We start from the raw sequence: 288,358 nt of genomic DNA, 5'->3' as shown, positions 1-288,358 counted from the left end.
ATGCTCATCCTGGGCTATCTACACCATCTACCCCAACATGCTCATCCTGGGCTATCTACACCCTCTACCCCAACATGCTCATCCTGGGCTATCTACACCCTCTACCCCAACATGCTCATCCTGGGCTATCTACACCCTCTACCCCAACATGCTCATCCTGGGCTATCTACACCCTCTACCCCAACATGCTCATCCTGGGCTATCTACACCCTCAGCCCCAACATGCTCATCCTGGGCTAACTACACCCTCAACCCCAACATGCTCATCCTGGGCTATCTACACCCTCTACCCCAACATGCTCATCCTGGGCTATCTACACCGTCTACCCCAACATGCTCACCTGGGCTATCTACACCCTCTACCCCAACATGCTCATCCCGGGCTATCTACACCCTCTACCCCAAAATGCTCATCCCGGGCTATCTAAACCCTCTACCCAACATGCTCATCCCGGGCTATCTACACCCTCCAACCCAACATGCTCATCCCGGGCTATCTACACCCTCTACCCCAACATGCTCATCCTGGGCTATCTACACCCTCTACCCCAACATGCTCATCCTGGGCTATCTACACCCACTACCCCAACATGCTCATCTTGGGCTATCTACACCCTCTACCCCAACATGCTCATCCTGGGCTATCTACACCCACTACCCCAACATGCTCATCTTGGGCTATCTACACCCTCTATCCCAACATGCTCATCCCGGGCTATCTACACCCTCTACCCCAACATGCTCATCCCGGGCTATCTACACCCTCTACCCCAACATGCTCATCCTGGGCTATCTGCACCCTCTACCCCAACATGCTCATCCCGGGCTATCTACACCCTCTACCCCAACATGCTCATCCCGGGCTATCTACACCCTCTACCCCAACATGCTCATCCTGAGATATCTACACCCTTTACCCCAACATGCTCATCCTGGGCTATCTACACCCTCTACCCCAACATGCTCATCCCGGGCTATCTACACCCTCCACCCCAACATGCTCATCCTGGGCTATCTAACCCTCTACCCCAACATGCTCATCCTGGGCTATGTACACCCTCCACCCCAACATGCTCATCCTGGGCTATCTACTCCCTCTACCCCAACATGCTCATCCTGGGCTATCTACTCCCTCTACCCCAACATGCTCATCCTGGGCTATCTACTCCCTCTACCCCAACATGCTCATCCTGGGCTATCTGCACCCTCTACCCCAACATGCTCATCCTGGGCTATCTACACCCTCTACCCCAACATGCTCATCCCGGGCTATCTACACCCTCTACCCCAACATGCTCATCCTGGGCTATCTACACCCTCTATCCCAACATGCTCATCCTGGGCTATCTACACCCTCAACCACAACATGCTCATCCTGGGCTATCTGCACCCTCTACCCCAACATGCTCATCCTGGGCTATCTGCACCGTCTATCCCAACATGCTCATCCTGGGCTATCTGCACCCTCTACCCCAACATGCTCATCCTGGGCTATCTGCACCCTCTACCCCAAAATGCTCATCCTGGGCTATCTGCACCCTCTACCCCAACATGCTCATCCTGGGCTATCTGCACCCTCTACCCCAAAATGCTCATCCTGGGCTATCTACACCCTCTACCCCAACATGCTCATCCCGGGCTATCTACACCCTCTACCCCAACATGCTCATCCTGGGCTATCTGCACCCTCTACCTCAACATGCTCATCCTGGGCTATCTACACCCTCTACCCCAACATGCTCATCCTGGGCTATCTACTCCTTCCACCCCAACATGCTCATCCTGGACTATCTACACCCTCCACCAAAACATGCTCATCCTGGGCTATCTGCACCCTCTACCCCAACATGCTCATCCTGGGCTATCTACACCATCTACCCCAACATGCTCATCCTGGGCTATCTGCACCCTCTACCCCAACATGCTCACCTGGGCTATCTACACCTTCTACCCCAACATGCTCATCCTGGGCTATCTGCACCCTCTACCCCAACATGCTCATCCTGGGCTATCTACACCATCTACCCCAACATGCTCATCCTGGGCTATCTGCACCCTCTACCCCAACATGCTCACCTGGGCTATCTACACCCTCTACCCCAACATGCTCATCCTGGGCTATCTGCACCCTCTACCCCAACATGCTCATCCTGGGCTATCTACTCCTTCCACCCCAACATGCTCATCCTGGACTATCTACACCCTCCACCCCAACATGCTCATCCTGGACTATCTACACCCTCTACCCCAACATGCTCATCCTGGGCTATCTGCACCCTCTACCCCAAAATGCTCATCCTGGGATATCTACACCCTCTACCCCAACATGCTCATCCTGGGCTATCTGCACCCTCTACCCCAACATGCTCATCCCGGGCTATCTACACCCTCTACCCCAACATGCTCATCCCGGGCTATCTACACCCTCTACCCCAACATGCTCATCCTGGGCTAGCTACACCCTCTACCCCAACATGCTCATCCTGGGCTATCTACTCCTTCCACCCCAACATGCTCATCCTGGACTATCTACACCCTCCACCCCAACATGCTCATCCTGGACTATCTACACCCTCCACCCCAACATGCTCATCCTGGGCTATCTACTCCTTCCACCCCAACATGCTCATCCTGGACTAGCTACACCCTCTACCCCAACATGCTCATCCCGGGCTATCTAAACCCTCTACCCAACATGCTCATCCCGGGCTATCTACACCCTCTATCCCAACATGCTCATCCCGGGCTATCTACACCCTCTACCCCAACATGCTCATCCCGGGCTATCTACACCCTCTACCCCAACATGCTCATCCTGGGCTATCTGCACCCTCTACCCCAACATGCTCATCCCGGGCTATCTACACCCTCTACCCCAACATGCTCATCCTGGGCTATTTACACCCTCTACCCCAACATGCTCATCCTGGGATATCTACACCCTCTACCCCAACATGCTCATCCTGGGCTATCTGCACCCTCTACCCCAACATGCTCATCCTGGGCTATCTGCACCCTCTACCCCAAAATGCTCATCCTGGGCTATCTACACCCTCTACCCCAACATGCTCATCCTGGGCTATCTGCACCCTCTACCCCAACATGCTCATCCTGGGCTATCTACACCCTCTACCCCAACAGGATCATCCTGGGCTATCTACACCCTCTACCCCAACAGGATCATCCTGGGCTATCTGCACCCTCTACCCCAACATGCTCATCCTGGGCTATCTACACCCTCTACCCCAACATGCTCATCCTGGGCTATCTACACCCTCTACCCCAACAGGATCATCCTGGGCTATCTGCACCCTCTACCCCAACATGCTCATCCTGGGCTATCTACACCCTCTACCCCAACAGGATCATCCTGGGCTATCTGCACCCTCTACCCCAACATGCTCATCCTGGGCTATCTACACCCTCTACCCCAACATGCTCATCCTGGGCTATCTGCACCCTATACCCCAACATGCTCATCCTGGGCTATCTGCACCCTCTACCCCAACATGCTCATCCTGGGCTATCTACTCCTTCCACCCCAACATGCTCATCCTGGGCTATCTACACCCTCTACCCCAACATACTCATCCTGGGCTATCTGCACCCTCTACCCCAACATGCTCACCCTGGGCTATCTACACCCTCTACCCCAACATGCTCATCCTGGGCTATCTACACCCTCTACCCCAACATGCTCATCCTGGGATATCTGCACCCTTTACCCCAACATGCTCATCCTGGGCTATCTGCACCCTCAACCACAACATGCTCATCCTGGGCTATCTGCACCCTCTACCCCAACATGCTCATCCTGGGCTATCTGCACCCTCTACCCCAAAATGCTCATCCTGGGCTATCTACACCCTCTACCCCAACATGCTCATCCTGGGCTATCTGCACCCTCTACCCCAACATGCTCATCCTGGGGTAGCTGCACCCTCTACCCCAACATGCTCATCCTGGGCTATCTGCACCCTCTACCCCAACATGCTCATCCTGGGCTATCTGCACCCTCCACCCCAACATGCTCATCCTGGGCTATCTGCACCCTCTACCCCAACATGCTCATCCTGGGCTAGCTACACCCTCTACCCCAACATGCTCATCCTGGGCTATCTACACCCTCTATCCCAACATGCTCATCCTGGGCTATCTACACCCTCTACCCCAACATGCTCATCCTGGGCTATCTACACCCTCTATCCCAACATGCTCATCCTGGGCTATCTACACCCTCTACCCCAACATGCTCATCCTGGGCTAGCTACACCCTCTACCCCAACATGCTCATCCTGGGCTATCTACACCCTCTATCCCAACATGCTCATCCTGGGCTATCTACACCCTCTACCCCAACATGCTCATCCTGGGCTATCTACACCCTCTACCCCAACATGCTCATCCCGGGCTATCTACACCTTCCACCCCAACATGCTCATCCTGGGCTATCTACACCCTCTATCCCAACATGCTCATCCCGGGCTATCTGCACCCTCTACCCCAACATGCTCATCCTGGGCTATCTGCACCCTCCACCCCAACATGCTCATCCTGGGCTATCTGCACCCTCTACCCCAACATGCTCATCCTGGGCTATCTGCACCCTCTACCCCAACATGCTCATCCTGGGCTATCTACACCTTCCACCCCAACATGCTCATCCTGGGCTATCTGCACCCTCTACCCCAACATGCTCATCCTGGGATATCTACACCCTCTACCCCAACATGCTCATCCTGGACTATCTACACCCTTAACCCCAACATGCTCATCCTGGGCTATCTACTCCCTCTACCCCAACATGCTCATCCTGGGCTATCTACACCCTCTACCCCAACATGCTCATCCTGGGCTATCTACACCCTCTATCCCAACAGGATCATCCTGGGCTATCTACACCCTCTATCCCAACATGCTCATCCTGGGCTATCTACACCCTCTATCCCAACATGCTCATCCTGGGCTATCTACACCCTCTACCCCAACATGCTCATCCTATGCTATCTACTCCCTCTACCCCAACATGCTCATCCTGGGCTATCTACACCCTCCACCCCAACATGCTCATCCTGGGCTATCTACACCCTCTACCCCAACATGCTCATCCCGGGCTATCTACACCCTCTACCCCAACATGCTCATCCCGGGCTATCTACACCCTCTACCCCAACATGCTCATCCCGGGCTATCTACACCCTCTACCCCAACATGCTCATCCCGGGCTATCTACACCCTCTACCCCAACATGCTCATCCCGGGCTATCTACACCCTCTACCCCAACATGCTCATCCTGGGCTATCTACTCCCTCTACCCCAACATGCTCATCCTGGGCTATATACACCCTCTACCCCAACATGCTCATCCTGGGCTATCTACACCCTCTATCCCAACATGCTCATCCTGGGCTATCTACACCCTCTACCCCAACATGCTCATCCTGGGCTATCTACACCCTCTACCCCAACATGCTCATCCTGGGCTATCTACACCCTCTACCCCAACATGCTCATCCTGGGCTATCTACACCCTCTACCCCAACATGCTCATCCTGGGCTATCTACACCCTCTACCCCAACATGCTCATCCTGGGCTATCTACACCCTCTACCCCAACATGCTCATCCCGGGGTAGCTACACCCTCCACCCCAACATGCTCATCCTGGGCTATCTACACCCTCTACCCCAACATGCTCATCCTGGGCTATCTACACCCTCTACCCCAACATGCTCATCCTGGGCTATCTAAACCCTCTACCCCAACATGCTCATCCTGGGCTATCTACTCCCTCTACCCCAACATGCTCATCCTGAGCTATCTACACCCTCTACCCCAACATGCTCATCCTGGGCTATCTACACCCTCTACCCCAACATGCTCATCCTGGGCTATCTACACCCTCCACCCCAACATGCTCATCCTGGGCTATCTAACCCTCTACCCCAACATGCTCATCCTGGGCTATGTACACCCTCCACCCCAACATGCTCATCCTGGGCTATCTACACCCTCAACCCCAACATGCTCATCCTGGGCTATCTACACCCTCTACCCCAACATGCTCATCCTGGGCTATCTACACCCTCAACCCCAACATGCTCATCCTGGGCTATCTACACCCTCTACCCCAACATGCTCATCCTGGCCTATCTACACCCTCTACCCCAACATGCTCATCCTGGGCTATCTACACCCTTTACCCCAACATGCTCATCCTGGGCTATCTACACCCTCAACCCCAACATGCTCATCCTGGGCTATCTACACCCTCTACCCCAACATGCTCATCCTGGGCTATCTACACCCTCTACCCCAACATGCTCATCCTGGGCTATCTACACCCTCTACCCCAACATGCTCATCCTGGGCTATCTGCACCCTATACCCCAACATGCTCATCCTGGGCTATCTGCACCCTCTACCCCAACATGCTCATCCTGGGCTATCTACTCCTTCCACCCCAACATGCTCATCCTGGGCTATCTACACCCTCTACCCCAACATACTCATCCTGGGCTATCTGCACCCTCTACCCCAACATGCTCACCCTGGGCTATCTACACCCTCTACCCCAACATGCTCATCCTGGGCTATCTACACCCTCTACCCCAACATGCTCATCCTGGGATATCTGCACCCTTTACCCCAACATGCTCATCCTGGGCTATCTGCACCCTCAACCACAACATGCTCATCCTGGGCTATCTGCACCCTCTACCCCAACATGCTCATCCTGGGCTATCTGCACCCTCTACCCCAAAATGCTCATCCTGGGCTATCTACACCCTCTACCCCAACATGCTCATCCTGGGCTATCTGCACCCTCTACCCCAACATGCTCATCCTGGGGTAGCTGCACCCTCTACCCCAACATGCTCATCCTGGGCTATCTGCACCCTCTACCCCAACATGCTCATCCTGGGCTATCTGCACCCTCCACCCCAACATGCTCATCCTGGGCTATCTGCACCCTCTACCCCAACATGCTCATCCTGGGCTAGCTACACCCTCTACCCCAACATGCTCATCCTGGGCTATCTACACCCTCTACCCCAACATGCTCATCCTGGGCTAGCTACACCCTCTACCCCAACATGCTCATCCTGGGCTATCTACACCCTCTATCCCAACATGCTCATCCTGGGCTATCTACACCCTCTACCCCAACATGCTCATCCTGGGCTATCTACACCCTCTACCCCAACATGCTCATCCCGGGCTATCTACACCTTCCACCCCAACATGCTCATCCTGGGCTATCTACACCCTCTATCCCAACATGCTCATCCCGGGCTATCTGCACCCTCTACCCCAACATGCTCATCCTGGGCTATCTGCACCCTCCACCCCAACATGCTCATCCTGGGCTATCTGCACCCTCTACCCCAACATGCTCATCCTGGGCTATCTGCACCCTCTACCCCAACATGCTCATCCTGGGCTATCTGCACCCTCTACCCCAACATGCTCATCCTGGGCTATCTACACCTTCCACCCCAACATGCTCATCCTGGGCTATCTGCACCCTCTACCCCAACATGCTCATCCTGGGATATCTACACCCTCTACCCCAACATGCTCATCCTGGACTATCTACACCCTTAACCCCAACATGCTCATCCTGGGCTATCTACTCCCTCTACCCCAACATGCTCATCCTGGGCTATCTACACCCTCTACCCCAACATGCTCATCCTGGGCTATCTACACCCTCTATCCCAACAGGATCATCCTGGGCTATCTACACCCTCTATCCCAACATGCTCATCCTGGGCTATCTACACCCTCTATCCCAACATGCTCATCCTGGGCTATCTACACCCTCTACCCCAACATGCTCATCCTGGGCTATCTACTCCCTCTACCCCAACATGCTCATCCTGGGCTATCTACACCCTCCACCCCAACATGCTCATCCTGGGCTATCTACACCCTCTACCCCAACATGCTCATCCCGGGCTATCTACACCCTCTACCCCAACATGCTCATCCCGGGCTATCTACACCCTCTACCCCAACATGCTCATCCCGGGCTATCTACACCCTCTACCCCAACATGCTCATCCCGGGCTATCTACACCCTCTACCCCAACATGCTCATCCCGGGCTATCTACACCCTCTACCCCAACATGCTCATCCTGGGCTATCTACTCCCTCTACCCCAACATGCTCATCCTGGGCTATATACACCCTCTACCCCAACATGCTCATCCTGGGCTATCTACACCCTCTATCCCAACATGCTCATCCTGGGCTATCTACACCCTCTACCCCAACATGCTCATCCTGGGCTATCTACACCCTCTACCCCAACAGGATCATCCTGGGCTATCTACACCCTCTACCCAAACATGCTCATCCTGGGCTATCTACACCCTCTATCCCAACATGCTCATCCTGGGCTATCTACAGCCTCCACCCCAACATGCTCCTCCTGGGCTATCTACACCCTCTACCCCAACATGCTCATCCTGGGCTATCTACACCCTCCACCCCAACATGCTCATCCTGGGCTATCTACACCCTCTACCCCAACATGCTCATCCTGGGCTATCTACACCCTCTATCCCAACAGGATCATCCTGGGCTATCTACACCCTCTACCCAAACATGCTCATCCTGGGCTATCTACACCCTCTACCCCAACATGCTCATCCTGGGCTATCTGCACCCTCTACCCCAACATGCTCATCCTGGGCTATCTACACCCTCCAACCCAACATGCTCATCCTGGGCTATCTACGCCCTCTACCCCAACTTGCTCATCCTGGGCTATCTACACCCTCTACCCCAACATGCTCATCCTGGGCTATCTACACCCTCTACCCCAACATGCTCATCCTGGGCTATCTACACCCTCTACCCCAACATGCTCATCCTGGGCTATCTACACCCTCTACCCCAACATGCTCATCCTGGGCTATCTACACCCTCTACCCCAACATGCTCATCCTGGGCTATCTACACCCTCTACCCCAACATGCTCATCCCGGGGTAGCTACACCCTCCACCCCAACATGCTCATCCTGGGCTATCTACACCCTCTACCCCAAAATGCTCATCCTGGGCTATCTACACCCTCCACCCCAACATGCTCATCCTGGGCTATCTACACCTTCCACCCCAACATGCTCATCCTGGGCTATCTACACCCTCTACCCCAACATGCTCATCCTGGGCTATCTACACCCTCTACCCCAACATGCTCATCCTGGGCTATCTACACCCTCTACCCCAACATGCTCATCCTGGGCTATCTACACCCACTACCCCAACATGCTCATCTTGGGCTATCTACACCCTCTACCCCAACATGCTCATCCTGGGCTATCTACTCCCTCTACCCCAACATGCTCATCCTGAGCTATCTACACCCTCTACCCCAACATGCTCATCCTAGGCTATCTACACCTTCCACCCCAACATGCTCATCCTGGGCTATCTACACCCTCCACCCCAACATGCTCATCCTGGGCTATCTAACCCTCTACCCCAACATGCTCATCCTGGGCTATGTACACCCTCCACCCCAACATGCTCATCCTGGGCTATCTACACCCTCTACCCCAACATGCTCATCCTGGCCTATCTACACCCTCTACCCCAACATGCTCATCCTGGGCTATCTACACCCTTTACCCCAACATGCTCATCCTGGGCTATCTACACCCTCAACCCCAACATGCTCATCCTGGGCTATCTACACCCTCTACCCCAACATGCTCATCCTGGGCTATCTACACCCTCCACCCCAACATGCTCATCCTGGGCTATCTACACCCTCTATCCCAACAGGATCATCCTGGGCTATCTACACCCTCAACCCCAACATGCTCATCCTGGGCTATCTACACCCTCTACCCCAACATGCTCATTCTGGGCTATCTACACCCTCCACCCCAACATGCTCATCCTGGGCTATCTACTCCCTCTACCCCAACATGCTCATCCTGGGCTATCTACACCCTCCACCTCAACATGCTCATCCTGGGCTATCTACACCCTCTACCCCAACATGCTCATCCTGGGCTATCTACACCCTCCACCCCAACATGCTCATCCTGGGCTATCTACACCCTCCACCCCAACATGCTCATCCTGGGCTATCTACACCCTCCACCCCAACATGCTCATCCTGGGCTATCTACACCCTCCAACCCAACATGCTCATCCTGGGCTATCTACAGCCCCCACCCCAACATGCTCATCCTGGGCTATCTACACCCTCTACCCCAACATGCTCATCCTGGGCTATCTACACCCTCCAACCCAACATGCTCATCCTGGGCTATCTACACCCTCCACCCCAACATGCTCATCCTGGGCTATCTACACCCTCCACCCCAACATGCTCATCCTGGGCTATCTACTCCCTCTACCCCAACAGGATCATCCTGGGCTAGCTACACCCTGAACCCCAACATGCTCATCCTGGGCTATCTACACCCTCTACCCCAACATGCTCATCCTGGGCTAGCTACACCCTCTACCCCAACATGCTCATCCTGGGCTATCTACACCCTCTACCCCAACATGCTCATCCTGGGCTATCTACACCCTCCACCCCAACATGCTCATCCTGGGCTATCTACACCCTCCACCCCAACATGCTCATCCTGGGCTATCTACACCCTCCACCCCAACATGCTCATCCTGGGCTATCTACACCCTCTACCCCAACAGGATCATCCTGGGCTATCTACACCCTCTACCCCAACATGCTCATTCTGGGCTATCTACACCCTCTACCCCAACATGCTCATCCTGGGCTATCTACACCCTCTACACCAACAGGATCATCCTGGGCTATCTACACCCTCAACCCCAACATGCTCACCCCGGGCTAGCTACACCCTCAACCCCAACATGCTCATCCTGGGCTATCTACACCCTCTACCACAACATGCTCATCCTGGGCTAGCTACACCCTCCACCCCAACATGCTCATCCTGGGCTATCTACACCCTCTACCCCAACATGCTCATCCTGGGCTAACTACACCCCTCCCCCAACATGCTCATCCTGGGCTATCTACACCCTCAACCCCAACATGCTCATCCTGGGCTATCTACTCCCTCAACCCCAACATGCTCATCCTGGGCTATCTACACTCTCTACCCCAAAATGCTCATCCTGGGCTATCTACTCCCTCTACCCCAACATGCTCATCCTGGGCTATCTACTCCCTCAACCCCAACATGCTCATCCTGGGCTATCTACACCCTCAACCCCAACATGCTCATCCTGGGCTATCTACACCTTCTACCCCAACATGCTCATCCTGGGCTATCTACTCCCTCTAGCCCAACATGCTCATCCTGGGCTATCTACACCCTCTACCCCAACATGCTCATCCTGGGCTATCTACACCCTCTACCCCAACATGCTCATCCTGGGCTATCTACACCCTCTACCCCCAACATGCTCATCCGGGTCTATCTACACCCTCCACCCCAACATGCTCATCCTGGGCTATCTACACCTTCCACCACACCATGCTCATCCTAAGCTATCTACACTCTCTACCCCAACATGCTCATCCTGGGCTATCTACCCCTTCCACCCCAACATGCTCATCCCGGGCTATCTACACCCTCTACCCCCAACATGCTCATCCTGGTCTATCTACACCTTCCACCACACCATGCTCATCCTAAGCTATCTACACCCTCTACCCCAACATGCTCATCCTGGGCTATCTACCCCTTCCACCCCAACATGCTCATCCCGGGCTATCTACACCCTCTACCCCAACATGCTCATCCCGGGGTAGCTACACCCTCTACCCCAACATGCTCATCCTGGGCTATCTACACCCTCTACCCCAACATGCTCATCCTGGGCTATCTACACACTCTTCCCCAACATGCACATCCTGGGCTATCTACACACTCTTCCCCAACATGCTCATCCTGGGCTATCTACACCCTCTACCCCAACATGCTCATCCTGGGCTATCTACACCCTCTACCCCCAACATGCTCATCCTGGGCTATCTACACCCTCTACCCCAACATGCTCATCCCGGGGTAGCTTCACCCTCCACTCCAACATGCTCATCCTGGGCAATCTACACCCTCCACCCCAACAGGATCATCCTGGGCTATCTACACCCTCTACCCCAACATGCTCATCCTGGGCTATCTACACCCTCTACCCCAACATGCTCATCCTGGGCTATCTACACCCTCTACCCCAACATGCTCATCCTGGGCTATCTACACACTCTTCCCCAACATGCACATCCTGGGCTATCTACACACTCTTCCCCAACATGCTCATCCTGGGCTATCTACACCCTCTACCCCAACATGCTCATCCTGGGCTATCTACACCCTCTACCCACAACATGCTCATCCTGGGCTATCTACACCCTCTACCCCAACATGCTCATCCCGGGGTAGCTTCACCCTCCACTCCAACATGCTCATCCTGGGCAATCTACACCCTCCACCCCAACAGGATCATCCTGGGCTATCTACACCCTCTACCCCAACATGCTCATCCTGGGCTATCTACACCCTCTACCCCAACATGCTCATCCTGGGCTATCTACACCCTCTACCCCAACATGCTCATCCTGGGCTATCTACACCCTCTACCCCAACATGCTCATCCTGGGCTATCTACTCCCTCTACCCCAACATGCTCATCCTGAGCTATCTACACCCTCCACCCCAACATGCTCATCCTGGGCTATCTAACCCTCTACCCCAACATGCTCATCCTGGGCTATGTACACCCTCCACCCCAACATGCTCATCCTGGGCTATCTACACCCTCAACCCCAACATGCTCATCCTGGGCTATCTACACCCTCTACCCCAACATGCTCATCCTGGGCTATCTACACCCTCCACCCCAACAGGATCATCCTGGGCTATCTACACCCTCTACCCCAACATGCTCATTCTGGGCTATCTACACCCTCTACCCCAACATGCTCATCCTGGGCTAGCTACACCCTCCACCCCAACATGCACATCCTGGGCTATCTACACCCTCTACCCCAACATGCTCATCCTGGGCTATCTACACCATCAACCCCAACATGCTCATCCTGGGCTATCTACACCCTCTACCCCAACATGCTCATCCTGGCCTATCTACACCCTCTACCCCAACATGCTCATCCTGGGCTATCTACACCCTTTACCCCAACATGCTCATCCTGGGCTATCTACACCCTCAACCCCAACATGCTCATCCCGGGCTATCTACACCCTCTACCCCAACATGCTCATCCCGGGCTATCTACACCCTCTACCCCAACATGCTCATCCTGGGCTATCTACACCCTCTACCCCAACATGCTCATCCCGGGCTATCTACACCCTCTACCCCAACATGCTCATCCCGGGCTATCTACACCCTCTACCCCAACATGCTCATCCTGGGCTATCTGCACCCTCAACCCCAACATGCTCATCCTGGGCTATCTACTCCCTCTACCCCAACATGCTCATCCTGGGCTATCTACACCCTCTACCCCAACATGCTCATCCTGGGCTATCTACGCCCTCTACCCCAACATGCTCATCCTGGGCTATCTACACCCTCTACCCCAACAGGATCATCCTGGGCTATCTACACCCTCTACCCCAACATGCTCATCCTGGGCTATCTATGCCCTCTACCCCAAAATGCTCATCCTGGGCTATCTACGCCCTCTACCCTAACATGCTCATCCTGGGCTATCTACGCCCTCTACCCCAACATGCTCATCCTGGGCTATCTACACCCTCTACCCCAACAGGATCATCCTGGGCTATCTACACCCTCTACCCCAACATGCTCATCCTGGGCTATCTACACCCTCTACCCCAACATGCTCATCCTGGGCTATCTACGCCCTCTACCCCAACATGCTCATCCTGGGCTATCTACACCCTCTACCCCAACAGGATCATCCTGGGCTATCTACACCCTCTACCCCAACATGCTCATCCTGGGCTATCTATGCCCTCTACCCCAAAATGCTCATCCTGGGCTATCTACGCCCTCTACCCCAACATGCTCATCCTGAGCTATCTACGCCCTCTGTCCCAACATGCTCATCCTGGGCTAGCTACACCCTCTACCCCAACATGCTCATCCTGGGCTATCTACACCCTCTACCCCAACATGCTCATCCTGGGCTAGCTACACCCTCTACCCCAACATGCTCATCCCGGGCTATCTACACCCTCTACCCCAACATGCTCATCCTGGGCTATCTACACCCTCTACCCCAACATGCTCATCCTGGGCTATCTACACCCTCTACCCCAACATGCTCATCCTGGGCTATCTACGCCCTCTACCCTAACATGCTCATCCCGGGCTATCTACACCCTCTACCCCAACATGCTCATCCTGGGCTATCTACACCCTCTACCCCAACATGCTCATCCTGGGCTATCTACACCCTCTACCCCAACATGCTCATCCTGGGCTATCTACACCCTCCACCCCAACATGCTCATCCTGGGCTATCTACTCCCTCTACCCCAACATGCTCATCCTGGGCTATCGACACCCTCTACCTCAACATGCTCATCCTGGGCTATCTACACCCTCTACCCCAACATGCTCATCCTGGGCTATCTACACCCTCCACCCCAACATGCTCATCCTGGGCTATCTACACCCTCCACCCCAACATGCTCATCCTGGGCTATCTACACCCTCCACCCCAACATGCTCATCCTGGGCTATCTACACCCTCCACCCCAACATGCTCATCCTGGGCTATCTACACCCTCCACCCAAACATGCTCATCCTGGGCTATCTACACCCTCAACCACAACATGCTCACCCCGGGCTAGCTACACCCTGAACCCCAACATGCTCATCCTGGGCTATCTACACCCTCTACCCCAACATGCTCATCCTGGGCTAGCTACACCCTCCACCCCAACATGCTCATCCTGGGCTATCTACACCCTCCACCCCAACATGCTCATCCTGGGCTATCTACACCCTCCACCCCAACATGCTCATCCTGGGCTATCTACACCCTCTACCCCAACATGCTCATCCTGGGCTATCTACACCCTCTACCCCAACAGGATCATCCTGGGCTATCTACACCCTCAACCACAACATGCTCACCCCGGGCTAGCTACACCCTGAACCCCAACATGCTCATCCTGGGCTATCTACACCCTCTACCCCAACATGCTCATCCTGGGCTAGCTACACCCTCCACCCCAACATGCTCATCCTGGGCTATCTACACCCTCCACCCCAACATGCTCATCCTGGGCTATCTACACCCTCCACCCAAACATGCTCATCCTGGGCTATCTACACCTTCCACCCCAACATGCTCATCCTGGGCTATCTACACCCTCTAGCCCAACATGCTCATCCTGGGCTAGCTACACCCTCTACCCCAACATGCTCATCCTGGGCTATCTACACCCTCTACCCCAACATGCTCATCCTGGGCTATCTACACCCTCCACCCCAACATGCTCATCCTGGGCTATCTACTCCCTCAACCCCAACATGCTCATCCTGGGCTATCTACACCCTCCACCCCAACATGCTCATCCTGGGCTATCTACACCCTCCACCCCAACATGCTCATCCTGGGCTATCTACACCCTCCACCCCAACAGGATCATCCTGGGCTATCTACACCCTCTACCCCAACATGCTCATTCTGGGCTATCTACACCCTCTACCCCAACATGCTCATCCTGGGCTATCTACACCCTCTACCCCAACATGCTCATCCTGGGCTAGCTACACCCTCCACCCCAACATGCTCATCCTGGGCTATCTACACCCTCCACCCCAACATGCTCATCCTGGGCTATCTACACCCTCCACCCAAACATGCTCATCCTGGGCTATCTACACCTTCCACCCCAACATGCTCATCCTGGGCTATCTACACCCTCTACCCCAACATGCTCATCCTGGGCTAGCTACACCCTCTACCCCAACATGCTCATCCTGGGCTATCTACACCCTCTACCCCAACATGCTCATCCTGGGCTATCTACACCCTCCACCCCAACATGCTCATCCTGGGCTATCTACTCCCTCAACCCCAACATGCTCATCCTGGGCTATCTACACCCTCCACCCCAACATGCTCATCCTGGGCTATCTACACCCTCCACCCCAACATGCTCATCCTGGGCTATCTACACCCTCCACCCCAACAGGATCATCCTGGGCTATCTACACCCTCTACCCCAACATGCTCATTCTGGGCTATCTACACCCTCTACCCCAACATGCTCATCCTGGGCTAGCTACACCCTCCACCCCAACATGCACATCCTGGGCTATCTACACCCTCTACCCCAACATGCTCATCCTGGGCTAACTACACCCCTCCCCCAACATGCTCATCCTGGGCTATCTACACCCTCTACCCCAACATGCTCATCCCGGGCTATCTACACCCTCTACCCCAACATGCTCATCCAGGGGTAGCTACACCATCTACCCTAACATGCTCATCCTGGGCTATCTACACCCTCTACCCCAACATGCTCATCCTGGGCTATCTACTCCCTCTACCCCAACATGCTCATCCTGGGCTATCTACTCCCTCAACCCCAACATGCTCATCCTGGGCTATCTACACCCTCAACCCCAACATGCTCATCCTGGGCTATCTACACCTTCTACCCCAACATGCTCATCCTGGGCTATCTACTCCCTCTAGCCCAACATGCTCATCCTGGGCTATCTACACCCTCTACCCCAACATGCTCATCCTGGGCTATCTACACCCTCTACCCCAACATGCTCATCCTGGGCTATCTACACCCTCTACCCCCAACATGCTCATCCTGGTCTATCTACACCTTCCACCACACCATGCTCATCCTAAGCTATCTACACCCTCTACCCCAACATGTTCATCCTGGGCTATCTACACCTTCCACCCCAACATGCTCATCCCGGGCTACCTACACCCTCTTCCCCAACATGCTCATCCCGGGGTAGCTACACCCTCTACCCCAACATGCTCATCCTGGGCTATCTACACCCTCCACCCCAACATGCTCATCCTGGGCTATCTACACCCTCCACCCCAACATGCTCATCCTGGGCTATCTACACCCTCTACCCCAACAGGATCATCCTGGGCTATCTACACCCTCAACCACAACATGCTCACCCCGGGCTAGCTACACCCTGAACCCCAACATGCTCATCCTGGGCTATCTACACCCTCTACCCCAACATGCTCATCCTGGGCTATCTACACCCTCCACCCCAACATGCTCATCCTGGGCTATCTACACCCTCTACCCCAACATGCTCATCCTGGGCTATCTACACCCTCTACCCCAACAGGATCATCCTGGGCTATCTACACCCTCTACCCCAACATGCTCATCCTGGGCTATCTACGCCCTTTACCCCAACATGCTCATCCTGGGCTATCTACACCTTCCACCCCAACATGCTCATCCTGGGCTATCTACACCCTCTACCCCAACATGCTCATCCTGGGCTATCTACACCCTCTACCCCAACATGCTCATCCTGGGCTATCTACACCCTCCACCCCAACATGCTCATCCTGGGCTATCTACACCCTCCACCCCAACATGCTCATCCTGGGCTATCTACACCCTCCACCCCAACATGCTCATCCTGGGCTATCTACACCCTCCACCCCAACAGGATCATCCTGGGCTATCTACACCCTCTACCCCAACATGCTCATTCTGGGCTATCTACACCCTCTACCCCAACATGCTCATCCTGGGCTATCTACACCCTCTACACCAACAGGATCATCCTGGGCTATCTACACCCTCAACCCCAACATGCTCACCCCGGGCTAGCTACACCCTCAACCCCAACATGCTCATCCTGGGCTATCTACACCCTCTACCACAACATGCTCATCCTGGGCTAGCTACACCCTCCACCCCAACATGCACATCCTGGGCTATCTACACCCTCTACCCCAACATGCTCATCCTGGGCTAACTACACCCCTCCCCCAACATGCTCATCCTGGGCTATCTACACCCTCTACCCCAACATGCTCATCCCGGGCTATCTACACCCTCTACCCCAACATGCTCATCCAGGGGTAGCTACACCATCTACCCTAACATGCTCATCCTGGGCTATCTACACCCTCTACCCCAACATGCTCATCCTGGGCTATCTACTCCCTCTAGCCCAACATGCTCATCCTGGGCTATCTACTCCCTCAACCCCAACATGCTCATCCTGGGCTATCTACACCCTCAACCCCAACATGCTCATCCTGGGCTATCTACACCTTCTACCCCAACATGCTCATCCTGGGCTATCTACTCCCTCTAGCCCAACATGCTCATCCTGGGCTATCTACACCCTCTACCCCAACATGCTCATCCTGGGCTATCTACACCCTCTACCCCAACATGCTCATCCTGGGCTATCTACACCCTCTACCCCCAACATGCTCATCCTGGTCTATCTACACCCTCCACCCCAACATGCTCATCCTGGGCTATCTACACCTTCCACCACACCATGCTCATCCTAAGCTATCTACACCCTCTACCCCAACATGTTCATCCTGGGCTATCTACACCTTCCACCCCAACATGCTCATCCCGGGCTATCTACACCCTCTTCCCCAACATGCTCATCCCGGGGTAGCTACACCCTCTACCCCAACATGCTCATCCTGGGCTATCTACACCCTCTACCCCAACATGCTCATCCTGGGCTATCTACACCCTCTACCCCAACATGCTCATCCTGGGCTATCTACACCCTCTACCCCAACATGCTCATCCTGGGCTATCTACACCCTCTACCCCAACATGCTCATCCTGGGCTATCTACACCCTCTACCCCAACATGCTCATCCCGGGCTATCTACACCCTCTACCCCCAACATGCTCATCCTGGGCTATCTACACCCTCTACCCCAACATGCTCATCCCGGGGTAGCTACACCCTCCACTCCAACATGCTCATCCTGGGCAATCTACACCCTCCACCCCAACAGGATCATCCTGGGCTATCTACACCCTCTACCCCAACATGCTCATCCTGGGCTATCTACACCCACTACCCCAACATGCTCATCCTGGGCTATCTACACCCTCTACCCAAAAATGCTCATCCTGGGCTATCTACACCCTCTACCCCAACATGCTCATCCTGGGCTATCTACACCCTCTACCCCAACATGCTCATCCTGGGCTATCTACACTCTCTACCCAAACATGCTCATCCTGGGCTATCTACACCCTCTACCCCAACATGCTCATCCTGGGCTATCTACACCCTCTTCCCCAACATGCTCATCCCGGGGTAGCTACACCCTCTACCCCAACATGCTCATCCTGGGCTATCTACACCCTCTACCCCAACATGCTCATCCTGGGCTATCTACACCCTCTTCCCCAACATGCTCATCCCGGGGTAGCTACACCCTCTACCCCAACATGCTCATCCTGGGCTATCTACACCCTCTACCCCCAACATGCTCATCCTGGGCTATCTACACCCTCTACCCCAACATGCTCATCCCGGGGTAGCTACACCCTCCACCCCAACATGCTCATACTGGGCTATCTACACCCTCTACCCCAACATGCTCATCCTGGGCTATCTACACCCTCTACCCCAACATGCTCATCCTGGGCTATCTACACCCTCTACCCCAACATGTTCATCCTGGGCTATCTACACCCTCTACCCCAACATGCTCATCTTGGGCTATCTACACCCTCCACCCCAACATGCTCATCCTGGGCTATCTACACCCTCTACCCCAACATGCTCATCTTGGGCTATCTACACCCTCTACCCCAACATGCTCATCCTGGGCTATCTACACCCTCCACCCCAACATGCTCATCCTGGGCTATCTACACCCTCTACCCCAACATGCTCATCTTGGGCTATCTACACCCTCTACCCCAACATGCTCATCCTGGGCTATCTACACCCTCAACCCCAACATGCTCATCCTGGGCTATCTACACCCTCTACCCCAACATGCTCATCCTGGGCTATCTACACCCTCTACCCCAACATGCTCATCCTGGGCTATCTACACCCTCTACCCCCAACATGCCCATCCTGGGCTATCTACACCCTCTACCCCAACATGCTCATCCCGGGGTAGCTACACCCTCCACCCCAACATGCTCATCCTGGGCTATCTACACCCTCTACCCCAACATGCTCATCCTGGGCTATCTACACCCTCTACCCCAACATGCTCATCCTGGGCTATCTACACCCTCTACCCCAACATGCTCATCCTGGGCTATCTACACCCACTACCCCAACATGCTCATCTTGGGCTATCTACACCCTCTACCCCAACATGCTCATCCTGGGCTATCTACACCCTCTACCCCAACATGCTCATCCTGGGCTATCTACACCTTCCACCCCAACATGCTCATCCTGGGCTATCTACACCCTCTACCCCAACATGCTCATCCTGGGCTATCTACACCCTCTACCCCAACATGCTCATCTTGGGCTATCTACACCCTCTACCCCAACATGCTCATCCTGGGCTATCTACACCCTCTACCCCAACATGCTCATCCTGGGCTATCTACACCCTCTACCCCAACATGCTCATCCTGGGCTATCTACACCCTCTACCCCAACATGCTCATCCTGGGCTATCTACACCCTCTACCCCAACATGCTCATCCTGGGCTATCTACACCCTCTACCCCAACATGCTCATCTTGGGCTATCTACACCCTCTACCCCAACATGCTCATCCTGGGCTATCTACACCCTCTACCCCAACATGCTCATCCTGGGCTATCTACACCCTCTACCCCAACATGCTCATCTTGGGCTATCTACACCCTCTACCCCAACATGCTCATCCTGGGCTATCTACACCCTCTACCCCAACATGCTCATCCTGGGCTATTTACACCCTCTACCCCAACATGCTCATCCTGGGCTATCTACACCCTCTACCCCAACATGCTCATCCTGGGCTATCTACACCCTCTACCCCAACATGCTCATCCTGGGCTATCTACAGCCTCCACCCCCACCCCAACATGCTCCTCCTGGGCTATCTACACCCTCTACCCCAACATGCTCATGCTGGGCTATCTACACCCTCTACCCCAACATGCTCATCCTGGGCTATCTACACCCTCTACCCCAACATGCTCATCCTGGGCTATCTACACCCTCTACCCCAACATGCTCATCCTGGGCTATCTACACCCTCCACCCCAACATGCTCATCCTGGGCTATCTACACCCTCTACCCCAACATGCTCATCCCGGGGTAGCTACACCCTCCACCCCAACATGCTCATACTGGGCTATCTACACCCTCTACCCCAACATGCTCATCCCGGGCTATCTACACCCTCTACCCCAACATGCTCATCCTGGGCTATCTACACCCTCTACCCCAACATGCTCATCCTGGGCTATCTACACCCTCTACCCCAACATGCTCATCCTGGGCTATCTACACCCTCTACCCCAACATGCTCATCCTGGGCTATCTACGCCCTCTACCCCAACATGCTCATCCTGGGCTATCTACTCCCTCTACCCCAACATGCTCATCCTGGGCTATCTACACCCTCAACCCCAACATGCTCACCCCGGGCTAGCTACACCCTCTGCCCCAACATGCTCATCCTGGGCTATCTACCCCCTCTGCCCCAACATGCTCATCCTGGGCTATCTACTCCCTCTACCCCAACATGCTCATCCTGGGCTATCTACACCCTCTACCCCAACATGCTCATCCTGGGCTATCTACACCCTCTACCCCAACATGCTCATCCTGGGCTATCTACACCCTCTACCCCAACATGCTCATCCTGGGCTATCTACACCCTCCACCCCAACATGCTCATCCTGGGCTATCTACTCCCTCTACCCCAACATGCTCATCCTGGGCTATCTACACCCTCTACCCCAACATGCTCATCCTGGGCTATCTACACCCTCCACCCCAACAGGATCATCCTGGGCTATCTACACCCTCAACCACAACATGCTCACCCCGGGCTAGCTACACCCTGAACCCCAACATGCTCATCCTGGGCTATCTACACCCTCTACCCCAACATGCTCATCCTGGGCTAGCTACACCCTCCACCCCAACATGCTCATCCTGGGCTATCTACACCCTCCACCCCAACATGCTCATCCTGGGCTATCTACACCCTCCACCCAAACATGCTCATCCTGGGCTATCTACACCTTCCACCCCAACATGCTCATCCTGGGCTATCTACACCCTCTACCCCAACATGCTCATCCTGGGCTATCTACAGCCTCCACCCCAACATGCTCATCCTGGGCTATCTACACCCTCTACCCCAACATGCTCATCCTGGGCTATCTACACCCTCTACCCCAACATGCTCATCCTGGGCTATCTACACCCTCTACCCCAACATGCTCATCCTGGGCTATCTACACCCTCTACCCCAACATGCTCATCTTGGGCTATCTACACCCTCTACCCCAACATGCTCATCCTGGGCTATCTACACCCTCTACCCCAACATGCTCATCCTGGGCTATCTACACCCTCTACCCCAACATGCTCATCTTGGGCTATCTACACCCTCTACCCCAACATGCTCATCCTGGGCTATCTACACCCTCCACCCCAACATGCTCATCCTGGGCTATCTACACCCTCCACCCCAACATGCTCCTCCTGGGCTATCTACACCCTCTACCCCAACAGGATCATCCTGGGCTATCTACACCCTCTACCCCAACATGCTCATTCTGGGCTATCTACACCCTCTACCCCAACATGCTCATCCTGGGCTATCTACACCCTCTACACCAACAGGCTCATCCTGGGCTATCTACACCCTCAACCCCAACATTCTCACCCCGGGCTAGCTACACCCTCAAGCCCAACATGCTCATCCTGGGCTATCTACACCCTCTACCACAACATGCTCATCCTGGGCTAGCTACACCCTCCACCCCAACATGCTCATCCTGGGCTATCTACACCCTCTACCCCAACATGCTCATCCTGGGCTAACTACACCCCTCCCCCAACATGCTCATCCTGGCTATCTACACCCTCTACCCCAACATGCTCATCCCGGGCTATCTACACCCTCTACCCCAACATGCTCATCCAGGGGTAGCTACACCATCTACCCTAACATGCTCATCCTGGGCTATCTACACCCTCTACCCCAACATGCTCATCCTGGGCTATCTACTCCCTCTACCCCAACATGCTCATCCTGGGCTATCTACTCCCTCAACCCCAACATGCTCATCCTGGGCTATCTACACCCTCAACCCCAACATGCTCATCCTGGGCTATCTACACCTTCTACCCCAACATGCTCATCCTGGGCTATCTACTCCCTCTAGCCCAACATGCTCATCCTGGGCTATCTACACCCTCTACCCTAACATGCTCATCCTGGGCTATCTACACCCTCTACCCCAACATGCTCATCCTGGGCTATCTACACCCTCTACCCCCAACATGCTCATCCTGGTCTATCTACACCCTCCACCCCAACATGCTCATCCTGGGCTATCTACACCTTCCACCACACCATGCTCATCCTAAGCTATCTACACCCTCTACCCCAACATGTTCATCCTGGGCTATCTACACCTTCCACCCCAACATGCTCATCCCGGGCTATCTACACCCTCTTCCCCAACATGCTCATCCCGGGGTAGCTACACCCTCTACCCCAACATGCTCATCCTGGGCTATCTACACCCTCTACCCCCAACATGCTCATCCTGGGCTATCTACACCCTCTACCCCAACATGCTCATCCTGGGCTATCTACACCCTCTACCCCAACATGCTCATCCCGGGGTAGCTACACCCTCCACTCCAACATGCTCATCCTGGGCAATCTACACCCTCCACCCCAACAGGATCATCCTGGGCTATCTACACCCTCTACCCCAACATGCTCATCCTGGGCTATCTACACCCACTACCCCAACATGCTCATCCTGGGCTATCTACACCCTCTACCCAAAAATGCTCATCCTGGGCTATCTACACCCTCTACCCCAACATGCTCATCCTGGGCTATCTACACCCTCTACCCCAACATGCTCATCCTGGGCTATCTGCACTCTCTACCCAAACATGCTCATCCTGGGCTATCTACACCCTCTACCCCAACATGCTCATCCTGGGCTATCTACACCCTCTACCCCAACATGCTCATCCTGGGCTATCTACACCCTCTTCCCCAACATGCTCATCCCGGGGTAGCTACACCCTCTACCCCAACATGCTCATCCTGGGCTATCTACACCCTCTACCCCCAACATGCTCATCCTGGGCTATCTACACCCTCTACCCCAACATGCTCATCCCGGGGTAGCTACACCCTCCACCCCAACATGCTCATACTGGGCTATCTACACCCTCTACCCCAACATGCTCATCCTGGGCTATCTACACCCTCTACCCCAACATGCTCATCCTGGGCTATCTACACCCTCTACCCCAACATGTTCATCCTGGGCTATCTACACCCTCTACCCCAACATGCTCATCTTGGGCTATCTACACCCTCTACCCCAACATGCTCATCCTGGGCTATCTACACCCTCTACCCCAACATGCTCATCCTGGGCTATCTACACCCTCTACCCCCAACATGCTCATCCTGGGCTATCTACACCCTCTACCCCAACATGCTCATCCCGGGGTAGCTACACCCTCCACCCCAACATGCTCATCCTGGGCTATCTACACCCTCTACCCCAACATGCTCATCCTGGGCTATCTACACCCTCTACCCCAACATGCTCATCCTGGGCTATCTACACCCTCTACCCCAACATGCTCATCCTGGGCTATCTACACCCTCTACCCCAACATGCTCATCCTGGGCTATCTACACCCACTACCCCAACATGCTCATCTTGGGCTATCTACACCCTCTACCCCAACATGCTCATCCTGGGCTATCTACACCCTCTACCCCAACATGCTCATCCTGGGCTATCTACACCTTCCACCCCAACATGCTCATCCTGGGCTATCTACACCCTCTACCCCAACATGCTCATCCTGGGCTATCTACACCCTCCAACCCAACATGCTCATCCTGGGCTATCTACACCCTTTACCCCAACATGCTCATCCTGGGCTATCTACACCCTCTACCCCAACATGCTCATCCTGAGCTATCTACACCCTCTACCCCAACATGCTTATCCTGGGCTATCTACACCCTCTATCCCAACATGCTCATCCCGGGCTGTCTACACCCTCTATCCCAACATGCTCATCCCAGGCTAGCTACACCCTCTACCCCAACATGCTCATCCTGGGCTATCTACACCCTCTACCCCAACATGCTCATCCTGGGATATCTACACCCTCTACCCCAACATGCTCATCCTGGGCTATCTACACCCTCTACCCAAAAATGCTCATCCTGGGCTATCTACACCCTCTATCCCAACATGCTCATCCTGGGCTATCTACACCCTCTATCCCAACATGCTCATCCTGGGCTATCTACACCCTCTACCCCAACATGCTCATCCTGGGCTATCTACACCCTCTACCCCAACATGCTCATCCTGGGCTATCTACACCCTCTACCCCAACATGTTCATCCTGGGCTATCTACACCCTCTACCCCAACATGCTCATCCCAGGCTATCTACACCCTCTACCCCAACATGCTCATCCTGGGCTATCTACACCCTGTATCCCAACATGCTCATCCTGGGCTATCTACACCCTCTATCCCAACATGCTCATCCTGGGCTATCTACACCCTCTACCCCAACATGCTCATCCTGGGCTATCTACACCCTCTACCCCAACATGTTCATCCTGGGCTATCTACACCCTCTACCCCAACATGCTCATCCTGGGCTATCTACACCCTCTACCCCAACATGCTCATCCTGGGCTATCTACACCCTCTACCCCAACATGCTCATCCTGGGCTATCTACACCCTCTACCCCAACATGCTCATCCTGGGCTATCTACACCCTCTACCCCAACATGCTCATCCCGGGGTAGCTACACCCTCCACCCCAACATGCTCATCCTGGGCTATCTACACCCTCTACCCCAACATGCTCATCCTGGGCTATCTACACCCTCTACCCCAACATGCTCATCCTGGGCTATCTACACCCTCTACCCCAACATGCTCATCCTGGGCTATCTGCACCCTCAACCCCAACATGCTCATCCTGGGCTATCTACACCCTCTACCCCCAACATGCTCATCCTAGGCTATCTACACCCTCAACCCCAACATGCTCATCCTGGGCTATCTACACCCTCTACCCCAACATGCTCATCCTGGGCTATCTACACCCTCTACCCCAACATGCTCATCCTGGGCTATCTACACCCTCTACCCCAACATGCTCATCCCGGGGTGGCTACACCCTCTACCCCAACATGCTCATCCTGGGCTATCTATACCCTCTATCCCAACATGCTCATCCTGGGCTATCTACACCCTCTACCCCAACATGCTCATCCCAGGCTAGCTACACCCTCTATCCCAACATGCTCATCCTGGGCTATCTACACCCTCTACCCCAACATGCTCATCCCGGGGTAGCTACACCCTCTACCCCAACATGCTTATCCTGGGCTATCTACACCCTCTATCCCAACATGCTCATCCTGGGCTATCTACACCCTCTACCCCAACATGCTCATCCCGGGCTATCTACACCCTCTACCCAAACATGCTCATCCTGGGCTATCTACACCCTCTATCCCAACATGCTCATCCCGGGCTATCTACACCCTCTATCCCAACATGCTCATCCTGGGCTATCTACACCCTCTACCCCAACATGCTCATCCTGGGCTATCTACACCCTCTACCCCAACATGCTCATCCTGGGCTATCTACACCCTCTATCCCAACATGCTCATCCTGGGCTATCTACACCCTCTACCCCAACAGGATCATCCTGGGCTATCTACACCCTCTACCCCAACATGCTCATCCTGGGCTATCTACACCCACTACCCCAACATGCTCATCTTGGGCTATCTACACCCTCTACCCCAACATGCTCATCCTGGGCTATCTACACCCTCTACCCCAACATGCTCATCCTGGGCTATCTACACCCTCTATCCCAACATGCTCATCCTGAGCTATCTACACCCTCTATCGCAACATGCTCATCCTGGGCTATCTACACCCTCTATCCCAACATGCTCATCCTGGGCTATCTATACCCTCTACCCCAACATGCTCATCCTGGGCTATCTACACCCTCCACCCCAACATGCTCATCCCGGGCTATCTACACCCTCTACCCCAACATGCTCATCCCGGGCTATCTACACCCTCTACCCCAACATGCTCATCCTGGGCTATCTACACCATCTACCCCAACATGCTCATCCCGGGCTATCTACACCCTCTATCCCAACATGCTCATCTTGGGCTATCTACACCCTCTACCCCAACATGCTCATCCTGGGCTATCTGCACCCTCCACCCCAACATGCTCATCCTGGGCTATCTGCACCCTCTACCCCAACATGCTCATCCTGGGCTATCTGCACCCTCTACCCCAACATGCTCATCCTGGGCTATCTACACCTTCCACCCCAACATGCTCATCCTGGGCTATCTACACCCTCTACCCCAACATGCTCATCCTGGGCTATCTACACCCTCTACCCCAACATGCTCATCCCGGGCTAGCTACACCCTCTACCCCAACATGCTCATCCCGGGCTATCTACACCCTCTACCCCAACATGCTCATCCTGGGCTATCTACACCCTCTACCCCAACATGCTCATCCCGGGCTATCTACACCCTCAACCCCGACATGCTCATCCTGGGCTATCTACACCCTCTACCCCAACATGCTCATCCCGGGCTATCTACACCCTCTATCCCAACATGCTCATCCTGGGCTATCTACACCCTCTATCCCAACATGCTCATCCTGGGCTATCTATACCCTCTACCCCAACATGCTCATCCTGGGCTATATACACCCTCTACCCCAACATGCTCATCCTGGGCTATCTACACCCTCTACCCCAACATGCTCATCCTGGGCTATCTACACCCTCTACCCCAACATGCTCATCCTGGGCTATCTACACCCTCTACCCCAACATGCTCATCCTGGGCTATCTACACCCTCTACCCAAACATGCTCGTCCTGGGCTATCTACACCCTCTACCCCAACATGCCAACATGCTCATCCTGGGCTATCTACACCCTCTACTCCAACATGCTCATCCTGGGCTATCTACACCCTCTACCCCAACATGCTCATCCTGGGCTATCTACACCCTCTACCCCAACATGCTCATCCTGGGCTACCTACACCCTCTACCCCAACATGCTCATCCTGGGCTATCTACACCCTCTACCCCAACATGCTCATCCTGGGCTATCTACACCCTCAACCCCAACATGCTCATCCTGGGCTATCTACACCCTCTACCCCAACATGCTCATCCTGGGCTATCTACACCCTCAACCACAACATGCTCATCCTGGGCTATCTACACCCTCTACCCCAACATGCTCATCCTGGGCTATCTACACCCTCTACCCCAACATGCTCATCCTGGGCTATCTACACCCTCTACCCCAACATGCTCATCCTGGGCTATCTACACCCTCTACCCCAACATGCTCATCCTGGGCTATCTACACCCTGTACCCCAACATGCTCATCCCGGGCTATCTACACCCTCTACCCCAACATGCTCATCATGGGCTATCTACACCCTCTACCCCAACATGCTCATCCCGGGCTATCTACACCCTCTACCCCAACATGCTTATCCTGGGCTATCTACACCCTCTACCCCAACATGCTCATCCTGGGCTATCTGCACCCTCTACCCCAACATGCTCATCCTGAGCTATCTACACCCTCTACCCCAACATGCTTATCCTGGGCTATCTACACCCTCTACCCCAACATGCTCATCCTGGGCTATCTACACCCTCTATCCCAACATGCTCATCCTGGGCTATCTACACCCACTACCCCAACATGCTCATCCTGGGCTATCTACACCATCAACCCCAACATGCTCATCCTGGGCTATCTACACCCTCTACCCCAACATGCTCATCCTGGGCTATCTACACCCTCCACCCAAACATGCTCATCCTGGGCTATCTGCACCCTCCACCCCAACATGCTCATCCTGGGCTATCTACACCCTCTACCCCAACATGCTCATCCTGGGCTATCTACACCCTCTACCCCAACATGCTCATCCTGGGCTATCTACACCCTCTACCCCAACATGCTCATCCTGGGCTATCTACACCCACTACCCCAACATGCTCATCTTGGGCTATCTACACCCTCTACCCCAACATGCTCATCCTGGGCTATCTACACCCTCTACCCCAACATGCTCATCCTGGGCTATCTACACCCACTACCCCAACATGCTCATCCTGGGCTATCTATACCCTCTACCCCAACATGCTCATCCTGAGCTATCTACACCCTCAACCACAACATGCTCATCCTGGGCTATCTACACCCTCTACCCCAACATGCTCATCCTGGGCTATCTACACCCTCTACCCCAACATGCTCATCCTGGGCTATCTACACCCTGTACCCCAACATGCTCATCCCGGGCTATCTACACCCTCTACCCCAACATGCTCATCCTGGGCTATCTACACCCTCTATCCCAACATGCTCATCCTGGGCTATCTACACCCTCTACCACAACATGCTCATCCTGGGCTATCTACACCCTCCGCCCCAACATGCTCATCCTGGGCTATCTACACCCTCCGCCCCAACATGCTCATCCTGGGCTATCTACACCCTCTGCCCCAACATGCTCATCCCGGGCTATCTACACCCTCCACCCCAACATGCTCATCCTAGGCTATCTACACCCTCTACCCCAACATGCTCATCCCGGGCTATCTACACCCTCTACCCCAACATGCTCATCCTGGGCTATCTACTCCCTCTACCCCAACATGCTCATCCTGGGCTATATACACCCTCTACCCCAACATGCTCATCCTGGGCTATCTACACCCTCTATCCCAACATGCTCATCCTGGGCTATCTACACCCTCTACCCCAACATGCTCATCCTGGGCTATCTACACCCTCTACCCCAACATGCTCATCCTGGGCTATCTACACCCTCTACCCCAACATGCTCATCCCGGGCTATCTACACCCTCTACCCCAACATGCTCATCCTGGGCTATCTAAACCCTCTACCCCAACATGCTCATCCTGGGCTATCTACACCCTCCACCCCAACATGCTCATCCTGGGCTATCTACACCCTCTACCCCAACATGCTCATCCTGGGCTATCTACACCCTCTACCCCAACATGCTCATCCTGGGCTATCTACACCCTCTACCCCAACATGCTCATCCCGGGCTATCTACACCCTCTACCCCAACATGCTCATCCTGGGCTATCTAAACCCTCTACCCCAACATGCTCATCCTGGGCTATCTACACCCTCTACCCCAACATGCTCATCCTGGGCTATCTAAACCCTCTACCCCAACATGCTCATCCTGGGCTATCTACACCCTCCACCCCAACATGCTCATTCTGGGCTATCTACACCCTCTACCCCAACATGCTCATCCCGGGCTATCTATACCCTCTACCCCAACATGCTCATCCTGGGCTATCTACACCCTCTACCCCAACATGCTCATCTCGGGCTAGCTACACCCTCTACCCCAACATGCTCATCCCGGGCTATCTACACCCTCTACCCCAACATGCTCATCCCGGGCTATCTACACCCTCCACCCCAACATGCTCATCCTGGGCTATCTACACCCTCTACCCCAACATGCTCATCCTGGGCTATCTACACCCTCTACCCCAACATGCTCATCCTGGGCTATCTACACCCTCTATCCCAACATGCTCATCCTGGGCTATCTACACCCTCTACCCCAACATGCTCATCCTGGGCTATCTACACCCTCTACCCCAACATGCTCATCCTGGGCTATCTACACCCTCTACCCCAACATGCTCATCCTGGGCTATCTGCACTCTCTACCCAAACATGCTCATCCTGGGCTATCTACACCCTCTACCCCAACATGCTCATCCTGGGCTATCTACACCCTCTACCCCAACATGCTCATCCTGGGCTATCTACACCCTCCACCCCAACATGCTCATCCCGGGCTATCTACACCCTCTACCCCAACATGCTCATCCTGGGCTATCTACACCCTCTACCCCAACATGCTCATCCTGGGCTATCTACACCCTCTATCCCAACATGCTCATCCTGGGCTATCTACACCCTCTACCCCAACATGCTCATCCTGGGCTATCTACACCCTCTACCCCAACATGCTCATCCTGGGCTATCTACACCCTCTACTGATACATGCACAAGAAAAAAGAGTGCAACACAATCCAGACCATAAAAGACTCTAAATCCAACGACCTGGCGGCACATTCTGTGCCCAGTGAAATCGGGGTATATACCCTGACATGCTCATACTGCAAGCACACTATAGCATGCACGCCTTCACAGTGAGCCGAGGGGACTAGCACACAAGCACACACACGTGCCCCCTCCATCATAGACAGACGCGTTTGCACTTTGCTCAGAGAAGAGAATAAACCCCCACCCATTCCAGAGCTAAGAATAGCTCGGGGTCAGCTGTTACTCTGTGACCTCTGACGGACCCTCCAGCTGGCTCTTCAGAGGACGAATGGGGGAGGGCGCCATTCTCAGAAAGACCTCGCAACCCCTCCTCCCAGGCTAGAAAGCAGGTGTCCTGCTGGAAAGGACCCACGGGAAATAGCAGGACGCCGAGGGTGATGCAGAGGAGGGGGCAGGGGGCAGGGGAGGGAAGGGAAGGGGAAGGGAAGTGAAAGGGCAGGAGAAACGAATATGCCCCTCTCGCTAATAAGGGAAGTTACAAATCAAAAAACCCTGCTTCTCCAAACACGTCACACTGATAACAAGTGCATGTCAGAGATTGCACCCAAGAGAAACGTGCAGGAGTGTCTCACAATCAAAGCTCGCACTCAACAGTCAGAGTCTAGCCTCTACCCAAAAAGAAATGCTGCACACACAGTACCCCTGTAAAAATAAACTACCTCCACAAGAAACGGAGTCAACATTTCCAGAGAATCAAGTGTTATTTTAGGTCTTTATGAATGTTATGTTCTGGCTCCGCGCGGAGTCAGAACTGTGTGGGCCTCTGAGGTAGGCCGCAGTTGCGCAGCTCCAGCCGGAGCGAAATGAAACACACCACATGTTGCTGGAGTCTGTGCCTGGAACTGCCTCCCTTGCGCGAGGGCGGGGCTTTTATTCAGACGCCCTGCGTCACCGCGTAACGGGGCGCAGGGCGGATGTAACATTCCTCCTTTATTATAAACAAACACAACAACTGAACATGCCCACACGAATGGGCCTATACTTATGAACTCAACAAATGCAAACGTTTTTCACTTTCACAGTTCTCAGAGTACAAACTACCACACACAGTCCTTGAGCCGAGCTGGCGGCTGGGGGGCGGTTCTCAGGCCATACCTGCCATCTCTCGAGGTGGTTTCTACTGTCTCATCAGATCTCTCACCTTCCACCTCCGGTTAACCCAGGTCCGGTTCACTCCACTGCTCCCACGTTCTGTCACCTGCATTTTCTTCGCCCTGGTGATTTTCATGTTCGTCCTCAATCAGCGGGGAATCCTCATCTTCTTAGGGACAGTCCCCATCAGCCAAAGGTTGTGCGGCACTGCCTTGAACCACGACGCGTTGCGCGTGACCTGACGGTGCCACCTTTGTACGGTTATCATGGTCCCTTGTGTCTCGCGGACGGTCCATGGGAGAGTCTCATAGCGGGAGTCCATCTTGGACTTTGTCGGGTTCCGTAACATGACCACCTGGTCGCCCACCTGGTGGTTGGAGGGTCGCGACCTCCTCTTGGCACTCATGTGTGCATTGGCGTCCCTTCTCCTTCTTTCGGTGCGCCCATCGTCAAGGTCGTCCGGTCTTCTGCTGGGGGATGTGGAATGGACAACCTTATGACGGTGCCAAACATGAGATCAGCTGGGGGGACACCAGTTTTGCAGTGCGGGGTGACCCTGTAGTTCCTCAGGAACCGATAGAGGTCGACTTTCCACGGACTGGCATTTGCCTTCGATAGCCTCAACACTTTGTTAATTGTTCTCATGAACCGTTCCACATCCCCATTCGCCTGGGGCCATCTTGGCATGATGTGGTGATACCGAATGTTCAGATCTTGCAAGTATTGTTTGAACTCCACCCTTTGGAAAGGTGCGCCATTGTCACTTTTGATCGTAGTGGGTAGTCCATGTGTCGCAAACATCTTCTTGATGGCGGGGATGACCACCTCCACCGCCGTGGATTCGACCACCTCGACTTTGGGGTATCGGGAGTGGTCATCGATAGCCACCAGGAGGTACAGGCCCTCTCGTAGTTTACAGAAATCAATGCTGATTGCGTCCCACCTGCCAGAGCCTCGCTCCGCCGATAGGATAGGTTCTGGATCAGGGGGTGCTCCGGTTATCAGGCAGGGTAGGCAGGTGTTGACTAGTTTTTCCACCTTTTCGACTATCCGTGGAAACCACACTCGGTGTCGAATTCGAGCCTTCGTTGTAGCCATCCCTTGGTGGCCCTCATGGGCGAGGGCCACTATCCAATCGTGCAGGCTTGGCGGAATGACGATGCAATTTCCGCGGAGCAACAGACCCTGCTCTATTATCGACAGATCCTGGCGGACGGTGAATGCTCCTGTGAGGAACGCCTTTGCCTCATCCGTCCTGCTGTACGTGTCTTTCATGAATGACCTCCAGTCACCCGAAATGATGGCATCTTTCACCAAGTCGCAGCAGGGGTCATTGCCTGTTTCCTCCGCGATGTCCTCAATGCTGACCGCCTTCGGCCTCATGGCCCGCACCACCTGGCAGATGTGCTCTTCGGTTTCTTCGGCCACCTGAGCCTCCTGTGGCGTTGCCGCTCTCGGGTGCCTGGAGAGAAAATCCGCCGGGTTGCCGCATCCCGGCTGATAAATGAACTCAAAATTGTACTGTTGGAGGTGTAGCAGCCACTTGGCTATTCTGGCCGGCGGGTGCGAGGAGGTGCCCATGAAGATTGGTAGGAGGGGTTTGTGGTCCGTAATCGCCGTGAACCTGCGGCCGTACAGATAGAGGTGGAAATGGCGGCACAGCCACAGTACAGCGATTGCCTCTTTCTTGATGTGAGGGTATCGCTGCTCTGTCGCCGTAAGAGCTCGCGATGCGTAGGCGATGGGTCTCTTTTCGCCATTCTTGGTGACCTGCATGAAGATTGCCCCTAGGCCGACAGGGCTGGCGTCCACATAGAGCTCAGTCGGGAGTGTTGTATCATAATACGCCATTCTCGTTTCCACGGAGAGCGACTCTTTAATACTCTTGAAGGCATCCTGGCAAGCTGTCCCCCATTCCCACTTCGCGTTGAGCTTTGTAAATTCTCGAAGGGGTTCCGATAAATTGGCCAGGTTTCGGATGAATCGCACACAGTACGTGGCCATCCCCAGGAAGCTGCGGACGTCGGTGGGTGTCCTGGGTGGGCTTGCAGCCTGTATGTCAGCGACCTTCTGGGGGTCCGGTGAGATGCCAGAACTGCTGAACTTGTAGCCGAAGAACGAAATCTCTGTCTTGAAAAACTCACATTTTTCCTTATGGATGGTTAGGCCTGCATCCTCCAATCGGTCCAGAAGCATCTGTAGCCTTCTCAAGTGTTCAGCTTTGTCCTGGGCGTGGATCAGGATGTCATCACTCACATTCAGGACACCTGGTATGTCCCGGATGACTTCTTGAATGGTCTGTTGGAAGACTTCGGCCGCCGAAGATATGCCAAAGCTTAGCCGCTTGTACCTTCGCAGACCCAAATGTGTGGAAAATGTTGTTATATACCGAGAGTCTTTGTGAAGCTTCAGCTGATGGTAACCTGCTTTCAAGTCAACCTTCGAGAAGACTCTCGATCCCGTGAGGTCAGCCACAATTTCATCAAGGGTTGGCGTGATGTGGCGCTCCTTCTTGATGGCAGTGTTCGGGAGACGCATGTCTATGCAGATGCGGACCTTTCCCGGCTGTTTGGGTTTCCTTGTGACCACCATCGGGGACACCCATGGGGCGGGCCCCGTCACCTCTTCGATGATGCCAGCTTCTTCCAACGCCTTCAGTTCTGTCTCCACCTGTTCGCGCATGTGGAATGGAGTCCTCCGATGTTTGACGGCCCTTGGCTGAACTGACTTATCAATGTGGAGCTTGATCGTCTTTCCTTTAAGACACCCAATCCCGTTTAGCAGGTTGGGATGTTGTGCCAAGAGTTCCTCGACCTCCTGGGCTTCCTTGATTTGATTGACGAACTGTACCAACCCCAGGTCGTCAGCCCCATCACCTCTCAGGAGGCACTCAATCCCTGCATTCACTACGTATATTTTGGACGGTAGCTTGTTTTCACCATGGCTGAGGGTGGTGCGGAATCTGCCAACCACCGGTAGCGGCTTTTTGCAGCCATATGCAAACAGAAGAGTTTCAGTGTTCTTGAGGGCTGGTCTTGGTTGCAATGTTTTGAAAGTACACGTGGGCATGACGTTCACTGGGGCTCCCATGTCTATGGTCATCCATATCTGCTGGTCTTGGATGGTGACCTGACATTTGCGCCTCCAGAGCCCTTTCTTCTGCGTAGCATGCCCACGATCCAAAGCTGACACTAGGTAGACTTTTCTGCCTTTGGTCTGCAGGTCTCTGCCGGGGTCCAGTTGAGTGCCTGTGATGTCATCCCCGTCTTCTTCGGTCGACGAGTTGGTCGTTTCGACGCGCCTTGTGACTGCTTGTTTCTTTTTCTTTGTTCCAGTCCTCTCCTGGGGGTTCTGCGGAGGCGGTAGTGGAGCGCCCGAAGAACAGCACACCTTGGCGTAGTGGTCTTTTCTGCCACATGCCCCACACGTGGTGCCTTGTGCCGGGCAATTTCGCCGTCCATGACGCGATCCACCACACCATCCACACTCTGTGGGCCCCGGGATCCGTGACTGCCATCTGGCCGGTGCGTAGTTGCCGCCAGATTCATCTCTATGTTGACTGTCTGTTGGTGACATGGGCCACCATGGACGACGCGAGGGCCGGTTGTAATTTTTGCAGAGTCATGCCCATGTTGGCAGCCCTGGCATGTACCAGCTCCCTTTGACGCCCCAGTTCCAGAATGTGCGTCAGGGAGATGCCTCTCTCACCCAGCACCAACCTTCTTAGTTTCTCGGATTGGATGCCGTTGATGAGTTGTCTCCGGATTTCTTTCTCGACATCCGTGAACTCACACGACATTGCCAGTTTCCTGAGCCGGGTGTGATAGGCATCCAAAGTCTCCTCTTCTGCCTGAAAAGTGGTGCAGAATATAAAAGTTTCATAATCAGGGTTGAGTTGCGGGAGAAAGTGAGCCGTCAGAGCGTCTTTCGATAGTTGATAAATGTCCTGGCCATCCGCAATGGTTAACGCGTTGAAAATGCGTAGCACCTCGTCACTCACGTTCAATAGTAGATGTGATCTCATCTTCCTGGACGATGTTACGTCTTTGCACTCCATAGCCAGCTCGAATTTTTGGAGCCACAGTTGCCACCGGGGGCCAACCGAGGATGGATCCATGAATGGGTCGAATGGCTGAATCATAGTAGAGGAGCTGCTTTGTGGGCGAGCTGGCGATGGCGTAACCGACAGATTTGCAGCGAGTCTGGAGGGTGTGCCAGGCCCTGGGGTGGACGTGCCGGTCGCCATCACGGCTGTCGTCGTCATTTCATGGTTCTGGAAAATTCTCCAAAAATTCACAGCCGTGAACGCACGCGGGCACTGCGTGTGCGGTAGGCCCACCGTCGAGGAGCGGTGCCAGTGGCACGTGGATGTCGGCCGGCCATGCGCAGCAGGAGGAATGAGATGGTCGGGCACCGAGCGCGTGTGCTGGGTCCCGTTTCCCTCGTCGCCAGTGTTATGTTCTGGCTCCGCGCGTAGTCAGAACGGTGTGGGCCTCTGAGGTAGGCCACAGTGGCACAGCTCTAGCCAGAGCGAAATGAAACACACCACACGTTGCTGGAGTCTGTGCCCGGAACTGCCTCCCTTGCGCGGGGTCGCGTAACAGGGCGCAGGGCGGATGTAACAATGAATACATTTTGGGTGTGTGTATGCCGTCCAAAACAGTTTGGATGCTCCCACAAAGTTCACTGGGGCTCATTACATGTTTGCAGGTCCAGAAAGTAAGTGCTGGTATGCCGGTATGCCGGCACTTTTCTGCACTCGCAAACTATAAGTTTGCCGGAGGGTGTTCACTGACTTACCTCCAGCTGTGGAGGAAAATCAGGTCCCCATAGGCAAAAAAACGTTTAATACCGTTACCGGCAGATTACAGGTGCCATTAAGGGTAGGTTAATCCGCATTCCATGGAGTCCCAGAAGACTCCATTGGGGGATTGCTGGTATTACCGGTACCGGTAATACTGGTGCTGGTAGTACCGGCTGTGTTTTGCTGGTGGGGTGCCTGACTTACCTCCAGCTATTGGCCACCCCACCGGCAGACTTGTAGTGTGCCGATCCGGAAACATAAACGGAATTGTCGGCACGTCAATTCCAGGCTGGCATACTTGTAATGAGACCCAGTAAGTACTCTCTTAACCAAACAGAACTAAAGACTCCAGGGAAGCGCGGCCCTTCAGCAAAAATGCCACTTTCCGCACATACAAACCTTCAAATGTATATACTGTGGTAGTTCAGACATAGGGAGCGGACAGGAAGATATGCTTCATAGGGAGCGGACAGGAAGACATGCTTCATAGGGAGCGGACAGGAAGACATGCTTCATAGGGAGCGGACAGGAAGACATGCTTCATAGGGAGCGGACAGGAAGACATGCTTCATAGGGAGCGGACAGGAAGACATGCTTCATAGGGAACGGACAAGAAGACATGCTTCATAGGGAGCGGACAGGAAGACATGCTTCATAGGGAACGGACAGGAAGACATGCTTCATAGGGAGCGGACAGGAAGTCATGCTTCATAGGGAGCGGACAGGAAGACATGCTTCATAGGGAGGGACAGAAAGACATGCTTCATAGGGAACGGACAGGAAGACATGCTTCATAGGGAACAGACAGGAAGACATGCTTCATAGGGAGCGGACAGGAAGACATGCTTCATAGGGAGCGGACAGGAAGACAAGCTTCATAGGGAGCGGACAGGAAGACATGCTTCATAGGGAACGGACAGGAAGGCATGCTTCATATGGAACGGACAGGAAGACATGCTTCATAGGGAACGGACAGGAAGACATGCTTCATAGGGAGCGGACAGGAAGACATGCTTCATAGGGAGCGGACAGGAAGACATGCTTCATAGGGAGCGGACAGGAAGACATGCTTCATAGGGAGCGGACAGGAAGACATGCTTCATAGGGAACGGACAGGAAGACATGCTTCATAGGGAGCGGACAGGAAGACATGCTTCATAGGGAGCGGACAGGAAGACATGCTTCATAGGGAACAGACAGGAAGACATGCTTCATAGGGAGCGGACAGGAAGACATGCTACATAGGGAGGGACAGAAAGACATGCTTCATAGGGAACCGACAGGAAGAAGTGCTTCATAGGGAGCGGACAGGAAGACATGCTTCATAGGGAACGGACAGGAAGAAATGCTTCATAGGGAGCGGACAGGAAGACATGCTTCATAGGGAAAGGAAAGGAAGAAATGCTTCATAGGGAGCGGACAGGAAGACATGCTTCATAGGGAGCGGACAGGAAGACATGCTTCATAGGGAACGGACAGGAAGACATGCTTCATAGGGAGCGGACAGGAAGACATGCTTCATAGGGAGCGGACAGGAAGACATGCTTCATAGGGAGCAGACAGGAAGACATGCTACATAGGGAGGGACAGAAAGACATGCTTCATAGGGAGCGGACAGGAAGACATGCTTCATAGGGAGCGGACAGGAAGACATGCTTCATAGGGAGCGGACAGGAAGACCTGCTTCATATGGAGGGACAGGAAGACATGCTTCATAGGGAGCGGACAGGAAGACATGCTTCATATGGAGGGACAGGAAGACATGCTTCATAGAGAGCGGACAGGAAGACATGCTTCATATGGAGGGACAGGAAGACATGCTTTCTAGAGAGCGGACAGGAAGACATGCTTCATAGGGAACGGACAGGAAGACATGCTTCATAGGGAGCGGACAGGAAGACATGCTTCATAGGGAGCGGACAGGAAGACATGCTTCATAGGGAGCGGACAGGAAGACAAGCTTCATAGGGAGCGGACAGGAAGACATGCTTCATAGGGAACGGACAGGAAGACATGCTTCATAGGGAGCGGACAGGAAGTCATGCTTCATAGGGAGCGGACAGGAAGACATGCTTCATAGGGAGGGACAGAAAGACATGCTTCATAGGGAACGAACAGGAAGACATGCTTCATAGGGAACAGACAGGAAGACATGCTTCATAGGGAGCGGACAGGAAGACATGCTTCATAGGGAGCGGACAGGAAGACAAGCTTCATAGGGAGCGGACAGGAAGACATGCTTCATAGGGAACGGACAGGAAGGCATGCTTCATATGGAACGGACAGGAAGACATGCTTCATAGGGAAAGGAAAGGAAGAAATGCTTCATAGGGAGCGGACAGGAAGACATGCTTCATAGGGAACGGACAGGAAGGCATGCTTCATAGGGAACGGACAGGAAGACATGCTTCATAGGGAGCGGACAGGAAGACATGCTTCATAGGGAGCGGACAGGAAGACATGCTTCATAGGGAGCGGACAGGAAGACATGCTTCATAGAGAGCGGACAGGAAGACATGCTTCATAGGGAGGGACAGGAAGAAATGCTTCATAGGGAGCGGACAGGAAGACATGCTTCATAGGAAGCAGACAGGAAGAAATGCTTCATAGGGAGCGGACAGGAAGGCATGGTTCATAGGGAACGGACAGGAAGACATGCTTCATAGGGAGCGGACAGGAAGACATGCTTCATAGGGAGCAGACAGGAAGACATGCTTCATAGGGAACAGACAGGAAGACATGCTTCATAGGGAGGGACAGGAAGACATGCTACATAGAGAGCGGACAGGAAGACATGCTTCATAGGGAACAGACAGAAAGGCATGCTTCATAGGGAACGGACAGGAAGACGTGCTTCATAGGGAACGGACAGGAAGACATGCTTCATAGGGAACGGACAGGAAGACATGCTTCATAGGGAGCGGACAGGAAGACATGCTTCATAGGGAACAGACAGAAAGGCATGCTTCATAGGGAACAGACAGGAAGACATGCTTCATAGGGAACGGACAGGAAGACATGCTTCATAGAGAGCGGACAGGAAGACATGCTTCATATGGAGGGACAGGAAGACATGCTTCATAGGGAGCGGACAGGAAGACATGCTTCATAGGGAGCGGACAGGAAGACATGCTTCATAGGGAGCGGACAGGAAGACATGCTTCATAGGAAGCGGACAGGAAGAAATGCTTCATAGGGAGCGGACAGGAAGACATGCTTCATAGGAAGCGGACAGGAAGACATGCTTCATAGGGAGGGACAGAAAGACATGCTTCATAGGGAGCGGACAGGAAGACATGCTTCATAGGGAACCGACAGGAAGAAGTGCTTCATAGGGAGCGGACAGGAAGACATGCTTCATAGGAAGCGGACAGGAAGACATGCTTCATAGGGAAAGGAAAGGAAGAAATGCTTCATAGGGAGGGACAGAAAGACATGCTTCATAGGGAGCGGACAGGAAGACATGCTTCATAGGGAACCGACAGGAAGAAGTGCTTCATAGGGAGCGGACAGGAAGACATGCTTCATAGGGAACGGACAGGAAGAAATGCTTCATAGGGAGCGGACAGGAAGACATGCTTCATAGGAAGCGGACAGGAAGACATGCTTCATAGGGAGGGACAGAAAGACATGCTTCATAGGGAACGGACAGGAAGACATGCTTCATAGGGAGGGACAGAAAGACATGCTTCATAGGGAACGGACAGGAAGACATGCTTCATAGGGAGCGGACAGGAAGTCATGCTTCATAGGGAGCGGACAGGAAGACATGCTTCATAGGGAACGGACAGGAAGACATGCTTCATAGGGAGCGGACAGGAAGTCATGCTTCATAGGGAGCGGACAGGAAGACATGCTTCATAGGGAGCAGACAGGAAGACATGCATCATAGGGAGCGGACAGGAAGACATGCTTCATAGGGAACAGACAGAAAGGCATGCTTCATAGGGAACGGACAGGAAGACATGCTTCATAAGGAACGGACAGGAAGACATGCTTCATAGGGAACGGACAGGAAGAAATGCTTCATAGGGAGCGGACAGGAAGACATGCTTCATAGGGAACGGACAGGAAGACATGCTTCATAGGGAACGGACAGGAAGACATGCTTCATAGGGAGCGGACAGGAAGACATGCTTCATAGGGAGCGGACAGGAAGACATGCTTCATAGGGAGCGGACAGGAAGACATGCTTCATAGGGAGCGGACAGGAACACATGCTTCATAGGGAACGGACAGGAAGACATGCTTCATAGGGAGCAGACAGGAAGACATGCTTCATAGGGAACGGACAGGAAGACATGCTTCATAGGGAGCGGACAGGAAGACATGCTTCATAGGGAGCGGACAGGAAGACATGCTTCATAGGGAACAGACAGGAAGACATGCTTCATAGGGAGCGGACAGGAAGACATGCTACATAGGGAGGGACAGAAAGACATGCTTCATAGGGAACCGACAGGAAGAAGTGCTTCATGGGGAGCGGACAGGAAGACATGCTTCATAGGGAACGGACAGGAAGAAATGCTTCATAGGGAGCGGACAGGAAGACATGCTTCATAGGGAAAGGAAAGGAAGAAATGCTTCATAGGGAGCGGACAGGAAGACATGTTTCATAGGGAACGGACAGGAAGACATGCTTCATAGGGAGCGGACAGGAAGACATGCTTCATAGGGAGCGGACAGGAAGACATGCTTCATAGGGAGCAGACAGGAAGACATGCTACATAGGGAGGGACAGAAAGACATGCTTCATAGGGAGCGGACAGGAAGACATGCTTCATAGGGAGCGGACAGGAAGACATGCTTCATAGGGAGCGGACAGGAAGACCTGCTTCATATGGAGGGACAGGAAGACATGCTTCATAGGGAGCGGACAGGAAGACATGCTTCATATGGAGGGACAGGAAGACATGCTTCATAGAGAGCGGACAGGAAGACATGCTTCATATGGAGGGACAGGAAGACATGCTTCATAGAGAGCGGACAGGAAGACATGCTTCATAGGGAACGGACAGGAAGACATGCTTCATAGGGAGCGGACAGGAAGACATGCTTCATAGGGAGCGGACAGGAAGACATGCTTCATAGGGAAAGGAAAGGAAGAAATGCTTCATAGGGAGCGGACAGGAAGACATGCTTCATAGGGAACGGACAGGAAGAAATGCTTCATAGGGAGCGGACAGGAAGACATGCTTCATAGGGAACGGACAGGAAGACATGCTTCATAGGGAGCGGACAGGAAGACATGCTTCATAGGGAGCGGACAGGAAGACATGCTTCATAGGGAGCGGACAGGAAGACATGCTTCATAGGGAGCGGACAGGAAGACCTGCTTCATATGGAGGGACAGGAAGACATGCTTCATAGGGAGCGGACAGGAAGACATGCTTCATATGGAGGGACAGGAAGACATGCTTCATAGAGAGCGGACAGGAAGACATGCTTCATAGGGAGGGACAGGAAGACATGCTTCATAGAGAGCGGACAGGAAGACATGCTTCATAGGGAACGGACAGGAAGACATGCTTCATAGGGAACGGACAGGAAGACATGCTTCATAGGGAGCGGACAGGAAGACATGCTTCAACCAGTTTTATTAAAGAAAAGAAAACCTCAACTAACCCTAGAGCTGTAGTGATGGGATTCCCTAACTTGTAAAGAAAATAATAAAATGGTGCTCATCGGGTGTCTCATACAAATTCATCCTCTGTCCAAACCCAAGCTAGCCTATGTTATATACCTACCAGTAATAACCTAAATACCATAAACTCGTACCTTAGTAAGTTGGTTCCCACGATACCCCGTTTTGGGTGGCTGATTCCTAACCCCCACCCACTTGTGTCTTTGGTTTCCTCTCACAGGCCCCGGCGTGCGGATAGAGTTCAAAATCTGGGTCCTTCAAATCTTTCTCTTTACTTGGAGCAGGTAGCTCAGGAGCCTTGGGTAGGTGTTCATAGCAAACGCCAAAGCTCATCTTGTATTTAGTTGGCCAAACCTTCTCCTGGTTATCTTTGAGCCCCACATGGGCTGTCTTACCCTCCCAGCTGTCTCTGTACTGGATAGTGTCCACCCCCTCAGGTAGAGTACTCTATGTCTCAGCCCCTCATGGGATATCCGACCTTGTGACAGCCCCTCGTGAGCTTTCCCACCTGCAGGGCTCAGGTTAAGGGTACACGTGGGTGGATGAGTCGCCCATTTGTTTCAGAAGTTCCCCCAGCACCCACCCCACCAGCCTGAGAGACAGCAGTATTAGGACCAAAGACGTAATACTTAGCAATACGAAGACAGTAAACTCAGGACAACCCGTCAATAGGACCCTTACCCTAAACTATAGCTACTCCCAACAGACCTATTCACAGCAAACATCTAGGGAACAGGAAACCCCTTACCACTAGCCCCAACCCAGAGGTTAGAAACAGAATAAGCACTAGGATGTCTCGTCAACAGCATTCCCAACCTGAACTATTCAAAGCTTCCACTGACCAGTGTCACACTAGATAACAAGACAATAGATACTACCAACGCAGTTCCACGCCCGGAGTAATGGCTCAGACACACCTCCCACCCATACAATACTCCCCATGACACAGCTGGATACGCAAAGCACCACCACAGTGAGACAGCCCATAAGGAACCAACTACAACCCCACCTGCAAGGATACATCTTAAACGGAACCAGAAGTACCTGAACCATGATACAGACCCCACTAACCCAACCCTCACTTTTCTCCATACGTAACCCACACAAAACTCACACAACCATTTCTCTCCCAGCAATCCGCATGCACTTTACCATGCCGCATCAACACATAGACAGCACCCACAGCACACGAGGCTTCACCCGATCCGATACTTGCACCAAAGCCCAGCACTCGGTGTATACCGAGCTGGAGCCGCCAACTGCACACCACCTCTCCTACTCTCCTACTCCCCTCTTCCCAACTAACCTACCCACCCTCCTTCTTGTTTACAGATCTACCAGAGCGCCTGGGGACCAATTCCGTTGGTGACGGTGCGCTATATAAGTACCTTTAACATAACACAACATAACTTTGATCAGAGGGCAGATTGATATGCTAATTTCAGGTGACACCACATTCAATTAGTACGTTAATGAGTCCCCCCACTTTTTTTTCAGGACTTGACCCCTGCCCACCTGTGATGATTCACAGGATCTCGTTACATCTCCCCAGAGGGGAGCCCTTCTCTGTGAGGTTAGGGAGGTGAGCCCACTACGCGATATTCCCCCTAGGGGTGGCAGAAAGTGGGACCTCACAGGGAGAGACACCCCTCTTGGGTCAAGGAGTCCAGTTCTGTCAATGAACTCCCTAGACCTGTTTATCAGGAGTCGACAAGAATATCTGAAGACCACTCAAGTCACTCCAAACCAGTTACTATCTGTCACTGCAATATCGCCAAGAATCCACCTAATCAGGCCAGTTGTACTGTGAAGAAGAAGAATGTGAGAACCACAGCCAACCACACTAGGACGAAGAAGATAAACCTAAGAGCCACAAGTCCTCAAGAGAAGGAAACAAAGGACTGTGCTGATATGCTAGGGAGGACCCAGTATTGTCTAATAAAAAGAAAAGAAGGGCCAGTGAGGTTTGTCACTAGCGCATGAGAAGTTGAAAACAGGGCTGAGGAAGAAGCCAGGGGATGCTAACAGGTCCTGAGCAAAAAGGACGACGGAAAGCTATCGAAGGAGGCACGGAGAAGGCAGGGAGCCATGCTTGGGAAGAACCTGGAGGCAGTGGCGTGCCCAAGAAAGGTAAGACCGGTTGGTCCTTGAACGTTGCCAAGACCATACCAGAAAGGACTCCAGAACGACTGAAGCAGTTGTGCCAGAAGGAGGAACCTGAACGCAAGGGAAGAACCGGTGACGCCTACCCAATTCAAAAGAGGTAATGGGGAATGGGTGGGAGATCTGGGTGGGGGTTTGGTTAGAAAGAGTGTGAAGATTACCAAGGGACTAATCATACTTGTCACAGTACAAGTAACTGTTGGAAAGAGAGTGAAGATTACCAAGCGACTAATAATATTCGTCCCAGTACAAATAACAATTGCAAAGAGAGTGAAGATTACCAAGAGACTAATTATACTTGTCCCAGTATAAGTAAATCAAGAAAGGAGAGTGAAGACTACCAGGGGACCAATCATACTCATGCCAGTACATGTGAATATTGGAAGAGAGTAGAGACTGCCAAGGGACCAGTCAGGCTCATCCCCGTAAAAGGGATTACGCTAAACCAAGTAAGGCACTCCATGAAAGCCTTCTGATGTACTTCCAGAAAAGTATTTAGACTTGTAAAGAGACACTGCAAGATTTAAAGAAAAAGCAGGAAGGAAATCATGATTTCTGGCACAAGGGAAGTTTTTATAAAGAAGACAAGAGGCACCCCAGGAGGGGTAAAATCTCCCTTGAAGAATTAAAATAACTCTTAGATGACAATACCAGAAGTCAACCCAAGATAGAACTGTTTAGGCTATAGAAGTTTGCCCAGGGCAAGGGAGTCATTCACCTGGACCCCTCTTTTTTTTAGTGCTAGGGGCCACAATAAGATCGTTTTGGGTGGAGGGCGGGCTGTTGAGTTGGACAACCTCACTAATGACGAGCACCCTAGTTAGTTAGGTGTTAGGTAGGGAAAACACCTTATTACTAGAGATAGATAAGCCTTTTATTTATTATTTCAATAAACAAACCTGCATAAATACCACCAATTTGTCTCCTTATTTTGGCTTACCACAGGTCTCACAGGCTGTCTGAGTCTCTGGTTGCTTTCAGGCAGTTCTGACTGTTAGTCACTTGTGGTCTTTTGGCTTTCTCACCCCGGCATGGGATACAGGGATTGTCACCCCGTTTCAGGCAGTTCTGACTGTTGGTCCCTCGTGGTCTTTTGGCTTTCTCACCCCGGCATGGGATACAGGGATTGTCACCCCGGTTCAGGCAGTTCTGACTGTTGGTCCCTCGTGGTCTTTTGGCTTTCTCACCCCGGCATGGGATACAGGGATTGTCACCCCGGTTCAGGCAGTTCTGAATATTAGCCCCTCTTGGGATTTTGGCTTTTTCACCTCAGAGTGCGTTATGGGGATTGTCACCCTGGATCAGGAAGTTCTCAAGGTAAGCCCCTTGTGGGTTTTCAGCTTTCTCTCCGCGGTGTTGGGCATGGGGACTGCTATCCCGGGTTCAGGTAGTTCTCAATGCTAGCCCCTCGTGGGCTTTTGGGTTTCTATCCCAGGCATGGGCTATCTGTTGCTCTGTCCGCCTGATTCCTGGTTCGCGTACCTGCTTTGCTTGGGCTTCCCGTAGCCGAGGTGGTGATGGTGTGGTTCCCAGTCATCTTGTAGACACCACTGAGATGGGTGGCCTTCAGGGTTCGTCCTCTGGCGGTCCGGCATCAGCTCCAGCCAGCTCGAGGCCTAACTCCAAGGGCCAGCATTCCACGAGTCTGTCACCTGCACCGCGGTTCCTTCCGGATCATGGGATTGATGACTGACTCTGTCTACCGCCAGCACAGCACCTCCTCTGTGCCATGGCTCCGTGATTGCACAGCTCTTTGTCCTGCTTCGTCTGGTGTAGGTCTCTGCCTCTTCCCTCTCTCTCTACAGATGCCCAGGCCTGAGAGAAGTGACAAACCATCACCATTATAGCAGAGGAATGTAAATAAATGCCCTGATCATGCCAGCTGAGGGTAGTGGGAAGGAGCCTAGGATGGGCCTGAGAGAAGTGTCACACCATTATACCAGAAGAATGGAAATAATTTGCCTGGTCATGCCAGCTGAGGGTAGCGGGAAGGAGCCTAGGCCTGAGAGAAGTGACAACCCATCAGCATTATACTAGAAGAATGGAAATACATGGCCTGATCATGCCAGCTAAGGGTAGCAGGAAGGAGCCTAGGATGGGCCTGAGAGAAGTGTCACACCATTATACCAGAAGAATGGAAATAAATTGCCTGATCGTGCCAGCTGAGGGTAGCGGGATGTAGCATGGGATAGGTCTGAGAGAAGTGTCACACCATCACCATTATAGCAGAGGAATGGAAATAAATTGCCTGATCATGCCAGCTGAGGGTAGCGGGATGTAGCATGGGATGGGCCTGAGAGAAGTGACAACCCATTACCATTATACCAGAAGAATGGAAATAAATTGCCTGATCATGGCAGCTGGGGGTAGCAGAAAGATGCCTAGGCCTGAGAGAAGTGACAACCCATCACCATTATACCAGAAGAATGGAAATAAATTACCTGATCATGCCAGCTGAGGGTAGCGGAAAGGAGCCTAGGATAGGTCTGAGAGAAGTGTCACACCATCACCATTATAGCAGAGGAATGGAAATAAATTGCCTGATCATGCCAGCTGAGGGTAGCGGGATGTAGCATGGGATGGGCCTGAGAGAAGTGACAACCCATCACCATTATACCAGAAGAATGGAAATAAATTACCTGATCATGGCAGCTGGGGGTAGCGGAAAGATGCCTAGGCCTGAGAGAAGTGACAACCCATCACCATTATACCAGAAGAATGGAAATAAATTGCCTGATCATGCCAGCTGAGGGTAGCGGGAAGGGGCCTAGGATGGGCCTGAGTGAAGTGTCACACCATTATAACAGAAGAATGGAAGTAAATTGCCTGATCATGCCAGTTGAGGGTAGCAGGAAGTAGCCTAGGATGGGCCTGAGAGAAGTGACAAACCAACAGTACCGGTAGGCTTACCGGCACTGTTGTTACCGGACCGGCACAGTCATAATGAGGCCCTATGAGTTTCAGCTTTGTCAAATTGTACGTTGCAACACGCAATATGCATAGCATGGCAATTAAAGACCCATTCCAAAAGACATCAAACATCACAACACTATACCTCTACAAGCAACTTACATAAAACACCCAGGGCCAATGCTTCCTAGCAATACAGGCCCATGAGGCTCCCCTTCAAACACTAATGCCTCTTTGCTCTTAACACAGCGTTTTGAATAGAATGCGTTCTCAAACAGGCAGCCAGTGTACGTTTATCCTTGCTGAGGAGACGGGGTCGCTTTTTTCCATGTTTACAGCTGCTCTTAGCGCATTATTCTGTATGACTTGAAGTTTTTTGATGTTGTAGGCAGTAGTGCCAGCGGAGAAGGCATTGCAGCAGTCTAGTCTGGAGTCTATAAGGGCTCTAGTAATAGTGATGCAGCCGTCCACCGAGAGGAAAGGTCTGCGGGGATTTGTGAGCTTTGTAGTGTATGCTGCGGAAGAGGAGATGGCGTTTACTTGCCTGGTTAGAGAGAGAGAGAGGAGTCGAGGTACACCCCCAGGGTGTTCACTTCTTTGGAAACTGGTATGGTGATTCTGTCAATAATGAAAGACCTGTATGCTCTATCCAGTTTGTTTAGTTGTGTCTGTGAGCCAGTCAACATTGAGGCATAATGAGTGTAGCGCCATCCAAGTCGGAATAGATCTGTAGATAGAATTCAGCGTAATAGTGTCTTTGTCATAAGTGCCATAGATGGGAAGGAGGATCTGGGTATAGTCCGAATAGTTGGTGTAAGAGATACCCTGTGTGTTAAGGAGGTCATAGAGTGGTTTTGTTAAAATGTATAGCGTAGGTGACACGCATGAGCATTATGGGACTCCACAGGTGACTGGGGCTGCAGGGGCCACGGAAGAAGTTGAAAACCCTCTTATGGTTCTGTTTGGGAGAAAGGATGAGATCCAGGCAGTAGCTTTGGGCAAGAGTGACCTGCGGTTGCAAGGCATTGGCAGAGAATATTATGATCTGCCACGGCATAGGCAGATAAAAGGTCTAACAGTAGCAGGAGCGCTAGTTTACTGTTGTCTTTGTGCTCATCTATTTGTAACCATGCATATAATATCAAGTTGGTTTCTTATGTTATTTGTGTATTTTTCAAGGCATTGATAGAGAAATTAATTATTCAGTTTTTGTAAACCCAACCTTAATAAATATTTGTGACCTATCGTGAGGAACTCAACCATCCGCACGGGGCGAGTGAGCTCGCCTGGGCTTTTTGATTTTTTAATGAAAGAAAATGAATAATGGGAGATCAACCTCTGAGGACTGTATGAGGCCATTCCACACACAGTCTATCTGCTTCCAGCACAAAACACATAGTCACGTGCACTCCGGGAAGACACAGCCTACAGGTGTCGTCTTCCCCTGTCATATTCAGCTGGAATGCGACAGCCTGGGTACATCAAAGCATCTCAAGGAGGGGGAAGGCACACCATCCTCCAGCATGGGCAGCCTCATTTAAATATCAAAGGCCCCATGGATGTGCATTCCTTTTGTCCTCCGGCTGGTGGCAGTGCATAATAACGAGATAATTGAGGTAAGCCTGCTGAGTGGGCTTGGTTGCCGAAGAGACAACAGGATGGCGGTACTGACATCCCTTTCGTATGCAATGTGTCAACTTGAAGCTAGTTCCCAACTCTCTGTATGAAAAGCGGTGAATGGTCTGTCTGCGTCCAGCAGTTACCACGGGCGGCCCTGCAGAGCAGACCCCTTTCAGATGGGAGAAGTATTTGGTTTGGAGGAGACAGGAAGTCTGCTCCCAGCACAATCTTTAGGGGAACCTTGTGCTTTAATCAAGACTCACACAGGGCTCAATTAACCAGAGAGGCACTTTGATCTACACCAGACAGGGAGATGGACATATGTTGTCACCCCCTTGTCTGTCCTGTTGCAGAGCACTCTGGTCCTGACCTCATGCATAACAGAAGACTGTTGGTGGGGACCCAGGATTGGTTCATTAAGGTAGGCTTAGCCTGCACCAATCACTGGGGTCCATTTGGCTTTAAAAGAGGGCTGAACCCCTCACTTAGCAGATCATCTGAAGACTTTGAAAGGAGTAAGAAGAAGGACTCATTTGGACCTGAGCTGAAGGTACAGACTACCTTACATCTTCTGCCAGTGAAGCAAGGCCAGGAGTTCCAAGATCCCTCCCCTAAACATTTACCAGGGAACAGAGGGAGATACTGGACTCAGAGGATCCATCCAGCAGCTCCAGAACCAGTACCCAGCCAGCGCACAGCGTGCCCTGCTAGGATCTGCCAGCAAGCTTCCTAGGTGGGAAGTGCCAGAGAGTCTCTGGACAAAAGACAAGGCTGTTGACTGCAATTACTCTCCTGAGATTTGGGCCGTCTGCCTTGAAAGGACACGAGCCCCGCGAAGAAGCTATGAGGAGTGCCACACAAGCATCATCCAGTGCCCATCTTTTAAGGACATTTTCGAGACAGTCGAACCCTCGAACCACATCCGGCTGCACCGCTGACTGTTGTCACGCTGCAGTCACCAGAGCCATCCGAGATGCCTCGACCAGCATTCCAGATCCACCAACCAGCACAGAGACAACGATTCTTGGCTCTGACCTGCCACACCGGACAGCCTGCAGACGTTCATCCAGCCTTGCTAGCCAAACTACCTGCCACCTAGTACCCGCAGCGGTCTCCTGCCACTAACTCTGTCTCAAGGGCTGCAAAGCACCCTGGAACCGCCTCAATGCTGTTGAGCACCAAGAAGTTCTTCGGCACCAGGTACATTGTGGTTCTGCACCCCAGGTCCTTCTCCGAAGGCCCCTAAAGACAGTTACGACCCTTAGCCCCCTTGGTGTTGAAACCGAATAACCTTGAACTATAGGACTGATTACTTTACCAACTACCGTCCTGTCAGTATCCAGAGTGCATCCCGTTTCCTTCATGAAACTGTCTGTCCTCTGTGTTCCTTTACAGGGTGGTCGTATTTGTAGTGTGCTAGAACTATCCGTTGTAGTAGTAATAAAGTAGATATTTTTATACAACCTTGACTGGACAGTCCCTTTTATCATTGGGTAATAATTGTATTTTCGCTGTGTTGCAACTATCCAACGATCCACGACCTTACGGAGGGAGATAAGCCTGCCGTTCAGTCCATGTTACCAAAATTGGACAAGGGGGTCTTATAATTCACTTGTATTCCAATCTGTTTGAATCCCTTCTGGTGTAGTAGAGGTGTCTGGTTGATTGATGGTTTAGAAACCGATATTCATCCCTCGACCACTGGTGCCCCGGAGGTTGATTCGTCACACCTATCACTGGAAAGATATGAGTGCCTGGAGACTGCCCCTGGGTGGTAGCGATGTATGCTATAAATCAACATAACATAACAAGATACGTAGACAAGTGGTTAAAGCACAGCCTGGGTCCAAATACTGATTTCACCACTTTAACGAAATGTGTCATCCTGGCCAAATCATTTAATCTCACTGAGCCTGATCAGCTGACATTGGGTGTCGCTAGAAGTGATTTAGTTTGCAATTTTTCCTATGAAGAAAAATCCTCTGGTTTACTAAACTATTGAGTTGATGAATAGTGAATATGTATATATTGCACAGCACATTATTTTCTTGGCTTACGCGTGAAAACTTATATGTCTGCACCAAAGGTATCCTAGAGTATTGAAGACTGATGTCACTGCTTGTTATGTTATTTACTGCAATGTCACTTCTGATCATGTCAATCCATATCTTGCCAATTAGGGTTCTGCATCACTTTTGCTGGACAGGTCCAGAAGACAAATTAGAACATATCATTTCCTTGTATGCCTAACAGTCCCACAGTGTTGTGATGTTGTTCTGTGTGTGTGTTCAAGAGCCTCAGGGAAGAGGGTGGGCAAGCGGCTGTCCCTATTTGGGCTTCTACATAACAATATATTTATTTCACGGCATTAAATGTGCACTTTGGCTTGTGTGAATGTTACTTGCGGCACTTTGCTGGCTGCTGTCACCTTAACTGAACACTTTAAATGTGCGCTTTGCAGCAGGTTACATGCAGGCTTTGATAGCATTCAGCAGTGGTATCACCCTTTTGCCTTTACTCTGGTTTCATCTGCCTAATGTACCTTGCTGACAGAGCAATTGCTAATTTTCAGTGGCAGTTTAGTGTTTCGGCTCCCCTCAGGCTGCCTGCCCTGTGAGATTAAAAAACATTTCTTTGTATCCATCCATTCTTATTCAAGCAACCCAAGGGTGTCCGCCCCGTAGCTGTAGGCAAGGGAAGGCCCAATCATGTTGAAATGGGCTCCAACAATCCCTGACAAATGTTTAGCCGGGCCCTGCGAGCAAGCGCTAAGACTGCTCTCTATTATTCCCGTGCCTGACTCTCAGCAAGGAGGGATGAAGGCATGTGTGTGTTAGGGCTGGTGTGAAGAGGATGGAAAAGTGTCGGACCAGGACACGGCAGGGCCCGCTCGCCATGTGTCTGTCATCTGAGTGCTCCATCCGCCTTGTGAGTAGCAATGGGAAGAGGAGTGTCATCGTGGCAGGAGGAGGAGTATTGGATGGAGGAGTGTAGTAATAGGATTAGTAACAGCGTGGGACGAGTAGAAGTGGTAGAAAAGTTAATATCATAAAATGGAGGCCAATCTAGGTGAAGTGCAACATCGATGAGTCAAAGAGAAGGCAGAAGGAGGAGGGTGGGTGAGATAGGGAAAGTAGAAAGGTCATGGTCTTCATGGTGGGATCGATGCCTTAAGGAGCACTGGAAAATGAGCCGGGGCTCATCAAGGGTGCGTGACCTATAGGCAGGGAGCGTATGCCGGCTTGTTAGGCCACGCCCCCTTGACCCGCTCTGGTTCAATGGGCTACAGGCACCCCCGCCAGGCAGCCTTTTGTAGAGATCAGTTCCCTCTCCCCCATAGGCGAGAGGGTGCTGATCTCTGCATTTAATTGCTATAAGCTTGCCTGTCAGGTGACAGCGCCTCGCCATTTTAGCCTTAATGGTGGCGCTGCCCCTCGCCAGGCTGGGGAGGAGAAGAGTCACCATTTAGGCTGAAAAAGTGTGGCTGCTGAAATCCGAGGCTTTTTTTCCTAAAGCCTGAACCTCCTACGAATGAGCAGGAGCTTAAAAAAAGGCCTCTGCTTAAAGCAGCCTCACCTTTCTTCCATAATGGTGGTGCCGGCCCACGAGCATCTCTTGCTTGGAGGAATGCCTTGCAGGTGTGACGCCACCATTATGCATTTTTTTTTGTGAAGCCTGAAGCTCTCGCACATGAGTGAGAGCTTCAGGCTTTAGAAAAAAAAGGCTTGTCCGGTAGCAGCCGGTGCTGCCAGGGGAGATTAGTGAGCCCTGGCAGGGCCCGCCTCGGAACGAGATTTCTGAGCCTGCCGGGGCTTGGCTCGGCTAGCCCGGGCGCGATTGAACCTAGTCAAATACCACAGGGCAAGGCACTCTCCCAATTCCAGTAGGAGGCTCTGGCAGCCCCAAAGGGAGCCTTGGATACGGTGGAGGGTCTTTAAGCTAACACCACAGTTCACATTACCCTTTATCACACTGGGGCTGTAGCAATCAGTAGCTCTAACCTGGGGTTAAGGACGAGTGGGCTTGGGTGGAGAGGGAAACAGATGAGAGAGGGGGCTGGGCCTAGGCCGCACAAAATCATCCAAAAAAAACGTAAACGGGCCTTGACACTCGGAGTTTTTTTTCTGTGCTATCGAATACATCTCGCCAACAGACGCACTGACCCATCGCACTAGCTTCACGCGGCTGCAATGTGCACGTTACACACAGAGATGAACAACAGGCGCGTTAGCACACTGAGCAATAGTTCATTGTCTCATTTCTTATGCTTAACAATAATTTTACAACTGATGGGTATACTATATCCCCCAGGGGTCAACCCTTTCGTCACCTTACTGTGTAGCACTAACCAACTTGTACTACAACAGTCCCAGCACGTGCTATACCGGTAGTGTTGTTCACTTGTTGCGTCCAATCGGCTGCTTTATTCGTACTTCCTTTCCCACACCTCGTGACGATCATGCGCCACTCGGCTGCATACATACAGCTCCCGCCATGAGGACGGAGGGTGCAGCGGCCGCTTGGTGTCGCTGTTGCAGCATTGCCGCTGCTCCCGTTCTCTGAAGGCAGGATGTTGGCAAAGGCGCTGCTTCTCGCTGCAGGCTAGTTTTAAAGTTCATAGATCGGGAACGCCCCTGTTTCCGAGGCCGCTAGAGCCCCCCTCCCCTCCCATCCCCGGGCTGCTTCCAAAAATAACTGCCCTCCTGATCCAGGGTCGTCCCTGAGCTGATACAGCCATCTGGCTCCGCAGCCGATAACTCGCTGCTACTCAAGTTCCAGAGCTTGGCCTCTCTGCTGCTAGGCTATTTGCGAGTCAGTGAAGCCCCCCCCCCCCCACTTCTGCGTCAGGTGGGCTCCTTACTAAGCCCTTCCCTTGAGCTCCATACGTCCTTACGAGGCCTAGAGCTTAAAGGGTGAGCTCCCTGTTCTCACTGCAAGCCTAGGCTGCAAGTGGGGTCCAGAGGCGAGCGACCACCAGGCACACTCACTCCATTTCCCTGGGGTGGAAAATCTAGGGGGCGGTACTTATCATAACAGAAGAGCTGCCAAATAAAAGATTTACAAACAGCCCCAGAACTCAGCACTCCTACCTCCAAGAATCGTTGAAGTGTCGTCCAGGGTTCGGCTCGGGAGGATAGCTCAGGGGCAACGCGCTATCCTTGGAAGCAAGACGACGTGGAGCAACACAGCTTCGATCCCCGCTTAGAAACCTCTGGGTATTTAGCACGTTATAAATAACTCATTACAGTTACAGTAAATGTATCCTTGGAATCACAGGCCTTTCGTTAGCCATTAATAAGGACGTCACTAATAGGGAGAGAGTGCACATTAAAAATGATGAGAAGGATAAGACAGAGAGCTGTTCTAGTGCTGTACTCGTTATGTTACTTGGCATTTATATAGCGCCTTATGTAAAGCGCTGGTAGGTTGAACGCCCTCGTGCTGGCTTTGAGGGGGGTAGACGGGGTTGGACTGAGCCCTCCATTCTCCCCAAGTACCCTGAATGGGTAGTAACACGGGCAGTGGTTGTTGGAAGAATCCAGTGTGTAGAGCTGCACAGACGGGTCGAATAGAGAGATCTAGGTTTGGTTAGAAGGCACATATATTTCACACGCAGTGCAAAACCTGATATATCCCCCCGCCCTCCCCTCCCAGTGCTAGCCTCCATGGCCCTGCACTCACGTTTTTTCTTTACACCTCTGATCTCACGCGTCTCGTTTCCGCTTTTTAATACCTGCCTTTCCTGAAAGAATGGAAGATGGGTTACTCGGGGAACTGAATATGCCAGCCAATTAGAATGCCTCGGCTGCAGTCGCCATGGCAACCGGAAGAGCCGGGGCGCTCATTAGAGCTGGCCTAGAACTCGGAGCTGCTTTGCATGTTGATGTCTCCGTGTGAGAGCGATTTCTGTTCCCTTCACCCTGCCTCCAACGCGCAGGTTTCCTATTCAACCTTGCCAACAAGGACAGCGAGAGCGCATTAACTTCCTCAGCTGTTGTGCGCCTTCATCACGCGCCAAGTCAGCGCTCCCCGAGGCCGGCGGGGATGAGTCAGCCATTACAGGCCGGGAAACAAGTGGCGGGAAGAGCTCCAGTGATGGAGCCCCCCCCCCCCCTCCCCTCTCCTCTTCGATGTCTCTGGAGCCCGCCTGCAGTAGCTCGACTTCAAAATGGAAAACACGTCTATTTATTCCTGGCGCTTCCTCGCCGATAGCACCGTGTGCACGGTCCCTCTTCAGGGAGTCTGAGGGGCCTCACCTGATCCTCAATTACGCGTCTGAAGCGCCAGGCAGCTGCTTCGAGGCGCTTGCTGCTAAGTGAGCGCCTGGAAGAAGAACCCAGAGCTGCAATGCTTCCCCGAAGAGGCGTGCTCGGATAGCTTTCCGAGAAGCAGTATGGATATAGGTCGCGGGACTGCAGATATTTTGGGCGACTCCCAGGCTTCGCCCTAGCCATCATAGGCAACGCTAGGGCGCTGTAGTACAACACAGCCAGGGAGATCCAGGCTGCATGGCCCTGCAATAGGAGAAAGCGCTAGCATATGCCGTAGGCAAGCATCACTGTGTGCAGGTTGACCTCCCCCCAGGCAGATAGCATGCGAGTTAAGTGCTCGTCTCAGACACGGGGCCAACCTGCGCTTCGAAAGTTCAAATCACGTGGTCGGTTCGACTCAAATCGTTGCATAATGCCTGTTATTACGCCACTTAAGCCAGGACCTGTCGATAATAATAATGTCTGTTATAATATAGCGCCTCGCGGCAGATACCATTGGCTTCTAGCCAATGGGATCTGCGAAGCCAATGGGATCTGCCGCGAGGCGCTATATTATAACAGAAATTATTATTATCGACAGGTCCTGGCTTCCAGTAAGATCTGTGTGGTATGCCACTGTATATGGATTGGGTTTACGGCACAGTATTAGGGTCCACGAATACAGATACAATTAGAAGGGTAGACTTTTGAGGGTACATTACGAAAGGCATGGCGAGGGGGGATCTACACTGCCACAAGCAGGGGGCCCGTGCTAGGGCAGGAAGGGCTGACCGTGCCAGACTGCACGCCAATAGCTGGGGTCATTTCTCACAGACAGAATATAAGCGACTTGGCTACCCCCCCCCCCCCCCCCCATCCTCGCAACATGGCATCTGGAGCACCACAAGGTTCGAGCTTACGGCCTCTGCTTTTCAACACACACAACCCCACTCAGGAGACTCATCTAACGGCACACACTTGCCTGCGAGACACACATCAGCAATGCCGCCCTCACCAGCCGCCTGACTCAAGTGGAGACACGGCTGACGAACAGTAACCTAGAACTCAGTCATCCCAGACACGGCAGGGATCGTGGTCGCTTCACCCGGGGGTGTTGCTAGGTCTGGCAAAGATCGGGGGCTACACTAATGTCGGGACCGTTGGCACTGGGGGCTAGCTAGCCGTTTGGTTGTAGCCCCTGAGATTCTATCCGGGGCTACAACCAAAAGACCCGAGGCTATAGCCCCCTCAGCCCCCACCCCCCACCCCATAGCAACACCTCTGGCTGCACCCAATGCCAGGCTACAGACAGCAACCCCTGGCCTAAAGAAAAGGGCTTCTGCCCCAGAAACATCAAAAGGGGCTAAGAAACTTGGGATTCTGATGGATGGTGGATTTACCCTGGAACCAAAAATGAACTCGCAGTAAATCCGTGTTGTTACCACCCACGCTCAGCCTGGCAGATAATGCCCCCCCCCCCTCGCCTTCCTGCCCATGGCCCTCACACTCTGATCTCTGTTTCTTGTCAAGAATTGACTTGGGAAATAGCACACATCTCCACACGCCTGATTACAGTACTAAGAAACTTCCACACACCCAGAACACAGCGGCCACATTTCCTCTGGAAGTGACACGATGGGGACCCATTGCTGCAGTGGTATCAATCCATTGAAAGCACTCTGCATCCACCATCGAACTCTTCAGTGCCGTGGACCAAATTCCTCCAAGTCAGAGCATCGCAGATCAAGGAAGGGGAACACCGAGATCCTGTAATGGCGCTCTCCTAAAAACCCGTCCCACAATAGAAAGGGACGCAGAGGAGTGGCCTTCCCGAAAAGGTATTCACACGATCTAGGATCGCCAGGCTTCCTCGAAACAGCTACTAAAGACCTGGCATTTCAACATACCGCAACTCGCCAAGCCCCCCCCCCCCCCCATGAATCGCCACTTGGTATTCTCATCCATTCCACTTTCGGGCCTAGGTACCTGCTCACCCTGCCACCCTCCTGCACGGCCCCCTGGCAACCCCTTGCACTGGGGCCTGTATCTGTACCCATAAAGCCCCCCCCACTCTTTATCTGCACTGATCAGATACTCCCTAACTGACTAACCTTGCCCTTGGCCCTCACAGGCTGCACTACCACTGTTTTGGATCACCGTATTTATTTATTTATTTACTTATTTATCTCGTCGCTTATGCTCTGCACTTATTTCTCCCTCCTCCCATGCACTTTCCCCCTTTTCCCTTCCCTATGCACTTGCGCTTTCTCAATGTCACTGGGCCTAGTAAGATCGTTGTGTTTGTCCTCTCCCCTGGTCGCACTCTGAAACACCTGTGTATGAGCGCGATATAAATAAAATATATCATATCATATCATACTGGGTTTTGCTTCTAGGGGCAGCTTCTGATTAGCACCCACCGTTTATTTTTTAATCCCTGCTGCCCAATACAGTAAATGTGGACTGGTTACCCCTCCCTACGTCCACTCGATTGGTTTTGGCCAACACTATTTATACTGAGAGAATTAATAATTTTCCACTGTATATCAACAAGCACATTCATTACAAAAGAAATTTTTATCCGATACTTGAAACAAAACAGATAAAAAAGAGATTCTTATGGTTATGAATTGTAAATCAAGCAAGTTTCTTTTCAAGTAAGGTTAGTATGTGACTTGAATTTGTGTGTAACATGTATGTCTTTTTGACTTGGTCATACAGAACAAAAAAACAGGCAATAGCCGTATTCTTCAGAGGTACTTCCTGTTTACAACTCAAGAGCCTCACTTACCTGGAGGCCAGACTCTAGGGGTCTCCACTTAAAATTGCTCTTTTGACTTGTGTATGACTTTGTTTCCTAATGTCACTATCTGTAAACAGGAGGTGCCTCTGAAGAATAGGTGCCTCTGAAGACTTGATGTCATTGCTGACTCCATTGCTCTGCATCAGCAATAGCCTGACTTGATGGCATTGCTGACTCCCTTGCTCTGCATCAGCAATCCCCTGACTTGATGGCATTGCTGACTCCCTTGCTCTGCATCAGCAATCCCCTGAGTTGATGGCATTGCTGACTCCCTTGCTCTGCATCAGCAATCCCCTGACTTGATGGCATTGCTGACTCCCTTGCTCTGCATCAGCAATCGCCTGACTTGATGGCATTGCTGACTCCCTTGCTCTGCATCAGCAATCCCCTGACTTGATGGCATTGCTGACTCCCTTGCTCTGCATCAGCAATCCCCTGACTTGATGTCATTGCTGACTCCCTTGCTCTGCATCAGCAATCGCCTGACTTGATGGCATTGCTGACTCCCTTGCTCTGCATCAGCACTCCCCTGACTTGATGGCATTGCTGACTCCCTTGCTCTGCATCAGCAATCCCCTGACTTGATGGCATTGCTGACTCCCTTGCTCTGCATCAGCAATCCCCTGACTTGATGTCATTGCTGACTCCCTTGCTCTGCATCAGCAATCCCCTGACTTGATGTCATTGCTGACTCCCTTGCTCTGCTCTGCTCTCTGCATTGGGCTGGAAGAACTGAGCCTTCATCTCTACGTTTCTTAGACATTTGAGCACGCTTTCCTGGAGTTTTCAAATAGAAGGGGCGATTTCCACTGCATAGAAGACAGACAGACGTGGAAGGTGCTGCTAGCATGTATTCTCTTATTGCTCTTAAAGCAATGCAAGCAGGTCTACGGGAGGCAGGTTTTCAGTTCCTAGTAGTATTGAGGATATTGGACTACGCATGGAGTCTTGTTTTGGGATCTGCCTTTGATTGGAGGCCAGGGAAGAGCCTCGCCTGCCAGCGTCACGTGATCAAAGCACCGCACACCCAAGATCAGCTGTGCTTGCGTGAGTTGGAGCATGGCCAGGGATTCTGCTTGTAAGCCTGTGCATAAGGTATTACAATGTATTTATGTTATGTATTTATTTATTTCTAACGCGCCATATAGTCCAGATTTGATGTCACCACAGATAGGAATAATGCTATTTTGTGAGTGAGTCGCAAAAGAAGGACGGTAGACGTGATGGAATTCTGTTTAGTGATTGTATTAACCTAGGGGTTAAAAGTGGGGTCAATGTCCAAGAGCAACCCGAGATTCCCAACCTTCTCTGCTGGAGTCGGAGGTGGGCTGAGTGACTCAGGTGTGGTCCAGTCTTAATTCTCTTTTCAGAAGGGCCTATTTTCCAAGTGGCTTAAGTTGAACACATGTTCTTTGTGCTCATTTCCGGGTGCATGTTTCAGTGGTCAGATTTTGGTTAGTGGCATACTGTTCTCCGAGGAGAAGGCAGTTAGGTCGGGGAGGGAGAGGGGCGAGCAGAGAATCCCAAACCCCAGCGTGCAGCTCAGAAAGTGGTGATATCCTTCTAGCAGGGCTGATCAAGGAGCCTCCACCTGGGGTGCTCGCCGCAAAGCTGAGTGGGGCCGCAGTTTCAGGCCATGGCAGGTTTAGGAATCCCTGAAGGACAAGGCTAAGAGTCAGGGCTGTTGCTAGGTCTGGAAAAGATCTGGGGCTATGCCAATGTCGGGACTCGGGGCTAGCTATAGCCTTTTGGTTGTAGCCCCTGAGCTTCTATCCGGGACTACAGCCAAAAGATCCGGGGCTATCGACCCCACACACCCACCGCAGCAACACCTCTGCCAAGAGCTGCAGGAGCATGTAAGTAGGCAGGGACCTATGCAGGGACCTGGTGCCAGCCCGTTGGAGCTGCAGGAGCATGTAAGTGGGCAGGGACCTGGTGCCAGCCCGTTGGAGCTGCAGGAGCATGTAAGTGGGCAGGGACCTGGTGCCAGCCCTTTGGAGCTGCAGGAGCATGTAAGTGGGCAGGGACCTGGTGCCAGCCCGTTGGAGCTGCAGGAGCATGTAAGTGGGCAGGGACCTGGTGCCAGCCCGTTGGAGCTGCAGGAGCATGTAAGTGGGCAGGGACCTGGTGCCAGCCCGTTGGAGCTGCAGGAGCATGTAAGTGGGCAGGGACCAGGTGCCAGCCCGTTGGAGCTGCAGGAGCATGTACGTGGGCAGGGACCTGGTGCCAGCCCGTTGGAGCTGCAGGAGCATGTAAGTGGGCAGGGACCTGGTGCCAGCCCGTTGGAGCTGCAGGAGCATGTAAGTAGGCAGGGACCTGGTGCCAGCCCTTTGGAGCTGCAGGAGCATGTAAGTAGGCAGGGACCTGGTGCCAGCCCGTTGGAGCTGCAGGAGCATGTAAGTAGGCAGGGACCTGGTGCCAGCCCGTTGGAGCTGCAGGGGCATGTAAGTAGGCAGGGACCTGGTGCCAGCCCGTTGGAGCTGCAGGGGCATGTAAGTAGGCAGGGACCTGGTGCCAGCCCGTTGGAGCTGCAGGGGCATGTAAGTAGGCAGGGACCTGGTGCCAGCCCGTTGGAGCTGCAGGGGCATGTAAGTAGGCAGGGACCTGGTGCCAGCCCGTTGGAGCTGCAGGAGCATGTAAGTAGGCAGGGACCTGGTGCCAGCCCGTTGGAGCTGCAGGGGCATGTAAGTAGGCAGGGACCTGGTGCCAGCCCGTTGGAGCTGCAGGGGCATGTAAGTAGGCAGGGACCTGGTGCCAGCCCGTTGGAGCTGCAGGAGCATGTAAGTAGGCAGGGACCTGGTGCCAGCCCGTTGGAGCTGCAGGAGCATGTAAGTAGGCAGGGACCTGGTGCCAGCCCGTTGGAGCTGCAGGAGCATGTAAGTAGGCAGGGACCTGGTGCCAGCCCGTTGGAGCTGCAGGAGCATGTAAGTAGGCAGGGACCTGGTGCCAGCCCGTTGGAGCTGCAGGAGCATGTAAGTAGGCAGGGACCTGGTGCCAGCCCGTTGGAGCTGCAGGAGCATGTAAGTAGGCAGGGACCTGGTGCCAGCCCGTTGGAGCTGCAGGAGCATGTAAGTAGGCAGGGACCTGGTGCCAGCCCGTTGGAGCTGCAGGAGCATGTAAGTAGGCAGGGACCTGGTGCCAGCCCGTTGGAGCTGCAGGAGCATGTAAGTAGGCAGGGACCTGGTGCCAGCCCTTTGGAGCTGCAGGAGCATGTAAGTAGGCAGGGACCTGGTGCCAGCCCGTTGGAGCTGCAGGAGCATGTAAGTAGGCAGGGACCTGGTGCCAGCCCGTTGGAGCTGCAGGAGCATGTAAGTAGGCAGGGACCTGGTGCCAGCCCGTTGGAGCTGCAGGAGCATGTAAGTAGGCAGGGACCTGGTGCCAGCCCGTTGAAGCTGCAGGAGCATGTAAGTAGGCAGGGACCTGGTGCCAGCCCGTTGAAGCTGCAGGAGCATGTAAGTATGCAGGGACCTGGTGCCAGCCTGTTGAAGCTGCAGGAAGGATGAAGGGGCTCAGGTTATTTGCTCATCTGCATCGATGACGCTGAGGGTGCGAGCGTGCATGGGTCTGATGGATGGTGCAGGCGCTTCCTGTTATGCGTGCTGAGTGCTGTGATAGGCAGGCATGGTTCACACGTCACTAAGCCATCCACTCGCAGATCAATAATACTCGGTTTCTTCCAGTGGGCAAGGAAGCAGCATACTAAGCCTGGCAGCTCTTTGTGTTGCTGAAGCTGGGGGAGCGGGGGTTCGGTCTACTCCCGGGTGCCTCTGGGCCTTCTCAGATGCATGGGCTAATTTGTGGCCATGCAGAGAACCCGGGAGAATTGGTATAGAAGGAAAATGACACGTGGAAGAGGGGTTTGCTAAAAGGCCTGAGATTGGAGGGGGTGGGGCGGCTCAGACCAGGATGCAGCCTTCACCACTTGCGATCAATACCCTTTGCAGGACTTTTAACCCTCAACGCCCCTGTTAGGAAGGACAGCGTGAAGGCAGCCAAGACGCTGTGCTGTGCCCCTCCTGCAACTCCTACCGAGTCTCAGCGCAGATGCAAGACAATAGCGCACGAGGCGACTTATGTCACCTGCCTCACTGGGTCAAGGGGGTACACTGCACCACCAGGCCCACCCTACCCAGCGCATCTGCTCAAGTTAAAAGGTCTAGGCCAAAATCAGGTAAACCTTAGGGCAAGTCATTCATTCCAAACGGATATGTCTTTGTATGAAAAGTTTTAAAAGTGGTTTATGATATGTCATTCCATTGAGCCCTAGGCAAAACCAAAAAGGCAAGATTTTTTGTAGGTAGGACAAGGCTAAGAGCCAGGGATGTTGCTAGGTCTGGAAAAGATCCAGGGCTATGCCAATGTCGGGACTCGGGGCTAGCTATAACCTTTTGGTTGTAGCCCAGAGTCCCAGAATCTTCTGGAATAATGTTTTGGTATGGATTCTCTGTGTTCCGTCACTCTAGGGTGAACCAAAACCATTCCACCTTGGATTGAGTAAGAGGCCATGTTCTCCATTCTGTAACAATGGGGGCTAAAATTCAAGAAGAATCTCCGTGCTTCACGGGCTGGCATGGCTTTGCGGTATCTTTTCAGCAATTCTGTTTCTGCATAAACTCTGCTCCTGCTACTTGCAAGTGTGCGGCAACATTTTATTTACCTGCCGATCCCTCACCACAATTTTCTGAGCTTGCTCAGATGGGACCTTTCCTGGCTGTCAACCCAAGTCGCCTTGTTCAGCATGGACGCTGTTACCATAGCCCCAGAGTCACAGACTTGGACCACGCCCCCTTTTGGCCTGCCTATCTTCACCAGACTTCCTGAGCATCACTTCCTGGGCAAAGCCCAGGGTGAAGTCCAGTTGCTGCATGGACGCTGTTACCATAGCCCCAAAGTCACAGACTTGGACCACGCCCCCTTTTGGCCTGCCTATCTTCACCAGACTTCCTGAGCATCACTTCCTGGGCAAAGCCCAGGGTGAAGTCCAGTTGCTGCTGTTCACAGCTGACCGCAGTTGGACGCTCATTTCTTATTCTCTATCTTTTGCTTTTCTGTTTTTGTTTCTATTCTCATTATTTCTAGCTACAATGCGATGCTCAACAGCTGCTCCAAATTCCTTGGCCGCAGCACCACTTGCTGGTTTACGCTTATTGACCAGCGTAGTGCTTGCTCCATTATTCCTCCTCCAACCTGATTGTTTCTGCCTCTCTGATATTGCTGGCATGCCACTCTCTCTCAAATTCTACTCCTGGTGTCCCTTCTAGTTCTGCTTCTCGTCCTTCTCTCTATAATTATTCTAATCGTTTCTGTCCTCCCTGAGCTAGTTACCCTCCACCTATTAATATTGCTCTCTGGAATGCTTGCTCCCTTTGTAACAAATCCCAGTCTCCCTTAGACAATGTTCTCCGTTTGAACATACCCTTCCGGTGTATTACTGAGACATGGCTCTTGTCTTATAATCTTGCTATCCCTGCATCCCTTTCAACCTCCGACACAGCTTTTATTCACACACCTCGGCCCTTGGCCCATGGGGGTGGAACTGGTTTTCTTTATCGCTCATCTTTTGTTCCTTGTCCTACTTCTTTGTCTTTACCCACATTTTCATCCTTTGAATATTCCCTGAGCTCTTTCTCTAAACTGGAATCTCTGACCTTCTGACTTATCTCTCGCCCTCCCGGTCCTGTGGGAACCTTTTGTGGCGATATTGATATCTTGCTTTCTGCGATTTTACCCTGCTTTACTCCATTTATACTTCTCGGTGACTTCAATCTCCACCTTCTACTCACTCGTCTCTTCCGTTTCTTTCCATTCTTTACTCCTACGTCCTTGCTGCCCTCCCTACTCCTCTTTCTCACGTATCTGGCTCCCGTCTTGATCTAATTTTCATTTCATCTTCATCCGCGTCTGTTTCAGCACGCCCTCTTTACTCTTCGGATCATGTTCTACTCTTTTCGATTCTTCCTTCTCTCCTTTCCGCTACTTCCCCTGGGTCTGAATCTCCAATATATTTTTGCCGAGATCTTCGTGCCTTTGATATTCCTCTATTTGTTTCCTCTTGCATTTCGAATCTTCCTTTGCATTCTTCATTTGCTGTCCTCTCTGCTGATGACGCGGCTACTAAATTGTCTTCTTTGCTTTTTTCTTACCTTGATTCTCGTTACCCCACTACTTCTTTTTGCCCTTCCCGGAAACCGTTGCAACCATTGCTTACCTCCCACCTGCGCTCTATACAATGAGTACATTGCCACCTTGAGCGATGCTGGCGTAGCTCCTTTTCTGACGCAGATCAGCTGTCTTTCTCTTCCTATCGCAGACTATATGATGAATTGTTTCTTTCAACTAAATGCTCATACTATTCTGATCTTCTGCAATCTCAATCTACTCATCCTAGGCATCTGTTTCAATCACTTTCTCCCCCCCTCCTCCTGATTGTTCACATAACTCAATTTTAACTGCCTCTGATTTTTCTTCAAGGGTGGCCACTCTTCGAGCAGCCATCGTCCCTTCCTCTATTGTCTGCTTTTCTTCCCCAATGTCCTCACCCACCTTGACTATCTAATCTTTCTCTCAGATCTCTAATTCTGAGACTTCTTCCTTACTTGCTTATGCCCAGCCTACTGCCTCTCCTTCCGATCCGATTCAATTTTTTTCTTATTCCTAAGGTCTGTCCCTCGCTGGTGTCTGATCCAGCTGCTCTCGTTACTATTTCTCTTCTTACTTCAACCTTTCCTTCCTCATTTAAACACGCTTCTGTTCTTCCCATTCTAAAGAAATCTTCCCTTGACCCCTCTCGGCCTGCTAATTTACGACCCATTTCTCTTCTTACCTATCTCTCTAAGCTAGGGTGACCAGACGTCTGGGTTTTCCCAGGACAGTCCGGGGGAAACCACCTGACGTCCCGGGGTCCCGAGAGTTTTTTTTATTTTACAAACCCCGTCCAGGGTTTTTCCTACGGTCCTTTTTTTTGCCGGGACCAGATTTTGAAATCCCGAAATCAGGTCTCAGCGCAACTATTACTCTTCCTGTGCGAATGGGGGCGTGAAATGCTTTTCACGCCCCCATTTCCTTCCTTTTCACCTCCCCGGCGCTCTCCTCCAATGAGAGGAGTGTGCCTGTTAGCACACCCCCTCCTCGGCCCCTGCAATGGGCCAGCAACATAGAAGTTTTTACTAAACTTTTACTTTAGTCCTACGCCTGTTTCCATGGCCCGTCCCGGGTTTTTGTTTTTAAATTCTGGTCACCCTATCTAAGCTTCTCGAGCATCTCATCTATTCCTAGGTTTCCACTTTTGTTGCTGAAAACCTTATTCTTCCTTGTTCCCAGTCTGGCTTTCATCCTCTCCACTCCACTGAAACTGCTTTCCTTTCTGTTTGTGATTCCCTGCTTTCTGCTTGTTACTCTAAACACTCTTCTCTTTTGATTCTGTTGGACTTATCGGCAGGTTTTGACACTGTGGATCATACTCTTCTCCCATCTTCTCTTTCTTCTTTTAGGTTCTCTGGTTCTGTTTTATCTTGATTTCCCTGGCCTGCCTGGCTGAGATGATCACCACCATAAAAGGACCTCCACCAGACCTTCCAGACTAACCCACAGCAACTCCCTCCTGGCCCCTAGATTTAAACTTTCTAAGGTAGGTGGCAATAGCTTTCCCATTAAAGCGGCCCACCTCTGGAACTCCTTGCCACCTACAATCCGAGACGATCAGCCATATCAGAACTTCAGATCCAAATGTACCACCTGGCTCGAATCCTCCAATCTCTAACCCCAGCCTTAGGTCCTCTAGCTGCAATTACCTAATGTGTACCATATGTTTAACTGTACTGCCCCCTTTCATCCTGTGACTATGCTGTACATACATGTATCTGTTTTGTTTTTATCTACTGCGTAGATACTGTGTAACTAAGCTGAGAACCTACCTGTAACCCTTGCGCCCTGATACCTTCGGGTCTGGAGCGTGTTACAAATGAATAAACAAATAAACAAACCAGGAAGCCAGTCTTCCACAACAGAAACTTTAAAAGGGGCTTGATGCATTGATTAAAATAGAGGCCCCATCAGTTTAGACAGTACCACGTTGAGCTCCCACAAGAACATTCAGGAGAGGCCCTTGAGGGACTCCATAACAAGCCTATGCGACCACAGGGAGAACTTGCCTGGGGCCAGAGTGTAACGGGATATGGCAGCCAGGTGGGCCTTGATAGAGGCATGGGCGCAGCCAGCCATGGCCAGTGAGAGCAGGTACAGAAGAAGCTGCAGTGCAGTCACGTGCAGCTGTGAAATCTGCGGCCAGCACCTCACTGTAGAACACTTTCACTTGTGCTTGTACCAAGCCAACGTGGAGGGTGTCCTGGCTTTGGCTAGGAACTTCATGCATTGCAAAGGCAGCAAATAGTGTCTATATTCTAAGGCTGCAGGAGCAAGGGCGTGAGGCTGAGAGACGCTGGGTCGTGGTGCAGTATTGACCCTCCTTCTCTGAAGAGGAGGTCGGGAAGTGGAGGCAGTTTGATGGCCGGGACCATTGACAGATGGAGAAAGTCTGAGCACCAGATCTGCCTGGGCCACACTGGTGCAATCAGGATCATCCTGCAGTGGCAACGTCTAAGTGTGTTGATCACTCGTTGCAACAGTGGAATTGGAGGGAAACCATACAGAAAGAGGCCCTCCCAAGGGAACAAGAAGGCATCTCCCAGGCTCCTCGCTGAGGATATCTGCTGGCAAACTTCTGACACTTGGCGTTGGCAGCCGCTGTGAAGAGGTAGATCTGTGGGGGACCTCACTCTCTGAAGAGATGCAACACTTGCACTTGTTGAAGCTCCCATCGTGGCAGGACCGCAGCTCCCTGCTGAGAGAGTCTGCAATGGTGCTCTGGACGTCTCCCAGGTGAAATTGGACAAGAAACATGCGTTGAAGAATCACCCAGCACCACAGAATTTGTGCATCTAGGGAGAGCACGGGAAGCCCCTCCCACCCTGTTTCCTGATGTAAAACATGATGGTGGTATTTTTCCGTGAAGATCTGCACCACCTTTCCCTGGAGCTGAGGCTGACAAGACTTGAGGACCGAGAAGACTGCCCACAGTTCCAGGATGTTGATGTGCAACTCCTTTTCCTCTGGGAGCCAGAGGCCGCTGGCGTGAGAATGCCCTGTGTGACCTCCCCAACCCGCCAGAGATGCCTCGGTCGTAACTGTAGCCTGATACGCCAGGATCTGAAGGGCAGCACCCTGTGAGAGTATAGACAAACTGACCACCGTTAGAGGGCTTGACAGAATGCCCGATTGCGGGCGATCTTGTCGCTCCATGTGCCAGTGGCTTGCTGCCATCTGGCATCCAGAAATTCTTGATGCAGTCTCATTTTCAGCCTGCAGAAGAAGACCAGATGGATGCAGGACAAGATCATCCTCGGAAGGGACTTAATGGACCAGACAGTTGCAACGTAGGCTGTTGCCAACCGTTGGATCTTTCCGAGGATGGCCTTCACCGTTGCTTCTGAGGGAGTTGACAAATAAGAGACTGTGTTGAGTCGGACACCCAGGAACAGTGGGTTCTGAGATAGCACTACGCAGGACTTCGGATAGTTGATTGAGAATCCTAGTGAAGTTAGAAGTTGGATGGTCTGCTTGGTGTGCTGGGTTGCTAGCGCGCAGGAGTGGGACTGGATGAGCCAATCCTCCAAGTAATGTAGACGTGGATTCCTTTGCAACGCAAATGAGCTGCAACTGGTGCCATGCATTTGGTGAATATCTATGTTGTGGATTTTAGGCCGAAGGGCAAGGCTTTGAACTGGGAATGTCACGCCTTAACAACAAACCCCAGGGACCTCTGGTGTTTGCGATGAATGGGGATGTGGAAGTAGGCATCTTCCAGGTCGATGGTCAACAGGAAAACCCCTTCCTCCAGTTGATCGAGTATGTGCTGCAACAAGACCATCCTAACCTTTTGGGATTTGGGGAACTTGTTGAGGTGTCGCAGATCTAGGATCGGGCGCCACCCCCTGACTTCTTCTGTATCAGAAAATATCTGGAGTACATGTTGAAGCTCCAGAGGCGCTGAGGGTTTGGTTCTATTGCCTCTTTGCCTAGCAGTGCTTGAACCTCATTTAGCAGCGGAGCCACGTCCAGTTTGTCTCTCGTAACGGGAGGAATGTGTGGGGATTTGTCCTGGAATTCCAAAGCTTGCCCCTGTTGAAGGACATCAAGCACCCATTTGTCCTTCTCTGGATACCAAGCCTGGAAGAGGAGAAAGCTTGATGAACGGTGCCCCTGCAGATGCAGCAGGTCGGGGTACCAGATCTGAAGAAGAATCATCCTGCAGCGGCTCCAGTGGAGTGCATTGAGTACTCACAGAATAAGAGGGATCAGAAGGAACGCGTAAAGGAGCAGACCTTCCAAGGGATGGAGAAAGCGTCCCCTAGACACCTCGTTTGAGGACACCTGCTGGCAAACTGGCTGCACTTGGAGCTGGCCACCGTGGCACACAAATCGATATGAGGTTGACCCCATCTTGAGTGAGGTCCCATCTTAAACCACAAATCCCTATCATAACGCGAAAGAATGGCTAAGGAATTTGCAGCTTTGATAGTGCTAGCTGCCGTGGTAATTATCCTCTTTCCGAAAGCATACAGCTGCTTTCCATCCTCGTTTGGGGGGGAACCAAGGATTGAGACGAAGAGTTAGCCGATCTCTTTCTAGCTGTAGCAGAAACCACAGAGTCAGGGAATCGATGGGAGCAGAGACACTTTGGAGTGCTCTCAATAACTCTATATTTCTTTAGAAGGTGGCCTTTTTTTCAGTGGGGCTGAAAAAGGGTTCCGCATCATGGCATCACCATGAGACCATCCTTCCAGATGTGTTCAAGCAGAGGTATAGCTATCACTGATTTCCTGGATGATTCCCTCCTCTGAAACAGGAAGCCCTCCTTCTTCTGCTCTTCCAGAAAGAGGTTGAAGAGCTTCACAGCACGCATCAACAGCACATGAAAGGAACCTATTTAATCCGGCGGTGAACTCATGAAGGGTAGATCGGTATCAGGTTTCTCTCCGTCTGCTGGCACCAAGTCATCGTACTCATCAAGCTGTATGGGTATCTTGAGATGTGTCCATGTCCGGACCGTTATCCGTGTATGCACAAGCAGCCACTGCATGCAAGAATTCCTGTGGTGCTGGCCTGGGAGGTCGAAGCTGAGGTAACCCTACCTCTGAAAGCCCTGAGGGACTTCCACTCGGGGCACCGTGAGGGACCGGTGGCAGTAGCCACGGTGGTAGCTCGGTAACAAAAGTTTGCAAAGTGGATAAAATGTCATGCGACAAATCCCTGGGTGCAAGCGGCACTGGGGCCGGAGTAGACGGTCAAGGGACTGCAGGCCATACTGGCTGGCCAGGAGCTTGTAGAATGGGATCCACTTCCTCTTCTATCTCCTCTTGCTCTGAAAATAGAGCTGCCATAGACTCATTCTTCGACATGCTACCCTCTTGCAGCATTTGGTTAGGTGGTGTCGCTTTGGCCATAGGGACCAGGGTGAACAATGGCTTATCCTTCATGGGTCGTGGCAAAGAAACCACTAATGGAGTTGGAAACTCCGTCGACAATGGTGTTGATGCCAGCCTCGGTGGCAACGCCAACCTAGAGATAATGCTCGCTCATGACAGTGGACGAGGTTGTCAACGATTGGATTGTGGACAGTGTTACCACTGACGATGAGGTAATAACTTCGGGGTTACGGTTTGCTGACGGGCAGTCAACTGACTCGATGGTGGGATTGCCGTTGTCGAAGATGGTGTTGACAAAGAACTGTGCTTGTGACTCGTGGACGAGCGACTCGTTGACGGTGTGGCCATCATTGACGGGTGTTTCTTTGAAGAAAAAGATGACTTAGCAGAGATGGTCATGGTCATCGGCGTAGACTGTGCCGTTGTTGCGGACAGGGCTGCCGACGAGCCCTCCGTCATGGACGGGGCAGCCAACGAGACTGATGATCTAGACAGAGTCTTGGCAGCTGTGAACAGGGGCCTAGTCGAACTGTGCAACATATGTCCATGACTCCTCTTAGGTTTCTTCCCCCTGGATGTATCCCCTTGAGATCTCAACCTCTTTGCAGATGAAGTTTTCTGCTCAGCCCTGAAGACCCTTGCAGAGGCATGACTGCGGACCGAGGCCCGAGTCTAAGGCCCTGTAATCTTCCTCCAGCCATGCAAACAACCATCAGTGGCGGTCTTTCCTAGTTTTCGAGGAGAAAGCTTGGCAGATGGAGCAGCAGCCCACTTCGTGGTCCGGATGGAGGCAATAAATGCACTTTGTATGCCGATCGTCCACAAAAACGTTCTTTAGGCCGCATTTGATTCAGGGCCTAAACAAACTCTTCTTGGTTGTATCCTCCATCGATACGAGGAGAAAGCCACACAAAGAAGTTCTCCACGGTTAAAAGATCCCTCGATGGTTGGTCCAGATCTTCACCAGCAACGGATCCACGCTACCGGTAGTCACTTAGGTGAAAAAGAAGAAGAAACAAATGCAAATTTGATATAAAAAATTGTACAAACAGTCAAAAATTCAAGGAGCAAATAATGAGGACTCTCAACACTTAAACATGCAGTAAAAATTTGAAGATGGCCACCAGGGCTGGAGCTAAGGAGGACGAACGTCATTGGTTGGAGCAGTATGAACAAAAGTGACAGCAGTGGGCAATATAAGTGACAAGCAGTTTTTCAGTCTTTAAAGGAAAACAGCTTTAATATTACTGAGGATTCCCATTCTGACGACAGGGAATATTCATAAGCATGTGAATCCATGCCAGACCCCATGCTGGAGAATGTATAGTTATCAGAACCCTTGAGTGTGGAGCAACTTCCTTTAAATGTTTCTATATATTATCTAACCTCTCCATGTTAGAACAGGACAGCCTTTCTGAGTGCAGCTGCCTATGCATTAGTATATACATTTGTGTGTGTGTGTGTGTGTGTGTATATATATATATATATATATATATATATATCAGAGCCCTGACTGCGCACGTTACCACCATTAGCCCATATGTGACCGTAGAACCGTCACTGCCCACTCACCTATGCTGTATTCTGTGGTATGTCATGTTACTGAGACTTATACCACATATTGGACTGCTACCATTTGCATGGTCTCCACGTGCTCTGGCGGAAGTGTATGCATCTTGACATTGTGGACACTTTCCTTTATATTATTCTATATGCACTAGGGGCCTCAATGGCAGAAGAGCCCATGCACACTTTGATGTATTACACTTCACGTGCACACGGAAAGACTGTAGCTATAATTAGACTTGAATGGGCCGTCATCCACCAAAAACAAAATCCTCTGTGGTCACCCCTCCCCGCCACTCCTGCAGAACTCACCGACAACCTAAAGCACTTTGAGGCCATGACAACTGCTGTTAGGATGTATGCAATTATTGCATAAAACGTACACGCGCGAACCCTCGCTTCCTGGCTCCATTTAGTACTCAAACGCAGAGCACTGTCGGCCATTTTGTCGTGAAGGCAACTCGCTGTCTGCAGATGGGGGGTGCTCTGCTGTGTCTCCTGTTTGTTTTTCTCTGGTGAACATTTGCCCCATGTCGTTGTTGCCTGCTGATGAAACTTCCTAGAGGAAGCATTGGGGAGGGCTTGGCTCGGGGCCCAAGTCCTGCTATTGAGCTGCTTTATAAATATATTGATGCATTGATGATATTTTCGTTTGCTCCGGGGAAGCATTTCGCTGTCACAGGCCCAGAAAGGGTGGTGGGGTGAGGGGGGACTGGAAAGGAAAATCCCTCAGGAATGTGGGAGGTCAGAGTCGGCTGCACAGAGTGAGAGAAGGAATAGAACGCACAAGGGGGCCACTGTGGCGTGTTCGGAGGGACACAGGCTGACTGTATGAAGTGTATGCATGCAGCGAGAGGGGAGAGAGGAAACAGCATAGCAAGGGAGGGAGAAGGGGGGAAGGGAGATGTAAACACTGAGAGGAAACGGGAAGGCAGAAGAAATTACACCGAGCCTTGAACACGTGCTCATTCAAAGGATAATCAAAGAGGCGGGAGAGACTGAAGCTTGAGAATAAAGATGGAGGACGGGAAAGGGAAGGAAGGGGGGAAGTTATCAGGGCATTAGGGAAGCGAGAGAAGGCAGGGAAAATGAGTGGGCTAACAAATACAGGCAGAAAGTGGGGGAATGGAAAACAACAGTGAAAAGCAAGAGTTCAATAAAGAGAGATGAAAAGGAAAAGGGGGACAAGTCAAGAGAGCCACAGAGAACTAGAGGAAGGAGGGAAGGAGCGAGCGGTGCAGCACACTGGCGGAGCGGAGGTGAGGGAGGTGCCTCCCGGCTCCCCTGTGGTGCCCAGTGTGCCCTCCAGCCTCCTGTTGGTGCCCTATTGGCCGTCCCCCCAGGCACCCAAAGCTGCGTTGCAAAGGGAGAGAATGGGAAAGGGAGAGAGAGAGTTGAAAAGGAAAGGGGAAATAGAGAGAGGGAATGGAACTTGAGAGGGTAGGAGACATGGGGAAGAGAGAGAGAGAGAGAGAGAAATGTGAAGGGTACATTGGGGATGAGGAAAGAGGCAAAACTACACATGAATAGGAGGGGGTAGAACACTGAAATTAAGGGAGTGTGAAATAGACAGAATATGTGAAAGGAAAACAGAGAGGAGAAAAGGCAAAATAGAGAGGTGTGAAAATAGACAGGTGTTGTAGTGTGAAAAAGAACAAATACAATGAACAGAAAAGGAGATAGCAAAACGAGGGAATGGAACGGTAGGAAATGGGTGAGGGGAAAGGGAAAGAGGGAGGAAGAAATCGGAAAAAGGGAGGGAAGAACAGGAAGTGTTTAAAAGTGTGAGGTTACTAATATTGACTCGACAACAGAGAAACTGGGCGACATACAGATAGAAGAAAAAAGGCAAAATAAGTAAGAGTGGAAAAGTTCTAGATGTATTTATTTATTTATTTATTTTTTCCATTTTTGACAACGTCCAGACACGAGGCTATCAAGGCGTTAGTAAAGCATAATGGTGAGAGAGTGACTACTGTATGCGTTAGTGCAACATAATAGTGACAGAGGAGAATATCGTACATGCAGGAAATACAGAGATCACATCTAACTCGTATTTGTCGAATAACCAGGGCTTGGCTAATTTTTGTAAAGCTGGGAAGTATTGCTTGGTGAGGATCTGAGCAGGAAGTGTGTTCCAAAGTGTGGGAGCTGTGACCCAGAAGCTGGCTCCACCAGCTCTTTTTCTCTTAAAGCGTGGGTTAAACAGCGAGATGCCGGAATTGAACCTGAGCGTGCCTGTATAGGCAATTTGGATGATGAAATTGTTGAGGTACTGGGGGGCCACTTTGTATATACAATGGTGGGTAATGGGCGGGGGTGTTTGAATTCTACCAAAGCTTTGACAGGCAGCCAGTGGGCTTCTCGTCTGGCATTGGAGATGTAGTCGGAGCGTTTGAGGCCAAAGGCAGAGCGAAGGGCTTTGTTTTGGAGTAATTGAGTTTAGACATGTTGGCAATGGAAGTGCCCATAAGAAGGACATTCCAGTAATAACATTTAGAGAGGATTAATGCTCGTGCAAAGGAACTCCCTACTCAGGGAGATGAGTCTGGCAGTGTAGGCTATAGAGGATGAAAGAGCATGGATTTGTCTGGTTATGTTAAGGTCCACATCGAGGAAAACCCCCAGGCTTTTTAATTGCTTCAAAACTGTGATAAGTGTGCCGTCAATGCAGAACGATGAGAAGGTGGAGACAAGGTGTCTGATCCTAAGTTAGGAACCAATGAAGTGGAGCTCGGTTTTTCATCATTCAAGCATAGATTATGAGTGGCCATCCAGTTTTGGATGGTGCTGTAGACTGCATTGATTTTAATGCTATCAGCGTTGTGATCACCATGGAGCAGGATGAGGATATGGGTATCGTCCGTGAAGTTGGTGTAGATGATACCCCTGGCATCAAGGTGGTCAAAGAGAGGTTTTGTATAGGTGTTATAGAGGGTGGGGGATAGGCAGGAGCCTTGAGGAATGCACAGTGGGTCTGGGATGACATCAGGAGCGGATTCCCCTATGGACACCCGTTTGGTCCGAGCACTGAGGAAGGATTTGATCCATGCAGAGAAATAGAGAGGGGATGCAGAAAATAGGGGAACAACCAAAGAGACATGGAAGCTGAAAGGAGGCCAGGGGGAACATTTATATAGGCAGAGGAAGAATAGTGAAATAAATAAAAGAATACAAGAAGACTGAAAAGGAGGGACAATGGAAAGGTGAGAGACATGTGCAGAACATGGGAGATGGAGGAAGGGACGAGAAAGGAGAGAATAAACAAGAACTGGAACATTGCAAGGAGGGAAAATAATAATCTGCAATGTCAAAGAAAATAGGCTCAATTGTGTAAATGTATGATTTATATTGTAAAGCTCCTAGAGATTAAAAAAGTTTTCTGTCTACAAATGCAAAGGCCAACATATTGGCTTTGCCAATGCTTACCATTGTAGATTTGCCCTTTAAGAGAATTATTGGTGTTTCCACTTAATGCCGTGTTCAAGATTGTCAAGCTATGTGGTTGCTCTGCAGCCTTACTTTTCATATCATTACCTCTGAGCAGCACCCATCACGTATGCTTCAGAAATCAGCCACGTCTCATTTGAATACCCCTGAATCCCTGTTGCCAGGATAGGACACTACTACGTCCCTTCTGCAAATCATGTTACTTCTTCACATAGGATGGACTTCAAGGAGTGGTGAGGAGAGAGCACATTGTGCAGGAGTGGGCTGTTTCAACTAACATTTTCAACAAAAATGTTGTTATGAAAGTGAACAAAAACTCCCTGATTCCAAAATAGGGATTTCGAAGGAAGAGGAAATTACATGGGGTGGGAAAGGTGAGGCCAAATTAGGTGTATGTGGGATCATCAATAGATGCAAATTCAAAGGACAAACATTTGTTTAAAAAAAATAGTGTGTCAAGATCTCATGGATCTAAATATAAAGTGTGGTTCGAATAAACATGGACACCCTAACTTGAAGATTTTCTGAAATAGTGCGATGTATACCAATTGGTTCTACCTTGCAACAGCTGCTTCAATACAATACACTCTAGAGATCTGTCACAGTCTGCTTCAACAAAAGCGATACACTCCTTACCATACACTCATCCAGACTCGTTATGGAAATAATCACGCCAGTGTTCTGCAAGTGGTTTTGCTGGAGAACCGAATACATCTTATAAAGCTTCTATGGTGGGTCAGAGTGTTGTCCTGGGAAATATCTCTTTTAAACGGGTAAAAAGAGACATTCTGAGGTGTACATATTCACTTTATTGACTTAGTTTTTATCTTCAACATGTGTATTACATATTAAGAAAAATATAGCGTTTTATTAGAAAATATGTAACATCTATAGAATTATAATGATAACATTATCCAATGTATGTTACAGAAGGGTACTTGAAGCCTATGGGCAACATAAAAGGAATGTTACATACATAGGTACATTTTCATGGTCGATTGATAAGACTAGGTTGCCCAAAATAGAACAGGTGTTGTACTTGGGTATCATACTTTACACTCATCCATCAGTGAAAGATGAAGTTGACAGACTAAAAATGAAGGCATTGAAGTACGCTACCCAAAGGATGAGTATAAACAGAAATTCCTAAACATTTTCCGTATTACCGTTATGAGGTTCTTCAAGATGAAGATGGGCTGGAAATGGCTGAACCTGCCATCGTAGAAAGATTATATAGGCTTGAGGGCCTAATTTGGAGCAAGGCTTTATCATGCCCAATTGAGTCCCAGTCAGGGTTTTAAAATATTAATTGGGAATTCTTCTATGGTTGACCAATATTAGGTGATGTGGATTGCAGCTGTATTCCAAACTTAAATCCCCTAGGATTTCCCTTTATGAGTAACTGGCACTAGAGGTGGGTAATGTGGGGTTTAATCCAAGGCCCCAACCAGCAGAACTGAAGGGCCCACTGGTAAAATGACCTGCGAGCATTCAAAAACCTTCACGCTGAAAATTGACTATTTAGGCAGACTATGTGGGTGTTTTTCCGCAGTGGAAATCCAGAGAAAGCTAAAATAAAAATGTAATCCAAGTGCAGATTGGAAAAGCGCATCATATTGCAGGCTGAGAAATAAATGCAGCATTTCTCACTGAAACTGTCACCCATCAAAAGATTGTGCACTGTGACAATTCATACTCACTTTTTGGCATAAAAACAAACGGCAGATAATTAAAAGTGTATGTTATTAATGACTGAAAGAAACAGCCCTGTACTTTCCGCTATCATCTTTTTAAAAAAAACAATGTTGTGTGAAAAGAAAGAAGAAATCCATTGATGTAAAAGCAAAGTGAACCCTGATCAGTAAAACACACAGTATGTCAAAGAATAAAGGCTGGCGTTAGAAAATGCAATATGTGAGTTCCTTTCAGCCAAGGACAATCGGTGGGTCTCTGGCAGATTTGGAAATGGCTTCGTCCACTGCAAGCCTAGTTCATGCATCCCAAATATTTACAACTGCAATAAAATGTGGCCTGCCTGAAGGGTGTTGAAAACAAACTTTCCCCAGACCTGCTGTTTCTGAAGGCTCAGCTCTGTGCAGGACAAACAGCCGTAGCCAGTGCGTGAAAGGAATTTGGGGAGGGGCTACAATCTAGGGATGCTGAAACTTTGAAAAAAATACAAGAAAACAGAAGGTTTCTCACATCAAAATGGTGATCAACTTCAGATACCAGGGCAGGATGCCAGATGGCAGCAGGGCCTTGTGACATCACAGGGCCGGCCTTGCTCATTAACTGAAATGTGGGATCTCTGTGTTGCCAAGGCCTACCAATTATTTATGACCACCAGGCTACCAACCTCAAACAACAGAATGGCAAATGGCCAGAACAAAGGAGAGAAGATTTGCAGACATATGAAGATTTCCCATTAGTTTAAATGGACTATCACAATTGATGCATTTTCTTAGCAACCACAAGCCGTACTGCATACCTGTATGTTTTATTTTCTAGATAATTTCAAGGTGATTTTTTTAAATAAAATGTCTCCACCTGCGACTTAGGGAAATGTAATGGGAAGCTAAAATGTGTGTCTGGTCCTCTGAACATGTCCCGAATTTCAAAATTGGCGTGTGGTGGAGGATCACATTAGGTATGTGGAGAGTTAATTGCATGTGCATAACTATTATGCTTTTTGCAAAAATGGGCGAAAATTACCAAACGCTTGTGCAGCATGGTGCGGACCCGGCTGTTGTTTTATTTAATTCCCCATAATTAGCTGAAGCGGAAAATATAAATATATTATGGCAGTTACTAGTAAATGATGACGTTTGTCACATAACTACTTTTTGCCCAAAAGTTAACATGGAAAAAAAAGGGTATTTCAAATGGAAGTTGCCATTTGTCTGGTCTAGACCCATAGGGGTGGGGGGAGGAAAGGGTAACTGTCAAATCCTGGTTGCGAGAATTCTTGCAGGTCACTGCCTGATAGTGAAATCTTGACGGTGCCATCACTGATATATAAAGTGGAAGCACTATGAGAGAAAGGGAGAGCTGCTAAAAACGACCAACTGACAGCCGCAAGGAAACACCAAAGGAGATTGGCTGAGATTGCATTTGTGTGGAGCTGTCTATTGCTGGGGAGGCCTAAAAGCTGACTGGGCCCCATGGTGAAGAGCTGGGGACCATCCTTGAGAGTGGAGTGACCAGACCCCTGCCTTATCCTCCAAGCGGGTCCTAAAATGCAGCTGGCTTTCCTGAACTTTAAACAGGTTTTCAATGTAAGTAGAATTGAGCCATTTGAAACAAAAAGGTGGGGGAATCTGCTTGCTTTAAATCCTTTCCCTTTATAGTGGGTGGGGGGGGGCAACATTGTGTAGATCCTTAGCCTATTTAACAAAAAATGTAATTTAATTAATTCCCCTTGGCAGAACACCACAGGGTAATTTTTGTTAAAATTCGAAATTAACAAAGCTCATTCCCAATGTGCGCTGAAAACTATAGACTGTAATGTAATTGGCTAATCCTATTTTTCCTGTTAACCCCGACTTCTTTTAGGAAGAGGGGTGTTTTTGTCTCTAAACTAAAACTAAAATAAATCATCCCAATTCGTCTGTCCAGCTTCCCTGACACAGACCTTTAAGTAGAGGGGGTCTGAAATCCAAAATTCCTAAATCATTCTGATTTTTCTGTCCGACTTCCCCCAACACAGATCAAAATAGGGGGTGGGGTCTGAAAAACAAACAGCTAAATAACGCTGTGTTTATTTTCAAGCAAAAGTGTGGGTGAAATAATAATTTCCATATGCATTTGTACAAATATGTAAACCAAACTGCTATCCTTTTAAGCGTGCAGGAAAATCGAAATTGCACAGCATTGCATATGTACATTGATTTCGTTCATTGACCAGTGTTGATTATTTCTTGAAGTGAAATCTATAGAAAGTAAAGTATTGTGATTTGTGTTTTTCCTAACCAGCTTTTCTGATCTATTTATGTAACAAGAAGTTTAATTGTGAGCCAGGTAAGAAGGTGGTGTGTGTATTTTAGTGCAATCTCTATTACCTAGCATTCAAATAAATATAAATATATTTCCTGTACAGTGGCCTGGTTCTTGGCTCATTGGTAGCTCAGCGGGAGGGATTCAAGGGGTATGAGATGAACAGGAAATAGGGCAGCACAAAGAACTGACATTAAGTTTGTTGTGTGACACCTTGATTGGGGAGGGAAGGAACTCCCCGGGTTGAGGGTGGCCTCTCAATAAACCGTTACAGTAAGCATACCAGCATGCTCTCAATGAATTTGTAGCTAACTGTGACAAACTGTTGCAAGAATGCAATATTAATAAGGAGTGGCTGGTGATGGTACAAAAGAGGACAGATTTGGGAATGGATAAAGATGAAAGATTCCCTGCAAAAATATAAGTTATTAAAAGATATATAGTTTTATGTACTTTACTATTAACGGATTTTGGATTTACACGTCACTTTAAACCGTTGAACCATTTGGGGCCATTGTGGGAATGTATATTTTTGGACGAGTTGAAGCCCTTCATGACGTTTAAATGTTTAATGTATAATTCATTTTGATTTGAGCTAGTTTCAGCATGATATGTAAAATTCATACATATGTTTAGGATTGTTTGTGAAAGGTTTACATTGTAAAACCATATCACAATGAAAAAAATGTTACTGACATGAACCCTAAGCCTAAGATGTACTGCTGGCAAGCAGCTAGCTGCAACAGCAAAATATGTCTCTCTTATGACTCACAGAATACCAGGGAAGTTGGGCCGCAGTTGCAGGGTGGGTTGGTTATTGGCAATGGAAGATGAGGAGGCATGCTCATGCACAGTGTTATGGGCATTTTTCATAGTGGGCATACAAACTCAGAATATACTGTCTGCACAAGATCACAAGGTTGCTGTACAAGTACAGATTCACTTCAAAGTCCAGATTGCTTCTATTGTTCCCTGCCATTGCAACAGAACAGTTCTGGTTGTACTGTTTGCCCAAGACCATAAGGCTGCACTGTAATGAATCCCTCTGTGGAGTGAAATAGCTCTGAATGCCATAACTAAAGGCCAAAGTCAGTGTGAGGGCTCCCCAAAAGGAAAGGTCTGCTTTGAAATAACATGGAAATAAGGCCCTGCAATTTCAAAGCGAAAAGGAACGAAATTAGGCATCAAAACTTGGAGATGCCTAAAAATGTTCATCACCTTACATAAGGGAAAGACAGGAGAAAACATTTGCCAAATGTCTTGGAGAGCTTAAGGCATATTGTCAGAAACAGCACTGTCCAGCATGTTAAATGAAAAGGGCAAGATTGTGTGCAAGCCTGTACAGCAGAATGGAGCTTTTTACTACGTAAAATCCTCTTGACAGTCTTTCCCCTTCTGCAATGGCTTGGCAGGCGAAGAACGATGGTCTGGAGGGTTGCCCAGAGCAATGCCAGTGGTTAAGATTCATTCTAAACCTTCCAGCCATCACCTCTTTGTTTTTGCTTTGTCACCCCGAGTGTGACGGGTATGCCCAGATGTGGGTCCCGTGCCTGCTGAGCCTAGAGACCCAAGCTACTCCTCACTGATGATGCCCAACAAGGCCGAAACATGTTTGGGGATGCTTGTGGTCTCGTGCATAAGGGATGTGACCTAGCAGTTCAGGCTGGACTGCCCCTTTTGGGGTTGGACCAAGCCTGATTTGCATACGGTCTTTCCCCTTCTGTAATGGCTTGGCAGGCGAAGAACGATGGTCTGGAGGGTTGCCCAGAGCAATGCCAGTGGTTAAGATTCATTCTAAACCTTCCAGCCATCACCTCTTTGTTTTTGTCTTGGCGTCAGAGCCAGCAACAGATCCTTTCCAAGGGTGGGGGCCAGAGCTAAGGAGTAGTTTCACAACCATTGTACAGAATGGGAGATATGCTATTTATTGGATAAGTTGGGCAATATTGATCGCACCCTATTCATGTTTAGATTTCTGAAAACCTGTCGGCGAGCCGCTTCTGGTGACACAAAAATGATTTTGGTGACACCAACATACCAAATGATATGAGGAAAAACTTAATGTGGATCTCAGTATAAATGTGAGAACCATAAACATTTGAGAAAAGTTGTAAAATGTTATCCATATTCCGCCCACCAAGTGCCGTATTTTTCATTAATATAGTTCGAGAGTAAACGAGAAAATACTGAAGCTTCACACCAGAAGGTCGCACAGACACCTGACAAAGTTTATGTGAGTCATTAAAAAACATAGTATTAAAAAATGCTGGCCTATGCGCCTTAATATGATGAGAAAGGGCATTTGTTATGAGACTTCCATGTGCAAAATCCAGACCTAGCCCCCTGTCTGAGTTAGATGATGGATGGGGTCTCCTCACTTACACTTACACATTCTCTGAACCTATCTGCCCACAGATGGGAGGGAACTGTTGAACGCTGCCCTATCCATGTTGAGAGAACTATGACACATCAATGGTGTCACTTGCCTTATAAATAAGTCACTCTGCCTCAAATCAAGACTCTCTCTACCAAATCTTGAGGTTTGCAGCTGAAAGAATCTGAAACCATACTCGCAGAGTGAGGCCTAACTCTTGGAGTGAAGCCAGGAGCTGTAGTAGCTCGAGTAGAACCCTTTTGGAGGACAGAGAAAAGCCTTGACTGACCCGCTGATTGTCTGCCCAGTGATGCTCTGGTGCCCCCTGATGTCAATCAAGACCTCTCCTGTCAGTATAGACATCCCCAGCCATAGATTAAATAAGCCCTATCTTCTTCAGCATTGCCATAGAGATTCCCTCATGGGAACATCCCCTACCTTATTTGTTTGTGTAATTCAGTAATTTTCCTATTGAAAATCTTTTACTTGCCTGTGCATTGTGGTAATTTTCCCATTTCAAAAATATTTTGTTTGCCTGTGTATTTCAGTCATTTCCCAATGAAGAATCTCCAGTTGCTTGTGTAGATCCCTAGTATATTTTTCTCAGTAAATCAATTAATTTCCACATTGATTTCACAGGATTGGGATAGTTGGAATTCGAAAATGAATATCTCTTCCCAGTGTCTTGTGAGTCGTTATAGTTACAAAGCGGTCCCCAAAGAAGTAATTTCATTGTGGACTGAAAAACAAATGCGTCCATGTTTTTAAATTGTGTCCTACAAAAACGAATTTCTATTTGCATCTGTCATTTTAAACCCAAACCGATTTTCCTATTGTGTGCTATCCCTTTGCCCAGAGCTCACCTGTGATTTGCCTCTATCATTTTAGCTAAAAACCGAGTTTCCTATTGTGAGTTCCCCATTGCTTAAAGCTTGCCTGTCATTTGCAGCCTTAGTAAAAACGAGTGTCATTTGCATTTTCTTTTCCCTGGAAATTTAGCTTAATCTTTTTAAAACCGTTTTTCCTAATCTATTCCTATTCCCCTACAGTATTGTGATAACACATTTCCAATTGCATTCCATTTCCATTTGCCCAAGTATTGCATATTCTAAAATCGATTTTCATATTGTGTTCTGGCTAGTATGTTCTAACCACCTATTTGTCTCCTAAAAATAAACAGTGCAAAGTGCCTTGTGTGCTGTCCCATAGCAGTTGTCCTAACTAAGTAAAAAACAATTTTTCATGGTGCAGAAAAACAAATTATCCAATTCATTGATTGCTCCCCATATTGTTTGTGAAAACCCCACTCAAAATCCGATTTTAATGTTGTGTTCCCATTCCTCGCCACTGCCTTCCATCCCAAGCTGACAAGCCTAGTGGAGGTCTAGGGGGGTGAGGGTTGCTGGGACTAAAGAATCATTTGTGTGTGCAAGCACTTTCTTGTGGGTTGCATTCATTTACATGGTGTTTTAACTGTTTGTATGGTATTGGTGAGAGAAGCTAAAAGTAAATCCTTGTGCTATACATGCTTGCGTTTTCTCAGTGTGCCACTTGACTAAAAAGTACTCTGAAGTTTGTGTTGCCACACATTGGCAGCTATTGTAAGTGTTTATTCAATTTTCCCATTAAATCATAAATTAATAAAATGTTCATTGATAAGACACTGGCCTGGTTCCTAGTCTACTGTGACACGTGATGCTTGTGGAGGTTGGGTGCAACACGGGTTGGAGGGCTCCTTACAAAAACGAATCGGGATTGTAAAAATAAAAAGCAGTTTCATTGTGCGCTACATTCATTGCAGGGGAAAGAGATCCCCGACTTGCTTGTGCTGCATAATATATTGTGACACTGCCAACCCCAGTACTAGATGTTGTGCCAGTTTCTTTGTTCCTCATTGTCGGAACACAAGAGCTGAGAATACTGTTTACCAAAGATCACAATACTGCACTGAAGAGAATCCTTTCACCTCCCTCCATGTGTGGACCCCTTTTTTTTCCTCCCAGAGAACTCAAGACCAGACAATATACTGTTTTAAAATAATCACAGGGCTATACACTAATTAATCCTCCCATCTGCCAGTGCCCATTGATCTTTGTCCTTCTTGTGAAACTCAAGAGCTCAGAATATGTTTTATACCAAAGAACGCAAGGATACCTGTAATGAGTGTCTGTCTCAGAGTACTGTTCTTGTCCAGTTTCCTCCTCATGGAACACAAGTACTAATTACCTATGATATTTGCCCAGGATCACAAGGGTGTACTGCAATGAATCCCTCCATCTCCATGTGCAGAATTCTTCTCTATCCTCAGGGTGAATACAAGAGCTCTGAATATTCCATTCTCCAAAAATCACAAGAAAAACTTAATACAATAAAAAATAACCTACAATTAAGAGTAACCCCATATGGCACCATCTAACCAATAAGCTTGTCATGCTATGCTTAAATACAATAAAAAATAATACTGTTTCTATAAACGTAAGTTGTGGAATGTGATGTAAGACACTAGGAATGTATACTGCACCAATTACCTCTGTATTGCTCTCACAGCAATGAGGCTTGTCTGAGTACTTATTTAGGCAATATGACCTGAGGAGGGGGGCCATTACCGGCCGGATAATGCCCCCAGGGCCATAGCTAGAAGTCTGAGCAAAGCAAGGGCTTTAACGGAGCCCCAGGGGCATGACCCAACCGGTAATGGCCCCCTTCTGAGGGTCATATTGCATTAATTCCCCGGCACATCATACCAGGGGTACTAATTGCAATTTTTATTGAGTTCAGAAACAGCATTGCGACCGTTCTCGACTTGAGAAAAAAGGCAAAAACATGGCCGGAGCGAATCAGAGAGGACTACGCATAGTCCCTTCTCCCTTTCCATGGTGGCCATTAAAAACAATGTGCAAAAAGTTAACAAAAGAAATGTCCGCCATGGAAAGGGCGATGGGACTACACGTAGTCCCTTCTACCTTTCCATGGCAGCAAGTTGTGGAAAGAACTCCAGACGCCGCGGAGGACAGAGCCTTCTCGGGCAGGTAAGGCCTGGACGCAGGGGCCAATAAGCTTGCCTTTTACAAGCTCATTGACCCTCGCCGGGTACTAATTATTTTAGTGGTACAAACTGCCTGTATTGAAACCAAAGTTTCCTATCTTTTGGTCAATGTTGTTTGTTCCTCTTCCATATATGAAAGTAAACACGTAGATAGTGGCAATGTCTTAACCTATTTTACTCCTCCAGTCGTGCTTGATTTTGCTTTATCACGTGGCCACAATTTCTCGCAAAACTCCAGCAACTTTTAGGGCCTTGATATATGAAAAAGTGATCTGCTATAATACAAGTCAGAGGTCTGTTAAGTAGGATGTATTATTCAATTCCATGCCATGCCTCAAAGTTCAAACGCACGCAGCAACCATGTACTCCTAACATATAATGCTGGATGATTCTTTGTTAAGCATCTTTACATGCTGTGCACAAAGTTGTTTCACTTTAATGCAGCACCAAAGTGGCAAAACATCAATGTGTCAAGTGCCATGCAAACAAAAGAAACTTTAAAAACAACCTTTGGCAACTCTCTCCCTCCTCGATGTACAGTTATGCCAGCTTCTACAAAATGCCTGCCATTACAATAGAGCTTTCACTGTGATGCACGCATTCTGCCTCACAGAGTATGTGAACCGACAGAGAACTAAAGCATTCAAAAAGGAGGTGAAGCGGCACTTCATTTATGAAGGGAAGCTAGGATTGCACTTTAAAAATCCCATGGACACACAGCGGAAATGACGAGCCCACAGATGAAAGTAGGGAACTGTGGGGACATCACGTGATCGCGGGAGCGTGTTCTCGCGAGATCTCGATACACGGGATCTCGCGAGCCCACGCTCCGCGGAAAAACGTTCCCGCTTCAGAGTTGGCGCCCTGCCAGCTAGAGCGGTCGTACAGGAGCGCTGCTCCTGATTACACAAAAAGGAGAATCAACTCCAGAACCATCACTACAGCTCATAGGGCATAACACCACAGCCACTGGAGGCTTCATGGGGGCCCTATGAGTTTACGGCGTGCCACCGGTGAGCACAACCCTTCCACAGTGAAGTAACTGGGGAAGCACAGGACCTGGTCAGTTTAACAGTGAGTAAGCGCCCTGCGCCACCAGTCCGCCTTAAGACATTCTCCCTTGTTCTCAGTCAATAAAGACTGTCAGAAACCCTACTGCGTCCTGTCATCTATTCAGGCCACAACATAACTGGCGACGAGGATACCTGAAGTCCCACGGACCCACCATGCAAGGCGCCACGCCACCCCCTGCGTTTCTCCCCCTGCCAGGGACACCGGCGATTCCGTGGATGCAATGGGAACCCCTTTTTTCCACCTACTTGGAAGCGGTGGGCGGCACGCGATATGCCCCCATCAGGAAGAGGGCGATGCTGTTGAATGCGCTAGGGGTTGAAGGTCAGCGTATCTTTGCAGGCCTTAAAGAAATACCGGCGGCCGACGAAGACGCCGATGACGACGACGTGTACAAAGAAGCCACGCGTCGCATCATGAAGAGGTTCACTAATAAGGAGAATATTGTACTGCATAGGTTGAGATTCTACACTCGCAAACAGGAAGGGAGCGAAACCGTGGATGACTACATCACCAGGATGAGGGAACTCGCTTCTCTGTGCGCCTTCGGAGAAAATGCAGAACAGGTCATCTGCGACATGCTCGTCGTCCACACCAACTCTAGGAAAGTGCAGGACAAATTCATCCAGGAGAAGGAGGTCACCCTCGATAAAGCCATCCAGATTGCCAGGGCGGAGGAAGAAACCTCCAGCAGACGCAAGGAGGCGGGAAGTCACCTGCCTGTGCCCGAAATGGCGGCGCTACAATGGAGAGGTCGCAGAGACAAGCAATCCCGCGACGGCCCCAAGGACAAAAGTCCCAGGAAAAAGGAGGCACCGAAATGCTACAGATGCGCCAGTCTCAAGCACATGGCGAACGACCGCGACTGTCCCGCCAGGAATAAAGAATGCTCCAAGTGCGGACGCATTGGCCACGTGGCTCCAGCATGCACGTGGCGGGAGAAAACCGTGTCCCGTGTCGACGGTGACTGCACCTCCACCGATGAGGATGAACTGCTGGACAGACCCATGGTTGTCATGGTCAATGCCCCCCATGCCAGGAGAGAAAAGCCCCACTGCACCATTAAAGTGGACGGAATGGAAACGCGCGTCATGGCTGATTCGGGATCCGACCTCACCATTCTGCCCATCGACACGTACAAGGAGATGATGGGACAAGAAAGAGTGGAGATTAGATCCACCAGGCAAAAACCCACCGTGTTTGGAGGGGCAACGGTCGACCTGTTGGGCTACATCAAGGCCCGCATCGATTTCAAGGGGAGGTCTACCACCACCAAGGTGTATTTTTCCCCCAAAGGTCCAGCCGTGCTGGGGTGGGATGACCAACACAAACTCAGCATGAAACTAGATCCCAGCACTCCGGAACAGGTGCTCATGATCTCGTCAGGAGCAGCGCAAAACTATAAGGAGATCTTTCCAAACCTGTTCTCCGAGAGACCGGGAAAAGTGAGAAACTTCGTACACAAAATTCGACTGAAACCCAACGCCACCCCAGTCAAGCACAAAGTAAGGGCGGTACCTGCCACCGCAAGACCAGCTTTGGACGCTCACCTGAGGAAGATGGTCGAGGAAGGAACCATTGAAACCGTGGAATCCTCGCAATGGCTGAGTCCGGTGGTACTAGTTAAGAAGAAGTCCAGCAACGACCTCAGGATCTGCATCGACCTGAGAAGCCTGAACTTGGAGGTGATCACGGATAGCTTCCCGCTCCCCAGCATCAATGAGATCGTCCTCATGATGAAAGAGGCGGCCATTTTCTCGAAGCTGGACATGCGTGATGCCTATCACCAGATTCCCCTACACAAGTCCTCCCGCCCCCTGACGGCGTTCATCACTCCTTTCGGCACCTTCCAATACACCCGCATGCCTTTCGGGTTATCGTCCGCAGCATCCGCATTCCAGAGGATGATGAACTCCCTATTGAAAGGCCTCACCAATGTCTCATTCTTCCAAGACGACATTCTGGTATACGCCAAGGACAGCGAGACCCATGACAAGGCGCTCAAGTCAGTCCTAAGCAGACTTCAGGAGGAAGGCATTCACCTACGCCATGAAAAGTGTGTCTTCGGGGTGAACAAAGTAGAGTATCTTGGGTACTGCATCTCGAGTGATGGGGTGAGCCCCAAAAGGAACCTCATGGAGGCCATTACTGAGGCGCCGGCGCCGATGTCTAAAGAGGAACTGCGCTCATTCTTAGGCCTAGCTGAGTACTATGCCAAATTCGTCCCCAGGTTCTCTGAGACCATGTCTCCCATGAGGGAGCTTCTGAAGAAGGGGGCAGCGTACTCTTGGGGCCCAGAACAAGATGAGGCTTTCGGCGAAATCAAGAATAGGATTCTACACGCGCCGTGCCTTAAACCATACAACCCTGAATGGGACACCTACATCACCACTGACGCCAGCGCATACGGCCTAGGGGCCACCTTGACCCAGAAAAAGGGCGACACAGAGAACATTGTGGCGTTTGCATCCAAGGCATTATCCTCATCCGAGAAGAATTACTCTACGGTAGAGAAAGAGATGTTGGCATGCGCTTGGGCCGTCGACTACTTCAGATCATACGTATGGGGGACAAGATTCAAGTTGATCACCGATCACAAGCCGCTAATCCACATGCTGAGCCCGGGCAGCACCAAGACGGCCACCCCCAGACTGGCCAGGATCGCCGCGAAGCTCCAAGAGTATACCTACGAGATACAACACATTGCGGGCTGGAAAAACGCACAAGCGGACTGCATGTCCAGGCTCCTCAACCAAAGCGCCCCCGGCACCACATTCCTGGAAGACGAATGTGTCGTTGCGTCCATCGGCGACCTGAGGAACGTCGAGTACATGGAAATGAGCGAGCGCCACTGGCAAGAAGAGTTCGAGCAGGACTTCGCTCTAAGGCACGTAAGCACCTGGGTTCGAAATGGATGGCCCAACGAGAGAGCGATCCCTGAAGGCCTTCGTCCCTACTGGAAGGTGAATGAGGAAATTACCGCCATGAACGGTCTCATTCTCAGAGGTGATCAAATCATCCCACCCAGCGGAATCCGTAAAGTCATACTGTGCAGAGCACACTCGGGCCACTTAGGGTGCAACATGACCAGAAGAAGGATACGCGACGCATACTGGTGGCCAGGCATGGACCAGGACGTTCGGCAGATGGTCGATAGGTGCCACGAATGCTCCAACAGCGACAAGCGCCTAGCCGTGAGGCAAGCCCCCATGCTGCCCACCGAAGTCCCCAAATGGGTGTGGCGAAAACTGGGGCTGGATTTCATAGGGCCGCTGGACAACATGCCCCCTGAGCACAGATACGGGATAGACTTGGTCGACTACTTTTCCAAATGGGTGGAAGCTGACTTCACCCCGGACATCACTACGGGAACAGTCATTGAAACTCTCACCGCCATATTTCAGCGGGAGGGCCTGCCCGAAGAACTCGTCACGGACAACGGAGTCCAACTAGTATCCAGGGAAATGGAAAAATTTCTCAAGCTTAACAACATCATACAGCGGAAAGTAAGTCTATACCACCCACAGGCAAATGGCCTAGTCGAGCGGGCCAACCGCTTCATCAAAGGGGCGCTGCAACTGGCCCACGCCTCGGGCCTAGACCCATACAAGACGGTCAAAGAAGCCGTAGCGGCTCACCGTCTCACCCCCAACGCCGTCACAAGTGTTTCTCCGTTCCACTGCTGAGGGGGAGAAGGGCGGCATCCTCACTGGTACCACCATGGCTTCAGCAAGTGAGGGCCGACGAAGACGTCGACATGGCTGACGTAACGTGCCGTATGCAGCGCAACAAAGAAGCAATGAAAGCACAGGGGGACTTGCGCCGAGCCGCTCGACACACACAAGTCAACAAAGGGGATCTGGTGAAGATACGACTTCCCCACAAGGACACCATCACAGGTTCCAGATACAGCAGTCCCATAGAAGTCATGGAGAGAGGGACAAACCACATCCGCACCAGCGATGGCAGGAGATGGAATCTAGAGAGGGTAGCCATGTACCGCAGGAAAGATGATACTGTACACTCCCCTGGAGACACTGGAGGAGATCAGGTCTGCCAAGAGCCATACGAGAACCATCATCTCCCGAGTGGAGACATCATAGAGCCGCAACATTGCAACGACTTCGCAAGCTCCCTTTTCCCAACCACACCCAGGGGATCACAGCAAGGAGCTGGACAAAGAGATCCCGATTCACCAGCACCCTCCCAAGGACACTTCATCGATCCCGCTACATACCCGGATCCTGGCAGGCCCCAGAGAGAGAGAAGGAAGCCCGGGAAATATGCGGACTTCATCATGGAGTGACCTCCCATTCCTTTTTCCCAGCAGAGGAGGTGTGTGGGGACATCACATGATCGCGGGAGCGTGTTCTCGCGAGATCTCGATACACGGGATCTCGCGAGCCCACGCTCCGCGGGAAAACGTTCCCGCTTCAGAGTTGGCGCCCTGCCAGCTAGAGCGGTCGTACAGGAGCGCTGATCCTGATTACACAAAAAGGAGAATCAACTCCAGAACCATCACTACAGCTCATAGGGCATAACACCACAGCCACTGGAGGCTTCATGGGGGCCCTATGAGTTTACGGCGTGCCACCGGTGAGCACAACCCTTCCACAGTGAAGTAACTGGGGAAGCACAGGACCTGGTCAGTTTAACAGTGAGTAAGCGCCCTGCGCCACCAGTCCGCCTTAAGACATTCTCCCTTGTTCTCAGTCAATAAAGACTGTCAGAAACCCTACTGCGTCCTGTCATCTATTGAGGCCACAACAGGAACAGTAAGGAAGTATGAGGGGGGGGGGGAGTGAAAGAGAGGTAAAGGCGGTCCTTCAGAAGCGCAACTACGAGGGGAGATGAAAATACGGAGAGACATAGGAAATGGAGCGGGGGGGGGGGGGGGCGACTGAAAAAGAACGATAGGTAAAGTGAGTAGAATTACGAGAAAAAATATGCAACAAGGAAACTTGCAAGAAAAGCAAAAGTGCATTAGACGTTCACCTCCAGAGGAGTCTGCTGTCACAGGAGACAGGTCACAGGAGTTTATTGTTACTCAAATCAACGCGACTCCTTGTGTTGACACACACCTGTGCAGAATCTGAACACGGGACCTTAAGACGAGCACAGATCCTGGAAGCGGAACTATACGTATTGCATGCTTTTACACAAATCAAAGACAGTCACTGCCTGTGCTGGAGTCAAAGGGAAGGTTGTGCACGGTGGCTCTTCACCGGGGCTTGCGCGCTCCCTCCCCCTCGCCCCGAGGCCAGTGTTTAGGCCCAGGCCCGGAGGCGAATCACTCATCGCAGGCAGAATGCGGCTCTGTCCTATTTTCATCCCTCGCAGGCGAGGCCTTTGAATCCGGCTCCGAACTGTCAGCCTCTGTGGGTTTTAAGCTCGGATAAAAGCATTCCCTGGCCTGAGTCGGGGGAACAGACAGCGGAGAGCTGCCTGCGCCCCTGTGCTGGGCAGACACCGGAGCCGCCTTAGCCCAGGCCTCAAAGGTTAGACAGCGGTAGCAGACTGCTGTTACCATGGGAACAAAGTCTCTTTATTTATTTACATTTTTCTATGGCTCTGTGTAAGCATGCTGGCGTTAGAGCAATTTACAGAGGTAGGACGCTCAGCAGAGACCGTTCATTGATGTTTTTATGTTGCTGAATCGGGCTGCGGGCTGCGAAGGCTGGCTGGCACGTAGGCCTGCAGTATATGCTGAGTTCTTTTTTTTTCAGACCGAGCGTGACTGACATGACTTGTCCTAGAGCACAGCACACTGCCATGGGTGCAGTCCTGGGCCCACCTCTGCTCTGCATGGCCAGTATTCCAGTTACTTCCTAACTAATGACATGCCTGTGACGAAATGACTGCTGCTTTGCAGGAGAGCAGGGAGGAGTGAGTCACTAAAGCGTACTAAGGCCCACACTGCTATTAAACCATCAGTGAGACAGACATAACTTGAATGGCAAACCTTTAAGGTAGCGCACAGAAGCATCCATAACAGCAATAGTACTGTGATACTAAAATAAAAGAATATTTGATAAATATTTGTCGCGCCTTGAAACACTTGTGTATAGGCGCGGTACAAATGCCGTATCATATCATATCACCGCGCCGCCCATAATGTCGACAATTAAATTGCTGACTCCCATTATGGCGCAGCGATCACATACATCACTGTGCCCTGCACCCCCCGAAAATGCCTCCACCCTACCCACTTACCTTTTCGGTGGCACACTTCTTGGTGTGCCGCCGTCTCTCCCCCGGCCATGCGGCATTAGTTCTGGCCCACTAACGTTGGTCTGGACTGGCGTCGCAGGGTCCTTTTTTTTGTTTGTTTTTTTATACTTTTTTTATTGTCCCAGCTCCCATCTAATGGAAGCAGGGCACACCCCCACAACCCCTGCTCCCAGTCGTTGTGGTGGGGTTCGGCATTTCATTACTGTGCAAAAGAAACGTCTCATCAAGGTCTATAAATAAAAAAAAGAACAATGCACACAAGTAATACAAACACTAATGACCCATCCCTTTAATAGACAACACAGAGTGCAGACCTTGGAATAGAGGGGGCACTGTGGGTTTGAAGACAGGGGAAGCCAGGCAAACATTTCAGTAGCACATTTTCAAATTTGTCTTTCAAATGTAATATGGGGTCTTAAAATGTCACTAGGGCCCTTTATTTTAGGCCGGGGGAGAGAACCACTTCAAGTACCATTCCATCTTTTTCTTTGAGCTGAACAGTCTCGATCCGGGAGGCGGTAAGATTCCAACAGTAGCAATTCAGCATCGGGTTGTTGAACCGATCAAGTAGGCCCAACACACGTTGAGGTTCAAAGGCAGCAACAGCACTGGGCACGAAGATGCTTGGGATAGGCAGGCGATGTCTGCTCAGTGTAACTCGCAAGCAGTTAAAGGCAGAATTCAAAGCTCAGGGGTGTTGCTTTGTCCATGGGTTGCTGTGAGACTCAGTCCAGGGCCCCAGAGGATACAGTGAGTCCTTATTCTGCCCTTCCCAGCTAGGTTTAGCAGAAAGCACTTGTAGGGTTGTCTCTTCCACTAGGCAGAGTCCTAGAAACCAATGTCTCAGAAAGTAGGCAGTCCTTGGTCCAAACAGCAGTCATGTTAAATGTTCCTCAGGAGTGTGGGGGAGGGTGGGATTAGACCTTCCTTGGAGACCTGGGTCTTCACCTCTAAGCAGTGGACATTGGAGCAGACTGTACAACCAACCAGGTTCCAGGAGAATCCTTCAGTAGTCGAAAGACAAAACTAGTAAGGGGAGAGTCCCTTCACGTACATAGGCAAAAGGCTACACTCTGTTGCTTGCCTTCTAGGATCCTATAAGGAGTCCAATCCAGGCTTCTGCTACAATAGTCTGTTGACTGGTGATGTCATACCCAGAGTGCTCTGTCTGTAGGGAGTGCAGAGGGGGAAAGGATATTTTGGAGCCCTGGGAGAATCCAAGACGGTAGAAGCCTTCTTTGGGCCGATACCTTTCTCCTGGCTACTATGATCCCCCCCTTTTCCCCTGTCTGCCTGTTTTAAAGTGCCTCTGTTAACTAACACCCTGGTTTGAGTTCCTTAGGCCTAGCAGGGCCTGAGCTCTGACACACTGGACCTCTCCTTAACCCCTAACCACATGGGACAGTTCCTGCTTTCCTGGGAGCTGATAACCGTATTCCATGGGCTTTCTTTTTGCTGGGACATTTCCCAAATGTTTGTTTTGGGGACAAAACTCAAACACAGACAATGAATGCACAGGAGGCCGCTACCAGAAAAATCCCTAGAAACCAAGTTGATAATAAAATGACACCAAATGCTTTTGACTAATTTAACTGTATGTCTCCATAGGCCACCATATCAAACCAGATATTGGTTTATGTTTATTCTTTTTGTAACAGTTTATTGAGAGGCCACCCTCACTGAACACAGGGAGTTCCTTCCCTCCCCAGGCTAAGTGTCGCACAATAAACAGTTAATTTCAGTTCTTTTCTTCAGCCCTATCTCAGCCTCATATCGTGCCCCTTAGATCCCTCCCCTGAGCTACCAGTGAGCCAAGAACCAGGCCGGTGTGCAGGAAATATGTTTCTATTTTATTTGGATGATAAGTAATAGAAAATCTCACTCAAATGTCACACACCACTTTATCCATGGCACAACACAATAAACCTCTTGCTACATAAATAACTCACATAATTTGGATTGGAAAACTTCAATCACAATAGTTGACTTTATACACATTTCAAAATAAATGATCACCAACACTGGTCCCTGAATAACATCACTTTAAATTTGCTTTGCTGTACAATTTCGGTTTATCTGTGTGCTTAAAAGCCTAGCAGTAAATAAACACAGGGTGATTTAGCATTTTGTTTTTCAGATCCCCCCTACTTTGGTCTGTGTTGGGGGAAGTCATACAGAAAAAGCAGAATGATCTGGGAATGTTGGATCTCAGACCCCCCTCCACTTAAAGGCATGTGTTGGGGAAGCTGGATGGTAAAAATTGAGATGATTTGAGAAAGTTGGATTTCGGACCCCTCTCCACTTAAAGGCCTATGTTGGGGAACCTGGATAGCAAACATGGGGATGATTGGAGAATTTTGAATTTCAGACCTCCCTCCACTTACAGGGCCTGAGTTGTAGAAGCTGAACACATAGGATACCCAATTAAATTGCAGTCTATAGTTTTCAGCGCACACTGGGAATGAGTTGTTCTGCCAAGGGAAATTTAATAAATTAATATTTTTTTAGATAAATAGGCTAAGGATCTAAACAGCCCCACCCCCACCCCTGCTATAAATGGAAAGGATTTAAAGCCAGCAGATCCCCCACCTTTTGGTTGCAAAGGATTCAATTCTACTTACATAGAAAACCTCTGTTTAAAGTTCAGGAAAGCCAGCGGCATGTCAGGACCCTCTGGGAGGACTGGGCAGGGGTCTTGTCACTCCACTCTCATGCATGGTCCCCATCTCTCCACTATAAGACCTAGTCAGCCTTTAGGCCTTCCAAGAAATAGACAGCTCCACCCAGAGGTAATCTCTGGAAAGTCTCCTTTTGGTGTTTCTTGGCAGCTGTCTGATGGTAATTTTCAGGAACTCTCCCTGATGGTACATTTCAGCAGCTCTGTCTCATGGTATTTTTACCAACTCTGTCTCATGGTAATTTTTAGCAGGTCTCCATTTCATCATAGTGCATTCCACCTTATATAGCAGCAATGACACCATCAAGTTTACAATCTTGGGAAGTACCATGCGAGAGTTCTCTCAAATAGAATTGGACAGTTACCCTTCTCTCTCCTCCCACATCCAGGCCATCTCTAAGGATTGGTGTATTAGTCTGGGGCAGGCATATGGCAATTCCCATTTGCAATCCCCTTTGTTGTCATGTCAAATTTTGAGCAAAAACGAGTTATGTGGCAAAACCTCATAATTTGACTAGCAACTGCCATGATATATATATGTTCCTATTCAGCTAATCAGGGGGAATTTAATAAGACAACAGCCGGGTCCGCTCCATGTTGCACAGCTGTTTTGAAATGTTCTGCCATTTTTCCAAAAAGCATAATTATTAGTAGCATGCCATTTATTATCCATATTCCTAATATCTCCCTGCACCCGTTCGCCAACTCTCAAATTCTGAACATTTTCACATCAACTAGAAACCCATTTTAGATGGCCATTACAGTTCCCTGAGTCACAGGTGGATGAATATTATATCACCAAACTCGCCTGGAAATTACGTAAGAAAGTGACATGTCAATCAAGAGAGTATGACTTATGGTTGCTGAGAAAAAGGCCTAAATGATAATAGTCTTTTTACATTAATAGCAAATCTTTGCGATATGCAAACTGGAAGCCCCATGTCCCCAGCACCATTTTCCTCTCTGAGCCAGCCAATGACCAGAGTTTTTTTATTAGTCTCTTTGAAGTTGGTTGTTTGAAGTCAGAGTTCAGTCTTGATTGCAGCACCTGTTTTCACAACTCCCCCCTACATTCCGGACATGCACCAACCAAAGGCAATTGTCCTGCAGAGACAGCAAGTCTCAAGAAAGTTTGTTTTCCCACACCCCTCAGGCAGGACGCATTTTATTGCAGTTGTAAACAGTTGGGATGCCAACCAGGCTTTCAATGGGGGAGTTCTATGCAAATTTTCCCCAGAGCGCCAGCATTTGTCCTTGGCTGAAATGGACTCTCATATTGCATTTTCTAACATCAGCTTTGATTCCTTGACATATGATGTGTTTTAAGGGTGCACTTTGCGATTTTGCTAAAAAAGTACAGGGCTGTTTCTTTCAGTAATTAGTAAAATACACTTTTAATTATCTGCTGTTCATTTTCCTGCTGAAAATTGAGTCTGAATTGTCAGAGTGCACCACCTTTTGATGGGTGGCAATTTCAGTGAAAATGCTGCATTTTATTTCTCAGCTTGTGATGTGCTTTTCCAATCTGCACTTGGATTACATTTTTGTTTTAGTCTTCTCTGGATTTCCCTTGCATAAAGGCACCTGCATAGTCTGCCTAAATAGGCCTAGAGGAACTTTTCATGGCATCAAAGCAGGCTTTTCCTTTCAAATGTTTTGCAGGTATTTTGCATGTGAAGCATAATCTACATTACTTTTAATTACACACGTCTCTTCCCTAACATCTTTATGTTGGCAGGGGAAAACTTGTCTCATATCTTGCTTTAAACTGTAAACATACATGCAAAACCTTTTTGGTGTCAGTGTTTGAAAATCCTGTTTTTCACGTGAAAGAGACCTTTGCATTTCTTCTGCCACTGTGAATTAAAATAATGCTTTTCCTTTTGCAGTGGCAGTTAGGCCTTCTTCACATGGCCCTTCCTTGTGCTACTTGCCAAAACCCCACAGTCTGCCATAATAGGCCTGTTTTTCAGTGTGAAGGCTCTGGCCCTCATTACGACCCTGGCGGAAATCGAAAAACGATGGCGGAAATGTAATACCGCCATCGAATACCGCTCGGTGCGATTATGACCCGTCACCGTAAAGTACGATGCCATTAGCGACACCATAGTGAACGCCAACGCTAACTGCACCAAGTACGCGCACGCGCGCCATGCAAAACCGTAATTACCACCATGGCGCAACAGTACGCGAATTCTGACCCTAGCGGACATTTACTTAACGCCATCAAGCATGGCGGAAAGTACCATTCCGCCATGGTGAGAATTACGGCATCGTGAACCAACCGTAAATGGCCCTACTGAGTGCCTGTACACCACTCCCTGCCCACATTGCACAACTCCTCGTAGGTGCAATGAAGTTACACAATGCAACCAGTGAAATGTACAAGTCACCCATGCATGCCAACGAACAAATGAATGTAGGGGCTCCAAGTGCCTTGTGAGTGGCCATCCATATTTGGCATGTCACCATTGCCGTACTGATGCAGCACAGGCATGTGAAGGTTCAAGTACAGCAATATGAACTGAAATATGAGACAAAACAACAACAGGCCCCCATCGCTTGACACCAGTGTAAGGCAACATTCAAAGCAGTATCCTGAGGGAGACTGCACCAGCCCTGTACTCTTGCCAGTAAACAAACCAACCATCAGCATAAGCATGTACCACACAAGTTGGCAGAGTGACTGAGCAGCCAGGCTCATCTCAAGAGGGGCCAATGGGAGCTGCAGGGCACAGATGGCACGAATACAGAAGCTATTCCAATGGACATGACCTCAGTCTCCCTCCAAGAAACGCACGCAAACACAGGCACCTGTGACCAGCCATTTTCTGATAATCACATCATTCCACCAATCCACCTGGCTGACCGGCATCTGTTACACAAAAGCTAATCCCCCGCCCCTGAGCATAACATCATTAAAACAGTCATAATGGCAGCCCCTATCCCTGACCTTACTGGGCTTCGTAGGCAAACGCGGCCAGTACAGTACCACGCAACTATACTCAGAAGCCGGAACCCAATGCAGATCTTCTCACAATACATCGCTCCACAAATAGGAATATGCTACATTACTTGCAAAGAATAACGCTACATGGTTAATATCAGAATAAAAATTTAATGCACATCAAATTCACCAAGCCCATACAGCTATTAGGTCATAAACTCCAAAATATTTTTCATTACTGTGGGCTGCATCCGCAATAAATGACCAGCTTCTTCTTGTGTGACGCCCTGTTCCTTCATGGTACACAGGGGCCACATTCACGTTCAAAAAGGCAACATGGAAGCGCCTAGAACCGCAGGGCCCTCCCATTAGGTAGGCACTAGTTCAGCTGAAAGGTTGATATGTTGCTCCTAGCCACTAGTACTGCGTAAGGGCATGTGGCCCATTGGCGATCGTCCCATAAGATCGTAATGGTGCTCCACTGATTAACTCGAAGCAGCAGGTGTCGGGAGTAAAAGCCATCTGCAGGAGTGGCATACAGATGGCAGCGGCAAAAGGGGAGGAGATACCTGTCACCCAAATGAAATGAAAAAGAATAGTATGGGCATCAGAACTTCATTTGCATTACTCACTTCAATGATCACACTAAATCTACAGCCATATACATGCTAGCCCACTCAAAAGGATTATTTCCACCCAAAAATCACTTGCGAATCATAACTATATAAATCGAGGTGAAAACACTATTACAAACGAGTGTTTGTGTGCATGCGTCTGTTAAAACAGAATCCATTAGATGGGATTAGTAACGTGCATAGACACAAGTGTTTGAAGGCGCGTCGGGACAGGGAGGGTTCAACAAGGGCAGATAGACGATGGTCCCACTATGGCAGCTCTGCATCACATAGCGCAGGGGAAGGGGATAGATTCCAAAAAGCCATGTACATGGCAAACTCTCAATTAAATCATCTGTCCATGCATCCATACATCATTCCCTCATCCCGGTATAAAAACACCTGATTATTTACTCACATAACATTTGAAATTTCCATTGAGTCTGTGCGTAATGCAGTCTGCAAAATCCACTGTGCTCCAGCCCGGAATTCTAGTGTTGTGAAGTAACATGTATTTGGGAACGTCCTGCCTTATCGTCCACTACGCTATTGCGCATCCCATACTATTCATATCAATCATTGCATTCTCGCCATGGCCCCTGTCCCAAGGACATTAAACAATAGAACGTTATATTTGCAGTCAGACCTGTGGGCGTCTCCTCGCCGCTAGCTGAAAAACGAAAGCGCTGTCCTTCGAATTCCTCATTTGCAACATCACGTCGAAAAGGCATCTGTGACCGCTAGAAATCACAAAATCATCCATGTAGTGCGGCAGTGTGTGAAAATGGCAACTGGCTTCACTCACAAATGGGACGCCCCGCCCGTCGGTGAACCTCGGTACAGTGCTGCATGAGGGTCCACCGTTAATCGAGTACTACATTCCACTGACCCTTCACAAGTTTGTTCGCGACTGCAAAGATAGTATGTGAAACAATGGGACCATAGCAGAATGAACATATAAACCAATATTTCACTGCCATCGGGATTAAATACATGATTGTAATAGCAAGATGCCATGCGTCAAATTGCAGCGTTGTGTGCGGGACGTGCTCGCCCAAAGGGGATTGCAGCTGGCACAGGTGGAATGAATCACCACAGGTGGAGGCTATACACCCTGAAAACACATAAATTGCACACCCAACCCCCTCCCACAACCACACCCACTCCAAAATGCTACCGGCAGGATTAGCGATGTTGGCCCTGGGGGACCTGATAGCACTGCAAGTACTCCAACTTCAAGAAGAAGACGAACACCAACTACTACAACAACCGGCCGCACAGAGGAGACGCAGGAGGAGGAGGAGGGCAAGGCAGGGCCAGCAAGGCCCACCAGCACAGCCACTACCACCACGCAGGCAGCCCGCAATCCCACGCCTCCGAGCTCATCCGTTCAACCTCACTGCTGAGCAGATCCACACCCTCTACCGTTTGGACCGGGACACCATAACCGCCATTGTGAGCATGACACACGCTGACCTTGTCAGCATGATAGATAGCCCAACCGCCATCCCACCCCTACTGAAGGTGGTGTCTGTACTCCACGTCCTGGCCACAGGCACATACCAGCACACAGTCGGACAGTTGCATGGCATTTCACAGCCACTGTTGTCACGGACACTATTGCAAGTGCTCGATGCCCTCCTGAAGCACGCAGACGACTACATCTCGTTACCACGCTCGGAGCAGGAGATTACAAACACAAAAGTGGGATTCCATGCACTTGCCGGCATACCGGGTTGCATTGGTGCCATCGACTGCACCCATGTGGAATTGGTTGTCCCACATGCCATGGAGGTCCAGTACCGCAACCGGAAACAATATCATTCTCTTAATGTACAAATGGTGTGTGACTCCAACAGGATCTTTACACATTGTTGTGCCCGATTTCCTGGATCAACCCATGATTCTATGGTCTTGAGGAACTCTACAATACCACGCTACATGGAGCGACACGCAGGGAACAGATCCTGGCTACTCGGTGAGTCTCATTTCATGCATGATAATGTGGGGTATGTGATGCGGCAATGACATGGCAGGAAGGGGGGGGATGCGTACGTAGCAATGTCATTCCACAAACATCCTTTATTGTCCACATACAGATGATGCCGGGTATCCACTGAAGAGATGGCTCCTTACACCACTCCGGAACCCACAGAACCAGCATGAGGAGGACTACAACCATGCCCACTCACGTACCCGTGTAGTCATAGAACAGGCATTCGGCCTACTGAAGGCTCGTTTCCGCTGCCTCAGCAGGTTTGGCGGGGCACTCCTGTACCGCCATGAGAAGGTTGCAAAGATGGTCATGGCATGTGTCATGCTACACAACATGTGCGTACGTAGAAATGTGCCCATGCCCCCTGACGCAGAACTGCAAGCACCTGAAGATGGTCATGATGAGGGTGGGGATGTGGCAGCACCTCAAGGAGTCCGTGAGGCACAGGAGGCCCGTGAAATTCGTCAGAATATCATAGATTCATGCTTCTAGCACTCACGCCTGGTGGCTGATACATGGACACGGGACTTGTGGCACTGTGTGTGTCTGGAACATGCACAATGTGGACTGTACGCCTATAAAGGCCTCGTACACAAAGATCAATGTCCACACATCTCATTGGATGATCATGAAATTTTTATAGCATATGTGAAATTATATTACACACCCCATCGACCCGCCACCCAAGAAAGCCCAACACCCCCCCTCCACCGTCCTACCTCCCCCCCGAACACCAGTGTCCAAAGATGCTCATTGTCAGTGGGCAGACGCTATTGCAAGCCCCCTCTCCGGGTATCAGGGGCACCCCTGCCTGTGGAGCGCAGGTTCCTCCCAGATCTACGTTGGGGGCTGCCCTGGACGGAACTTGCAACGGATGATGTCTCTGCCTGCTCACGTCCATGCATGTCCCTAAGGGTTTGTGAGAGCTCAGTGAGCACACGGCGCACAGCGGCAAGTTCAACACATACGTCTTTGGACGTCGCATGCAGTTCCCCCCTCAGGCTCTCGGTGCTTCTCTCCATTTGTACCCTTAGTGTCTCTGTACTTCTCTCCATTTGTACCCTTAGTGTCTCTGTACTTCGCTCCATTTGTGCCCTGAGTGTCTCAGTAGATGTTTCTATGGCTGCCTTAGAACCCCCACATTCATCAGCATGCTCCTTGAGGAGCGTGGCCAGTTGCTGCTGTTGCACGATCACCTGGTCGAGGGACTGTTGCCTCTGCTGGGCCATGCCCATTTGCGGTGGTGTCACAGAGGGGCTGATCCCCTCATGTTGCCTTGCCACAGGGCTTGTGGGGGATGGCCAGTCGTCGTCTTGTGGGTGCCCCTGCGTGGTATCCTCATGGTGTACGGGATGAAACAAACAGGGGGATTGAGACAGGTCATGGATGGGTCCTACATCGACAGCACCGTTTTCTGTGTCGGAGCATGCTGCCATTAATGCAGTGTCACCTATGGTGCTGCTGCCACCAGAAGCAGTGCCTTCTGTGGCATCCATTGGGGGGACCTGTGGTGCTGCTGTTGTGGGCATGCTGGCTGCTGGGGTGCCTGTTGAAGTCCCCTCCTGTGTGCTGCCACTTGATTTGTGCTGCTGCCGTGTCTTGATCCGTGCAGCTGAGGTGGAGGGTCTTTGGCCGTTGGTCTTGGCCCTCTTTGCAGGTGTGCTGGTAGGGGTGTCCTGAAGCTCGTCGTTTGAATCGGACCCTGTGGTGGAGTAAAGGAGGGCGAGCGTTATTTATGGGTGTGTGGAAATTGGAATGGCAATGTATCACATGCATTGGGGTGGTACCTGAGGGTGATTTGGGTCAGGGCCTTGGAGGTGGTTTCATTTTTGTGTGGATTGAGGATGCAGTTGTTTTGCAGCCTGAAGTTAGGGTGTGCATGCTGCACGTGTAGAGGGTGTTTTTAGGATTTTTAATTTTTTATGTATTTAATGTGACTTTTAAAGTGCGCTATCAGGCCAATGTATGTGGACGTTCTCCTGGACATGCGTTTCTGTTGCACTATGTGGACACATGGTACTTCACATGATTGGACATTGTGGATTTAGCATTGTTTTATTTGGCCCACCTACCTGATTCTTCGGATGTCTGCACTCCTTTCTCCATCCCTCAGACTCCCTCTATACTCTCCATTCCAATGGTGGAGGCACAGATTTCTTCCCAGGGGGTCAACTTGATGGGTGATTCCGATCCTCCCCCGGTAGCTGTGGCAATGTTACGGTTGGCTGATAGTATGCTCCGTACGCGTATCCGCAAGTCGTCCCATCGCTTTCTGCATTGCTGTGGGTTGCGGGGTGCGGTCCCCACCGCACTTACCCGCTGTGCCACCAGGGCCCATATGGCCTTCTTGTTCGCAAGTGCCGTCCTGGTCATTTGCGTCGAGAAGACGACGGCAGCATTCTCCTGGAGGGTCTCTGTGAGCACGGTGAGTTCCTCATGGGAGAAGTGGACCTGCCGCTTGCGGTCGCACGCTTTTTTAGCAACCTTTCCCATTTTGATTGTTTTAACTAGGGTGGCTAACGGGTTGGGATGTGTCTCAGGGTCGGATTTTTAATGGTTGTGTTGGGATTCTGATTTTATAGGTGTACGGCGTGCTGTTTCCCGTTCCGGCCCCATGTTTTTGCTTCCGTTTCCGTATATTTACGGTCACCGTATTTAGCGATTACCGCTCATTACGGTGACCGCTATGATGGGTGGCGGAATTGCACCTAGGGCGCCGTACGACGGCGGTGAGGGGCGTTTTGGGGACATTTCCGCCATCGCGGACTTTGCAGTTCCGCCATGGCGTAATGCTCGTGCCCGATGGGTCAGAATTAGCCGCACTTTATTCCATCGTGCAATGGCGGAAACGCTATTTACGCTATGGCGGTCAGGTCAGTTACTTTCCGCCAGGGTCGTAATGAGGGCCTCTGTGTTTTATCAATGAAGGCTGGCAGGTCATTATTCCACTGGGCCTTTTTGTTCTGTTGTCTTGGGGCCTTTGATTACACCCCACATTATCAACCTGCCACCATAATGGGGGAACACACTGCTATGTAATTTTAAAACCGCTTGTTCACGTTTCAAGTATTTACGTTTTTATTGCAAAAAAGCCCAATGTGCACATTAGAATAACTGAGTTCTATAAAGGCCAGCTGCAAATGTTTTGGAGTGCATCTTATTGAGGTAGTCATTCATATTTTCTGCAGAATCTATCACTTTCGTTGCAGATTTGGCAACCAAAATTGAGTTTACATTTTTTAGTGAACAAACCACCATGGCACTTTCTAAAAGGGAAGCCTCCATTGCAACTAACATTCTGCGGGCATTAGGAGGAAGTTATTGAAATGGTATTACTGAATGACTATTTTAGTTTTACCAAAAACATAAGAAAGGATTGTTCTGTTTTAGAGTGCAGTGTTAACCCATCAGATGGTTTTCCGTGGGACTTGATGCCTAATGAACTAATGTTGCTGAGGAAGAATACATCATGAAATATGTGAAGATATGAGAACTAAAAGTCTATGAGTGTACAGCTCGCTATTCATGTTCTCATTGATCTACTCACACACTTGTAGTAGTTAGGAAGTTAGGAAGGTGTTCACATGTGCCTTACTGAGACGAGAAACCAAAACCCTCAGCTGAGAGATGTGTTCATCCTTGATCTGACAGAGAAGAAAATAAGGGCTCTACAGAGCTTTGCCAGTGTTGCATTCAAAATCTTCCAGCCATCACTCACCAGTGTTGCATTAGTGTTATGTGCTGGGGTACACTCACAATTACCGCAGGAGTCTGGAGGTCCCAGTGGGTGACGCGGGAAGTCTGGAAGCTCTACCCTCGATGGTGCCGCTATCCCAGAGTCCATTCACATGCTTTGGTGCACCTCCCCGATCACCAAGGATACCTGTGGCTGGGCGCCTCCATCTTGCACCAACAGCATATGCGCGCTAGTGTAGTGTCCCTTGTGTACATGGGATCCTCCGGGCATTGCCTGACAACCAATGGCCATATGGCCTCCAGAGCTATAAAAGCCTCATTGAGATACGGCTCTGTGTGTCTCCATGTCTCTGTTGTGTTTTTTCTCCTGTTTCTTCCTCTTATCTTTGCTTGATTACATGCCTCTTGTGCTACTTGATCTGTTTCGGTCATGTTCCTGCCTTACTTTGCTTCCTTACCTTTTCTGTAGGTTCTTTAGTCTCTTCCCATTACTTTTACATGTATCGGGCTCATCGCCCTTTGCTGCCCTTGCACCATAACTCCCAGGGCACACCTTGCATGGTGCTGGGGCACTCGTATGGAATCCCCTCAATGTTGCCATTTACTGTTGGGCAACCTGTGCTGTCTTCCTGACTATCAACAGCCCCCATACTTACGTGGCAACCTAGTGCAGCATCTACCTTGCTCAAACCGGGTATCGGGTACCAGACGCCAGCGCTCCGTTGTGCTTGACAGATTGAGACACCTACCCATCGAGTATCTTCTTGAAATGGAGGCCATCCAGGAGTAAAGAGATGAACTGAGGGCTCTCTGTACTGAAGTTGTCACTCTGTAGCAAGAAACTCAGACCTTGAGGGATGCATTGGTGCAACTGCTGCAGCCGCCATCGCCGAAGAGATCCTAGCACAATCTGGCACAATGGAGTATGACAGAGACCCACCCTCTGTGACGGAAATCTGCAACCACTGCAGAATACAATTAATGTTTAGACCAATACATTTTTTCAGTGACAAGGCTAAGATTGGCTTTATGTGAGGTAAAATATAGCCCCTGAATGTCAGAAATAAAGAGGCCAGGCCAGCTTTGAACAGGGAAGCTGGCTGGTGCTATCCATTGGAAAATGCAGGCGAGTACAAAACACTTCTTTTTCTGACCTAAGGCCTAGTGACATGGAAAGAAATGGGCCTGGTTAAATTCTACTAAAATGGACATGTTCGCAAGTGGAGAAAGACACTTTTCACAAATTAAGTGACATTTTATTAGAAAGGCCTACTTGGAGTATTAGAGGGGACATCAGTCTCCCATGGTAAATAATGGCCTATGCGTGAACAATACCAAAGGGATACTCATGCCGTTTCAACTGTTAGGGTAAAGAAAAAAAATACACCTGGACATATTTAAAAACTGCAGCAGTATACATGGAATGAAAAGAAATAGTTGTGCATTTGGAAGCTCAAAAGGAGGAAAAATGCATTTTCAATTCAGAAATAAAGTCAGATGGCAGACTGCTTTTATCCAGTAATAAGAGACTTGATTTCAGCACATAAAAAAGACATGTGTATGGGAAAACCCTATTTTGTTTATCATAAATGGACACTGATTCCCTGTGCTAACTATGGCTTATTTTGTATGCAGGAGATTGTTTCACTGACTTCTGTCCTAATATTGTATAAAGAAAAAATATTATTGTGAACAACAAGCCCTGGTGCAGCATTGAAAGTTACAGGTACACGGTGGGTAAATGTAATATGCTAGGATTTCATAATGGTAAACTGGAACTTGTTGTTCTTTCTGAGTTGAAATGCCACACTAAACTGTGAGCTGAGTAGTGTACCTGGATCTTGGCCACACAGCCCTTTTGGTAGATGCATACAAGGTATGCAGGGCTGGTTTCAAGTAAATTCTTAAATATCCAGAGAAAGAGATCAGAATTGTGGTTAGTTGATGATAACACAACCAACAGAAACAACATTTACTGTCAGGTTCCCCATTAATGGTGCATTAGCTCTGAACAAAGACCCTTTGAAAATCTGAACTCAAGACCTTTGGGGTTGTGCCCACCAAGGAAACAGGTCTGGCTGTCAATTTAAATGCTAAGATATACAAAGAAGTAGATTGAAATAATGGGAGTTGCGGATAATATGTCCTGCAGAAGTGACCTTAAGGTCAGACCTTCCCATAACCTTTGCATTAAACTCTGAGCAAGGACCCTTTGAAGCCAAGGAGGAAAAGGTTACGATCAACATGGATAAACCAGCTGGCTGATCACATGTTTGAAGAGAAATGGAAACTGCTTGGGTCTGATCTGAATGTGAAGCTGGGAGCCATGTTATGCCCTGCCATTGATGAAACATTGAACACGATTATTCTAAATAAAAAGAGCATGGTGTGTCCTATTGAGCTCACCAACGTTCAATTTAAAGGGGATGAAAAGCCAGTTGGGATCATGTAAAAACAGCATTTTTGTGATGTATGTAATTTAAATTCGGATCAAAATTATGATTCTGCCATTTTCATGCATCTGAGAAATGGGAAAGTTGTCAAAGTGATAGATCATGACAGTAAGGTTTCAATTGGAAATGGTCCCATTGTTAGCTATTTCGGTGCAGCAGCAAACCACGAAAAACGATAGCTCTGCCCAGGAAGGGCTTGCCGAAATAAAATTAGTATTGTCCAACTTGCCATAAAATATAGAACTCAAAAATATATATATTCATGTGGTCAGCTGAAAGATCAAGAGAGTTGCCACATTATGAGATTTTTCAGAACGCAAAATGTAAAACTCACTGTCATTTTGAAATGATGTATCTTTTCTCCTCCCTCAGCCTACATCATACATATCTCCCAACTTCTGGTCGTATCAGCAGCCAGTGGGCGTCTTAGTGGGAGGTAAAGGGAGAGTGCTAACCAATCCTTACCGTGGGAATAATGACCATGTTGGAGTGTCATCAGCGCTATAAGAGGGCGTGCTTGCATCAGAACAGGGTTTTTTCACTTGATTCCGGGAGATAGCCTGCTGCTGGACTATAGCAAGGAACAACTAGCAGAGAGGCAAGGAGAGCTACCAAGACCATCAGGGTAAACTTTGCCTGGAAACCTAGGAGCCCTATCTGAGAGAGGCCTATCTCGTGGGACCTTGCTGTGGGAGAGGCCTTGTGTGAGCTGCCTACCAAAAGACGGTCCAAAAAATCTGGCTGTCCTCCTGAGCAAAGAGTAGAGAGCTCCCATGTGGGGGAATCTCATTCAAATTATTTCCCCTCTCTTTTGAAGTTGAATTGTGTTGGGAACTGCCTTTAAGTAAATCAATTAACTCCAATACAGAAAATCACGGGATGCGTGTTGTTAGAATTTGAAACAAACAAAACTCATGCCCAGTGTGTTAGAAGCGGTATAGCCCATAAAGACTTGGTTGACTGTTTTCTGAAATCCTTGACTTCTATACAAAAGAGGGGGTGGCGAGGGGTCCAGAATCCCCAAAGAAGTAATCCACAAAACACTGCCTATCCAGTCCGTGTGGAGGGTGCAAAATGAAATGTCCCCTTTGTTCCCATTTTTCTCTGACCCATATTACAAAGTCCTACCTTTCATTTTTATGTGTGTTAAAAAAGATTTCCCTTTGAGTTCCTTTTCCCAACTGTGCATTTCAAATGAAAGCCTAAAAACCAAATTTCCCATTGACCCCCTTGCCTCCAAAACCGGAATCCCAAAGCACTGCCTGTCCTTTGAACGTGTATTACAAAACTATTTTTCTATTGTATTGTGAATGTTTTCTATTGGTTAAATTGAAATTAAATTGTTTGTAAGTTGTGGCTGCATGTTTCAAAATTGTACCTGTGTTGTTTTAATAACAGAGTTATTGTTGTGATATTGGGTGTTGCCACAACATTGGTGGCTGATATAGGCTGCTAGGTTTCTTTGTCAGACCTTAAATAAATAAATAAATATTCTTACTATACACCGGCCTGCTTTCTAATCCATTGATGACACAGGGTATTTGTTGGGGTGGGTGCACGATGGGTAGGAGGCCGCAACAAAAAGTGAATCTGAAATAAAAAGCGTTTTATTGTGTGCCACCTTGCTTGGGGTGGGGAGGAAGGAACTCACAGAGTTGAGTGTGACGGCCTAATAAACTGCAATTTTTATATTAAAGAGGCTTACTGGGAATGCGCAGGCCTGGGCTGCACCATATGTGGCGATGGGTAATCCAATTCTTGGCAATTTCGCAGAGTTCTAAAAGGCATTTTTGGAAGTTATTCAGTCACCAAACCTGGCAACAGCCACCCAGAACCATTTTCTGGATATTAAACAAGGGTCACAGGACATCATCTTATACGTATGCTGATTCTGACAACTAGCTGCTGAGGCATATTGGCCAGAAAACACACAAAAAACCTTATTTAAATGTGGCCTGAGCGAAGAATACAAGGACAAGCTGGTTCACGTAACAATGCCGGAGACATTGCAAGCACTAGTTGATGTTGTCATATAGATAGATGAGAGGCGGTCTGAAAGGCAACGTCATGATGGCGCCCGGACATCATTCCATCCCCCAATGTTCGTGCCTGGAACTCCACCAACTAGTACCTCTGATGGAAAGGCCATGCAACTGGGTGCTATCCAAGATCCTTTGAAGCAGAACGGACCTGTCGCAGAACCAACAGGCTCTGTCTTTGTTGTGGCAATAGTGGCCCTTTCATAAGCAGAGGCCCAGTTCAGCCCTCTAAGCCGGGGGGAAACTAACAGGCTTGTTGTCTGACAGGAGGGGAACCATCAAGCCCTAAGGAAACACCTGTGAGCCTTTTTCTGGCTACCCAACAACCTATGACCCTGCGTCCATTATTCATATTACAGGTTAAGATAACTTGCGGCCATTAAGACTGAGTCACAACCGCACTGGTGGATTCATGGGCCTCTGGAAATTATTGCAACGAGGCATTTGGAAAATGCAACAAGCTTCCAGTGAGGGCCAAGACACAAAAGACTCTCATTGAAGAAATCAATGGTACCCCTCTGGTCTCAGGTTCTATCACCATGGAGACCGAAACATAGCAATTAAGCATCAATCAACATGAGGAACTGATAGCGTTGATGTTCTCCGTTCTATCCTTTTGTTCTGGGACTACCCTGGCTAGTACACCACAACCCTTATATAAACTGGGCCACACAGAACATGATATTCAGATCTGATTTGTGTACTAGAACCTGTCTTTGGGCTCCACAGCAATTTAATTCACTCTTGATTCTACGACTTCTGCAGCTCGTCTCAATTGCTGTCTCAGTGTTCCTGTGGAATATGCATCATTCTACAAGGTCTTTTCCAATCATGAGGACATAACACTCCCACCTAACTGACCCTTTGATTGCGAAATACAACTACAACCAGATCAGCATATTGCCCATGGTCAGAAATATTCACTTACTACCCAGGAAAAGGAGGAACTTCTCAATATCTCTAGGATTGTCCTGATAAAGGGTATATTGCACCCTCTCGTTCTTCCCCTAGAGCACCCCGGTTCTATGTTCCTAAAAAAGAAGGAACTTTACTTCCCTGTGTGGACTATCGACTGTTGAATGACTTTACCATCAAGTATCTTTATACCTTACTGTTGATAAGGGATATTCTGGAGTCTCTTGGGCACACCACCATATTTAGCAAAATCGAGTTGCAAGGTGCCTACCATCTGTTTTAAATTAAACAAGGATGAGTGTAAAACCTCCTTTAAACCCCTGTTAGGCTATTCTGAATACTGGATGATGCACTTCGGGCTTTGTAATGCTCCCACGGTTTTCCAGCACTTAATGGATTCCATATTCTCTGACTTGCTGGATATCACCACCTGGGTACATCTGGATGACATCTGGGTATTTTCTGTATCCCTGGAAGAACACTGTGCCCATATATCAGAAGTACTAAGTAGATTCCTTGAACACCATCTCTATGCTAAAGAAGAAAATGTGCGTTTCCCCAGTTTAGTATTGAGTTTCTTGGTTATATAATCAGTGAGAACAGTATTCATATGAATCCCAAGACAATACAAGCAATTAAGGAAAGGCCTAGTCCTAGTGATGTAAAGTCTGCTGTGCGATTCCAAGGGTTCATCAATATTTACCGCTGTTTGATTCTGGATCTCACTCAATGAACTGCTGACAGCACACGTCTGCTCAAGAACAATTGAGTTTTTTCTGGGACGAAAAGCCTGAGAATGCCTTCCAAAGCCTAACGAACAAATTCATAAAGGCACCCATTATGCAGCACCCAGACAACAGATCCTCCTTTGTTGTCTAAACCAACGCTTCTGCCATTGGGTCTGTTTTACTGCAATGGAATGAAGCAACGGGCATTGAACATCCAGTGGCATACTTTTCTCGACAACTGACACCCAGAAAAAAGAACTGCGCCATAATCGAGAAGGAAATGTTGGCCATTAAGGAAAGCTTTGTTGGATGGAGACATCATCTCTTTGGAGGTAGACATCCCATTACAGTACGGACTGACCATAGAAATGTACAATACTTTCGTACTTTGACTTGCACCAATAGTCGTCAGGCCCGGTGGATGCACTTTTTTGTGGAATTTGAATGTAATATTACTTGCATACCTGTCACCCAGAATCTTAAGGCTGATGCTTTGTCACAAACTAAGGAGAGCTCTTTTGTGACTGATGATATTCAGATCCTGCCTGATAAACATTTCCTGTCAGTGGTGCGCTTTTTTTGGATCTTGTACGCAAGGAACAATAGATGGACCCCACTAGTCTTGGTTTATTGTCATCATCCGATTTCCAGCGCAAAGATGGATTGGTGTTCTACTGGGATAAACGTCTTGTACCTACCACGAAACTGCAGACTGACATACTCAGGGATTCCATGGTTCCCCGTTACTGGGCATTGCGGTCAAAAGGCTATGCTGGATCTAATAGGCTGACAGTTTTGGTGGCCTGGGTTAAAAGAGCATGTTAAGGGATATGTGTCTGCTTGTCCTATCTGCGCCATGATTAAGGTGCTACACAGGACGCCTATGGGTCTTTTACATTCACTGGAAATCCCTCCCTATCCATGCAATACGATAGCAATGGATTACATTGTGGATATTCTCCCCTCAAAGGGTTACACATGCTTATTGGTTGTCGTCGATTGCTTTAGTAAATTGGTGCATTTTGTTCCCTTTGTGTCCGTGCCGAGGGCTTCTGAAGCTGCCTCTGCCTTTTTACATGATATCTATCGCCTGCATGGGCTCCTGGAGAAGATAATCTCCGACAGAGGACAGTAATTTGTCTCACGCTTTTGGACAGCCTTGATCCAAAAAGCCCTTAGTTCGGGTTATCACCCTCAGATGAACGGGCAAACGGAGAGGACCAATCAAACATTGGAGGCCTATTTGCACTATTACACCAATGCGCTGGAATCTGATTGGGAAGATTATTTGGACATCACCAACGCCACTTATAACAACACCAAACATTCAGCTATTCAATGCAGCCCTTTCCACTGCACCTATGGGCAACATCCTAAACTCCTCCCAATTTCCTGTGATTGCCCATACACCAGTACCTACTGCCGACAACTTGGTCAACCGCCGAACAGGATCCATGAAACCACTTCTTCAATGCAGAAACAGTCCAAAGAATCACAGGAGACTGTTGCTAATCGAAAGAGGACCCCAGCTCCTGTTTTTTTCATTAGGGACAAAGTACGACTTAGCACACAGAACTCACCATTGCACAATTGTCCTCAGAAGCTTGCTCCCTGTTCCGTGGGGCTATTTTTCATCATCAAACAGACATTGCCATTGGCCTATCATTTCAGCTTCTGTCTTCTCGGCACATCCATCCTGAGTTCCATGTGCTGCTTTTGAAACCCTGAACTACTAAAGACACTCGCCTTTCTGATCTGCGACCTGCACCTGTACTTGTTGACGGCGAGCCTGATTATGAAGTGGAGGTCATATGCAATGTCTGGTACCTTCGAGGACATTTTAATATCTCATCCATTGGAAAGGTTATTCCTCGTGTGATCGTACCTGGGAGCAGGCTACGCATATACATGCTCCTCGCCTGCTCCATCGATTGGTACCCATGGAAGCCTGGTTCACCATTATTTTTTGGAGGTGGGCATAGTGTTATGCTCCAGGGTATGCTCACACTTACAGCGGGAGTCCGGCGGTCCCAGTGGGCGGTGAGGGGAGCCTAGAGGCTCTACCCTCGATGGGGCAGCTTTCACAGGGTCCATTTGCGTGTTTTGGTGCACCTCCATGGCCACCAAGGATACCTCCGGCAGGGCACCGTCATCTTGCACCAAGAGCACATGCACGCTAGTGTAGTGCCCCAGGCTTGGCACCTACGCACATTGGAGCGTCCAGACATTACCTGGCAACCAACGGCCATACAGCCCCCTGAGTTATAAAATCCTCATTGAAACGCATCTCTGTGTGTTTCAATGTCTCTGTTGTGTTTCACTCCTGTTTCTTCCCCTTTTCTTTGTCTCCAGTCTGGCGTTCTACCTTATCTCTGCTAGTCCATACTACCCTGCTTTTCTTTGCTTGATAACCTGCCTCCTGTGCTACTTGATCTGTTTCGCTCCTGTTCTTGCCTTACTTTGCTTGACTACCTTGGAGCCATTACCGTTTCTGTGGCTTCTTTAGTCTCTATTCTCAACAGCCCCCATACCTACGTGACAACCTGGCGCAGCATCTACCTCACTCAAACTGGATATCAGGTACGAGAAGACATCGCTCCATCATGCTTGACAATTAGTCCCCTGAGTGAGACCGATATGGCCAAATGTGGATTCCCAGCTTGCCATGCCTAGAAATCCAAGCTATGCTTCACTGCGGAGGCTCAATGAGGGTGAAATATGTCCTGAGGCTGCTTATGGTTCTCTGAAGAAGGATATGACCTTACAGTTCGACCTGGATGGAACCTTTTGGGGTGTGACCAAGCCTGATTTGCATATGAACGTTCACAATCTGTGATAGCCTCGTGGGTTGGAAAATGATAGTTTGGGGGGTTCTCCAGAGCTTTGCCAGTGTCTGGCTTTTGACTACTTCAAAATCTTGCAGTCATCCCTCTTAAGTGTTAAATCGCTCTACTTTGCCCCGCAAACCCAGGAGCAGCAGGGGTTCAAATTTGCAGAGGAGCACCAAGGCTCAGAACTACAAGACAACGGCATAAGTTTAAACCCAGACGCTCCACCAAAAAAACACATGCTATAGAAGGAGGTCATGGGTTCACCTCTGGATTTCAGATTCAGGAGCCAAGAGTTACAGCATAAGGGGATTTATTTCACCTTGTGCTCTGCACAGCCAAATGTTCAGAGAAGGGTAGCAAGGGTTCACCTAAGCTCGGCAGCGACCCAAGGTTCCAGAGCCACCTCATGAGGTGAGAGATTTAGCTGTGCCCTGCAGAGGAAAGGGCACTTCAGGTAGACAGCCACTGCATGGACACACCTGGAAGACCGCTGTCAACACCCTTCAGGAAGAGAAGAAGCCTGCACCATATTCTGGAGTTCGTGATTGCTCTGCAGATCAAGAGTCTCGCAACAGGAGGCAAGGTCTGCACTTAATCTGTTGCCTGGATGTCTAGGCACTAAAACGACAGTAGTGTGGCTTCAGTGCAGTATTCCCATTCAACTATTGTCTGACTGCTACTAATTTTAATTTAAAGAGAGAGAGAAAATGTACATAATCATCAGATAGTCTTTCAGACACCAATATATAACCGGTTTACAATAAAGAGCAGCAGCAAAACACCATTACCCAAATATGTTGGCATAGTATAGACGCAGTTGGGTATTATCTATTAGGTAAAGGTTTTGCAGGGTGCTGTCTGCCATTTTCTGCACCTCTAGGTGGATGCTAGGGATGGTCTTCCAACCCATACAATGTCAAAGTAGGGGGCAGATCTTTGCCGAATATACTTTAGCGATTTCTTGACGTGGGCAATGGCTAGTTCATCTGGTGTATAAGCGTCTTCTGGGTTGGTGAGGCAATGATGCTCAGCTGACTCCTAGAGTCAGTTTCAGGATGGTGGAAATCCATTCCTTCACTCACATGGAGATTTTGGGGCACTGGAGGATAGCTCAGGGGCAACACGCTCGCATTGGAAGCAAGACGACGCGGAGCAACACAGGTTCGATTCTCGGCTCCGCGCTTAGAAACCTCTGGGTATTAAGAGCGTTATAAATAACATATCATTTCATACCATATCACTGTGAAATAGACAACATGGCCTTATTTGGGGGACTCCAAAAGCTACCTGCATATCATCTCACAGGCAGAGAGGGGGCAATGCCGGAACCGGGCTGCCTCCTCTGTTGCATTACTTTTCTGTAGGAAGCTGGACAGGCTTTAAGCCCGGGACTGGTGATCAACCTCGTAATTCATTCTCATAGGACTGTTGCCAGATTTGGTGGTATATAGCGGTTTGCTGAGCGATGGGGAAGCCCCGAAGAAGGGAGTAAAAGCTGTTTCCTATGTATGCAGTGAAAATACATGCATATCCCAGTAATGTGTCCTCTCTCTTTACACAGGCCACTCAGCAGATAATATTTCAATAAAAGGTAGCAGGCGCTCCTCTAAAGAAAGAGCATGGCATGATAACCTGTTCTGAGATGAGAGTTTGCAGCACACGCTTTTTGCTCACTGTACCTTTCACAGATGGGAAATATCCATTTGCATATCAGTCTTTGTGCCGCCCACATGGGCAGTCCAGCACCGAAATGCTATGGCAATTCCTCTCTGAACAAGAGTACCAACAGCAACCCCATACACGTGTTTCAGCCTCGTTGGTCCTCATCAGTGAGGTGAAGCTGTGCCTCTCTGAGCACAGTGAGCAGGAAGTCCCCGTCTGGTTGCCCCCAGGTAACTTAGGGTGGCCAACCCCAAGTTCCTTCCAAAAATACAAAAAAGGTAGCAGGCGCCCCTCTCTCGAAAGAACACGCCATGAGAACCTGTTCAGTGGTTATTAACCACTTTGAGAGTCCGCAGCCATCTGCTTTTTGTTCACTGTACCTTTCACAGATGGGAAATATCCATTTGCATATCAGTCTTTGTCCCGCCCACATGGGCAGTCCAGCACCGAAATGCTATGGCAATTCCTCTCTGAACAAGAGTCTCACCAGCAACCCCATACACGTGTTTCAGCCTTGGTGGGCCTCATCAGTGAGGTGGAGCTGTGCCTCTCTGAGCACAGTGAGCAGATAATGCCCTCCACCTGTTCTTTCCCATGTTCCTTACCCTTCTTACGTCCTCTCTATTTCTCATTCCTTGTTTTCTTACTGTCTTTGAATATAATAGTGGCATGGTAGCAACACCATAGCTAAGGTTACACCAGGCATTCCCATAGTAAAGGGTGAACATTGTCTCTGGTGTAACATTTTACCTTGTGCGCGGACATCCACGAACTTGACACAAACTTGTTTCCCGAGCACGTAAGCCAGATTTGGTGACATTCCAACAGTAAAAAGTCCTTGAAAAACACGGATTTTTCATTTTTTAGAGAATGTGTAGAATGGTGTTTTCCACAAAGCCCTAAAGAACAGGCTTTCGGGGCTCGTATCACAAAGTTGTGTACAGGCACGTATCACAAAGTGCACAGGCCCGTATTACAAAGTTGTGCGTCTGGGCTGCTGCGCGCTCCACAAATGGGAATAAATAAATAAATAAATACCTGGATTTTCATAATTATAGGCACGCACTCTACCTTGGAACTGGTGCATTGTGCAAACATTTTATTTAAATAGGATAATTTATTCGGCATATGCACTTTAAAAAACAAATCGGAATATATCTCTAGTTCAAACATGTGCAGTGCGTCTGGAACACAAATGGACATTCTGTCATGGCCCACTAGCCGGGCAGATCCAAGAGGGAATGCAGAGACGCATGCAAACACAGCGAATCCACATGTTTCACATGTGAACAACACTCGGATAAAAAAAAAGGCATTGGCATTCTGTCTCCACCCACTGCTAGCCAAGCAGAGCAAAGGGAGGTGAGAAAAGAGAAACAAATGCAAATAGAATGTCTAATTCGGCATAAGGCGCTCCGGACACAATCACCCCAGTGCACACAATCAGAGCACACCCAGAAAGCCAACACGCACCGACGCCAGTTTCTCCTGGCTCTGCAAGTGCCAACAGAAAAACACAACCTCCATCCTATCCCTCTTCCCTCACTAACCGACCGAGCCACTTTCTTACAGAGCCGCGTGAGCGCCAGGAGACGGTGCAAAAGGTAGCGGTGTACGGTATAAATCAACATAACATAACAAGGAGTGGGCACAATGTCATTCAGAGTGCAGGTTGTGAGTGCTGAGAGGGATTGTGAGGCTGGGCCATAGCTACAGGGAGACGGGGGTAGCGGGAGGGTTGGCCTGCCAGCCGGACTGTTGCTTGGTCCCCATAAATAAACAAGCCCTCCAGCGCCCTTCATGCATGCCATGCTTCTTTCGTTTGTTTGTGGCGTTTATATTTTGTTGTCAGCAGCAATAATAAGACTGTGTGGTGCTCGGGCACCCACTCAATATAAACAGCCCCTTGCTGCCTGCTATGTAGCATAACACCTGTGACCTTTGGAAGTCTGCCCATCTGCGTAGCAGCTATTCTACTATAACGCTGCCAGTAGCCTGCTTTTTGAAGAGCTCTGCCTTGTGCTCACTGAATCAGTGCAACTGGCTCTCCACCCTTCTCTTGCTTTTAACCCTTGCATGCATCTGGCCAGGTGGCAATTGGAAGGAGTCAAACTTGACAAATTACAAAAAAGGTAGCAGGCGCCCCTTTCTCGAAAGAACATAGCATGATGACTTGTTCAGATGTTAATAACCACTTTGAGAGTTCGCAACCATCTGCTTTTTGCTCACTGTACCTTTCACGGATGGGAAATAGCCATTTGCATATCAGTCTTTGTCCCGCTCACATGGGCAGTCCAGATCCGAAATGCTATGGCAATTCCTTTCTGAACAAGAGTACCAACAGCAACCCCATACACATGTTTCAGCCTTGTTGGGCCTCATCAGTGTGGTGAAGTTGTGCCTCTCTGAGCACAGTGAGCAGGGAGTCCACGTCTGGTTGCCCCCAGGTAACTTAGGGTGACCAACCCCAAGTCAGGGATGTCATTTCACCAAAATGCCAGGGGTAGCGGAAGTGACATCACACGACCCTTGACCCCTGATGACATCACAGGACGTGATGTCATTTGACCCCGCCACAAACTGATATCGGGGGAAGCGATGGCACACAATCTTTCACCCGTTTACAAAACAGGAAGTGGCATCATATAGCACTGTACACTTCGAAAAATATGGTTACGATATCACTATAATGTGATGTACATTTCATACAAGAATGGATCGCCATATGTATCGTTAAGATCAGTGTGTATAGGCCCATATTACCAAATTACTGTGAATGCAAGCAGAGGTCCATGACCAAATGATAATAGCACTTACGCTTAAGCGCTTTATATAGAAAAAATAAACACCCAATATCACCCAACCTGTGTTGGTACTCATTTATCAACCTCAGAAGGATGAAAGGCTGAGTTGAGGCATTTAAGAACAGACTAAATCAGTGACTCACCCCCTGAAGTGTGCCTGAAATAAACCTTTAATGAGTCTAGCAATTATTGTATAGAATTCCAGAAAGACACATTATTTGGTATTCCTATTCTTTCTTATTTAGGGTCAGTGCTGAAAGTGTTACACTTGTGTCACTCCTTTTCTTGTTTTCTTTTTCTTCTTTTTTAAAGGGGCTTTAACAAGAAAGCCAGCCACTCCAGAAGTGAAGAGCCACATGGTGCTGGCCACAGCCGTGGAGCTTGCATTACAAAAAAAAAATATATATTATTTTTTATTTTATAGAGGTTGGAAGGGAGAGCACAGAGGTTGCAAGGGAGACCTCAGAGGTCCCAGCTGTGACCTCTGGTGACCCCTAAATGACGTCCCTGCCCCAAGTTTCTTCCAAAAATACAAAAAAGGTAGCAGGCGCCCCTCTCTCGAAAGGCACGGCATGATATCCTGTTCAGTTGTTATTAACCACTTTGAGAGTTCGCAGCCATCTGCTTTTTGCTCACTGTACCTTTCACAGATGGAAAAAGACTTTTGCATATCAGCCCAAATGGGCAGTCCAACACCGAAATGCTATGGCAATTCCTTTCTGAACAAGAGTACCAAAAGCAACCCCATACACGTGTTTCAGCCTTGGTGGGCCTCATCAGTGAGGTGAAGCTGTGCCTCTCTCAGCACAGTGAGCAGGGAGTCCACGTCTGATTGGCCCCAGGTAACTTAGGGTGACCAACTCCAAGTTCCTTCCAAAAATGCGAACTCTCAAAGTGGTTAATAACCACTGAACAGGTTATCATGTCGTGTTCTTTCGAGAGAGGGGCGCCTGCTACCTTTTTTGTATTTTTGGAAGAAACTTGGGGTCGGTAACCCTAAGTTACCTGGGGGCAACCAGACGTGGACTCCCTGCTCACTGTACACAGAGAGGCACAGCTTCACCTCACTGACGAGGTCCAACAAGGCTAAAACACTTGTATGGGGTTGCTGTTGGTACTATTGTTCAGAAAGGAATTGCCATAGCATTTCGGTGCTGGACTGCCCATGTGGGCGGGACAAAGACTGATATGCAAATGGATATTTCCCATCTATGAAAGGTACAGTGAGCAAAAAGCAGATGACTGCGGACTCTCACAGTGGTTAATAACCACTGAACAGGTTATCTTTCGAGAGAGAGGCGTCTGCTACCTTTTTTGTAAACTTGACAAATTAGGCTTTGGTGATAAATCAGCATAGTTATTGTAGGCCACCCACGGCCTCTGAGTGCGATAGCCCCGGTCCCCGCACAGAAGACATTGAGACACGGGTAGCTGGTCCGGGCTTCACGCATACACTGGTGTGTGCACGCAGTGATGCCCCATTTATTGACGAGGTGGAGTTAGGTCACTCCGTCTCTGTCACTCTTAAAGGGGCACAACCATACTCCTCCTTTTTCATAACAACAAACCGAACGGAGTGCACCCAGATAAATCGCCTCCTCCATTAAACACATATGTTATAACAAGTGAACTGTTAGACACTGCACCTTCTTTATGCCTCCAGCACATAATCCTTCAAACAGGAGGGCCTGCTTCTTAGCTCTCGCTGAGGGTACCTCCTGGATCCCCCCATCTTGATCTTTCATCCTCTGCCGGCCCTGGACCGACAGGCTCTTGAGGGATCCATTCATCCTCGGCTCCCCCAGCTTCTTTGTTTCCAGTCATCAGGGTTGGTGCGGATTGACCACTCTCTCCTACTTTTTTAAAGAAGCTTCAGTTCCTGGTTACTGTCACATTGCTATCGGACGCAGTGACCATGGACCCCTTCAGCCCCACCACATCCATGGGCTGGGACTCATAGGTCAACGAAAGATTTCCCTCAGGATGTTGATTCCTCACCAACACCTCGTCTCCAGGTGGCAGATGATGAGGCTGCAAACCCCCAATGGATGATCTCACTTTCGTTCCTTTATCTGCTCTCTTCCACCACTCTTTCATCATCAATCTCATTGGGTTGCCTCATCCCTAGGTCTGGTAACAACCCACAAGGGCATCTCCTGAACAGTGCCTCTGCAGGGGCAACTCCGGTTAAGCAATGAGGAGTCGCTCTGTATGCCCTCAAGAACCGGCATAGCGCCCTTTTCAGGCATTGGCCCTAGCCATGGGCAATGCAAAACACCTGGTTCAGAGTTTGCAGAAACTGTTCTGCCTCTCCAATTGCCTTTGGCCACACCGGAGAAATCTTCCTGTGGTATATTCCGCACTCCAACATGAAGTGTGCAAAACGGTCTCCCTGGAACGGTGGTCCATTATCCGAACAGAGCTCCTTCGGGGAAACCATGTGCGACAAATACCTTCTCCATTATTGGCACTATGTGCGCGAATGACGTGAACTCCACAAATTCCACTTCCGGATATCGTGTCCACTGATCAATGAATACTAGAAAATGTGTGTCCCATCCTGTGGACAACAAATCCATGTGTACCATCTCCCAGGGACAACAACTTCTTGGGACAGACTCGATCCGCGGTTCTCGTTGCCAGCCAGTGGAAGGATGTTCCAACTACTGCAACTGGATTACAAGATCTTCCTATGAGTGTTGCTTTACAAAAGTGCAAAAGACCCACAAGCTTCAATGAGGAAGAGGACACCACTAGTTGACAGGCTTTCACTTTTGTAGTCCCTCCACCTCATTTTGGTCCTTTTCTACCTAGCCAAGGAGGTGGCAGGGCTAAGGCTCACCCCAAGCAGTCATATTCAGATTTTGAGCCTCTAATATAGTGACTGATGGACTGTTGACTGACTGTATCTGGAGCAGTCTCATCGGGGAGGCGCGCGGGCGCATGTTAATCTATGAAAGATACCAAATGCTGCAGAAATACAGTTACAGGTAAGTAATTAAGACTTCTCAAGCATTGGATTTTTCATAGATTCACATGCTTGAATAGAATACAGAGCAGTGGACGCATGCCACATACTTCCATGAAGCACACGATAGTTCCATACAGAAATGGCGTTATAAATGCCATATCATATCATATCATCTTATATCAACCCAATAGGGCGTCCAACAGAAACCTTTATGCATGTTTCAACATGAAGGAAAGGAGGGAAAAACTGTTCCTACCTCAAGAAAACAGGTGTTGTAGGTGTTCTGCTTAATCTATGCTTGGTTCAAAATGGCACGGGCGCGCAATGCATTCTGGGAGCGCTCGGAGCCATATTGGATATTTACTTCACTCCGCAGTGAAAGGCTGCACACATTTTGCTGAAGTGTTAGATTCACAGTGCTGAAACAAACATGCTTTTTCAAACTTGGTATGCAGTCAAGGCCATTCCTGCTGGGAAAAGCTAAAGTTGTTATGGCTTGCTACTGTTCTCCGTGGAGCATGTTTTTAGAGCAAGCAGGCCCTGCGTTCCTTGGGGGGAACTCTCGATTGACCCAGCTGGCAACCGACAGCTGTTCCTCAACTGCGCAGGTACAATTCCAGAAGGTTCGAGTATGAACTCCCCATTTGTGGAGTTCCTATATATGCGGAAACCCGGAGGGGTCAGGTGAGACTTCAGCCAGAGAAGGACGCTCCGTCTGGCCTTCCTGTGAGCTGTAGCACTCTCTTCCTGGCTGCCCCTGGAGTCTTCCAGCTGCTTCTGGACGAGATGAGGACCAGAATTACGCTCACAGTGATGTATTTCTTTTGACTTCTTTAACTTCTTCTGTGACCTATGTCCATGTTAGTTTTATGAGTTATTTCTATGTACTTGTAATCTTTGAATAAATAGCCGTAAAGAGCTGATTATCTTCTAAAGAGTGCGTGGCTGTGAGTTATTGTGTCTGTCTGTTTATGGGTTGAAGTATTTGCTCTATAATTGCATTCGTGATTTATGGTTGTTCCGTGCACTTTTCAGAGGAGAGCAATACATAATGGCACTGTGAGCAGGGTTATTTGTGATGAAGTGTTCCAAATATTCCAGCATCTGTTTGAACATAGATAGTTTTACAAAGGTAGCGGGCGCCCCTCTCTCGCAAGAACAGACATGATAACCTGTTCAGTGGTTATTAACCACTTGAGAGTTCGCAGCCACTGCTTTTACTCACTGTGCCTTTCACAGATGGGAAATATCCATTTGCATATCAGTCTTTGTCCTGCCCATCATCCCCTTGTTGGGGATCATCAGTGAGGTGAAGTTGTGGTCTCCCTCTCACTGTGCTTAGAGAGGCATCAGCTTCACCTCACTGATGATCCCCAACAAGGGTGAAACACGTGTATGGGGTTGCTGGTGGTACTCTCGTTCAGATTGGAATTGCCATTGTATTTCGGTGCTGGACTGCCCCTAGGCAGGACAAAGACTGATATGCAAATGTATATTTCCCATCTGTGAAAGGCACAGTGAGTAAAAGCAGTGGCTGCGAACTCTCAAGTGGTTAATAACCACTGAACAGGTTATCATGTCTGTTCTTGCGAGAGAGGGGCGCCCGCTACCTTTGTAAAACTATTTGTTAAGGAACCTGGGATTGGTAACCCTAGGTCTCCTGGGGGCAACCAGACGTGGTCTCCCTCTCACTGTGCTTAGAGAGGCATCAGCTTCACCTCACTGATGATCCCCAACAAGGGTGAAACACGTGTATGGGGTTGCTGGTGGTACTCTCGTTCAGATTGGAATTGCCATTGTATTTCGGTGCTGGACTGCCCCAGGGCAGGACAAAGACTGATATGCAAATGGATATTTCCCATCTGTGAAAGGCACAGTGAGTAAAAGCAGTGGCTGCGAACTCTCAAGTGGTTAATAACCACTGAACAGGTTATCATGTCTGTTCTTGCGAGAGAGGGGCGCCCGCTACCTTTGTAAAACTATTTGTTAAGGAACCTGGGATTGGTAACCCTAGGTCTCCTGGGGGCAACCAGACGTGGTCTCCCTCTCACTGTGCTTAGAGAGGCATCAGCTTCACCTCACTGATGATCCCCAACAAGGGTGAAACACGTGTATGGGGTTGCTGGTGGTACTCTCGTTCAGATTGGAATTGCCATTGTATTTCGGTGCTGGACTGCCCCTGGGCAGGACAAAGACTGATATGCAAATGGATATTTCCCATCTGTGAAAGGCACAGTGAGTAAAACAGTGGCTGCGAACTCTCAAGTGGTTAATAACCACTGAACAGGTTATCATGTCTGTTCTTGCGAGAGAGGGGCGCCCGCTACCTTTGTAAAACTATTTGTTAAGGAACCTGGGATTGGTAACCCTAGGTCTCCTGGGGGCAACCAGACGTGGTCTCCCTCTCACTGTGCTTAGAGAGGCATCAGCTTCACCTCACTGATGATCCCCAACAAGGGTGAAACACGTGTATGGGGTTGCTGGTGGTACTCTCGTTCAGATTGGAATTGCCATTGTATTTCGGTGCTGGACTGCCCCTGGGCAGGACAAAGACTGATATGCAAATGGTTATTTCCCATCTGTGAAAGGCACAGTGAGTAAAAGCAGTGGCTGCGAACTCTCAAGTGGTTAATAACCACTGAACAGGTTATCATGTCTGTTCTTGCGCGAGAGGGGCGCCCGCTACCTTTGTAAAACTAATTGAACGTAGATAGGCTTCGGTTATCTTGCAAGAGAAAGTAATTTGGCAGTAAGTGTTGAACTGTGTTAAGCTGTTTTTTTTTCTCTTTCCCTGCTGGTGTGTGCGTGCTTGTGGGAGTGATTGCAGTGAGAAAAAAAAGAAAAAAAATAGATATAAAGAGGTTTTGTACCATTCTGCAGTCATGAATAGTTTGTTCAGGAAAAAGAGTGTTTCCGCTGGTGGTGAATGTTCTGATGTTATCATTCCAGGCTGGACTAAGAGTCCATATGATAAATTGGCTCAGGCATGGGCCTGTGGTGCCGGGCTAAGTGAGACCTGGGATCAAGGATTGGGGGATGCCGATCCGGCAGATGTAATTGCATGCTTGCAACAAGCTTCAGTAGAACGTGGTAAAGAATGTGTGGCATTAGGCAGGCGAGGTTGGGTTCTTTTGCATGCTTATAGGAAAATACATCAGAGGCAAATGGATATGAAAAATGAGGTTTTGAGATTAGAGAGAGAGCTAGCTGCAGAACGGCAGACTGCGTTAATGCAGCAGATTTAAATGAAACTGTTTAAAGATAAGGCCGACACATATCAGGCGGTGGCCGAGAGGGCAGCAGTCAGAGTAGCTCGTTATAAGTAAAGGAAAAGACGGGGAAGTGTCAAAAAAAGAAAGGTGGCAACTGTAATCGCTACCGCTGGCGCAGACTGGCATCCGGACAAGTGGGATGGTGATATTTTTGATTCCACCAGTCTAGAAAGTAGTTCTGCAGAAGAGTCTGACCCCAAACCAGAGGTAAAACAGAAAACAGTGGCGGTGAAGACTGTTAGAAGGCGGCGAGCCGGACCACACCTGCAGAATCCTGGTGGTGGTATGGTGGATTTAACCACGCTGGAAGATCACACACAACAGGAGGTTGGGGAAATGATTACCCATTTGAGGCAAAAATCAGGTGAAGCATTATTGACATGGATGGTGAGATTGCTAGATGGGGGTGCTGCAGGGTTGTTGGTAGATTCTACCGATTCACCGCATTTTTTAACCCTGTCAATTGACACCAATGTACAGGAGGTCTTAAGAGCAGGACCCCCCCCTGATGCAAATGGTCAAGATATGCAGGTGTCTTTGTTGCACCTGATAGCTCAAGCATGTAACAGTAAATACCCCATTACCACAGATTGGCCTAGTGAAGAAACGAAGTGGTATACATTGAGAGAAGCAATTCAAAAAGTCAGAGAGCATGCTATGAAAGAGGCTATTCACATAGATGCTCCTGATCAAATGGGAGCCGTGCCGCTCTCAGTTTCAACTCGCAACATGGTGATTAGAACTGCGCCACCCGCATACAAAAGTATCATTATGACTTTGCTCGTAGGTATGACGGGCAAGGCTAGTGATGAAGTAGCAGATGCCATTAGGCAACTTGCAGATTTGGGAGAGTGGGACAAGAGTGATAACAAGCCACGGGAGAGAGAGGGGCGTAGTGAGAGAAGAACTGAAGGCAGGAGGCAAGATAGCAGAGACTCCCGAGTGTCCCGAAAAGACATGTTTTTGGCTTTGTTAAAAGATGGTGTGCCACATGAAGAAATTGATGGCATTGAAACCAGAGTAATGTATGAATTATACAAAAAACAAGGACTTGCAGCAAAAGAGCGTTATAAACAGGTTAAGAAACACATAGTCACCACACCACAGGGGGATGCCTCACCTTCCGCTCCCCCTGCAGAAGAACAAGATGAAGGGTCTATGGGGACACCTTCCCCGTACCAGCCGGCATACGCTATTTGAGAAAGGTGGTGAGTGCAATGCTAGAGGCGAAGTCAAGTCACACTCATTCGAAGTTTGACTAGGGCTTCAGCCAAGCTCCGGCAGCGTCTGCCCGCATAAAAGTGGATAAGCGGCCTCATGTTGAGGTTAAGATTTTTTTGGGGGCCAGGAAATACACAAGGAGTGCGAGCATTGATGAACAACGGGGCGGAGGCCTCTTTGATTGACGGTAATCTGACACGATTTAAAGGCAAACAGTTTACGGTCACAGGTTTAGGGGGAAAGGAGACCCCCGCAGTGCAAACGTGAGTGGAGATGAAAATAGGCAATTTTAAGAGGCAGAAATACCAAGTGTTGATTGTCCCGATACCTGAGTATATAATTGGCTTTGACATTTTGGAAGGGCTAACCTTGGGACCTGGTGGTAAAACGTACCAGTTTGGGGTGAGTGCATTGATTTGTACCCCCATTACTGTAGGCAAATTGAAGATGCCCCCAGTGCAAGTGCCAATAGCAACCAAGCGGGTAGCAATGAAACAATACCGCATTCCTGGGGGGCACAAGGAAATTTCAGAAACCATCAAAGAGTACGTGGAGGCGGATGTATTACGCCCTATTACCACATCATGGAACAATCCGCTCTGGCCCATTAAAAAGGAGGATGGATCGTGGAGGATGACGGTGGATTACAGGGAGTTGAATAAACACACTCCTCCCTTAGTGCCCGCAGTCCCAGATGCCATTACCTTGATTGAGAATGTCCAAAAGTTCGAGGGGACTTGATATGCAGTGATAGATTTAGCTAATGCATTTTTCTCCGTGCCAATTGCTGATGAGTGTCAAGAACAGTTTGCATTTACGTGGGGTGGACGTCAGTACACTTTCACGAGACTACCCATGGGGTACATGCACAGTCTGACTATCTGTCACCGGCTGGTGGCAGAGCACTTAGACAAGATACCGTGTAAACCTGACATACAAATCTCTCATTACATTGATGATATTTTGATCCAGGGCAAGGATGAGCACAGCGTGCAAAGTCAGTTAGATGTCCTTATGGAAGGATTGAAAAAGGAAGGGTGGGAGATTAATCCGAGTAAAATTCAAGGTCCAGCTGAAATAGTGATATTTCTAGGGATTCAGTGGCATCATGGGCATCGAGAGATGGTGCCTAAAGCTCGACAGAAAATACTTGAATTCACCACTCCAACGAACAAAAAGCAAGCTCAGCAGTTTATAGGACTGTTTGTGTTTTGGAGACAACACATTCCGCATTTAGGGCAGATATTGGCCCCCCTCTACAAGGTGACACAAAAGAAATATGAGTTTCAGTGGGAGGAAGAGCAGCAGAGAGCCTTTGAGATGGCAAAAGACACCGTACAGCAGGTGCTTGATTTATGGCCCTTGAAGGAAGGTGAAGTGGAATTAAATGTGTCTGTGCAGGAAAATTATGCTAACTGGAGTGTGTGGCAGAAACAAGACAGGAAACGTGTGCCATTAGGGTTTTGGAGTCGTAAGTTGCCCGATGCTGGTAACTCATATACTCTGTTTGAGAAACAATTGCTGGCATGTTATTGGGCTCTTGTTGATACTGAGCAAATGACGGTGGGCCATGATGTATTGATGAGGCCAGAAATACCAATCATGCAATGGGTACTGAGCTCTCCTAAAACACATAGAATAGGACATGCTCAAGAAGCCAGCATAATTAAATGGAAATGGTGTATTCAAGACAGAGCCAAATCAGGAAAGGGTGGAGTTGCAAAATTACATGAGCAAGCAGCCAACATACCACCCTCAGATTACATTATGGAGTGCCTTTGCAGATTCAAAGTGACAATGGGTCACATTTCAAAGGCAAATTAGTCCAGGAGTTTTGTCAGGAAAAGAGCATTGAGTGGGTATATCATATTCCCTACCACTCAGCTGCAGAAGGGCTAATTGAACGAATGAATGGGTTACTGAAAGAACAGTTGCGCAAATCTGGAGACGGCAGTTTGGCAGGCTGGCGTGATTGTGTGTTTGATGCGGTGCAAGTGTTGAACAATAGGCCTGTGTATGAACATGAAACTCCTTTGATGCGATTAATGACTCCTACTTTGCAGGTTCAACCCAATTCAGTCAGAGAAACACTATTGTACTGGGAAATTACACCAGGTTCTTTAGCTCCCTATCGAGCAACTCCAGAGTCAGCAGGGGTAGACTTGCATTCTAATGAAGAAATCAGATTAGATCCAAGAGGAATAGTTGTTATTGAAACAGGGATTGGAGTACAGATTCCCCCAGTGCATATGGGATGGATTGCCCCTAGATCTGGCCTAGCATTGAAGCGAGTTCAAGTGTTGGGAGGGGTAATTGATGCTGATTACCAAAGCGAGATTAAAGTCATCCTAATGAATAGTGGGGATCAATTGTTATCAATCCACAAAGGTGATCGAGTGGCCCAATTGATAGTCATTCCTATTAAGTTGTCCATGATTAAGAAAGGGGAGCCTCCTACAGTGTTAACTACCCGTGGAGATCACGGTTTTGGCTCTTGAGACAGCATGGTACCGGGTGCAAAGGTGTGGGTGGAACAGCCAAGTGGTCCACCAGTGCCAGCAGATGTCATTGCATCAGGCAAAGATCAAGTGGTTTTAGTAATGGAGCCTGGTAGAAGGAAATGGCAATATGTACCCGCAGACAAATGTTACCTAAGAGAGTGATGTGCAACACTGGTATCTCTTTTCTGGGTTTACTTTGTAGATCCTGGGTCTGGTTGGTGTGACTGTGGCACTAAATGGACTCCATTTGGACGGGTTAAAAGGTCTTCTGTCACCGGCAAAACATGTCACATCTGTGCCAGTGGTCAAGGGGATACTGATAGTGATGAATAATGCTGTCCCCAAGCAACCCTATGCCAGTGCCGACAAGCCCGCCAGACTGAAGACATGGATCCGTGAATTGCGACAAACCCATCAGAAGCAAGTGGAAACAACCTTGATGCCAGTTGTGCAGGAGCTCTTTGTAGGACGGAGGAAACACTCTCCTATGATTACTCAAGAAGAAAATATGTGGATCGATTTGGCACAGCAAGTACTGAATATATCACACTTTTGTTTAACTGATGTGCCCAATGCTGAAGCTTTATTGACTACATGTTCAGTAGCGGTGCCGACGCCTGTTCTGGTTTTAAAGCATATTTTCGGCGTCACACATAATGATTCTTTAGTTCAAGACTCAGGCATTAGACAATCTTTTTCAGTCTACGAGTACTGCCGGTTCTGCCAGGAAACCGACAAGAAGTGGAGAAATTTGACACGTGTGATCACAACGTAACCCAAGGTGATGTGTGTTATATTATGACGTGCAAAGCACAAGAAATTGGTAAATGCAGACAAATAGAGTTGACCGATCAATACAATCATACTACATTCGAGAGGAGACTGTGTTCACGAATGTCACGCAAATGCACCAGTGTAAATAATACTATGTCTTGCAATCATACAGTGATAACTGCTAGTCATTTGAATCATGTGAAACTTCCAACAGGATGGCTCTTTTCATGTGGCAACATCACATACACTTATATTCCAGCTAACATTCTGGAGGTCCATGTGCTTTGACTCGATTAGGACTAATGATGTTTCCTTTACACTCAGCGATAACTCGAGGTAAAAGGTCAACCTTTGAATCTATGGGGCTATCTCCTGACTGTGATTCACATGTACATTTGCTATCAGAAGCTGAGGTTTTAGCATTAACCCTTTCATTAGTAGGTGTTTGGGGTCTAGCTGCTGGATGTTACAAATCTTTGATGAAATTAGCGTGTTTAGTAGTTAAAAGTCTTAATCATACTTTGCAGGCTTTAGAAGAATTACTGCTTGATAGTCAAGTTATTAGAAAAGCTACTTTACAGAACAGAGATTACTTATTGCTGAAACATAATTTAGGGTGTAATGCCTTTGAAGGTATGTGTTGCATCAGTTTGAGTGACCACTCACGATCCATTGAAAGTCATATTCGAGGTTTGAGGGATCTCATTTCTCAAGTGTCTCAAGATCATAATAAGAACTGGTGGCATTGATTATTTTCATGGATACCTGATATTGGGGGTACACTACGTTATATTTTTGCTTGCATTTTTATTATTCTGTTTATTATAATTGCTCGTTGTTGTTGCCTTCAATGTATTCCCAATTTACCTTTAACATTTCGTAGGTTTCAGAGACCAGCTCCAGTGCCACCTGGCTACGGAAGATAAATATCCAAAGGGTGGAAGTGTCCTGCTTAATTTATGCTTGGTTCAAAATGGCGCGGGCGCGCATTGCTTTCTGGGAGCGCTCAGAGCCATGTTGGATATTTACTTCACTCCGCAGTGAAAGGCTGCACACATTTTGCTGAAGTGTTAGATTCACAGTGCTGAGACAAACATGTTTTTTCAAACTTGGTATGCAGTCAAGGCCATTCCTGCTGGGAAAAGCTAACGTTGTTATGGATTGCTACTTTTCTCCGTGGAGCATGTTTTTAGAGCAGGGAGGCCATGCGTTTCTTGGAGGGGAGCTCTCGATTGACCCAGCTGGCAACCGACGGCTGTTCCTCAACTGCGCAGGTGCAATTCCAGAAGGTTTAAGAATTAACTCCCCTTTTGTGGAGTTCCTATATATGCGGAAACCCGGAGAGGTCAGGTGAGACTTCAGCCAGAGAAGGACGCTCCGTCTGGCCTTCCTGTGAGCTGTAGCACTCTCTTCCTGGCTGCCCCTGGAGTCTTCCAGCTGCTTCTGGACGAGATGAGGACCAGAATTACGCTCACAGTGATGTATTTCTTTTGACTTCTTTGGCTTCTTCTGTGATCTATGTCCATGTTAGTTTTATGAGTTATTTCTATGTACTTGTAATCTTTGAATAAATAGCCGTAAAGAGCTGATTATCCTCTAAAGAGTGTGTGGCTGTGAGTTATTGTGTCTGTCTGTTTATGGGTTGAAGTATTTGCTCTATAATTGCATTGGTGATTTATGGTTGTTCCGTGCACTTTTCAGAGGAGAGCAATACAGTAGGGAAACTTGGCTGACAGCTGATTACCTTCTGGTGTCCTCCTGCAGACAACAGCACTTAGCAAACGTATGGAGAGGACTCCATGTTGCCGCCCTGCATATGTCCTTCATGGCTACTCCTTCATGGATTGCCGCTGTTGCTGCCCTCCCTCTGGATGAATGGGCAGTAACCGGATATGCAAGCGGGTCGCCCTTGATTTCGTGACAACGAGTAATGCAACCCACTACCCAGCGGGGATGTGCGGAACACACTGGTGCGTTGCATGTAGAACTTAAGGACTTGCAAGTGCAGGGCACGTTCAGCGCTAGTAGTGTGAATGGCAAAAAAGGTTTGTAGCACAATCCGTTCTGACAGAGTCATTTCCAAAACCACCTTCGGGAGGAACTTTGGATGTGGCCAGAGGGATACCAGGTCCTTGTGGAAGACCGTGAACAGGGGATCTGTACATAAGGCTTGCAGTTTGCTAATGCATTCCACTGAAGTGATTGATATCAGGAAAGCCACCTTCCAGGAAAGACACTTTAAATCGCATTTGTGGATGGGTTCATGAGGTGCCGCCATCAGAACTGTTAGAACCGTGTTGAGTAGCCAGCCTGGGGTAGGTAGTGGCATAGGTGGAAAAGTCCTAAGCAGACCTTTTTAGAAATGTCTTTACTGCCGGATCCGAAAAAAATATGATGATCCGGTCCCCATTGGGTATGTTGTAATAGCGGAGAGATGTACTTTGAGAGAGGTTTGTGAAAGCCCTGCTTTGGCTAAATGGAGCAGGTAGGGTAGGGAACCAACCGGTCTATCGTGACCTGAAATGAGTCTAGTCCTTGCATACCACACCAGACGGTAAAACGACTCCACTTCCTAGCATATGTTTTGCGTGTTGAAGGAGCTCTGGATGTACGGATGATATCCTAGCATTCATCTGGCAGTTTCAGATTGGTCTGTTTTTTTTGTTTAGCAACCATGCTCTGAGGGAGAGAGCTGCAGGGTCGTGGTTATGAACTTGTCCTTTCTGTTGTGTTAAAAAAGCTTGATGTGTCCTGAGACGTATGGGCGTGGTGTGTGTCATCCTAAGGAGAATTGGGTACCAGAGCTGTCTAGCCCAGGCAGGAGCTATAAGAATCATCCTGCATGGTTGTTCTCTCACTTGCCTTAACACCCTGGACAAGAATGGGATTGGTGGGAAGGCATACAGGAACTTGCCTGTCCATCCCAGCGAGAAGGCATCTCTGGCCATCTTGAACCAAAGAGGGAACATCTTGTGTTGTTCTTGGTGGCAAAGAGGTGGATCTGAGGGTAACCCCATTTCAGTCAATATCAGTCAAGTCGAGCTTCCATTCATGGGATGTAGAGAATTCCCTGCTTATTTTATCCGCTATGATATTGTCCTTCCCTGGAAGGTGTTCCGCTCTGACCTGAACTCTCTCCACGAGAGCCCATTTCCACTGTTCATGTGCCTCTCTGCGAACAGCAGTGCTGACCTTGTGCCCCCTTGCTTGTTCATGTGGTGCATTGAGGTGGTGTTATCCATCTACACAGTTACGACCTGGATTTTAGGGCTAGTTGAAACAACCTCAATGCCCATTGATTGGCTCTGAGCTGTAGGATGTTGATGTGTTGGTCTGATTCCTCTCTGGACCATGTGTCTCTTGCTTGCAAGTATCCCAGATGTACCCCCCCATCCTGATAGGGATGCATCCATCCTGAGGGGGAGGGTTAACTTTGGAGACTGAAACGGCATGCCCTGTAGGAGAATTTGCACTTCCTACCACCACCGTAGAGCTTGAATGAAATCCTTCCAGGCAACTGAAGTTTGTGTGCACTGTAAAAGCAACTCCTCTTGGATGGGAGGCATCTTCAGCCTGCATTTTGGAACCACCAATATACATGATGGCACCTAGTCCAGCAGGGACCTGTATTGACACACCGTGGAAGTGTTTGCTGTCACAAACCAATTTGCCAATTGCCCAGCGTTGTGACTCGTTCACTCGAAGTGGAATGGATGTATCGAGATATGCCCTTAGAAGACAGGCTTTCTGTGAAGGGTATCCATGGATTGCTCAGTGTTGATGGAGAATCCAAGAGTAGCAATGTTGTTCTTCGAGTGACTAACAATTTGGATTGCTTGCTCCTCTGTTATGCTTTTATAAGCCAGTCGTCCAGATGTGGCCACACTTCCGCTCTGGATCTTCATAAATGTGCTGCTACTGGAGAGAGGCGTGAAGACTCTCAGAGCTGACCGTAGGCTGAAAGGAAGTACGTGGAACTGGTAGTGCTTGTTCCCTACATTGAACCTTGGGTATCGCCTGGGGCATGGGTGGATTGGTATGCAGAAGTAGGTGTCTTCCAGATCAATGGTTGCCAGGAAATCGTCCTTTTGGAGCCATGGTATGACCTGTTGTAGCGTGGTCATCTTGACCTTCATGCGCTTAACATATTTGTTTAGGGCACATAGGTCTAGAATCAGTCGCCATTGCCCGTTCTTTTTCCGTATTCGGGAAAAACAGGAGTTGAGCCTTTTCCCTTCTGAGCGAGTTGTACTCTTTCCGTGGCAGCTTTCTGTAGCTGCTTGCCTTCCTCCACCTTGAGTTTACACATATGAGGTGAGTTGGTTGCTAGCGGAGGTAACGTAGGCAGTGGTTTTAAGAATTCGATTGTGTGTGTCCTTTGTTCACTATCTGTAGCACCCACTTGTCCGAGGTGATTCTTTGCCACTGGTTTAAATGATGGCTGATTCTTCATCCCACTGGGGAGTGGTGCGGTGTGGGGGCGGCCATGGCAAGTCAAGCCTGCTTGGACATTTGGGGACTTAATTGACTTGATCCACGTTTGCCTCTCTGTGCAGTGTATCTTGTGGAAGACTGCTGGTATCTTGAAGAGGGCGAGTTTTCCGATGCTGACATCTGTGAGGAATACGCCTGCTATAAGATGTACAGTACTTTCTGAAGCCTACACGAAATGAGCGAAAAAGCCTACCCTGTTTGTCCTTTAGTGAGCTGATGGCCCTAGCTGTGTCCGTGTCTTTCTTGATCCCTTTTAAGTGATCAACAATCTTCTTTCTGAACAATTGTTGGCCATTGTGATGCTGGAAATGCATCGGAGGGACAGGGCCTCCGTATCTTTGTCCTTTACTGCTTTTTATCATGTGTTCTGTCATGTTTTCCGCGCAGGAGTTCATGTGGGACTCCTGGCGGTGCAGCTCTCTTTCTTTTGATTTGGTGAACGGACCCGTGGGATACCCTTCTGGCACCCATGGGTGGGGGTACAACCCTGTGCCCCTAGTGTATGTTTTTGGGCACCTGTCGGTGGCCCACAGAGCAGGGTATGGGCTGGTGGCAGCTCCATGCTGAATCTGACAGGTGCGCGGAGTATCCTCCATTTTGGGATACCCTGGCCCTGCCATCGGGATCAGTTGATCCCTGATGGAAAACAAGATGGCCCTGGTGGCCTCTTGCTTTCTATTACCCATTACCTTGTTTTCCCAAAGTCCTGGAAAGCCCCGACTCTGTCCCTTGCTCCTGACTGGCTGTTGGATGGAAGTGCCATATATGGTGTTGTTGTGAAGGCCCAGCCACACTAGCTGGAGCCTTCCCGGTGATGTATGTTGTGGGTACCTCCTGTGGGTGGGACCTGGGTGAATAGAGTGTGTGACGAATATGCATTCTGTGTTGTGGGTGTCTAGTATCTGGTGGCTGACACAATGACTGAGACAACCTTGCCCGAAACCGGTATGAATGCAGCTTGGAGTGTTGAATGGCTCGGTACTTGTCCCAATACATATAACTTGTTGTGAGTGTCTAGAGAGAAGTGAATGGCCTGAATACCTCGTGTGCCTGATTGGCTGCCTGCCTGCATGAATGCCCGTAGTCGTGATTGGATGCTTGAGTGTGACCCAGCAGAATGAATGGGAGATCAACAGTATATCTGGGGACCCCTCACTGCTAGGAATCATGATCAGAAGCTGAGGAGTATCCACCGGTGGGTTTCCCGCCACCTACAGACCGCAGAGACGCCGACGACTCGACGCCCTTGCTGGGCCACAGTTCTTCATCATCTCTTTGCGGTCCAGAACTATTGTCATCGAGGTGCCCCGCACGCCTCTTCCTTGCAGGACGCCAACGCTCTGTCCTCGACGAGCACCGCTAGGAATGCAGCTGCCACTTCCCTGCCATAGTTCACCCTGTTCACCGTCGGACGTTCGACGACCCGTGACTCCTGCCTTAAAGGGAGGGCACTCAAGAAGGGCTGTCGATTCCCCGACACCGAACGCCAAGTTCCCCGACACCTCTCGACGATCTGTGGCTCCCGCCTGAAAGTGAGGCACTCAAGAAGGATTCTGCCTATTGTTTCAACCATCTTACGTGCCTTCCTATCTCTATTGTTGGTTTACTCGTTATTGATCTGTGTGACATTTTAACCGTAGAGTTGATGCACTTTAATGAGATTTGATAACATTAGTGGTACCACTCTAGACGTGTATATATTTATCATTATTGACTTCCAAGTACAAAGTGCGTTATTGTGATTGTGTACATACCTTTGAATATTAATTATATAAAGACTGTGTTTTCAGTAATATAGTGTGTGGACATTCCTTTGTGGGGGTTCGGGGACTACACTGTACTTAAGAACCAGCCCGCATCACCTCCTGAGAAGCTAGGCCTTGATTGCTCGTCCATTGCTACCACAATAGAGAATCTTGGCTGGGGTCCTCTGTGCCTCTCCTCTACCATATAGAGAGCGGAAGTACAGACACCCCCTACCGGTCTTTACACTGGTGGCAGCGGTGGGATGCTCATGGTTTTAAGAATCAGTGTATAACCGTGCCACTTACAAAATATCCGCACTTTATTAAATTAAGGTTTGGGTGTGTACAAAATAACTGCATTACAAGCAATGGAGTCTATTGCGAATGGTAAATTGACTCGGATGAGCTTAGAGGCTCTCCAGAGTGCTTGTGAAGCCAGGGAGTTAGACTTTGTGGATAAGTCTAGGGCTGAGCTGATAGCTGCCCTGGTGGACTACCAGACCGATGGTGAAACTCTTGATGAGGGCGGGAATGCAACCATGAGGACTCTGCCCCTGGGGTTTCTACTGAATCTGTTTCTGGGAATGCCGCCATTCCTGCTGCCTCTGTTCTGAACCCCAGCAATACATTGGAACTTGAGTTATTAAGGATGAAATTGGCCTTTGAATATCGCAAGTTGAAAATAGATGCTGAGCTTAAGAAGGAGAAGTTGGCGCAACAAGTGGAGCTCAAGAATAGGGATCTTGAACTCAAGAATAGGGATCTTGAACTCAAAGACAAGGACACTGAATGTCAGAGAATCCAGCTAGAGAAAGCTTGAGTGGAGACTTCAGCGAAACCCAGTGAGAGTGTCAGGTCCCCAGCCACTAAATTTATGAAGGATTTGGTTGGTGTGTTTTCGGAGGGTTCTGGTATCCTCCAATGGATTGAAGCGTTTGAAATGGCTTGTGCAATTCATGATGTTGACAAAAGAGATTGGGCTAAGTGTTTGCTAAGCAGAGTGCCTCAAAGTGGATATGACTGCATTCTGAAGCTGAGTGTGGAAGAACAGGGTCAGTATGAGTGTATGAAATCTGCTTTGATTGCCAAGTTTGGCAAGACACCTACCCAATACCTTAAAAGGTTCAGGGATTTTAAGAAAAGAGAGAATGTGTCTTGGGTCGACTGGGTGAGTGCTGCACACATGAATATGATGGGGTGGATTGACGGTTACAAGGTGAAAACCTTTGTTGCATTGTCCCACCTGTTGTTTTTGAGCATTTTTCTGAAGCCTGTTCACCAGAGCTGCGTCAGTATGTGGCTGACCAGAACATTTTGGACCCCTTTAAGCTGGCTCAGTTGGCTGACATGTGGGTCTCCCACCGGGTGTCCCCTAAGGACTCCAGTGGGAAGGACAAGGACAAAGAAAAGGGGGCCTCTCAGAAAGCCGAGGAGTCCCAAAAGCAGTCACAGTCAAATAAAACTAAACCCTCCTCTCCTAAGACATAAAAATCTAGTGGGGATAAGTCATCTGTGGGTGGGAATAAGAGTAGTGGTCCACCTGCTGCAAAGCATGCTCCCGGTGGTTCCAGTACCGTACCCCGCACTCCCGGCACTTGTTGGGACTGTGGGGCTCTGGATCACAAAAGGGGTGACTCCAAGTGTAAAGGTAAGGCACTCGGAGTACAGGCTGTCAGCCTGACCTACCCTTACCCCATGTCTGAGGTGGAGGCCACTGTCCTCCCCTCCTCTACCGGGATCACTTTTGGTGCTCAAGTAGAGATTTCCTTAGTGTCCCTTGGGGCCTGGGACCAGTACGCAGAAGTACTGGCGACTATCCCACAGAACACCCGTAGATTTTTGAGAAGTGTTCTCCTGAATGGCCAGCCTTCTACTGGCCTGAGAGACACTGGGGCAAGCATGACAGTGGTGGACAGGACCCTGCTCAAGCCAGAGGACTATGTAGATGCTCCTCTGAGAACCACCAGGTTAGCTGGTGGGCCTCCCAAATTATCGCCTGTAGCCCGAGTCACACTCGTAATTGGAGACAAGACAGCAAAGCTTCCTGTCCTGGTTCAGGACAACGTCCCTGCTAACATTCTGTTAGGTAACGATCTAGTCGAGTTGGGATTGATCGCGGATGGTCTTCCTATGACTGCTGCTGCGGTCACTAGGTCACAGGTGACACCGGGTCTGGCTGTGAGTCAGGTACCCGAGCCGAAGGCACGGCCTAAGGCACGACGAAGGAAGAGCAAGAAGGCCACCTCTGCGGAGGGAGCCCCTTCTCTTCCTGCTGTTCCTACAGCACCCATTGGGATCCATGCACCGGACGGGCTGGGTCCAGTGGTAAACCCCGTCTCAACTCCTGTGGGAGAAGAGCCAGAAGACGCTCCTCTGGGAGAGGTTTTCAACCCGGTGGATCATCCCGATCTTCAATGCTTGTTAGCTGAAGGGGGACCCTCCCGGGCAGACTTCTGTAAAGGACAGAGAGAGTGTCCCTCTCTCGAGGGTCTGAGGAAACAGGCCCTGTCCCAGGCACAAGGCGAAGTGCCTAGGACTTTCCGGATTTATTGGGAGGGTGAGCTCCTTGTTAGTGAGCCCACTAAGCCTGGACCTGGTGCCCTCAAGAGGTTGGTGGTACCCCAGGTTTACAGGCCCTTCCTACTGCAGTTGGCGCATGAGGTGCCCTTGGCTGGTCATCTTGTTACCAAGAAGACTAAGCAGAGGCTCTCTGCCCATTTCTACTGGCCTCGGATGGGAGTAGAAGTGGAGTCCCACTGCAGGACCTGCCAAACTTGTCAGTTGTCTGGCAAGACTGGAGGCAGTGTCATTGCCCCACTGCAGCCATTGCTAGTGGTTGGCACACTGTTTGAGAGGGTGGGCATCGACATCGTCGGTCCCCTTAACCCTCCCACGTCCGGTGGACATCGGTTCATCCTGGTTTTGGTAGATCATGCCACCAGGTACCCTGAGGCTATACCCCTTCGGACTGTTACAGCCAAGGTGGTTGCCCGGGATCTCCTGGGCATTTTCACCCGTGTTGGATTCCCCAAGGAGGTTGTCTCTGACCGAGGATCCACCTTCATGTCTAGTTACATGAAAACCATGTGGAAAGAATGCGGGGTAACCTACAAGTTCTCCACTTCTTACCACCCCCAGACCAATGGTCTGGTTGAAAGGTTTAATAAAACTCTCAAGGGCATGCTAGGTGCTTTGGAAGAGCCCCTAAGGAGGAAATGGGATCTCCTCCTGCCATGCCTGCTATTTGCTTACCGAGAGGTACATCAAGAGGGTGTTGGTTTCAGCCCCTTTGAGTTGCTCTTTGGAAATCCCGTGAGGGGGCCCCTCGCCTTGATCAGAGAAGGTTTGGAAGCCACCCCTCTCGGTCCCGCCAAGCAAGTGGGGGACTATGTGTTAGGCCTCCGATGGAGGATGACACAGATGATGGGACAAGCAACGGCGAATCTCAAGGCCAGCCAGGAATTGAACAAATACTGGCATGACCTTAAAGCATCGCAAGTGGAGTGGACTCTGGGACAGGAGGTCCTCGTGATGGAGCCTACCAAGCCTCGGGCATTGGCAGATAAATGGACTGGACCCTTCCGGATAGTCTCCAAGATGGGCGAGGTCAATTATCTGGTTGACATGGGAATCCCAGGGGTAGCCCCTCAGGTATTCCATGTTAATAGGCTCAAGCCGTTCCACAGGCGAGCAGAAGTCTCAGGTCTCTTGCTGGCTTCAGAGCAAGAAGAGGATGAGAGTGAGCCCCTTCCTGATTTGCTGCATAGCAACCCTCAGGATGGCTCAGTGGAGGGAGTACAGCTCTCTCCAGATTTGACAACCGAACAGCAGAGGGCCTGCAGGACTTTGCTCCAGCAGTATGCTTCTCTGTTTTCGCTGACGCCAGGCCTTACACCGTGGTGTAAGCACGAGATTGACACTGGTGACAGCGTGCCTGTCAAGAGCAGGAGCTACCGAATGTCAGATACGGTTAAGAACCACATCCAGGCTGAGGTCGCCAAGATGTTGGATCTGGGTGTTATTGAACCCTCAACCAGTCCCTGGTCCATGTCCCCAAGGCAAGTTCCCAGGCCGGTACCAAGGATTGGAGGTTCTGTGTGGACTATCGAGGAGTCAATGCCGTCACCAAAACTGACGCGCACCCATTGCCCCGGGCTGATGAGCTCGTGGACACCATAGGTGCTGCCAAATTTGTGAGCACCTTTGACCTCACCTCAGGCTATTGGCAAATAGCTCTGACGGACCATGCCAAGGAAAAGACAGCGTTCTCTACACCAGAGGGACTCTACCAGTTTAGGGTCATGCCTTTTGGGTTAAAGAATGCCCCTGCCACCTTCCAGAGATTGGTCAATCATGCTCTCAGTGGGCTGGAAGCCTTTTGTCTGGCTTATTTAGACGGCATTGCCGTCTACAGTTCCACTTGGGAAGAGCACTTGACACATCTGGGTAGAGTGTTGCAGGCCTTAAAGAGGGCTAACCTCACTATCAAGGCCACCAAGTGCCAGATAGCTCAGGGGAAAGTCACGTATCTTGGTCATGAGGTAGGAGGGGGTCAAATCCAACCTCTCCTCAGTAAGGTACAGGATGTACAGGACTGGGAGACTCCCACTACTCAAACCCAGGTGAGAGCCTTTTTGGGTCTCACTGGGTACTATCGCAATTTCATGGCGGACTATGGAACCATAGCTGCACCACTGACAGCTCTGACTTTACCCAAGCAGCCTAGGAAGGTCAATTGGACTGAAGACTGTCAGAGGGCCTTTAAAGGCTTGAAAGAAAGTCTGTATCGGGCACCCGTGTTGTGTGCGCCTGACTACAGCCGACCCTTTATCGTCCAGACGGATGCCTGCGACACCGGAATTGGAGCTGTCTTGTCCCAGTTAGATGACAAAGGGAGGGAACATCCTATCATATTCATCAGTAGACAACTCAAGGGTAGAGAACCTAGTTGGGCTACTGTTGAAAAGGAATGTTTTAGTATAGTTTGGAGCCTTAGGCGTTTTAGGCCCTACCTTACTGGGTCTACCTTCAAGGTCCAAACAGATCATAAGCCTCTAAAGTGGCTTATGCAGATGAAGGGTGAGAACCCTAAACTGCTCAGGTGGTCCATTGGCCTGCAAGGGCTAGACTTCACCATAGAGCACAGACCAGGGAAGAGTCACGATAATGCAGATGGCCTTTCCAGAAGGTATTTTGACCGTCTGGATGAGGGTGTCTATCCCGTGGGAGATTAGGCACCCTCCACCTCAGTCTGGGGGGGCGACTGTGATGCTGGAAATGCATCGGAGGGACAGGGCCTCCGTATCCTTGTCCTTTACTGCTTTTTATCGTGTGTTCTGTCGTGTTTTCCGCGCAGGAGTTCATGTGGGACTCCTGGTGGTGCAGCTCTCTTTCTTTTGGTTTGGTGAACGGACCCGTGGGATACCCTTCTGGCACCCATGGGTGGAGGTACAACCCTGTGCCCCTAGTGTATGTTTTTGGGCACCTGTGGGTGGCCCACAGAGCAGGGTATGGGCTGGTGGCAGCTCCATGCTGAATCTGACAGGTGCGCGGAGTATCTTCCATTTTGGGATACCCTGGCCCTGCCATCGGGATCAGTTGATCCCTGATGGAAAACAAGATGGCCCCGGTGGCCTCTTGCTTTCTATTACCCATTACCTTGTTTTCCCAAAGTCCTGGGAAGCCCTGACTCTGTCCCTTCCCCCTGACTGGCTGTTGGATGGAATTGCCATATATGGTGTTGTTGTGAAGGCCCAGCCAGACTAGCTGGAGCCTTCCCGGTGATGTATGTTATGGGTACCTCCTGTGGGTGGGACCTGGGTGAATAGAGTGTGTGACGAATATGCATTCTGTGTTGTGGGTGTCTAGTATCTGGTGGATGACACAATGACTGAGACAACCCTGCCCGAAACCGGTATGAATGCAGCTTGGAGTGTTGAATGGCTCGGTACTTGTCCCAATACACATAACTTGTTGTGAGTGTCTGGAGAGAAGTGAATGGCCTGAATACCTCGTGTGCCTGATTAGCTGCCTGCCTGCATGAATGCCCGTAGTCGTGATTGGATGCTTGAGTGTGACCCAGCAGAATGAATGGGAGATCAACAGTATATCTGGGGACCTCTCACTGCTAGGAATCGTGTTCAGAAGCTGAAGTCTCCACTACGAATAGTAACTGGATTAACTGACGCTTGACCTTGAAGCCCTGCTGGACGAGAAGAATTGCTGTTGCTCTCCTTCACAATCCGAAAGCTGCTGTGCCTCCAAGGACTGACCCAGAGAGGACCTGGTAAGGCGCCCTCTTCCCGAGCTACGAGGGACCATCGTGCACAGCTGATCTTTGCCAACGCTCCCTGGTAGACAGACCTTCGACAGGCTGCCGACCCGATACGGGGACTGCTGCGGAACTCCAAGGAGAAGCACTCAGACTGTTGTCCGCCACTGTCGACGACCGCCGTCGCCGACCGGAGCCGCTGTGCTCCCGTTTGCCTAAGAACTTTCATTGATCATCGGACGCTCTCGTCTGCATCATCACCCGCTTGTCTCCCGCTGGAGAAGGCCCAACCGTCGACGCGCCGAGGAGTATCCACCGGTGGGTTTCCTGCCACCTACAGACCGCAGAGACGCCGACGACTCGACGCCCTTGCTGGGCCACAGTTCTTCATCATCTCTTTGCGGTCCAGAACTATTGTCATTGAGGTGCCCCGCACGCCTCTTCCTTGCAGGACGCCAACGCTCTGTCGTCAATGAGCACCGCTAGGAACGCAGCTGCCACTTCCCTGCCATAGTTCACCCTGTTCACCGTCGGACATTCGACGACCCGTGACTCCTGCCTTAAAGGGAGGGCACTCAAGAAGGGCCGTTGATTCCCCGACATCGAACGCCAAATTCCCCGACACCTCTCGACGATCCGTGGCTCCCGCCTGAAAGGGAGGCACTCAAGAAGCATCGGTCGGTGCATCATCGGAGAACTCTACTCCACCAGGTACATTGGAGGGGTAAAACCTTAACAGGAAGAAGTAAGACTATCGGACAATATATGGACTGGGCTTGTGCTATATATCTTTATTTACAGGTTGCCCAGGTGGGGGGATCTCCACACAGAACTGCGCCTAGTGGTAGGGGTCAGTATTCTGCCTATTGTTTCAACCATCTTACGTTCCTTCCTATCTCTATTGTTGGTTTACTCGTTATTGATCTGTGTGACATTTTAACCGTACAGTTGATGCACTTTAATGAGATTTGATAACATTAGTTGTACCACTCTAGACGTGTATATATTTATCATTATTGACTTCCAGGTACAAAGTGCGTTATTGTGATTGTGTACATACCTTTGAATATTAATTATAAAAAGACTGTGTTTTCAGTAATACAGTGTGTGGACATTCCTTTGTGGGGGTTCGGGGACTACACTGTACTTAAGAACCAGCCTGCATCACCTCCTGAGAAGCTAGGCCTCGATTGCTCGTCCATTGCTACCACAATAGAGAATCTTGGCTGGGGTCCTCTGTGCCTCTCCTCTACCATATAGAGAGCGGAAGTACAGACACCCCCTACCGGTCTTTACAGCCATTAAATGGCATGTCTAGAATTTGGAATTGTACTTCAGGGAGAAAGTTAGTTGCCTTCATCCAGGCTTGGCGTCTGAGGACTCCATTTGCTGAAACCCTGACTCCGCTGCATAAGCCGTGGAGTCGATCATGTGATCAGATGTTGTTTCTCTGTCCTCAATGGCCCGAGCTTCCTCCTGAAACTCGCTGGCAGATGATTCATGACCGTGGTCTTTTTGTGCCACAGTTCTGTGTCATATCTGGCTGTCATAGCGAGTGCATTGGCAGTCCTGATGGAAAGTGATGCTGAAGCTGGCACCTTTTTGCCTATTACTTCAGTTTGGCATATGTAAGCATTTCAGCAGCTACAAAACACAGCACTGTGTCGAGTAGAAGATGGTCTCTTAAACAGAGCAGAAAAGCGTTTAAAATTCTTAAAAAGAAGTAATTATCTAAAAAAAAGAGCTGTAGAGGGTTCCTTATTTATTTTTATTTTTTTATTAGCATTTGGTTTCAACTTAAACCTTAGCTACAAAGAACACAGAATAAATAACAACAAGGCATTTAAAAAAAAACAAAAAAAGTAAATACTGATTCATAGACATCATAGATAAACAGATAAACCAAATCCAATAGCCTCGTACTCAGTGGCAGGCAACTTTAAGAGAAACCTTACAGTTCTAACCACCATTCAAATAAATACACCTTCACCTTCGATATACAGCGCTTCTTTGGTCTACTTATCCAGCATTAGTTCGAAAAGTTCTTTCAAAAAGTCCAGCAAGGCTAAAGCCAGTGAGATTTGTGAGCTCGACATCAGCCTACCGCACCAATCCTGAACCGGAAGGGTTGTACATTTGCAAAGATACTTAGCCAGCCATTTTGACCAGTGATCATTAGAACCAGGGCAGGTTAATATAAGGTGCAATAATGTTTCTCGATCACAGTCACACAGCCAACACCGAAAGTGCCGCAAGTCAGCTTGTTTTCTGACCTCTATAACTTCCTTGGTGGGGTATAGGTTCCTTCTCACCCGCAGGAAGTTATCATGCTTGTATTTGCAAGGACATTTTGAAATGTAAGGTGGCAATGTACCCCTTGCTCTACAAGCTTTTAAATTGTTGCCACAGAAATTTGACTTGGCTCTGGACTCTAGCGCTTGGATCCAGTCAAGATCATAGAGCTTCCTTTTTACTCAGGCTGGATGTATCCATAACGACTCCACTGTTTCCCCCAGGCCAACTAAAATATCATTACACAGTGATCTCCAAATTTTCAGTAGTGCCTCGGAAGGTCTTGCCATAGCCGAACCAATTGCCGCCAGTCCTCCTTCCATCCCCTTAGCACATTTCCTGTAAAATGAAAAGGTTTTCCAAACCGTAATGGAATAAAGGGATGTCAACCGCAATTCCACCCTGATCACCTGAATTGGCACGCAGTTCGGTAAGCGTAGAATCTTCCTCCAAAATAAACCTTCAAGTTTAGGTGAAAAAAAAAAATCACCGGTGTCAAGGAGAATTTACAGAATCTATTACGAATGATACTGGTTTGTGCTGCTAGATTCTTTGTTTTGCTCTGCAAGGATAATTCCCTTTGGGTGTCAACTGCACTATCATTAAGGCAAAGCCCCAAGTAAGTGAGTGCTGTTACTTCTAAGATTGTTTCACCTTTGATAAACCACGCTTTTGTAGCACCACCTTTCTTCTTTTTCTTTCGACCAAAAGTAAGTATCCTTGACTTTTTGGGATTGAGTTTAAGCCCATTCAGCTCCACTTACTTTTCTAGGGCACCCAGCTGCCCTTGAAGGCCCACTTTAGTTTGGTCAAGCAAAATTAAATCATCGGTGTAGAGCAATCTTCCAATTGGGACCCGAGCAAGAGTAGGTAGAAAACATCTGACCAGGTTAAAAGCCGACTCTACGTCCGAGACGAATAAGTTGAAGATGGCTGGTGCCAATGGGGCTCCTTGTTTTAACCCATCGAAGGTTCGGATTGGGTCGCTCAACTATCCCTTTCGGTCTAGTCTCACTCGCAATGAAGTTTGACAATGTAATAATTTCAGGGCTTCTCCTACGTCAGGTGTACAACCCCAATTCTCCAGTTCTGTCCACAGGCAGTGGCGGTCTACAGTATCAGAGGGTTCCTTAGTCACTAGACTGCGGTGAAAAAACTGAAGATGGGTGCCTGGAGTGGAGCTTAAGCACTGTCACCTCATTGACTAGGTAGAAAAGGACCAAAATGAGGTGAAGGGACTACAAAAGTGAAAGACCGTCAGGATTTGTTAGCAATGCTTTATATGTAAACTTTAATAAATGACTGGGGATTCCCAGTCTGACGATGGGGAATATTCAAGTATGTGAATCTATGAAAGAACCAATGCAGGTGAAACTGGTGCGCCCTTCAATAAACCTAACTTGCAAATCACCAACTCACATGTTAAGTCCACCTGATTACATAATCAATACATCTTAGAAACGGATATGGAAAAAATATTATAAATTGCTTTGGAGTCTGCCCCACGAGGATTCAAACAGGTGAAGTGCCATCTAAGTAATTCAGATGTTGACAACCGTCTGTTCACCAGCTGAGCTACTTTTTCAACTTTTTTGCCTCATAATGTAACCCTCAGGGGTCGATTCATAGAATTAATGTGCGCCGGAAATTCCCGCGCAGAGGTGCCAAAACGTGCGAATCGTAGGAAAAGTGTGAAAATCGCAGGAAAACCAGCTCACAGCGATTCATGGAAGTCCGTGCGCGAGAAAAACATTGGATGTGCGCTAAAAATGTGCACCGCGCACGCCAGCGCACAGGTCATCCAACAGCGTGCGCCACGGCCACTGCGAAATCGCACATAGCGCGGCACACATCACAAAAGTAGGCAGAACACGGGGCGTAACACCCGGAATGGGGAACAACGCGTGAAAATATGGGCTTCACGGGGGAAGTACAGGAGGCAAGTGCGCGGAACGCCCACACGCTCGCCTACAACCCGTATTCATGGAATCGAATAGGGCAAACCAGCGCACGGTCAAAGACGCGCACAGGGCCAAACAAGTACGCCACAAGAAAGCAGGCGGTAGCGCCCCTGCGACTGAAAAAAATGTGCGCCAAAATGTGCGCTAACAAAAAGCACCCATATACAGCCATGGTGAATGGCCCATACAGTGGCCCTCTAGGACAAATGAGGTGCAAAGGGGCCCTGACAAACACGGACACCCGCTGTGTGAAAAATAGCGTGTGCGCGTGTTCCTGGGTGCGCAGGAAGTTCCACCCGCGATTAGCCTGGGTACGTGTACTTTGGGGTGCGCGGGAAGTTCCACACGCGATTGTCCTGGGTAGGTGGGGGTGCGTGGGAAGTTCCCCACACGATTGGCGTGGGTACGTGTACTACGGGGTGCGCGGGAAGTTCCACACACGATTGGCCTGCCTAGGTGGGGGTGCGCGGGAAGTTCCACACGCGATTGGCCTGGGTACGTGTATTACGATGTGCGCGGAAGATTCACACGCGATTTCTGCAGGGTACGTGTATTTCGGTGGTGCCGGGGAATGCTACACGTGATTTGGCCATGTGGGTCCCCCCAGGTGTTCCCTCTACACCCTCCACGGCCCCTGCAGGCAGCCCACACCACAGGGTTCTACCCTGCACCCCTGCTCATGTCCCACAGGCAACCCATCCACCAAGGCCATGCCCACCAGCCAACCCACATGTCACCTTGCACTAGTGATCACCAACACATGCCTCCCACCACCCCCACCCCACAGCCACCAGGGGCAGCCTCCACCATGCCCCCACTCATGTCCCCTATTACCCCCACCCCCCAGCAGTGCAGGGGCAGCTTCCACCAGGCCCCCACTCATGTCTCCCACAGCCACCAGGGGCAGCCTCCACCAGGCCCCCACTCATGTCTCCCACCACCCCCACCCCCCAGCAGTGCAGGGGCAGCCTCCACCAGGCCCCCACTCATGTCTACCACCACCCCCCAGCCACCACGGGCAGCCTCCACCAGACCCCCACTCATGTCCCCTATTACCCCCACCCACCAGCAGTGCAGGGGCAGCCTCCACCAGGCCCCCACTCATGTCTAGCACCACCCCCACCGCCCAGCCACCAGGGGCACCCTCCACCAGGCCCCCACTCATGTCTACCACCACCCCCATCCCACAGCCACCAGGGGCAGCCTCCACCAGGCCCCCACTCATGTCTACCACCACCCCCATCCCACAGCCACCAGGGGCAGCCTCCACCAGGCCCCCACTCATGTCTACCACCACCCCCACCCCCCAGCCACCAGGGGCAGCCTCCACCAGGCCCCCACTCATTTCCCCTATTACCCCCACCCCCCAGCAGTGCAGAGGCAGCCTCCACCAGGCCCCCACTCATGTCTACCACTACCCCCACCCCCCAGCCACCAGGGGCACCCTCCACCAGGCCCCCACTCATGTCTCCCACCACCCCCACCCCCCAGCCACCAGGGGCAGCCTCCACCAGGCCCCCACTCATGTCTCCCACCACCCCCACCCCCCAGCAGTGCAGGGGCAGCCTCCACCAGGCCCCCACTCATGTCTCCCACCACCCCCACCCCCCAGCCACCAGGGGAAGCCTCCACCAGGCCCCCACTCATGTCTCCCACCACCCGCACCCCCCAGCAGTGCAGGGGCAGCCTCCACCAGGCCCCCACTCATGTCTCCCACCACCCCCAACCCCCAGCCACCAGGGGCAGCCTCCACCAGGCCCCCACTCATGTCCCCTATTACCCCCACCCCCCGCAAGTGCAGGGGCAGCCTCCACCAGGCCCCCACTCATGTCTCCCACCACCCCCACCCCCCAGCCACCAGGGGCAGCCTCCACCAGGCCCCCACTCATGTCCCCTATTACCCCCACCCCCCAGCAGTGCAGGGGCAGCCTCCACCAGGCCCCCACTCATGTCTACCACCACCCCCACCCCCCAGCCACCAGGGGCAGCCTCCACCAGGCCCCCACTCATGTACCCTATTACCCCCACCCCCAGCAGTGCAGGGGCAGCCTCCGCCAGGCCCCCACTCATGTCTACCACCACCCCCACCCCCCAGCCACCAGGGGCACCCTCCACCAGGCCCCCACTCATTTCTCCCACCACCCCCACCCCCCAGCCACCAGGGACAGCCTCCACCAGGCCCCCACTCATGTCTCCCACCACCCCCACCCCCCAGCAGTGCAGGGGCAGCCTCCACCAGGCCCCCACTCATGTCTCCCACCACCCCCACCTCCCAGCCACCAGGGGCAGCCTCCAACAGGCCCCCACTCATGTCTCCCAACACCCCCACCCCCCAGCAGTGCAGGGGCAGCCTCCACCAGGCCCCCACTCATGTCTCCCACCACCCCCACCCCCCAGCCACCAGGGGCAGCCTCCACCAGGCCCCCACTCATGTCTCCCACCACCCCCACCGCCCAGCCACCAGGGGCAGCCTCCACCAGGCCCCCACTCATGTCTCCCACCACCCCCATCCCACAGCCACCAGGGGCAGCCTCCACCAGGCCCCCACTCATGTCTCCCACCACTCCCACCCCCCAGCAGTGCAGGGGCAGCCTCCACCAGGCCCCCACTCATGTCTACCACCACCCCCACCCACCAGCCACCAGGGGCAGCCTCCACCAGGCCCCCACTCATGTCCCCTATCACCCCCATCCCCCAGCAGTGCAGGGGCAGCCTCCACCAGGCCCCCACTCATGTCTCCCACCACCCCCACCCCCCAGCCACCAGGGGCAGCCTCCACCAGGCCCCCACTCATGTCTCCCACCACCCCCACCCCCCAGCCATCAGGGGCAGCCTCCACAAGGCCCCCACTCATGTCCCCTATTACCCCCACCCCCCAGCAGTGCAGGGGCAGCCTCCAACAAGCCCCCACTCATGTCTCCCACCACCCCCATCCCCCAGCCACCAGGGGCAGCCTCCACCAGGCCCCCACTCATGTCTCCCACCACCCCCACCCCCCGGCCACCAGGGGCAGCCTCCACCAGGCCCCCAATTATGTCCCCTATTACCCCCACCCCCCAGCAGTGCAGGGGCAGCCTCCACCAGGCCCCCACTCATGTCTCCCACCACCCCCATCCCACAGCCACCAGGAGCAGCCTCCACCAGGCCCCCAATCATGTCTCCCACCACCCCCACCCCCCAGCAGTGCAGGGGCAGCCTCCACCAGGCCCCCACTCATGTCTACCACCACCCCCACCCCCCAGCCACCAGGGGCAGCCTCCACCAGGCCCCCACTCATGTCCCCTATTACCCCCACCCCCCAGCAGTGCAGGGGCAGCCTCCACCAGGCCCCCACTCATGTCTACCACCACCCCCGCCCCCCAGCCACCAGGGGCACCCTCCACCAGGCCCCCACTCATGTCTCCCACCACCCCCACCCCCCAGCCACCAGGGGCAGCCTCCACCAGGCCCCCACTCATGTCTCCCACCACCCCCACCCCCCAGCAGTGCAGGGGCAGCATCCACCAGGCCCCCACTCATGTCTCCCACCACCCCCACCCCCCAGCCACCAGGGGCAGCCTCCACCAGGCCCCCACTCATGTCTCCCACCACCCCCACCCCCCAGCAGTGCAGGGGCAGACTCCACCAGGCCCCCACTCATGTCTCCCACCACCCCCACCCCCCAGCCACCAGGGGCAGCCTCCACCAGGCCCCCACTCATGTCCTCTATTACCCCCACCCCCCAGCAGTGCAGGGGCAGCCTCCACCAGGCCCCCACTCATGTCTCCCACCACCCCCATCCCACAGCCACCAGGGGCAGCCTCCACCAGGCCCCCATTCATGTCTCCCACCACCCCCACCCCCCAGCAGTGCAGGGGCAGCCTCCACCAGGCCCCCACTCATGTCTACCACCACCCCCACCCCCCAGCCACCAGGGGCAGCCTCCACCAGGCCCCCACTCATGTCCCCTATTACCCCGACCCCCCAGCAGTGCAGGGGCAGCCTCCACCAGGCCCCCACTCATGTCTCCCACCACCCCCACCCCCCAGCCACCAGGGGCAGCCTCCACCAGGCCCCCGCTCATGTCTCCCACCACCCCCAACCCCCAGCAGTGCAGGGGCAGCCTCCACCAGGCCCCCACTCATGTCTCCCACCACCCCCACCCCCCAGCAGTGCAGGGGCAGCCTCCACCAGGCCCCCACTCATGTCTCCCACCACCCCCACCCCCCAGCCACCAGGGGCAGCCTCCACCAGGCCCCCACTCATGTCCCCTATTACCCCCACCCCCCAGCAGTGCAGGGGCAGCCTCCACCAGGCCCCCACTCATGTCTCCCACCACCCCCATCCCACAGCCACCAGGGGCAGCCTCCACCAGGCCCCCACTCATGTCTCCCACCACCCCCACCCCCCAGCAGTGCAGGGGCAGCCACCACCAGGCCCCCACTCATGTCTCCCACCACCCCACCCCCCAGCCACCAGGGGCAGCCTCCACCAGGCCCCCACTCATGTCTCCCACCACCCCCACCCCCCAGCAGTGCAGGGGCAGCCTCCACCAGGCCCCCACTCATGTCTCCCACCACCCCCACCCCCCAGCCGTGCAATTTGCCTGGGTATGTGTACCTCGGGGTGCACGGGAAGTTCCACACGCGATTAGCCTGGGTACGTGTACTTCGGGGTGCGCGTGAACTTCCACACGCGATTTGCCTGGGTTCGTGTAGTACGGGGTGCGCGGGAAGTTCCACACGCGCTTGTACGTGTACTTCGGGGTGCGCGGGAAGTCCCACACGCGATTGGCCTGGGTACGTGTACTTCGGGGTGCGCGTGAACTTCCACACGCGATTGGGCCTGTGAGAGTGGGTTACATGTATTCCAGGGGTGGGCGGGAATATTTACCCGCGACTGTGCCTGTGAGAGCGTGCTACGTGTATTCCTGGGGTGGGCGGGAAGATTCACACGTTCGCCTACGACGTGCCGAAAAATGGTCCAATCCTGAGACACGTACGCCAGCATGAAGCAGGCGTACGTCGACCCGCACAGCATTAAAGTGCGCGCAAACAACAAACAAGCTCATACACCAGGATGAATATACCATTCCTAGCAGCAGTGGCCGTGGGTTACCAAAGGAGGAGGAGGATAGTGAGGGCCCGAATTTTCACTCCCAGAACCAGCCTTTTTGGGATGCCTGATGACCAGGTGTATGGGAGGTACAGGTTTCCCCCACACATAATACTGGACCTGGTCAGTGAGTGGGAGGATGACCTCACATCACCCACCCTGTGCTCCCAAGCACTCAGCCCTCTGGAGAAGGTCCTCAATGTACTGCACTTCTTGGCCACAGGATCATTTCAGCGGACAAGTGCCATAGTGGGTGGGGTGTCACAGGCCACGCAGTCACGCTGCCTACACCAGGTCTTGAACATCATCACTGCATGCCCATCAGTCCGTAGGCACATATACCTGCCCAGGACACCTGCAGAAAGGCAGGCTGCCACCCTCGATTTCTACGGTGTGGCACAATTTCCAAAAGTGCTAGGTGCCATTGACGGCACCCATGTGGCACTACGTCCCCCCAGGGCATCTGAGCACATCTATAGGAACCGCAAGCACTGGCATTCCATCAACGTGCAGGTAGTATGTAATGCTAAGGGAATCATCACCTCAGTATGTGCCAACTATCCAGGGTCCACCCACGACAGCTTCATTTACCGAATGTCTACCCTAAGCCGGGACCTAGAAGCTGGGCGGCATGGCGATACATGGCTGCTTGGTGAGTATGAATGCCACTGCACATGCATGCATGTCAGATGCAGAGTTATGTCACTACCCCACTAATGATACCCATCACCTCCTCACCAGGGGACAGTGCCTACCCTCTGAGCACCCACATGATGACGCCAATTCGGAACCCCATCACGCCTCCAGACGTAAGATATAACACAGCCCATATTGCAACCCGGGGCATAGTGGAGCGCACATTCGGAGTGCTCAAGTCACGCTGTCGCTCTCTTGACCGTTCTGGCGGGCAGCTGTTATATGCGCCCTCAGTAGTGTGCAGGATCATATTGGCAGCATGTGTCCTGCACAATGTTGCAACACGCCGGGGCCTGGCCGTGGACATGGTGGTGCCCCCACATCCCCAACCACATGCACGCCCGCTGCGCATGGGAGGGGAGAGGGCACGGGGTGAGGCAGCCCGTACGCAGCTGGTGGCTAATTACTTCACATAGAAATCACACCCCAGTGGAGTGCACACAGGCCTGGCACATACCATCTGATAAGCAATGATGACTCGACCTGACAATTAAGACGAACAAAGGGACTGTCAACTGTCAGAACCATAGCAGCCTGAGATTGTTCATGTGGAAGTGTCACAATGTGTGCATCCCTACCTACACAAGCACCACCAATGCAGTGTCATGAAAAGACACTTCCATGCTGCAGAAATGAATACCCACTTGCAAAATACTACATGAAAACAGTTCCATGTCACCCACCCCCTCCCCGGCACGGCCACACAACACACCATGGCATGTCATGCAATGTGAGAGGCAAAAATAAAGGGGTAGACCTGCACTTTAAACCCTGATCCTTCAGGTATAGTGAATAAATATCCAAAGATTGGATCAGTAGGATGGAATGACACTCTTTAGTACAAATTCATATTTTATTAAATAAATCTATCATATGAGGTAACAAAATTCTCAATACAAAATTCATAAAAAACATTTCATATCCACATTCATAACCACATACAGATCTCATTCATACATTTCCACAGAACACACCAGCCAATGATATTTCACTTATCATTAGGTTTTAAGAACAGAGTTTCATTTATATTGAACAATAGACCCAGTCCCTAACACTAGGTGTCATGGTGTATATAGCACCAGATTTTTGGGTCAGGTATTTGTCACACAAAAAACGTCGACACGTGTTTCGGTCGGAGACCTTCCTCAGGACGTGAGGCAAAGCAAAGGTTCTTCGCCCAGTTCTTAATGAGTGGGGGCTCGTGATCAATCTATAAACAATCATAAAAACAGAGTGTCATACCAATTTCTTTACATGGGTGACTTCTAATGTCACAGTGTGTTATAGATTTATCAGCACACTAAGTCCCTACTCACCCCCAAGTTCCAAATCGAGGAGAAGTGAACGGGATGTGGGAAATTAATCCTCCACTGGAATCAGTGCAAGTACTGAACCTGTGGAACCAATACAAACATATATTTCAAAATATGAGTCGAGCTCAAGAATTTGGCTTCAATCCCCAACCTATATTGCATTTAAAACACGTAAGAGGCCACACTTACATGTGTTCATGGTGTAGCTCGAAACCATTCGTCGTAGTCTCACCACTATGAGACGCAGCATATAAATCGCACACTTGATGTCTCATTCACAAAGTTCTGCCAAGAAAAAGCCCACATACATCTATGAGCCAGCATCTATGTATAACAAGATGCAAAAGACATCCCCATTCTAACACTCGTGTACATGAGTCTATTAGCCCCCAAGTGCACATCAATTAAATAGTGCCCAGTTTGAACCTACAAAGGAGTGGGGACCGCCCTATGCATGCCATTTTTAATATGTCGTAAAATGTGCGAGCCCAAACAAGGCTACAAAGTGGGAGAAACAATTCCCAAAAATGTCACATGTAATCACGGAACTAATTAGGGAACCCTCAATTTAAGGCTACCAACCTCAATCTATAGACAAGCACCGTGGAAGCATCATCACCCCCAAATTGTACTATTCCCATAACACGTGTGCAAAATGCTTACGAGGAAAAAGTAAGTTAACAGGACAAAGTCTCCACACATTATCCATGTAGCCACGGTGCTCATACGGAAGCGCTCAACAAGACGGTGCCGAGCGGTCAAAGTAAATACTATTCACGAAAGGATGCCTCCTCCTATCAACGTTTAATGCATCAAGGAATAAAGTATGACACAGCCCCTGTTAAGGGGGACCTATATTTACCTTTAGCTGTCCATCGATATGCTTATCGCAGAGCGGAACCGTATTAGTGTCACTCCAACTCCTCCGGCTTCATACGGAACTAGACATAGGTGAGGGACTATCTCTATTTATGAGATTCTCGTGTTCCTAAACACTAAAAACGGACTTGTGAACACCACTACCCTATTTTGTGTCGCGATAGCGTGTGATCTATGTATATATATTTTTTCACTGATAATCTCAAAGGCCATAGTAACAGCATGTATCATGTGAAAGAACCTTTTGAGAATCCTTTTAATGATAAAATGGAGATCTGAATGATATGCCAAATTATATCGAGCTCCCTAATTCCGGGAACTGGGTCCATTTGCCCATGACAATTCATATGTGACAATATCAAATTATTTTTGTAACTTAGGTGAAATAATCAACATAGCCTTCCTAATGTAATAATAACCTTACTTTTCATGCTTGGTCCGCGTTACCATTAGGCAACAGGTTATTGTATACATTTTATTTTCACTGTGTATCACATTAGTGTGCAAATTACTTAGATGGAGAGACACAGAGCAATTTTTTAGATATATTTTTTCATACATTTTATATAGTGCCAAGTAACCGAAAACATCAAAACATATACAAAAGACTCCATGTATTAACACATTTCTTTCTGTACATAATCTTTAGGTATGTATTACATTAGGTACTTAGAGACCGAACTTCTTGGAACATTGTCAGCATATCCCATCTGCAAATACGTTTCCTTTTTATATATAGGATAAACACCCCTCAAATAATATAGCGGAATTGGACATTTACTCCACATTTCGGTTGGTTCTCAATATGTATGGTTGCCCATATCCCAAGATGTCGGTTATAGGGCCCCCTAATACTTGTGTCAATTGTTTAGAACCAGATTATTCCATTCCACCGAGACATTCAGCCCATTATGGACTGTATTTAATGTATGGATCCATTTTTGTTCAATACGGTGCAATGTTGTACCTATGTCACCTCCTCTTGCATTGGGCTTTATATGTTGTAGTATAAACCACCTCATATCAGTATCTTTATGTTGCATCTTTAAAAAATGTTCAACCAGTGGCTTGTCTGCTACTTTATTCCGTATACAGCTTCTATGCTCAGATATACGCTGTCGGATTTCTCGTGTAGTTTTACCTACATATAATAGTTTGCATGGACAAGTGATAATGTACACTACATTTTTGGTCAAGCAGTTGGTGTGGCAATTCATTTTCCAGACTCTTTGGCCATATTGAAACTCACGTTTTGTCTCTGTTAAGGGGCACGCAACACATCCGCCACACTTATAGTGGCCAACAATGGGTGGTAATCCCCATTGGTCATTGATGGTACGTTCTCTGGTTGGTTCTCGGTATGTGTGTACTAGTTTTTGTCTGAGATTTTGATTCCGCTTAAATGCAAACATCGGCTTTTCTTTTAAGGACCCAGGTTGTTTTATTAAATTCCAATGTTTTCCAATAATCCGCTTGACATCCCCACTTACTGGATTGAAAGTTGTGACACACACCAAGCGTTTAGATTTGGTTTTATTGTGTTTAGTAAGACAGATTTCTCGGTTCGTATTCTCCGCCCTCTTCAATTGGTCTTTCACTAACCTTCTCGGATAACCCCTCTTGGTCAGCCTATCCCTCAGTTGTGCTGCATGTAGTTTAAACTCATCCGCCTCAGAACAGTTTCTCCTAATAAGTAGGAACTGCCCGTAGGGGAGGTTTTGATGTAAACTTGCAGGGTGAAAACTATCAAAATGTAACAAAGTGTTTTTGTCAGTTGGTTTCTTAAACAAAGTCGTGATTAGTTGGTTCCTATTCCTTTTGATCAAAAGATCAAGGAAACTGACTTGACGATGGTTATATTCAATTGTAAATTTTATATTGACATCACAATGGTTGACCCATTCGTGAAACTCAAGGAGCGATGTAATCGAGCCCCTCCACACCAAAAACACATCATCGATATAACGATGCCACATTTTCAAATGATTATTCAAAGTTGGGTGAATTTTTAGCTCATTGTCTTGTCCCAGTATGAACTTGTTTTCAAAATCTGCCATATATAAATTGGCGATATCTGGAGCAAACGTAGCCCCCATACTGACCCCTTTCTCCTGTTTATAAAGTTGTTTTTTAACAGGAAAAAGTTTTCAGTCATTGCCAGCCTGATGCACTCTTGGATAAACTCGGTTGGAGGCAAATGTGGTCTAGTTCTTTTATCCAGATATAGACCCAGAATATGTAGACACTTTATTTGCGGGATAGCAGTATACAGTGATTCGACGTCCATTGTTACCAGAATGTCTCCTTCTTCCATTACGATGTCACTTATAATGTTAATCATATGGGTTGAATCTTTTACATATGATGGCATCATTTGTACGAATGGTTTGAGAAAAAAATCTGCGTACACAGACAATGGTTCCAATAATGAATCAATAGCTGAAACAATAGGCCTCCCAGGTGGATGAGTAGGATTTTTATGAATTTTAGGGAGCGTATAGAATGCTGCCCTCTTTGGTTTCACTTTATTCAAAAAACGACCTTCTTCATCGCTAATCCATTTTTCATTAAGGGCATGGTCTATCAGGCTTTTTATTTCCTCTTGTAGACGTACCGTTGGGTCCCTCTCAAGTTTCTTATACGATTTTATATCATCCAACAAACCTCTACATACTGCATCATAGGCAAAAGTGTCTTGAATTACAATCCCGCCCCCTTATCTGCAGGTTTTATGGTAATGGAGTCATCATTACATAGTCTGGTGAGGCTAAGCCGCTCCATTTTGGTCAGATTGTCAGGTTTGTGATTTTTAGACTTTATGGCCTCGAGTATTTCTCGTGTAACAATATTCTCGAATGCCAAAATTTCAGGTGGACACGTGTGGGGTGGTGGAGTGAAACCAGATTTTAATTTGAGACCACTGATGTTGGGAACTTTGTCCGGAACAGACCCTCCATTTCCAACTACAATGAAGAAAGAACATACCCCTATTTAAGAAACGGATTCTTTACTGATCCCCCAGTGGGTGGGTATAACTTTGGGAGAAATAATCGTTATTCTAATTTCTCCAATACGTCAGGATCCTGACAATCTGACCAAAATGGAGCGGCTTAGCCTCACCAGACTATGTAATGATGACTCCATTACCATAAAACCTGCAGATAAGGGGGGCGGGATTGTAATTCAAGACACTATTGCCTATGATGCAGTATGTAGAGGTTTGTTGGATGATATAAAATCGTATAAGAAACTTGAGAGGGACCCAACGGTACGTCTACAAGAGGAAATAAAAAGCCTGATAGACCATGCCCTTAATGAAAAATGGATTAGCGATGAAGAAGGTCGTTTTTTGAATAAAGTGAAACCAAAGAGGGCAGCATTCTATACACTGCCTAAAATTCATAAAAATCCTACTCATCCACCTGGGAGGCCTATTGTTTCAGCTATTGATTCATTATTGGAACCATTGTCTGTGTACGCAGAATTTTTTCTCAAACCATTCGTACAAATGATGCCATCATATGTAAAAGATTCAACCCATATGATTAACATTATAAGTGACATCGTAATGGAAGAAGGGGACATTCTGGTAACAATGGACGTCGAATCACTGTTTACTGCTATCCCGCAAATAAAGTGTCTACATATTCTGGGTCTTTATCTGGATAAAAGAACTAGACCACATTTGCCTCCAACCGAGTTTATCCAAAAGTGCATCAGGCTGGCAATGACTGAAAACTTTTTCCTGTTTAAAAAACAACTTTATAAACAGGAGAAAGGGGTCAGTATGGGGCTACGTTTGCTCCAGATATCGCCAATTTATATATGGCAGATTTTGAAAACAAGTTCATACTGGGACAAGACAATGAGCTAAAAATTCACCCAACTTTGAATAATCATTTGAAAATGTGGCATCGTTATATCGATGATGTGTTTTTGGTGTGGAGGGGCTCGATTACATCGCTCCTTGAGTTTCACGAATGGGTCAACCATTGTGATGTCAATATAAAATTTACAATTGAATATAACCATCGTCAAGTCAGTTTCCTTGATCTTTTGATCATAAGGAATAGGAACCAACTAATCACGACTTTGTTTAAGAAACCAACTGACAAAAACACTTTGTTACATTTTGATAGTTTTCACCCTGCAAGTTTACGTCAAAACCTCCCCTACGGGCAGTTCCTACGTATTAAGAGAAACTGTTCTGAGGCGGATGAGTTTAAACTACATGCAGCACAACTGAGGGATAGGCTGACCAAGAGGGGTTATCCGAGAAGGTTAGTGAAAGACCAATTGAAGAGGGCGGAGAATACGAACCGAGAAATCTGTCTTACTAAACACAATAAAACCAAATCTAAACGCTTGGTTTGTGTCACAACTTTCAATCCAGTAAGTGGGGATGTCAAGCGGATTATTGGAAAACATTGAAATTTAATAAAACAACCTGGGTCCTTAAAAGAAAAGCCGATGTTTGCATTTAAGCGGAATCAAAATCTCAGACAAAAACTAGTACACACATACCGAGAACCAACCAGAGAACGTACCATCAATGACCAATGGGGATTACCACCCATTGTTGGCCACTATAAGTGTGGCGGATGTGTTGCGTGCCCCTTAACAGAGACAAAACGTGAGTTTCAATATGGCCAAAGAGTCTGGAAAATGAATTGCCACACCAACTGCTTCACCAAAAATGTAGTGTACATTATCACTTGTCCATGCAAACTATTATATATAGGTAAAACTACACGAGAAATCCGACAGTGTATATCTGAGCATAGAAGCTGTATACGGAATAAAGTAGCAGACAAGCCACTGGTTGAACATTTTTTAAAGATGCAACATAAAGATACTGATATGAGGTGGTTTATACTACAACATATAAAGCCCAATGCAAGAGGAGGTGACATAGGTACAACATTGCACCGTATTGAACAAAAATGGATCCATACATTAAACACAGTCCATAAGGGGCTGAATGTCTCGGTGGAATGGAATAATCTGTTTCTAAACAATTGACACAAGTATTAGGGGGCCCTATAACCGACATCTTGGGATATGGGCAACCATACATATTGAGAACCAACCGAAATGTGGAGTAAATGTCCAATTCCGCTATATTATTTGAGGGGTGTTTATCCTGTATATAAAAAGGAAATGTATTTGCAGATGGGATATGCTGACAATGTTCCAAGAAGTTCGGTCTCTAAGTACCTAATGTAATACATACCTAAAGATTATGTACAGAAAGAAATGTGTTAATACATGGAGTCTTTTGTATATGTTTTGATGTTTTCGGTTACTTGGCACTATATAAAATGTATGAAAAAATATATCTAAAAAATTGCTCTGTGTCTCTCCATCTAAGTAATTTGCACACTAATGTGATACACAGTGAAAATAAAATGTATACAATAACCTGTTGCCTAATGGTAACGCGGACCAAGCATGAAAAGTAAGGTTATTATTACATTAGGAAGGCTATGTTGATTATTTCACCTAAGTTACAAAAATAATTTGATATTGTCACATATGAGTTGTCATGGGCAAATGGACCCAGTTCCCGGAATTAGGGAGCTCGATAATAATTTGGCATATCATTCAGATCTCCATTTCATCATTAAAAGGATTCTCAAAAGGTTCTTTCACATGATACATGCTGTTACTATGGCCTTTGAGATTATCAGTGAAAAAATATATATACATAGATCACACGCTATCGCGACACAAAATAGGGTAGTGGTGTTCACGAGTCAGTTTTTAGTGTTTAGGAACGCGAGAATCTCATAAATAGAGATAGTCCCTCACCTATGTCTAGTTCCGTATGAAGCCGGAGGAGTTGGAGTGACACTAATACGGTTCCGCTCTGCGATAAGCATATCGATGGACAGCTAAAGGTAAATATAGGTCCCCCTTAACAAGGGCTGTGTCATACTTTATTCCTTGATGCATTAAATGTTGATAGGAGGAGGCATCCTTTCGTGAATAGTATTTACTTTGACCGCTCGGCACCGTCTTGTTGAGCGCTTCCGTATGAGCACCACGGCTACATGGATAATATGTGGAGACTTTGTCCTGTTAACTTACTTTTCCCTCGTAAGCATTTTGCACACGTGTTATGGGATTAGTACAATTTGGGGGTGATGATGCTTCCACGGTGCTTGTCTATAGATTGAGGTTGGTAGCCTTAAATTGAGGGTTCCCTAATTAGTTCCGTGATTACATGTGACATTTTTGGGAATTGTTTCTCCCACTTTGTAGCCTTATTTGGGCTCGCACATTTTACGACATATTAAAAATGGCGTGCATAGGGCGATCCCCACTCCTTTGTAGGTTCAAACTGGGCACTATTTAATTGATGTGCACTTGGGGGCTAATAGACTGATGTACATGAGTGTTAGAATGGGGATGTCTTTTGCATCTTGTTATACATAGATGCTGGCTCATAGATGTATGTGGGCTTTTAATTGGCAGAACTTTGTGAATGAGACATCAAGTGTGCGATTTATATGCTGCGTCTCATAGTGGTGAGACTACGACGAATGGTTTCGAGCTACACCATGAACACATGTAAGTGTGGCCTCTTACGTGTTTTAAATGCAATATAGGTTGGGGATTGAAGCCAAATTCTTGAGCTCGACTCATATTTTGAAATATATGTTTGTATTGGTTCCACGGGTTCAGTACTTGCACTGATTCCAGTGGAGGATTAATTTCCCACATCCCGTTCACTTCTCCTCAATTTGGAACTTGGGGGTGAGTAGGGACTTAGTGTGCTGATAAATCTATAACACACTGTGACATTAGAAGTCACCGATGTAAAGAAATTGGTATGACACTCTGTTTTTATGATTGTTTATAGATTGATCACGGGCCCCCACTCATTAAGAACTGGGCGAAGAACCTTTGCTTTGCCTCACGTCCTGAGGAAGGTCTCCGACCGAAACACGTGTCGACGTTTTTTGTGTGACAAATACCTGACCCAAAAATCTGGTGCTATATACACCATGACACCTAATGTTAGGGACTGGGTCTATTGTTCAATATAAATGAAACTCTGTTCTTAAAACCTAATGATAAGTGAAATATCATTGGCTGGTGTGTTCTGTGGAAATGTATGTATGAGATCTGTATGTGGTTATGAATGTGGATATGAAATGTTTTTTATGAATTTTTTATTGAGAATTTTGTTATCTCATATGATAGATTTATTTAATAAAATATGAATTTGTACTAACGAGTGTCATTCCATCCTACTGATCCAATCTTTGGATATTTATGCAATGTGAGAGGAAAGAAATGAATCCCCACAACATGCCCCAAGTGTCAGCAGCTACAGTTTCCCTAATGGAAACATGTCCACACATGAAATGCTCACAGTAATGCAGGACCTACAACCCACATTACCAAATACTTACCAAGAATACCAATCACCTACACAACCTCCAACCTACCTTAAACATGACATTACAGATTTAAAAATTAGCTAGCCTCACCACCTGATGATGACAGCCCTCCGAACACTTGCAAGTATACAGTGTTAGCGCCACGCAAGAGTGTAGGTGCACTGCTTACAACATGGACTCCAGTTCCAAGGTGGACCGCATTGTGAAGACATGAGGAATGGACCTGCAAATATGGAGGATGAGATGGATGCAGAGGCACATATCAGTACACCACGCAGTGTACAATACAACAACAATATGCACTATGAATGTATACACAGTATTGACTACAGACTGCCCACACAGCTCATGGGAGTCCAATGTCACCATGTACGTCAATGTCACTTGGGCACACCCTTTGCAAGCCCATGGAAACGGGAAGCAGGAGGGGTGTGTGTGACAAAAACCCAAGCATCTGAACCAAATCCATGACAAGCCACCATGTGCCCAGCCACAATGCAGCGTATGCCCACGGGAGCCACACAAGGCAACACACTGTCCCAAAAAAAAAAGAAACAAAAAAAACAAAAAAAAAAATTCAAAAATGGCCATTAATGGGCCCGGGGGGGGGGGGTTGGGGAGGCCACCCAGGAGGTCCGAGGACAGGGTGCACACCAAAACCCACATGTGTGGATCTTGCGAAAAAAAAAACACCTCCATGGGCTCATGGCCTACACGGCTACCCTATTGTGGGAGTATCACTGCTGTCGCTATCCTCACCCTCTGCAGCTGCATCCGGAGCTGGTGGCACTATGGGAGGCAGCCCATGCAAAGCCCTAGTCTGTTCCTCCAGGGCTGCAAGCATGCGGGTGTGGTAGGTCTCGTTCTGGAGGATGAGTGTGCGGAGGTCCCCATGCAACAACTCACGGGATGCCCGGACCTCCGCCCTAGTTGCCTGCATCTCAGCTGAGAGCGTACGGGTGAGACGATCCAGCTGCTGTTCTGTCCTTCGGTTTGTTGAAGCCTCAAGCTCAACAAGAGTCGTCCTGAGGTGAAGGAGTTCCAGCCTCAGGGCTTCCCTGTGGCCCTGGGACTCTATGGAGATGGCTTCCTGCAGAGTCGCCAGTGCCGCCCGCCTGTCCCTGTCGGACGCCAACATGTTCTCCCTGTGTGACTGGCAGATGGAGTCGGTTGCCTGCTGTAGTCGCTCCATCAGCCTTTCGGGGGGGACAATGGAAGTGGCCACCCTATCCATGGCCTGAGCCATCATCTCTAATGATGCTGCCTGTTGGGTTGCCATACCGTAAATGGATTGCTCCCATGCGGTATTGCCAGGTGTCGTACGGCCACCACGTCGGCGGGCATCACACCTGTCTGGGGCAAGGCGAACTGCGCCTTGCTGTGCCGGCACTGCCTGAGGTTGCAGGACTGCATTCCCCCTCTGATCTGCTGGCCCAGGAACAGGATCAGATGTCGCGGAGTGTGACCCTGCATCCGTAACCACCAAAGGCGTACCTGCCAACACTGACATCCCCATTGAGGGTTCTAACCCTGGTGCAGGTGGGTCGGACAGAACAGAATCCCTCCCAGGAACACTCACCTGCGACGGCACGTAGGTCTCATCATCCAAATCAATACCTGAGTACAGCTCGGGGGAGGTGCAGCCAGAGACACCCCTTGAGAGCACGACCTGCAGCAGTTGTGGGTTCTCACCCACAACCACACCACGTCCCTCACTGGTGGTCGGTCGGCCCTCAGACCCCTCCTGGGTCTGCACCATCTCCACAACCCCAGCAGTATCAGGTGCGTCTTCCCCTGCAAAGACATAAAAGAAAACAAATGGAAACAGGCATTAGCACTATGGCACACAATGAGGGCTGAGAGGCTACAGAAACAGTACTTGATTGACATGTCCCACATGACTAAAACACTCCCATGCATGCACCGTCACTGCGTGTGATGGGGAGGCAGATGGCACACATTGATGGCACCAAGATGGAAGATGAACACATTTGCTGCATGCTGCCTAGCAGTGGCATCACACATTGGCCAGTGATTGGCAGGTCAAATACACATGCCATCACACAGATGGCATGTACCCTAGCCATGAAGTGAAGAGGGAGAGGAGGTCACCAATTGTTCATTCAGTCCAGTTTGTTCATATGATTGATTATTTTCATTGTAATGGTTCAAATGTTTAACATGCAGCTGCCAGTCAAAAATGGTCCTATAGCACAGGGACATGTCCAAACTAATCATGTCCAAGAAACTGAGCCAGTCCACTGTACCATAGCCATGTCAGACATGTGACAATAGGACTGAGAAATCCCGAGTAAAAGTGGTGGTATGCAAACAATCTGCCTGAATAAACAGAGGTAAATAAGCAACAGTGTAGTGGCAAGATGACACTCCAAGGGCAACTGGCGTGGTGTTGGGCTGGATGTCTAATGTTGGCCGAAGGGATGCTGCTATACCCAAATGCTGTTGCCAAGAATGTTTAGGAAGAGGCACATGGGTGAGCCGAACCACTCAGGCACACACACCCTCCCCTGGCACCCAAACAGAAGCTCTCCCACACACACCATGCACATGGATGACACACACACGCATGTGCACTCACCGGACAATGCCTCATAATCTGCCACTTCTCCCACGCCTTGGATCTGTTCCTCCGTGACGTAGGTCCCAGCAACCTGCTCATGTGGAGTGAGTTCTATGTTGTCTGCTGGAGACCCACCTCCAGTCACTAGAGTTGCGGCATGACTTGAGGCCAGCTTATTCTTTGCCCTGCGCTTCAGGTCATTCCAGCGCTTGTAGCATTCATTAGCTGTGCGCCTCACGATTCCAAGGGCACTTATGATGTCCGCAATGGTCTGCCAGTGTGCCTGACGTTGTGCAGGTGTGGTCTTGGATCTTGCAACAACCACCATTTCGCGGTCATGTGCGGACACATACTCTACAAGTGCATTCAGTTCAGCCTCATTGAAGCTGGGCTTCCTTGACGGGCCGGACTGTGTAGCCGTGTCTGGGGCATCAGCCTCTACTGGACGAGCACTCTTCCTCTTCCGCTTGGAAGGTGGTGGGGATCCGGAGTGTCCTGCGCCGCTCTGGACACGAGGGGCAGGAGCGTGGGATTGCACACTCAGCATGGGAGTTGGTGCAGGCATTATCTCAAGTGTGATGGTGTCAGGGGGAATGTCAGCATGATGGACTTGGACCAACACTGTCCTGGATGGGTGTGTGAGAGGTGGGGTGGATGGAGCCGCAGCTGCCCCTGCAGCATCCCCAGCCTGCCTACGCGGGGCAGCAGATGACCTAGCTGCCCCTGATCCACGTGGCCTGATGACACCAACGTTCACCGGCGCACGTGGCCTAGACCTGCTGACCTGGAAGTCAGCCATGGAGTCACCCTGTGCCAGGTCTGGTTCCACAGTGGGCTGGTCCAACAAGGGCTGAGCATGGATGGTGTCAGCCACGGTAACCTCAACCAGGGGGGGGCATTGGTGTCCCTGACTGCTCCTCCACACATGGGGGGCTAGGGGCACCCTGCAAGTCACGGCCACGTCCCCCACCGGATCCACCACGGCCACCACTTGGGGCTCGGCCACCTTTGCCACCCTCACGGCTTGTTCACCTCCCAGCCATGGCACTGATGTTATTGTGCGTATGGGAGTCGATGTGAACTATTGTCCTGGGCAATTGGGGGTCAAAGGGGTTGGGTACCAGATGGTAATCGTACCCTATCTAGCAAGGCTGTATGTCACCCCTGGGGAAAGATGACGGGTCACGCAACGCACAGGCACCCCAAAAAAGCGAAGTAAGGTGCACGCAACCCCTCCTAGACCACGTGCATGGAAAAATAAACCTGCACTACGCTGTAGCACCCAGGAACACAAGAATGAACGTATGCGTGTCACACGCAGCCTAGAATGACCTCTGAAGGGGTATGCGACACACGGGGCAAGCACAGATGTTAGATAGGTGCGCGACTCACCGTCCGCCAGGAACAAAAGCGTGAAAAATATGCGCGTGTGCGCGTTGGCAACACCCCCGCCAAAAGAAGAATTGTACGCTGTCTGAGGAGACAGGACAACAGTAGTAGGGAAGCTGTTTGAGGAAACAGGCCCAGAAAAAAGAGGAAAAGAGAAAAAGCTGTCAGAGGTAACAGGGAGTACGAACTGGAAACGCCATGAAGTAAATCGCGTGTGAACTGACAAGAAGTACAGATTTCACCCACTCGCTCTCCACGAAAAGCACGTACAAGGAAATGGCGTTCTACACATACCTTTTATACACACGTCACAGACGCGCATACGCAATGAGGCCATTTCCACCAATTACGCGCTTTGACACTCGGACGTGTATCTCTTCATTTTTACAAGCGCCATTCTGTACGGCCATGCGCGTGACGTCACAGCTGCGCATGGTGGCCTTTGGGCCAATGAAATCGCATATACGAGCACACGTGGTAAAACTGCACGTCCGAGTGTAATCGGAGGGAAGTGAGCGTACACGCGATTGGCCTGGGTACGTGTATTTCTGGGGTGCGCAGGAAGTTCCACACGCGATTGGTGGAAATCCACGTGTGCTCTGTCATCACGTGTAATGAGGGAAACACCCGCGCGCCACACGTCACAGACGCGCTCACGCGCTAAGGGCCTTTGGTCCAATGAAATCGCATATGCGTGCTGACGTGCATACGCGCTAAGCGCCATTCCTCGATTTACACGCAGACGTGCAGGATTTTCACGTGCCAAATCACTCCGTATCAAGCTGGCCACGTGTAAGCACACGGAAGACCACGCTCCTGCCCAGAAGGCCGAACTACTGCCCCCCAGAGCCCCGAGCACGCTCCCACCTGCCATCTGCTGCTGCCTGACTGCCTGCTGCCCACGTGCCCTGCCATTTGCTGCCTGCACATCAGCCAGGGGTGCTGTTGCTGTGACCACCCCTGCTGGAACCGAAGACTCCCGACTGGGATTCCATCGCTCCACAGCCCAGCCCCAGGACCCAGTTGCCCACCCACTCCTGCCTCTGGGGTTGTCATGTCGGGGCAAACACCATCTGAGACCACTGACAACCCCCGGCCAGAGAGGCAGAGGGGCACCAGCTTCAGTGCCACCGAAGTTGGTGTCCTGGTGGAGCAAGTCCTGGGGCAGTATGATGCCCTCTTCGGAAGTTCCCGTGCCGACAAGGAAGGACGGATTCGGATCTGGACTGACATTGTGACTGCCATCAACGCGGAGGGGGTGGCAGTCCGCGACTTCCAACATGTCAAGAAGCGCTGGGAGGACTTCAGGTCCAGGACCGTGAACAAGGCCCAGCGCCTCTTGAAGGCAGCGGATGCCAAGGGGCGCCGGGGCCACTTGTCGGAAGAACAGATGAGGGTCCTGGAACGCATATCCCCAGCGCTCCACGTCCAGGTCCTTGAGAGGCAGACCCGTCTGGAGTCGAGCGGTAAGTGTACATGCATCCTGATTGTGAGCTGTGCGTGTGGTGATTTTTCAGTAGTGTGCAGGTTGCACATCTGTTTGTATGGGGTCGAGTATGGGTGGGGGTGTACAGGGCCGTGGGGCTAACACATGCCAGGGCTGGAATGTGTGAGACATGGATGGTGCTTGTGTGTGTAGGCTTGCATGCCAAATGCAGTTGTGTGGGCACACATGTTTGGATGAATGTGTATGTAAGTAGACATGTCTGTGATGTCACGCATGTATGTTGTTTTCAGCTGCATGTATCAGCACTGTGTACATGTGCATGTGTGTGTATTTGACAAGGGTGCAACAGTGATGCAACATGGATGCATGTGACAGCGGTATGTGGAAGCCTGATGGGCAGATGTGACATGGATGCCCATCTGAACACTGCGACACTTGGCAGAGGTGTACACATGCATGCAAGTGTGGTGGTGTGTGTACATGTGTGGTGCACTTCCTGTGTTGCATGTGATGTCTGGCTCACCTTTGCCTGCTCATGCTGTTGTATGTTTATGGATGGTGCTGGCAGTTGCGATATGGCTGTGGTATGGCTCATGTGTGCGAGTTGAAATGACATGTGTGTTGGGGATTGTGATGACATGTATGAGGTTTGCCAATGCCACTCATGTACAACTGTCATGTGTGTATGTGTCCATTGTACAGTGCCCTGATGCCTGTGTTTTATTTCTCCCTGTCTGCAGCGTCAACTGATGAAGGGGGCGGAGAAGGTGCTCTGGAGCCAACCGGAGACGCAAGGCCCGGCTCCCCTCCCATGTTGTCATCTCGTCGGGGAGTGAGGAGTCTGGTGCCGCGTCCCAGGCCGCAGCTGCCGGGGGGAGGTCCAAGAGGCAGAGGTTGGAGTTGGACTCCTCAACAGCAGAAGGGGCAGCTGGGACCCCACAGGGCCCAACGGGGGAAGATGGCACAGAGTCATCCAGGTTGGTGGGGGGTTTGGTGGAGGAGGAGGCCGTGCAAGCAACAGAGACGGGGTCTGCAGGTGGGGATCCCACTGGTGCTAGTGGTGCAGTGCAGGACCAGGGACAGGAGGCAGCACAGGCCGCCGCGGAGGTGCCTGTGTGCAATCCTGTCCCTGCATCATCTTGCACCAGCAGGGATGCCTACGTCCAGACCCGTTTTCAAGCAGGGGATGAGCTCATGACAACTGGCCTTCCTCTGCCTGCGGACGTGGCTATCCGGGTCCGGGTTGAGCCTGTTCTGAGTGGTTTGGCGTTGCGTCAACGGGCCATGCGAGGTGACCTGCAGTCTTTTCATGAGGAGACTGCACGTCATCTCGAATGGCTCGTTGACCACGTCAGCCTGCTGGGACAGGTCACCCAGGCCGGATTCCTCCGTATGATGGGGCTTGCTACGACCCCCTCCTCAACTGAACCCCCTACGCGCCAGTCGTCCTCCGTGCCATCTTCCCACCCATCAGTCACCTGGGTGCCCTGTGGAGCTGCCTCTGACGGTGCGGCCAGGCTGGTGGAGGAGGCATCCCTGCCACAGTCGGGAGTCGGACGTCCAGCAGGGGTGGCCACATCAACGACTGCACCCCAGCCGGCGGAGGATGTGCAGGCAGCAGGAGGCAGTGCACGGGCAGAGGCACAGCAGCAGCAGCAATGTGGTGGGAGCCATGAAGGCTCGGGGCCTTCAACATCGGAGGGGCAGGCATCAGCCGGAGGGCAGGAGGACCCAGGACAGAGAGTGTCTTCCGTGGGGCAGCGGTTGGGCCACGCCATAGATGCGGAGCGGCAGCGGGGGGAAGAGGCACGGCTCACAATGGTCAGGGCGGAGAACTCCATGCGGAGGGCCCTGAGGCGGGCCGAGTGCCTCGAGGCAATCCGCAGGGGTTTGGAGGTGGACACGTCGACGGCCCTGCGGACCCTCGGGGCCATGGAGGAGGACCGCCTCCGGGACATTGAGCAGGAGTTCGATAATGCCCTGGCCCGGGACATCCACAAGTGAGCCGTCAAACTAGCCCGCTGCCCTTGTACATAGTTATGTAGGTAGTGTTAGGTTTCATTTTTTTTTAGGATTTATTTTGGACCTTTCCGACATTGGCCACATTTTTGTATATAGTTTATTTTATTAGTTGGTGTAGTTAGATAGGTTTCCTTTCTTTTGTTGGGATAATGGACCCTGGCTCGTTCGTATGTACATAGTTCACTGTTGGATTGTATTTTTCTTTCACAATTTACCCATGGAGCAATGGCTTTCTATTTTATTTCCCATTGGATTTTGCTTTCTGGACAGTGACTTTGGACACCATTACTTTGGATTTTGATTTTTGGTTTTGCTTTTTTTCACGGACATGCTTCTTTTCATTTTTGTACATTCCCATTTCTGTTTCTTTATTTTTGATTCTATTTATGTTTCCTTCAATACGTATTTTTTTTATCAAACTTCAATGTGTAGTATCATCTCATTGGTTTCATGCATATCATGATATGGGTTTTGAGATTCACTGACACCTATTGGGTGTATGTGAGGGAAATGTGCTTGTTTCGGAACTTGCAATTGGTGTTCTGTCATGTAATTGCCAATTATGAGTGGGTGGATGCAATACTCTGGTGGGTGTTTTGCATTTGGAGGCTGACCATAGGGACCAGGGATCTAGATTGTGATGACATGTTGGCTGGGGAACATGAGTTGGACATGGGTGGGGGCCTGCTGGCAGGTGCCCCACAGTGCTGGGGGGTGGGGGTGCAGGGGGACATGAGTTGGACATGAGTGGGGGCCTGCTGGCAGGTGCCCCACAGTGCCGGGGGGTGGGGGTGCAGGGGTACATGAGTTGGACATGAGTGGGGGCCTGCTGGCAGGTGCCCCACAGTGCTGGGGGGTGGGGGTGGTGGGAGACATGAGTGGGGGCCTGGTGGAGGCTGCCCCTGCACTGCCGGGGGTGGGGGTGCAGGGGGAGATTAGTGGGGGCCTGGTGGAGGCTGCCCCTGGTGGCTTGGGGGGTGGGGGTGGTGGTAGACATGAGTGGGGGCCTGGTGGAGGCTGCCCCTGCACTGCTGGGGGGTGGGGGTGCAGGGGGACATGAGTGGGGGCCTGGTGGAGGCTGCCCCTGCACTGCTGGGGGGTGGGGGTGCAGGGGGACATGAGTGGGGGCCTGGTAGAGGCTGCCCCTGCACTGCTGGGGGGTGGGGGTGGTGGGAGACATGAGTGGGGGCCTGGTGGAGGCTGCCCCTGGTGGCTGGGGGTGGGGGTGGTGGTAGACATGGGCGGGGGCCTGGTGGAGGCTGCCCCTGCACTGCTGGGGGGTGGGGGTTCAGGGGGACATGAGTGGGGGCCTGGTGGAGGCTGCCCCTGCACTGCTGGGGGGTGGGGGTGGTGGGAGACATGAGTGGGGGCCTGGTGGAATCTTCCTCTGGTGGCTGGGGGATGGGGGTGGTGGTAGACATGGGTGGGGGCCTGGTGGAGGCTGCCCCTGCACTGCTGGGGGGTGGGGGTGGTGGGAGACATGAGTGGGGGCCTGGTGGAGGCTGCCCCTGGTGGCTGGGGGGTGGGGTGGTGGTAGACATGGGTGGGGGCCTGGTGGAGGGTGCCCCTGACTGCTGGGGGTAGGGGTGGTGGGTGACATGGGTGGGGGGCTGGTGGAGGCTGCCCCTGCACTGCTGGGGGGTGGGGGTGCAGGGGGACATGAGTGGGGGCCTGGTGGAAGCTGCCCCTGGTGGCTGGGGGGTGGGGGTGCAGGGGGACATGAGTGGGGGCCTGGTGGAGGCTGCCCCTGCACTGCTGGGGGGTGGGGGTGCAGGGGGACATGAGTGGGGGCCTGGTGGAGGCTGCCCCTGGTGGCTGGGGGGTGGGGTGGTGGTAGACATGAGTGGGGGCCTGGTGGAGGCTGCCCCTGCACTGCTGGGGGGTGGGGGTGCAGGGAGACATGAGTTGGACATGAGTGGGGGCCTGCTGGCAGGTGCCCCACAGTGCTGGGGGGGGGGTGGTGGTAGACATGAGTGGGGGCCTGGTGGAGGCTGCCCCTGCACTGCTGGGGGGTGGGGGCGCAGGGGGACATGAGTGGGGGCCTGGTGGCGGCTGCCCCTGCACTGCTGTGGGTGTGGGTGGTGGGAGACATGAGTGGGGGCCTGGTGGAGGCTGCCCCTGGTGGCTGGGGGGTGGGGGTGGTGGTAGACATGGGTGGGGGCCTGGTGGAGGCTGCCCCTGCACTGCTGGGGGGTGGGGGTGGTGGGAGACATGAGTGGGGGCCTGGTGGAGTCTGCCCCTGGTGGCTGGGGGGTGGGGGGGGTGGTAGTCATGGGTGGGGGCCTGGTGGAGGCTGCCCCTGCACTGCTGGGGGTGGGGGTGGTGGGAGACATGCATTGTTGATCAGTAGTGCAAGGTGACATGTGGGTTGGCTGGGGGGCATGCCCATGGTGGATGGGCTGCCTGCGGGACATGAGCAGGGGTCCAGGGTAGTCCCCCGTGGTGTGGGCTGCCTGCAGGGGCCGTGGAGGTTGTAGAGCAAACACCTGGGAGGACCCACACGGCCAATTCACGTGTAGTACTCCCCAGAACCCCTGAAATACACGTACCCTGCTGAAATCGCGTGTGGAACTTCCCGCGCACCCCTGCAATACACGTACCCTGCTGAAATCGCATGTGGAACTTGCCGCGCACCCCTGGAATACACGTACCCTGCTCGCACGGGGCCAATCGCGTGTGGAACTTCCCACGCACCCCTGAAATACACATACCTTGATGGAATCGCGTGTGGAACTTCCCTCGCACCCCTGAAATACACGTACCCTGCTGAAATCGCATGTGGAACTTCCCGCGCACCCCTGAAATACACGTACCCTGCTCGCACGGGGCCAATCGCGTGTGGAACTTCCAGCGCACCCCTGAAATACACGTACCCTGCTCGCACGGGGCCAATCGCGTGTGGAACTTCACGCGCACCCCTGAAATACACGTACCCTGCTCGCACGGGGCCAATCGCGTGTGGAACTTCCCGCACACCCCTGAAATACACGTACCCTGCTGAAATCGCATGTGGAACTTCCCGCGCACCCCTGAAATACACGTACCCTGCTGATTTTGCGTGTGGAACTTCCCGCGCACCCCTGATGCACACGTACACAGGACAATCGCGTGTGGAACTTCCCGCGAACCTCTGAAATACACGTTCCCCGCTTGGCGTTTGCTGTTTTCCAGCCCTGTGAACTGGTCCAGGGTTAGCGCAGCCCTTTGCGATTATTTGGGGATTTTGAAGGCTTTTCCTTGCGCGAGGGCGTTCTTGGGGGCGTAACTGGCGCTGCTGCAGGGTCGCTGCGCCACGCTGCGCCACGGCTGGTTTTGGATGCGAAAATCCATGAATATGCTGTGCGCAGAAATCGATTTTAGCGCACGCGGCTGGCGCAGACATTCACACGGGCATGCTGTGCGCCAGTCGCGTGCGCCACTTTTGTGCGAATTTCTATGAATTACCCTGTCAACCTTTAACAAATTCGTCAACGGAAGTGAATCCTTTGATGCTTGCCAATATCATGCCATTACCAGCTTTGTAGTTCCCATAAACGACTGTTCCATCTAGATTACCATCAGCACTGCCAGTATGCACAGTCAGAACCCGAAATCAGCACTGCCCGTCCGTACAGTCAGAACCTGAAAACGGTAAACATCTCTATGGGGGCAAAGTGAAGTTTCTGTGCCCGTTGCTAAAGAGCAGAAGGGCAGTTGCCCCCTTTACCCACATGTACTCAGTGTTCACAGGTCTATTATCCTCTTTGTATATCACAGAAGCCTCTCTCACTCGCTTGTTAGCCCATGTTTCCCTTGCCAGATGTTCTCTGTCAGTATTTGAAGCATAGCCCCCCACTCTGACTATGCCAGAGCCTTCACTCTCTTTCTCTCTCTCCACTCTGGTAATTGAATTGTCTGTTTTGCCTTTCTCCCAGCACTGCAGACCTAGTCCTCCTCTCTGTATAACCCAGACACATTTCTCTTTCTCTGGCACTTGTGGCCCAGGTTTCCCCTTGTCTCTCTGTTTTGCAGTCCTGGTATATCCCAGGCACTGTCTCTTCCCTACCTCGGCGTCCCGTGTTTCGGCTGTCTTGAGTCCTCTCCCAGCACTACAGACCTAGTCCTCCTCTCTGTATAAACCAGACACATTTCTCTTTCTCTGGCACTTGTGGCCCAGGTTTCCCCTTGTCTCTCTGTTTTGCAGTCCTGGTATATCCCAGACACTGTCTCTTCCCTACCTGTGCATCCCGTGTTTCGGCTGTCTTGGGTCCTCTCCCAGCACTGCAGACCTAGTCCTCCTCTCTGTATACCCCAGACACAGTTCTCTTTCTCTGGCACTTGTGGCCCAGGTTTCCCCTTGTCTCTATGTTTTGCAGTCCTGGTATATCCCAGGCACTGTCTCTTCTCTACCTCGGCATCCCGTGTTTCGGCTGTCTTGAGTCCTCTCCCAGCATTGCAGACCTAGTCCTCCTCTCTGTATAACCCAGACACATTTCTCTTTCTCTGGCACTTGTGGCCCAGGTTTCCCCTTGTCTCTCTGTTTTGCAGTCCTGGTATATCCCAGGCACTGTCTCTTCCCTACCTCGGCATCCCGTTTTTCGGCTGTCTTGAGTCCTCTCCCAGCATTGCAGACCTAGTCTTCCTCTCTGTATACCCCAGACACATTTCTCTTTCTCTGGCACTTGTGGCCCAGGCTTCCCCTTTTCTCTCTGTTTTGCAGTCCTGGTATATCCCAGGCACTGTCTCTTCCCTACCTCTGCATCCTGTGTTTCGGCTGTCTTGAGTCCTCTCCCAGCACTGCAGACCTAGTCCTTCTCTCTGTATAACCCAGACACATTTCTCTTTCTCTGGAACTTGTGGCCTCAGGTTTCCCCTTGTCTCTCTGTTTTGCAGTCCTGGTATATCCCAGGCACTGTCTCTTCCCTACCTCGGCATCCCGTGTTTCGGCTGTCTTGAGTCCTCTCCCAGCATTGCAGACCTAGTCCACCTCTCTGTATAACCCAGACACATTTCTCTTTCTCTGGCACTTGTAGCCCAGGTTTCCCTTGTCTCTCTGTTTTGCAGTCCTGGTATATCCCAGGCACTGTCTCTTCCCTACCTCGGCGTCCCGTGTTTCGGCTGTCTTGAGTCCTCTCCCAGCATTGCAGACCTAGTCTTCCTCTCTGTATAACCCAGACACATTTCTCTTTCTCTGGCACTTGTGTCCCCTCTTGTCTCTCTGTTTTGCAGTCCTGGTATATCCCAGACACTGTCTCTTCCCTACCTCGGCATCCCGTGTTTCGGCTATCTTGAGTCCTCTCCCAGCATTGCAGACCTAGTCCTCCTCTCTGTATAACCCGGACACAGTTCTCTTTCTCTGGAACTTGTGGCCTCAGGTTTCCCCTTGTCTCTCTGTTTTGCAGTCCTGGTATATCCCAGGCACTGTCTCTTCCCTACCTCGGCATCCCGTGTTTCGGCTGTCTTGAGTCCTCTCCCAGCATTGCAGACCTAGTCCTCCTCTCTGTATAACCCAGACACATTTCTCTTTCTCTGGCACTTGTGTCCCCTCTTGTCTCTCTGTTTTGCAGTCCTGGTATATCCCAGACACAGTCTCTTCCCTACCTCTGCATCGTACCTGCAGCCCGTGTTTCGGCTGTCTTGAGTCCTCTCCCAGAATTGCAGGCCTAGTCATCCTCCCTCTCAGAATCTACCAGGCCTCGTGCTGCTGTCAGACTGCAACATTCTATGCCACCGGCTACTAGCATTCTCGTTGAGGCAGGGCACGTTTCTCACGCCACGTGCACACCCCATCCTCTTGACTGCACACGTTATGGCCTCTCTGTGTAACAGGAAACTTGTTTTATTGCTGCAAAGACCCGAGCCAGGAGGAACGCTCTGACACACAGCTATGTCAGCCTGGTGTCGGCCTCACCTGCCACAGCCGATGCCTTGGGGCTGAGTCTGTCTGGGATGTGGGCATTCCAGACTGGAAACCCAAGGCCTGCTCTGGGCTGCACACTCTCATTTCAGGGGCTTCTCGCATCAAAACATTCATATTGAAATGCAGCATGGTTGTTAGTCCAGGCATGCAGCTGTAAGCTCGGACTTTACCCTGCCCTCACCCCATTTCCTGTCTGATCTATATAACACTCAGGCCACCTTCTGCATATAAAAAACAATACTTTATTGGTATGGAAGGTCAAATAAGTATTGGAAAAGTAAGTGCAGCGTATATACCAATGGTTGTATTATTCTAATTACCCTTTTACAAAAATAAAGTACCAACCAGCAAGGCAGTTTCTAGACAATACTGCGCCCAGGGCAAAAGACCAGAACACATTGCCCACCGACCCGTTGCTCCTCTACTGCTGGCCCGCATCGCACTCCATCTCCAACATCAGTAAGCCATTGCAATTTCAATATCGTATTATTGATTCAAAGTAATAAGTAGGAATTGTAAACAACAATATCAGTAACAGAAATGCATGCTCAGTATCCCATGGCTATTTTGCTATCTAAAATCGTCTATTGATGCTGCATTAGAAATAAGTTACTTTCCTGTAACTCCTGTTCTCCAGCATCGGTATCTTTCATAGATTCACTGCTGTTCGAATATTCCCTGTCGTTAGGCTGGAAATCCTCGGTATAGTAAAGCAGTCTGTGGTTACATTTGAAAAATGCTGTCACTTTAGTGTTCTATTAGAGTCATTTTGGGTCATATTGTCCACAGCCCATTGACCGGTCTCCTTAGCTTTTCCACCGGAGGCCATCTTCAAATTTGGCAAGCGCACGAGAACGTGTTAATATGAGCCATAAGAAGGGTAGGGGGAAGGGTAGAGTGTGAATCTATGAAAGATACCATTGGTGAAGAAAAGCAGGCAAGTAACTTATTCCTTGTCCAGCATTGAATCTTTCATAGATTCACATGCTGTTTGAATAGATTACAAATCAGTACACCCACCAAACAACAATGGGTGGAGGTAACACTCACCAGAAAGAAGCACTCATCTCAGAAAAACAATCACCGCACCCAAACAGGTTGAGTAGCACTGCCTGGCCGACTCAGGACTCGTCACTAGAATCCCTGTTGACACAGTAAAAGCTTGTGACGGTATGTAAAGATACTCAGGTGGCAGCCTTGCAAATGTCCATGGGAGAACAAAGCTGTCATAACCGCCACAGTCCTGGTCGGATGGGCTCTGAGCCTACCTGGAAGAGGCCTGTTAGACAGTTGATGACAGAAGGAAATGCAAAAGGACAGCCAACGAGTAATGGATGCTCTGGAAAGAGCATTGCCTGTGCCCGCCGGACCAAGAGCCACAGACAGTTTAGAAGACTTGCAAAGATTTTCTGTGTGGGCATCGTAGATGTTTAGGGTTCGTACAACATCCAGGGAGTGCAACAAGCATTCCGCAAGAGAAGGTGAAGAGCCAAACAAGACTGGCAATGGCAACACCGCAGGTTCATTTTGATGGAATGTAGATGGAACCTTGGACATAAAGGTTGGGATAGTGCGTAGGACCTCTTTGGATTTGGGGAACGTCAAATAGGGCAGCCTGCATGAAAGAGCCTGTATATCCCCCACACATCTTGCGGAGGTGAAGGCAACCAACATAGTGGTCATCCAGGGCCAAAGGTTTAGGGAGGCCTTGTGTTTAAAAGGAGGTTCCATGAGCTTGGAGAGGACCACGTTTAATGCCCACGCTGGAGCAGGTTCTCTGACAAGAGTGAATGAGCGGAACAGACCTCAGAGGAATTCTTTGATGAGCCTGGGAGACCACAGGGAAAGCATCCCAGGGGAATGGAATCTGGTGGTTGAACCTACTGGCAAAGGATACTCACCTCTTGTTAGCCTTGATCGCCAAAAGATCGACATCCAGAATTCCCAACCTGCTGAAGATGCGGGAGACTTGATATCATAGAAGTTCCCACTTGTGGCAGAATATTAAGTTCCCTGCTGAGGGAATCCAGCACTGTGGTGTGGATCCTAGGTAGATGGAACAAGTTCATGAAGAGGTTGTGGGCCAGATCCCATGTCCATAGGGCCTGAGCCTCTGCTGAAAACACAGAGGATCGGGTGCTGCCTTGCATGCAGATGTAAAACATTGTCGTTGTGGTGTCAGTGAACACACACAGACCACCCAGCACTGAAGCTGTGCTTGAAAAGACTTCAGAGCCTAAAACACAGCACGTAGTTCTAAGATGTTGATGTTCAACATTTTCTCCTATTGAAACCAGAGACCCCTGGCAATGAGATTGCTTGTGTAGGATCACCAGCCCTTAAGCTGTAGTGACTGTGACCTGGTATTTAGGCAGACAAAAGGGTGCTCCCTGGGTTATATTTATTTATTTATTGGACATTTGTAAGGTGCCTATACAACAAATGGTGTTTCAAGGCACCACAAGACAAAAAGGCTTGAGGGGAACATGGGAGAAAGATATCAATAACGGTTCTACAGGGCATTTTGACATTCGGATTGTGCAAGTTCAGCAACAAGAAGTGTGAGGGGGCATGGAGGTGCAAGTCTGTGCAAATGCAAAGTGCTAGTGTGGGGAGAGAGTGCAAGTGAAGGAGGGGTGCGGGACGGGGAGGGCAACAGGGTCTAGACAAGAGCTAAGGGGAGGGCAGGAGGGCAAGTGCCAGGGAATTGCATGGGGCGCAGGGGGTGAGAATCCCCATGCTAAATACTAGAGGGGTGGTGGACTGGGCGGGGGGGGCCTGCTGCCCTATAGAACTCAGAGGGAACCAGGCAGCCAGTCACTGTAGCAGACGGGGTGTTGGCAGTGCAAGGGGAGAGAGAAGGAAGAAGAGAAAAGGAGGGTCTTGAGCTTCCGGAACTTAAGGTGATCCGACTCAATCCTCAGAGGGGCAGGGAGACCATTCCAGGGAGAGGCACTTGCAGAGGAGAGAGATCTACCCCCCCTCACTCTCTGCTTAGAGAAGCGGTTGATCTGCAGAGAGTTGGAGCTAGAGGACCGAAGGGCCCTAGCAGGGACGTATTTAGGGAGAGAGAATTGGATGTAGCGGGGTCCCAGGCCCCAGAAAGCCTTGAGGAGGATGCAGCCTTGAACTTGATCCTAGCAGCAATCGGGAGCCAGAGAAAAGGTTTTAGGGCTTGAGAGATGCGGTCCCTGTGCTTGAGGCCAATGATAAGACTCACAGTCCTATTGTGGATTAGTTGAACGGGGTGTCGGGAGGAGAGGGGTACATTAAGGAAGAGGCTCTTGCAGTGGTCCATCCTAGAGAGAACCCGAGCACTGGAGACATTGAGTTTCTGTGGGGAAGGTGAGGATAGGGAGAATGCCTCTGAGGAGGTGCAGCTGATAGTGGCCTTCTTGGCAAGGTCCGCGATGTGATGAGAGGACGAGAGAGAGGGGAGTCAAAGATGAAACCAAGGTGTTTTGCCTCACAAGAGGGTGAGGGGAGGTGATCCACAGACGGCGGCCAGAGGGTAGGAGGGAGCAGGTACCAATGAGAAGTAACTCAGTCTTACTGGCATTAAGGCAGATATCGTTAGCAGTGACCATGCTTGAATGGCAGTCAGGGATGAGAGAGGAGGAAGAGGAGGTAGGGGAGGGAATCTTGAAGGAGAGCTGCATATCATCTGCATAACACTGGAAGTGAGGAGAGAAAGGAGAGATCAGGTGGGCCAGAGGGGCAAGGTAGATGTTGAAGAGCCACAGGGAGAGGATAGAACCTTGAGGGACGGTGCAGGTGGAGAATGTGATAGGTTGTGATAGAGGAAAGAAAAGAGCTCAGTTGAACCTGGGAAGGTCAGTCGGAGAGGAATGAGGTCAACCAGTCTAGTGCCAGGCCTGTGACTGTGTCACAGAGCCGATTTGTCAGGGTGACATGATTGTCCGTGTGGAAGACACACGAAAGATCCAGGAGGATAAGTATGGATGGAGAGTTGGAATTGAAATTTGAGAGCAAGTCATCATGGGTGTTCAGTAGAGCAGTCTCCGTGCGTTTGGCTGCTCTGAAGCCAGACTGGTGGTCGTGGAGACAACCAACAGATTCAGTGTGTTAGATCAGTTGGGAAATGAGCAGCTTTGCCAGGGGTTTGCCAGGCTGTCCTTGATGCACCATTTGCCCCTAACTTTGCCTCAGGCCGTTGTCCAATTTGCCAGCCCATAGAAATGGCCTTCCGAACAAGACTTTTATATTTGTTGTATATTATTTGTATTTTATTAAGCGCCTTAAATCAAAGCACTATACTCAGGATAAAAAACAGTACAATAAAAATGATTAAACAATATAATTCAGAAAAAAATCATTCAGGGATGTTGCAGTAAATGAGACTTCAGAGAACCACGGAATAAGGAATAGACAGAAATAGAATGGAGAGAATACGGAAGAGCATTCCAGTGAAGAGGGGCAAGGAGCTCAAAGGAGCGAAAGTGATATTGAGTACAGGGAGTAAGACAGGCTACCAATAAAAACTGAGAAGAGGAACGAAGGGGGTGAGAGGAGTATAAAAGGATATCAAAGCAGTAAGATAACTAGGAGTAAGGACATGGAGGGATTTGAAAACAAGACAAAGAAAATTACATTTAATTTGAGAATGAAAGGGTAGCCATACAAGAATTGCAAGCGAAGAAGAAATAGAATCCCGAAACGAGACACAAAAGATGTATAGAAGAATTGAATACTGATTTACGAGGAGCAAGACAAGAAATGGGGAGCCTACAAAGGGGAGTAGAACAGTAGAAAAGTCTATAGAAAGTTTAGATGCTTGAAAAGTAAGAAATTGGCGAGCTTTACAAATGTTGAGAAGATGGAAATGACAGCAATGGGATGTTAATGAAATGTGATAAGAAAAGGAAAGATTAGGGTCAAAATGAAGGCCGAGATTTTGGGTTGTGGGTGAAATTGGGAACCTAGATGGGGGAAAGAAAATAAAAGAAGGGGAAGGATAAGGATTAAGTAAGGGTATTAGTAGGAAAAAACAAGACTTCAGTCTTCCCAGCATTGAGAGTAAGATAGTGGGAAGACATCCAAGATTTGATAGCAACTAGACAAGCAGAAAGAGTGTGATGAATTTCAGGAGAAAAAGAGGAAAAGGAAAGAAACAGTTGGGCATCATCAGCATAAAAGTGGTGAGATAACCCAAAAGAGGAAATGATAGCAGCAAGATAAGGGGTATAAAGAGAGAATAGAAACGACATAATAAAGGATCACTAATCCATAAAACGTGGTAGACCAATGGTATCCTAATGAACCACTTTGTTGTGGCAATTAGCAACAGAAGCACTTGCATGATATGATATGATATTTATAACGCGCTTAATACCCAGAGGTTTCTAAGTGCGGACCCGGGGATCGAACTTGTGTTGCTCCGCATCCTCTTGCTTCTAAGGCGAGCGCGTTGCTGTTGAGCTATCCTCCTGAGGCTATCATTGGCACCATATTAATTAACATTGATCACTGCGCCTAGAGCTGCTCTATTGGTGAATACTAGAAATTTGAGGGAAACCCAAAACACCACTATGTATCGAGTGTATTCCCTACCTTTTTCTGGGGGTAATGACTATTATAGTAACGATAAAGGTAGTTGGATATGTCAACAGCTCACTCCGGCAAATGTACAGTTAAGAATTTGTATCAAATGTATTCATAACATAATTGTTAAAACATGATTAAACTGATCATTATCAAATACAACACATTTAATCAGTATTAAAAAACTCTATAAAAATAGTGAACATCAAGTCACTACAAGTCCAGTTAAATAGAATTAAGAACTTTATAAGTAAGTTATGCGATCATCGGGGTCCCTAGGTATATTAATCTCTTTTCCTCCTGGGACTTATCTATGTTGATAGGTGGTAGTTGCTAACTAGTGCAAAGATTCCTAGAAGCTCAATCTCAACATGTTTATGTTCACAGAATGTTTATGGAACATTTTTCTGGAGGAATAGGTGGGGTCACTTAAACTTGTAGGGCTGCGTAGCTTTTTCTTCCCTTCTTCACAGTAGCTTTGACAGAGATTTGGGTAATGCCAGGCTTTAAGAAAACATAATGATGGTCATAGGATTGAGCGATGTCATTAAAATAGCCACACCCTTTATTAAAATTCAACTTTGCAGAATAAATTAGAACATGAATTTCAGGGGTTGCTCAAAAATTCTGTTTTGGTCCTGAGGAAGGCGGCACTACTTTGTGATCACTGCCGAAACATATGGCCTCATGTGATCTATTAAAGAGCACAGTAGAGCGGCTGCATTCTCCTAGTGAATAGCACTAAGCCCTACGTAGACCCCTGAGGCTATGATCTGATCCATGCAGCAGGATTTTAAGTATTATATATGCTGTGTCTAGTTAGACAGAGAGGCATGTTTTTAACCTAATACATTGCTCTGATGATTAGGTTAACGTACAGGATTTCTTCCTGTGATATCTAACATTCCTTTGTGTGATGTTAATGATTACTATATATGTTTTTTCTGGTTTTATGTATGTCCATGTGGACATTTTCTGTATATTGCTTTAGCATTTTTGATTCACATGCACAGCAGCACACATATGCATGTCTTCGCTTTTATTAATATATGTATCAATCATGCGAGAATAAATGCAGAATCATACATTTTTGCTAAATAGTGGTTGACAAATATCAACACGTCTGTAGATGTGTTTCTTTTTTCAGGCATACAATTTCCTTAGATTTTGATTCAAACTACTGGGAAGTTCTGGATACCCTCGAGCACTTTTCAATAACCGACACTGACGTATCTCCTTCTAGAAATGACTTTCCTTTCAGGACAGTCTTCTGTATTCTAAGTCAGGTTTTAGGGCGCCTGCAAGTGAGTGGTCCCTTTCTGGTATTGCCAAGGTAGGATTTGTGTGTAATTCCCTGGGCCTGAGTCTGGCAGGCTGAGGAGCTGGGCAGCTCTAGCTAATCTTTGGTAGTGTTGGTTATTTGTCTCTGTAGTGCCCGCTACTGGAGGGTACTTGGATCATTCTTGTTAACGTGGCACTATGAGATATCCAGTTTCTGTCCTGAACGAATCGAGGCTTGCCTCTACGCAGGTGGTGCCTGTTTACTAAAGTGGAGCTTCAGGGACTTCTGTTGCTGTCTCGGCCCCTTCGGAATCACACCTGCTGTTCACTGAATGGGCCCCAGACTTCCTTCATGAGAATAAAATTGGGGCAGATTAAACTGCCGCAGAGCTTCAGAGCCAGCTTAAACTGGTGAATTACAAGATGATAGTCTCCCCCCACAGGCAAGGCCCTAGAATGTGCAGCTCTGTGTTTTATAAAGGCAGAACCGTGGACTAAACACAACAGAGACCCTAATCCCCCGGCCTATTGTGAGAGGCGCATGCGTCCCTGTCTACATGCTGCGACACATCCTCAAAGCCTCCTTTCTCTCGAGACGAGTCCACAGGGCTCACGAGAACTCGTCTTCAAAGATGCCCTCAGAACAATGGAGAGATGTCACCTGGAAGCCCGGGCACAATAGCGGCAACACATAGCTGACTGCGCGCATTAGTGTGCGCGGTGTGCTGTGTTACTTAGGTATGGGGAAATGTGTAAACAAGTGGAAGTTATAGGTATATCATTATGCTGGCACATAATTAGAAAATGTAAAAAGTCGATTTGAAGCTGAGGGATGGAAACACAAGTTTACACTATTAGTGTGGCAGCCTGTCTCTGTCTTCCTGTCTCTGCCCCCTGCCTCTCAAACAGGTTGAGCTCTAGGCCTCTACACGAATACTTTATTTCAAAACAGTGTTATTACCTAACAGGAAATCCTGATTGGGTATAGCATGGAGAGTATTCTAAAATGTTCTGTCTTAAGCAAGGCTGCCCGGGTATAGTGTGTCGGTTCACCGGGATAGTTCGTTTGAGGGCTTTCAGCAGGCAAGCCTGTGTGGTAGTTGGGCACGTTTATTACAATCCACTTTGCTCACTGTGTATCCACAGAGTACAAGGCCTGGAACAGAACGAACATCATTCTCGGCTGCCAATGACGTTTTAGGTGCAGAGTAACCAAAACTAGACTCACTACGAGGAAGATCCCCTCCTCACCCAAGAGCAACCTCTGGTAAACCAGTGCCAGAACCCCAGAGCAGGGTCTGTGAAAAGAAAGATGTATTGAGGGCAGCCAGGTGGGACAGGTATCACCCATATGCCATAAATGACTTTGTTTGGCTGAAACGGAGATAGCAGAGTTACAGCACTGTTCAACATTGACTGCTAAAAAAAATGGTGGCAACATCAACGAGATGTGTGTGAATCACTTCCCCGCATCTAAATACCAAAAGAAGCCCAATCGCCAACTGACAATTCCCAAAACAGGATGTTGGAAAACTGTCTTGTAAATCCAAAAGAAACTGGGAATCCATCTGTAAAAAAGAAGTAGTGCACGCCTGGGAAACTAAATCACACCGTCCTCACATAGCACATTGAGCCCCCATATATTTAAAGGCACCCTGCAAATTGTGAAATTGAGTCACAACCCCCACAACAAACAGAAACACGTATTGTAAATAAATGCTACAGTGAAATGAGCTACCTGTGTGTAAAGACATCCTGCAAGTGGTGAAACAGGGTCACAAGTCGTACGTTGGACTGAGAAACCATTGGCATACAGACATGGTGCATGTTGGGAAAGTTAGTCATAGATTCTGCAGTGAGTGAAGGAATAATCGAGCAAAGCGCAAAGGAGCTGCTGACCGTAGAGAAAGCGGGACTGGATTTATCCAACCCACTGGGGCACTTTTATTCCACTGATACAAAGCATAGTCCAGAACAAAATGTTATTGTTTCCTCAAAAGAAATCCGTCTTAACTTCCATGTGTGAGTGCATCATCGATAGGCCGGTCACCAAGTCTACTGCAGCAGCGCTGCTTTAATGGGTGCAAGAGAAAGGACCTGCCACTCTATGGCATTGAGGATAAGATGGAACACTAGCATGGCTAATTCTCCATGCGCAGACCAAGCATCAATGCAAGAGCCAAGGAACTTGCATGGGATACTTCATTCTTCCAGAGCTCCACCCACATCTAGAAATCAGTCACTGGGTGGAACTGGCCACAAATATACCCTTTGTCACTGCAACATAAAAATCCATGCAGATCTGATAGTAAGGAATGGACGAAAAGGCAACAGCAAGTGAAAAATCGGAAAGCCGGACTGATTTTGTACATGAAAAACAAGGAAACATCAAACTCACCTTCAAAGCTCTCCACTGGCTCAGTCCTGACGGAGCCGGGGATTCAATTCCAAGTCTTTTGCACCATTTGTGAAGAATTCTTCAACAAGACTTAGAAAAAATGCCTGAGCCGGCCCTACAATGGAAAGATCAGGTCAATCAATAACCATTATTAGCATACAGAGATCGATATTGACCTCCTCTCGGCCAATCAGAATGCTTAGAGTAACAACTGGTCTTTACTGTGTTCGGAACATTTGTTTGTCTTCAAAAGCAGACAGGGGAATATGAATGCAATTTCTGAGCAAGGTATCTTTAAAGAAGACACTGGGCCTCATTACGAGTCTGTCGGTAACCCTGCCGGTGCTATCAGTGGGTTGGCGCCACACTTGTAAAATGTTATCAGCGCCTGACTTCCTGGTGCCACCAGGAGATTCCAAGTCCGGCGGCCCGGGAAGTCACGCACCGTTAAAATGTAAGTCCCCATTCCCATAGAGTCCTATAGAACTCTATGAAGTGGGGAATCGGAAGTACCGGCATTGTTGCCAATAGGGCCAGCGCTTCGGTGACCGGTCTGCCTACCAGGGCCGCTGCGCTCGGCAGGGTCAGACCTGTCGGGCACAGCGGCTCCGGCAGGTAGACTCCTAGTTTGCCGTCTAGAAACAAGGGTGCCGGTGAGTTTACCAGCCCACTCTCTTTCTGGAAGGATCTTTATTTCACGAGAATGTTTAATTTAACACATTAAAGAAAAAGCTGAAACATTGGAAAATGCGTTCACTTTCTTTTAGAGAAACTGTTTACTTTTAAGTTACAGCATGTTAAACCTGTTCCAGTTTAACCAAGTTTGAAATTAAAATGTTTAATTGTTTGGTTTTTTTAAGAGTGACATTGAGAATTTACTGTAACAGTTATAACCATTAAATCTTCTTGCTGGACCACAATTTTTGAGAAACTGTTTTTTTAAAATGTCACTGATCTCATACAGGGTGATATGCTTGTCATAAAACGTGACAAATAAATATTTACATTTGTGAAGCACAATGTGTAGAAAATGTGTGGCAACAGTGCCACGTCAGAAGCTTTAGGAAGATCGCTGGGAACTGAGAATAAGCTACTACCCAAACACAAGAGGATTCAGGGAAGCTATTCTACTGGAGACTTGCCAAATTAGGGATGACCATGTGAAGTTGGATGTGAAAATGAGGGAACCAATAAGCAAGGAAGGAAATGCTTAGACAGCATAACTTAAGCAGCACCGGAACCCCCTTTGACAGCCTGCCATTACCTTGTTTAATTCAGTTGTGCCATTATCGAAGGGACACACCATATGCTTATCAGTATTAATTCCAACTCTAAAGAGAGAACCACAGCCAGATAGTCCACCCCACGTACCCTCTACAAGGTAGTATGATGAAACCCAGATGTGTTTCTGCCATGCTGGGCCTCCTTCAAGGAGGTGTAGCTTTAGTTTAGTGTGGTTAAGCAGCGTTGGCTCCAGAAGTGTTTCTTGGTGTTCTACACCAGGTCCATAATTAAGGATTGTGACCCTTGCAAATAAAAACAATCTGTATTAGCACCCACGGAAGGTGCGGGAGCCAATCAGCTTGCTACAAACCCGGGCTGAATCTACTGTTACAAGCACAGGTTCGGTACAGCCAGAGTGCTCCACGTACCTGCCCTCCACCGGCACAATGATTTTCCCTCCTCGCCCGCCTCCCGCACCCTATCCAGCCCCTCACACCCCTCACCCCAAACCAACTTCCCTGAAATGGGCTCCTCCGCCAGGTTCCATTGCTCCTCGCTGCACTGTCAACATGGCTTCCTGGAAAGCCATGGAAATGGAAAAAGGGCTCAGAGCGAAGCCCCGCCTTCATTTGCACGTCAACCCTGCACGTCTCCCCAGACGCTGCTGCGAATGCAGTAGCACGGCCGAGTTTTTATAAATGTTCTATTGCTCTTAGCACCTTAAGGGTTTGCCTAAGGGTGCTAATAGCAATAATCCCGCGTTCTGCAGGCTATACCATCCCTGTAACGGCACCAGGGCACAGCGTTACAGCCCTCTTTTTGCTCAGGCCTGTTACTTGGGCCCTGGGCCGTTACTGGCTGGTGTAGGCCGCAGAACGCAGGATTATTGCTATATTGTATAATAAAATCTGAGTGTTTCAATTGATCTCTTAAAATCACACTTCTACAAGGCCCACAGTTGGTATTGTTGTTGGATCACTTCAACCCCAGGCTGCAGGCAGCTTCCCTGCACGATATATCAGTTTTGGAAGCAACCATGAATGAGATCAGGACGTTTTTAAAGCTAGTATGAATTCAGGTGACTCTGGGAGTCACATTTTGAAAATGTACCCTGTGCACATAAACTTTGAGGGGACGTGAGTAGGGATCTCATCAAGGCAGCATCATCACTTAAAAAACAAATCAGGACTTTGGAGCACCTGGCTTGGCAGACATGGGTTTAATAGTGAACTGACAGAAAAAGCACCCATAACATTGGGGTGTGCACTTGTGGTAAATATAGGTTTTGTGGCATTATCAGTCATATGTTACGAAGGCAGGACATAGATGCATCTAAACATTGGGCCTCATTACGACCCTGGCGGTACGGGGTTAACGGCGCCGTAAAAGGTGCCGGCGCTGTTTACCCCGTACCACCTCATTACGAGGTCCCCTCGCGGGACCCAGGAAGTAACGCCTGGTCAAACCAGGCATGCTTACCGGGTCCCGCGAGGGGAAGAGGGAGCAAACAACAGGTCAACTCGTAATGGCCCGTTGTTTGCTCCCTCTCCCATTCCCATTCAGCCCTATAAGGGCTGAATGGGAATGGGGAAGGACCGGGTCCGGGTCCTTGGAGGGAGGAATTTCCGGGCCTTCCGAACTCGGAATGGCCCGGTAATTCCTCATTCTGTGGACCCGGACGCGATTTCGGTGGCAGCCATGCCGCCAACAGCGGCATGGCTACCGCCGAGGTCGTAATGAGGCCCAATGACTGTTTCTATAGGACTCTAAAAATTCCAAAAGAACAAACGTTCTGAATAAAAATATATCAACTGCCCATGAGAAGAGGAATGTATTCCAGCACTGTCCACTAAGGCCATCCAGTGGATCTATTTTCCTGCACACTCTACTTTTGCATAATGAGGCTTATGTTAGATGGATCATAAACATTTCGGAGAGGAATATCCATTCAATAAAATAGGTCACAGCTGTATTTCTACTTATGTCGAACAATAGCATTTTTGACATGGCTCATAAAGAGCAACATATATATGATTAAAGGAGATCCAAAAGATACTGGAGGCTACAATGTCTGATCTAAAAACAAAATTGGTCGATGCGGATAAGGCAGGATTTATCCTGAATAAGTCTATGAATTGCTTAGACTCATTTTGTGTGATTGTCTAGTTTTGATTGAACTCTGACAATTATGCTATCGTCAGCACTGATGATGAAAAGGCATTTGATAGGATACAATGGAAAGATATATTTGGAAAGTATTGCAAAGAATCAGACAGAGCCTAACTTCATGAGATGGGCTAGACGCCAATCAAACAGGTCCACAGACATAATTGAAAAACAGCATCCACATCTGGGAAGTATGACCCTTTTGAGGTGCACCAGAGAGTACTCCCCGACATCTCCCGTAATAAGCGTGGGACTTTTCATAGGACGTTTCCAAGATACAGATCTCAGGTACATCACATATAGCCTCCCTGAATGCTGATGACATGCTTAATAAGCTCAAGGTTTTTTGAAGTGCTCTCGAAATGTAAGTAATCCTTAAACACTTGCCTGGGACAAAAGAGAATGCTAAATGCTACAATGTAAAGAGGTCACAGAGGGGCTAGCCATATGATGGCCAATATTAACAAACCTTATGATCTCTGGACCAACATTTTACAGTTAACATTTTTTGTAACAGGGAAAGCCATTCCCAAGTTCTTCCCCATAATTATGCTAGGTTTATATGGAGAAAATAATACTAAACTTCAAGCGGTGGGAGAGCTTGCATTTATATGATTAGCTATCGCTAGACTACTGGTGGCCTTGTCATGCATAAAATAAATCTCACCAACATTCTGCCAGTAGAATCAAGAAAGCCGAGAGCTTGACGTTTCTGAATAGTTAATTCATAACTGCAACACACATCCCAATCTTTTGAAGGTATTTGAAAGAAATAGAGAGAATACAGGAAGGAAGACAAGTTGGTTAAGGAAGTGATAGGAGAACAGGTTGATAGAATTATTTTTGGACACTTTGTGAATGATTTGTAAATTTCCGACATTGAGTGTAGGTCGTCTGTATGTGTTTTATGTTATGTTTTTAATTTATGCTGTAGTCTGAAGCAATCAACAAAAAAAATTAAAAAACATGAAAAACTTTGATTCTTTTCCAAATTCACATTATAACTTTTCCCAAGTCCCAACAGGCCCCTACATTTAGTCCTACCTCTTCAAATGTCGTCAGTGCCCCTTCAATTCTTGGTCTTTTGGTAAGTGAGGGACGAAAGACAATGTATGGCCTTGATGTACTAAAACCTAGAAAAAGCTGTGGAAAATCATTTAGCATATGGCCAACGTCTGGCCTATAATGGGAAGGCTAGTGTTAGCAAAAATGATTATGTTCTGAGATTGTCCTACTTGTGTTAGGTAAAGCCAATTAATATGCCTGACGGTCTCTTCAAGTTGATATTAATCGTTCTATTAAGAGATCGAATGACTCCTAAAATGATGTGAGTGATTCAAAAATGACCATACATCTATAAATATTCTTCTCATTAATCATTACTAGTTCCTGGAATTCCTGGCTTATCTCTTTCACAGCCACTTTACTTCCAACTCTACCGCTCCTAGATTAACCATTCCATCAACTCTATTTCTCAGCACAGGCTTCAGTCTTTGCCAGTAAATCATCAGCACGGCATTGGCCATGCAAATGACAAATACTGTGCTACAACAAGACCCTCACAAGGGCAAGGTGGGGGCCTTAGAGCTGTGGTCACCTTATGGGAGGGGATCACATGCGGCCAGTTCATCAGTGATGCTGAGGCTCCAGGGCAGCTGGCAAGGGAATGAAACACCATGTGTCTGAACTTGCTGAACTTGAAAATGGTATTTGCAGAAGTACAAACCCTAACTTGAATGAAGCAGCTTCCCAATCCAAGATGGTGGTAGGTTGCTTCTGAATGATCACCAGCTTCGGAAACATAGCTTGTAATGGTATATATCTGCTGCACACAAAGTAATAGTTACATAGAAATGCTTATTGCTAATTTGTTTCAAGTATCTAGCCGTGTATACGCTCTTCCTTATCCTTCAACAGTTCTAGATCTGTTTGCTTTCCTGCATATGCCAATCCCTTTGAGTTCTGTACCTCTATGCCAAACCCTCTTCAACTCCTACTGTCTACAGGTCAATCTACAAGCCTCCTGGAGTACCCAGCCAAGCATCCAAGTCTTCTTCATCTATACACATGTACACATTATAGGCTCTTACCCTTGGGTTCTAGTAATTATCTCCCTGCCCATCTATGGAGTTTTAATCCTGAAAATGCTTTTCTTTCAAAATGTCAAGGCACTGGTGGCCTGTTCTTGTTAGAACTTCCTAGCCCCCTGATGTTTCTGAAGATGAAGAGAGTGATGTCAGGAAGGCAAAGGCCTTCCTCTGTTTGATGATCAGTACTCCAGGGTTCAGGATCTGCAGGAGACATAAGATATGAAACCTTCCTGCTCAAAGCAACTCCTTCTTTAAGCTATAACTGAACACTGCAGGGGCATTTTGTTAGATACAATTATTTTGTGTAAGTGATTTCAATCGGTTCCACACCCAAGTCAATCCCAGCATGTAGTGTGCAATTGAAACCCTTATTTATTTTTATCTATAAGTTCAATATTCTGAACGATATACCACTCCCTTCTCCTGGAACCCCCCCCCACATCCCCGGTCACACTGAATCAGGAATCAGGCTAGTTTGCAAAGGTAAATATTTATTTCTGTATTTAAAATTTAAATCACAATGGGCCTCATTACGACCCTGGCGGTAATCGCCCGTCATTACCGCCATGGCGTAATGAGCGTTTACGCCGTGGGACGATGGCGTAAAGAGCGCCACATCACGACCCATCGCGCACGAGCATTACGCCATGGCGGTAATGCAATTAACGCCATGGCGGAAAAGGCCCCTACCGGCATCGCTAAGCGAGCAAGGTGCCCTTCCGCCAGCGTAAGTAGCGGCCACCGTAATTTACGGCCACCGTAATTAGCGGCGGCCGTAAAAGGCCAAACCGGAAATAGCGTCATCGCGCCGGAACGGGAAGCAGCCCGTCGGCCATCTTTAAAAACACAATCCATCGCCATCCTACCAAACAACACCAGACCCAACCCTGACACCTGTCCCAACCAAACACCCACCCATCCAAGTTCCCGAAAATGCCAAAATCCGTGAAAAAGGCATGTGACCGCCAGCGCCAGGAGCGATTCAGCCGGGAGGAACTCTGCATGCTAGCGGAGACCCTGCAGGACAACGCAGGTGTTGTTTTCTCCCCTGAAATGACCAGGACAGCAATCGGGAAGAAGAAGGCCATCTGGGCCCTGGTGGCTGAGCGCGTCAGCGCGGTGGGGACCGTACCCCGCACCCCACAGCAGTGCCGGAAGCGCTGGGATGACCTGCGCATACGGGTCAGAGCCGTCATCTCGGCAAACCGCAACCTTGCCCAGGGAACCGGTGGAGGGTCGGAATCCCCCCTGAAACTCCAACCGTGGGAGGAGATCTGTGCTACCACCATCGGCATGGAATCCATCGAAGGCGTTGGAGGGATGGAAAGGGGAGCCCCGACATCAGGCGATGAAGGTAGGTGCCTCATACAAGACATGCCATAGTCACAGCAGTCCAATCATGTGTAGCACAAGGTTGCCCTAGAGTGTAAATGCAACACAAATCAATACTGCCCATAGCCACATGCGAGCACCACCCTGCATACACTGCTGGCACCCGCATACCTGCATCCACATACCACACTAAAAGGAGACAACCTGCATGGCACTGCCTGAAATCTGCCTCATCCACTGGCCAAAATAATGTCAACCATTGTCATTCAAAAGTCCGTAGACCCATCAATAACGCCCTCCCACCTTTGCTCCACCACAGGCACAGAATCACACCCAGAGGACCAGGACACCCCTGCGCCGAAGAGAGCGAAGTCCGACAACAACCTCCCTGCACCCTCAACCTCAGCTGCAGTGAGGCAGACCCCATGACAAGCAGGTCCCACTGCAGGCATACCGGAGGTCCCACCGGCAAGCACCCCTGTTGGCAGCAGGCCAGCAGCAGCTGCTCCACCTCCACCGACATTGCCTGCCACAGAAGGCAGGGGGTCAGCGGCCAGCAGCAACATCGGGGAGACAGCTGCAACAGCTGCATGTTCTGACTCGGACATGGAGCAGGAGGTCAGAAGCCCCACTGACCAACTACATTCCCCCTGTTTCTCAGACGCCAGCCCCCATGAGGGCGACACACAGGGGCACACTGAGGCAGAGGAGTGGCCTTCCACCCCATGCCCTGTCCACACTCCACAGGAGGGGACCAGCCCCTCCATCACTCCACCTGCACTGGCCATGGGCCAGCACGGCCAGCCGTCCCTCGAGGACATCACTCAACGGCAGCATCAACTGTCCGCAATGCTGGATGAGCATGCCGCGGAATGTGTGGGGGCTAGGTTTAGCATTGAACAGGCCACGGAGACACTAAGGGCGGAAGTGGCGCAGAGCACTGCCACCCTGAGGGATGCCATGCAGGCCATGTCCAGGGACATCTGTGCCGAACTTGCGGGCTTGCGTCGTGCGGTCACTGACCTCACCCACACAGTACAGGAGCTGCATGCACAGGGGCAGCCAGGGACATCCTCCACTGCCAGTTCTGCGCAGAGCAGCCCCGTGCGCCGTTCCGGACGCAACCTGCGCTCCACAGCCAGGGGTGCCCCGGGGGCCGGGAGAGGGGGCTTGTGACGGCCTGTGGACACTGTCACAGGCATCTGTTGACAGCTACATGGGGTGTGTTGGGGTGTGCAGGGGGGAGGTGGGAGGTGGGAGGGGGTGTGTTGGGGTGTGCAGGGGGGAGGTGGGAGGTGGGAGGGGGTGTGTTGGGGTGTGCAGGGGGGAGGTGGGAGGTGGGAGGGGGTGTGTTGGGGTGTGCAGGGGGGAGGTGGGAGGGGGTGTGTTGGGGTGTGCAGGGGGGAGGTGGGAGGTGGGAGGGGGTGTGTTGGGGTGTGCAGGGGGAGGTGGGAGGGGGTGTGACACGACAGTTCATAGTTCCAATACACTTTTTTCTTTCAAAAAAAGAAATGTGTGGACATTTTCATTGCGTATGTGTGCTTTATTGGTGTACAGTCCACAGTGTGCATGTCCCAGAGACACACAGTGCCCCAAGTGCAGTCTCCATGCGATAAACACCAGCCGTGTGTGCTAGAAGCAGTGGTCGATGATACTTTGGCGCATGGCACGCCCCTCCTGTGCATCGCCTCCTCCATGTGGTGGCGCCCCATCTGCACCCTCCTCATCCTCATCGTCAGGTGGTTGCAGTTCTGCGTCAGGGGGCAGGGGCACATTCCGTCTGACGCACATATTGTGCAGCATGACACATGCCATGACGATCTTTGCCACCTTCTCATGGCCATACAGGAGTGCCCCACCAGACCTGCTGAGGCTTCGGAACCGTGCCTTCAGGAGGCCGAATGTCTGCTCTATGACCACACGAGTACGTGTATGTGCACGGTTGAAGTCCTCCTCGTGCTGGTTCTGCGGGTTCCGGACTGGCGTGAGGAGCCACCTCTTCAGGGGATAGGCTGCATCACCTGTATGTAGGCGAGAATGTATGTGTCAGTCATGTTGTCTGATCAGGAACATGATGTTCCACCATGGCTGGCATGGAACTGTTACCTTGGCTCACTTCTACATGCACTAATTGATTCACACTATGCAACCAGTATATGCTCATTGCTGCCATGGCCTGTTTTGCATGCCATCACCCTATGTATGCAGAGGGGTTTTGTGCATTGTGAGTGCCCTTCCTCTGTATCCGTTCTCTGTGTTACTCACAGCCAGGTGGAGTATGCATCATCCCCCCCCCCTTTCTGCCAGGTGGAGTATGCATCATCCCCCCCCCTTTCTGCCAGGTGGAGTATGCATCTCCCCCCCCCCCTTTCTGCCAGGTGGAGTATGCATCATCCCCCCCCCTTTCTGCCAGGTGGAGTATGCATCACCCCCCCCCCTTTCTGCCAGGTGGAGTATGCATCTTCCCCCCCCCTTTCTGCCAGGTGGAGTATGCATCTTCCCCCCCCCCTTTCTGCCAGGTGGAGTATGCATCATCCCCCCCCCCCTTTCTGCCAGGTGGAGTATGCACTGGTACGTCATTCCCATGCCCACTTCCATGACATTGCACTCACCGAGTAGCCAGGATCTTGGGCCTGCATGTCGCTCCATGTAGCGTGGTATTGTGGAGTTCCTCAGGACCAGTGAATCATGGGTTGATCCGGGGAATCGGGCACAACAATGTGTGATGATCTTGTTGGAGTCACAGACCATTTGCACGTTGATAGAGTGGAACTGTTTCCGGTTGCGGTACGGTACCTCCATGGCACGTGGAACCACCAATTCCACATGGGTGCAGTCGATGGCACCAATGCAACCGGGTATGCTGGCTAGTGCATGGAAACCCACTTTGGTGTTTGCAATCTCCTGGGCAGTCCGTGGTAATGAGATGTGGTCGTCTGTGTGCTTGAGGAGGGCATCGAGCACTTGGATGAGTGTTCGTGAGAATAATGGTTGTGAAATGCCATGCAGGTGCCCCACTGTGTGCTGGTAGGTGCCTGTGGCCAGGAAGTGGAGTACAGCCACTACCTTCAGTAGGGGGGGGATGGCGGTTGGACTTTCTATCATGCTGACGATGTCGTCGTGTGTCATGTCTACGATGGCGGTGATGGTGTCCCGGTCCAAACGGTACAGGGTGTGGATCTGCTCAGCAGTGAGGTTGTTTGGATTGGCTCTGATGCGTGGGATTGGGGGCTGCCTGCGTGGTGGCACTGGCTGTGCTGGTGGGGCTTGCTGGGCCTGCCTTGCCCTCCTTCTCCTCCTGCGTCTCCTCTGTGCTGCCTGTTGTTGTTGTTGTTGCTGTTGTAGTAGCACATGCATTGCTATCAGGTCCTCCAGCCCCAACATTGCTAGTCGTATTGGCATCATTGTGGAGTGTGACTGGGTGTGGGTAGGGGTGGGGTGTGCTCTTTTTGTACTCCCCTGAGTCTGTATTGCCTTCACCTGTGCTGTTTCTGTGCACCTGTGGCAGCTGCATTCACTTGAATTGGCCCTTTACGGTTGGTTCGTGATGGCGTTATTTGCACCATGGCGGTAAGGTACTTAGCGGCCTCGGTGATGGCGTTAGGTGCATGTCCGCTTGGGTCGGCATTTGCGTACCTTTCCGCCATGGCGCTAAGTACGGTGTGGGCGGTCGCGTGCGCGCACCCTTAGCGCAGTTAGCGGCAGCGTTAACTACGATGCCGCTATTGGCATCGTAGTTTACGGTCAGGAGTCATGATCGGACCTGGCGGAAAACGATGGCGGTAACCATTTACCGCCATCGTTTTTCACTTACCGCCAGGGTCGTAATGAGGCCCAATATATTTTAATAGGTAAACAACAATCACCAATGGGGTGACAGAACACTGAATAATCTCTTTAATGCACTAGGAATCAGCAATGAGCACAAAAACAAATGCAGCACAGAAAATAATACTTTTGAATTGGTTTGGTATAGATGGCACTATGGTTAGAGGTTCCCCCTGCAACACCCCTCAACCCCCCACTAGGCAATGTAAAGAGATGTGAGGAGAGAGCAGGTATTCAGGAATAGCACAAATCAAACAGAATATCACTCCCACCTTCCCCCTTCAAGCACAAGAGAAAAACGGAATTGACTTTTCACTGTCAGAATGGCTTTGAAATTGTCTTTGGAATTGACTGAGCAAAAACAACAAATGTGGTCAAAAATACTTAAATTATTATAAATTCCTATGGGAGCCGCTTTGAACAGTTGCACACAATCACAAGCAATGATTTAGTCCAAGGAAAACATTTGAAATCGAAAAGTCCAAGTAGGAAATGAACTAAAGCTATTTCACACGTGTAAAATTTCTCAGAATGTAAAATCGCGGCAAACTTTTCCTTATGCGATATTCACTATTCTATGGATAGCTAAGCGTGTTAGGTAAAAGTAGGAGTTGAAATTTCGTTTCTATCATGAAAACTGAGGGAGTTATAGAGGTTTTAGTAAAGGTTGTTTTTGCAAAATAGGCGCGAGAATGGAAACAGAAATGCATTTTAAAACTGACAGCTGGGTTTGATTACACTATATTATGACTAGGAAAAAGAGGATGCCACACATGAATCTCCACTGTTACGGGCCAGCGTAACCCTTCACATGGTGGATGCTCAATTTCTTTTTGGAATTTACTTGAGTTACTCAAAATCACCAATGACTTATGATTTTATAAAACAAATGAGAGAACATCAGCGCATGAAAGGTTCTGACAATACTATGATTCTGAATTTACAGACAGGATGGGTTGAGATTGGGATAAGACAAGGCAAATATACTATTTGTCACTTTTCTTCCTATTAATACTCACAGAATAAGTTATTAAATTGGACCGTCAGTTCTGGTCATGGATTGGATCTGGTCTAGGAAGAACAGCACATCAGGCACGGAATCAGATCAGCTAGGCTGTAATCGGATTTGCACAGGATCTGTCCTTATTTGTGGATATTTCAATCAGCTGGATAGCGAGTTCCTCAGGAAAGCCTTGTGGTAGCAAGCCAGAGAATTTCAGGATTCTAGTTCAAAAGGCCTTCTCACACCACAGCGCTTCACTGGGTTGCAAGAATAAGTTTGAGGATTAGGCCTTGCAGAAAGTCAATAGTTCTCTACTGCTTGCAAGAGTCTTGGCATCTGGATCTGGAAGGATGTTGAAGCTGAATGTAGAATGCATGATCAGAGTGCTTCGCCGGAATCAGGAAAGTGAGTGAATCAGTGAGTCCCTATGTGTTGTCAGCTGTCTCTATTTATCCTTTCAAATGACATCACAAAATAGGTATATGGGCTGGCTTAGCTAAGCTTGCCACTGTGAGCTGGGATTGGATCAAAACTTCATCTCCGCCTTGCATTTGAGTGATTGGATCAAGGCCGGATGATGTCACATTTTATGGTTTGCTTTACAGTTCTTAGAAACCTCCCTTTAGCCCTGGTCCCAAAATCAAATTTTATACTAAATACACATTTCTACACTGGTCACCTCTACACAAATCACACACAAAGATTCCATATTTTATGTAGCATTTCTTCCTCAAAATCCCGCAGCTGTGGGATCTTGTTTCAAGTTTCTACAGAATGTTGGCCTTTTTTGCTATGAACACAATTTCCAAACTTTATGCAAATTTCCACAAATGTGTTTGTTTAACATAGGGATGTGTGTGTACATTTTCACAATTCTAGGATTAATACATTTCACATAAAACCACATATATTGCCATTCCTGTCCAGAACATGTTACACGGTTCTGACGCCTCATAAAATGTGCACCCAAAAATTAGACTAACAGATATGTCCTTGGTATATTTTTCACCAGTTTGAATCACTAGTTATGAGTCCTTAAAAATTGTTCTTTGTTCATGCTTAACAGCAAATGGTCGCTTAGGTCCACCCCTTTGTCTCTCCTGGGAGTCCAGGAGCCATTTATGGCCCTCTCACGCCTCCATTTCCTGGGCTGAAGGGTCTGCTATTGTTCATTCTCTGTCCGTAGACAAGAGTCTGGGTTAACCCACAATTATCATCTCCCCGGAGTTTCAGCTGAGAGGATATCCCTCCCCCTGGGAGAAACCTGTTTGTCCGCTTCCAAAGGGTTGCAGCTCAGCCAGGCTAATTTATCCTTCATTAAAATCCAGGAAAAACCACATTTTCTGCATCAAACATAAATACATTACTTTCTTAGCTTTAACTCTGTGGGATAAAAAGCAACTGGGGTCTGTATTCTTTTTTAGCAACAATCCTTTTTATGTTTGCTAATCCGGCAGACGTTTTAGTTTAGATCACTTTGAAGTTTCATCAGTAACTCATCTGACAGCTGTGATTCACGTAGCCCAGGGTACTGTATCCAGATTCTGACAGGGGCTGTCAGTTTACAGACAATCCCGTTTGTCTGATGAATGTTTTGTTCTTCACATTAGGACTTTGTATGTTCGCAATGCTTCATTAGATTACATGAATTTTAGCGCCAAGCAAGATTTTGAATGTTGAGAAGTGTTGTGTTATAGGCATTTTGGAGATTTTAGCACAAAGCATATGTCATTTATAGGCACATTTTGGAGTTTCATTTGCAAAGCACTGCTTCTCTCTCTGCACTGTTTGCTGGTCATGGAGCCCACTGGCACACTTTCTGCAGTGTGTGCTTTATTCCATCACACATGCACCATGGGTGTCTGGTTGTGCATCCATCTTTTTGTGTGTTTGAGAACGCGTTTTTTGTAGGTTTTTTGTAGGTTTTTGGCGCGCACAAGCGTTTTGTCGCCATTGTTGCTACTTCTTGCACCATAACTAGCAGGGTGATCCGCATAGCACAGCAAAGTGGGTCAATACATCCCACAGAGCCCCCCTTCCCGACTTCGATTTGACCTCCCGTCAAAGGGAAGTCGGGAGATTGGGATGTTCTTTTTCTGTCCGTGGGGAAATTCGGTCGCTTCTCCCGTCAGTGCTTGTGGCGACACACTCTCCTCACCGGTTCTGGTTGGGAGTATGGAGCCGCACTCCGGGCTCCTTGGGTCTTTCCTCCCGGTCCCCGAGTGGTCATCCTTGTTGATTTTTGGGATGATTTTTAGTCCAAATGCTAGAAAATAGAACATAGCATGGTTATGGAAATCAAAAAGGTTGTGGGAGTAGGGCCCTAATCAGGAGAGCGCACACCTTGAAGTCTTTATATGTGATTAGATCAGGTATTGGTTAAGCTGCTGTCGTGTGGATGGTAGGGTGATCTCCCACTGTCACCTAGACTGAAACAAATTGTGAGGGGTAACCATCTGCACAGGCTGCGCTTGTTACCTGTTGTATGCTCACTAGATGTGGTAAGTTTGAGCAGGGTGGATGAGGAGTATTCACAAAAAGGCACAACTCATTTGTGGTTCAATTGATTTATGGTTCAAAAAGCCCAGTTTTTTACTCAAGTAAGTAAAAGTACATACTGATTTAAAGTTACTAAAGAAAAGTGGTACATTCTTGGTACACATAGGTACACATTTCACGTAAGGTACTTGGTACTGAAAACAGATAAATTCCAGGCAGTGTCCAAAACGAAGTCCATGCAAACAATGCCAAGAAATACAGAAGATGCCAAGCAATGCCAAGAAATACAGAAAATGCCAACACGTGTTTCAACCTATGAGGTCGTCATCAGGGCATATAGATACATGTAGTACATTGGACTATAATGCTAATGCTAAGCCTGAACTGTGTTCATTCTAGAAACCTGTCAGGGTAGGGGGAAGAGTGTCAAAGCAAGGAGCAATTGGAAATGGGAGAGAAAAGAAAGAAAAAAGCATGGTATTAGATTACTACGTACACACCATGGCTCTAAAGGTAAGTATGTAGGCTATGAAAAATAAAGCATACCTTATTGTAATTGTTCTCAGAAGGGTCATAGTCAAACTATAGAAAAAATAAAGCAACGGATGATTCCCAAAACATGTTGCTGGTCAGTTCAGTATGCTGTGAAATATAAAGCAAATAGAGCGTATTTAGTCTATTGAAGAGTGCTTGCTAAAGTATTCATGATGTAATTTACGATTTTTGGTATCATGTAAAATAGAGGAGAGGCAAATATTACCTTAACTCAGGGCAAGTCGTGATGTATTGCTTGGCCGAGGTACCGTAGCTGTAGCAATAATGCAGTATAAAAGTTCGTGTTTGGTGTGGTTATTCCGGATATCTAGCCGTGATCTGTAAAATGAATGTATCATCGTGTTTGTGTGAAATGGAATTAAATGCGAGCAGTGTAATTTGCCAAATGCGATAGCAAGTGCTTACCGGCTTGGGGATTTGGCGTGCTCAGTGGCGGGTAGTTTCTCAAACGCTGAAAGCAATCGCAGTTCTGAGGGGTTACTATAGTAACCTCCACAGGGTCAGTCAGGTGACGCAGTCACCTGACCTTGTTGCTAGGACACATGAACCAAGCCGGAAGGCAGGGAAATGCTGGTCCATACGTAAAATGCTAATTCAAAGTTATGAATGAATCGTCTGATGGGACAGAGAAAATAACATGTGTTCCTGCTAGGGGAAACCCGTGGTTGGTTTATAAGCAAGTGTTAATTAAAATATGGCATATTTAGAAACGGATGCCTATTCTAAGTCAACTTCAAATTGGTTTTAACAGAAAGGTGCATGTTGCACAAACTGTTGCACCCAATAAACATTCAGTACTAAAAAAAAAAAATTAAAATATATTGGAAGCCAAACTTAATTTAAGCGAAATAAGTATTGGTGCCAAATTTGTGACATAAAGAAAGGTTATTGCCTGCAGGCATCGATCGTGGGGGGGTTTTCCGAGGGTGTTGGATATTCAGTTGCCAGCTGGAAAAAGATTGTATTTTTAGGGTCTGGAAATATTGGTTCAACAAGTGAATGTTAGCTGTTGCAGGTGAAAGATCAACAGATAAATCTGTAATAGCATGTACCTTGGGCTGGCAAGCCAGCAAGTAAGTTATTTGAAGGGGTGCCATAACACGTATGTCTTGTAGTATTAGTTTGGTTAGGAAAAATAATTCTAGTACTGTTGATGTGAAAAATATAAGGACATGTCATAGTTTGCAAAGTGGAAAGGTTGTGAGCAAGTGTGATCCTGTTAGGAAGTACGTTTGCATTCTCTAGAACTTTAAAGTCCTAGCAGGAACACATGTTATTTTCTCTGTCCCATCAGACGATTCATTCATAACTTTGAATTAGCATTTTACGTATGGACCAGCATTTCCCTGCCTTCCGGCTTGGTTCATGTGTCCTAGCAACAAGGTCAGGTGACTGCGTCACCTGACTGACCCTGTGGAGGTTGCTATAATAACCCCTCAGAACTGCGATTGCTTTCAGCGTTTGAGAAACTACCCGCCACTGAGCACGCCAAATCCCCAAGCCGGTAAGCACTTGCTATCGCATTTGGCAAATTACACTGCTTGCATTTAATTCCATTTCACACAAACACGATGATACATTCATTTTACAGATCACGGCTAGATATCCGGAATAACCACACCAAACACGAACTTTTATACTGCATTATTGCTACAGCTACGGTACCTCGGCCAAGCAATACATCACGACTTGCCCTGAGTTAAGGTAATATTTGCCTCTCCTCTATTTTACATGATACCAAGAAATCGTAAATTACATCATGAATACTTTAGCAAGCACTCTTCAATAGACTAAATACGCTCTATTTGCTTTATATTTCACAGCATACTGAACTGACCAGCAACATGTTTTGGGAATCATCCGTTGCTTTATTTTTTCTATAGTTTGACTATGACCCTTCTGAGAACAATTACAATAAGGTATGCTTTATTTTTCATAGCCTACATACTTACCTTTAGAGCCATGGTGTGTACGTAGTAATCTAATACCATGCTTTTTTCTTTCTTTTCTCTCCCATTTCCAATTGCTCCTTGCTTTGACACTCTTCCCCCTACCCTGACAGGTTTCTAGAATGAACACAGTTCAGGCTTAGCATTAGCATTATAGTCCAATGTACTACATGTATCTATATGCCCTGATGACGACCTCATAGGTTGAAACACGTGTTGGCATTTTCTGTATTTCTTGGCATTGCTTGGCATCTTCTGTATTTCTTGGCATTGTTTGCATGGACTTCGTTTTGGACACTGCTTGGAATTTATCTGTTTTCAGTACCAAGTACCTTACATGAAATGTGTACCTATGTGTACCAAGAATGTACCACTTTTCTTTAGTAACTTTAAATCAGTATGTACTATTACTTACTTGAGTAAAAAAACTGGGCTTTTTGAACCATAAATCAATTGAACCACAAATGAGTTGTGCCTTTTTGTGAATACTCCTCATCCACCCTGCTCAAACTTACCACATCTAGTGAGCATACAACAGGTAACAAGCGCAGCCTGTGCAGATGGTTACCCCTCACAATATGGTTATGGAAATGTTCACACTACTGTGTCCACACGTCTTCTGAGGATGTCAGCAGTGGGAAAGACACTTGCATTGGTTAACAATTGGCAATATTCCCCATCTATGTTCACTAATGATCTTAACACTCTTCTCACACATACACGGTGAACATTTAGTAATTCTTTTATGTCTCTGGATTTTCCCCCTCTGGGTTTCCAGTCGGCTCCTCTATTTGCCACAAAGTATGCCTGGGATGGCAACGCTTGAGCTGGTTTATGTGGACCTACTTGTCTTCCCCTTCTGTCAAACTGCCCATGCGGATGTGGATTCTGTAGGCGACTGGTGACATTCTGTCCACAATTTCAAAAGGACCCCGCCAGGTTGGGAGGAATTTGCGCTCTTTGGCTTGGTTCCTTTGGAAATTGTACAAGTAGACCCGGTCTCCTACTTGATATTCCTTTTTAGTTGTCTTAAGGTCATAGTGGGTCTCCATACTGTCTGCAGATCTTTCTAGATTCTGCTGAGCATAGGCAAAAGCATGTTGAAGGTGTTTTCTCAGATTCTCAACATACTCATGAGTTGTGGAGGCATTTATCAAGGTCTGCTCTTGGGTTCTGTAGAACACATGCTGGGGTAGCACCATCCTTTGTCCAGTCATCAGCTCAAATGGAGACATTTTTGTTGCAGAAGAAGGGGTAGATCTGATGGCCATCAGGACAAGGGGTAATCGAATGTCCCAACTTGGCCCAGAATCTGCCACAAACCTTTTTAATATGCTCACAATAGTTTTATTGTATCTCTCAACTCCACCACTAGAGGATCGCCGGTAGGCAATGTGTAGTTTCCTATTGACCCCAAGTATCTCCCACATCTTTGTCATCACTTCCCTAGTGAAGTGACTACCTCGGTGTGACTCAATCCTTTGGGGTAGTCCAAAATGCGAGAAGATGTGGTTGATCAGCAGGGCAGCTGATGTTTCTGCTTTGCAATTTGGGGCCGAGAGACATTCCACCCATTTAGTAAACAAGCATGTTATGGTCAACATGTACTTGTTCCCCCTAGAGGAGCGAATCACGGGCCCGATAAAATCGACTTGGAAATCTGACCAAGGCAGTGTCATTCCCCTCTTTTGGAGGGGAGCACGGTGTGTGAGTGATGTTGGCTGAAATTGTGCACACACCGGACACCCCTTCAAGTATTGGTCGACGTCCTGCCCCATGTGTGGCCAGTATGCAACCTCCCACAAGATTTCTAATGTCGTATGAAACCCCCGATGACCGGCTGTGGCCGCATCATAGGCGTGACTTAGCATCAGGCTTCGGAATGAGGTAGGGACCAGCCATTGGTCATGGCCAGATATGGATCTCCTCACCAACAAACCGTCTTGGATTCGGTGCATTTTTGGACATTTCATCAACACTCTGAGGTCCTCTTTCCCAATGTAATTGGTATCCGTCAGGGGAAAGTTCTCAGGGTCCTCAATGTGTTGATAAAACTTACCAATTATTGCATCCCCTTTTTGAGCCGTAATCTAATCAGCATCTGGGGTCTCCTTACTCCATTGTGCAGTTGAGAGTTCATTGTAAGCATTTGTCTGGGACCCAGTAATAGCAGTGACCTGGATTTCCCCCAACAGGGACTCAATCTCAAGTAGCTCCCCTTGGATGCCTCTGGTTTTGACCAGCTGATCAGCTAGGTCATTTACAGTTTTGTCTGGTCCCTCTACTTTAGAATGACCCTTGATCTTTTTCCAGTAGATGGTCATTTCATTCAAGGTGACCAGATCATCAATATTTTGTATACATGTTCCGTGTTTTAATGGTTTATTATTAGCACATAGCATGCCTCTGGTTTTCCAGTTAACCAGGTGCTCCACTAACCCGTTCCGTACATAATCTGAATCAGTGATTATGTCCAGTTTGTGGAGTTGGTGTTGGACAGCAGTGAGGATGGCTTGATGCACAGCCATCAGCTCTGCCAATTGACTACTTCGGGGACCGATTTTGAAGCCAGCGGAGGGTTCTGGGGCATCATTCACCCATACATTACCTAGGCCGGCCACAAGTTCCTTTTCCCCGTTGTTGTCAACATGGTAGGAGCACTCATCCACATAGACAGTGGGCATTCCCTCACACTTGTCTTCTTCATAATAGACCTTGTGTGGGGAATTAAGGTACGCCTCCATGTTGTCTTTGATTTTAAGACTTTCGTCCTCAAGACAGTTTTCTCTGGCACAATCATGCAAGTCAGCCAGACCTTGTGCGAGGGGACTCTTCTTGTTTTGGCCATATCTGATGTCCATCGGAAAGCCTTGCATTGACAGAATCCAGGAAGTAATTCGGGATTTACTCACATTTACTGCCCGGATTCTGTCACTTTGAAGATATTGCAGAGGTTGTTGTGGAGTCTCCACTATGATGTGTTCCCCCTGGATAAATGGGCGGTAATTCTTTAATGCCCACACTGTTGCCAGGATTGCCCTCTCACAATCGTTTAATTTTTCCTCCACAGAGAATAAAGTCTTACTCGCATAGGAGACTACTTTATTGACCTTGTCATGCTTTTGGTATAATACTGCAGTCAAGCATGTATTTGAGAACTCTGTCTCCAAGAAGAACTCCTTGTTTTTGACAGAGTAAGCTAGGCAAGGCGCTTGTGAGGGGCTTCTTTTGAGTTGTCTTACTGTCTCGGCTTGTTCTGGACCCCAGTCCCACTTGACCCCCCCTTCAACAGATGGATCAGGGGTCTTGTGATCTCTGCGTAATCCTCAATGTGCTTTCTGCTGTATTTAGTTAGTCCAAGGAGGCTCCTTAGTTCCCGCAGAGCTGTGGGGTCTTTTATTTTCTAGAGTGCTTCTACTTTCTTTTCCTGGGGACAGAGAACCTCAGGAGTTATCTCATGCCCCAAGAAATTGACACAGGTCCTGCACCACTGTGCCTTTTGGAAAGTGAGTTTTGCTCCGGCAGCCCTCAACTGGGTCAGATCATAGCGGATCTCCGCTATGCGTTCCTCCACAGTTGAGCTTTTGATTAGAACATCATCTACATAGGCCAGGTTACCCCTTTCACCCAAGTCGAGTATGGCCTTATGCAGAAAGATGTTAAATTCATTGCTGGAGATGATGTATCCGAAGAGAGTCTGGGTCCAAGTGTACTGCTGCCCCCCAAAAGTAAAGGCCAGCTTGTATTGGTCCTCCCTACTGAGAGGTACAGTCCAGTACCCATTGATCAGGTCAATGGCAGTGTATACCTTTGACCCCTGGATCTGGGCCAGCCCTTGGTCAATGTAGGGAAAAGGCCACCGGGAAGTATGGACCCGTTTATTGAGCTCCCTTAGGTCAGCACAGAGTCTCCACTGGCCGTTTGGTTTAAAAGTCCCCAGCACCAGATTATTGAAGGTGCTGTGGACTGGACAAATTATCCCACGGGACTCAAGATTCTTAATTATTTCAGTAAGGGTCTCCATTGATGCGAGAGGCAAACGATATTGCTTCACAAACACTGGAGCCATGCCAGGGTCAGTGGGAATTGTTGTTGTGTGGATGTCGGTGCAACCACAGTCATATGAGTCGACCGCAAAGAGATCTTGATAATCTAAGAAAACATGTTTCAATTTTTGCTTTTGCTCCAGAGTCTCACAGGCATCAGCTAGGTTGACTCTCTCTTCAACCATCTGCCTGAAGCCCGGAAAGACTTCTGGTTTGGCTATCTCAGCGGCCTCTTCCAGCTGGGTGAAGAAGTCCCTGGTCACAGTACTGGCTTGGACTGATGGCTTCAGGTGGGGAAGGCAGTCCTCGTGGACTTGAAAGATCACCTCATCCCTCCTGAAGTCACAGGTCACATCTTCCTTACCATAAGGGAAGAAAGAGTACACCAGGAAATTCCCCCCGTGCCGGGTGAAGATCCTGTCTGGTGTTGTGTCATTGTCACTATCACTGTCAAAACAGTCACTGGGGATCGGTCCTATTAGTTTGTTACCTAAATCTATGGAAAAATGTTGGTCATCAACCGCCATTCCAATAATAGTGCCTGCGCCGTTATCCACCTCTATTGGAATGGTGTCGTGTTCTGTATTGACTAGTGGTGTTGGGTTTAACCCCAGCCCTTGCTGTTGGAAGTGAGCATTGAGATGAACATAGTCAACAGGATTTTTCAGTTTCTGTCTTCTTTTAATTTTTACTTTAAGTGGGAATAGTCGGGTCCGTTCTGGGATGGTGACTTCCTTTCCAATCTGAATTTCAACTGCATATGGCAGCAGTTGAACTGACCGAAATGCTTTCTCTGGGTCATCAAAGTCCATGGGATTACCCGCTAATCGGGACCAGGCTTTGAAGTTTATCAGGTCCAAACTAATGGCAAAGCGATTGAGAATGTCACTGCCTAAATAAAATGCAGCAGGGACATCTCGCACGACCCAACAATTATGGACTATGCTCTTGTTGCCTATGGAAATTTTGAGCATACACCTGCAAGCCAGGAGATGTTTGGAATTGGGTGTTTCCAGGGCCATTTCCCATGTGTATATCAATTTAAATGTGGGAATGGCTAAATCTTTTGGGAGTTTTCAGAACATGGCCTCGCTGATGAAGCTCTTACCATTGTTCATGCACACTCGGGCAAGAACAGAGTCCTGCCCCTCATTTAACTGAATAGGGATGAACAACTGCTCTCCAATTTTCTGAATGTCAGCCAAGTTTTGAGCTGATTTCTCATCATTTTGGACTATTGGAGTGGGATTTTCTGATTGTGAATTTGTATAGAATTTCATAGTGTTCCCTTCCAGTGTGGAATGCCACTTAAGACTGGAAGGAAGGTTGATTTTCAAAAATAGAGAGGACTTCCCATCACCAGTTTGTTGTCCTACTGCAATTACTGTCACGTCCGGGATTGGGTTATTTTGGAAATGGAATTCAATTTGGTCAAATTTCTGTTCAACCCTGTGGCATGTGCCATTTAAAATAACATGGTTGACACTATGTTTTAATTTTATTGGTCGGTTAGTCTGGGTCCAGAGGACCTTGTTTACACAATCTATGAGGGGAGACAATCTACGCAGGATGTCATTCCCTAGTAAACATGGTGTGCCCTCTGGAGTCACAACTATGACCGGGTGTTTCGCCTTGTATTGCCCAATTTTAATGTCTAAATCCGCAGTCCCCTCGACAGGAATTTCATTCCCATCGAATTTCTGAAGTTGTCCAGGAAGAGGGGTGAGAGGGATTTAGCATTTCTCTCTCCTTCCTGAATTCAGCTGATCAAAGGCCCTTTTTGACAGAAGGGTGGCTTGGGATCCAGTGTCCACCAGTGCCAAAAATGTACATTGCCCTGTATTTGGACCGGGGCATACAATCTTCCCTCCTTCTCCTAAAGGGGACAAAGATAATGCGTATTTTTGGCCAATCGGTGGGTTAATTTCTTTGCTTTGGATTCTGACAGAGGGGTGATTTGGGCAGGATTTTGTTTGTGATCTTGGGAACCTTTAAGAAAAAGGTGACAGTTGGAGATGGGGGAGTTTTGGGCTCCCCTGGTTCTGATTCTGGGCTGCCTTCCCCCCCCTTTTGGAGGCATTTACCAGAATTGGTTTGAACAAGGTGATTTCCTTGCTGGTCATTCTGGGGTTCAATGTTGGGCAGTTTTAACTCGGTCCCCACATCTACCCAGTCTTGATCAGGATTTCTTGGGACCCATTTTTCTTTGGGAGTAGTTCCCCCATCCCTGAAGGAGAAGATCCTTTTCCCAGAATCCTCTGACGACCCCTCACTTTCAAATTGGAAGATTCGAACCTCCTTCACAAAATGGGTCTTTTTAGGCTCTTTATTTCTCCTATCCGTCCTCTGTTGCTTAGGTTGCAGATTTTCTGGGGCGGGAGATTCTGGTTCCGGTTCCTGGGTTTCCAGGGGCTTTTCACAAGTGGGGAAGGAAGCTTCCTCTAAGGCTTTACACCCCCCTTTCCCTTGTGCCTCCTCCGTGGGAACCGGTGGGTTGTCGGGGTTCTCTCCCCGTCATTGCTCTGGAGCACCAGACCCTTGATTTGAGGGGTTCTGAGTCGCCATGCTCATCTGAGGGCTCTGTTGAGCCCTCAACATGCAACCCAGATCCTGTGCAGGCTCTGGACCTGGCGCTCCAGTTGGGACACCCGCTCTGGCTGGTACGGGGTTCTCTGGTCTACCCTTGGTTGATCACGGGAAGGGTAACTGTCCCTTCTCCCAGAATACCCTAGGTTTGGATATTTTTGGTACCCCTCCACCCTTGTCCTCCCCTCTCCCGGATTGGTCTGTCTGGGCTCAGGAAAGTGGGGAAAGAAAGAAGGGTTGTTTTGGGGGTTGGTGTTTGGCAGGTACTGGGGCAAGAAATTCAACCCGGCATTTGGGAGATTACTGCCCTCCTGGGGAAAGTGAGGAGGGAAGTTTCCTGGGTTGGCGGCTGCCTGGTTGGACCCCCCTTGGGCAGGGGGAGTCCACACATAGCCCAGGATGGGTCTGTTGCCCTTGTAACAGGGGCTGATGTTGTCAGGGGAGTTAGGGGTCCCATTTGTAGGGTTACCTCCCTGACTCTCTGTTTGGGATTGGCTCGAGGGCCTTCTGAGTCTTTGGTTAGTGGGATTTTGCACAGGAATGTTTTTAGGCCTCCCCATCTCCAGATCTAAAATGCGGGCAACCTTCACCTCTGCCACCTTAGCAGCAGCAGGGGTGTTGGTTGGTTTTGGGCTTTTATTGGCCCTTTTATTTTCTACTGGCTTCTGCACTTCGTAGATGCGAGTTGCTTGTTCAATGACCCAGTCTATTGATCTTTTCTCATGAAAGTTCCTCACCAGCTGGGTCATAATGTATCTAGGGTGGGAGTGAACGAAGGTATTGATAAATTCCCTACTGTCTGTGCGCACCCTCCTGTTGGTCTGCGCAAAGACATGTTTCAGCTCTTGGACAAATTCTTGTGGGGCCTGGTCTTCCCCACATTGCAGATTGTAGGCCGGCTTACGGGCCTCTTGAGGGTTTCTGTGTATTGAGAAATGCTTTAAGATGGCCGTCCAATAGGTGGACCATCTTGAATGGTTCTGATCCTCCAGCCCCGCGAGAAGCTGGAGTATTCAGGTGAAAATGTCCACTTGACATACTGAATAAAGCTTTGGCTGTCCTTCAGGTGGAAAGTCTCCATCATTTGCTCAATCAATTAGAGGTGCTCCCAAACTGAATATTTGTCATTTTTATGGTAGGGCGTTATAACGTTCTTAATAGCCTTGATTTGCTTCAGGAGATCTTTCAATAGGACTCTCTTATTTTTGTTGGCCTTTTTAGTTCTGGTCACCCTGGTCCACTCATCCTCTGACTCAGAGGCACTGCTACCAGAGGTGGCTGTCTGATCCTCTAGGCTCTCCCTGATTCTGCGGGCTTGGGAATAGCTGTCAGAATGTGGGGGCCTAGTCTCTTGAAGCCTGTGGCGCTCAGAAGAGTCTTCTGACTCTCCCTTGCTCCCAGGATTGGCTGAGTAGCCCCACCCACTGTCCTTGCTGGGAAGAGGTTTTTAAAATGCTTTTTGTGGGCCATAGTCTCATCGAATTCCCCACCAAATCTGACTGACTGATCTCTTGGTAGGTGATATTTTTGAGGATCCAGTTCTCTGATTCTCCCCTCACTGGAGTCTCCCTGATCAGAGAGGCTGGCCCTAATATTTGTGAACCTGTACAGAGATGCCCACCCATCCATTTCTGGGAGGAGCTTAGTAGTCAGTCCCATATCTCCCATTGTATTGAAGTCTACCATCCCCATGGCCCTTGGTTCAACTGAGCCAGTGGACATGAGGGTGGCAGAGTCCATGGAACTGAAGGGATTGAAGTCCCTGATGCCAGGGGTCCTGAGGTTATGCACAGGGGTTTCTCTTTCCCATTTTACCTCATCTCTTTCAGCCCCTGCTCCCTGATGACATGCCAAAAGCTGACCCTTTTTTTCCTCTATTAAGGCCTTACAGGTCTCTATGATTTGTTCTTGCATGGCTATCTGTTTGTGGAGCCTGTCATTTTTTTCACAGAGAGCCTCATTGTCTCTCTGTGCTTCCTGCCTGCATTGAGAGTATTGGGCCAATTGTAGCTGCAGCAGACTCACCTCCTGAGTTTGGTCCTTATTAGTCTGATTGTTCTTTGTCAGAGCCTCCTCCACCCGCCTGTTGTGCTCTAACAGCTTTTCATAATCAGTCTTGATTTCCCCAAATTCGTGACCGGCCAGTTTACTTTCATCCAACCTTGTTTCTAAATGGCCGACTTCCTGGCCTAAGGCGCCCCTCTCCTGACTTAGAGAGAGTGCCACTCTGTGCAGCCAGGTCGTCCCTCTGTTTTTTAAATGCCCCAGCTTTCTTGCGCTCCTCATCAAACTCTGCTTGGGATCCTAGATCTTTCATAATTAATTTATTGTTTTCCTCGTTTCATTTGTCTATGCGGTCTTGTAGGATAACTAACTGTTCTGCACAGACTCTGTTAAAAGTTAATGGCTGCTCCAGCTTTTGATGACTCTGTTATAGAGAGTCCAACCTCTCTTGACACTCTTTTTGCAGTGACTGTACCAGGGCATCTTGCTCTGCATTCTTTTGCGGTAAGACAGCCAGATCTTCTTGGAGTTTAGTGGCATACTGCCTAGCCGCTGTTTCAGATTCTTTGCTATCCTGGAGCCTTTGCTCTGCTGAGTCCAGATTGCTCTGGATTTTCTGCACTGCTTCCCCTTGCCTCTTTGTGAAATCTACATGGTCTGCGTACTTTTCCTGTATGACTCCTATGTGGAGGTACAGGTAGGCCGCTATTTTGGCAATTTTGCATTGTTCCTCTTTTATTGTGTATGTACCCCGTCGGTTAGCACGCTGTGTTAGACTGTCACGAGTGGTATGTCAAATTCAGGATCCCGCAGACGAGCCCCCAAGCTGTAAGTGATTTCAATCTGGCACACACCCAAGTCAAGCCCAGCATGTAGTGCGCAATTGAAACCTTTATTTATTTTTATCTATACGTCCAATATTCTGAACGATATACCACTCATATCACAACCTTCTCCTGGAATCCCCCCCCCCCCGGTCACACTGAACCAGGAATCAGGCTAGTTTGCAAAGGTATAGATTTATTTATGTATTTAAAATGTAAATCACAATATATTTTAAAAGGTAAACAACAATCACCAATGGGGTGACAGAACACTGAATAATCTCTTTAATGCACTAGGAAGCAGCAATGAGCACAAAAACAAATGCAGCACAGAAAATAATACTTTTGAATTGGTTTGGTATAGATGGCACTATGGTTAGAGGTTCCCCCTGCAACACCCCTCAACTCCCTAATAGGCAATGTAAAGAGATGTGAGGAGAGAGCAGGTATTCACGAATAGCATAAATCAAACAGAACATCATTCCCACATTCCCCCTTCAAGCACAAAAGAAAAACGGAATTGACTTTTCACTGTCAGAATGGCTTTGAAATTGTCTTTGAACAGTTGCACACAATCACAAGGAATGATTTAGTCCAAAGAAACCATTTGAAATCTCAAAGTCCAAGTAGGACATGAATTAAAGCTATTTCACACGTGTCAAATTTCTCAGAATGTAAAATCGCGGCAAATTTTCCTTATGCGATATTCGCTGTAACAGGAGAATTGTTAACTGTTTTGCAATGGGTTCTATGGATAGCTACGGATGTTAGGTAAAAGTAGGAGTTTAAATTTCGTTTCTATCATGAAAACTGAGGGGTTATAGAGGTTTTAGTAAAGGTCGTTTTTGCAAAATAGGCGTGAGAATGGAAAACAGAAAAACGGGTAGCCCATGATTGAGTGCTCGCCACACTACGGTGGATCAAGAAACACACCAATGGGATAAATTATCAACCCATAAGGGAGTCAAGACCCCTCTGCCTTGAACAACTTCTGCGTCCTGACGAAGGTGACCTGAACTGCTATGCTTATGAAACCAGTCGACCCTTTTACAGCATGAGCTGGTCTCATGCCATTGATGATCTGTGTATAGAGCAACCTGGCACAGACATCACTAACTTAGCTAGACTTGATTCATGTATCAGGTCTACCACAGATCTTTTCCTGTTGATCTTTTATGCTTTGTAGGCCCCTATAGATAAGGAGCTCCATATGTGTGTTTGTTATACCAGTTCAAGTTTATAGAGACATCTAGTAGCTTGCACTGCACTGGCCAATAAAGAATCATACATGACAGTGCATAGAGAGCTCTAGAAAATCCCAGAATTGGAAATGATCTAATGTAGAATGCCCACATATTGTGTTATCACTAACTTGGAACTGGACTTTTAATTGTGACTGTTGGAATAGGGAAAGCTTTCTTCATTCTATCCCTTTTAGATAGGCGGTGCTACACCTGACGCTAGGGCTAGCCCGCCAAGATACAGGGAAAGTGTGTTCTTCTGGTAGGGACATCCTGTTTAGTGTATACGATGTATTGATAACACATATATAATATGTTCAGTAGAATTGTCTGGTTGTGCATCCATCTTTTTGTGTGTTTGAGAACGTGGCTTTTGTAGGTTTTTGGCGCGCACAAAGGTTTTGCTGCCATTGTTGCTGCTTCTTGCACCATAACTAGCAGGGTGATGCCGCATAGCACAGCAAAGTGGGTCAATACATCCCACATGTGCTCTATCCAATTCATCATCCCTACCACTAGCACTCCACTAAAATGGAGAAAGTATGTACGGTCGGTTTGAGATTCCCCTTGATCCTTTGGTCAGGCCTGGGGTGCTTGCGTGCTAAAGAGACCCAGCTTGATATCATCTTCATATTTTCTGAATGCTCCTGTGTGAGTCAGCTTTATGCTGAGCTTCTTCTGATGTTGTTCCTTAGAGGCTTTGCTGGAGGACATGGATATTATACGGCTTTAAATTCATAATGTTGCCCCTGCTATGTGAAGACAAATAACTCATACAGCACTCCTTGCCGCGATTGATATTCATCTCAGAATGGTGTGTATTACTGTCTTCAACTGACTGGTACTAGTGTTTAGCCTTTGGACCCTGAGACAGAGACATTATACATGAGAGGGTCACTAACGTTTGGTACACCGAAGCCAACACCTAAGCAAAAAGGTAGATTTACCTCTGCTGGTATCGAAACTCCCTAACAGTTGCCACAACGACTCAACTTTTTAGACGGTGGAAGTGAAAACGAGACTTCCCTGAGGAACAGGAAGGACCAAAGATAAAGTTATTCAAATCCAAAGCTGGAAATATAAATAAATGAATCTGTTATTAAAAGCCATTAAAAGTGCACATTTTAATGGGCCCTCAATATGGTCAAGCAGGATGGGTTGAAAGCTTGGAAGGGATATTATCGAAATTGCAAGGTCCAAACGCATTACTTATTCTAGATAATATAGGAACCAGTGCAACATAGTCCAAACTGTTGCTTAATTCACAGTTGAAAGGGTGAAAAAGAAAAGAATGATTTCAACTATGACCTTCAAATTGGTTTTGGATTTGGCTGCTAATTGTCTGGTACTTCCGCTGCTGCTGTCCAGAGACCCATTTGTTGAGCCTTCAATAACGACTTACTGCATCTCTCCGTCCCAATCTTACCCCTTTGCTGCCTTTAAGGCTCCTCGCTGCAGCCCAGCCACCCGATACGTGCTCCTGGAAATAATTAACGGAGAAGATCCCTTTACTATTTCCCAAAGCACCCATTTTGGTTTGTAGTTTTCTTTTACAGGAAATAGGCATGCACAAGTTGCCAGCAGCCTGTTTTCCTTAAGAAATAATCGAAATTAAAATATATCAGTAGTGCAGACAAACGCCCCAGGGGCCAACAACAATCATTCCCTCGTTCAGGGACGGACAGGGGCAGTAATGTCGCTGAGCTCTGACTGAGGCCTGAGTGAAGGCTTGGGCTGACAGGCCGTTACAGGCCCTGTCCACCCCCGAAAATGGGAAGGATCACTAAAGTCTCTCAATGAACTCCCTTTTATGCTTTGTAATGCCTTGTTATGGCTTGCCCTATCACTTGTTATGCTTTGTTAAACAGTACTATGTAATGTTAGAATGTGCCCCTCTATGTCAGGTCCTGCTATTCCGGGGAGCATGCCAGGGCCTCCCTTCTGACAACCCACTGACATCTCAGAGATATTTCAACTGCAAGGTCACTCAGCCTCAGGATGGAAACACACTTTGCATTAGCAATTGACATAGCCACCACACACACCACATTGCCACTGCTGTACCACCATGCTGGCAGGTTTCGGTAATGGACAGCCTACTACATTATGCTGATTATACTATTTTGTAAGCAATGTTATGTGTTAATATTATATTTATGCCTAACATTCTGCGATGGCTTAGTTAATGGAACTTGTTGTGCAATGAATTTGCGCCACAGGTTAAACAACCATTCTCCTGCTCATGTTGCAAGTCAACAACTTGATCCGAGACCACTGACACATTTCCAGGCTCTTTTCAAGGATCAGGGATTGTGGGGTAGTTTTAGCCCCAAGAGAAAAGGAAAATGCATTTGGCTGACTGAGGCGCTGAGGTGCAAAACATTGAACACCCGCTGTGGGCTGACAGAGAAAAGGTCAGCATGTTAATTTCAACACTGCCACATAACCCAACATTGTTGTCAGAAGAAGAGAAAACAAAATGAAATGGGCCCTGTGCTGAAATGATAAGGCCCAAAACCGGCGGCCTACTTTACATTAAATGTGACTGATGCTTAAAGTGTAACTTTGCAAAAGCAGAACCAGTTGCCATGGAAAGGTCTGCATTTTCCAACTTAGAACAATGAACACATGGAAAACAAATCTCCATTGCCAGAGTAATGTGAATATATATTTATATATTAAGACGTAAAGATGAACGTTGATGGTATGGTACCGGGAGAAATCTACATATGATGTGAGGCCAAATATCAAAGTAGGTCACATGTGCAAAAGGAATTGGAGCATTCAAAACCCCCAGTTTCTGTGCGTAGAGAAAAGCTGGGTTTAGCCCAATAAGACATTTATCTCAGGAGAATCACAGGCTCAGCCCTGCTCACCATTCCCCCATTAGAGGCCAGGCATAAGGTCTGCTCTTCTATCTAAAACATCTTTTTGAAGCTCACAGAGACAAGGCAGGTAACGGGTTTGTGCCGGGCTAAAGGGTTGATGAGGTCAACAGCTTACCCCTGTGAGAACAGAAGATCCAGCTAATGGAAGTAAAACTTTAAAAATACATGGATTAAAATTTGATTAATGTTGTAGACATGGTACAGAGACTGCTACATGATGCTAATGGGCAGAGTTAGACCCATCTGGCAAGGAAGATAAGATCACTTCTGCAGACCTTTGACTTTGCAAGAATGTTAAGTGATTTACACCAGGCTAAACTAACAAAGAAGTAAATGACCTGAATTACATGTGAAGTTATTAAAGAAATATAATGTGTAATTGAAGTTAAGAGTTATCCAGATGCCTTGAAATTACCATAGGTGCTATGGGGAAATCATGAGTGTTGATTATCTTTGGAACCGTGTAACTTACAACAAGGGGACATATATCACTGAAGAACACATGAATAGGACCATCTCATTAGACCATTCCCCCTAAAAATTCGACCATGGGAACTAAAGTTATTAGCTAAAATGGGATGACAGCTTCCCAGAAAATGTCACAAAGCAGATAGCAGCTTAGTGAATTAGTTGACTGTATGGAACTGTATGGAACATTTTGTGAAACTGGGGGTCATTACGAGTGCGGCGGTAAGGGGTTAATGGCACCGGTAAGGATGCCAGTGCCGTTAACCCCTTACCACCGCATTCCGAGGTCCCTTAGCGGGTCCCACTAAGGCCGGCTGGTAAAACCAGCCGTCCAGCGGAAGCCGCTAAGGACCAGGGAGCTAATAACGGGCCTGTAATTTACAGGCCAGTTATTAGCTCCTTCCCCATTCCCATTCAGCCGTAGGGGGCTCGAATGGGAATTGAGAATGGTTTTCAGAATGGGGATTTACCGGGTCCTCCAAGGTTGGAATGACCCAGTAAGTCCCCATTCTGAGAACCCGGACACGAGTTTGGAGGTAGCCATGGCAGTAATAGCGCCATGGCTACCTCCAAACTCGTAATGACCCCCACTGACTTTTATCATATTTTAATAAATCACAAAAATCTGTCATTCGAAACCTGCAACATCGTGCCGGAATGAGATGCATTTCATTAAGTCCGGAATGATTAGGCCATTTCGGAAACATATTGTTTGTGACTCGTGTTTATAAAGTCAAGAACTTTTCCACGTTGTAGTTTTTAAGTCATAACTGAAGTGGAAACAAAATGCAATTTCAAAAGGGCTAGATTATCATTCAAACGTATGATGCCTAGTAACGTCAGGAACCAAACACTGCAATTGGAGTCACAATAGAGGTCCAATCCAAATCAAGAGCCAATAAGCTGGCACCTGATAACTTAGACATCTGTGGGAGTGGTTTAGATTTCATAAGGGGATACACAATGGGAATCAGGGAGAGCTGTCTGAGGTCATCTGCGTTGGAACTGCTGACCAAATTGCGGGAGGACACCAGGGAAAGACTAAAAGCTGGCTAGGAACCATACCAGGAGAGGCAAATCAAAGGGGATTGATGCTGGAGGTATCCATGACTGAACCCGGAGAGGTCAACTGATCAGATACCTGTCCTTTCCCAATGAGATAAAACCCAGAGACATTTGTATGTAGGTAACCTGTCCAACCAAACCAAGTCTTGTGGGGATTTGTTTGTTTTATATCCTCCCATATTGATTGGGTGGGTAGACTAAGTAGATCCTTAGTATTTTTACTAAATAATAATTTAATTAACCCTATAGCCAACTAACACGGGTTGATATTGTTGAAATGTGAAATCAACAACATTGCTTCCATTGTGAATAAAAAATATAGTCTGTTAAAGTAATTGGGTACTCCTATTTCTCATTGCCAACTCCAACATTCCCTAAAGGGAAGGGGTGTACTTGTCCAAAGGAAATTCCTAACTGTTCGCATTCCCTCAGACCCTGCCTTATGGGTCATGGAATCATGGAATTGTGGTGAAGGAAGAAGGGTTCTATATATATATGTATATATATATATATATATATATATATATAAATACTTTTATTTTGAAAAGTCTGTTGTGCTCCAATAATGCTAGCAATACCTTGTGCTCAGGGAGATTAAAAATACAGAGCACTGCATGTGTGGTGAAATTGCTTTTGCAAATAGAAAAGTATTGCATATTATTTCAATTAACCTTCATCTTAAGTATAGTGCCAAGCGTATGATTCGGTCATTTTTCAAGGTGCTATGTTTTTAAAGTGAACCCCATGGAAGGTATTTTGACTGTAAATGTTGTGGGGTTAAAGAGTCTGTTATATCTTAAACCAACTAGTGTTTGCAATGTGTGTGACAAGGGAAGTGTTAGGAAAGAAAAGCATTTGGGCCACGGAATGTGGTGGCTTGATTTGGGATTTTGTACAAACATTCATTTTCCTATTCATAAATATATGTATATTCTTTCTACACACCAGCTTAATTCTTGGCTTATTTTTGGACCAGGGCTGGGGGATGTACATGCTTCTATATGAGTCACAGACAGGGCCAGATTGAATTACATCACAGGTATATTGGTGTGGGGCTTTTGATTGAAGGGGGAGGGGACTGAACTCCCTGTATTAATCGTTGCCCATAAATATATCCAACAAGGTTCCCTACAAGTAAACTAGCCGCATATATGTCACCACCAGACAGGAACTCATCAAACACAGACTAGAAGGTGATGGGGTGGGCTACTTGGTTTCTGATCCCTCCACTAGGATCGTCCCCTAATCTACCAGCACTGGCGAAGGCAGCTCACAAATTCAACAGTCGCACAAGAAAATATTCAGTGCCTCAAAAGTAAATGGTAGGTGTGCTATCACGTAACACGACATAACACTGACATCAAAATGGAACGCCAATTGGCAAGGAACACCAGTAGCACAGCTAGGCTTGTGGCACAGGGAGGAACATAAAGAAGTGCAGCACATCTTTCTTTTTCTGGACACCAATCATACATACAGCCATCAGCCCAAAGCAAAGATGCAGGCTAGGTGTATTTAACTATCTAGTTAGTGAGTGATGGCTTAACCATCTGTGCAAATGGATGCCCTCTTCAGAAAGCATCAACAAAAGGAACAGAAGACAAGAGAGGCCAAAAGGCAGAGATATGCAAACATTTGCGCCACATTAAAGCATAAATCAGATATGGAGATGAGAGTGGCGTAGCAGAGCCACTCACAGAACCAAATAATGAGTGTCACTGATGGACTTCTCAGTCTTGATCTGGTGCCATCTTTTCTCAGATAGTCCTTAACTAGTACCAATACTTCTGCTTCAAGTCTTCCTCTTGAATTGCCCTTCTACTGGGTTCAGCGTTTCCTGTACCCCTATCTTAACTGTGTTAATCCTCCTCTACGGACCGCCTTCTCAAGCCATAGCCCCTGTCTGAAACCCTCGCTTGGAAGAAGACTACTTTGGGGTGTTCGACTTGTAATGCCCATTGAGAGAAAGACAGGAGAAAGTATATTGATACTCTTGAGGAGCCCAGAATTCATAGCTTAAATTCCCTTGGGATCTTTGAGCAAATGTAGTTCTCCTGCTGGCCGGTACATCAATACTCACTGACTCACTCACTCACTGTTTTCACATAGACCGACCGAGAGTGGGAATTTCCGTACCCCGGCGATGTTGTGGGGGAAAAAGGACACGCACCCTTTAAGGGAAGTTAAGCGGGACAGAGGGAGAGGGGAAGGGCGGGAGGCGGAGGGGAGCGGAAAAGTTGGGAACGGCAGTTGTTAATTAATAAAGAAGGTGTTCAGACGTGTCCCGCCTCGGCGCTTCTTTTAGGGCCTAGCCAGCGCGCAACAACTGGCGAAGAACACAGACACAGACCGTGACGCGCAGGTGAACCACGGAGGGGCTCCACACCGCAGGAGGCAGATGGGGACGCCGGTAAAGAGGCCCGGCGCCTGCCGTCACGAGGGAACCACGCACAGAAGAACGCTTGGAGCAGCCGGAGTGAGGAGGAACCCGGCGCTTCAGGAGCCCAACAGTGGTGTGGTGCACGGAGGTAACCGCGACCACGAGCCGAGAACGGAGCTGGCGCCAGAGCGCACGCAGCCGGAGTCAAGGAGGGACCAGACACGTGTGAGCGCAGAGGTTCGTGCTGGAAGATGACATACACACTGCAGCCGGAGTCAAGGAGGGACCCGACGGGTGTGAGCACAGGAGGACGACCGCAGCAGCCATCCAGAGTGGCAGAGGAACCTGGAGCAGCAGCACACGGTACGAGCCAGCCGTGACACGGAGGAGGCCCACACCGAGAGAGAGGGCAAAGGGAGACGACCCAGCAACGCGGCCCAGAGCAGCAGGACCGCATTGAACAAAACCACAGGTACAGAGCACAAGGGGCCCGGCCCAGTGAAAGGGCGGCATGACAGCAGTACTGTAACGTACGCCATAGAGACACAAAGAAACATTAGTCATTGTCACAGGCCCCCAGAAAACGAGGGAAACGCCAAACGAGCGTCTCTACTACACAAGGGCACGATAACACAACAGCCCTCGTAACAACCATAACCACAGCCGGTCGACATGTCACAGCCAGCAGACGCAGCAGTGGACACCACAGCACCCGCAAACTCAGGGGTAACACCCACCAACCCTGTGTCATTCCTTCGTCGTTCAAACCCATTTGCACTAGAACCGCAAGAGAACCAAGGCCAGAGATGGCAAGAGTGGATGAACGAATTTGAAGAATTTATGAAAGCAGTAGGGAACCAATATGTGCCCAATAAGCTGGACATATTCACAAACTTGGTCAGGAAGGACATTAAGAGCGTCATCAAGACCATCCCGCAAGCGGAAAGGACTACATACCCGAAACTTGTCAAAGCCATCAACAGTTGTCTAATAATAGTCTCAAACAGGGACTACGAACGCTACATATTCAATCAGTGCACCCAGATGCCCCAAGAAACAGTTGGTCAGTTCATATTGTGCCTCCAAAGAAAAATCACATACTGTGACTTCGCCAACTTTAATGATGATGAGGCCATCCGCTTGAGAGTCATAGAAGGATGTTTGTCATCAATATTCCGTAAACACCTGCTAAAAAAACCACTACCCCTGAAAGAAATAGTTGATCTGGCCAGAGTGTACGAAAGGGTAGATGTCCAAGCAGCCCACATTGAAAACCCGAAAAAGATAGGCTCCATCGCTGCCGTCACCACCAATCAATCAAGCCACTACTACGCCAACACGTACAGACAAGCCCAAGGGAATACCGTCAGGCGTCCTCCACCAGAACGACAATGTTATCGGTGTGGATTTGAATTTCCACACAAGGGCCAATGCCCTGCAATAGGACAAATGTGCATGAAGTGGGGTCAAGAAAATCACTTTCAGAGCATGTGCTGGGAGAAGACGCCCCCACTACCAGCGTACCGACCACCCAACCAACAGGCAACCACAAGAAGGTTTGAGGCGCCGAGACCGCTCAATCCGAGGCCATACCCTGAACGAGAATACAACAAGCCCTTCACCAACCCAAGGCCCACAAATAACACCGGGTTCATCAGGGCAGTAGAAAACCTACAGGTGGATCAGACGGACGAGACTCACATCAACCAGGAACAAATATATCACATGCAAGCATATCCTGAAGAAGAACACCAAAGGGAGTACGCCACAAGCGACCCATATGAGAACCCACCGACTGAGGAACACTTGATGGAACAGGCACAATATGCGGAATACGACCAATACAGCAGGGAATACGTCCGACTCATCTCAGATGCCTCAGACGACAGCACGGCACCTAAGGTGACGGTTCATTTAGGAGGAATAGACACACCATTACTGGTGGACACGGGCGCAACCGTCAATGTTATGAACTATCTAACATACCAACACTTAGACGACAAATTCCCACTGCAGCCGTCGCACGCCCAAATATTCCAGTGGGGCGCAGCACAGCCGCTTATGTCAAAAGGACAGTTTGCATGTGACCTCGTCCATAGGTCTTATTGGTACTCAAGGAAATATCTCTGTGAACACTGTGACCAAGCTACACTCTGCTAAAATTGTTTCCTGTTTACTCTATGGTGCGGAAATATGGGGTAGCCACTTTAAAAAAGAGTTAAAAGTATTTGAAGCTAAAATGCTTAAGATATTACTGAGGATGCCAAAAAATGTGTCTAATGAATACTTATTGTTGTAATGTGGATTGACAGGTGAGAATAGTCGGATAGAGATAATGGTGGCTATGTTATATGTTAAGCTTCGTCGTCTCTCTAATGGCACGTTTGTAATAAAAGTTATGGATCAATATGTCAGATCTCCAACCAAACAAAATTTTGTCACCATAAATAAGTGGCACACGATCTGTGATAAATGGACAAAAATTGACAATGATGCCTGGCTGCTGTTCTCCATTGCGCAGATCAAGCGTAAACTAAAAAGGCTAATTAGTGGGCAAGATAAAGAACAGATCACAGTGAATCTGGGTGAAAAAGCAAATAGTGGTCCTTTCCTAAAGCAATTGATGCCCAGGGATGGTATACCCTCCTACCAGCATGCATTCCCAGAAAGTATAACGATCAGATGGTATCTATTGTTTAAATTTAACATCTGTAATACACTAGTTAATCTAGGTGCAAAAAATGGTATCCACAAGGATAGTCGATACTGTAGATTATGTGGGAATAACACATTTGAAACTGCCTACCACATAATATGCGAATGTGAAAGTATCGAGGGAATACGTAGAAAATATCTGATGAAATATAACAATGATACATCCATGTGTAAAATGTCTGAAATATGGACGAGTCTGATGGTTGGAAATGATATGAATTTAATATTTTATATGATGAAGTTTTTAGTGAAAATTTTAGAGATTTTAACTGAACTATCAAATGGTGGTTTAAAATTTTTATAGCGATATCTTTTAAGTAGAGAAGTTAAAGTGTATGACAGATAACATGATTTGTGATAAAGATGTGATTTTATGTACAATATATGTAAAACTATTATGTTATATGCATATTAAATCAATAAATAAATAGAGGAACACTGTTACAGACAGTGATACATGTCATACACAGTCCCGCGGTGGGAAGGTGCCTCCTGAGCCACAAGACCGCTCTCGCTCTAGGACTCATTGACATCCACTGCGATGAGCCAGAAGCCATTCAATGTATATCACCCGGCTCCCAACTGATACAGGCCATCCATCAAGAGACCCTAAACGTCGAAGACCTGAAGGCCACCTACCCAAAGTTATTTGAAGGAGTAGGGATGGTAAGGAACAGCGTCATCAAGCTTCACATAGACCCAAAGGTACAGTCAGTACCACAACACCCCAGGAGAGTAGTGTTTCACCTACAGGCGAAAGTAACCCACGAGCTACAGCCTCTGATGGACAATGACATCATTGAAAGAGCAACAGGACCCATACCATGGATGTCACCACTGGTAGTCGTCCCCAAGGCAGACGGACGCCTCCGCCTCTGCGTGGACATGAGGATCCCGAACACAGCTATCCAGCGGGAGAGACACCCCGGCCCTAACATCGAGGACATGTTGATCAGACTCAACCAAGCTACCAAATTCTCGAAACTGGATCTCAATCAGGGATACCACCAACTTGTCATCGACCCGGCATCCAGACCCATCACCACATTCACCACCCACGAAGGCCTATTTCGATACAAGCGTCTCAATTTTGGGATCTAATCCGCAGCTGAAATTTGTCAAGAGACAACCCACAGACTTATTCGCCCCGTCACCAAGGCGTTCAATTACAGTGACGACATACTCATATTCGGCGTCACCCAAGACCAGCACGACACCGCTCTACATCAGGTCTGCCGCATCCTCCAAGACGCAGGACTCACTCTAAACAGCCAGAAGTGCGAGATCAACACACACACTCTATGCTTCTCTGGCCACATCTTCTCGGACCAAGGCATCAGGGCGGATCCGGAGAAAATCAGCGCCATAACAAACCTGCCCAGTCCAAAGGATGTCTCCGAACTACGCTCATTCCTGGGTATGGCCCGATATTGTGCCCGCTACCTACCACAGTATGCCTCACTCACGAGCCCGCTGTGGCAATTACTAAAAAAGGATCTGCCCTTCCTATGGACAGACCACTGTCAACAAGCTGTCTCCACCATAAAACAGGAGCTCGCCACCAACCGACAACTGGCGTACTTCAATCCACAATTACACACGGAGATAACGGTAGATGCCAGCCCCGTGGGGCTGGGTGCAATTCTAGCCCAAACAGATCCGCAGGACAACACTAAAACCCACATTGTAGCATACGCCAGCCGTGCGCTCAATGCCACCGAACAAGCATACTCGCAGGTGGAGCATGAGAGCCTGCCAGCCGTGTGGGCATGTGAGAAGTTCCACCACTTTGTTATCGGACAAACCTTCACCCTCATAACAGATCACCAGGCCCTGCTGGCCCTCTTTGGCAACCCAAGAATCAAAATGCCTCCACGCATCGAACGATGGGGCATTCGCCTCCAAGAATATGACTACACCATTGTCCACAAACCTGGAGGCGATGCCAACCCAGCCGACTATCTGTCACGACACCCGGACGAAGCACCTGACACCAAGATGCAGGGAGAAGCCGATGGATATGTTGCATGCCTGTCACACAATGCCCTTCCTCCAGCCATCACAACACAACTATTTTCAGAAAAGAGCCGAGCCGATCCCACCATCAAGGCAGCAGTTCACCTCACGAATACTAACAGGTGGCGTCTAGCAGCCAACGAACACTTTGAGCTGGGGGATGGGGGGGAAGTCGACAGAAGAGACCTAGCCAGAATGGAGAGGATACACAATGAACTGGCCATGACAAGCCAAGGAATACTACTCAGAGGGAACCGCCTGGTAGCACCCAAAAGCCTAAGGAAGCCACTAGTAATGATCACACACGAAGGCCATTGAGGTGTCGCCAACACAAAATAAATACTACGGAATCAGGTATGGTTTCCCCACATGCACACCATTGTGGACGACATACTAAGACACTGCAACCCGTGCCAAGTGAACGCAGCTGGTACACCACCTTGCCCGCTGCCCATAGTACCGCTCCCCGCTGGACCATGGCAACGCGTGGCACTTGACTTTTGCGGCCTGCTGGAAGCGGGAGGCTACCTGCTAGTCGCCATAGACGAGTACTCACGTTTCCCGTTAGTGAAGCACGTACAGTCTACAGCCTTCCACCACGTAGTAGGTGTAGTAGATGAGTTATTCAGCGAGTGGGGCATCCCCAACGTAGCAAAAACAGACAATGGGTCCCCATTTCAAGGACAAGAATTCAAAAGATTTGCGACACATCTCCGATTCCACCACCAAAAAATCACGCCGCTATGGCCCCAGGCCAACGGGATGGTGGAACAGTTTATGGCAAATATCAAACGCACGCACCAGAAAGCGGCAACCGACCAGGCCTCAATGCCACAGGCCATCTCACAGATGCTACGGAGCTACAGGCACACGCCACATGAAGCGACGGGTCACACTCCAGCCGAGCTCATGATCAAATATAAACCACGGCCACGACTTCCCCAACTGGAAGACTACACGCCAGAGGAAGATGAGGAGATCCGGAGACGAGAAGCTGACAAGAGGCAAAGGGCCAAAGAATGGACTGACAGAAAGCGAAAAGCAAAGGAACCCCTGATCCCAATAGGGGAAACCGTGCTAGTCAGACGAACCCAACGCCGGAAAACGGACTCGAGACACCGTCCTGAGCCCATGATAGTGACAGAAGTGAACGGACCCATGGTCACAGCCTCAGGAGATCAAGGCGAAATGACCCGAAAATTGTTTCAGGAAGACGACACCGAAGACATGCCTCTAGAAGAAGAGGACTCTGCGGATCCAGAGCCTCTGCCCGACCCACCGGAGGAGACCCCGCCGCCCGGCTGGGACCACGATGAGGACGAGCCCACGGGACGACCCCATCGGGCAGCCAGGCGACCCGCCAGACTCCTCGAAGAAATGTGAACTTGGACTCAGTTGATAAGTGAGGGGGGATGTTGTGAGGGAAAAAGGACACAGACCATTTAAGGGAAGTTAAGCGGAAAAGAAGGAGAGGGGCGGGGCGGGATGCGGAGGGGAGCGGGAAAGTTGGGATCAACAATTGTTAATTAATAAAGAAGGTGTGCAGACGTGTCCCGCCTCTGCGCTTCTTTTAGGGCCTAGCCAGCGCGCAACAGGCGAGATCTCCTTCTCCCTAGAAGTTTTTAGATCGTTCTTTAATTTCCAGTAGACTCCCATGTCAGGAGCGTTTTTCCCAGTAACTCTCCGTTTCATGCTATTAAGCATATTGGTTGAATACCAAATGGCACAAAGTTACGACCGACAAGTTGGTAACAGTATATAGGAGGGGTGTCCATCAGAGGGGTTGCTAGAGGGGGCTGAGGGGGCTATAGCCCCGGGTCTTTTGGTTGTAACCCTGGATAGAAGCTATGGGGATACAACCAAAAGGCTAGCTAGCCCCGAGTCCCAACAGTCACAAAATTAGCATCCAGATCTTTTCCAGACCTAGCAACATTCCTGGTGCCCAGGCAACTTCTCTTACAAGCTAAGCCCATTGTATGCCCACTTCTGGCTTACAGCCGACCCCAGACAAAGGGTGTTGGGAGCAGACTGAAAGCCCAGGCTGAGTTGCCACACAAAGAGAAGGAAGCATACAGAGACCCGGGGGAGATGGGGGCCATGTGCCTGCTTTTCTTCCAGGCTCTCAAGAGCTGACCTTTCTCCAGGTCACAAAGCCCATGGTGCCAGGCGTCCACCAGTCTGCCCATCTTTCCTGGGTCAGCGACTGGCTGCAAGCAGAGAGTGGCCAGTGGACCCAGGAGATGCAGACCTCGTAGCCAACACATCAGGCCGAGATGTAAGGGAGATCGCCAGCTATGATATGATATGTTTATTTATATAGCGCCTATACACAATGTGTTTCAAAGCGCTTAAAGCAGACACCACATTAGTTGCCCTTACTACATCTGGAACCCCATCCTTGTCCCATCACTATCACCCATACCCCACTCCCTCCCATTGCTAGTACATGTCGAGAATATTGATTTGAATTCCGAGCACTGCTTATGACACATTTTTCAGGCATGTGAAGTGCATTGTTTTCAATGTGGGGGGGGGGCGGTCGAGGGGATTGGGGGGGGGAACACTAAACACACATCCTGATGAATAACATGAAGAAAAGTCTATTTAACAACCCGTACCTAAGGTTACCAAAATGTGATAGGCTGGCGCTTGCTGTCGCTCTGCTGCTGCTGTGCAGATTAGAGGGAATGGCCTGTTTGCCTGAGGTCAGGCCTTCCTGTTTTTCCAGGCCTTCGTCGTCGTCTGACGTTGGCTAGTTGCCGTCTGGGGCCGGAGCCAGGTGATGTAGTGGGGGAAATTTCCCAGAGGGGCCGAGCGGGGCGAGAGAGGCAAAGCTGATGTAGTCTGGTCGATAACAAGAGGATTGTGGGAAAGGGGCTGGCAATGGGCCTCCGCCAACACGTCTGCTGGCGACAGAATCCTGGCACCTGAAGTCCTGCCACCGCAGAACACAGAATGATGCAAGAGCACTGGAAAATGTGTCAACGCGCACGGATTCCGGCGCAGCCGCCACCTAGATTGCGGAGCGCCCACAAAACAGCATTACTCATTTTTGCAAATAAGGGATGATTTCAAGGAAGGAAACAGATGTGTCATTTCTCCAAGAGCAGACAGCTTCCTTCACAGAGCAGAGATTGCAACCGCCATGCTCCTCAAAAGGCCAGAAAAAGGGGTGCCTCTGTCACACTAACAGATTCTTAGTCTCTATCACACTCGCTACTGTTTAATTAAGGTTTACAGACCTTTCCCAGCAGTTACTGAAGATCCAGTTAAAGACCTGAGAGCAGCAAGGGCGTTTAATAAGAGTTGTGGACCCATAACTTGAGGTACGGCCCGAGGGGGTGTTCTATAAAGAGGTTATGTCCTAGAGGGTTATTAAGGTCATCTGCCTGGATTGCTTTCTGGGATTTGGCCATTTCCCAGCAACCACGTACCATGTAATAAGGAGCTTGGCAAGGCAAGTGACTGGCGGCGTGACTGGGCGAGAGGCCGGGCCGCATCTGCCAGGTGCCAGCCGAGTAAACATTGTCCATTGTGGGGGGCGCATCCGCCCCCACCTCAATAAGATAAGGAGGGGCGGGGCGGGCAGAAAATCCATCATGGCCAGGCCATGACTGTTAAACCACAGGTCATTGACCTCCTCCGGCCAATCAGAATGTCCAGAATGCAGCTGGTCCCATAGCACAGCGAGTAGAGCGCTCGCTTTGACATCCGTGCAGAGCCTGCTAGCCCAGGTTCGAATCCCGGCAGGGCCAAACTCAGCCTTTCATCCTTCCGAGGTCAATAAATGAGCACCACACACCGTGGGTAATAATAAGCGCTAAGATACCTTAGGGTTCATAGCGCTATATAAATGCCAAATTATTATTGCAGTCACTAGCTACTGGTATTTACTGAATTTCGGACGTTCTGACCTCAGAAGCAGCCGGCGAAACAAGAGCAGCGCTTTATCCTAGCAGGATTAGACTCTCCAGCCTAATGTAACCCAGCGCAGTAAACGCCTACTCGTGGAACAATGCTTTCACTTGTGTTAAGAGGAAATGCACAATGCACCTAACACAAGCTCGTGGTGAAACTGTTCCAGTTTCACCGTGTTTGCAATTGATAATCCTACCCTCAAAAGACAACCTAATTATGTCGACATTACAAAATATGTACCTTACTAGCGTGTTTTACTTCAGCGCTCCAAAACCTGTATTGCTAATAGTACTATGTTTTAATTATTGATAATGTGATACAGTTCAGATATACACTTTACACATAATTATAAAACTTAAGTTACCAAACCTCACAAGATTAATTATCACATATTTCATATTTCACAAGAAAAAAATATAGCATTATAGACCTTCGGGGGAGGGGTCATTATTGATTTGGAGACAAGTGACCAATCCCTCACTCCATAAAGTCGTATTGTAGGGTCCTCTATGCGGGCAGAAGCAGAGGGAAAGGCTCCAGTTGTTCCTATTTTTTGTTGGGATCCTTTTCACTCCACACATATTTGTTACGTTGGGTGTTTTGGACAGCTTTAGAGAGTACACGGGACTGGTGCACCGCTTCTCTAAAGGGCTGGATGTAGGTGTTTAGGGCAGTGTAGGAGAGATGCTTGCGGTGTGAAGGGTATGGTAGAAGAGTATTTGGGAGGTGCAATGGAGGTAAAGAGGGAAGATGTATTCAGAGGAGAATGGGGACTGGAGGTAAGAAGTGGGATTCAAGACTAATAGGGACGCAAGTGAAGTGGTTCGCGGAGTCTGTTGAATATAAAAGAAAGACTGAAAAGGAATGATGGATGTGTGGAGAAAGTAGTAAGGATGGGGCAGCAGGTATTTAGATGGGGTAGGAGAGGACTTGCATTTGGGAAGAGGGTCACCATAAAGTAGGCACATAGTACGGTGGACTTGGGATTTGTACAGAGAGGTGTTGGATATGAGTTTGTGTTTGCAGAGGGGACACGGAGGAAGGAATATGCTGCGTCAATGGGTTAGAAGAGGAAGTTGGAGATAAGAAGTTGTATGTGTGTGAAAAAGGGTTAGGATGGTGTTGGGGGTCGCGCAGAGGGTGTTTGGATAGAATTTGAGGTATATAGAGAGAGGCAGGGGAGGGGATAAAAGTGCCAAAGGTGGTAGTAGATTACTTTTAATGAATATTCAGAGAGCAATAGCAAAGCAGTTGTCTGCAAAGTGTAAAGAAAGGGCTAGAATTTGAATGCAAACATGTGGAGTTGGTGGATTGCAGAAACAGAAGAGATAAAAAGTAGCAGGCAGTATGCATCAAGCTTTTGGAGATGAGTTGGGGCGTGAGCTCTAGTAGTTGGATGGAGGTGGGAAGTGGTTTTAACATTTGGAAAGCCTAGCGTAGTGGTGCGGATAGAGCTAGGGGAACCATGCATGGATTGCATGGTGGGAGTTGGTAGGCAGTATGCATCAAGCTATTGGAGATGAGTTGGGGTGTGAGCTCTAGTAGTTGGATGGAGGTGGGAAGTGGTTTTAACATTTGGAAAGCCTAGCGTAGTGGTGCGGATAGAGCTAGGGGAACCATGCATGGATTGCATGGTGGGAGTTGGTAGGCAGTATGCATCAAGCTATTGGAGATGAGTTGGGGCGTGAGCTCTAGTAGTTGGATGGAGGTGGGAAGTGGTTTTAACATTTGGAAAGCCTAGCGTAGTGGTGCGGATAGAGCTAGGGGAACCATGCATGGATTGCATGGTGGGAGTTGGTAGGCAGTATGCATCAAGCTATTGGAGATGAGTTGGGGTGTGAGCTCTAGTAGGTGCATGGAGGTGGGAAGTGGTTGTAACATTTGGAAAGCCTAGCGTAGTGGTGCGGATAGAGCTAGGAGAACCATGCATGGATTGCATGGTGGGAGTTGGTAGGCAGTATGCATCAAGCTATTGGAGATGAGTTGGGGCGTGAGCTCTAGTAGGTGCATGGAGGTGGGAAGTGGTTGTAACATTTGGAAAGCCTAGCGTAGTGGTGCGGATAGAGCTAGGAGAGCCATGCATGGATTGCATGGTGGGAGTTGGTAGGCAGTATGCATCAAGCTATTGGAGATGAGTTGGGGCGTGAGCTCTAGTAGGTGCATGGAGGCGGGAAGTGGTTGTAACATTTGGAAAGCCTAGCGTAGTGGTGCGGATAGAGCTAGGGGAACCATGCATGGATTGCATGGTGGGAGTTGGTCGGCAGTATGCATCAAGCTATTGGAGATGAGTTGGGGCGTGAGCTCTAGTAGTTGGATGGAGGTGGGAAGTGGTTTTAACATTTGGAAAGCCTAGCGTAGTGGTGCGGATAGAGCTAGGGGAACCATGCATGGATTGCATGGTGGGAGTTGGTAGGCAGTATGCATCAAGCTATTGGAGATGAGTTGGGGCGTGAGCTCTAGTAGGTGCATGGAGGTGGGAAGTGGTTGTATCATTTGGAAAGCCTAGCGTAGTGGTGCGGATAGAGCTAGGGGAACCATGCATGGATTGCATGGTGGGAGTTGGTAGGCAGTATGCATCAAGCTATTGGAGATGAGTTGGGGCGTGAGCTCTAGTAGGTGCATAGAGGTGGGAAGTGGTTGTAAAATTTGGAAAGCCTAGCGTAGTGGTGCGGATAGAGCTAGGAGAACCATGCATGGATTGCATGGTGGGAGTTGGTAGGCAGTATGCATCAAGCTATTGGAGATGAGTTGGGGCGTGAGCTCTAGTAGGTGCATGGAGGCGGGAAGTGGTTGTAACATTTGGAAAGCCTAGCGTAGTGGTGCGGATAGAGCTAGGGGAACCATGCATGGATTGCATGGTGGGAGTTGGTAGGCAGTATGCATCAAGCTATTGGAGATGAGTTGGGGCGTGAGCTCTAGTAGTTGGAAGGAGGCGGGAAGTGGTTTTAACATTTGGAAAGCCTAGCGTAGTGGTGCGGATAGAGCTAGGGGAACCATGCATGGATTGCATGGTGGGAGTTGGTAGGCAGTATGCATCAAGCTATTGGAGATGAGTTGGGGCGTGAGCTCTAGTAGGTGCATGGAGGCGGGAAGTGGTTGTAACATTTAGAAAGCCTAGCGTAGTGGTGCGGATAGAGCTAGGAGAACCATGCATGGATTGCATGGTGGGAGTTGGTAGGCAGTATGCATCAAGCTATTGGAGATGAGTTGGGGCGTGAGCTCTAGTAGGTGCATGGAGGTGGGAAGTGGTTGTAACATTTGGAAAGCCTAGCATAGTGGTGCGGATAGAGCTAGGAGAACCATGCATGGATTGCATGGTGGGAGTTGGTAGGCAGTATGCATCAAGCTATTGGAGATGAGTTGGGGCGTGAGCTCTAGTAGGTGCATGGTGGTGGGAAGTGGTTGTAACATTTGGAAAGCCTAGCGTAGTGGTGCGGATAGAGCTAGGGGAACCATGCATGGATTGCATGGTGGGAGTTGGTAGGCAGTATGCATCAAGCTATTGGAGATGAGTTGGGGCGTGAGCTCTAGTAGGTGCATGGAGGTGGGAAGTGGTTGTAACATTTGGAAAGCCTAGCGTAGTGGTACGGATAGAGCTAGGGGAACCATGCATGGATTGCATGGTGGGAGTTGGTAGGCAGTATGCATCAAGCTATTGGAGATGAGTTGGGGCGTGAGCTCTAGTAGGTGCATGGAGGTGGGAAGTGGTTGTAACATTTGGAAAGCCTAGCATAGTGGTGCGGATAGAGCTAGGAGAACCATGCATGGATTGCATGGTGGGAGTTGGTAGGCAGTATGCATCAAGCTATTGGAGATGAGTTGGGGCGTGAGCTCTAGTAGGTGCATGGAGGCGGGAAGTGGTTGTAACATTTGGAAAGCCTAGCGTAGTGGTGCGGATAGAGCTAGGGGAACCATGCATGGATTGATGATTTTAATGCTCTGAAAACTAAGCGTAGTGGTGCTTCCAAAGACAAGAGAACCAATGATCAATTGCTGTGTGGCAGTCCTTATTCTGACAATCTAGCGTGATTCACTGACACACTCATACTTTTTGGTTCTACCTTTGTATTTGTGGAAGCTGTGATTCTGGTATTCTAAAGCGTGGTGTACAAGGCACACATAAAAGACCAGGGAGCCAAAGACAAATTGTACATTGGGAATTGTGTGGCCAACACTCGAAAAGACTAGCGTAGAGGCATTAAGAAAGACTAGGAGATACACGGAGAATTAGGAACTGTTTTTCTAGTACTCCAAAAGATAATAACACTCACTTCAAGCATCTAGAGCAATGCTAATCATAATCCTGGAAAGAGAGAGAGCGAGAGAGAGAGAGAGAGAGAGAGAGAGCGAGAGAGCGAGAGAGAGAGAGAGAGAGAGAGAGAGAGAGAGCAAGAGACAAAAAGAGACTGACAATAGGGGCTCTAACACTGAATTGAAATCAAACACAGTACAGCCACTAGCATGAGGACACTAACATTGAAGAACAAATCTACAAAATATAAATACAGAAAGTACTATTTGATTTGGAAAAGCTGTGACAAGATACTAAGGACCCTGAGAGCAATGAGAGAAGTTAGAGCTAGAAGTCTACCCGATCCCAAGAGTGCTGTATGTTTGATGTGCTTCAATACATGCCTATGGTCGATATTTCAAAACCATTACAATGGATTACAAAAAGATATGGGTCTTAGAGATCAAATATATTTTCACATATCCAAACAATAACACCATTAAGAGTGGGAATTACTTTTCTATTCAGTACAACACATTGGTGAAGACCACGAGGGGGCGCCAAACAATATGGCTGCCTGTTAGAGAAGCTCCAGTACCAGCGCGCTCAAACGTGGAAGTAGCAGCTCCAAAGTACTCTTTAATAGTGCATGGGCGACTGGAGGCGGCGCTGGAGTGCTTGAGGAGCCGACAGGGAGAATCTAAAATTGGGAAGTGTTCTGGAGAAAAGCTGAACACTGCGGCAGCCGGCGGGCCGGGGATTGAACCAGCTGTGGAACACTCACGCGCCGGACGCCGCGTGGCCTGCCCCGAGGGTTCTGCAGGAGGCACATCGAGACAGCGCGCTAGCCCTGGGAGGTGTGTACTGCGTGAATAGTCAAGAACAGTGTCTAACTCTAGACACACTCCCATCCTCTGCACGCCATCAAAACTGAATCAACCAGTCAAAATATTATATATAATATTTCAAACTTTACTGATGAAAAAGATTTTAAATTCAGAGAATGTATTAATACAAGTCATACATTGTAGTTACATAAAATGAAATCACATAAGTGTAAAGCAAGTTTTTAAAGAAAATGAAAAACAGTAAATCCCCTATAGATGTCGGGGTACAACTTGGTTCTATAATTTTCAGAGCTCAATGCGTTTCGGGGTGACAACCCCTTCTTCAGGAGCAAAACAAATATCTGTGGAGAGAAACACAAAAAAGATCTATCAGATAACTGTATAGTCAATCTTAATCTCAGCATATTGATAGGTCTAAGGGGAGCCTAAACAAATGACTGAACACATTACATCTTTTTTTCCTTTATTTTCTTTTTCTTTATTGTAAATGGTTTACAAAAAGAAACCTTTACAGATACAAACATTTCATATATATTAAAAGATACTTAAAGACCCAATTATCCCTTTTTAAGAATGAGAAACACATAACAAGTCATTTAAGTAAAAAAGAATTCAGTGAGGTTAAAATGCAGTTTCCCTTTAAATAACATCAATCTTAAAGAAATAGCAGTAAAATTATAACAATTTCATAATGCAGATTATCAAACAGTTTAATCAGAGAGCAGGCGCATACAAATCTAAAAATTTGATAAATCCAGCCACAGCAAGACCATCTTTAATATTAGAGATGGCAAGACACCGAGACCATATGAGATTTTCTGCCCCTAAAATACCCAGGGTATTGAATCTTCCTAGATAAAGATCCCTAGGACCTTTCAAAGCTGTACAATCTAGAAAGAGATGTCGTGTAGATTCAATTACCCCAGGAATATGACAAAACCGACATAGAAGATCTGAATCACTAATCTCCCTCCTTCTATGAAGAACTTCCCTGGTAGGGAGGAGATTCCATCTAAGCCTGAGAAGAAGTGAACGATATTGCCAGTTAGGGAATTGAGTCAATAGAAAGGACAAGCAACCTCTCTTCTTATGATCAAATTGTAAGTCATTAAGAGAAGGATAAACATGCAATTTTTCAAGCGTGTGACTCCAATCAGCATTAAAAAAGGGATTCCTTGACTTTATTGGGATTTGTTAGCAAGGTATCCCTATCTGTGGAAAGGTCTGATAACGTCCTGTCACAGAGATCACGGAAACTAGAGAGATACGGATTACGGTCTAAAGATCCCTTTGCAAAAAGGGTTTTACCCACATCAACATAGAGGGTGTCCTGTTTGGGAGAGAGCAAGGCAGAAAAAAGGGTTAAAACTCTCCAGAAAATTCTAACTCGCAGAGAGACCAAGCCCAATTCATATCTTATAGCCACTATTGGGACACTATTAGGTAATTTCAAAATGTTCCTCCAATAAATACCCTCAAGGGTATCCCAAAAGGTCAAAAGGGCTAGATAGTGCAGTTCCATTCCATAGATTAATTTTGGGGTCACCTTACCCTTAAAGAAATTGACAATAGGCTTAAATGAGAACATACCATACTTATTATCAAGCTTAATCGATTGGGAAATAAGCGGGAGCATTTTATGCCTAAGGGAACGCCTTAATTCAATGGCTGATGGCTGAGCCAGAATAAGGAATCCCAAATAGACAATTTTATGTGCTCTTATTATTTTCTCCCCGCCAATTTTCCAGATCTTTTTGTTCCCCTCTCTCCCCCTTGAGAAGACCAATGTACGAGTTTTACACGGGTTGATTTTTAGCCCATTAAGGGTGGCATATTCTTTAAATTTGCAAATAAGCCTCTGAAGGCCGACTTTAGTATGATCAAAAAGAAGAAAATCGTCGGCATATGCCAACCGTGACAGCATACATTACATCTCAAAACACCAAACTTAATTTCCTTAGTTTGAACACATTCAAGTGGTGTATAAGAGGACCTAAAGGAGTAAACCTAATAGAGAGAGACTAAACGGTTCTGTATAAACAGGCACTACTGGGGACCTCTTAGACTGTTGACCATTGTGAACTGCCATAATGGTCCCTAAAATGTATACATATTGGGCCTCATTAAGAGTTTGGAGCCAGCCATGGTGCTTTTAGCACCATGGCTGCCTCCAAAGTCGTGTCCAGGTCCAGGTAGTTGGAATGGGGACTTACCGGGTCATTCCAACCTTGGAGGACCCGGTAAGTCCCCATTCTGAAAACCATTCCCTATTCGAGCCCCCACAGGGCTCAATGGGAATGGGGAATGAGCTAATAACGGGCCCGCAAATAGCGGGCCCGTTATTAGCTCCCTGGTCCCTTAGCAGCTCCCGCTAAGGGCGGCTGGTAAGGGCAAAAGGAGAAAGTACCTGAAATCCAACCGCGAAAGCACTAATTCACATTCACACAATGTTGGAGTGGACTCCACTATGATGAGGGGTTATATGTAGAGAGATTCAATGATGAAACTCTCAGTGGCCATTCCCTCAATTACACCTTCGGAAGTCTTATGTGCTGTTACCACCTTCAGGGGAGGTTCCTACAAAAGGACCCTAGGGGTTCATTATTCAAATATCCACAGATGAACATATAACTAATTACAAAACGAATGCCCATGTATCACTCACCTACACAGAAGCAGATGAAGAGGTGTTTCAAGACCACCTCGAGGGGTTGCCTCTTCCCAAACTGACTGAATTAGAAAGGACTCTGTTGGAGGCGAACATTACGGAGGAGGAGGTAAAACATGCCACAGGATGTTTGAAGAATGTGAAGGCCCCAGGGGAAGATGGTTATACCTTATATTTTTATAAGCAATTTCAACGGCCTCCTGGGGGGCTCTGAAGCCAAAAAATGTACAGCGCTATTTGCGGTTTGGATGATATCCCACATACTTTTTTGGTAGCGCTGATCGTGGTCATACCTAAGGTGGGGAGGGACCATACACTGTGTTCGGCCTACAGGCCAATCTCACTACTCAATGTGGATGCCAACGTGTTTGCTTGGATACTGGCCTCCAGGTTGGAGCTTTTGCTCCCGAGCTTGATGCACCCTGACCAGACAGGGTCTATACAAAACAGACAGGCCTCCAACAACTTGAGAAAAACTCTGCACATATTGGCTTCGCCAAAAGTGAGGGAGCACTGATGCTACCATCGGATGCTGAAAAGGCCTTTGATAGAGTTATTTGGGCCTTTCTGAGTGGGGTTCTTTGGGAAGTTGGCATGGGGCCGCGATGGATGAGCTGTGCTCTACACCTGGGGAAAGAGTAGTGGTAAATCGGAGGGGAGTCCCGGAAATTCATGTTGAAACGAGGCACACAGCAGGGATGCCCGCTCTCGCCACTCTTATATGCGCTGGTCATGAAGCTCTGGGCACTGTGGCTGAGGCCAGGATCAGGGGATCAAAGGGGCCAGGTTACGAAGTAACAAGTATAAACGTAGTCTATTTGCAGACGACTCCCTGCTTCACATTACAGAGCCAAGGGAGGCCATGCTGTGTCTGCTCCAGGGTCTAGCTAAATAGGGAGAAATGGGTTGATTTAAGAGAAGCATTGAGACCGGACCGGCAGAGGAGGAAGGCTGAAAGCTGCACATTGTGAGGAACTCATGGTGGCAACATTAAAGACAGACACAAGTGATCACAGTTCAAGGGTAAACTGTATATGCAGGTTGTAAAAACACCTAATCTAAAACTAAATCTAAGATGGGAATAAGCTACGACCCTCAAATAATAATAAGGCAGTCCTAGTGGCGCCTTGTCAAATAAAAGGGCCTATACTAAAAAAAATGGCCAATCCTTACCAATAAATACAAATGAGTGTGAGATAAGGTTCACAAGAAAGAAAGAAGTGTTCGCAAATGATAAGTCAGGATGTGGTAGCTGGGGTCTCCCTTCCCCACGTTTTGAGCACGGGAAAGGCAGGACTCCTGAGCACAGCACACACTCAAGCTTTCCCAGCATGGGACGACAGTTCCGTTCTCATATATCAGGACCTTCGGTGAATAAGTCTCTTTTCTATAAAAAGTCTCTTGCCTCTGAGGACCTGATATGTTCAAAATAACAAACAAAAGTTCCTTTCCGCATGTGCGTTGGGTGATGACTTTTCACCCCTGTATCCCCCTCTTGCGGGCTCAGATCCACAAATGCTCCTAGCGATATCAGGACTGTAGAGGAGGTCCCAGATATGGCCTGCACCCCTGCCCCCCGTGCGAATTGCCAGTAAAATACTCGCCAAGGTATGTGACATATGAGGAGCAACTGAACCAACAGAGAGCCGCACTGGGCCTCTGCCCTGTGTACATTAGAAGATCAGTACCTGTTGAAATGCCAATAAGCAGACCGCCCTGGGCAGCACGGTACCCAATCAGACAACCATACCAGCCGCTAATACGAAACGATTAGTATTTACAGACTGTCCATGAGGAGACACAAAGAGCCCTAATGGAAGGCAAATGATGATGAGAAGAGGGCCTGGACAGACTAACGCATGAGAAAAGGCAACACGCGAGCGCGTGTATCCACGAAAACAGGTGCAAGAGACACGAAGGACATCACAATGTTAAAACGTAAGAAACGGCATAGCGAAAGAACCAAGATGAAAGAATCAAACCTGTTTAACGTGTGTAAATAGTCTTGAAACGCAAGATGCTAAGAAATCGTTACTGCTTGCAATGCTTAGTAGAAGATAGAGCGGCAAGCGCCAACCATATATCTACCTCACTAAGGCACAATGTACACGTGCGACTCCATTTTGTAAAAGCAGAAGTACGCCCAGGCGGCCAAGGCCTAACTGGTCGGGTTTCATATCCAAGCCCAAGCCAGGGGAAAGAGCGGAATCGAAACTCAACAAAGGACGGCTCAGGCCTGGGAAATCAAGGTCAACCCAAGAGAGGGAGGCGAGCTTCAGCTAAGGAGAATCGAAACTTCAGAGCATACCAGCCTGCCCTGTGAAGGTCAAGATAAGGAGGCCGGGCAGGTGGTGGAGCTACATGGAGAATTAAATACACGAAAAGCTGGAAACTGAATCAGATTCAGATTCACGGTGAACAAACACGTGACCAGCCAGGCAGGAAGATGTACCACCGTCTGATGTCACCCAGATCCAAGGGGTGCCATAACTTTTCCTGATAAGAGACTACAGTTTCGAGGCCTTCCTTAGCCAACTAATTGACACATTGCCCTAAAACCACTGATTGATGGAAGGGAGGCAGGGTGAATCTTGGGACACTAGGCACCTGGGTGTCCATCCTGCATGCTGCTAATTAAAGTGGAGATTTATGATTAGGGGGGTAACTTGCCCAATCACAATGGGCCATGTAATCTAGGGTCCTATAGACACTGTACCAATACGACGTCGTACTTATAGTGACGTCCATCGCGTGTGATGTAGAGGGATGGGCGTAGACGCCCACCAGATAAGAGTTAACCAATCTGCATGCTCTATTATCATATACAGATATAACACCTATACTTAAGTTACCTTTCCCAACCAATTAAATTGCGTGATGATTTTTTGTAGAATTAGACGTCAATGATGACGAGTTTAGCCTATAAAAACGGCTGTTGGACTAAAGTTCGGGAAGTCGTAGCGAGACAGGTGTTTGCAATGCTGCTGATTTCCATATGCTGATGTATGTATCATGAAACGGACTTCCCTTTGCCAACTTACTAAGTCCTGATTTTTGAGATGTGCTGGAGTATGTGAATCCTGCACCCTGTCCTCACATGGTGCAGCTATCCAGTATTACAAGTTCTCGGGGGTTCAGTACTGACCACTGGGCCCATCAGTAATTTCCTCTCCTCGTGAACACTTGGTAGCGTGAGGATGGTTCGGCCATCGATTATTGATAATCAATTAATATAGTTATAAGACACCCTTAGACCGACGGCACAAAGTAACTCTGAGTCTTCGGTTACATCACGAGTCCTTTCGCCATTCCGGCTGAGTAGGCCGAGAAGCTCCCCGTGGACAATGATAGAGTAAAGAATTTAAAAAAAAATCTGCAGTGGGTCTGAAGGAACCCGCCTTTCCAAGCATAACCCTTCTCATTCCCACGGGCAGCGGATCGGACGAAAATGTTAAAAGCGGTAAGAGGAAGGGGCGGTGATTCTGAAGTTCGAGAGAGGAAAAGAGGCGATTGGTGAGTGAAACAACGAAACTCGTTATCTTGGCAAATGTCTAATAGGCATTAGAGTAAGTAGGGGAAAGGTAACGGAGGGTGGCGGAGAAAAATAAAGTAGCTATAGAGTAGACGGTATATATTTAAAGGGTTAATGACTCGAGTATAAAAAGGAAAACATATATAAAGAAGAATACCAGGGGGGCACCTGAGCTAAAATGTAAGAGAATACCAGGGGGGCACCTGAGCTAAAACGTAAAAGAATACCGGGGGGGGACACCCGAGAGAAAAACGAGATTTTGCCTTGTTCCTGCACTTTAAAGAGTGATCAGAAGGAACGTGAACCCAGAGCCCACAGAGGGGGGACAATTTAGGCTACGATTAAGTTTAAAGACAGAATTAACAGGGTTTGTTCAAATGCCATGGTGGGGTATTAATTAGAAGGCAGGTACATGTATGACCAGCTGGTGTCTGTCTAGTCTGTCAAGTGTCCGTCATATGTGTCTTACTGCATGTTAAATGTACAACAATTGTATTGGTGATTGAGTGAAATACATTTTTAGCCTTACGTGATTCTGTAACAAAGAGGGAATCGCCAGTGAATTGATGGTTTCTGTTGAGTTAATTGATGGTATACATTTTGGCGGGAAGAAGTGGATTGGAGCTTGCGGTTGTGGTGCTCGCTCACACTAGTGGGAAGATTAAAAGATTGTGTAAATATTGTTGGTGTTGAGTTAAAAAAAATGGAAGAGGTTACCCCACTTGCGCACTTGTGCAAGCAACTGCCCAAGCATGCAATAAATTTGAAGAAATATAGCCAGGAGTGGGTTAAGGGTACTGCCAATAAGATGTTTATGCCTTGGCCCCAGAATGGGTCCTTGTCTAAGGCTGTTTTACAGCACATGACAACCTTCCTACATGCCACATATACTGGCAAGAAGCTTGAGAAACGCCTTGCTGTTCTTGAACTTTGGAAGATGTTTGAGCAAACGAAGGAAGAAGAACCACCTGCAGACTGGATATTAAATGTATGTACGTAGGGGGGTGAGACGCCTACCGCGCCACCAGCCCCGCCAGAACCAGTCATTGAGGGAAGCAAATCAGAGGGTCTATACCCGTTACGAGAACTCAAAGCAGCCACAGGGTACAGTAACCCTGCATATGAGTCACCTACATGTGGTAGTGACGAAACTAAAGAACAGGAGCAGGAAATTGATTTGGCCTCCACAGTCCCGAGGGACAAGGATAGGTGCAGCGATAGTAGTAAGAATCAGGCACAGGCTAGTGCACCTCTCGATAAAGAGAGAGAGGGAAAGAAGCGGAAAGGAAGTGATGAGACAGCATTCGCGAAAGACGAATGGATGGGAGGACAGATACTATTAAAGCTAGATGGAAAGGGAAGTGATGATGTGCGGACGAGAGGAAGACATGATGAAGAGCAAAGAAAGGAGAAAGAAGCAAGGGACGAAAGGACGAGAAAGATTAAGGCGAGAACAACTATATTGCGAAGAGCAAGGAATACCGCTCAGTCGCACACAATATGCAGCCTATGAAAAATACAGGCTGAACATGTTAAGGTTGGAGGAAGAAAGGAGAGTGCACGAAATGAAGGTGAAAAAGCAGGAAGACGAGGAGAGTAGAAGGGCAAAGGAATGTAGAAATGAACGAATGAGAGAAGTAGATAAGGCTAGAGAAGAAGCGAAAAAGCGAAAGGTGATAGATGAGGAATTGGAACGAAAACGCAGACAAAGGGCACGAGATATTGAGCATTTGGAGCGGGTAGTCGTTAAACCCAATCCTACATTTAAATCGGGAAGACATAGAAGAATTCTTTCCTGCAAGCGATGTGATACCAGGTACAAGCAGGATAAATATTGACGATGACTTCGATACCAGAAGCATCGGGGAAACGATTGACGAAATATATGATGAGATGGGACTAGAAGTCGCCTACCAAGGGGGAAGGGAAGATGAGCGCTTAGAGAGCACTCAGCTATATGATACTGAGGATGTTACTCGAAGTAGTGGGAGTAGGGGACTGTCCCTAGATAGATTAGAAATTGGATAGAACGAAGATGATGCAAGAAGTTGTGTAAACTGGGAATATTCAGAGTCTGACTCCGGTGGGGATACGGAGGACAAGGCACAGGAGGAAGGGAGGCGATGTGAAAAGCCGCTCCCTTGAGGCCAAGGGGTACGATGGTCCAACGCCAGTGAATCTGAACCTAGGACATCAAAGCCTACCAAGGCACATGGCAAGTGTGAGGGAACACCCCGCGATCAGAGGGGGGAGCCAGCATCCACCTATACAGGCAGATTAAGGGCATTGCCAGGTAGACGGCAAGGTGGTAATACTGCCCCACCAGTAGACGGGAGGAGTGGGGGAAAAGAAAAGGAAGATTGTGCCTTTCAATTCCCGCTGCTAGAAAAAGGGGGAGTGAGGCCACAATACATTCCATGGCCAGATATGGACCGAGAAAACTTAAAAAATAAGCTTGCAATGCTGACATCCGGGCTGGGAAATGGATACACGAGTTAGAAAAGATGACCGAGGGAGTCATTTTAGCTATAGGGGACATCAAGGGCCTCCTGATCGCCATACTTGGTGAAAGGGCTGACGATGTGTGGAAACGGGCTGGGTATCCAAGGGTAACGATAACTAACACTACCCATGATGGAGCACTGTTTAATAATTGTAGAGCAGCAGTGTGGAAAGCGCTGCGAACGCTGTACCCAGACACATCGGACATGGGAGCTATAATGACTCTGGAAATGAAAGAGTCAGAGGATCTGTTGATTTATATCAAACATTTTCAAGATGCGTGGGTGCTCGAAACGCATGAGTCTTGGTCAAAGTCTATCCCTGTCTTCTACCACATACTGTGTCAAGGGTTGCCTGAACCGGTGCAAAAACAGCTCAAGAAATGGGTAGGGATCGAAGCCAAACCGTGGCCCGAAATTCAATTGACAATTGCACACTACTGCAGATTGTTACAAGAAAAGAACCGAAAAAAGGAAGCAACCCATAAGGGGGAAGAAGCGAAGCTGGTAAAAAAGAAGCTCTCGAAGTATACTCTCGAGGGAGCCATGTTGACCAGCCCAGCCGAGCCCAGCACGCAGCAAGTAAATAACCAAGCGAATACAGGATATTACCCGAGGGGTAGAGGATTTAGAGGAAGAGGATGGCAAGGTGGCCAGGGAGGTTTCCATGGTAATCAGGGAGGTTTTCAAACCAACCAAGGCGGATTTCAGAATGAACAGATGAGCGGTCAAGCCATGCCGGATGTGCAGATGGTCCGACCACCGCCAGTATGCTGGCTGTGCAGAATGACAGGACATGTGGCGCGCATGTGCAGAAACCGAGGCATGTGGCAAAATGGCCAAGGAATGGGAGCAGGTGTGGTGAATCAGCCTGCCGCCCCGCAACAGGGCAGTGTGCAGGGCCACATAGTGCAGCAGCAGGCAGCAAGCTTGCAGCAAGGTGCACAACAAGGGTTTCAACCCTCAAACATGGGGAACTTGCAACAGGGGCAGTCCCAACAGACACTGCCGCCGGTACCACAAGGAATGAACAATGGAGGAGGAACCAACCCCGCGAATGGGGGTATTCCACAAACTTATAGTGGGCCAAACCTATACATAAAATAGGACAGCTCACAGGAAACTCTGATGTGCTCTATCCTATCGGTGACACCAGACCCCAATAGGGAACCCAGGGTAAATGTCACCATAGGGGGTAAAGAATATTTCTTCTTAGTTGACACGGGTGCAACGCGTTCGTGCATACGAGAAGGCAAGTTTTCCTTGTCCGGCGAGCCTATAGTTACTCAGAGTTTCACTGGAGATCATAGCAGAGTTCCCTTTACAGACACACTCCCAGTCTCAGTGGGAGAGCGTGAAATGAATGTGCCCTTATTGTACTCACGTCAGTCCCGAGTAAACATGGGTCGAGATTTGATGACAAAGTTGAATATGACAATCTCGTTTACTGAGGATGGTATAGTGTGCTCCACGCCAGGAATGCACTATTCTAATGTGTGCGAAATGATCAGAGCATACTCCGGACGTGCAGCCATGAGAGCTATACCGCTGGAGCCAGAAGTTTTCGCATATGGCGTACAAGTGCTTATGGCGGGATTGCCAGGCCTCGCAGACAAACCTATGAGAACCCCTGACGAATTTCTATTTAGACCAAGTATACCCATGCATGAGGAAGAGGGACAAATATTTCCCTTGGAAATACAATCTGCTGCAGTAGAGGGGAAGGTGGTCCTGGTAGAAGGATATGATGACGAAGGAAGGCAATGGTGCGCTCTTATCGCCATTGAAGAAGGGTATCGAGTGACTGACGTCACGGATGACGATCCGTTCGAAGAACACCCGGACTTAGAAGAGACAAGAGTGGAAATAAGTCTCATATTCTGGGTCAAAATGATCAAACGAGAAGTGCCACAGAGAATGATGCTGGCAATGGTACGTCCAGAATACTTTGAGGAGGACATGGCCCAGGTGCCTGTCGCAGTATGGACAACAGGGCCTTATGACGTAGGACTCCTGAAGGGGGCGGTGGAAGTGAAAATCAAACTAAAGCCAGGAGCGATCCTACCAAGAGCGCAACAATATCCCATGTCCAGAAAAGCGGATGAGGGGATCGCGAAGACAATTTCTGCCATGATGGAACAGGGCATCCTAGTGACGTCAGAATCACCCTGTAACACAGTGATCTATCCCGTCAAGAAATCGAAGGGCGGCTCTTGGCGTGTAATCCAGGATTTATGGGTATTAAACGATATTGTCGAAGCCCAGTTCCCTCTAGTCCCTAACCCGTCTACAATTTTTTGTAACATACCCACGGAGGCAAAATATTTCATGGTGATCGATTTTTTTTCAATTCCATTGCAGCGTGACTCGCAAGACTTGAACATCGTTTACGTTTAGGCAAATGCGCCTGAAAAGCACAAAGCTGCCACATGGGTATAGTGAGTCCCCATCCATTTTTAACAGAGTCCTGCAAATGGACCTAAGCAATATTGCGGTAGACAGTGTTGTTTTGCAGTATGTAGATGACATTCTGATCTGCAGCACCACTGAGGAGCAATGCAGGAGTGACTCTGTCTAGCTATTAACGATACTAGCTGAGAAGGGGTACAAAGCTGATAAAGAAAAGTTGCAATACTGTCAGTGGGAAGTGCTGTACATAGGGCAACTAATCTCTCATGAAGGGAAAAAGATAACCCCAGAAAGGGCTGAAGCCATCATGAACACGGCCAAGCCACGCACGATCAAGCAAATGCCAAGCTTTTTAGGCCTGTCCAATTATGTCCAAGCTTGGGTCTTTGACTACAGCTCGTACACCAAGCCCTTGCTTCAGGCCCTGAAGAAGGCCCAAGCGACAAAGGAAGAAATCGAGTGGACTGAGGCAATGGAAAAGGGTTTTTCAGAACTCAAAGGGGCAATTTGTAAGGCCCCAGTTCTCGGGATCCCTAATTATGCAGAAGAATTCTATGTGTTCTAACATACCGATGGCAATTGTATGACGGCAACGAACATTGCTGGGGTGCAAACGTGTAGCGTATTACAGCGGGAGTCTGGACCCGGTTATGAGGGGCCACTTCCCATGCAAACAAAATCTGGCCGCCGCCGTGTTTGCCATCGAGATGGCGTCTTCCATTGTGATGGGGTGCTCCATGACATTGTATGTCGAGCACTCACTGTTCGCCATAATGGAGAAGCCAAAAGGCACATTGACATCACAGAGAGCATCCGCCTATGAGGTGATCATCTCTAATCCATCGATCAAAATAGTTCAATATAAAACGGTGAACCCTGCAACGTTCATAATAGAACTAGTAACCGAGGGTGAACCAGTCCATGACTTTGCAAACTATGAAGAATTCTACGATGAAATCCCAAGGGTAAAGGAAAATGCCCTGCCAAGTGGGGAGGCCGTCTTCATTGACGGGTCTTCTAGAATTGACCAAGAAGACGGACAAAGGTATACAGGCGTAGCCGTGTTGAAACACCAGGCGAATGGAGAGTTTCAGGTACTCGTCAGTGCGCGAATACCCTCTGACTATTCAGCCCAAGCTGCAGAACTGGTGGCACTGATTCTCGCCATCGAAAATCATGCGGATCAGGAAGTGACGGTGTACAGTGATTCCGCCTTTTTGACTTCCACCGTGCACGCAGGCTTAGCACGATGGAAAAGGAGGGGTTACCTCCGAGCAGACGGCACGCTAGTGCAACATGCAGACTTACTGGATAGGCTGATAAAAGCACTACAGCTCCCAGTGTGCATAGCGTCGTGAAATGTGGCGCTCACACCAAAGGGACAGATTTCGTGTCACGTGGAAACCATGAAGCGGACACGGAAGCCAAGCGCGTGGCATCCAAGAATGAAACAATCATGGACGTGGAGGTGGCACGTACCCTTGAACGAATGATGGTAGCGCGAGCCACACCAGAAGCCTATAGCAATATGGGGCAGACTCAGTTAATGGAGCTCCAAGGGGAGGCACCCCAGGAGGAGAAAAATGTATGGAAGCATCGAGGGTGTTCCTTAAACCCCTCTGACAGATTGTGGAGGCAAGACAGCACTGGTAAACCAGTAATGCCTGTCACCCTTCTAAAGGTAGCGTTAGAACAGCTCCACTACCCCTTACACATGTCAAAAGAAAATCTTGCTGCAACGCTCGCAGAAGACTGGTTCACGCCAAATTTAGCGGAGCCTGTTGCATTTTTTATGGTCAACTGCATAATTTGTCAGCAATTCGCTTCTGGGCACACATTAAAAGTAGTGAGAGGAATCATTCCCAGACCTAATGGACCATTCCAGCACCTACATATCGATTATGTCGATATGATTCAGATGTCTAATGGGTACAGGTATTTAATTGTGGTGGTGTGTCCTTTCTCAAGATGGATAGAAGCAGGTCCCTGTACACTCCCCGATGCAGCCTGTGCCACAAAATATCTGGTGAGGGAAGTGTTCCCTAGTTGGGGGGTGTGCGAGGTAATGAGATCAGATAATGGGCCCCATTTTGTAAACACAGTGTTTGAGCAGATTAGCTTGTTGCTTGGTGTAAAGCACAAGTTCTCGTCGGCGTATCACCCAGAGGGAAATGGGATATGTCAGCGGCTCAACGGCCTGTTAAAAGAGAGAATTGCCAAGTTGAAGCTCACATTAAAGAAGGGATGGTTGACTGTCTACCACTGGCATTGTATGCTCTTCGGAACCAACCAGGCTCCGACCATCATCTTACGCCGCACAAAATTGTTACTGTAGAAGGATGAGGACCCCTCTTACACCCCAAGACAGGGCTAGATGTGATTCCCAGCCTGCTAGCGAGGTTCTCGGAGCAGAGATGAAGGATTACCTTGACTGTCTCATATCCAGCGCCACTGTCATTTCAGACCAGCTGCAGCAACGGCGTAAAGGGAACAGCACAGCACAAACCACAACAGACAGTGCTGATACAGACTCAGCTCACAGCCTCTGTGCGCACCTTGTCTTCCCAGGTGACGGCGTCCTTGTGCGGAATTTTACAAGGAAAAAATGGGACGAGCCAAGGTTTAATGGCCCTTTCATTGTAGAGGACTGCACCCTGTCCTCTGTCAAACTCGAGGGCAGAAGAGCCTGGATCTTCCTAAACGACATCAAACCGTTTATAGGAGAGAGCACTCCTACTGCATCTACCTCAGAGGACTCTACAGACAACAGGGAAGGACCTCAGCACATGCAGACAAGATCTATGGTGAGGAAGAAGGATGCATGAGCAGAGAAGAAAGGAAAAGAGCCCGTTTGTGAAAATCGTGTCCACACTGAACTTTTTCTTTATGCACAGAAAGAGACAAAACCAAGGCAAGGAACACTCTGTGCAGCCAAAAGTGCAGGGTAAAAAGGAGAATCATATATTCCGAAACCACAGTGACACTGGTAACTCGAACACGTTGAACCACACGACGCATTGAACATGAACTATAAGACTCTGTAAAATAAGACATCCCTGAGAACCAAAAAACATTATTCTAAAGCATCCAGTACCAAGACTTTGTGCACAGAATTTATGGTACATCCCGGCAGATGTCTCAAGTGGAATGTACTCACCTATTTTCAGCTTGTGCTCCTAACATATCCGTCACTCATAGGGAGAGGAACAAGTGTCGCAAAATACATTCAAGATCCAGAAAATAAGAAGGTAATCAGGCAACTACTGACTGTCATCACAGAGGTCTTCGCCGAGTTGCCCGAGCACAGTGAACAATAGACTAATGCTCCCAACCCAAGTGATCATTGATGAAATAACGTATACATTATTCTTCCGAATCATAGAGGAGTGCCCAGGACTTGTCGGGAGAACCACAGATACACTGACTTTCATCAGAGATCCCCGAAACAATGACTTTCTGAACCAAGTGTGGTTTAAACTGAACCATGTGGTAGCAATCCACGCAGCAGGAAAGTGCAAAAACTGCTCACGAGAAAAGAGAGACTTGTGATCGGGACCCAGCAAAACAAGGCAAATGTCCCTGTCCCCTGCAGACACGCAGCTAGCCCACAATGTCCTGATTAGACTAGTCACAGACTAGCCAGAAATGGTGGGAAGGCCTGCTGATGTTGATGTTGTCACTTTCCTCAGAGATCCAGTCAATTTCCTACACATGAAGACTCTTCTCCACGGGATCATGCTGGAACTGTCCAACTTCCAGCAAGAGTTCCTAAGGAGATTCCTGTGAGACTGTTTGCCGAGGGACAGATCGAGGGAAGTACAAAGACTGTTCATTGCACAAAAAAGGGCCTGTGATCTAGAGGCCAGAAAGTAAGAGCGAATGTCGTTGACACCAGAAGACAGCAGATACACATTTCGAGTCTTCTTCCACCTCATTGAGAACTTTCCAGAACTAGTGGGTAGACCCATCACTGTCGACGTGCCCACCTTCCTCAGTGACCCAAAAAAGAACGCGCAACTCAACAGGCTCCTGAGAGCTATCATCTCGCAGCTGAGAAGCAATTACGGACATCCATTGCTGAGGAGAGCCTTGGGTGGGGGAGATCCACGATAAAACTCTTCATCTTCCTTCCGCCGAGGACAGAGTAAGAAAACAAGGACAAAGTTCTCCATTCTCCTGACATAGGACAGATTGAGAAGAGCGGAAACAAGGATAACCACATCGTGTTCGTATTTTATTTTTATTTCTGTATTTTTCTTCTATTTTTCATCATCTTTCTGCCGTGGCGCAGATGGAGGAGATAGACACTACTCTTCTTCTCATATGCTCACTTTTATTTTTATTTTTATTTTTATTTTTTCGACATTTTATTTTTGCGTGATTTGTAGCGAATCCATCGCTTCATGGTATCATTGCAAACAGATTCCTGCATGTCCTCAGGGCCATGGTGAATTATAGGGGTGCCCTGGGACTGTGTTTATTATAGAAATGCAAAATGAAAATCATATGATAAAGACGGTAGTCTAACCTTTCTCCATAGTCTAGCTAAACGGTACTGTGCCGCATATCTCGAGAATACTGGTTACACCCATAAAGGGGAAATTTGAATAATACTTGTCACTTTAATATTTGCTTAACCTTTTGAGCAACGAAATCAAAGTAAGGAAGGAAATAAACTATTGACTATGGACTTGATCGGCATGGGGGCCCAGAACAGTAACCTAGTTTTGCCACCCGGGGAGGGGCTCCCCCGCTTCCCTGGAAGGAGATGCTGCAAGCTATCGTTTAAAGCCATTATATGTATATGCATAGTGATTATTATTGTGTTTTTGTCTCTAACTATCAGAACTGCATTTTTTATCGGTGCACGGAGTGTCCCATTGTCTGTGCATCCACCAGATAACGAATATCTGGGTCCCACAAAAGCACCCAGGCCATATATCATCATCCCTGTTCCTAGAAAAGCTGGTGGTAAAGCAAACAAACTGAAGCTGAATGTAATAAATAGTGACAGCTACACGGTTGAGGTTATGAATGATGAGAAAAGCTGGAGACAGGGTCAGCTCGGAATGAATGATAACATAGCACTGTCCACGGCACGCACCCACACACTGAGTGCACACGAACAAGGGCAAGTGTCAATGGCTACGGGACCTCAGACCAAATCAACAGTAAAAGAAAAACTGCCTAAGGAATGACCGGCTCCAGAAAATAGTGGAAGTAAACAAGAGGAGGCAGGTGAGAACCCAAGCAGAGGGGGCATGACAGAATCCCTCAAAGAACCGGAATAAGCCACGAAAGAACCTACTGAGAAAACACATGCGTTGGTTGAATATGTGTTCCCGCTCATACTTAGAGCAAAGAAGCTACATGAGGAGCTGAGCAAGAAAACCACAGAAACTGTAATAACGAGCACGCCTGCTCCAACGCCAGAAATAAGCATCAGTCCTACAATGCCGCCACACATTGGGAAGATAACGAGCCAATGGTGGTGGGAGGAGGTCTACAAAAGAATGCATGAGGGAAGGAAAAGAAACACAAAACATCCCCCTATTACTGCAGGGCAGGAAATGAAACCTGCCCCACCAAGGATAGTACCCGAGAGCCTACCCAAACAGAAGAGCAGTACTGACGTATTCAGAGACATAGTGATAGCCAATTACAGAAAATCGTTAAGAAGCAAGAGAAGCCCATATGAAACCGACAACGAACTAAACGATTACTTGGACAGCACAGCCCATCTAGGAAACAACATTTGGAACCAACACATGAAGGAAGTTGGAAGGAGGCAATCAGAAGGGGAATGTTTCGTCTGTGCACTCCTGCCATACAGCATGGGCAAGTCCAAAATCTTTGTGGCGATAGAAGTTGATGTCCCCACTGCACACTGCATGTCACACATAGCAATGTGCAACACCAGAGGGCAGTTTATGGGCAGAGAGGCCTCCCTGCTATGGCCCAACAAAAAGGATTTCCCTGATGAAGACGGTTTTGTTCAGGACATCAAAACAAGAAACAGGGCGCACACCAAGAATCATGTGATTAGATATGAGAACCCTGACGTCAAAGGATCAGGAATAAGATGGGAAATAAACCCGAGACTGAATGTCCAAGGGAAAACAGCTGAAGAAGCTCACATCTGGAAGACCGAGGCCAAATGCAGATCTGGGGGTCAGTAGTGTCCCCAAATGTATGGGAAGAAGGGGTCGTGATCTGCCGAGACTGGATGGTCCTTGGAGCCTGCCAAGAAGCAATAGAAAATTCACAAAGACTATGCAAACCATTGTGGCCAAGAGTGGTAAAGCTGCTAACATGGGTCGAAGACAGAGGAGGACCCCTGCAAATAGTACCACTGGAAAACCCGAAACTGTGCTTCAGAAGTAATGGCACAAGGAAAATGGGGGAGAATCAAAACTGCGGACGAATATATGAAGCCCCAGGGATGTTGCAAGGAACCGCAGTCCTGATGGACCATTACTGGGCATGTGGATCCAAGGCATAGATAAGGCTACCAACGAACTGGGGAGGCATATACACACTGGTGAACTTCCACGTTACGGCACTGGTGAGTCCAAAAAATGAACTGAATTTGGAAAGCTTCCCAAAAGCAGATGCTCACCTGAGGAAAAGGAGGTCTGTGAAGTTAATGTTGAGGATGAAGAGAGAAAATTAATTCTCCTCCAATTCAGAAGACGCATTTCATGCCATTCCCTATGAACACAGGCTGTTTAGCCTAACCTCATCCATATTCACAACAATACTCTTGCCGCATATCCAAGTTAGTGACAATACCAAATGGTTGCAGATAACCAGATGGGAATTACTGCAGACCATCAATACCACCATAAAAGGATTCAACACGATTAAAAAATAACTAAGAGCAGTCCGACTGATGACTCTCCAGAACAGATATGTGCTTGACATGATTACAGCGACGGATGGAGGTGTTTGTGCAAAAATCAGAGAATAGTGTTGCACATTTATACCATCGCACGATGAGGAAAATGGAACCCTCACCGAGGCCATAGGCATGCTGACAAGCGTAAAGAATCAGATAAACGAGGAAACAGATGAAGTGGACGATGACAGCTGGTTTGGGAACTTATTCTCCTGGGTCCTGCAATGGATTGCTGACATATTCAAGTTTCTGGGAGCCTTACAAGCTATGGTGCTGCTAGGATTCTGTGTTATCAAGATAATCATCACACAGTGCCAGAAAACTGCAAAGAAGGCAATTGGGATGAAAATTATGGTCGATATCGAACCAGGTTGGAAGCCCAGAGACCTGACAGACGAAGAGATAAAGGTCTTCATGAAGGCCAGTGAATTTGCACCAGAGGGAACAAAATTCACTTATCCCAAGAAACGAAGAAGGTATGAAGGAAAATTGATTTATTGCAGTCCAAATGGACAATGCCAGCTGATGACCTGGAACAAAGATGAGCATGTGAAAACAGCAGGAAGCTTGAAAGGGGTGATAAAGATATGGACACCAAAATTGCATGCATTCACGCCACCTTGTGTAAACCCGGAAGACGATGAACAAGACATTGAAGAAACAAAGAAACTAAATATAAAGGAGGAAGCGGAAGTGGTCGATGAACCGACCAGAGGGGGGAGTGTAGAGGAGGTCCCAGATATGGCCTGCACCCCTGTCCCCCATTGCGAATTGCCAGTAAAATACTCGCCAAGGTATGTGACGTATGAGGAGCAACTGAACCAACAGAGAGCCGCATTGGGCCTCTGCCCTGTGTACATTAGAAGATCAGTACCTGTTGAAATGCCAATAAGCAGACCGCCCTGGGCAGCACGGTACCCAATCAGACAACCATAGCAGCCGCTAATACGAAACGATTAGTATTTACAGTCTGTCCATGAGGAGACACAAAGAGCCCAAATGGAAGGCAAACGATGATGAGAAGAGGGTCTGGACAGATTAACGCATGAGAAAAGGCAACACGCGAACGCGTGTATCGACGAAAACAGGTGTAAGAGACACGAAGGACAACACAATGTTAAAACGTAAGAAACGTCATAGCGAAAGAACCAAGATGAAAGAATCAAACCTGTTTAACGTGTGTAAATAGGCTTGAAACGCAAGATGCTAAGAAATCGATACCTCTTGCAATGCTTAGTAGAAGATAGAGCAGCAAGCGCCAACCATATATCTACCTCAATAAGGCACAATGTACACGTGCGACTCCATTTTGTAAAAGCAGAAGTACGCCCAGGCGGCCAAGGCCTAACTGGTCGGGTTTCATATCCAAGCCCAAGCCAGGGGAAAGAGCGGAATCGAAACTCAACAAAGGACGGCTCAGGCCTGGGAAATCAAGGTCAACCCAAGAGAGGGAGGCGAGCTTCAGCTAAGGAGAATCAAAACTTCAGAGCATACCAGCCTGCCCTGTGAAGGTCAAGATAAGGAGGCCCGTGCAGGTGGTGGAGCTACATGGAGAATTAAATACATGAAAAGCTGGAAACTGAAGCAGATTCACGGTGAACCAACATGTGACCAGCCAGGCGCGAAGATGTACCACCGTCTGATGTCAGCCAGATCCAAGGGGTGCCATAACTTTTACTGATAAGAGGCCACAGTTTCGAGGCCTTCCTTAGCCAACTAATTGACACATCGCCCTAAAACCACTGATTGATGGAAGGGAGGCAGGGTGAATCTTGGGACACTAGGCACCTGGGTGTCCATCCTGCATGCTGCTAATTAAAGTGGAGATTTATGGTTAGGGGTGTAACTTGCCCAACCACAATGGACCATGTAATCTAGGGTCCTATAGACACTGTAACCAATAGGACGCCATACTTATAGTGACATCCATCGCGTGTGATGTAGAGGGATGGGCGTAGATGCCCACCAGATAAGAGTTAACCAATCCGCATGCTCTATTGTCATATACAGATATAACACCTATACTTAAATTACCTTTCCCAACCAATTATATTGCGTGATGATTTTTTGTAGAATTAGACGTCAATGATGACGAGTTTAGCCTATAAAAACGGCTGTTGGACTAAAGTTCGGGAAGTCAGAGCGAGACAGGTGTTTGCAATGCTGCTGATTTCCATATGCTGATGTATGTATCATTAAACGGACTTCCCTTTGCCAACTTACTGAGTCCTGATTTTTGAGATATGCTGGAGTATTTGAATCCTGCACCCTGTCCTCACATGGTGCAGCTATCCAGTATTACAAGTTCTTGGGAGTTGAGTACTGACCAATGGGCCCATCAGTAATTTCCTCTCCTCATGAACACTTGGTAGTCCTCTCCTCGTGAACAGAACCTTCAGTGGTTACGTTTCTTGCTTCCGAAGGCCTGGTATGTTCAAAATAATAAACAAAAGTTCTTTTCTGATTGTACTTGGGGGTGATAATTCTTCACCCTTTGGTCCCTCTCCTCTGGGCTCAGACCCCTCTTCAATCTCATACTTCCTCCATTGGGTTCACTATTGCTTGTATTCAAACAACTTGGTCTCTTACCTTCACGTGTCGGTGGGTGTTGGCTTTTCACCCCTGGTTACCCCTCTTCCAGGCTCATACCCCGCTCGAAGAGCAGCCTCCCTCTGTCAGGTTCACTACAGCTCTCATTCACATGCTTTTTCCTTTTGCATTCACAAATCTTTGAGTGATGGATTTTCACCCTTGGATCCCCCTCTTCCGGGCTCAGACCCTTCTTGAATGTTAGCCTCCCTCTGTCGGGTTCACTATGGCTTGGTGCCCAAAACAATTTCACCTTTCGCATTCCCAAGTCTTAATGTTTTTTTAAACAGTTCACTGTGGACATCCCTCTGTCAGATTCACCCTTGTCAGCACACTCTTCATTGGGACTTCAGGCCCTGTTCTAGCGGCATCCCTTCTTCGGGGTCACTCTTGCCAACTCTTGCCAGTCTCCAGTTATTTCTCTTTTATCACTATGCAGGATTCATCTCCCTTAGCTTTCCAATTATGTGCAGGTCAAAGACTTTCGACTGTACCGGGTGTTTTGCTAAGCCCCTGCATGGCCACTTTGACCTTTTCCTTGCAGCTCTACTAGGACCTTCTGGTATCGGTAGCTTCAACAAACGTGCGATCAACCAGAGTCTCATCGAAGGAGCACACACATGGCACCGGACCCTCTATATCTGGTTTTTACTTATTGTTAACAGTTCTTTGAACTTACCTTAATTTGCCGTTTGCGACCCTCGTTCAACACAGTTCGGTTTCTTATCAGTTCTCCCCTCGACTCCCTGGCCGTGATGAACCGCTTGGCTTTTCGTGTCTTTGGAGGCAAGGACCGCACCACGGTAGCAAGCGTCTCCCCTTGTTCAGACAATCAGTCTGGGCGTGCTCAATGTAACGTTGACATCTGCTGCAACACACGCTGGCTATTGTTCTTGGTCTTACGATCCCTTTCAAGGAGGCTTTGCGTTTCTGTGTTGGAAAGGACAAGGTCGCTTCTCGCCTGGTTGCCCCTTCGGTTCTCGCCGCCTTTCTCCTCCTCTTGAATTGCTGTACTGGCATAGCTGTCTCATTTTGCAGTTTGTCTTGCTCATCGTGTGCTCTCGTGCTCCACCTTTTATCCCTGTGGGGAAAGGAAATGCCAATCAGGTGTGTGTGGGTCTGGTTAATTGCCTGACTTTGCCTGACCCTTGTGGCGGGACACGTCAGGTAAACGGTTCTAGTGTTAGTCCGTTGTCTTTCGTAGTGTGAGAAAGTGTTTGTGTCGGAGTAGAGTTTTTAAATATCTGACTGGGCAGGTGAGTTTTGAAGGCTGAGTTTGGTAGGGTTTGTGAAATAAATAGGGGGGCCGGTGATGTTTTGTCAAAGCAGATTGGAGTTCAGAAAGTAATATGCAGGGGGATGGGGAGACGAGCGACTGGGAATATTTGGGTTGGACACCAGGAAGTAGGGGTTCTGAGAGAGAGAGTTTCCAAGTGCAAAAGGGTTTGCGTTCCTACGGGATTTGTAATATACTGAGAGGGTGTCGGATCTGGGCAAGAGAGATTCATTGGGAGGAAGGGAGACAGATGTGGTACAACCTACAAAGGTCTCAGGGATTGCATCCTCCTCTCCTTCTTCCCCGGTATAATACTACGTCCCACCTGGGGCAATTCCCTGAGTACAACCCTGGTTCCCCTATCCAGGTGATCCTCCCTCGCTCGTCCACCCCCAGGGTTGGGTTCTGAGAGCGCCAGCCCTTCCCTGGCCACCAGAATAAGGGATTCTCGAGGTCTACTCGGGAGAATACCTTCAGGTTTCTCACAGGATCCAGGCACAGTCTATCCAAGTAGCCGAACTGCACCATCAATGCCTCAACAAAAGAAAGCCCAAGCAAAGAAGGTATGCAGGATGTGCCAGGAACCAAGAGGCAGATGAGAAAAGCAACAAATACCAGGCACTGGGATGAGAATGCCAAAAGCCCAAGAAGGGCTAACATTACGAACTGCCTGGACTAGGATGACAACGCCCATACCCCAAGCCAGGGAAAGAAAGCTGAAAGCACAGAGGGGTTGGGATTAAGAACTGCCTGAACTAGGTTGACAATCCCCATATTTCACACACCAAGAAGAGAACAGCGGAAGCCCACGAGGGGCTAATATTAAGAACTGCATGAACTGGGGCGACAATACCCACACTTCACGTCAGGGAGAGAAAGCCAAAAGTGGCTAATATTGAGAGCTAACTGAACGGGTGACAATCCTCATACCCCACACAGGCATGAGAAAGCCAAAACACCCATGAGGGGCTAATATTGGGAACAGTGTGAACCGGGCTGACAATAACCCATAACCCATGCCAGGGTGATGACGCCAAAATCTCACGAGGGGATAACATTGAGAACTGCTTTACCAAGGTGACAATCCCCATACCCCATGCCAGGGTGAGGAAGTTGAAAGTCCATGAGGGGCTAACATTGAGAATTAGCAGAACCGGGATGACAATCCCCAAACCCGTCGCCGGGGTGAGAAAGCGGAAAGCTCACAATGGGCTGACAGAGACTACCCCAAAAGGGGGTGAAAACAATCTAAGACTCAGACACTCTGGGAGGCTGGAAACCCCACAAGGAGCTGATACAGGATCAGATAGCCCACTAGGGGCTAATACACATATTATCCCATGAGGCGGTGGATGCTATCCAGTATGGAGATGGCCTAGAGCACCAGACAGCCCATGTGGAGCTAAAAGACAATTAGGAGAAAGTTTGCACAATCAAATACAAAAGGAAGTTTGGGATTTGATGTGAACACTTACCCAGGGGTCCCAAGCTACATGCTACAGGAAAAGGGAGAGACTTAAGGGGCCAAGATGTTGAACTCTATCTGCAAACACGGGCCTGTGAGACAAACCAAAGACACAAGCGTGTGGGAGTCAGAACCGAGCCACCCAAAGCAGAGTGGGAACTAACTTACCTAGGCAGAAGTTTGTTATTTAGATTATTAGTGGTAGGTATAGAACGTAGGCTAGCTTAGGTTGGGACAGAGGACAGATTTTTGTGAGACATCCGGATAGGCACCCTTTTATTATTTTCTTTTGAAATTAGGGAACCCCATTACCAGAGCTATAGGGTTAGTTGAGGTTTTCTTAAACAATGTGAGGGGATGATGGGCACGGGTTAGACATGTAAAGTCAATCTTGTATCTAATTGGTTTTGGGAATTTGTATTACACAGAAGTAATATTAACCTCAAGAGATATTAAGCCTGTAAAACAAGACTTTGAGGGTGAGCTTTAAATCATTTTCTAACAGTGGGTTGAAGAGGGAGACCTAAATGTGGCCCTCATTGTATCAGTCTCGCCCTCCTCTTGACACCACAGAAATTAAAGGTGTACACCATCCCTGGCCACCTCCTCCCCATCGTCGATATACCGCAGATGTGAGAAACGTCATTCACTCAGACAGCCATTTAGAACCTATCCTGGTGACGTTGTTGAAGAGATACATTTGCAATCGATGGAGCAAGTAGACTGACTGTTACCACGAAGAAAGCGGATGACATCACAACTAAAATTATGACATAGATGCGTTAGACATGAAGCGCACACACATTCCTGCATTACGTTACGCAGACACTTTGGCCACACTGCTCTTAGACACGAAGGACATGCTTGTGACTCACTTAGCTAGAAGGTCGACACACTTTTGCTATGCAGTAACTGCAAGTTTCACAAGAATACATATGAACTGCTTGCTGACGCTTAAATGCAACTAATATGAACGCCCATTTAAACAAAGATGGAAGCCACAGCTGCATTTAAATGAATTAAAGAAGCTGGAAGAGGTCAAGAATACAGAGAAAGGCCTGACATGCTGACTTTGCTGAGACGCGCAGACCAGTCTTTCAGAGCAGCTATTGTACACAACTTTGCCAAGGACACAGAGGGAGGTAACGTTTCAAGTTATTAGAAGAAGATAGGACACCTGCAAAAGTAAAAGGCGAAAATCCTCATAAATGGAAGCAGGAAAATTAAGTTTGTGGTCCCTACACACGTGACTTGAAACCTGTAAGACACAGCCTATTCATTCAAGCTAGACGATGGCTGTCGTTCAGCTCCAACTGAAGGCAAGATGATACAAATGTAATAGCAGGATGTTCTGCCTAAAGGCCTAGAGGATCAGAGTTGGTAACTTGTTAGGTACAAGCAGTACCTCTGTGGCTGTTCTCACCACCTTGAATAGTTGCTCGTGGGCTGGTAGCCAAAGCTGAGGAGACCCCGGCTGACCAATCCCTATCCATCTTCCACGCTAGCTCACAATTTGTTGTGAGGCCCAATGATAGCATGATAACCTGACATACCTGTAGTTGCAACATTTAGAAGGTGGTCACAGAAGGAGCCATCAGATATGGCCTAGCCAATAGGGTTATTAACCCTGTATGTACTCCATATGTAGTTTGCCTGACTAACCAATCCCATGTTCCCTTAGATTTTCTGAAATGTATCTTGTATTTTGTGATGTCACGTGGCCTTAAAGGATCGTGACAAGCCTGAGGATGATGAGAAAGTATTGGAGAATTGCTTGTTGTCCATAACTTGATGCCTGTATCGAAAGCTTTCAATAAACAGTGACATTTGTCACACTGTTGGATTCTTCAGTTTTTTGGTGCGGGGGATTTCCTGAGTCCTGTTCCTCTTGCTTGTAATTAGGGAGATTAACAAATCCCTCACCTGATTTCAGGGTGTAGTAGGTGCCCTAACATCGGAATACCTGGCTTTAAAACATGTTCGGCCTGTGACCAATATTTGGATTGGCTTCGTAAACCCAGATAAACAAGCACTAATATTGCACTAATATTCTCCCATTGGCCCATCGGATTGCAAAATGACATTGTGGAAATACTTAAGGTTGCCCTTTATGTAAAATGGGCTGGATTAAAAGATCCTTTTTATACTTTTTTGGCCATATTATGCCCAAAATATATTGAAATGTATTCTATCGATTTTAAGAAAAGAAAGGATTAGGAATGGCAATTTGATTTTCTTTAATGTTTTGATGCTCGTTTTATGGTGTTATGCGTTGCAAATACATTTTTTAGATAATATATGGACACTGCAAGGGTGCAGAAGTAAGACTCTGACACGGAGGGGTCGTTGTGGTTGGCATACATTTTTATTAAAAGTGAAAAATAAAAATAAAACTCTATCCTGCCCTAGCTCTAAGAATGGTTCCCCTGCCTCAACCAATATTACTAATGTCACAGTCAGGATGTCAAAAAGCAAGAGTCCACATTCCTATGTCAAAATCCTAGCTCTGGCCCTCACACTCTATGGTAAACTCAATAAGAAGATCTTCTTAGTCCAGAGGAATGACTCCCTTGCCCTGGACACAAAGGCAGTTGTTGGTTTCTCAAGTATTGGGAGGAATGTCTCCCTTCCCCAGCATTCCTCAGGCTACGGCTACAGTTCATCAACTACTGGGAGGATTACCCCTTCCCCAGCCTTCCTCAGGCTTATAACATAGTTAAGCAATTGGTGGATAAATTTCTCTCTTCCATAACCGGCCCTTCCCAGACTGTTAGTCCCGAAACGACCCTATAGTATGTATAGCATGTATATTATGTTGGCCAGAAGCCAATCGCATCATGTACCATACATCGCCAGCACAGAATCATCAACGTATTGAGAATAACCAGAGGGCGTCCATTTTGTGAAATATCTGCCATTTGCTTTTTCTGTTTTCTGTAAAACCGCTTTGCAAATTGTATTCTACACTTCAAGCTCATGCACGGTGCGAGGCCACAGCCTGAATGCTGAAAGATTAACACAGACAGGAATATCATACGGTACAGAAATACATTGTTTTCCTCCCTCACAACGTCCTTGGGGGCGAGCAGAAACTGCATCTAATCAGCGGCCCAGGTGCCGGCCTGTCTCGCAAACTCTGTAGCAATAGGCAGTGAAAGCATGAATTATATTCTTTCTAGTGGTACTCCTTCACAGAGAATGGTATTTTCTGCCTCAGAACTGTCTGACCTTTGGTACATGAATAGAAACGCACAGATAACGTGCTAAAGAATGTCACTCTCCTACGAACATGATATCCTTGCTGTACTAAGAGCTCTATGTTCTCCATAACAAAGAACTGTCTTTGCTACTGTTGCTAGAATAAGTATATTTAGACTGAATAAGAAATTGTAATAACGTGTCATAATTGTCATGATTGTCAATCATCGAACCCTAGCCTACAAAATACATTATGGGCGGCTTGTATGGCCTTCAAAAAGATTGCATGTCATGTATAAATATTGCTGCTTGAGCGTTGCTCGCTCTCTTGCGTCTCACGAGGTCTGGGCACAGACGTTGCGAGACGTTAGACCCCAGTTGGCCGACTGAGAATACCTTGAAATAAACCAGACATGTTTGGAAAAGCTAACCTTCTGCCGGTCGTTTCACTAGCATATGGTGATTGTGCCTTGGTTTCCATATAAGGGGTCTTTACGGCCTAGCAAATATGGCGCCCGAATAGGGACCCTCCCCCTTTTGCTCCATCGTATACGTTCAGTTTGAAGCAGGCAAAAACGAGACAAGGACGAAGCCGTCGAGCCGGCATCGAAAGGTGTTTGGGGCGCCCCTGTAGAAGTGATGAGAGACTCCTTTGCAGATCTGTACACAGCCGATCCCTAATCGACGAGCAGCGCCCAAAGAGCAACGAGGCGAGGGTCCTGAAACAAGGCAGATTGAACCAGACGCGCAGTCACAACGATTCTTGGTTGCGTCTGTATACAGACAAATTGCGTCCTGAGTGACGAATTGATTGATCAGGTGAGTCATGCCCCGATTCTTAAAAACGTCCTGATATTGATCGAGTGTTGCTCTTGCAAGATCAAACGCCCAGGGCAAGAGAAGGGTAAGGATTAATTATGCCTGGTAAATTGTCTTCCTGTATAGTGGGATTTTTCCACTGCGGTAAACAATCTTTGGAAACTGGCCAGGTCGCACCACCCGAGGGGTCGCCAGCATTTGAAATGTATGTGAAGTATGGTATAGGGGCAATAATGTTTAATGCAATTTGGCATAGGCAAACCAGACATGTAGAAGACTTGCAGTGTCTAATAATGGGAGCTTTGAATTAGAACGTATAGAGCACCTTGAATCAGTATTGCTACGTAAGCAGGCCTGACCCGCGGCGTTTGACGCCATAAGAGACTGGAGGAAGGAAGCTAATCTCCGTCTGAGAAGTAGAGAGAAACATGCACGCAGACATAAATTGAATGCAGAAAAAGTGTTAGAGCTTGATCAACACCACCAGACAGAGGACCTTAGGATACTGGACAGAGCTTTCCAATTAGGGGTACAGAAAATATATCCACAACAAGAGTTGCATACATCCCTCCAATAAGATTTGCATACATCACATGAGTTAATAAACAAAATCTTGAACAAGCAAAGAAATGAATCTCAAAGTAGTACTGACCCAGTTGCACCTCCTCCATATGTACCTCCCATTCCCGTAGTTCCACCAGCCCCATCTCCTCCCCCTGTGACACCATTTCCTCCACCGCCTCCTGAGCATGAGTTAGTCGCTATTGTGGGCAGTTCTACAGAAATGGGGCCTGCGCAAGGAAGCGGTAGAGTGATTCGTAGCACGGTCAGAAATGACAGGAAAGAAGAGCTGAGAACTTGGCCAGAAACATATATTGAAGGTGGCGATGAAGCAGCCATGCAAAGTTCCATATCTGATTATAGAGGCCTTGGTGAACAGCAGGCATTGTTGGAATGCATGGGGAATTATCTTGTGAAAAAATTGAGTGATTTAATGGACACATTGGCACCGCAAGGGTTGCAGGATTTGGTTTTTCTTTCTCGTTTGCGGGTTAATGCATCGAAAGTATGTGAACATGTAGGCCGAATGTTTGAGTTTAAGTATGAGCTTGATCAATTGCTAAGAGAATTAAGGAAGAAAGATAAACAGTATACGTCATATGTCCAGCGATTTTGTCCGCCGTTGAAACCTGTTAGTGAAGAGATGAGGATTTGTATGCAAGATGCGCTTAGATGGATTTCGGATGCCGCCATTTCTCTAATTGAACTGCATGATATGTTCAGTCAGTATACACCAGAAATGCAGAGAAAGGCATTGCAAGTCATGGTTGGGTATTTGCAAGATGAATGTATGAAGAAAATGACATATTGTCCCGCTGATTTAATGACAATTTACAAAAGAGCATTTTTACCTGAAACTGGCGTGACGGCTTTTTCTCTTGATTTAGCTTTGTTGCTTAGTAAACAAGCAAATGTAGAAACACCTAGTTTGCAACTATCCATGAGGAAAGTGCTTCCTACGTTTGACCCAAAAGTAGAAATTGCTGCCTCTGGAGCGGTTGCAGCGCGAACGATAGAAGCCCATTATATCGCACAGTTTGTGCATGTCCTTTTTTCTAGACAAAAGGTAAATAATATCAGGCAGACGATTCCTGATATTAGGAAGAATCTGTCAGGATTCTATAAAGAAATTGAATCTGTTTTGAATGCCTCTGTTTTTACACTGAGTGACATTGATTTATTGTTTCCTGTGATTCTTCCTGTAGATATATGGAAACAGGTTAGGAATATGAATGACGCGGTATATTAGGGGATACATGGGAGAATTTGACTAGAATTGTTGGCGAGAGAAAGGCTGCAGACAAACCACCGCCGGTCATGTTGCCCTTACCCGCGCGAATAGTACAGAAATTGAAAACTTTGGTACCCGAAAAGAGAATAGTTTGGGATAAATGAACTGCTTGTTTACAGGGCAAAGAGGAAGGAGCGACTGATTACTTTAATAGATTTGAGGAAGTATTTGCAGATTTTAGTGGTCAGGATTTGAGTACTGAACCGGGAAAAAGATTGTTTGTTGATAAGTTTGTGCGAGGGTTGTTACCGAAAATTCAAAATTTAATAATGACATCTGAAAGCACATGGCAAACAAAAACACAAAGTGAAGTATTACACATGGCTCAGTACTATGAGAATAAAGTAAATGCAGAGAAGGACAAAGAAATAAGGGACAAAGGGAATTTGAAGACAAGAGTATTGATGCAGCAAGTAGCGAACAATAATAGAGGTGGTGGAAACGCACAACCCAGAGCCCAATTTTCCAACATGCAAGATGGCCCAATATGAATTAATCAATGTGCCTATTGTAGACAAGAAGGCCTTTGGCGAGCACAATGCCCGCAGATACAGAATAGAAATGGAAATTTCCCAAGAAGACAGAATAGAGGCCGCCCAGGAACAAAAGGACAGAATAGAAACCAAAGGGTGCCACAATTTCAGAATAACCAGGGGAATCAGAATCAGAATCAGAATCAACATCAGGGAACCAGCACAAATGATGGGAACATTTTTGATAATCAGGCCAATGCATATTACACTGACGACTACACACCTGATGATGTGTTGTTTTACTAGGACAGCCCAGGGCAGGGGTTGGAACCAGTAGCTATTCCCGTAGACCAGAAAGGGCCCTACGTAGAAATGAAGGTTGGGAATAGGGAGCACATTTTTCTAGTGGACACAGGTGCACAAAAATGTTCGATTGACCATCAGCAGTTTTCAGATATACCACTGTCAGGGCATGACAATGTCTCAGTAGGGTTCTCAGGTACACCAGTAATTAGTCCAGTGTCACAATCAGTCCCTATAACACTAGATCCATTCACGAGTCTTGCCTATTTCTTTTGATGAAAAATTGCGGCAATAATTTGTTGGGATTAAATTTGCTGAAGAAATTGAATGTGGTTATTTATTGTTCTCCTGATGGAGTGTATTTGACAATATCGCCCCACAAGACTCCTGTGTCACAATTTTTATCCAAACCATTACCGCCGAATTGGGTAAAGTACCTGCTTGTATATGGGCGGTCAATGATAATGATGTTGGCTGTTTAAAAGTAGAGCAAGTGAAAATTATTTTAAAAGAAGGAATTACGTTGCCGGGTATTCCGCAATATAACATTTCTGCTGATAGGGAGAAAGCATTGAAATGCATTGTGTCGGATTTGATTAAAAGAAACGTAATTGAAGAAATCTCTGGTATCACTTGTAACAGTCCGATTCTTCCGGTTTACAAGAAAGGAGGTAACAATATACTGTATCGTTTCATAATTGATTTGCGCGGAGTGAATAAAGTTGTTGATCCGCAATTCCCACTAGTCCCGGATGTGACTACAATTTTGACTATGATCTCAGCGTCTGCATCATATTTTAGTGTTGTAGCAGATATTTATTTGTTTTTACCATAGGAAGTCGTTCATTCACATTCACACGAATCCCGCAGTGTTACACTGAAAGTCCAAGCATTTATAGCCGAGCATTAAAAGAGCAACTAGATATGCTAGAATTACCAGCAGGTTGTGTTTTGCTACAATACATAGACGATTTGTTAATAGCAGCAGACACGGAAAGAATTTGTAAAGAAAGTACGGTTGCACTATTGACACATTTACCAATACATGGACACAAAGCTTCACTAAAAGAATTCCAGTATTGTCGAAAGGAAGTATCCTATTTAGGCTACCTCCTTTCAAGGGAGGGAAGAAGATTGACACCAGAAAGGATTGAAAGCATCTCTGGTATGCCTATTCCAAATACGCAGAAAGAAGTCAGGGCTTTAATTGGCATGGCTTCGTATTGTAGGCAGTAGATCGCCAACTTTTCGCTGATTGTGAAACCAATAGTGACATTGACAAAGAAAGAAGTTACCTTACCTTTACCATGTAACATGGAATGTCAAGAAGCATTTGACCTGCTCAAAGCCGCATTATATTCAGCTCCAGTTTTGGGCCCACCAAATTATGACAAGAGTTTTAAGTTATTTGTGCATGAGAAGGATGGATGTGCTTTGGCTGTTTTGACACAGGAACAAGGAGGGAGAAATAGACCATGCGGCTACTTCTCATCCATGTTGGATCCTATCGCATGCGCTTTGCCGCGCTGTTTGCGAGCTGTTGCTGCAGCTGCCGCATCAGTAAAACAAACCGACGGTATGGTTTTAGGTCACGCTTTAACCGTTATGGTGCCCCATGCAGTGGACGTTCTGTTAAATAGAACGCAGATGCTACACCATACATCAGCCAGATTAACTAGATATGAAATTGTCCTTTTTGCTCCGCGTATTCAAATTTCGAGGTGTTGCGCTTTAAATCCGCCGTGTTAATGCACCCCCAATGAGAAAGGGGGAGAGAAAGAATTCCTCCGTGATTGTATAATGGTTACTGAGGAAGAGACAAAAGGAAGATTTGATTTAACTGATAGCCCACTGAAAGAGCCAGATGGAGAGCTGTTCTGTGACAGTTCTTGTTTTAAATTAACAGATGGCACATCCACTGCTGCATATGCCATCACTACACTGAAAAGCATCATAGAAAGCAAAAGAATCCCATACAACTCGGCACAAGCCGCAGAGATAATAGCATTAACAAGCGCATGTGAACTTTCTGAAAACCTAAATGTAAACATATATACTGACAGTCAGTATGCATTTGGGGTGGTACACAATTTTGGTTGATTATGGGCTAAAAGGGGTTTCCTGACATCACATAGACCTAAAATCCAACATGGCACTTTGATAGTGAGACTGCTGTCTGCACTTGCGCTTCCCAAACGATTAGCAATAATGAAATGCGAAGCGCATAAAAAAGTAACATGTAACGTTGGAAACGGAAACGCATTTGCAGACAAAATTGCAAAACAAAATGCCACTGATTTACACACTAAAATGGTTGTTGAAACAACGAAAGAGGTACCCTGCATGATAGAAAATGGGATTGCCACGGTTAAGGAAATGCAAGCAGAAGCTACTGCAGAGGAAATAAAAGCATGGTCTGAGGGGCCAGCAGAATGAGACTCTGAAGGTTGATGGGTGGACAAAAAGAACAAAAGATAGATGTTGCCAAATGCCTATGTACTGGCGATGGTCACTATGGCCCACAGTCCTAGACACATATGTGCTAGAAAAATGATTCAGCATTTAGATACAGTATGGCAGAATCCAAATATCAAAACAACTGCTGACAGATTGGTCCAAAACTGTATGACTTGTTTACAACATAACATTGGAAAAGGGACAGCGACACCAATAGGAAGTTTTGGCCCTCTCTCTATGCCATTTGAAGTCATCCATTTTGATTTCATAGAAATGGAAAGATGCCAAAACTACAAGTACGTCCCCATGGTGGTTTGCGCATTTAGCAAATGGGTAGAGGCCTATCCTCTGAAAGATTGTAGAGCCATGTCCACAGCTAAAGTCATGCTGAAAGAGTACTTTTCCCGTTTTGGCCTACCCCGCATTTTATGGTCAGATAACGGCCCGCATTTTGTTGCAGCCGTGATATTACAAATTTGTGCAGGTCCCCAAATTGACAAAAGATTCCATTCAGCCAGACACCCGATGAGTGCCGGCTTGGTGGAATGCCAGAACGGTATTCTGAAGAATAAAATTAGCAAAATCTGTGAGGGGAGTCATTTGAAATGGCCAGACGCCTTGCCGCTGGCTCGACTGTGTATGCAAACCTCTGCACAGGCAAAGACTGGACTCTCCCCCTATGAAATTATCATGGGGAGACCAGCAAATGTTTGGAATGCTCCACAGCCAAAACATTTTAGGGATATAGAATATCTGTTGCTTATTAATTACTGTAAACAGTTAACTCAAAACTTGCCTTTAATTCATCAGCAGGTGCAGGAGGCTCTTCCTGTCAGATATACCAGCCCAGGACATTGTCTTCAGCCTGGCGACTGGATATTAACTAAAAACTTTGAAAGAAAATCTTTGCTCGCCCCGTGCTGAAAGGGGCCCTATCATGGATCCACGCAACGCACACAAAAAGAATTCTGTTTCCTTTGAAAGAGCTGCCTGATCCTGACGTCGAAAGAAATGCAGCTGCACTTGATCACTAAGATACGATCGCCAGCACTCTGCCAGAGGTACTTCCTAAGCCCGAGAAAGGGCCCAGGGAGATTGCAACAAAAACAGAAAGGTCAACGGAGGTGCTTCAGCCTTGTCCAACTGCTGCCGCATCATCACTCACTGCATCGTAACCTGGCACTGACCCTGCACCTGAAAATGAGAGTGCATTATTCATCGATCACACAGTAACTGGAGCCATAAGGTAGAATCTACATTCTCAAAATCGAAAGTGATGTACGTGTTTGTTTTAGCCTCTGTTCCCAACACGGATGAAGTGGGAAACGGAGGCCTAGGGAAATGGAGCATATGAGCTGAATCAATCTGCATCAAATTGAAAGCTCTGAAACGCGGTTTCCCGGTGCTACCTTTGAAAAGTGAAGGACCAGTGCGAGCCCGTGCGGACAAGCAGGGAGGCATATGGTTCCGGCCCAATTGATGCTTGCTCCTGTTTTTTTTGGAGCTCTGTGTGAAATCACACGGGCTTGCTGTCATTTATTAAGAAGGCTAGCCTGAACTGGCCTGAACGCTTTGCTTTTACGTGGACTCTTTGCTGATAACACGCATTGCTGTGGAGAACTTTTCCTTGAGGAACATTGAAAACGTTCCCTAAGATAAGCACTACAGACACTTACTCCTGCACCCGCATGCTCCAACGCTGATGATGTTATAGAAATAGAGACTAAGCCTGTTCCTAGAAAATCCTGGTTTGGGAAAAATATGCTAATAATTATGATACCTCTTTGCATTCTGATTACACTGGTCCTCATATTCTGGTATCTGGAAACTATACATCCTTTGAAGTCTCTTATGCCTACTACCAATGCTTCTACTACCAGCAGCCCAGTACATGTGCTCTCTTACACTCTCCCCTCACAAGAAGTGAAACATAGAAAAGGTTATGCTAATAATACACTGTTGTTAATTATGAATATGACCCATGCTATCTTGAACAGGTCCAACTGTTGGGTCTGCTCTCATTTACCCCAGCACAGGGGAAAAGGAATGGGTTGGTATGTACAACCTTTAATGCTTGATACTGCATGTTGTGCATCATTAAGAGCGCTATTTTACGACAAATGGAACGACAGTGATACTGATCAGTTGGATGGAACAAACATATATGAGTTTGAGAGAATGGTATTGGAACCGATAGGTTGTTCCATATTTAGAGGCGCAGGTAAACAAAACAAGGTAACAATGAAACAAGTAGATAGACTTTTTGGGCATCACAAGTCGGTAATTACTTTTAACATGGCTGCAGTAGGGAATAAGGATGTTGTGCCCCCCTCCTATACTATTAATTACAGTCCACGTTCTGCCCTGTTTTGCTTGTGGAAGAAGGGCGTCTATCCCGTGGGAACATTTACCAGATGCATGAATACTGCAGTATTAAAAAGGGAAGAGGAACCATTATATATAGGAGGTTCTGTTTATTTTATATGTGGAGACCAGGCCTATCCATGGTTACCTAGGATTTGGGAAGGGACGTGTTATCTGGGTACACTTTTCCCTGGTGTATTTCTCTCCAAAACCTCTGAAATATCAAAGCTATCCAGATCAAGGCCTCAGCGTGATGATACTGCAGGACTGATTGCAAGCGATATAGCAAAACCATTTATACCATTTTGGGGACAAGCAATGAATCCATTGAATATCAGAAAACTGTCCAGAGTGTTAGAAAAAACAATAAATGGAATTACAGATATACTCTCTAATATGACACTAGAAGAGAAAGCAATTACATTAATGACACTGCAGAATAGAATGGTCCTTGATATAATTTTAGCTGACCGTGGAGGTGTGTGCAAAATCGTGGGGTCAGCATGCTGCGTATTTGTAAGTGACTCCTCCCCCACGATATTTGAAGCAATCAAGAAATCGCATGTCCTAAGTTCTGATATACAGGCAGCTGGAATCTGAATATAGGTTTATGGTTTTGGAAATTGTTGTGATCATGGGGATGGAAACTAATTGCAATTTTGATCACAATACTTGGAATCATTATGTTCTGCTGTTGTTACATACAATGCCTGCCAATCGTCTGCTCCCAGGTTGCAAATGAATGTGCTCACGCTATGGAATTGAAACATCCGCACATAGTAAATAAAGGTGCACAACACAAAAATGAAACAATCAAAGAATTCATGGCGATTAATATTTCTGATGATGATTATAGTAGTATGGGTCGTTTAGAATTAGAAACATGGTCAGATGAAGATGCAATGTATGGATGATGCTCTTGGTTTATGGCCAAAAGGAGGGTTTGTTAGTCCAAAAACGACCCTATAGTATGTATAGCATGTATATTATGTTGGCCAGAAGCCAATCGCATTATGTACCATACATCGCCAGCACGGAATCGTCAACGTATTGAGAATAACCAGAGGGCGTCCATTTTGGGAAATATCGCCATTTGCTTTTTCTGTTTTCTGTAAAACCGCTTTGCAAATTGTATTCTACACTTCAACCTCATGCACGGTGCGAGGCCACAGCCTGAATGCTGAAAGATTAACACAGACAGGAATGTCAGATGGTACAGAAATACATTGTTTTCCTCCCTCACAACGTCCTTGGGGGCGAGCAGAAACTGCATCTAATCAGCGGCCCAGGTGCCGGCCTGTCTCGCAAACTCTGTAGCAATAGGCAGTGAAAGCATGAATTATATTCTTTCTAGTGGTACTCCTTCACAGAGAATGGTATTTTCTGCCTCAGAACTGTCTGACCCTTGGTACATGAATAGAAACGCACAGATAACGTGCTAAAGAATGTCACTCTCCTACAAACATGATATCCTTGCTGTACTAAGAGATCTATGTTCGCCATAACAAAGAACTGTCTCTGCTACTGTTGCTAGAATAAGTATATTTAGAATTAATAAGAACTTGTCATAACGTGTCATAATTGTCATGATTGTCAATCATCGAACCCTAGCTAAAAGATACATTATGGGCGGCATGTATGGCCTTCAAACAGATTGCATGTCATCTATAAATATTGCTGCTCGAGCGTTGCTCGCTCTCTTGCGTCTCACGAGGTCTGGGTACAGACGTTGTGAGACGTTAGACCCCAGTCGGCCGACTGAGAATACCTTGAAATAAACCAGACATGTTTGGAAAAGCGAACCTTGTGTCTGTCGTGTCACTAGCATATGGTGATTGTGCCTTGCTTTCCATATGAGGGGTCTTTATGGCCTAGCAAGACTTCTTCTCTGTTGTTAGGGTCCCAGACCCTGGTTGACAGACCTGGTTTCCTTCTACTGAAGTACTGCGACAAGGAAGAGGAGTTTTGATGCTTCTACAAACTCTGGTGGGCCCTTGACCCTGGCTGGCAGACCTGGTTCCCTCATCTTTCATGTTTCTCAGTCCCAAACACAGACTTGGTTTGTTTGCCTGCCAAGTTCTGTGTTGATTTGTATTATTCTTACAGTTCTCCTTACAGTCTCTTCATATTCTCACAGATCTCTTCACCTTCTTCTCTCTTATTTAACAGCCCATGGTTGTCTTTCCTCCAAGTACTGTCACAAGGAAGATTGTGTATTCTTGTTAATTGATATGATCTTTTCTTGTAAGGGTCCCAGAGTCTATTCCCCTTGTTACAGTGTAGTGATAATGTTTCTCTTAGTGTCCGTAGGGGTTATCTTCTTCCCCCCACGTTCCATACACTGTTGGTTTTAGGGCTTCTTCTACCCTCTGGGCACCCCCAACCATAGGCTCAGCCACCCAAATACCTTTAAGGTCTTGGCTGCAAACCTCCAGGCGGTCGCAGGCTTCCCGTGTCTTTCTCTGCTTCGCCAGTGCTCTGGGACTCTTCTCAGCTTGCCCCAGCGGCTCTGCAGATTCTGACCCTGTTTGTCGTTTTTCTTCCAGTCAGATCGCGTGGTACTGCAGTGCTGTGCTGCTGGTGCTTTCAACAGCCAGCCTCTCAGTCTGTCCGTCTCCACGCCTGGATCTGCTCCTGCTGCTTTCCTCACCGAGCACTAGTGCCTCTTGCGGTTCCTCCTGGAAGCATCTGTCTCTTGGGTGTGTCTGTCATTTATTTTATGTCGGTATCCAGTAAGGTGTGTCATGATGCCTACCCCCGGGCATCAGGACCAAGCCCATCAGCTCCGGGAGCAGGCATCCAGACACTTATTAAAACACCAACAGCCCCGGCTGGGGGCTGTTTGGGTTCAGTCCTGGCGCCTTAGGCGACAGGCTCATCATAGAAATCAGTCCTGGTGCCATAGGTGCCAGGCTCATAGACTTTACTTACCTGATGCAGACCATGCTGCTAGTGAGTCCAAGCCAACGTGAGGCCTGGATGGGACTATTTTATTACAGAGACTATTTTGTACTCTGGCGTGGTTCTAGGGAACTTCTTACCTGGAACTACTTTGGAGGCTATTTAAACCACGCCCGAACAACAGCACACGCTTCGCGTTATTCTGCATCCAGCAGCGTAACGCTCACTGCACCTCCAGTCTGCATCCAGTCTTCTGCCACGCCCGCCTCGAATCTGGAGCTCCTAAAACAAAGAGGAAAGAAAAGGACAAGGTTAGAAAACAAACTATTTCGAATTCCTCACCTGATTCCGGATCCATCTCGCCTCCGGACCTGGAAAGAACATCATTTTTGTACGCGTCGCATATCCAGCTGCAGCGCCGCGCCATACTCACCAGTCCTCGCAGCATCTTTCGATTCGGCGCACCCTCCATCATTTGTTCGCCGAACTCCGGCACCTGAGGGACAAAAGAAAACAACAAGGTGAGCCGAGAAAACCAACAAACATAACTCTTATCACCATAGACTTACCTGATTTACCACCAGAGGCATTATTCTATAACTCTCCACATCTTCCTATGCCGCACCTGCAAAGAGAGAGAAAAACAACACGTTAAACACGTGCAACATTTACCGGACAGCGTTGGGTAATACAGACTCTTACCTGAGCTCCACCGCCTGCTACGAGAGCATCTTCTCACAATCTCAGCTGCAAGACAAGGAAGGAAGGGGGGACAAGAGTGAAACATCGGACATATTGAACTCTATGAACTTGATACTTATTGGTCCTTGCCAGGAACCTCAGAGTCAATACTCTCCGGAACTCTCCCCACACCTTCAAACCAGTGAAGTAACTGGTATCAATGCACCCCTGCAATCCATGCAGGATGGAGAGCTCATCTTTCAAGAATATAAGGTGGGATTGCTGAGAGGGCACTTCGGAGGTGATTAGTTGGGAGGACTGTGGGGGGTGCCATCACTTGAATCCACGGGTGGCTAAATCCATCTCTCCACTTGCAGGAGAATACTTCTACGGGTCACGCAGACAAGATGAGGAGGGCCAGTCCAGTCAGTCATCTCTGCACTACGCATCACGTTGGTGGAGACCGCAGCCGTCCGGATCCGACCAACGCCCCTGTGGAAGCCAGGTGAGCGTAACAGTCTGTGGCTGAAGACTAGACTATTCAGATAGGTTCATCTGAGTGATCCCTATGGATCTGCGCTTCATCCTTGTCAGTTTCATGACTTGGATCTTCATGATAGTCATCCATATTCACCCTCGTCTCAGTCCTTTCTACTTCTTGCAAACTATAGAAGTATATGGGATAGGAGGGTAGGGATGAAGAAAGTGAGAGTAAAGGAGAGTTGTAGATGTTAGGTCTCTCACAGTAGTTGTCACTGGTCCCATAGAGGGCTTCCCCTCCCATGAGATCCACCCCCTGCGCACCACCCCCAGGGGAACTATCAGCTAGGGGCCTCAACTCCCTTGCCTCATGGGAAGGGGTTCCCCCTACGGAAGCAGTGACGATATCCTGGTATTCGTCACACTTAAAAGTAGGCATATGAAATTAATTGAAGTTCAATGATACTGTATTCTAATTTTCTTTTTTGTTTCCTCGCTTTTAAAATTGTTTTAAGATTATCAATTTTATTAATTTGACATTTTATCAATTTTGGTAATGTTATATTTTATGTAAATTACGGAAATGTGTAATTTCTGAATAAAGTTTATTTGAATGATTGATTGATACTCCCAATTCAAAATCTTATCTGAAGCCTGGCCTCTATTTCATTGTCTACCCACTCTGCAAACCTATTTCTCCTCTTCTAACCACTCTGCACACCTCAAGTTACTCATGAAGCAGCCTACCTAAAACACCTACAAAACTCAGCCCCCCCTATGCACACCTATACCCCCACTTCTTTCACTCTCAACACATCTATATTGTCTGCAATCCGTTTCACATCTCACAAATCTTGCAATAGTCTTCGTCAAACAGACCTAAGTCCTGCCTACTCCACTTTCAAGCCTCAGAAAACACTCCTACCCCATTTGCACACCTAAAAAACTCCTCGCCTATCCTGCTCTACATGGATGTTGGTCCTACTCATTTTTTCATGCCTCACAACTTTAAACCCCCTTTTCTACACAATCCCAAATATTTTCCTACTTCCTCTACATAGTTCCTAATATTAATGCATACACTTTGCACACTCCCAATCATGTTTACAATACTGCTGCACATTACCCAGCTCCTTTCTTTCTGCTCCCTGCATCCTCCTCATCTCTCCCTTCAACCTTTGTACACACCATCCCAACACCTGTCCTACTCCCTCTGCAAACCTAGAATTACTCTTAGAACCCCTTTCCACACTTTGCTATTTCTCTTTCTCTTTGTATGCTTCCCACCTCTTTTCACATATCAGCAATATATCCCATATTGCCTCTCCCCTTCCTTTCTTCAGATATGTGTTGCCCCTTCTTTGATTGTCCCAACTCCTCTCAAGCTGTACATAAAATAGAACGCGGCATAAAAGGTGTATTTGTAGAGCATGCATTCATCCCAGAGAGCACCTTAATACGATAATGATAAATTATAATTATGATACAGTGAAAAAAGATGTTTGCTATATCCAACTCAACGCTACTCAGTCTATCACTTCAGAATATTGAAGTATTGAGTGGACTTGCCGGATTTGGACCTATGACCATAAGGTCAAACACAGAGTCCTCATGTAGATTATAGTCCACTGAGTCAAAACAAAGCAAAGGGTGCAGGTTCATATTGGCCAATCCCAAAGGAAACTCCTCCCAGCTAAGCCCTCGGCTTGCAGAACCTTTCATTTCCTCGCTAAAGGCAAAGGGAGTAGCCCACACACATGCCATCTCGTGGGGATGCTCGGGCCCGGCTTCCCGGTGAAAAATGAAGATATATTTGTAGCTTAATAGATTTTCAGAAACATGTCAGATTTCATCAGCTATGCCTTTTATAACTTATTCTTATTATTAAACATTCTTATCACACGCAACACACCCGTAGGCCTCAATGTGCACATATAACAACAGACAATACAGACAGTGCTCAGTAAAGGAATAAGAACTTAAAGCCATAGCCATACATAGAGGGTTACCTAATTCGTGGAGTTAAAGAGATAGGACTTAATGGACCATTTGAAGTTAGATAGACATGAGATATTTCTCAGATCAGGCAGAATAGAGTTCCAAAGCCCAGATGCACACATATCAAAACAGGTGGCCCCAAAGTTCTTCAACTTTTATCTGGGAGGAAGTAGTGTATTGGGTACATTGGAACCGAGGAACGGAGGAGACGTGTGGCTGGGGCCTTATGCAGTCTCTGCATCAGATAAACAGGTGCTTTCCCTCTAAGGCATGTATTGTAAGGGAGAGAACTTTGTGTGGGATGCGGTGGTGGACAGGCAGCCAGTGCAAGGATCTCCTATCCTGGGTTATGTGATCTGTTCTAGCCAGTCTACACACAGCTTGCACAGCTACATTTTGAGCTACTTGGAGAGTTTTTATGTTGCCTTTAGAGGTGCCCACGAGAAGACTATTACAATAGTCGATTGATTCTTGTGTTTGTAAGTACAGTAGCCAAGGCTGATACATTAGCAACTGACAAATATGGCTTAATTTGCCCGAACAATTTTGTTGTGCAAGCGCATAGAGCTTTCGTTTGCATAACATGCTTTTTCATGTTAAGACCCGAGTTAAGATAGGCTCCAAGGGCAGGCGCGGGTCGTCCATGGGGGCGGGAGGGGCAGAGCCCCACCACCAATGATGCTCCCCACAGTCCACGAGTAACAGGAAAATGTTGACACTCATTGACATGGTGGGACTGTACTGAATGTGCAGCAGGGCGTGCTCTGAGGAGCCATCCCCGTTGCACATGCGCAATGCAAGCCATCCCTGTCCAGCACTGGAAAGCTGATAGATCCAGCTGAAAAGGATGCCTGGGGGCGTTAAAAAAAAACTGCCCCAAGGAACCCTTTTCTTAAGACCCAGCCCTCTGCCCTGTCCCTCAAACAGACTAGAGTGGGGTCAGAGTTTGTAGACCCCACCCCAGTCTTTGCAAGAGATAGGACAGGGGGCCGGAGCTGTGGGAGGATCAGGTGTCAGTTACCAACAGCCCGTGAGCGTTGACCCTCCTCCAAGCAGGAGGGTCAACGCTCAGAGGCTGGGGACTGGGAGGTCGACGACACAGTAATGTCACTGTCCCACCCACATCCCGGAACTTGGGAAAGAGGAACAAATCCATATTTGGTATTGTTTCTCTTTCCAAAAGTCTCTGAACATGTGTGGGGCTCCAGTAACATCACTGTGTGTGTTGAAAACAACACACTACTATGGACGAGGAAACATGAGGAGCACCTGCAGGCTGAACCAGAAGGAAGGAGCAGCAGCTACTGTGATGGGAGTGACACGGTAAGTGATTTCTTTTTTGTTACATACATATATATATATATATATATATATATATATATATATATATATATATATATATCAGTGAAAAACGTTGTTAAAGGGACGCTATGGTTAAGTTGCACTACTAAAGACCTAACAAATTCAGTGAAAAGACGTTGTTTAAGGGACGTAATGGTTTAGTTGCCCTACTAAAAAGTTATCAAATTCAGTGCAAAAACTTTGTTAAAGGGACCGTATGGGTCAGTTGCCCTAAGAAAAACGTATCAAATTCTGTGCAAAATGTTTTTTAAAGGGACATTGCAGTTACTCTGTAGTAATGCCAACCTATCCATATTATGGTTACACGTAAAACCAAAACCCCCAGAAGTTAAGCTAAGCAACCATAACTCACGCCACCACTGTGCACTGCTAAGACTAACACCCATGACATGAAAGATGACATCACAAATGTCATTGACATCACTGATGACATCTCATGTCTGGCTACCTCTTTTTCTGTTCCCTGACATATCTAGGCCAGGTGGTTTTCTTCAGTGACAGTCAGTAAGTAAACAGTCAAAAGGTACTATATTTGTAGAGCTTACCCTTCTCATATGGTCTTACACTAGTTTCTTTACGGTTTACTTACATCATTTGATACATAGACATAGGGGAAGAAGCAAGCCTGAAACACAACAATTATTTCTGTGCATGAAGATACTCAGGTAGGATATGACGACTTTCTGGTAATACTGCTGCTTTTTTGCTTACTTTCCTTTCCCTGTATATGCTCATATTTGTATGCGTTGTGGTCTCTTTATGTTTTGTGTGTAGTAGTACAATTATGTAGTAAGTGAGGAATTGTTAGCTACTTATGACATGTTTACAGTATGCAAAACTCTGAAACGAAAGCATTCACCATTTTACTATCCAACATGGCAAGATGTTGAATATTGCACCTCTATGGAGCATGCTGCAGACAATGCCTACGTTTCTACATGAGTAGGTTCATGTAATAGAAAGAACTCAGTAATGCAATGGTCTTTATAGCAATGCATTGCTTAATGAACTATGTATGTCATGATAGTTCTCCCAATGAACTCTGATAGTTTTCTAACAACATTATAATGACAATCCCTTGTGGAGGCTTTTCATGACAACTGCACATGTGATGTCATCAACGATGCCATCAATGACATTTGTGATGTCATCTTTCATGTCATGGGTGTTAGTCTTAGCAATACACAGTGGTGGCGCGCGTTATGGTTGCTTAACTTACTAACTAACTATAATATGGATAGGTTGGTATTATTGATATTAATTTTTTATTTCTATCGCGCTCGTACACAAGTGTTTCAGAGCACAACAAGGCAAGGGAGGGGAACAGAGGAGAACAAAACGTTCTTACTAGGCCCAGTGACATTGAGAATGTGCAAGTGCATGGGAGAGGGGTAGGGGAAAAGTGCATGGAAGGGGGAAGAAGTGGAAAGTGGGGAGCAAAGGAGAAACAGATAAATAATAATAAATAAATTAATAATAAAGGCAACAAACAGTAGTAGTGCAGCCAGCAATTGGCAAGTGCTGGGTTTAAGGCAGCAGACAGGGTAGGTCTGATAAGTGCAGGAAGAAAAGGGGGGGGCTGTATGGGTACAGATACAGACCCCAGTGCAAGGGGTGGCCCAGAGGCAGTGCGGGAGCGTGGCAGGGTGAGCAGGTACCTGGGCCCGGAGGACAGAGGGTGGCCGGGTGCACAGTGCCAAGAGACAACAGATCAGCAGGGGAGAGGGTGAGCGAAGGCAGAAGCAAAGTATTACTACAGAGTAACTGCAATGACCCTTTAAAAAACTTTTCCACAGAATTTGATAGGTTTTTCTTAGGGCAACTGAACCATAAAGTCCCTTTAACAACATTTCTTCACTGAATTGGATAGCTTTTTAGTAGTGGAACTAAACCATAACGTCCCTTAAACAATGTTTTTTCACTGAATTTGATAGGTCTTTAGTAGTGCAACTTAACCATAACGTCCCTTTTACTGGCCTTCGCAGTACGTTTTTTGACTGAATTTCAAAGGTTTTCACCAGGATACCCTTGTAAACATGTACCGTACAACATACTGAACCCGCTGGCACCATGTTAATGCACAAGGCAGTCGCGGAATATGCGTCTGGTCGCCGACATCGGGTGGCATCCAACCCGCTTAGAAATGCACAGGTTCTCATACATAATGGTACCGTTCAGCAAACACAGGGAACATATACAAACAGCACCATGTACATGAATTGCAAGGGAAAATAGAGCAGGTCTGGTAACTGTGTACCTATGAAAGAAACAGAACAAAGGCATCGGGAGTGCACCGTAACGTAATGCACCAATAAGAAAAGTGACGTCTGCTTTCGACAATCTAACCGCACTGCTGCCTTGCATGGAACTGCCACAGTAAGGACTGGAAAGTACTAAGACCAGAACATCACTACAACGTAGTAAGCACACTAAACTTTGTCTGATAATTGCACAGCTGGTGCAGTATACAATGAAAGATAAGCATAACGTTTCTTTTTGTACGCAGCAATGGCAAGCACCTTAGAGTAGTTGGAAAAGACAAAATCACTTACGATAGTAACCCCATTGGTACGCACCGCGGTCTGAAATGTGAAATCTTTTATATCTATTAAGTAAACCTAACAGATTTTTTTTTCTTTAAGAGAACATATTGGAAAGGAAAGCAATGCAGCACAAGCAGCACCCCTTGGACAGCATACAGACACAGGAAAGGAAAGAAACTCTGTAAATAGCAAACTGGACAGCCTGGAAGCCAAAATGGAAGAATTGGTGAACAATTTTACCGCCTTAAAATATTAAATATTACGTACATGGATATATTATGGACAAAATAAAATACCACTACCCGACCTGCACGTGTACCCGTTCCCCATTTCATAGCCCGCCATCCCCTCAAAATCTGTGTGATCAAAGACGTTATGATGATGCCTCAATCCCTTCCTCCCCTCATGACCAACGTGTACAAATCCCCAATTCCCCACAATATTGATCCACTTCTGCTACCCCTTCCCTTTCCTAATAGTATTTATGAAAGTGTGCAAATGAAGGTTGATATGTAAATTGTTCCCGAGTGTATATGTGGCTTTTCCTTTGTTTTTTAAATCCTCTTATGACTCAGCGGCGCACACTACTGGTTGGAATGACCGCAATTAAGCAAAATGGAGGTGTCATACGGACACCGCACCTGCCCGGCCTATCCGCAATCACAATGGAGGCATCTGTACCACGCCAGTACGAACTACATGTCAGCATCTTGTGAACCACCTATAACTAGTTGTGGTAGCGGACGTTTGTCCGTTGCACAAGTGCGCGCATGTGTATCTCTTTCTCTGTCTCCTGGTAACACTGCCCCTGTCCAGCATATGCAAAGAAACTTGTGACAAACTTTAAGTAGCTTGAGGTGCTCATCCACGTCCTACAGGTAGCTTTAAACATAAACATCCCACCTTCTATACCCTACAAACACCCAGCTTGTCCCAGAATGGTTGGCACACGTGTGTCGCACTATTAATCAGTCCAGAGATCCCAAATGTGTGTATAGGACACCTATGCACGTGCGTGCAAAGTATTGCACCCAAAACGTGTCCTGCGGACAGCCGTTCCAATCGAGAACATTCACGACATCACCATGTGACTGCACCCACGGTGCGCATGGGCCCTTATGTCGCGGACACAATCCAGAACCTCGGACAGTGGAAAAGAACAATGTTCTGCAATCTACGGAGTGTTATTGGGAAATTACACGTTTACAAACACCCCACAATATGCCATTGCACATGTATGTATTTGGTTCAACGATGTAGGCCTCTTTGCCAGTTGCAAGGTCTCTGCAGCAGCCCTACAAAAGGTCACACCCTATAAATGGTCTGCATTCTGTTTGTAGCTTTTTCAGAACAGAGTAGTTCTGAGCTGTAATTGATTTTGGAACAATTTCTGCTATGCTACATTACCTTTGCAAGTAATGGTAACCATGTCTGATCGGCTCACTACTCACAGTAATGGAGAAAAGTATTAACGCCCCTTCCTGTGAACCACACCCTCAATACCGATAATACCCACTGTCCCATTCCCATGGGCAGCATGCTGAAAACGGTAGTAAGTGGCACATGTGCTTCCCTAAGTACCGCGAGGGCTGCACCCCAGTAAAGCAGGAACAGTCCTTCCCTTTCCACTATCTTCTTTCCAGCACCCCCTCATTCGGTACTGGTAAATAGTCACACACGCATCCACCAATCACATTAAAGAGCTCTCAATGTAACACTATCAGTTCTGTACAACATTCCTCTGCGTAGACACCACACCCAGAAATGTTATTGCGCAATCCCTTAGTCTCCATAGTGCCATTTCCATGCCCGTCACCCTCAAAAGCCCTAGATGTGGCTTTTGTGCTGTGTGCGGGCGAGGGGGAATAAATTGCAACCAGGGCAGGGGATTTCATCGTTAGTGGTGGCTCTCTATAGAGCCTTTTTTTCAAATGCTTCTAGAGAAACACCTTTGTTTTTGGTTTTTATAGGGTTTTCTGTTTTCTTCTCCTCCTCAGATGCTTACAGTACACTTTTCATCGCCTCCTGTATATAGGCAAACAAAAGAGCATCATCAATGCTGGACCATGGAAAAACTCAGCATTTCGAGAATTAATTATGTCACTGTTGCAGAAGAACATCCCATGAGCGGACAAAAAATCACACATGCTTCTGTTGATGAGACCCCTTCCAGCCTCTGGCTGGGAACAACATACATTAGGATAGTTCCATACTCTTCTTGGTGGTATGGCTGAGAAAACCACCTGGCCAGTGGGAAAAACCTCTTCACTGCATTCATCAACCTCTTCAGTTGATGGAACAAACGTGAACAAGCCATGTAACCCAAATGCATGCTGCCATAATGCACGACAACGTCAACTGTAGTGAAAATTGCCACTTGACTGCAAAGTTGAAGCATAACGCCGAAACTGTGGACATGGACAGCGCACCACAATGCGTCCACTCCTTCCAAACCGAAATTGCCATCAAAGTGTCTTTCCTGGGCACACTTGTGTAGATCTACCACAAAGGCATCACCCAAAATCAACACAATGCGTTTCTCCATGTCAGCCCGCCTCACTACGCAGAGTAATGAAAAATAGTATTACCGCCTCTTCCTGTGAACCACATCCTTAGTACCTGATTGGATAATCCCCACAATCCCATTTCCATTGGCCAGCATGGTGCGAAGCGCAGACTGTGGCACGTGTGCTTCCCCAAGTACTGCGAAGGACACGCCCCAGTAAAGCAGGAGCAGTCCTTCTTCTCTTTCCACTATTTTTTGCCCAGCACTACCTCACTGGGTACTGTTAAATAGTCACACACGCATCCACCAATCACAGGCAAGACCTCTGCACCCAACACTATAATTTCTATACAGCACTCCATATGTACCGTTAAACATTAAGAGTCCAAGTCTCAGGTGATTCACAAGCACCTCCAGTAGAAAGTTTTGTGAAACTATCCAAGACTTCTGCATACAGATTCATCCACATCGCCAGGAGTGGGGGAATACATTTCAACCAGGGTAGGGGATTTCGTCTGTAGTGGTGGCTCTGAAAAGAGCCTTTTTTGTCTTACTTTTTTTTACGTGCTTGCACAGAACATTCGCGACATCACCATGTGACCGCACCCACGGTGTGCGTGGGCCCTTATGTCCCGGACACGATATGGAATCTCGGACAGTGGAAAAGTACAATGTTCTGCAATCTACGGAGTGTTATTGGGAAATTACACGCTTACAAACACCAAACAGTGTGCCATTGCACATTTATGTATTTGGTTCAAGGATGTAGGCCTCTTTGCCGGTTGCAAGGTCTCTGCAGCCCTGCAAAAGGTCACACCCTAAAACTGCTCTGCATTCTGTTTGTAGCTTTTCAGAACAGAGTAGCGGCCCACATAGTTTTGAGCTGTAATTGATTTTGGAACAATTTCTGCTATGCTACATTACTTTTGCAAGTAATGGCAACCATGTCAGCCCGGCTCACTACTCACAGTAATGGAGGAATGTATTAACGCCCCTTCCTGTGAACCACACCCTCAGTACCGATAATCCCCACTGTCCATTCCCATGGGCAGCATACTGAAAAGGGTAGTATGTGGCACATGCGCTTCCCTAAGTACCGCGAGGGCCGCACCCCAGTAAAGCAGGAACAGTCCTTCTCCCCTTTCCACTATCTTCTTTCCAGCACCCCCTCATTAGGTACTGGTAAATAGTCACACACGCATCCACCAATCACATAAAAGAGCTCTCCATGTAACACTATCTGTTCTGTACAACATTCCTCTGCGTAGACACCACACCCAGAAATGTTATTGCGCAATCCCTTAGCCTCCATAATGCCATTTCCATGCCCGCCATCCTCAAAGGCCCTAGATGTGGCTTTCGTGCTGTGTGTGGGCGAGGGGGAATAAATTGCAACCAGGGGAGGGGGTTTCATCGTTAGTGGTGGCTCTCTACAGAGCCTTTTTTTCAAATGCTTCTAGAGAAACACCTTTGTTTTTGGTTTTTATAGGGTTTTCTGTTATCTTCTCCTCCTCACATGCTTACAGTACACTTTTCATCGACTCCTGTATATGGGCAAACAAAAGAGCATCACCAATGCTGGACCATGGAAAAACTCAGCATTTCGAGAATTAATTATGTAATTGTTGCAGAAGAACATCCCACGAGCGGACAAAAAATCACACATGCTTCTGTTGATGAGACCCCTTCCAGCCTCTGGCTGGGAACAACATACAGTAGGATAGTTCCATACTCTTCTTGGTGGTATGGCTGAGAAAACCACCTGGCCAGTGGGAAAAACCTCTTCACTGCATTCATCAACCTCTTCAGTTGATGGAACAAACATGAACAAGCCATGTAACCCAAATGCATGCCGCTATAATGCACGACAACAACATCAACTGTAGCGAAAATTGCCACTTGTCTGCAAAGTTGAAGCATAACGCCGAAACTGCGGACATGGACAGCGCACCACAATGCGTTCGCTCCTTCCAAACCAAAATTGCCATCAAAGTGTCTTTCCTGGGCATACTTGTGTAGATCTACCACAAAGGCATCACCCAAAATCAACACAATGCGTTTCTCCATGTCAGCCCGCCTCACTACGCAGAGTAATGAAAAATAGTATTACCGCCCCTTCCTGTGAACCACACCCTCAGTACCTGATTGGATAATCCCCACAATCCCATTTCCATTGGCCAGCATGGTGAGAAGCGCAGACTGTGGCACGTATGCTTCCCCAAGTACTGCGAAGGCCACGCCCCAGTAAAGCAGGAGCAGTCCTTCTTCCCTTTCCACTATTTTTTGTCCATCACTACATCACTGGGTACTGTTAAATAGTCACACACGCATCCACCAATCACAGGCAAGACTTCTGCACTCAACACTATCATTTCTATACAGCACTCCATATGTACCGTTAAACATTAAGAGTGCAAGTCTCAGGTGATTCACAAGCACCTCCAGTAGAAAGTTCTGTGAAACTATCCAAGACTTCTGCATACAGATTCATCCACATCGCCAGGAGTGGGGGAATACATTTCAACCAGGGTAGGGGATTTTGTCTGTAGTGGTGGCTCTGAAAAGAGCCTTTTTTTGTCTTACTTTTTTGTATGTGCTTGCACAGAACCTTGTTTGTTTTTTTACTTTATCTCAGTTTTTGTTTTCTTTTCCTCCTCACATTTTTACAGGATTCTCTTCAAAGCTTCTTGCACAGTCTAAAACAACACAGAATTGCCAATGGCGGTCAAAGAGATGCCATTTGCATGGAACCAGTGCAAATTTTGCTCATTAATGATGTCATAGTCGGTGGAGCAAACGCAAATGCTCACATGTGGCTCCCTAATGTGCAACACGTGCAATGGCCTACACCATATGGTAATGTACACATATCACCTCACTTGGGTGTTCTACCAAGTCTAAAATGTCCTCCATTACCATTCTTCAAAGGTCACCACCATCGCAGAGATGCAGAGTTAAACCTGCATGGCTGCATTATGTTGTGGTGGCTATCGTCAAGGCCTAGGCTCTTGGGTGGATGGCCTACGGCCTACACCTTTGGCCATGGACCCAAGAGTGTAGGCCTTGTCCACACCCACCACAACATAATAGAGCCATGAATGCAAACATGTGGCCACGCACCACAATCCACAAACATAACCATAGGAAGGGTGTTATAAAGGGCAAACCATAGCAAACGCAAATGGTCACATGTGGCTCCCTAATGTGCAACACGTGCAATAACCTACACCATATGGTAATTTACTCATATCAGCTCCCTTCTGCTGTTCTACCACGTCTTAACTGTCCTCCACAACCATTCTTTAAAGGTCACCATCCTCGAAGAGATGCAGACTTAAAACTACATGGCTGCATTATGTTGTGGTGGCTATGGTAACGGCCTAGGCTCTTGGGTGCATGGCTTACGGACTATGACCTTTCGCCATACACCCAAAAGTGTAGGCCTTGCCCACACCCAGCACAACATAACAGAGCCATGCAGGCGAACACGTGGCCAGGTACTACATCCACAATCGTAACATAGGCAGCGACACTTCTGCCCAACCCCCGCAACATAATACAGCAATGCATGCACACATGCAACAGTTGCCAGAATCCACAAACATACCACAGTGTCCGGCACCCCTACCCACTTCTATTCACATAGCATTGTATTACTGCCAACCCAACCGCAAAAGTCTTCACAACAGTGGCCCTGCTCCCAGCACTCTATTAAGTGCACAAAACCAATACTTCATGGTGCAGTACAGTAGTCAGCACTCCGCGCAATGGACAGTACCCAAGCCGATACCATATGCAGTTGAACCCTATCCACTTCTATGCACAGAGTACTTCAACATTGCACCCACTGAAGACACTGCAGAACTGTTCACTCCATCAGGTCCAGTCATAGACTACACACTGTAGGATGTGCTAACAATCCCCGCACCCATGGAACCAATAGTGTATGCAATGTTGACAAACCACACACACAAGGCGACAATGTGAAACCTACTTGCAACCAGGGCACATAGTTGTTGGTGCAAGGCCTCCAACCATGCATCGAAGGGGCTACGGCCTTACCACACGCAACACACCATAGTACACAATATGTTAAAATGTTCATGTCATGTGCAATGCACTCCCCTTCTGCCATTGATCTGCCATCAGTCACCACGGAAAGAGGTTGCTGTACCAGCTATCGTGCCCTAACGCAGGCTGCCTGCATTCACCACACAAGGTAGTCCTGTGGAGGTACCTGCGATTTGGCGCAATACGCAAGGATACTGCAGGCACACGACCGTCTTCTTCCACCTAATCAGATATCTCAGATCAACCACTTGTCACTCCCCCACCCTTCCCACCACCACATGGCGTAAAGTATGTTTTTCCTGGCCCTTCCGGCAGTGCACTGTCCTCCGATACACCATGGCGGCGTTTCCCAAAAATGTTGACACACAGCACGCTCCCCTCCATCCAACCACCGGCCGCTTCCAATGTTCGTCGACATCACAGCTTACTGCAAGCCAATGAGACTTTTGTCTGCAGAGTGAACAGGGAAATGGGTCCGCGGAGCAGAGCCAGATATCACACATTTTTTAGACGTACATTTCAGTTCTTTGCAACAAAAGTACTGGTCGGATTTCCACCAAACACACAAAAGCAAGCTTCTAGGACCAACCCCCCCCTCCTGCCGCATATTGGGTTAAAATCCATCCAGCCATTTGACCTGTAGGCGGGTGCAAACTTTTTGCCCATGCAGCCTATGGAGAATTTTTATTTTTTGGGACTCCCCCTATAACTTTGCCCCCCCCCCCCACGAAACCTCACCCAACTTTCCGTCCGCAGGGAGCAAAGTTATAAGACACCCAAAAAGTGGTCTTCCTAAAGGTTTAGCAACTTAACCATAACTACACGGCCGCTACTGCGGCCTGGGTCATATATATATATATATAACATGTATGTTGTTTTTCGGGTGTGGATGATTAATATTATGAGAGGCAAATACTTGTTTGTCCTGTAAACTTTCTTCGATTGGAAATTAAATGAAATGTGCATATTTCACTGCACTTGCCATTGCATATGTTATGAGTCCCCCGACCCCCCGCATTTGTCTTAGAACTTGTGCCCTTCATGCGAGTGGTGTGACATGATTTCTTCTCTTAGCATGGCGTCGTTTACTGGTAAAGCCAACCAGTGTGTTTTCTTGTATGGTTATACTAGCATCTATTGGTGCAGCATGCATGAACATGTATGGGCACAGTCAGCATGAACATGTATGGGCACAGTCAGCATGAACATGTATGGGCACAGTCAGCATGAACATGTATGGGCACAGTCAGCATGAACATGTTTTTCATGCTGGAATATCTTGTGGATAAAAGCATCAGGAAGATGCCCTGGAAAATGCTCCTCTGCTCTGCTGGTGACTTGTATCAGAGGGTGTGAAGTGCCCCAACAAAACGGATTGCAAACCTTGTGGCTTGTCCCCCAATTGTTCAGTGTCATTTAAAATGCACCATTTTAAAGCACTATTTTTGAAATGTTCTCGTGGGAGACATCCCCCCTCCAAATCTCACTTGCTTGGTTTGGGGTCCTCCAATTAAAAAAATCTCCAGCCGCCACTGTCCAAGGGTCTTCACACAGGGGCTAACTTGAATGTACAGTCCGCAATTTTAAATTGACTGTACTTGGCCTCTAACTTTTTTATTTGTTGGTCTGAACCTACCAACATCAGTTTGGTGTTATTGTTATTAAGGGCCAACGAGTTCGCAGTCACCAATTCCCGAATCAGATAGTATATCTGATTGATTTTATCTGTGTCCCTTTCATAATCACCAGTTAGCTCAAAGATCACCTGGGTTTTGTCAGCATAATTGCCAAATTTAATACCAACACAATCCAGGAGATCAAATCAGCATAGTTGGTATATTTAATACCGACGCCATCCAGGAGGTCAAAGAGTTGACGAGTGTATATATTGAACAGGGTGGGAGAAAGGCAGGCACCCTGAGGAACTCCACAGGACAAAAACTCTGGAGTACGTGGGCCCAGACAAGGGGCCCACCCAGGATGTGGCAGATTTGGAGCAGTTCACAATTGTGCCCATTATACACGACTGTGGGCTCTACCAGGCTTTAGTGCTACAAAGTTGTACCCTAGTGGTCTATTCATTGGGACAAAGGGAGGGAAAGGTTGTGCATCTGGTTCAGAAGGTCAAACATAGTGACTGTGCACACAGTACCAGCAAGTGGATCAAAACTCAGCCGGCAGAAAAGAAATACATCTGAGACTGGCCCAATGTTGTGTGTGGTGAGTCTGGTATGAAAGGGAGCATCACAACACCCAATTGGGGCTGAGTCTCTAGAGCCAGACCCCAAGACTACTCAAAGTCTTTCCTTCAGTGGAGGAGTGGGTGGGTGTGCCTGTAGGCTTCTCAACTCCTCTCCTCTCTAGGAGAACACCCCACCTTCATCTGCATACATCTATAATTCCCCTCCCCGCCCATACTCGGCCTACCCCTACTTCTCTGTACTGGCATCTCCCATCTGTACACCTCATCTCGTTCTACCCTTGGCTGCACACCTCCTACCTCATCCTATTGCTAACCCTCACTCCTTCTCTCTCCATAGCAGGTCGGCTGCTCTGCTGCGTGTGTCCACCTTCTTGCTTGCCCCCTCCCCTCCCCTCAGCTCATTTCTAGCATCTCTCCCACCCATGGGGGGCTGGTGGATCATACATGTGACCCCTGAATTGGCCAAGCAAGCCGCAGCGAGAGAGCAAAACCATCTGGAGTGATCGGTGATACTCCCCCAGAGAAGATGTTTTAAATAATTAATTGAACGACAGTTGACAATCGCTTTTCTAGGGGAACACGCAATGGTTGCAAGGTCACCATCAGTACAAAGGGGCATTTGCAGCACGCGTTCATGCTGGCTTTGCATACTATATGCCAATATTGTCACTGTCAACACACATTTTCATGTTTGCTATTCACAATATATGCCAGCATGTCACCTTGCACCTACAAACACATTTCCAAACTGGCTGTACTTAATAGATGGCAGCATTGCCCTGTAAAACGTGTGTTAACAGCTGTTAGTGCCCAACAAACAACATATGTCAGAAGTGCGCTGTGAAACTGCTTTTATGCTGCTTGTTCTATTGGCCCAACGTTCTTGGTGGTATCCAGAATCTCACAAACCATTGTTATAGCACGTGGACACATTGAAACGCACCTGCGCCCCTCCACACACATTTTAACACGTTCTTTTGTAACCAGGGGTGGCGGTGCCCAATCTTTCTCTGGTCTGACTCCTCTTTTCGTGGCAGACAGCAGCAGCAAGCCACAATAAGGCGACGAGTGCCTTCCCCCAAACAGATGATGTGCTTTGAAGCAGCCAGCTAAATCTGCTTAGAAAAAGAAACAATGGTTGTCTTCCCACTTCCCATAAGAGGCTGGGGGGGTGGGTTCAACGTGTTCACCCCATCCTCAGCCCAAGACGAAAGTGCACGGGCGAAGACCTTCATTGTGCTCTTTTGGTCTGCAATGTTTACCGACCTTCACGCACAATGAAGGCCTTGACGTCACTAGCTCCTGGGTCTCCCTGACACCATGCAAAGTGCTGTGAATTCTCCAGGGTCAGGACTGTTTTGCAATGACTCTGTCCCTGGCATATGCACAGCTCTCCCAGGGGGAATGGGTAGGAGGAGGTGGTTGGGGGGGGGCTGAACACTACTTCTTCCCCTCTCTGCATAATCCAGTACATTCTGTAAAGTCTTTTCTTATACCAGACTCTGCCATGACCCTCGCAAACACCCCCAACCTTTCTCCTTACTCTGCACTCTCCAAACCCTAAGATCTGTCTGCAAACCCTTAACTCTCAGTCTGGGCACCAGGCACCCCAACTCATCTCTTATCCCATCCTGCACATTCACCAGCTCCTGTATGTCCTCTCCCCACCTCCATGGAAATTAGAAGACGAGCAATGTTCCTCTTGAAGACTGGTTGTGGAGTCTAAGCATATGTTGTGCCATTCTGAGATTTCTATTATTTCGAGTCGGCGGCATGTTGACCCACTTGCTGGCAACGGCTGCTTAACACCCGCTGTTAACTCTATAAATCAGATGATGTGCTTTGAAGCAGCCAGCTAAGTCTGCTTAGAAAAAGAAACAATGGTTGTCTTCCCTTGTGTCAATGAATAGGTAAGTGGGTGTCACTGAACATTGACTGCTGGTGGAAGCTAAATTGAACTGAATGTAGCCTTTCACAAAGGCCATGGCTCATGGGTCTGCAACCTTTGGCTCCTCAGATGAGTTGGACGCACCTCCTATCAAGCCTAGCTGGCGTAGTCAATGGTGAGGGACCAGGGATATTGTGATGTATGGGCCTATCTCCTTTGCTGTTCTAGAGAATAAAGGCCATGCACAGGAGGCACCTAGCCAGGAGGAGTTCTCTCAGGAACTGGCCAGACTGAGCAGAAGATGTTTCCTATCCTCCCACCTTCTGCCCTTCAGCCCATGTATATGGCTTGGTGCCGTGGTCTCATTGGATCGGCTTCAGCGGTTAAACAGAGTTCATTCAAGCTCCACTGCAGAAGATATCCATTGCTGAAGCCTTCTTACTGCTCAATGCAGCAACCCTTAGAATGATCTTGCCAGCCCCGGAATGTGACTTGTTGCATTGGGAGTAGAATTGTGACAAGGCACCAGACCAAGGACTTGGCTATCTGTTGAAATAGAAGTTGCAGGAGGCTTGCCAAAACCTTTGCTGTTTAACTCCTAGCTTCCAGGGCCATCTTAACCACTTTTGGGGCCCAGGGCACGGACATCTTTGGGGCCCCCCTCCACCAAACCAAAGGAATTAAGGGATCAAGAATATTGGTCGCGCCCCACGCCCCCACCCGTCGTGCGCACAACCTATAGATTGATATGCGGTCTCACAGCATATTAAGCACATTTACTCCCTTTAAGTCCCCTTACGCTCTTCATTGTTGCTCTAATCAGAATGATAAACAAGTAGCATTTGAAGACCAACACATTAGCAAACATGACCATTTTTAAGCAAAATATTAAAGAAGGGTGTTATGCAAAATGGGAATGATTCTAGCTTCATTCTCTCCATCATTAAGGGAAGTATATAAGCACCAGCGTACCAATCAATGTGATTTAACAAATTTAATCTGGGTTTATATTTTTGTATTTTAAAGCTTTAAATACTTCCAAAACAATGGCTTGTGACATTTTGATTTATAAACGTGCATAAAAACCTTTGACCTTTATCAAAAAGCAAACCGTTTCTTGTGTCAAACAAGCAGACCTTACAATATACTTGCCTGAGGCCTGCTTGCTCTCTTCCGTCTACCAACCCTTCCACCCAAATAGCCTACATAAGAAGAACGATCAAGTAATGGGCTTCACTATACCAGCAGCATGCAATAAGGCAACCTCACAGAAGACAGCACAGTAATGTAAGATATTTTAGATGATTTGACCAGGATCACTATACCGACTGCTGGCAAATCCAGGATACAAGCAGGAATGCTTTTGTTCCATAGTCTTGAATGTGGATACTTATTCACCTCTTGGACTAACAGATTATGCCATTGTTGGAGGCGATTACCCAGGTTTTATAACACCCCATCTGAACAAACCAATTTCTAGAACTTCACCAAACATATGCCATGTTAGTTTTTATAGCAACCCATATCTGGTGAAGGCACATTGCTGATAATTGCAGATGTTGTTCTGCAAAGCCAGGTACATATGCAGGCAGGTTTATAAACTTCAGACATAGGAAAGGCTCAGCCAGCCTGTGATATTCTAATGTTGCACATGAACACACATCTCTGCAATGGGTGCTTCAGACACTGAGCTAACTTCTGAACCATTGTGGCACTCAATTTATCAATATGCATTTCCCTGTTGCTATGTGCACATGATCAACATAATTCCCACAGGAAAGAAAGAATGTTACAGAGTTGTGCCGTAAGGAACACACAAACTATGTATACCACAGTGAACACAGAAAGCATTACATGATGAATTGATCAAGGCAGAGTGTACTTGTCAAAACAGGAAGGCAAAGGGTTTAGAGCCTCAGCAGCACCCCATAAAATATCCTGACATGTGCTATTTAAGACTGGTGAGCAATGGAATCTTACTTCTTCAGATCAGGCAGCCCTGTGTGGCCCCCTTCGAGGTGGGGGCCCTGGGCAAGTGCCCCTTTTGCCCTCCCATAAAAACGTCTCTGCTAGCTTCATAACACTTTTACACTGTGTCTTGCAGGTTAGTGAGGTCTCCATGAAGAGGCAATATTACCAGACCTCATTCTCTGTCCAGTGAGGAGGAGACTGTACTGCTGTGCAAGCTGCTCTGTGATTTTTATGTATGGAACCATGTCAGGAAAACTACTGGCTGTCTAATGATTCTATGTCAAGACCAGAGACAAGCATTAAGCTTAAACTTCTTTAATGTC

General features: G+C 48.4%; 1 long non-coding RNA gene across 1 annotated transcript; it reads right to left on the bottom strand.

The window, feature by feature from the left end:
• Window positions 1-66,698: 66,698 nt before the first annotated feature.
• Window positions 66,699-224,521, bottom strand: LOC138527029 (uncharacterized). The gene is made up of 3 exons (XR_011283801.1): window positions 224,249-224,521; window positions 182,752-182,866; window positions 66,699-71,179 (listed from the first exon to the last, which is right to left on the bottom strand). It is a non-coding gene; the product is annotated as an uncharacterized lncRNA (long non-coding RNA).
• Between the last annotated feature and the right edge of the window lie 63,837 nt (window positions 224,522-288,358).

The sequence above is a fragment of the Ambystoma mexicanum genome, chromosome 14, assembly GCF_040938575.1.
Source record: "Ambystoma mexicanum isolate Mex_15411 chromosome 14, UKY_AmexF1_1, whole genome shotgun sequence".
Lineage (NCBI taxonomy): Eukaryota > Metazoa > Chordata > Amphibia > Caudata > Ambystomatidae > Ambystoma > Ambystoma mexicanum.
Note: the sequence above shows the minus strand (reverse complement) of the source record. Positions and strands in the feature narration are given on the sequence as shown.